Here is a 288,358-nt window from a genome sequence, read left to right as displayed (position 1 = left end):
CTGAGAGTGCGTGACTTGAAAGAGCCCAGCACCAAGCTCTGTGCAGAGTGAAGGGAAAAATAAGCCATGATTCCTGGAGGCAGTACAGACCCAGTTACAGACCTACAGAGAACATAAAATTAGAGTAGCAGTGTGGCTCAGTGGAAAAAGCCCAGGCTTGGGAGTCAGAGGTCATGGGTTATAATCCCACTCTATCGCTTGTCAGCTGTGTGACTTTGGGGAAGTCACTTCACTTCTCTGTGCCTCAGTTATCTCATCTGTAAAATGGGGATTAAAACTGTGAGCCCCACATGGGACAATCTGATGACCTTGTATTCCTCCCAGCACTTAGAACAGTGCTTTGCACATAGTAAGCACTAACAAATGCCATTGTTATTATTATTATAAAATGGAAATAGCAGACATATAAACAATCAAGAGAAGCATAAGCCACATGTGGCCTGTAGTTTGGGTGAGAGGGGGAAAAAGTGACCCAAAGGGGACTACTTCTACCCTAAAGGGACTAATTCTTCCATTTAGCCAGTAGTCTGTGGGGGTCCTGAAGGCCAAAGTGGGTGATGGTGCCCCTGAAGCTGCAAGCTCCCTTCCAGCCAAAGCAAAGAGCAATGAGCTAGCTGGGGACAGAATGGTGCTTTGGGGCTCCAGGCCCTGCTCTTTACAAAGAAAATCACCCAGTTGAGTGTGTGTATTTGAGAAGAGGAGTGTGTGACAGAAATGAGTGTCTGTCTCTCCTTTTTCTACCACCTTCTCCTGTAGAAAACCATCATCTCCCTGCACCCCAAATTCATTCACTCATATGTATTTATTGAGCACTTACTGTACTAACATTTTCTCTGCAAGAGCCAAATAAGGAGCACTTTATAGGCTAACTTTATTTTGTTTGATGATAATGCACTGGATGCTTAGTAATTTGGCAAAGAATGTATTAGTAATTGACAACTTTTAAAAAATGAGGTCTATATACACCCATGGAACTGCCTAAGGGAACCATCCATAGGATTGAGTTTGATGCACTTATGGGAAAAGAAAAGCTAAAAGCACAAAAACCAGAACACATGTACATGTGCTATGAAGGTGATCACAAGTGTTACGGCAGAGACAGAGTGAACAGAAGTAAATACAATCAATCTGGGAAGGCTTCATGGATAAGATGGGTCTTTAGTGGTGTTTTGGAGAAGTGGATCTCTGGGACAAAGACCCTACAGTTGCTAAGGAAGGGCAAGGCAAAAATATCTCTCCCTGACAATGGCTTCAAAGGGACCGAGGGATGAGAGGAGAGGTCAATCTGCACTCTACCCAGCCCTTAGCATAAGGGAGTTCAAAGGAGGTGAGCTGGTCCCTCTAAATTATTTATATTCAGCAGATGCTCTCTCCAGCCCCTCTGATTGATGCTCTCTCTCCCAGTCAGACCTCAGCCCTGCATCACAATAGCTCTGGTATTTTATCAGTTGTAGACACTTAGCTCACCACCTCCCATGAAGCAATGGAAGGCAGGTGTATGTAGCACAGTTGGAAGAAACAACCCTGGCTTTCATCTTCACTTATCTCTTTAAATGTTTATTGATTTGTCTCTTTACTTTCTCCTCCCCCAACAAGGGAATAGCTGATCCACAGAGTGTGCCTGATTTAATTCCCTTAATTAACCTCTCACTCCACAAACTCCTCCTGGTATTAATGATCCTGGCTCACCTTACCTCTTTTCTCAGAGTCCATTCAATCAGTCAATCAGTGGTGCTTATTAAACACTTACTGTGTGTGTGCAGAACACAGTACAATATAACTTGGGTGAATACAATACAGCAGTGTTGGTAGATATGTTCCTTGCCCACCAGGAGCTTGTAGTCTAAAGGGGGACAGATGTTAAAATAATCTGTCAATAAACCAGTGGTATTTGAGGGCCTTCTGTGCACAGAGCATTGTGCTAAGCACTTACAGTACAATACATCAGAGTTGGTAGGCATGTCCCCTGCCCACAGTGAGCTAAATTATGGATGTGTACGTAATTGCTTTGGGGTTAAAGGTGGGGTGTTTATCAAGCCCTTAAAGGGTACATATCCAAATTTACTGGTGATGCAGAAGGGAGAGGGAGTAGGGGAAATAAAGGCTTTTGGAGGAGATGTGATTTTAATAAGTCTTTGAAGGTAGGGAGAATGCTCCTCTGTCATATATAAAGGAGATGGGAGTTCCAGGTCAGCGGGAGGCTGTGGGCAACAGATTGGCAGGGAGATAGATGGGATTGAGTTAGAGTAAATTGGCTTTGGAAGAGTAAAGTGTGGAGGCTGGGTTGTAGTAAGAAATCAGTGAAGTAAAATAGACGGGGGTGAGCTGATTGAGGGCCCTAAAGCTGATTGTAAGGCGTTTCTGTTTCATGTGGAGCTGGCAACCATTGGAAGTTCTTGAGGAGGGGGGAAAGTTTGCATATTTGCTTTATTTCTATGCTGTCCATCTTTTTTTACTGACTTTGTAAGATTTGTTGTATCAAAACAATCATTATGTGGTGACTTGGCCCTATCATGAATTGTTTAATATTTTTATAGGTTTTCTGATTATTTAGACATTAGAAATTAATCAGAAGGATTTCTGGACATGTGAATTCAGAATGTCTTTGAAGATGGGGAGAGCTTAGGATCTGTAAGATTAAAAGGAGGAAGGAATTTCAGGCAGGGGAGATGTTATGAACAAAGTGGTAGGAGTGATGAGAACCCAGTGAGTAGATTATCTGGACAGTACTGAAGAGCATGAGTTGGGGTGTAGTGGGAGAAGAGTGGATAGGTAGGAGGGTGAGAGCTGATTGAGTACCTTTAAAACCAGTTGTAGGGAGAGCTTGATGTGGAGAGAAACGGGCAACCAATTAGAGGCTTTGCAGGTGTGGGGAGATATGTGTAGAAAAATGTTTTAGAAGAGTGATGCAGGTGGCAGAGTGAAGTCAGACAAGAGAGAAAGGAGAGGCTGGAGGCAGAGAGATAAGCAAGAAGTTGAATACAGTAGTTGAGCCAGGATATAACAATTGTCTGGACCAGTGTGGTGGACATTTGAATGGAGAAGAGAGTATGGTTCCTGGAAATGTTATAGAAGAAGAAACTGCAAGATTTGGCTACAGACTAAATATGGTGGTTAGGAGGGAGAGGAATCAAAGATAAAGCCAAGTTTATGGGCTTGAGAGACAGAGAGGATAGTGGTAGAAAAGTTATATGGAGGAGAGGATTTGGAAAAGAAGATGAGTTGGGGGGGGGGGGCATATTGAGGTTTAGGTGCTGACAGAATAGCCATGTATGAATGTCCTGGGAGTGGAAGGAAATATGAGATAGCGTAGAAGTAGAGAGATACTGGTCAGTGAAGTAGATGTGGGATTCACCCAAATAAATGTGGGAGTTGAAGCTCTGGAAATGGATGAGTTCCCCAAAGGGGAGAGAGTAAATTGAAAAGAGGTAGAGACACAGAACAGAGTCTAGCAGGATATTCACAGATAGGGGGTGGGAGGCAGAGGAAGAGTCACAGTAAAAGACTAAGAAAGATTGGCTGGAGAGGTAATCATGAGAGAACTGTCTCCGAAAACCCAAAGTTAAATAGTTTCCAGAAGAAGGAAGTGTTTAATGGAGTGCAAGACAGCTGAGAGTTGAGGAAGATTAGGATGGGTAAAGTTAGATTTGGCAAGAAGGAAATAAGGAAATCACTGGTGACTTTGGAAAGGACAGTCTCAGTGGAGTAAAGGGCAATCTTAATGGAATGAAGAGTGACGGAGGTGGAAATCAGATTAAGGGGAAACGGAATGGGATTTGGAAGAGAGGAAGTGGAGGGAGTGGATTTTGCAATGTACTCAAGGAATTTGGACAAGAATGGGGGGTGAGGGGGGAATGGTTGGGGCGGTAGGTGACTAGTGCAGTGGAATCCGGAAAGGAGTTTTTTCAGGGTAGGTGAGATATAGGAATACTTGAAGACTGCGGGAAGGGTCCATCACAGAGTGGCTGTTAAAGAAGGCCATCAGGGAGAGAAGAATGGAAAGATTTTTAGAAGGTGGAAAGGGGTGGTATAGGAGTCATCTGAATGGGATAGATTTTGAAAGCAGCAGGCTCTCTCCTCTTTGGAGATGGCCAAGCTGGATGAGAGTAAAAATAGGAGTGGGAGGGAACAAGAGAGAGGATCCAGAGAGGTGAGGATACCCATGACGGTTTTAATTTTGTCAACAAAGTAGTTGGCAAGGCTATCAGGGAAGAGAGAGAGGGTTGGTGGGACATGAGATTTCAGGAGGGAGTTAAAGGTTTGGAATAGCTATGGGAAAATAGATAGGAGGAATTGAGGGAGAAGAAACTTCCTCAGCTTCTGGAGCTACAAACCTCAGACAGTAAATGACATCTACTAATGAATAAGGCAATTGTTTCCTTGGGGCCCTTTTGAAAATGGGGTCCTCCCTGGGGTGATCACAAAAGTTTATCACCGTAATCAATGGCACAAATATTCATGACCTTATAGAAAGGAAAGGAAGCACCTCAGGAACTCTTTCTGCTCCTTGTTCCTGAGAAAGGTGTGGGGTCACAACATCTGGCTCCAGATAGAAAAAAGAAGTCCCTTCATCCCAGCCAATTCTGGCCCCTTGAAACTAGTAACAGATCTGGGAAAATGTACACTTGGAGTGGCTGCCTTTTGGGGTTTCACCTAGACAGCAGGGGAACCTGTGGGCCCTCCATTAATCTGGGACTGTCACTGTGGACAGTCACTCCTGGGCTCACTGGCAAACCCCCTAGAGGCCCCCCAAAACTCATTTTACGTCTCTGCTTCCATGGATATCGCATCTAGTGGGCAGGCAGGAGCTTCCCCTAAAAAAGAAGCAGTGGTCCCAGTAGATAGAGCATGGGCCTGGAAGTCAGAAGGTTCTGAGTTCTAATCCTGTGTTCACCACTTGTCTGCTGTGTGACCTTAGGCAAACCACTTAACTTCTCTGTGCCTCAATTACCTCATCTGCAAATTATGACTGTGATCCCCATGTGGGACAGAGACTGTGTCCAACTTGATTAACTTTTAAGTGCCCTAGGATTTAGTGTAGTGCCTGGCACATAATAAGCTCTTAACAAATACCATTAGAAAATTATAAGACTATCCAGATTTTTTTCCAGACTCCCCTCAAAGAAGATGTCCAGGTGCCCTCCTCCTCGATAATCCAAATATGTTGCCATACTCTCTGGGATTATTTCAGTGAAGTGGCCACAATCAGAAACTTTGAATTATGCAACTCAAAAAGCAATGCAGTAATCAATAATTATGTGAGACAATAAGGGATTAGAACAGGGCAGGGCAAGAACAGAAATCTTAACCTCTCTAGGCCTCCTCAAGGAAACTTTTTATGATTAATCTCTTCCACTCTCCAAATCACCAAGACGGTCTGTGTCACACCCCCTCCTCCCTCCTCATTCTTGTCATTTTTGTACTGGTATCTTTCTATTTACATTGCATTTATGTTTGCCTAATATCCCCTGTCAGACTGAGGGCAGGTACATGTCTACACTCTAATGGGAATTCCAAGGGCCTAGAATTATGCTCTGCCCTCTTGGATGTTCAATAATATGCTGATGGATAGACAGACTGATTGACTACATGCTCCTTAAGCAAACATTGCATTCTCTCTTTGCTACAAGTCTAAACCTTGGAATTTGGATTTTGGTTGCACTTCACTGATGCTTTGCTTGTCATGAGTAGAATTCCTTCTTTTCTGAAAAAAGTCTTAGACAATCTAAGAGCAACTCTCTCTCAGAAGAAGGGGAGGGGAGGGGTCTCAGGTCAGAACTCTCACTTTTATGCCTTGTTAGGCAAGGGGTCTCTTGCTCCACCAGCCTCTAGGGTGAAATAATTACACAGAAGGAGAAGCTCTGCATGGGGGAGACACAGCTCAGGATGATTTTGAGGGAGATACCCAGGCAGCCAGCTTTCTCTCATGGACACCAGTTGTGTCTTTTTCCCTCTATTGCACTCCCCTGAGCACTTAGTGGGGGCTCAGGAAATACTACTGATCAACTGCCAACTGCCATAGTCAACTGAAGTGACTCAGGATTTCAGGGCTAGCCTCTTCCAGCAGCTGGAAGATTCTGCCTTCAGTCAACCTTGGTGGGATAAACTGCCCTCCCTAGGTATAAATGATTTAACTCGGGGACCCAGCAGTTTTCATTTATTGCTGCATGGCCCTCCAAAAGCTTTCCTGGAGCTCCTCAAATCCTCTCAATATTTGTAGACTATTGAACCCAGAGCAGTTTCATTAAATGATCACAGATGGAAGGGTTTTAGTTTTTTTTCCCTTGCTTTGAGAATGTCATTGAGAGGGAGACAGAGCAGAGGTACATATGGGCAGATCACAGAGCGAGGAGCCTATTCTCCCACCTCTTTCTCCCCTCAGCAAAGCCTAGAGTTGATTACAACACCATATGTGATAACAAAGGTGGGATTGGGATCACTATATGAGTTAGTCAAGTGCTGGGGAGAGAGGGGAAAGATGAAGTTTGAGTCAACAAATGACTGGTTGGAGGACTGTTTCTTGGTAAAAAATAACACAGTATCTGATGAGTGTCCCCTAAAGTGTGTTCTTTGACCTCCACATTCTCAGATTTTAATATCCAACTTGATATATTTATTGTTTTCATCCATAAAAAGCTAGAGAGTCACACTATATTAATGATTTACCTTTTTGCTCTCCCCAAAAGAAGCTAGAATGCCAGCATCATTAATGATTTACTGGTGTCTTTTTCTCAGGAATGCAAACAGGACAGGGTTCAGTAGACCTTTAGCAATGGGTCCGACAAATCCCCTCCAAAGAAGCAGTCAAGGCATAAACAGTTCTATTCTATGCAGAAAGTGATCCTTTCTCAGGGAACCTCCAGCTCTCCTTAATTTGGGAGGAGCTCCAGGATGAGTGTTCCTGATTTTCCCAATGGCTAAATTCTAGGCCACTATTCAAAATCCAAAATCTCTTGGTATTCGAGAAGAATACCCCTTCTCTAAAGATACAATCCCAGGGTCCTAACGTCTCTGAGGGACTAGAAATCTAAACACCTAAGATCCAAAAGCAAATCTGAGTCTGAATTTTCTGGGCAAATCCTCTGCTCAGGTGTACATGGATGGCACCATGACTTTTGATTGAACTGTCAATTGTGTTAAAGGAACTGTCAGTTGTGTTAGCTCACCTCTGCCTTATCAATTGAAATTACCTTGACCCAAGCACAGAATTCTTTACGGAGATTCACTCAAAATGTTCAATTGTAAAGTCCCTCTAGAAGCACTTGCCCCTGGGAAAATCATCACCTAACTGACAAGAGTGAATGGCAGCCTTCTTGATGGATAGGTGAGTCCAGTTTCAGGGCATGAGACATTCAGGTGTTTTCTATTAGAGGGGTCACCAAATCTACTCCCCGAAACATGAACACTTATGTTCTCTTTGTAATACTCTGGTGGTATTACTTCTGTTAAGTCAGGAATTTCTGGGTTACTTTAGAGAAGCACAGAATTCTAGGCCTGGATGTGACCTCTAAACTGTAAGCTCACTGTGGTCAGGGAACATGTCTACCAATGCTGTTATATTGTACTCCCCCAAGCGCTTAGTCCAGTGCTCTGCACATAGTAAGTACTCAATAAATACAATTGATTGATAATTAATTGACTTCTGGGGCTCATCTAGTCTACCTTGTGGTTTCTAAAGAGACTTCCTCTCTTGAGCGATCATCAGTTCTTTTCAAAAAGGTACTGGGTGGAGGTTCCATACAATTTCACCAACACCATTGGGTCTGGAGACGCCCAGATCAACAGTTTCAGAAAGAACTGTACTCCCAATTTGGGGAAATGCAAACCATGTCAATCAGTAGTATCTATTGAGTGCTTACTGTGTTCAGAGCACTGTACTAAGCGCTTGGGAGAGTACAATGTAATAGAGTGGGGAGGGAGACACGTTGTCTGCCCAAGACAAGCTTACAGTCTAGGGGAGCTTGGCATTCATACTGCTATTGCCTTTCTCTAGGATGCCATGGTATTCTTGTTCTTCCTGTGCTTCATGCACATACCAGACCAGCTTTAAGATCAAACTCTTCTGGTTGATTTAGGTTAACACAAGCCATTACTAAAGTTTCTGATCTGATTATCTATTTTGTACAGTGCTTGACACATTATTACATTATCACCATCATCATTATTACTATTAGTCCCCCCATAATTCCCTCTGCTCATAGGGTAATTCTAGAGCTGTGAGGTCCTGGTAGAACTTGAAATACCTCTCGTGAGCTAATCCCAGCATCAAGAAAGTCCCATGTCATCAGTCAGTCACCAGCATTATTGATGGCCTACTATGTGCTGAGCACTGTCCTAGGACTGTGGAGAGCTTCAAAAAAAAAAAGAACAAGAACCAGTGTCATTCCCTGAGAATATTAGAAGCTATAGAGAGAACACTATATTAACACAAATAAAGAACTTTATGAGAGGAAAAAGCTTGCGGCAAGTGCCAAAACAGATTCCCAAGAGCACAGATAAAAACATAATCATACATATAATTTGCTGAGTTATACCTAACAGTTTTCCCTTGCAGCTGTAAAATGGAGATTCAGTACTTGTTTTATCGCCTACATAGACTGTGAGCCCAACCCTATTATTTTGAATCTACCATAGTGATTCAAAGTAAAATGCTTTGCACATAGTAAGCACTTAAATACTGTAATGATTATATTGAAGGGGATTTGGAGTGATAGAGGTGATTGGGTTAATATAGGAAGGCTTCAGAAAGGAGGCGGGTTTTTGGTAGCAGGTTAAGGAAAAACCACTGTGGATTACTGAAGAGACGAGGAGGACATTCAAAACCGAGGGAACAATTTTCTTCATTCTCCCCAAGATCAGAGCAGTGAGGGAAATCACGCTCGATAGATTAATTTTCTTTAACCCTAACATCAGAAACAAAGTATCCAAATCTCGATTCCCAGCACAACCAGTTACCTGAACTGAGGCTTGCTCAGATAATTGAAACAAGTTTATATAACCAAACCGAACTGGGCCTGTGCTGGCCTGAGATAAGCCAACAAATCCAATTAGATTTGCTTACTTAAATTAAGCTGCTGTCCCAATTAGTTCAAATAATCGGCTTTGTTTACATTGGGTGGTCCACATCCTTATTTCAATAAGTTGATACAGAAACCTGCCAAACAGGAGGCAATGGGGGAGAAGTGGTACAGCGACAAAACTATTAATTTAATTAAGTGACAAGTATCACCCCCTAGCGGACCAAGCCAAGATTCCACCAGACTGATATTCTCCTGCCTATTGACTTTTGACACTTGACATTTAGGGGTCTCCGTCCTGTGACGGAGACGGACCAAGGTCTCTCACAAATTTAAAAATAATTTTAGAAGATGAGACATGGGGCTTTGGCCCTTTTATATCTCCTGAAGGAGCCCAGAAGAGTCTATTCTTTTAATTTCTTGAGGGAAAACAAGGGTATATTTACTTATCATTCCGTGAGTGCTTCCCTGGGGAGAGTACAATGCAGTAGAATAGGCAGACTTGATCCCTATTCACAATTGACGTGCAGAAGGATGTTGAGGGATGAAGAAGTCGATTCCGCTGATGGTAGGCGTTTACTCCAAGGTAAGAGTACACATCTGTGGACACAAGCATACATCTGTGGACACAAGCGTACACTAGCGAAACAGCCTGGTGTAATGGAAAGAGCGCAGGCCTGGGAGTTAGAGGACCTGGGTTCTAATCCCTGATCCACCACCCACCCTCTGAGTGACCTTGGGCAAATCACTTCACTTCTCCATTTTTCAATTTCCTCAACTGTAAAATGGGGATTCAATAACTGTTCTCCCTCCTCCTTAGGCTGTGAACCCCAGGTGGGCCTGAAATTGTGATTGACTTGATTAACTTGTATCTACCCCACTTTGACACATAGTAAACACTTAACAAAATATCATTAAAAAATCTGATAATATTGCTCCTATTGAAATGGACTATGTTCCTCACTTAGCTCCCATGAGAAGCTATGTTGCCTAATTGAAAGAGTTGTTGCCTATGTTGCCTACTGGAAAGAGTTCAGGCCTGGGAATCAGAAGACGTCATTTCTAATCCCAGATCTGCTACTTGTCTGCTGGGCAGCCTTGAATAAGTCACTTAACTTCTCTGGGCCTCAGTTTCCTCATCTGTAAATGGGGATTCAATATCTGTTCCCCCTCCTACTTAGACTGTGAGTCCCTTATGGGACAGGGAATGTGTCTGACTTGATTATCTTGTACCCACCCAGAGCTTAATATGCTTGATATTCAGTAAGTGCTTAGCAAATATTACAACTATTACCGTTACTGTGAGCTCCCTCAGAGCCAGGGACCATGTCTAATTCTTTCTTTCTCAGTGTATATCACAGTTCTCTGCTCACAGTAAATGCTTAATAAATACAATTTCTACTATTATTATTATTATCATTTCTCTCTGACAGCCCTGATAGAGGGTCTATTGACAGAATATGTACCAGAGCACAGAATGTATGAACAGAAGAGAAGATTACCTTGAACCTGATACCCTCATACATTGCTATCCAGAAAGAACCACGCTGCCTAATTTAGTGATGTGTGCAATGTAGGTAGACTGTAAATATTATTGAGTATTTATTGAGCAAAGGTTTTTTATGGTATTTGTTAAACACTTACTTTGTGCCAGGCACTGTACTAGGATCTGGGGGAGATACAAGCTAATCAGGTTGAACACAGTCTATGTCCCAAATGGGACTCAGAGTCTTAATTCCTATTTTACAGATGAGGCCACTGAGGCAGAGAAAAAATAAAGTGACTTGCTTGAGGTCACACAGCAGACATGTGGTGAAGCTGGAATTAGAACCCAGGCCTTCTGACTCCCAGGCCCATGCTCTATCTACTAGGTTACACTGCCTCATGCCTAAGGTTCCCAGAGCTAAACTCTATTCTAGGTTCCCTATTCCACTGGGTCCCCAAATCCACTTTATACTTGTTCTCAGAACTGGGGTAGATACCAGATAATCAGATTAGACATAGTACCTATCCCACATAGGGCTCACAGTTTAAGTAGGAAGGAATGGGTTTTAATCCCCATTTTATAGATGAGATAATTGAGGCAGAGAGATGTTATGTGATTTGCCCAGTCATGCAGCAGACATCTTCACCTTCAGCTACCACCTCTCAGTGGATGACTCCTAAATTTACCTCACTAGTCCCATCCTCACATTTCCTTTTGCTTCCAGGACATCTCCACATGGATGTCACCTAGAGCCTTAAACTCTATATTTTCAAAACTGTACTTCTCATCTTCTATCCTAAATCCACTCCTTTATCTGACTTTCAATCTCAATTGATAACAAAACCATCCTCCGAAACTCCAAAGTCCATATAAAACCTTGATATTATCCTTGACTCCCCCTCTTTCATCTTCAGCATTCAGTCTGTCACTAAATCGTGTCAGTTTTTCCTCCTCAGCCCTTCCTTTTCATCCAGTTGTCACTCTCATACAGGGGCTCATCAAATTCTAGCTAGACTTCTATATCTGTCTTCTCACGATTTTTTGTGTGTGTGTGTGTGTGTTAAGTCTCTCTCCTCTCCAGTCCAGACCTCACTCAGCTGCCCTTATTGTTTTTGGAACTTTGGAATTTTATCATCTTCTCCGCTCCTCAAAAATTTTCAAAGTTTACCCATTTCCCTCTATAATAACAATAATAATGATGGCATTTGTTAGGTGCTTACTACATGCCAAGCACTGTTCTAAGCGCGGGGGTAGATATAAGGTAATCAGGTTGTCCCACGTGGGGCTCACAGTCTTAATCCCCATTTTACAGATGAGGTAGCTGAGGCACAGAGAAGTTAAGTGACTTGCCCAAAGCCACACAGCTGATAAGTGGCAGAGTCAGGATTAGAACCCACGACCTTTGACTCCCAAGCCCGTGCTCTTTCCACTAAACCATGCTGCTTCTCTACAGCAAACAGAAACTTTTGACTATTGGTTTTTAGGGACTCCATCAGCTCTCTCCCTGTTATCAATTCCCTTCTCTCTCTACATTCTCCATTCCACCCAACCCAAAGTTCTCACTGTACCTCATTCTCAACTCTCCCACCTTTTTCCCTTTGCTCTCTCACCATTCCTCCTGTCTGGAACTCCGACCCATAAAATCAGCAAGATCACAGCTCTTCCCAACTTCAAAGTCCTTCCGAAATCCTTCCTCCTCCAGGATACTTTCCCCATTTAATTTTCCTATAGAGCACGGGCCTGGAAGTCAGAAGGACCTGGGGTCTAATCCCGGCTCTGCCATCTGTCTGCTGTGTGACCTTGGGCAACTCACTTCACTTCTCTATGCCTCAGTTACCTCATCTGTAAAATGGGGAATGAGACTGTGAACCCCATGTGGGACAGGGACTGTGTCCAATCTTGTTTGCTTGTATCCACTCCAGTGCTTAGTATAGTGCCTGGCAGACAGTAAGCGCTTAACACATAACATAATTATTATTATCATTATTAGACTCCATCATGATCATCCCTGCTAGATTATAAAATCCTTGAGGATAGGGATTATGGCTTTTACATCTGTTACATTGTCCCAAAGTCCTTGGAAGTTTGGCACAGAGATGACAGTAAATACTACTGATAGATTGATTGCCAAGATTTCAGAAATAGTTGGAATGGTTAATTGGGGCCTCTAATGCAGGGCTCTGTGTTTCAGCCAGCACCATAGCTTGCCCACTGCCACTTCCACCCCAAGAACCAGAAACTTGTGGGTGCAGAGGTGCAGATTCAGGCCTCACTGCCAATGAACTGATTGAGCCATTCATTCCTTGGAAAGACCCTGGCTGCAGCTAAACTTTAAGCAAATGAGTTTGAAGCAAATCATCATCAGGAAAGGGCTTGGTGGTGATTTATCAAAGGATCCCAATTTGCACAGATAAAAGACAAGGCAGCCAGCCCCTAAATCCATCCATCATCGAATCTCTTCTTAATCCGACTAATTACATTTTAGAAGTCGTCCTCTGGGCTCTTCAAAAAATAAAATAAAATGAATCCCTCCCCCCCATCATCCAAACCCCAAATCCTAAAACAAAATGGGCTGGTGGAAAAAAAAAAATCTTGGGGCTAAACTGACCTGAGACTTTTCTGTTCTGATTTTTTTTCCTCCTAAAGGATTAAAGAGAAGAACAAAGACACACCCAGCTTGCAAAGCATGGAGACAATAAGATGTAAAGCAACCCTCTTCCTGACCCCACATTAACACAGGAATCAGCGTACAGCAGGCAAGTGTCACTGAACACTGGGCACCTAGCTATTTCCTGTCAGCTGGTCCCTTTGATCTGGCCTGATCCTTCTTCACTTTATTAAAAACTTTCTAATCTTTTGTCTTTGATCTCCCCAATGCATTCTTCAAAGAGCTTCGAATTAGCAAACATTCAGACAATATTTGTCAGCATGTACATATACAGACCTAGATATATAGTCTTTTTATCAATAGGGACCATTAATGCCCTACTGTAACATTCTCTATCCTCTATAGGGTGAATAAATAATTAATTTTCATCCACCCCCACAGATAAGATGCTACAAACCCAGAAAGATCAAATAAAGAGAGGATGTTGGTATTTCTTACTTCCCTCATTCTTCCTTAGGTTTAAACGAGGGATAGATGGTCCGGTCCTGGAAAACACTGATCACGTCTCCTGTTTACTGGAATTAGATTGGATTGCAGAATTCTGGGCTTTGAAGATGGGTTAGTTTGTGTTGAAGGTGCCACAAGGCATCCCAGTGGGGCAAAGGAGCCTGGAACACATTCACGAGGCCAGATGAAAGGATTATGTCACATTCAAGAGCAACAAAGAGCTCTGTTTAACTTTGTACCAGCCTGGAACAGTAGGGTAACCCTTAAGGACCACCAAGGTTTTAAATAAAACTGGACACTTTTAAGTTGCCTAGAGCTTTCCCCGGGGAGATAAATCCACCGGGCTTGAAGCAAATGTCTAAAACTTGTCTGTAGCCACTGAAAATGTGATTCTGCCATGGCACCTTTACCTTTTATTTCATCAAACTCCCTTCTAACAGCCAATGCAGAATTTAATAATAATAGGGACATATCAATCAATGGTATTGAGCATTTACTATGTGCAGAGCACGGTACTAAGTGCTTGGGAGGCCATGATACAACAGAGTTAGCAGATGATGCTCTCATCTCGTCCATCTTGGTGCCCCATCTCCTCTGTCTCGGCACTGACCCATTTTCCATGTCTTCCTTCTATACTGGAACTCTTCCCCCTCCATATATCCCAGAACACCACTATCCGCACCTTCAAAGTCTTAATAAGGTCACATTTCCTCCAAGAGACCTTCTTGATAAACCACTCTTTTCCCCCGTTCCCTCTCCCTTCTGCATTGTCTATCACTTGGATCTATGACCTTGGGCATTTAGTTTCTACCCCTCTCTCAGCCCCCCAGCACTTATGTACATATCTATCTATAAATTATATACTATAAATTATTTATGTTGATGTCTGTCTCCCCTTCTATCCTGTAAGCTTGTCGTGGGCAGGGAATGTGACCGCCTCCTCTGTTGTATTGTTCTCTTCCAAGTGCTTAGTACAGTGCCTTGCATACACAAAAGCGCTCAATAAATACCACTGATAATGATGATGATGTTATTTGTTAAGCACTTACTGTGGGCCAAACACTGTACTAACTGCTGGAGTAGATATAAGATAATCAGGTTGGATAGAGTCCTCTTGGTCAGAGCTCTCAGTCTAAAAGGGAAGGAGAACAGGTTATTTACTTACAGGTTAATTATCCTCATTTACTACCCTGCTCTCTTTCAGAATGTGATAGCAGAAGGAACCACCATGAAACTTATGAAGTGGATTATTATTATTATTGGTAATAATTGGTATTTGCTAAGCATTTATTATGTGTCAAGCATTATACTAGGCACTGGGGTGGGTACAAGAAAATCAGTTCCCACATGGGGCTCACAGTATAAATAGTAGGGAGAATAGCTCTTGAATCCCCATTTAGCAGATGAGGGAACTAAGGCACAGAAAAGTTAAGTGACTTGCCCAAGGTCAGCTGACAAGTGGCAGAGCCGGGGTTAGAACCCAGGTCCTCTCACTCCCAGGTCCATGCTCTTTCCAATAGGCCATGCTGCTTCTCAAGAAGCTAGTATCATTCAACTTCTCTGGAGAAGAGTCCAATTTCTTCACAGAAGCTAAGGATTCTTGAAAGGTTGGTTCAGAGCACATCCTCACCAGGTTAGTGTTTTAGAGGCTCTGAGTCAGGGTTACTCATAGTCAACAAGCAGAGCTTAAAAATCAGATGCTGGCCCCACTTCACGTTCTCAGGAATGTTCTGAGAAGGGTAAGGTCTAAGGGGATGGGAGAGTCAAAGTACTATATCTCTCCTATGACAACCAATTCTGCCAATGCCTTGTTCCAGGGTCTTGGAAATGCTTCTTCCCCAAGTCTCAGATCTATCATTGTGCAGTTTTGATAATTTTCCTAGCCTAGTGCAAACTGTTCTCCAGAATCCCACCAGGACACTTGCTTCCCCGGAGGCGTGCTGAGAACAGCAGAGTGGGTTCTAAGATAGCTGCAGGGTTCAATAATGATTAATTGAGTCTCTCTTGCATGTTTATTTGAGTCGTTGAGAGCCCCCACTTGAAAATTATTGTCTAGACACTCATACCAACTGTCCTGTTGACAGTAACACATCTCTTCCCCCTCTTATCTGTTGTATTTGAGTAATGCTCCCCTGAACGGCAGAAAAGGTGCACTACTGTGTTTCCACGGATGAAGGGTGGAAGAGAGTCTCTCAGTCGATCAACTAATGGTACTTATTGAGTGCTCACAGTGTGCAGAACACTGTATTAAGCTCTGTGGAGAGTACAGTAAAACAGAGTTGGCAGACACATTTTCTTCCCACAACTAGTCTAGAGGGACAGGTGGACATTAATGTAAATTTAACTCTCTGAAAGACATTCATACTCATGGATACACTCTTACTCTCGGTAATGTCATCTTCAAACCCAAAAGGAAAATCTGCTACTACTAAAATTCTCTGGCACATCACCTGGCCCACACTGACTGCATCCCAGAATCAGTTTGGGATCCTCTCCCACTTCAAAGCTTTATTGAAGACACATCTTCTCCCTAAGCCCTCCTCTTCTCTTCTCCCACTCCCTTCTTTGTCACCCTGACTTGCTCTCTTTATTCATTCCCCCTTCCAGTCCCACAGCACTCATGTACATATCTGTAATTTATTTATTTCTATTAATGTCTGTCTCCCCCTCTAGACTGTAAGCTCATTGTGGGCAGGGAATGTGTCTGTTCACTGTTGCATTATACTCTCCCAAGAGCTTAGTTCAGTGATCTGCACACAGTAAGTGCTCAATAAATACGTCTGACCGATGGAATTCTGAGTTGGCTCATTCCTCTCCCTTGAAAGAAGAGGCAACAGTAGACACATGAAAAGGACTCCAAAATTGGCACTGGATAGACAGCAAGAAAGAGGCATCTTCCAGTGCAGCTCAGGGCCTAGTGTCCATATGATCTAGCCTAAATGAGTTCAAATCCCGGCTCTGCCACTTTTCAGCTGTGTGACTGTGGTCAAGTCACTTAACTTCTCTGTACCTCAGTTACCTCATCGGTAAAATGGGGATTAACTGTGAGCCTCACGTCGGACAACCTGATTACCCTGTATCTACCCCAGCGCTTAAAACAGTGCTCGGCACATAGTAAGCGCTTAACAAATATCAACATTATTATTAAATAGACTTGTAATTGGGTCCCCTACCCCAGAACTAGCCCAACCTCCCCGAGAACTGCAGGAATCTCGGGCAGAACATCAATAAATCAATTGTATTTATTGAGTTTTGGGAGAGTACAGTACAACAGTATAACAGACACATTCCCTGCCCAAACTGAGCAGAGGGGAAAGACAAGAGGGGACAAGTCTAGAGGGGGAGACAGACATTAATATAAATAAATACTTTGCAGATATGTACATAAGTGCTGTGGGGATGAATATAGGGAGCAAGTCAGGGTGATGCAGAAGGGAGAGGGAAAAGACGAAAGGAGAGCAATCTACATTCAGGGATCTAGAGAATGACAAGTTCCAAAGAAATGTTTTCTACCATTTTGTTTGAACCAAGCAGTGGGGCTCTGGGGAGCCATCTTGGAAGTTCCCCTCCTTCCCCATTCACCCCACATCCACTAAGACCAAAGCCCTATCCCCTGACAATCAATCAATCAAGCTGTGTGCAAAGCATTTTACTAAGCGCTAGGGAGAGTACACTACCACAGAGTCAGTGGACACATTCCCTGCACACAACAAGCTTAGCCCTCTACTGATGTTTCCTGGATCAGATTTTTGATCAAGGTCAACCTGGCTACTGAGTTGTTGTAATAAGAAAATATTTGCCTCATGATATAGAACAAACCAAGCATAAAAGTTTACCAGCCCGCAAAAATTGCTCCCAGCCCGCCTTCCCTGGAGGACTCTAGCATCAAATAAGTGGAATTGGCATTCTTTACCATTTTCAGACTAAATTGCTTCTCGCCCCAAGCAAGACTGAATATAATTGAAGCTCTCTCTTGAATAACAACCCATTGCTTCCAGTCATATCCCCATGACCCCCTCCCCCAGTCATGTCTCTGTCAGTCACGTCGTCGCTGACAAGTCATCACTCCGGCGGGCCGGGCGTGTTTAGCTCATTTAATATTTCTTCACAAATTCCCCTCATCAACCCCTTCGTCATTCCTGCTGCCCTTTGCTGAACTCCCTCAATTAGAGTTCAGCTACACAATCAGCTCATCTCCAGGTCCAGGATCGTGGGCCATGACACCAGCTGAATCAGCTAAGAAAGAGACACCTTTGCCCCAAAGAAGCATCAGGAAAGGCGACCTTAATTAGACAACTGAGGTCTTGTCTCAGGCCTAGAATGGGCAAGTCTGGGAATCCAGCTCAGAAAGCCTTGTCAGGGGCAGGAGGGGATGCATCTCCTCTGCCTCCCTAGAATGGACAAACCATCACCATTACTGAGCATGGCCCGGGGAGTCAGAAGGACCTGGGTTCTAATCCTGCCCCGGCAACTTGCCTGCTGTGTGACTTTGGGCAAATCACTTCACTTCTCGGTGCCTCGGTTACTTCTGTAATATGGGGATTAAGACTGTGAGCTCTATGTGGGACAGGGACTGTGTCCAATCTGATTGGCTTGATTCTACCCCAGGGCCAGTACAGAGCAAGGACACACACACACACACACACACACACACACATGTGTGTGCGCACACACATGCACACACACACACACACTGTCGGCAATAGGACAGACTTTTCCTTTAAAAGTGCTGCAATAGGACAGACTTTTCCTTTAAAAGTGCTAACTGAAATGACAAGAGGCCTGAAAAGATACATTTTCATATTTGCATGGGTCCAGTGGGCAAGAGAGTCTCTCTTAAAGGCATTCACATTCATGAATGCTGCCTCATCAGCCAGACTGTTGTCTTTGAATGGAGGATGTCTATTACCACTCCTAGATTGAAGCAGTGAGGATCCCAATAGGTGCTGTTTAATGCACATTACTTCCTGGTCACCCTACCCTCAATCATGCCTTCCCTCATATGCTCCCTCAGTCAGTTCACTTAATTGTATTTATTGAGCACTCTCTCTGTGAAGAACATGGTAATAAATGTTTGGGAGAGTACAGTAGAATTAGTAGATCAGATTCCTGACCTCAAGAAGCTTATAATCTATTGGGAGAGACATTCATTAAAATAAATTATAGGTTGGGGGAAAATAACCAAGTTTTTTTGGTGTTTTTTTGTGGTGGTGTTGTTTTTATGGTATTTATTAAGTGCTTAATGTGCCAAACACTGTACTAAGTGCTGGGGTAGATACAAGATACACAGTCCCTGTCCATATGGGGCTCACAGGCTAAGTAAGGGAATTTAAAGACATGTACATGTCTTGTGGTAGGGTGCGGTGAGTATTTAAATGCTTTGGAGGTACTGAATGAAGTGTTCAGATGATGCAGTAGGGGGCAAATAAGGAGAAAAGATGAGAGATTATTCCAGGAAGGCTTCCTGGAGGAGATGTGATATAAGTAGAGCTTGTAAGATGGGGAGAGTAGTGGTCTGCCCGATATATAGGGGAAGAGAGTTCGAGACAGAAAGAAAGGTGTGAGCAAGAGGTCAACAGCGAGAGGGTCAAGACCAAATCACAGTGAATAGGTTGGCATGGGAGGAGAGAAGTATGAGGGCAGTATTGCAATGGATGAGAAATAAGGAAAAGTAGTGGGGAGAGATGATTAAGTACCTTCAAACTAGTGGTCTAGAGTTTTTTCCTGGTGTGAAGGCAGATGGGCAACCACTGGAGATTTCTGAAAAGTGGGGGGAATGCAATAATGATGCATGCTCCCTCTTCATTCTCAGGTCCTCCCCACACAGCAGTGGGTTTGGGAGTGGGATGACTGTGTTTCCTGGAGGTGTGTTCTTGAGGGCAAGCTCCCGGCGGGTAATGGATCACATTCCCTAACTCTGTTTTTTGTGGAGAGACAAAATGAACCAAATATTGTATTTGCCCAAGCATTTAGTACGGTGCTGCACACAGTAAGTACTCAATAAATACGATTAATGGATTGTGGTAGTTTCCCAAATGCATAGTTCCGGGCTCTGCACAACATAGGTGCACAATAAATACTATCAACTGACCTGCCAAAACTCTAGTGTGTCTGGGAATTTTCTTAAAAATGAAGGTCTCCCCCAAAACAATCACTTGAAGAGAAATCCTGAACACCAGAGAAGGAAGCCATATTTTTAAAAGCAGAATTCTAATCAGATTTCCCTCTGTTGTACACAGAGCCCAGAACTATAGCTCTCAACAAATAACAGAATAAATTGGTCACTTGGTCGTCATTGGCCAATTACAAATTCAAGTAGTGAGTTCATGTTTCATGTGCCCACAGATGGATAGAGAGACCACCTGGCTTTTTTCTTTGTCAATATGGTGCCATTAATTAGAGAAATTAGAGATATAATAGACTCATTAGATCAGAGAGCCCTTGTCCCCGGGCAGGCCCAAGAGGAATCACTGAAAGAGCATTATCTTTCCTCTTCATCCACAAATAGGACCCCCTTTTTCACATCATGTCCAAATCTAGCCCTGCAAAGGAGGTAATGCCCATTCTTGAAATCAACATTCATCTCTAGACCTGCAGGTAAGCTTCCATGACTCATCTCTGGGACTTTCCTGGGGTTGTCTGACTCCAGTGAGTTGGGATTAAATGTCCCTAGGACCAGGACAACCAGTTATAGACCCACAGCTCCCTCAAGTTTCCTGAGAGGAAGCAGCTAAGGAGAAAGTTACAGGTCCTAGGAAGCAAGGGGGACATGAATGAGATGACATTCGGACCCTAAGAATGCTTAAATGAGGGTGGGCAGGCTACAGATCAATTGTAATTTTTTCAACCAATCGGATTTATTAAAACGGATTTATGCTCGCTCTATGCAGAACACTTACTCACTGCTTGGAAGAGTACAATATTACAGAGTTGGCAGACATTTTTCCTGTTCACAGGAGCTTACAGCCTAGTGGGGGAGGCAGACATTTTTAAATAAATTATGGACATATATACAAGTGCTGTGGGGCTAAGGGTCGGGTGAATAGGGGTACAAATCCACGTGCAGTGGCCATGCAGAAGGGAGAGGAAGTAAGGGAAACGGGGACCTATGGAAGGTTTCAAAGAGGAGATATGATTTTAAGGCGGCTTGAAAGTGGGGAGAGTGGTGGTGTGTCTGATATGAAATGGGAGGAAGTACCAGGCCAGAGGTGGGGCATGGGCAAGGGGTCAGTGGCAAGATTGGTGAGATGGAGGTACATTGAGTAGATTGGCATTAAGTGACCACAATCAGCATGCTGCATCACAGTAGGAAATCAATGATTTAAGATAGGACGGGGCAAGGAGATCAAGTGCTTTAAAGACAATGGTAAAAAGTTTCTATGTGATGTGAAGGTGAATGGGCTATCACTGGATGTTTCTGAGGACTGGGGAAACATGGACTGAATATTTTTTTAGAAAAATGATCCAAGCAGCAGAGTGAAGTATGAGCTGGAGTGGGGAGAGACAGGAGGCAGGGAGGTCAACAACGAGGCTGATGTTATAATCAAGGCGGGATCAGGGAAGTGCTTGGATTCACATAGTAGCAGTTTGGATGGAAAGGAAATTTAGTGATGTGATGGAAGAATCGGTAGGATTTGGTGACATATTGACTATGCGAATTGAATGAAGGAGATGAATTGAGGACAATGCTAAGGTTATAGGGCTTATGAGACAGGGGGACGGTGGTACTGTCTACAGTGACCGAAAAGTCAGGGGACGACAGGGTTTAGGTGGGAAGATGAGTTCTGTTTGGGTATGGAGATTAAATGGGGCATGATGGCTTGAGAAGTTGTTAGGGGTAAAAAGATCAGCGGTCTGTATGGGGGAACAAGACAGATTTGTGGGGAACAGGTGCATGGGAGAGAAGACGCTTATGAATAACAATAATTGTGGTATTTGCTTAGTACTTACTATGTGCCAAACACTATACTAAACACTGGGGCAGATGTGCGATAACCAGGTGAGAGACAGTCCCTATCCCACAGGAAGGTCACTGTTTAAGAAGGAGAGAGAAGTATTGAATCACTATTTTACAGATGAGGAAACTTGCCCAAGTTAAGTGACTTGTCCAAAGACACACAGCAGGCAAGAGGCAGAGCAAGGGTAAAGGCCCAGGTCCTTTGACCCAGCCAGGCCCATACTTTTCTTTTTCTTTTTTCCTATGGTATGTACCGGGCACTGTACTAAGCGCTAAGGTAGATACAAAGTTGGGTTCAATCCATGTTCCACATGGGGCTCACAGTCTTAATTCCCATTTTACAGATGAACTAACTGAGGCACAGAGAAATTAAGTAACTTGCCCAAGGTCAAGCACCAGACAAGTGGTAGAGCAAGGATTGGAACCCAAGTCCTTCTGACTCCCAGGCCTGTGCTCTATCCACTAGGTCACACTGCTTCTCTAACAGTGTTCAGCTGGGTACTCAGTGCCAGGAATAGATGAAGAAACTAATGCTAACAACCAATGCCTTGTGTTCTCTCTCTGCCTGAATACCCCCTACCTCTGAGCACATGCCCCTCTCCAGTGCTGCTTTTAGTGCACTGCTGCCCAAATGGGAAGTGGCATACTTTGGCGGGGAGGGGTCGGTAGGGATGGTGGTGGGCTACTCCCCGTGGTTGGCCAATAGGTGTGAGCTCCCTAAATCCGGGCCCATGGTCTGCCCTCCCATTTGCCACTCTATCAGTTCTCTCAGCCAGTTACCATCAGAAAAGGGGGGATTTTAGGGGGGATGAGGGGCAGTCTTTCAAACACACTGCTATGGGGTTTTCCCACAGTTCATTTTCTTTCCAAAAGCCAACAGCAAAAAATGTCTAAAGTGGACTCCTTTGTGGCATCTGTTGGTCTCTCTTTAGTTTTCAGGCTCCATTAAGATAATCGTCCTCTGCATCAGCTAGTTGGATAAGCCCACCATAAGTGTCTGTAAGTCACAGATTTGTAATGGCTTTTTGGTTTTCCTTAAAACAAAGCCTGGCCTATTTTCACCGGATAGGGACTCAATGGATTAGAAGGGCAAAGACCGGTGATATTTATTGAGCACTTACTTTGTGCAGAGCCCTGTACCAAGCACTTGGGAGAATTAAAAAAGTACGGTAGACAGGATCCCTGCCTTCAAGGAGTTTACAGAACTGGGATTCTTTATCACTGTGCTTTTCCAATCACTTAGGTCATCTTGCGTTTATAGTCCCTTTGGTTACCCAGCAAGCTCATTGAGGGCAGGAAATGTGTCTACCAAGTCTATTATATTGTTACATTGTACTCTCCCAAGTGCTTAGTACAATGCTCTGCACACATTAAGCGCTCAATAAATACCACTGATCGATGCTTACTGGAAACCTTCTCCAGAAAGTAGCTTGTAGAGATTCTAAATTTCGCTCTGGATTTTAGATATTCATATGCCTTGGGCCAAATAGCCTTAAGGCACCATTACTATAAAGAAATATATCTTCAGGGGTTCCCCTAGGGCTCCATCTCATTATACTCCTGTATCTTGCAGCCTGCCCAGAGCTCATTTATTCATTGAACAACTTTCTCCGTTTCCTCATTTATTGGGAAAGCCTCATCCCTCCAGGATACTAGCCAGGTTCAGAACATCAAAAAAAGTCCCCTCAACCCAGGAGTGCTAATGGAGGCCTCTATCGATTTTCAGTACCAGCAGGCTCCAGGAAGGAGCGCCCAGCCCCATCAACAAATAAGTATCTGACAAGAGGATAGACTGGCAAGCATCAGGTCAGTACCGACTCCTTTTCGAGGCTTTTTGCTTTGAGAGGGTGACCACCGAACTATCAGGCCGGCTACTTAGAGAACCAGAGAGAAAGGAAGGGAAACCACTAAGCAGTTTGCCTCAGGCCTGTAGCAATCAGCAGAATTTTAGAGTCTAAATGATGCTGAGGCACCAAAGGCCACTGAGAAGTTGAATCCCTCCCTCTAGTGGTAATTCTTCATCAGGCACACAAAGAAGAGGGCAAATTAATTTTGGCAACAGTATAATAATAATAATGTTGGTATTTGTTAAGCACTTACTCTGTGCCGAGCACTGTTCTAAGCGCTGGGGTAGAAGCAGGGTAATCAGGGTGTCCCATGTGAGGCTCACAGTCTTAATCCCCATTTTAATAATAATGTTGCTATTTGTTAAGCGCTTACTATGTGCAGAGCACTGTTCTAAGCGCTGGGGGAGATACAGGGTAATCAGGTTGTCCTACGTGAGGCTCACAGTCTTAATTCCCATTTTACAGATGAGGGAACTGAGGAAAGGGAAGTTAAGTGACTTGCCCACAGTCACACAGCTGACAGGTGGCAGAGACAAGGTAACTGAGGCACCAAGAAGTGAAGTGACTTGCCCAGAGTCACCCAGCTGACAGGTTGAGGAGGTGGTATAAGAGCTCACGACCTCTGACTCCTGAGCCCGTGCTCTTTCTGCTGAGCCACGCTGCAGTATCATGGGAGACTGCAATTGCTTCTATAGGGGAAGTACTCCTCTTTTTGCCATTATATCTCTGGACCTTGCAGATAAGAACAAGAAAAATACTGGCTCTCTAAAAAATTTTGCCAGGTTGTCCTCGCTTCTATGGTAGTGTCACTGAATTATTTAGAGAAGCAGCATGGCTCAATGGAAAGAGCACGGGCTTGGAAGCCAGAGGCCATGGGTTCGAATCCCAGCTCTGCCACCTGTCAGCTGTGTGACTGTGGGCAAGTCACTTTACTTCTCTATGCCTCAGTTCCCTCATCTGTAAAATGGGGATGAAGACCTTGAGCCTCATGCGGGACATCCTGATTACCTTGTATCTACTCCAGCGTTTAGAACAGTGCTCTGCACATAGCGCTTAAATACCAACATTATTATTATTATTTAGGGTGGTTCCCCAGGCACTTCCTGTAGACCTGGCTACCTTAGGAATACAGATAGTGGGGAGGAGAGTTAAATAACAACAATAATAATAATGGTACTCGCTAAGCACTTACTATGTGCCAAGCCCTGTTCTAAGCGCTGCGGTAGTTATGAGTTAATCAGGTTGGACACAGTCCCTTTCCCAAATGTGGACCACATTCTTAATCCCCATTTTACAGATTAGGTAACTGAGGCCCAGAGAAGTGACTTGCCCAAAGTCACACAGCAGACATGTGGTAGAGTCAGGATTAGAACCCAGGTCCTTCTGACTCCCAGGCCTTGCTCTACCCATTAAACCACACTGCTTCTCTAGATGAATTTGGTTCTGTGGGTCACTATCAAAACAATGAAATTTCCACTCCCCTCACCCACTGTTGGAAATTTCTCACTGCAAACAATAGCCTCTTTTCTGGATAAGTAAAATAATCTCGTTTTTTTTCCTTTTTGACCTCTATGCTACCTTACTTTTTCCTTAAAAATCTCCAACCACCTTCTAGTTACATCCTGGTTTTTCTCCTCCACTTTCCATCCACCCCCACCGCACTGCTGCTGATTCTTTTGTCCCTGTTCTGCCCTGTTACTGTGATATTTCCACTTGTATGTCCCATTGCCAATTATAATTTTAAATGTGCATTCCTCATTCCTGTTCTTTATAGCTCCCACTACATGAAGTCTTTTTAGAATTAAATTTATAATCTACAGAGGTCATCTATTCTAACTGTTTTGGCATTTAAGAATATTCTTGTAAATTTGGCTCGCTTCTATGATTTGTACTTATGTCCCTGACCTTTGCCTCCTTTTTAAAAAAATCGCATGTTCACAGTTTCCCATTAGAGTGCAAGCTTCTTGAAGCTAAGGACTATCTTGGGTTTTTTTGTGTGCTTTTTAAAAATAATTCCCTACAGCATCTAGAGCAGTGCTCTGTCCAGGGCAAAGTACTTAATATATGCCATTGCCAAAGCAGGACACTTTAGGGATGTTAGAAGGTAGAATCCAAACCAGGAGGATGGCTGTCACAGAGGGTAACTGGGGCCACTACTAGGATCCTGTGTAGATTATTTGTATGATCAAGATAATGAAGCTTTTATCTCAAGAATCTTCATATGCAAATACAAATCTTATGTAGCACACACTTCTTTGTGAAGGAGGTGCTGACAGCCAATGAGTCTTACTAGATCCCTAAAAAATGGTTCATATAGTCATTCAACAAAAAAGAGGGAGTCCAACACAATTCATCTTATACAGGTGATAGTCTGAGAGTGAGATATAGCCCACACCAACTGACACAAAAACTGCCCCCTTTGAGTAATGAGAGGTCCATGCTGATTTTTGTGATATCTTTATTTTTCTAATTTTTGGGAAGTAGGCTTGTGGGTACAAGACAAAAGGAGTATCCAGCTGCACTTTACACTTTTGACAACCACAAAAATAGAGAAACTATACAAAACCTGGGTCTCACAAAACTATGTTTTGTTTTTCAAGCAACTTGACTTTAAGGATTGACAGCTGCAAGTGAGAAAACTGAGGAGCTGTGGAGAACCATTTGTATTACAGAAGCCAAAAAAAAGCAGTAACTAACATCGATCTGGATGCTGTAGTCAGGCTTATTGGCAACCTTCTGCTGCTCAATTTAACCCCGATGTTTCTTGATAAAATTGATCAGACCATTGGTAGAGGCATCATGAGATGTCACTGGAGCATCAGACTCCAATTCTGGTTCGATTTTCTTGGCCAGTTGCTTTCCAAGTTCCACCCTAGAGATGGGAGATAGAAATGGAAAAAAAATTAATCTATTCTGTGAAGACTGCTTCTCAATATCTGCATTGAAAACTACTCCAGTCCCTGAATATGACCGGCCGAAGCAAAAGAAATACGATCTACTTCAATCTATTCAAGTCTGACCCCTCTCACAAATCATGGTTTATTTAAAAGGTAGGCCATAAGAACGATATTCGGGGAAAGCTTCTGATGGAAGGTTAATCTACTTTACAAAAAATGGGCATTAAGAAAATTCCAACCCTTAGATTTCTGGGTCAGAGGCCTCACACACATGAACCATGATAAAGTTCAGGAGAGGTCGCATTTTGTTAACGAGCCAGGAGTTCTCCCTACAACCATCACGGAGATCTCTTGGGGACTCTTCAGCTACCTTGTGTGAATTTTAGCCAACACAAATTGTTTCAAGATGACAGAGCCATGGGTTATGAGAGACTCACCCCCACTGGTCATAGCTGTTGACATCCCAGACAACTCCCTGAACAAAGATCTTGTGTTCGTACATAGCTGCAGGAAAAAAAAAATAGTCAGGGGAGATAAAACTCACCTATCCTGACTCCAGAGAAATTTGCAGAGACTTCTTATCGAGAGACAAAAGACACTTACCAATTAAGGCTCCAAGGATGAAGGGAGTAAGTTTGGTGAAGACAATGGAATTAGTTGGACGATTTCCCTCAAATACCTGTGAAGACAGGACAAGATGTTATAGGCCACATCCAAGCTAAACCTAAGGAATTAAAATTCCCCAATTTCAGACTAATTGTTCATGACCATCATAGAAAAAAACACCAGCGGCAGTAGAGTGAGTCTTATTAGCATAGCTTAATAGCACAAGCTCTTCAGCATCGTGAGATTTTTAGCAGCAATAATTTCTCAATCCAATCAGGCACCAATTTCATGGGGAATAATGTTCTGATCGTCCCCGTAGCCCAGAGGTATTCTGGGGAGACAGTGTATGGTTTCACCTCATCTGCACCATGCACCCTTGCTCCTTGCAACTCTATATGAACTCTTCCCCGCTGGGCAGTGATCTTTTCGGAGCAGGCCAATGAAATCAATCAGTAGTACTTATTGAATGCTTATTATGTGCACAGCACTGTACTAAGACCTTGGGAAAATACTACAGAGTTAGATTGGGACTCAAGGGGTTAGGGACTGTTGCTCAGCCAAGCTCAAAATTGACTGCCCTTAGATATTCAGGTCTCAAACACAAACTTTAGTAAAGTACTAAAACTTTATAAATACCTCTGAATGAGGAGAGCTTATTCACAATTATAAAGCAGAGAAGCACCGTGGCCCAGTGGTTAAAGCACAGGCTGAGTCAGAAAGGCCTGGGTTCTAATCCCAGCTCCTCCACTTATCTACTGTGTGACCTTGGGCAGGTCACTTAACTTCTCTGGGCCTCAGTTACCTCATCTGTAAAATGGGGATTAAGACTGAGTCCATTTGGGACAGGGACTTTGTCCAACCAGGTTACCTTACATCTACCCCAGTGCTTAGAACAGTGCCTGGCATATAGTAACCACTTCAGAAATTCCATTGGGGGGAAGAAAAAAATCAGAGGTTTGACCTACATGATGTCTTACAGTTCATTCCAGTTCTATGATTCTAGGGTGAAACTAGTTGGATCTTTCCCTGTGAAGTGCACCACCGCAAAGTCATTATAGGCTCAGCACACTGAGCCATTCATCCTAATATTTGATTTCTAATGGCCATAACAAGATGCTCTGAGCAAGTGTGGCAGTTTTCCCTCACTGACATTCATCCTAATAATAAAGTTGGTATTTGTTAAGCGCTTACTATGTGCCGAGCACTGTTCTAAGCGCTGGGGTAGACATAGGGGAATCAGGTTGTCCCACGTGGGGCTCACAGTCTTAATCCCCATTTTACAGATGAGGGAACTGAGGCACAGAGAAGTTAAGTGACTTGCCCACAGTCACACAGCTGACAAGTGGCAGAGCTGGGATTTGAACTCATGAACCCTAACTCCAAAGCCCGCACTCTTTCCACTGAGCCACGCTGCTTCTATTATGTACGTACTAAATAGTCCCTATTTTCTCTGTAGTATCCCATCATGGACCAATAATCCATTTCTTAAAGTCACTCTTGAACCTTCTAAAGCCTGTAACTTTCCCCCCTAAATATCCTTAACTTTAGTAACCCATTACAGGCTGCACATCCATGAATTTATCTGATCCTTGATTAAATTGAGGACAATCAGGGATTATTTTAATAAATGGACGCCAGCAGGCACTCCAATACCCTGACAAACAATTGACAGTAGCAACCACTGTCAGGTACAAGCATAGATAAAGGGCAGATGTTCAATCAATTGTATGTATTGAGCACTTACTTTGTGCAGAGCACTGTAATAGGTGCTTGGGAGAGTACAATATAACAGATTTGGTTCATCTTGTCTCTGCCCAATGAACGGACAGGAGAATCTTCCACTATGGTCGGCTATTAAAGATGCCGTATCTACCCCAGAGCTTAGAACAGTGCGTAGCACATAGTACGCTTAACAAGTTTAATAATAATCATACTGATCCCCTAACTTCTCACCTTATGAGGAAGCAGCTTTTCCAAGGCATCTCCACTCTTGCCAGCAGCCTGGAGTTCTTTTCGCGCTTCATCAGCTGTCTTCCCCTTCATGAGGGCCTCTGTCTGAGCAAGGAAGTTGGCCAGCAGGATCTGAGGGGTTAAGACTGGAGTCAGGTATTGCCGTTTCATCAGCTATTCCTGAGGTCAGTAGCATTCTTATGAGTCCCTGGTTTCATATTGGCAGAGTAAAATAATTTAAGTTCTAATGAAACTGGCCTAATACTATCATTTGCAGAGTTACAGACCCCAAGTCACTTCTGCCAAAGGGGAGAGACAGGATATTGGGCAAGAAGAAGAGTAGGTCATATTATCTACAGCACCTATCATTATTGCATGAAGAATCCCAAGCATCCTAGAATGACACTTCTCTCAACTCAGTTAACCCAGCCCAATAAGATTGGGCACATTTATTCAGTCATGATCAGAGATATTCAGACATTTTTGAGAAAAAGAGATGAGTTTTGAACCTAAACTGAATAAGCCTTTGACACTCCCCTTTAAGAATCTGTCTCTCTTTAATTTAACCTGGAAAGAGAAGCAGCTTGGCAAAGTGGAAAGAGCACAACTCTGGGAGTCAGAAGGTCATGAGTTCTAATCCTAGCTCCTCCACTTGTCTGCTGGGTGGCCTTGGGTAAATCACTTCACTTTCCTATGCCTCAGTTCCCACATCTGTCTAACAGGGATTAAGATTGTGAGCCCTATGTGGGACAGGGACTGTGCCCAATCCTATTTGCTTGTATCCACCCCAGCGCTTAGTACAGTGCCTGACACATAGTAAGCACTTAAATACCATTATAATAATAATAATTATTATTATTATTAATCTCAGCTCTGCCACTTGTCTCCTGTGTGACCTTTGGCAAGTCACTTAACTTCTCTGTGGTTCAGTAGCCTCAGCTGTAAAATGGGGAGTTACTGTGAGTTACTGTGAGTACTATTTATATTGTATAGTATTGTATAGTATAATATAGACTAATTATATTTTATAATTAGGGAAGTAGCGTGGCTCAGTGGAAAGAGCCTGGGCTTCGGAGTCAGAGGTCATGGGTTCGACTCCCAGCTCTGCCACTTGTCAGCTGTGTGACTGTGGGCAAGTCACTTAACTTCTCTGTGCCTTAGTTACCTCATCTGTAAAATGGGGATTAACTGTGAGCCTCATGTGGGACGACCTGATTACCCTGTATCTCCCCCAGCGCTTAGAACAGTGCTCTGCACATAGTAAGCGCTTAACAAATACCAATATTATTATTATTACTATTTGAGACAGAGTCTGGGTCCAACCTGAATATCTTATATCTACCCCAGTGCTTAATACAGTGCCTGGCACATGGTAAATGCCATTAAAAAAACCCCAAAAAACAAATGCCAAAAAAACAAAAACAAAACCACCCCACAAACCATACCTACCAGGAAACTAGCCTGGCCATGACCCATTACTGAATTAAGGATATTCATTATCATTTAGTTCTATCAGAAATTCACCTGTGTTAAATGATGAATTTTTCCTTATTTTCTAAGAATGCTGTACTCCCTCTGCAATCAGACTGCATCTTTCAGCCATATGGCAAACATTCCAAGGTCTTCCCAGTGAACAAATTGACTTTCGGACTAGACAAACTTGGAGACTGCAGGAGTGACAGATATTTGGTACTAAGCTCTGACAGACTCCTTCCACTCCCAACTTCCAATATAAGTTTAGAGGATTATTAATTTGTTACCTTGTGGTGTAGACCTTTCCTGATTGGATGCTGTGTTTGGACAGGAATGAGAAAGTCACATGGGATCAGTCGGGTACCTACAGTGAGAGAGAAGAAAGAAAGAAAGAAATTGACTCACCCACACGGTGCGATCACAAAGCTTAATTTTAAAGCTTCCAACTCCCACTAGCCACTTCAGGGTGCAAGTTCCATTCTCCATGGCAACAAGGATGGGGCAAAAGTATCCATCTTCAGCCAGGGTGGACTATTTAATGGACTGAGAAAAAGACTGACTTTCCATCTCTCCAACACAGTCAGTGAACTCCCTCACTAGTTCTAGGGCCAAAGGTGGGCGAAAGCAAGGCCTGCGCTCTCTCAGTAGCCAGCAGTTTGAGCCAGACAAGTGGGGTGTCTATTCAGCAGTGACGATCAAGTGAGCCATTACTTTCATACCTTGATGAATGAGCTGATAGAAAGCATGCTGCCCATTGGTCCCAGGCTCGCCCCAAACAATGGGGCCGGTTTTGTAGTCAACACGAACACCTTTCTTGGTGATGTATTTCCCATTGGATTCCATATCACCCTAAAAACAGAGTTAAGAGAAACTCGCCATCACTCTAACCACCTGCTGTTGACTCTCTCTTGACAAAGTCACTAAGGTGGAGAATTCAGGGCACTCCATACAGTAAACTTATCCCCGGCTATTCAACAACTTCAAAGAGGTTTCTTCTAATTAAAATCAACTGTTAGCTTTTTGTTAGATAGGGACTTATTCAATCAAGATAAATGATGCAAAGACATAAGAGAAATGGAGAGAACTATCACCTGATCTGGTAATTTCCAATGGAGGTTTCAAAAGAGAAACTTAGTACCTAGGATATGGCGACTTTATCATCAAAGACATGAATGGTATATATACATCTATTATCCTGGGGACTTTACATGTTTCCCACTTCAGTGATGAAAAATTAAGAGCTAGGCCATCACTAGTTAGATGCTGAAAGTTGTAATATAGAACAATTTCGGGCAAGAAACAGAAAAATATATTATTTTGGAGGGAGATGCTTCGTGGGAGGAACGGCATTCTTATTTTGTAGTCCAATTTAATGACTGGCTTCAAAATTCACAAAGAAGCACAGTCTATGATCCTATTAACTGCTTGTTCTCTCTCCCAGAAGGGAAAACCCCACAAGGACTCAAAACAACGAAATAACAGGAAAAAATTTGGAGCCGCATAAACAACTGAGAGAAAAATACTATTGAGTACAAATTGAATTAAGTCAAGAGGTTAACCCAAAAGGATTCCATTCCAATCATGTCTTTTCTACTGTATTCTCCCAAATGCTTAGTTCAGTGCTCTGCATATATGAGGTGCCCAATAAATACTATTGATTCTCCCATCTGAAACAGCCACTATTGAAAATCAAAATGCCTTCACTTTCATGTCCCCTTACCTGTTGGAAGTAGGCTGCAAAGCGATGCATGTATTGGTCATACGGCAGAAGTGCTTGTGTTTCACTTCCGTAGCAGTTGATGTACCAAACGCCCAGCATGGCTAACAGAACCGGGACATTCTTTTCCAATGGGGCAGTGCGAAAGTGATTATCCTTTGAGGAAAAAAAGCAACAGAATAGGATGGGTGAAGTGGGGAAAGGGAAAACATAGAATGGACACGGAGTTTACTTCTTTGCCTGACAAAGCAGCACTAAATAGAGGGTGCTCTGGGCCTTATATTTAATACGGTAACTTGCCAAACGGAACCTGCAAAGTAGTGATGCAGCTTGGTGTGGTCTAATAGGGAAAGATTTGTATATAAAGCCAAATGGATTGGGAAATTCACTACAAAACAGCGCTCAAACACCCTGGATACTGATCACAGTGAAGCTTTCACCATTTGAGCAGAGCCTTAATAGGAATGTACTTCATAAAAAGTATTAACAACACTTACCATCCAGTGAGCTCCAGAAAGCAATTGTTCGAAGTTGTCAAAACCTAACATACAAAAACAATTTTAGCTAGAGAACGCACTCCTCCCTGACCTGCCTTTCAGGAAACAGCCATCCAGACTGTTACTACATTCATTCTCTTCCCTCAGCCCCCTGCCCAATAAAACTAGTCTGAAATCCAGAAAAATTGTTCAAAGGTTAAATATTAATGCCAGTTTATCTAAAATAATAGTCAGTGACTTTTCGCTTATTTTAAGGCAAATCTGTCATAATATCTGACTAAGGAAATACAAAATCTGGCACACGTTTCCTTAATCAGGTAAAGCCATTTAAAAAAACTAAGCACCCAGATTTAAACTCCTTAAGAGCAGGGCTCATGTATCAACTCTACTGTACTCTCCCAAGTGCTTAGTACAGTGCCCAGCGGACAGTAAGTGCTCAATAAATATTTTTTTTAAAAGATTTTAATTACCACAATTTCTAGCTTTAGGGTCAGTAATTTTGTGCACACCAATCACACTCCTAAAATCTAATGTAGAAGACAAAGCAGAATACTTGTGTGAAATACCTACCAACGTGTAGGGCAATGGAGAGTCCAATTGCTGACCACAGTGAATATCGCCCGCCAACCCACTGAAAGAAATAGTTTCTTAGTTTTAGTTTCCACTAAAAGATTGATATGGTTTCAACTCTCATTCTCAAAACTATAATAAAAAATTTCAATACACAAATCAAACCAGGCCTTTGTAGCTACACAATTTATTTCTTGGAAGAATTAATATTTTAGCTGATTGATTTTGGTTTTCCCTCTGTAAATGATAAAGCCCATCTTCATTTCTTCTTTAGAGAAATTAATCTAAGGTATGCTTGCTTCATACTCTGGGTTAACTGTTCAACTCTGAAATGTATCAGCTTAACCTCTATCAACAAAGCCACCAATTCTGTACTTTGGAGAATCCTAGAAAAATTCTGGCAACTGAGTACTTTTACTGTTTGCTTCCAACTATGAAATTTCTTTCCTTAGAGGCTGCCTATTGGAACAATGGCACCGAGAAACAACTGAACTTTTACCACATGCCATAGGACAAGTCCCCCGATAATAACAATAATTATGGTATTTATGTGCTATGTGCCAGGCACCGTTCTTAGCGCTGGGGTAGATACAAGATAATTGGGTTGTACATAGTCCCGTCCCACACGGGGCTCACAGTCTTAATCCCCATTTTACAGATGGGCTAACTGAGGCTCAGAGTGAAATGACTTGCCCAAAGTTAAACAGCAGACAAGTGGCGGAGCCGGAATTAAGAACCCATGACCTCCTGACTCCCTAGGCCCTTGCTCTATCCACTAGGCCATGCTGCTTCTCTATATACCTATAGTGGGACAGAATGAAAAGTTCCATTTATAAACCTGAATTTTACATGGGACAAGCTTCCCCTAAAGGGAGGGGGGAGCGAGTCAATCAGCAGGTTAAAAAAACTTCATTAAAATTGGACATTTCCACTACCTCTATTCAGGATTCCTAGTACAAGAGGGAAGAGCAATGAAGAGGTGCTAAATAATGATGCAAAAACAAAGTTTCATTTGACATCCTACTCTACAGAGCAGTCTTCTCAATGGGAGAGACTGTCAAAACAGTCTATCAGTCGAAGTGCAACTTTAGCAGCACTGCATAATTCAACTTTTTCGATACTCCTGTTCAGTATCTTTCACCCTGGGGTGCTACAGCAACCTGCTAGCACCAAGGAGGTAATTCATAAATTCATTCATTCAACCATATTTATTGTGCGCTTACTGTGTGCAAAGCCCTGTACTAAGCGCTTGGGGGAGTACAATGTAACTATAAACAGACACATTCCCTGCCCACAACGAGTTTACAGTCTAGAAATAAGTTTACATTCTAGCATAAGAGAAGACATTTGAACAATTCCAATCACTGTGAGGGCTGATCTGGGTTCAGGACACTCCTGTGATAACATCGGCATTAGGAAAACCCTTTTCAACAGGCTACCCCTCTACATCCAGCTCTTAGAAGCCCTAGTTTATGGGGTTTTCGTCTAAGATCTCTTTTATGTTTCAGATTTGAGGACCCTATCTCGATAGATGACGATGTTTAATAGATGACATTAGCCAAGAGACCACATAAGTTTGTTACCTGCTTCAGCCTGTCACATATCAGCCTTGATCCAAGTTGTACTGCGTGGTCAGGCAGCTACTGGGGATAAATTATCTTACCCCCTCAGGTCTCCTGATGTAACTCTGGCTAGTTTTGCCTGCATTTTGATATAAAGAGCTAAATGACAGTCTTTATTAACCTTCAATTTACAGCTGTGACTATGGGCAGGCTTCTAGTTTTCTTGCCCCATTAACTGACCTTTACAGGCTTGCAAAAATCATATATGGTAGGGTCCAACAGGGAAATGTCACAGCTCAGAATAACTTCAGAGGATCCACCCTCAAAGCAATCTCCTATTTCCCCAGCAGCTGCCTACGCGGCACTGACTACAGAAAGCTTTACTTCTAACCTTTGACAGGAGGCCTATGAATTGATTTTCCTGGTCTTGACATAGTCCTGCTTTTTGCCAGCCCCTCTGACTCTTCCCTAGTCTATGGAAAAGAAAGACCAAAGGTATTTCTTTAGTTCAGTCTACATGTTCTGGGCCCTTGTGGACCCAGAAGGTTTCTGGTGTTTGGTTTCAAACAAAATGATTTAGCAGAGATAGTGACATAAGTACAAGACAAGAAACTTTTTTTTACTTACATCCCAAAACTCAAACATGTTCTGAGTATCAATTCCAAACTCCTTAACTTTAGGCTAAACAAAGGAGAGCAGGAGGAAAAAAACCATATTAGAAATGGCAAATTGACACATGAATCAGTAATTCTACCACATATGTACGTACGCACACATACACACTCATGAACCATCCCCATCTCACCTGTCTTAAACCTTTAAACTTGCCTGGCCCACTCCCAAGACACACCCCCCTCAATGAAATGATCTTCCTGAACCTCCAGATAATAAGCCAACTCCTCCCCTAAAATATCCCACTTTCCGATGAGGGGGAAAAGTACAAAAGTTTAAAAGTCCATTGGAAATGTAGTAGAGGAATGGGGTGGGGGAAAACAGGAGGCAGAAAAAAAGAAAGAAAAGACAGTCACAGCTTATCATTCCTGTTAAAATTATGAGTACAATGGTTACATGATGTGCATTCCTTATAATATAAATTCACTAAACACACACAGTCCATGCATTTCATTAATCTTGTAATAATTCCTTTAAATCTTATTTTCCAAGAGGGTATTGGAAGTTCTGAATCTGTAAGTCTCCTAGAGGCACTGGTTAGTATTATGGTCACTCACTGTAAAGGCTGCCTAACTGGACATCACCACCCTATGCCAAAGAGGAAGAAATCTCCCTTATGGGTCCTGGGGGGGTGAAGCAGTATAAAAGAGATCTTTATGGAAGCTGCATTAACTCAGCTTTCTTATATGCCTTTAAAAATACATTAAAAAAACCCACCACCTTATCCCTGAACATTGTTGCTCAGTTTAAAGCTGCATTCGAACAAGAGGTAGCTGGAGGTAATGGAAGTTGAAATTTGGGGGCTAACGAGGGCATTGGCATCTCACGTGAAGTTTCACAGGCTGTCATGATAACTCCCAAGGGAAGGAGTCATTCCCGGTGATGGGGTAGCTATTCCTGGAGGTTAAGGGTTCCTGTTCTTCTAGTGAGTAAAAAGCAAAATCTCCCTCTGAAGGAATCACATTTGTATGTATTACCACTGCAATATGGCGCTTTGTATAGAACTGTTGATTTGAGGAATGCTGGCGCTTCGGTAACCATTGTGGTGGAAGAGAGTAAGTGAGCACAGGAAAAGTATCTCTTTTCCTCAAAAGCAATAAGTATTTCAATCTTGATTTTTTTTATTAATTTCAATCTTGCTGTTTTATTAAAACCCTCACTGGCAAGCACTTTCCACAGAGAATAAAGGCAGCAACCACTTTCCCAAGTTCTTACAAATTTTTTTCAAATGGTCATTACCTCTAGCTAACTGATGTGGTTAAATCATCTCTCTCTCCCTCAAAAACTCCTTAGTGCCTATCTAGGCTAATTATAGTTCTTGAAAGAGAAGAAAGAACACTGCTAAAATTGTGGACACTCATCTTGAGCTAATAAGAGTACCTCCAGCCACTGCCAAATTGGGAACTATTTAAATTTAAACATTATACTTACAGCATTAGTAGACAAGGCCACAAAATGCTTGGCCACAGCGGAAGGCTTTGATGAAGAAAAAACAAACAAAAAACAATAGTTTTAGATAAAATCTCCAAATTAAACATTATGAACAACTATAAACATTTAACATGTGTGTGAAAATAACCGCAGAACCAACTACCAATGGAGAGATTTCATAATTACGGTCCTAATCCTTTTACACCCTGGTATTTTCTGGGGAACTGAATTCCCCTTTTCAGGCTGTGAGTTATTGTATCATGTGATACCAGCATGTACAGGAAATAGCCTGTAGCAAAGTTCAAAAATAATCATGAAGCTAAATCAGCTGTTATTAAGCATTCTGGAACAACGGCAGATATCACACCAAGAACTTAACGTAGAATGTGTCCATGAAGCCACTCTAGGGTAATGTAGTTGTAGTTTCTCTTTTATGGAGGGCTACAAAATCACGGCCAGAGAACCGAATGGTTGACTGAGGAAAAGGAAGCTGTGTCTTCTACCCGGGTAGGATTAAAATCCAAACTGCAAGTCCAAGCCTTGATCCGATAATCCTTTAGGACTCACTTTTCCTTTAACATTCTGGCTTGATGCAAATGTAAGACTGACAGTCTAAATACAAAAAACCCCTCATGTTTCTCTATTTTTTTTGAGGGGATTTCAAAGACAAAAATGCTTTTAGAGGATTTAGAAGAATGCCTCCTTTCCTTCATGCCCTCAAAAGAAAATTTAGCACAAGAAACAGTGTGGCATAATGCAAAGAGCTCAGGTCTGGGAGTTAGGGGACCTGGGTTCTAATCCCAGCTCTGCCACCTGCCTGCGGTATGACCTTGGGCAAGTCACTTACCTGTGCCTCAGTTACCTCATCCGTAAAATGGGGATTAAGACTGTGAGCCGTATGTGGGATAGAGATCGGGTACAATCTGATTATCTTTTTTTTTAGCCCAGTACTTAATACAATGCCTGGTACATAGTAAGCACTTAGCAAATACCATTTGCTACCTACTAAAAAAAAGCAGAATAGTAGCCACTTTATAGGTATTTAGAAACAAAACTTTGTAATTATTTTAAACAAACACAGAGCATGGGCAACATTTAGGGGAGAAAAAAAAAGGAGAATGATGGTCCAGCAAGGTTTACCCACAGTCTGAAACACAGCGTGGCTCAGTGGAAAGAGCACGGGCTTTGGAGTCAGGGCTCATGAGTTCGAATCCCAGCTCTGCCACTTGTCGGCTGTGTGACTGTGGGCAAGTCACTTAACTTCTCCGTGCCTCAGTTCCCTCATCTGTAAAATGGGGATTAAGACTGTGAGCCCCACGTGGGACAACCTGATTCCCCTATGTCTACCCCAGCGCTTAGAACAGTGCTCGGCACATAGTAAGCGCTTAACAAATACCAACATTATTATTATTATTATTATCAGATGAGCCCTCAGTCTGAATTCCACCAGACTCAAGTCCAAAAAGGAAAAGAAGCAGCATTGCATAGTGGATAGGGAATGGGCCTGGGAGTCGGACGGTCATGGGTTCTAATCCCTGCTCCACCACTTGCCTGCGGTGTGACCTTGGGCAAGTCATTTCACTTCCTCTATGCCTCAGTTACCTCATTTGTAAAATGGGGATTTAGACTGTGAGCTCCACTTAGAACAGGGACTGTGTCCAACTCGATTTGCTTGCAGTGCTTAGTACAGTGGCTGGCACATTTTTTGGGTACCCAAAAAATTTGCTCTGGCTCTCCACGTTCCAATTAGAGGACCCCATCAGCACCAAGTAGATTCCTTGTTGAGCTCCAATACAGTACAGGTACATGGGAAACCATCTGTCTAGCCAGAAATCTGCTCCCAATTCAAGGCACCGCCTGAGATACCAAGGATATAAGGTGACCGATTCTGGGTGACTGGATAAGAGGGCTAAAGGGCTTCTAGGAAGGGAGACACTCTGGCTGGTTAAACATTAAGTAAAGGTTGCTTACTTCAAAAAGCAGGGGGGTGGGGAGGGAGGGGAGGGAGAAATAAGAAGGAAAGAAAATGAAGAGTGATATGAGGGTGTCTATTCTTGGCTTCACAGCTGCTTGAGGGTGTCTGTTTGACTGCCTTGATCGTAAACACTCCAGGCTCTGAAAGGGGGATGTAGAACACTAGAACCCCAGCCATGTATGTCAGTGACTTTAAGTCTCTAAAGAACTAAAATAACTTGGGAAAGAGAGAGACAAGTATCCCAGATCACCCTACCTACCAGACTGTACTTTCTCACACCAGGGTGGACTCAAAAACTGTTCACTTTTTTTTTTTAAATGATATTTGTTAAGCGCTTACTATGTGTCAGCACTGTACTAAACGATGGGGTAGATACAAGATAATTGGGTTGAAAATAGTCCCTGTTCCCAACAGGGCTCACAACTTTAATCCCCATTTTACAGATGAGGTAACTGAGGCACAGAGATGTTAAGTGACTTGCCAGGGACACATAGCAGACAAGTGGCAGAGTTGGGATTAAAACCCAGGTCCTCTGACTCCCAGGCCTGTACTCTATCCACTACGCCAAAGTGCTTCTCTGGTTCATTTGGACTGGGGAAGGGAAAGAGGTAGAAGATGGAGAAAACAACTCATACTTGCAACAGCCCCAGACCTCCACCACAAATTTCCTCACCACAGAACACATCCTGCTGCAAGAAAATTCACACTCCCGAGGCATCACGTTTTGTAATCTTGAGTTACTTCCATAAGTTAGGCCCCGATCATTTTATTTTGGGGATACGAAGCCCTACAAAATTATACATCCTAGAAACACTTGACGCCTAGAACCTCCACTGTTTCCCCCCGGCAATTTCTGCATAAAATTCACTATCACTTGGGAAGAACTCCTCTAACACACTACAGGGAAAGATGGGTCTACTTCCCAGCAGATTCCACATTTATTCATCTGAATTCAATGCTACCATTCCGTGGGGTTAAGGAAACAATGGGTTCTATTCCAGAAATGTAAGAATTTACACAGGACCTGTTGGTTCAAAATACCAGTCACAGAATAGATCGCTATCCAGAAGCACACTGTACTTACATCTTTTGCAATTTGCAGGAACCATTCTTTGGCTGTTTCTGCATTTGTGATGGTTTCTTGGGTGGTGAAAGTCTGGGAGTCAGAAAAGAGCACTTTCAGATCATACAGTATTGAGTACAGGCTACCCTGAAGAGTCCTGAATTTTCACAATCTGGAGCAACAGCTGGATAAAACCCAAGCTGAACCACAGTAGGACTTAAGTTTTAAAGGTGCAAGACTCAGGCTTTTCATTCCCACACAAACTTTCACCTGAACTGAGGTGTTACTACTAACAAAGTCAAGAGATAACCCACACAAAAATGAAAAGACTGCAAGATTGCTGGGGGCAGGGAATGCAACTGTTTATTGTTATACTACACTCTCCCAAGTGCTAGTACAGTGGTCTGCACACAGTAAGCGCTCAATAAATATGACTGAATGAATGAAAACAAATCTATGCTGTGCCATTACTCCTTACCCAGTCCCTTGGGGGGATCTTCTATAAATTTTATCCCAGGAAGCGGAGCATTTTGTTCCCCATACCCACAGATCCTGGCTCTCGCCACAACTTTTTTGTTGTACCGCTTCAGTCACTTATCAGTCACTTGTGAGGCTGACAAGACCAGGCTTGCAAGCCCTCTCCTGCTACAAGAATACATTCAGCCTTTACTCCATCTCCAGAAGATTTCACTTCCATGACTTCAGACAGTTTCTGCCTGAGAACTCTGAGGAAAGGCAGCTTCTCAATATAATCATGAACCTATCACTCCATTTACACTTAAAGCTGACAATGCCTTTAAGCCTCCTTATTATTCTTGAACAGTCATCCTTCTCAAACTGAAGTTTCAAATGACACAACTGCATACCAAAACCAAGGGACAAAACAATCTGTTCGACTTTTCCGCTAGCCCATACCTTTGAAGCAATGATGAAGAGAGACGTTTCTGGGTTCAGCTCAGCCAGGGTTTTGGCAATGTGTGTACCATCAATGTTGGAAACAAACCAGACCCGAGGTCCTCCCTTTGAATACGGCTTCAGGGCTTCCGTCACCATAAGAGGACCCTTAGAAAGAAAAGAGCAATACAGTATTGGTTTGCCCTTAGTCTAGAAAGGAGTAGAGTGGATTGGCAAAGGGCTCGCTTACCAAGTCAGAGCCTCCAATCCCAATGTTGATTACGTCAGTAATCGCCTTGCCACTGAAGCCTTTCCAGTCACCACTTCGAACTTTCTGTAAAGTCAACAAAGAACAAATGAAAATAAGAACTGGCACCTTAACTAAACATTTTTTTAATCCAAAAACATATATAATTTTGAAGACCATAAAATTTTCATTTTTGAAGATTGCATGTCATTTTTCTGATGATGGGGAATTAATTAATACAAGGATGGCTCTGATGAAATTTTCTTGTGTCGATTACTTATGTTCTCTACTGATTAACCCTTGTAAAATAACCAAATGGAGCTTCAGAATATGTGTAACTGGCCAACTACCTAAAAATCAAAAGTCAAAGAGGCAGTCAAAGAGGCAGAGGCAGCTCTTTCCCTTTCGAGGAGAAAGCAGTCATCTGAGGCCTGATTATCCGCAAGAAAATCTGGAATCCTGACAGAATTTTAGGCTGAGGTACCTTGTACACATACTTAATGGAATAAAATGAGCAAATGACTGCCAAAAGGCTTATTTTTTGCTTTAAATCACCAATATTTCCTTTGAACCAATGTTCTAATATTAAAACTGCATTGACCAAAAAAGCCAATAATTATTGATCTTTATAAAATGAGTCTTATTGTGTTGGGTTTTCCATTAAAAATTCAAATGACCCTAACACAAATGACACCTATTAACTAGAATTATTCTGTGAGTCATTCTTTAACTGCTGAGAAAATTATTTTGCAGTACAATTGACCAGAATAGGATCCTAAGCTCTTGAACTAACTGCAGTATGAGGAAAGAGGATGCAAATGTTACCTGAAACATTTAGGTGGGGAAGAGGAAGGAAAAAAGAGAGGGAGAAAACCTTCCATATAGCTAAATAGAAAATACTGTAATACTTCATGTCCTTGAAAATGAAAATATAATTGTGAAAACCCAATAAGAATTGAAGACCAGGGAGTTTCTACAAAAAGTCAAAGAGCTAAGCAGGAAGACGGTCTATAGTATCCAACTCATCTTTAGAAGGAAATAAAATCAAATGTACTCCCTCAAGCGCTTAGTACATTGCTCTGCACATAGAAAGTACTCAAATACCACTGACTGACCGATCTGAGAAAATACATAGACATGCCGGTACCTTCTGAAAGGCCTTTATCTACCAGCAAAAACAATCACTTATTAGTAAAGGTATCAACTAAGAAAACCACTGGGAAACAGGTAATTCAACTCAATAATGCCACAGGCAAATCAATCACAAAATAGCAGAATCATAAAATTCAATAAACTCAGAAATGAAAAGAGATGCTTGGGATCCAGTTTCATCCAAAAAACACAACAATAAAACCCCCAAACTCTCCCCAAAGATGCTAACTGCTAGGGTTCTGAGCAATAACAAAACCTCAACTAAAAACTGCTGCCCACTAATAGAATACAGAAACAGAAGACGAGGCTAAAAGCTTTAATTAACAATTCCATTCTCTCTTTGCCCTTCAATTTTAAATTGCATAGGGGCCGTTTTCCTACTAAGACCAGCCTAGGCAGAGGGAAGCAATACTCAAGAATAATCCAGTACCTGGCAAAAATTCTTCATTTTCTCCAGCACCTTGTTCACCTCTGGTACTACATCTTTCCCCTCTACTAAAATTGGAGTATTAGAACGATTCCTCAGAGCAATATGCAGCACAGCTCGGTCCTGAAAAAGAGAAGTATTTTAAAAAATAGAGAGTTATTATGGCCCAGTAGATACATCTGTAAAATGGAAAACTGATTTCCTATACTGAAATTAGTTCAAAATAGTTTGTGATACCAACAACACAGAATGCTCATTAGGGATCCTAGTTCTAGGAAACAAAGCCCTTTTTGCCTATTAGCCAAGGAGAGAAGCACATAAAGAGGCTGCTTGAATCAATCGCATTTACTGAGCATTTACTGGGTGCATAGCACTCCACTAAGCGCTTGGGAGAGTATCATAAGAGTTGGTAGACAAGTTCCCTATCCACAAGAAGTTCACAGTTTAGAGAGGGAGACAAGACAATAATATAAATAAATAAAAACAGAAAGTCAAAACTGACACACAAGCTACAAAGCACTTCGAGTCAAATGCTAAAACAATATCCACTATATGGTTTGAAGACAGAAGTGGAAAAAATACTGACTTTATCTCACTTGGGGGGGCAACTGCTACAAGTAACTGGGATTACACAGGAGCATTTGCACTTAGAATTGGATTATTTTGCAACTGCAATTTCTTCTCATAACCTGCTAGGCTCTGGAAACAAATTTCTTAATGAGGAGACATTTACAATTCTACTGGTGTTCTCTGGATAAGAGGATGGTTCCCCAGTAACGCAAAAATATTAACCTAGAATACTTCTCTCTACAATGGGCATCACCTATGAAATCAGCAGAGCAAACAAGGAAGGAAAGCAAAACCAAGATATGTAAGTTAATTAGAATGAACGCAGAACCAAAATGATAGAAACGGCTTATGAAGAAGAGTGCAAGCAAACAGAGAATCTCCTCGGCTTGATCCTCTTCCATTTGGGACTTTCCCTCATTTTTGGTAAGGCTCAACTGTGCCAGCCCCCACATAATAAAAATAAGAATGGCCACGGCTATGGGATCACCTGGACCATGGCTTGAGAATCACTGATTCAACCTCTTTGGCCCCCGTCTCCTCTTTGCTAGAATAACAGAACTCTCACAGGAACATGGCAGAGATTATGAAGATGTGTGGTGCTAAATTCCTCATTTCCACTTATTAATGAAACTAATTGTTACCTTTTGAATTAAACTTTAGGCCTAGAAGAACACCACCAAATTTACAGACAGGTTATTTGACATGTTTTTTCCATTCAATATAAAATTCAAAATTTTGGATTTCCTAATATGACATAATTTATCTTCAAGTGAATCAGAACATTAGGGCAAGTATTATTTTTTCTATGTTTGTAGAGGTTCTACTTCCTCATACTCAGAATGTGAGTATAATGTGGGACCGAGACTATGTCCAACCTGAATATCTTGTATCTAACCCCAGCACTTAGAACAGTGCTTAGCACAAAGTAAGCACCTAACAAATAAGCCATGCTGAGAAGCAGCATGGTCCAGTGAATAGAGCACGGGCCAGGGAGTCAGAAGGATCTGGGTTCTACTCCCAGCTCTGCCACCTGTCTTATGTGACCTTGGGGAAGTCACTTAACTTCTGTGTACCTCAGTTACCTCATCTGTAAAACAGAGATTAAGACTGTAAGCCCACAGGGACATGGACTGTGTCCAACCTGATTAGCTTGTATCTACACCAGCATTTAGTACAGTGTCTGGCACATATTAAGCGCTTAAATACCATAAAACACAGTTATGATTATATTAGTACAATGCAAGTGCTTTGGACAGTGCTCTTCACACAGTAAGCACAAAACAGATACAATTTACTAATTATTAGGTGAATCACTGTGGTAATTGAAGAAAAACTACATTATTTTGTCTTGGCTGTCAATTTTTTTTCTATTCTAAAACAAGAAGCTCAGGTGTAGAACTATAGTTATAAATAAAAACTCCAAGAGCCCCAGCCCACCCCCCCAAAAAAACCCTCAACAACAATTAAAAATTGATCTGATATCTTCCACAGGATTAACACAAAAACAAGTTTGGTAATGGGCATGTTGAAACACTTTTGCAGCATTCTTTTTGTTTGCAAAAGTGTTACATAACAGTTGAAGAAATCTAGACACTGGAGACAGTAATGACTAAGCAAAAGTTCAATTCAAATCCAAATAAAAAGGAAGAGCAAATGAGATGCTTACTGGAAGAGCAGGAAGAAATCTATAAAAAGATGTTTCAATCAAGAAGTAATCCTCACTACATATATACAGTGTAATATTCCCGCTTGCTGCCTGTTTACTTGTTTTGATGTCGGTCTCCTCCTTCTAGACTGTGAGCCCATTGTGGGCAGGAATTGTCTATTTGTTGCTGAACTGTACTTTCCAAGCTCTTGGTACAGTGCTCTGCACACAGTAAACAATAAATATGACTGAATGAACTGAATGAATGAATGCAATTCCAGCCTATTGAAAGTCAGTAATAATAATAATAATAATGATAGTGATGGTATTTGTTATACAGTTAATCTCCAGTTCTTCTCACGTTCAGTATTTTTTCATCTCTTGAGTCTTGCAATAAGGGGCCTGTAACATACAGCCTTTGTTATGAACATGGACGTGTCAGATGTTTAAGTCAAGGACCAAAATGATTTTACCTCAGTAAAGTTGATCTTCTCTCCACTGAACATTCGCTCGCGTGCACTTTCAACACCCCTCGACTTTGCCTAAAAAAATGTATAGAGAGACAGTTTTACTTAGGTTAGTAAAGGCGCAACTTTTAACAAAAGAACCTTCTGCATCAATTAGAACTAGCACTGTCTGTATAGCACAGTATTGCCAGGTTTAAAGGTCGTTTTAATGTTAGTCAAGGTTACTCATGCAGTGGGAGATAACAGTAAGAAATGTGCCCAAGTCACTTCTTACTATTTTATTTTTAAGGAGGTGCTTTGACTTTTACTGGTATCTTATTTGGTAAGCTCCTTGTATTAGGGATCATGTCTACCAACTCTAAATTGACTGATTAGCCCTCTGGTCACTTTTGGGGTTGGGGAGGTCATCCCATTCTGTACCAATCCTCTTATACCACTCTAAAATGATCAAGACTCCATGAGGATCCATGAAACTCTTCGGTTGTTGGCCCCAAGGACACTAAGTCTTGGAAGCTTGTGCCAAGGCAACCAGTAGGCTATTTTTCGATTCGAGCAAACAGTCAGCCAGGCTCAGTCCCTTGCTCACTGGCTGGTGGGAAGTTAGTACTCCCAGCAAACTCCAGAAAGTAGTTTTTGGCAGCAAATTTTGTGATTTCTAAGCACTTAGTATAGTGCTCTGCACACAGTAAGCGCTTAATAAATATGACTGATTAACAAATAGATCTATGGAGCTAAGAGAATTAATGCACCACCCTAAACCCCTGATTTCCTACAAGGGATTATCAGCCGTTGAAAATGAAGCACACTGAATGTCCTTTCACTTTCTCCCTTTCATTCAGCTACCTTTGCAAAATGAAGTGAGGGAAGCAGACGCCCTTAATAGATGATCAGTCCCCACAGGACTGTTAAACACTATGATTCTCCAAAACCAAACCTTAGCTTGATGGCAGACCCCTAAAAGTTGATGCTTTAGAATAGAAAAACTTTTTATGTCTTTTATGTCATGCGTATCTTGTCGGTTCTCCATTTCTGTGTGGGTATGTCAACATTCTGCCTCTGTGTGTTTGTAGGTGGCACCTGTCTTACTCAGTGTTAAAGAATTTCCTAAAAGAGGGGAGATGGGAATGGGGAAAGGCAAGAGTTCCCTTCATGTCTTCTCTTTGCCTGTCACTCTTCCAAAGTGTTGAGGATGAGGATATTTCAAGGGGCTCCGAACATACCAATAGGGATTCTCTACCTATAGAGAGTAAATGAAAAGTTCCCAAAAAGGAGAACAGCAAGGAAGGAGCAAAAGGCAGAGAAAGGAGTTTGGAGAGGCCCTGAACCACTTATATTTAAAAAAAGACTGAGAAGTCACTTGCAATTTCTTAATTGTTATTTTAAGGTTAAAATAAGCTTCTGATGTTAAAAATAGTCATTATTTTGAAGCGCTACAGTAGGTTGCAACAACTCAAACTGCAAAACCTCGAAGTTCCTACAGGAGGACATGAGGGAAAATGAAAAGGATGAATCTCTCTCGACTGAGGTCACCTCTGATTTGGTAAAGATCGCTTCTTCAGAAGAAACATTAGCAGACCACATTGAAACCGGGGGGAAAAAAAAAGTGGGGGGGACATTACCTCATACAATCAAAATTGATTGAATAAATGGAAGGGGAAGTTTAAGAGATAGTTGAAAGCAATAAAACCACTTTCTGTAAAAGAAAAGAAACAAGCCTTTTACATTCCTTTGATTTTACAAACAGTGAAGTGCTTTATGCTTCACCTTCCCTTGCAAATGCAGTTTGGGTTAATTACCTATAACTTTAGTCATTTAACTTGATTATACAAAGTGAGAATGAGTCAAAATTTCCAATAAATACCCAACAGATCTTCTTACAGGAACTGATTTGAGTATAAAAGTACTCTAATTAAATTCAGACATGAATCAAAGAGTTATACTAATTTTTTACATTTCTAATTAAACCTTTAAAGCATCCAGTATCTGATTAAATTAATCTTTAAAATGAAAGAAATTACCAGCCCCAGTAGCATCTTCATCACTTCCTCTGTAACAAGGTTCTTTGAATAATCCACCAAAATATCTCCATGATCAGTGTTAAGAGTCAAGCTGATCAAAAGAAAAATATTTTATTAGATTACAAAGTCAATAAAATCAGCAAATATTTTACTATAATGGGGCCTTCCCCCTAATTCTTCAGGTGAAGCTGGAGGATACTGGTCCAAGGGGAAGCGGGATGGCCTGGTGGAAAGAACACAGACCTGGGAGTCAGAGGACCTGGGGTCTAATCCCACCTCTGTTACTTCCTTGATGTGTGGCTTTGAATGAGTCATTTAACTTCTCTATGTCTCCATTTCCTCATCCATAAAATGGGGTTTAAATATCTGATCTCCCTCCCCCTTAGTTTTTGAGCTTTGTGTGGGACAGGGACTTTGTCCAACCTGAATAGTACAATGCTTGGCACATAGTAAGCCCTTAACAAATACCATTAATATAATAATTATTATAATCATCATTATCTCCCCCTCTAGATTGTAAACTCACTGTGGGCAGGGAGCATGTCTATCAACTCTACCAACTCCATTATACTGTACTCCCCCAAGTGCTTAGTACAGTGCTCTGCACATAGTAAGAGTTTAATAAATATGATAATTACTAAAAAGGGGAGAAAACTCCTTGAGCAGCAGTCATTTGTGTGTTACCACCGGTGGTCTTCTTTCTAAAATGGCTTTTTATGCCACTGTGAAGAGATCAGCCAGTGGCATTTATTGAGTGCTTACTATGTTGCAGGAGCACTGTACTAAGCATTTGGGAGAGTTCAGTCCAACAGGATTAGCAGATACGTTGTCTAAAACAGTCTCGGCATAACATTACAGTCTCGGCATAACATTTTCTAAGTACCTGCCTATAAGAGAGTAAGGCATAATCCCTGTCCATGAGGAACATGCAATCTAATGGGCACGAGGGAGTAGGGGAGGAACAGCAGTACCGATAGGAAAATCATCACTTCAGCAGTTAGAACAGTGCTTGGCACATAGTAAGCACTTAAATACTATCATTATTACATGCTGCTAACCCAGCAAAGCAACACACCAAAGAGGACTTCTGTGCTTCTAAAAGTGCATCCTGCTTGTAAGAACCCGGCTTGCTTGTATCTACCCAGCATCTAATACAGTGTCTGGCACATTGGAAGCACTTTATAAATACCAGTATTATTAGTAGTACCCCTAGAATTTAGGGAGAGGGAGATTTGGGGTCACGGTTATCAGCCAGAAAGCAGAGAAATTATGACAAGTGTGCTGACCTAAATAATCCCCTAAAACTCAACACTCCAAGAATCGACCAGAGAGAAAAACTACTTGACATTTTACCGTGGCACAACCAGAAATAAAAATCAATTTTCAACAGGATAATTATCATATCAACTTCCTAGGGTTTAATACCTGCTGGACTAGAGAAAGACATTGGATAATTCAGAACGCAAGAAGAGCTGCTATATGCTAAAATTCAAAATCACTGCTCTGCACAGAGTAAGCGCCCAATTCATCGATTGACTGCAATCAGAAGCATTTCAATATTCATCCACCCCCCCAACCCCAAAGCAGTGCTCTGCTCACAGTAGGCATTCATAAATACCATTAATTGACTGACCATTACTTTAAGGTACTATCCTAATCAGTCAAAATACTCTTGTCCACCACTATTTCAGTAAATGTAATTATACTTTAGGTTGTCATATATACACATATATATATAGTACATACAACTGGAATTGTTGCCCCTAACTCAATCCCCTCTCCCCTCCCAAAGCTTGCCTCGCAGAAGAGGAGGATCTGCATTAAATGGACCCTATATCATGCCCTCTTCTTCTATTACCTTCACCATCCATCCTGCCTTCCAATTCCTGCCACTCCAGCCCCACTTCTCAGGAGCAACACCAAGACCCTCGCCAAGACCATCAGGATCCACCTAAACCTCGCATTTAGCTGTGGACAGGATGGTGGTGGGCAGTGGAACCAGGCAAATTAAGGCTTCATCTTCATTGGTGTTTCTTCCTCCATCCCTGAGTGAATGACTGTCACCTCTCTGCCTTTATACCCTTCCAAAGCCTAGATCTTTTAGCTGGTACTCTTCCACAATGGTTTTTTTTGTTTCCACCTCATTTTAGGGGACAGAATGCTGTTAGGGAATTATGTACATCAATGCCTCAATGTTACATTTCCATGGCTCTCTGTGGAGTATTAACTCAGTGATTTGGTTATTCCAAAGGTATTTCTGTACCTGTTCTGCAAACCCTATTAGGTTACCCTTAAGGCAGGTGCCTTCCTCATCCTGCCCCCGTTCTGCCTCGGTGGATGGGACTCCATGGCAGTGACGCTGAAATGGTAACTTGGCAGAAAGCGGCAGAGTAGGAGTGCAAGCAGTCACCAAAGATCTAATGTGATCCCTGCCCACATCTGTGCACCCAACTAGTATATGCCCCAAAATACTGCCAATACGAGACCACACTTTGACAATAATAATAATAATATTTGGCATATCTGTTGATGATGATGATGGTATTTGTTAAGCACTTATTATGTGACAAGCACTGTTCTAAGCGCTGGGGGAGATTCAAGGTAATCAGGTTGCCCCATGTGGGGCTCATAGTCTTAATCCCCATTCTACAGATGAGGTAACTGAGGCGCAGAGAAGTTAAGTGGCTTGCCCAAGGTCACACAGCAGTCAAATGGCGAAGCCGGGATTAGAAACCACGTCCTCTGACCTCCTCGCCCGGGCTCTTTCCACTAAGCCACGGTTGCTTCCCTGTTAGCTCTATGTTCCGGGCACTGTACTAAACCCTGGGGTGGATACAAGGTAATTGAGTTGGATACGCTCCCGGTCTCATGGAAGGTTCACAGTCTTAACCCAGCTGTCCCACTTCCTTTTTATTTTGGGAAACGGAGGCACAGAAGAATGTCAAGATTGGCCCTAGACCTAAACACTAGCTAAAACAGTACAAATAGGCCTCTCATTCCATATGTCCCATTTTTTCCTCCTGACCAAAGTGTTGTGTTACATTCCCCTCCACATTGCAGCACTTAACTGATGGTGCAAGCACTGACCTATCATGCAGATATATCTCCAAAAGGCAAGATATCCTGACCAGCAGAATTCAGAATTTTGAGCTGAATTTTACGCTGAAGAGAAGCAGCATGACTTAGCAGATAGAGAATGGGCCTGGGAGCCAGAAAGAGGTCATGGGTTCTAATTACGCCTCCACCACTTGGGCAATTCACTTCACTTCTCTATGCCTCAGTTCCCTCATCTGTAAAATGGGGATTGAGACTGTGAGTCCCATATGGGACAGGGACTGTGTCCAGCCCGATTTGCTTGTAACCACCCCAGAGCTTACTACAGTGTCTGCCAATTAGTAGGTGCTTAATAAATACCATAAAAAACATTAAACATAGCTCAGTTGTAAGAACAAGTACAAAATGGAAAAGACTTAACTACGGGACTGATGTTGAGTTTGATCAGTGCTTAGAATAGTGCTTTGTACATGCTAAGTGCTTAAATGCCTTCATTATTATTGTTATTATTATTAGGATTTAGGATACTGGTGCATGGGCCCTCCTTTAAATGTAGAAAGACACGGCTAAGTGATATTTCTGCATATATACAAAAAATACATTAAAATTAGAGTTCAAGGAAATACTACGTGTTATAAACACAGAGAAAAATGGAGGGTCACATTTCACCTACATATATTCAGTGCTGGTAACTTGCCCTTAAACCCCTACTTTTAATTACTCATTTGAAACTGCAAACCAATTTTGAAATTCTCTCAGGACCTACAATTTCCTACCTAGAGCAACTGTGACAGATTGAAATGAGTTCCAATGGACCTGTAGGATTTCCTTCTTTGGAGATTGTTAAGAACAGAGTAGGGAGCTAAAGTCCAGCAAAGGCTTAGGTGCATTTTACTTTTAAAAGACCTCTTTCTACCGAGTTTGTGGCAAAATAACCTCAGAACTTCTGACTAACTAAAGGAAAGCAATTCCTATGTGAGTTTCCACTTCATCTTTATCTTACTTCAGAGGACAGAGAAGCAGGGAATCTGCTTTAAAAGTTTACAGGACCTGCTCCCTCCTGAATTCATTATGTGCCCTGGACAAAAGGATGCTAGATGGGCTAGAAGAAGCTGGCTTGGAGCCGGAGCCCCAGTCTAGGAAATGAACTGGCTCACGACCAAACAAAATTTTCTGTGAAACTAAAACAAGGTCAGCCCGATTCTGTTCCCAGGGGACTTGTAAGAGCGTAGAGACAACTGCAGAGAATCCTACAAACATGCAGTCCTGGGAAGACAGAGAATCCTAGGAGGGCAGTGGCTTATTTTGTTTGTTTGTTTTATTTTATTTAAATAGTTAGTTTGTTTTATAGTTATAGTTAAAATAGTTAGTTTGTTTTATACAAACTACAACTCCTAAAAGTCTGGCATAACTGGAACAGAATCGTCCTCAATTCCTCCTGGGTTTTGTTATAAATACTATTCATACTTGACAGATGAAGTGCACTTCATTCATGCTTAGATCCAGCACACGGTGTAGGCAGCATGACATTTATCCAGATTGGGACCCAGAAAAGGGCATTCTAGTCTTGAAGGGCAAAAGAATCTAAAGGACAAAGAGGCCAATACAGCAGAATCATCAGCTAGAGTACAAACAACACCAGTAAGGAGTGTCAGTTGGTTTGATACAGAGGAGTTACGCCTTGCCTCTCCAAGCCAATTTTTTACTAAAACAATACCAGAACAACTACGATAGCAGCTCTCCTAGAAGGTTTCACCTATTTGCACACCCCTTTTTTGTATATTAGAATGTGAACAATAGATGCCCACAATCTTTAAATCAACAGCAGAGCTGGGTAGAGAATCCAGAAGAACTGGATTAGGAAGAACTAAGGTTTTAAAGAAGTTTAATTGGCCAGGATATTTGACTTATAAGATCACATTTTGTGTCAACCAACCACAAATGTGCTGAGTCAAAGACTTCCAAAATGGGAGCAAAAACCACAAAAAAAGGAAACTGCTTCCATGTTACAACAGAGATCACATATTCCTTTCTCAGTGGAAAGAGCACGGGCCCTGGAAGCAGGACTCATGAGTTCGAATCCCAGCTCTGCCACTTGTCGGCTGTGTGACTGTGGGCAAGTCACTTAACTTCTCTGGGCCTCAGTTCCCTCATCTGTAAAATGGGGATTAAGACTGTGAGCCCCACGTGGGACAACCTGCTTCCCCTATGTCTACCCAGCGCTTAGAACAGTGCTCGGCACATAGTAAGCGCTTAACAAATACCAACATTATTATTATTAAAAAGAATTATGTCCATTGAAGAATAAGATGTACCAAAATAAGGGGCCGACACCAGGGCTTTTCTCAAGCTAACCTGCTTTTGTGCCTTATTCTAGTCCCTTCTGTTGCTGACTTCTCGCTCATACCCTCCCTACTGCTGGAATGAAGGTCCCTCCCTCCTCACATAAGAGAGACCACAGCTCTCTCCATTTTCAAGGTCCTTCTGAAATCACATCCAGTAGGCCTTTCCTGATTAATTTCTAATCTCCCCACTTTTATCTCCCCAAATGCCAACTCAGCACTTCTGAGCTCACAAGCCCTTGTGTACTCACCACCCCACCCATAGTGTACTCACGAATATATCTACTACTTCCTCCTATATAAAATTTATTTATGAAGCAACATAGAATAGTGGAAAGAGCACGGGCCTGGAAGTCAGAGGACCTGGTTTCTAATCCCAGCTTTGCCAAAGGCTTACTGTGTGACCTTGGGAAAGTCATTTAACTCCTCTGTGCCTGTTCTCCTGTTCTCCCTCCCACTTAGACTTTGAGCACCATGCAGGACGGGGATTGCGTCCAAACCAACTAACTTGTATCTCCCCCAACGCTTAGAACAGTGTTTGACACACAATAAACCCTTAAATACCATAAGAAAATGATTTAGGTGTTTCTCCACCTGACTTGATTGTAAGCTCTTTGAGGACAGGGATCATGTCTACTAATTCTATTGTACTTTCCCAAGTATTTAGAACAGTGTTTTGCATAAAGTCAATGCCCAAGTACTCTGACTGAATGATTTTAAAGCCATCATGAAAGCCTTGACAAAAAATGCTCTAGAAAGAGGATCACTGTTAAATATTCAAAATGTTGAGACCAAGTCTAACCCATTTGGCTTGCAACAGTAAGAAGTCGTTATTCCCTACTCAGTAGGTTGGCACTGCCAATACCAACCAATGAGGCCTTTCCCCCTGGAGGTCCAAGCAGGGTGTCTCCATCACTCAATCAGTGAGATTTATTGAACACTTACAGTGTGCAGAGCACTGCACTAAGCACTTAGGAGAGTACACTATGATAGAGTTGGTAGGCATGATCCCTGCCCACCTCCAGGCATTGTAGGGAAGTGCAAAAGGGACAGCAACCTCCCTGTGCCCTCTCCCTTAGTCTCTTCATGCTCAGTTTCTCCCCAGTGCCTAGACTTTGCTGTAAGCTCATTATAGGCAGGGAATGTCTCTGCTAATTCTGTTGTATTGTACTCTCCCAAGCGCTCAGGACAGTGCTCTGCACATAATAAGTGCTCCATAAATACCACTGATTGATTGGACCCGTGGAGTGACGGGGGGCTGTACTGATGGCAGAATGGCAAGGGACACATGCCTTCCACACCAATCCCAGTCAACCAAGTGGCACTGTGTGCTAACCCCAGCTCCTCTGCAGTATTTGTGGACAGGTACACATGTCCCTCTTTCTCCCACCACTAAGGTACCTACCAAGTAGGTGACTCTACATGGGCTTTAGACTGCCACTTCTTGCCCTAAGCAGCGGGGAAGAACTGTGCTAAATATTTGCATTGTAGCTGAGATTCATATCAGATTAATTTTATCACTGAATTAAATGTCTCTGAGAGCACTGCATTCCATATCATGCTGTATCTATGCTCCACCAATATTTACCTTTGTGCAAATGAAACAAAACTATTATCATAATAGAGCCATACATTGAATCATTACTTTCATTCTTCCTCCCTGACAGATAAAACAAAGGACACCCTATAGACTAAATAATCTTCCAAGAATTAAGAACAGTTTTGCCCACTCATGATGACAAGCTTTTTATGGGAGCTCTTGCCCTAAAGAATCCCAGGTAGTTTCTTTTTTTGGAAGCAAAACCACTCACTTCTCCTGGCAAAAGGGTGCCCTTTAAGTTAAAAACTCTCCCCAAAGAGCTTTCAACAAAATATCAAGTGACCATCAATTAATATCATAATCACTCAAATTCATATAAACACTCAATGGGAAGAGGCTGTAATATTGAGCAAACTGAGCTAGTCTAATTCTTCCTGGTGGCCACAGCCACCCAGCTCCACCACTCGTCTATGTGACCTTGGGCAAGTTACTTAGCTTCTCTATGCCTCAGTTGCCTCATAAAATGGCGATTAAGACCGGAAGCCCCATGTGGGATATGGACTGTGTACAACCTGATTAGCTTGGATCTACCCCAGGGCTTAGTACAGTACCTGGGTCAGAGTAAGCGCTTAAATTCCATAAAAAAGAAAAAACCACACATAGTAAGCACTTAAAAAATGCCATTTAAAAACAGTCTCTCTTTTACATGAGGAAGCAGTAACCTTGGGTATTGCAAAACTTTTGCCCTGATGGAGTTATCTGGGGGGGACCCAGCCCAGCAAAAGAAAGAAAAGCATTCAATTCAATTGTATTTACTGAGAGCTTACTTTCGCAAAGCACTGTACTAAGCATGTAAGCAATGGAGCCAAAGTGAGTGCAGGGTAAAGGCTGGTGAGGGAGAAGACTGCAAGCTCCTTGGGGGCAGGGAATGTGTCTGTTATATTATCCTATTGTACTCTCCCAAGTGCTTAGTATAGTGCTCTGTACACAGTAAGCACTCAATAAATACGAATGACTGACTGAAGAGAAAGAATGGAGGCAGGCAGAGGGGTAAATGGAAGGGAAAGAAGGAGTAAATCCAAGGGGCAGGGTAGTGCAATGACAAATATTTCATGAAGGCTTCTATTCCACCGAAGTGACCAAAGGACCAGCTTAATTCAGATACAAACCTCTAGTTCTACTCATGGGAAATTGGTGCTTCCTGTTGGAGTAAGAGTCTAATAAAGCTGCTGATATGAAGTAGGGCTGTTTGTTCTTACAAAATTCAGACTTCAAACCAGTCCTTGCATCAGCTTCCTGTTTCACCCAGGGGTCCTTCTGATCCTATCAATCAGTGGTTTTTACTAAACACTTATTGTGTGCAGAACACTGTTGTAAATGCTTGGGAGAGTACAAAAGAGCAAGGAGACACAATCGCTGTCCTCATGGAGCTTACCAACCAATAGGGAGAGTTTACATTCACTCCTTCTCTGAAATCTTCAGTGGAACATTTTATTCATGGGATTTAAAACTCTTTGCTGGCTGGTGGCTGCTGCTTTCATCCCTTCAATTATATTTATTGAGCACTTACTGTGTGCAAAGCACTGTACTAAGCACTCGGGAGAGTTCAAGACAACAACAGATGCATTCCCTGACCACAATGGGCTCATAGTCTAGAGGGGGAGACAGACATTAACACATATAAATTACAGATATATACGTGCTGTGGGGATGGGACGGTGGTGGATGTTGCTTATTTTACTGCCTTCCGTCCCCCCCAGGTATTTGTTAAACACTTACTTTGTGCCAGGCACTGTACTAAGCGCTGGGGTAGATAGAAGCTAATCAGGTTGGACACAGTCCATACCCCACATGGGGCTAACAGTTTTAATCCCCTTTTTACAGATGAGGTAACAAAGATACAGAGAAGTGACATGCCCAAGGTCACCCAGCTAAGTGGTGGTACCGCAATTAGAACCCAGGTCCTTCTGACTCCCAGGCCTGTGCTCTATCCCCTAGGCCACACTGCTTCCCCTGCTGTTCAGGCTCTCTGCTCCAAATTAAGCAGACTTGTTTAGGTTCTAGCACATTGATCACTCCCAGATCCATACTACCGATCTTTATATTCCTTACTCTTCACTCTTCTGAAAATCCAGCTCCTCCATGAAGCCTGCTCCAACTACCTCCTCTCAACTCTGGTCACTAATAACTTCAAGAATTCCTTAGCATTTATTAATATCTCAATATTATGAATATACACCAGACTACCCCTCTCCCCACCTTCCAAGCCCTATTAAGGTCACATCTCCTCCAAGAGGCCTCCCCTCATTAAGCCCTCTTTCCCTCGGCTCCCGCTCCCTTCTGTGACAGTTATGCTCTTGGATCTGTGACCTTTGGGCATTTGGCATTCGCCCTACCCTTAGCCCCACCGCACTTAGGTACAGGTCTATAAATTATATAGTACAAATTAATTCTATTAATGTCTGTTTCTCCATCTAGACTGTCAGCTCGCTGTGAGCTGGAACCAGTCTACCTACTTTGTTCTCTTCCAAACACTTAGTACAATGCTCTGCACACAGTAAATGCTCAATAAATACCATCGATTGAGCTCTGTAAAGTATTTTTATGCTACCACCACATGTATTTTATTTTGTATTGGTGTTACTTCTGCTCACCTTTCAGAGTATCAACTTCCTCAGCTCCTAATACAGCATTCTGCAGGTACCTAATGCAGTTTGGCTGACAGGTTTTTTGTGTTTTTTTTAAAATGGTATTTGTTAAGCCTCTGTGCCAGGGACTGTATTAAGGGCTGGGGTTGATCCAAGCTAATCAGGTGGGACACAGTCCATGTCTAAATGGAGCTCACAGTCTTATTCCCCATTTTACAGATGAAGTAACGGAGGCACAGAGGAAATAAAGCGACTTGCCCAAGTTCACACAGCAAACAAGCGACAGAGCCAGAATTAGAACTCAGGTCCTCTGACCCCTGGCCTGAGCTCTCTCCACTGCTTCCCTCCAGATTGAGGTGAATTGGGAGGGAGGTGAAAGCTCCCCTGGAGTCCCTCTCCTCCACCAGTCCAAACTCCAGACTGGGCACGCAAACGGGTAACTGGACTGTTTAAACCATCTATCACCGTGATTAGCTTGGGGGTTTTTTGCTCCTTCTTTCTCCCCGCCACTTCTGGCTCTCAAAATAGCCAACTGGGCTCGAACGTATTTCCTCAATGGAGCTGGCAGGGGGACAGGTAGCAGAGATTTGAAGGGGGAAGGGTGGTATAGGCTCCCCTTTAGACTGTAAACTCATTGTGGGCAGGGAATGTGCTTGATGCTATACCGTACTCTCCCAAGCGCTTAGCACAGTGCTTTGCATATAACTCCTCAATAAATATGATGAGGATTATTATTAATAATAATAAAGGCATGCAGGGAGAAGATGTCGTCACCTAACCAGCCTGAAATAGGCAGAGGGGAGGGCACATCCTGAGTGTTGAAAATGACGAGAAGGGGGGAAAAAAACCAACAACCTCGTTTAATGTTCATCATGAGTAAGCACATCGCTGAGGAAGGGAAGGGAAATGGAGGGATTCAGATGCTGCTCTTGTTGCTCCAAATCACTGTGAAGTGGGGAGGGGAAGATATATATTCATTGCCATATTTATTGAGTGCTGACTGTGTGCGGAGCACTGTCCTAAGCACTTGAAAAGTTTAATACTGCAATAGAGAGAGACAATCCCTGCCTACAATAAGCTCACAGTCTATGGGAGGGCAGGGAAACAGACCTTAATAGAGAAGCAGTGTGGCTTTGTGGAAAGAGCCCAGGCTTGGGAGTCAGGGGTCGTGGGTTCTAATCCCGACTCTGCTACTTATCAGCTGTGTGACTTTGGGCAAGCCACTTCACTTCTCTGTGCCTCAGTTACCTCATCTGTCAAATGGGGATGAAGACTGCGAGCCCCACGTGAGACAACCTGATTACCTTGTATCTACCCTAGCGCTTAGAACAGTCCTTGACACATAGTAAGGGCTTAACAAATACTATCATCAATACAAGTAAACAGGCACCAATATAAATAAAATTCTAGATTAAAAAAACTTGGTTCGGTGCCTTAACCATATATGTGTTTTAAAGGCCACTAGGACCTCTTTCACCCTTCTTAAGGGGAGTACTAACCTTCTCTTCTGTGTAGATATCTACACACACTATATATACATATATATTCATTCTTTCAATAGTATTTATTGAGCATTTACTATGTGCAGAGCACTGTACTAAGTGCTTGGAACGTACAATTTGGCAACAGATAGAGACAATCCTTGCCCATTAACGGGCTTACAGTCTAATTGGAGGAGACAGACAAAAACAATAGCTATATATATATATATAGTGTGTGTGTGTGTGTGTGTGTGTGTGTGTATTTATGTGTGTGTATATATGCTTTCTTTTCTGTCTCCCCCGTTCAGACTGTGAGCCCATGGTTGGGCAGGGATTGTCTCTGTTCCCGAACTGTACATTCCAAGCGTTTAGTCCAGTGCTCTGCACACTGTAAGTGCTCAATAAATACGATTGAATGAATATGTATATATGGGTGCATACATATATATATATGTGTGTGTGTATACTACAGTGCTTGGCACATAGTAAGTGCTTAACACATACCATTATTTATATACGTGTATAGACACACACACACACATATATATACACATATATATGCGCACACACACACACACATATATATACACACACACATATATATACACACACACATATATATACACACATATATACACACACACACACACATATATATATATATGGAGAGAGGGAGAGGGAGACAGAGAGCGCGTGTGTGTGCTTCCCCGCACGTAGTAGCCTGCAAGGAGGAATCAAGGGCAAACGTGCAGAGCAAGGCGTTTCCCTCCGGACGCCTCCTCCCCCTTCCCCCCAATAAATAGCGGAGCACCCCCCGAAGGGCGACCCTCCCCCCCCCTAAATATGGGGGGCCCCCGGCGGGGAGCGGGGGAGGAGAGGGGGATCCACTTTGGGTTTCGTTCCTTCTTCCGTCCTCCTGCCGAAACCCCCAAATGGCCAGAGAAACGGATCCGGGTGGACCCCCGTCCCCCCCCCCCCGCCCCCCAAGCAGATCGACTCCCCGGGCCCCGCGGGGCCCCCCGACATCTGCTTGTTGCGGGGGGGGGGGACCGGGCCCAGACCGCCCCCGCCGCCGCGAACCAGCCGCCGCCGGGCCCTCTGGGGCCTTCTTCCATGGGGGTTTCCGGGGTGGGCAGGGGCCGGGGGATGCGGGCGCCCCAGAGAACCTGAAGTGGCCGAAGCGATCCTTGTCCGCCTCGAAGAGCTTCCGCAGGTTGAGGGCGGCGGCGTGGGTTTTGTGCCACTGGGCCAGCTGCTGGAACTGGGGGTCGCTGCTCAGGGCGGCCATGGCTCCTCACGGGGGTGGGTGGGTGGGTGGGTGGATGACTGACAGGAGACTGACTGACAGGAGACTGACTGACAGGAGGCTGACTGACTGACTGACTGACTGACAGGCCTAAGGCGGCGGCTTTTTCTAGGGCTGCTGCTAAGGCTGAGGTGACTGCGGCCAACGCTGCTGCCGCAGAGGCTGCCGGGAAAAAAGGCGGAGACCGTTGGGCGAAAACGCCCCCAACGCCAAACGGGCGGGGCCCGGCACCTGCCTGGACACGCCCCCTCACCCCCCCCCCCCCCGGCTGTCACTCACTCTCTCACTCATTCATTCACTCACTCACTCATTCGTTCATTCGTTCTCGCATTCCTTCACTCATTCCTTCGTTCGCCCGTTCGTGCATTCTTTCACTCATTCGTTCGTTCTCCCGTTCGTTCATTCATTCACTCACTCATTCATTCATCCATTCACTCGCTCACTCATTCACTCGCTCACTCATTCATTCGCTCACTCATTCGTTCATTTATTCACTCATTCATTTTCACTCACTCGTTCATTCCTTCATTCACTCACTCGTTCATGCATTCATTCTTTCACTCACTCACTCGTTCATTCATTCATTCTTTCACTCATTCACTCGTTCATTCATTCACTCATTCATTCACTCACTCGTTCATTCATTACTCATTCATTCACTCACTCATTCATCCATTCACTCACTCACTCATTTCTCATTCATTCATTCACACACTCATTCATTTCTCACTCATTCATTCATTAACTCACTCATTAATTTTCTCACTCGCTCATTTGTTCATTACTCACTCATTCATTCACTTGCTCACTCATTCATTTACGCACTTGCTCATTCGTTCATTCATTCACTCATTCGTCCATTCATTCACTCATTCATTCACTCACTCATTCATTCATCTATTCACTCATTCATCCATCCATCTATTCATTCATACATTAATTCATCCGTCCAGTCATAATAATACTTATATTGATGGTGTTTGTTAAGCCCCTACTATGTGCTGAGCACTGTTCTAAGCGCTGGGGTGGAAACAAGGTTATCAGGTTGTCCCATATGGGGCTTACAGTCTTCATCTCCATTTTCCAGGCCAGGGAACTAAGGCACAGAGAAGTGAAGTGACTTGCCCAAAGTCACACAGCTGATAAGCGGCAGAGGTGGGATTAGAACCCATGACCCCTGACTCCCAAGCCCGGGCTCTTGCCACTAAGCCACGCTGCTTCTCTATCCATCCATCCATCCATCCATCCATTTAATCATATTTATTGAGCACTTACTGTGTGCAGAGCACTGCACTAAGCGCTTTGAAAGAACAATTCAGCAATAGAGACAATCCCTGCCCACACCTAGGATTCCAGTCTGGAGAAGCAGCATGGCTTGGCGGAAAGCACCTGGGCTTGGGAGTCAGAAGACGTGGGTTCTAATCCCGGCTCTCTTGCTTGTCTGCTGTGTGACAATACCAAATAATTATGGTATTTGTTAAGCGCTTACTATGTGCCAAGCACTGTTCTAAGCGCTGGGATAGATACAAGGTAATTAGGTCCCACATGGTGCTCACAGACTTCAACCCCATTTTCCAGATGAGGTAACTGAGGCCCAGAGAAGTGAAGTGGCTTGCCTGAGGTCACACAGCAAAGTGGTGGAGCCTGGATTATAACGCATGACCTTCTGGCTCCCAGGCCTGTGCTCCATCCACTATGCCATAGAACTTCTTGGTAGGTAGGCAGATAGATAGATAGATAGATAGATAGATAGATAGATAGATAGTAGGAAAGGTATATAGGTAGGTAAATAGATATAGATAGGTAGATAGATAAAAGTTAAGGAAGGTAGGTAGATAGATGAGAGAGAGATACCTTGTCCCTTTTTCTTAAAAGGAATGAGCAATATTTTAAGCAGCAGATGACACCCAAGCTGCAGCAGATCCCGGCTCCCAGGCTGGACGTGCAAGGGCCTCTTCAGGCAGCTATTCTGCCTTCTTGCCAAGCTGACATTTAACTTGGCTTTTAGCTTCAGAGGATCAATCAATCAACAGTATTTATCGAGCCCTTACTACGTGCAGAGCACTGTACTAAGAGCTTGGAAAGGCACAGTATAATAGAGTTGGTAGAGGCGATCCCTGTCCACAAGGAACTTAGGGTCTATAGGGGGAAACAAACATTAAAATAAATTAGGAAGAGGGGCAATAGTAGAGTAAAAGGATGGCTACTTAAGTGCCGTGGGACTGGAGAGAGTATCAAAGTGTTCAAGGGGTACACAGTTGAGTACACGGTCAAAGCCGAAGGGAGGACGGATAGAGGACCACCTCTAGACTGTAAGGTCACTGTGGGCAGGAAACGTGTCTCCTAACTCAGTTGTACTGTACTCTCCCAAGTGCTTAGTACAGTGCTCTGCATATAGTGCTCAATAAATACCATTGATTCATAGGAGAAATGAGGCTTTAGTCAGGGAACGCCTTTTGGAGGACGTGTGATTTTAGGAGTGTTTTGAAGGTGGGGAGAGTGGTGATATGGGGAGATATGAAGGAGGGGGGTGTTCTAGGCTCAAAGGAGGATATAGGCAATTGGTCAGGGGCAGGATAGACAAGATCGAGACCCAGAGAGCAGGTTTGCATTAGAGGAGCTGTACGTGTGGATTGGATTGCAGTATGAGATCAGCGAGGTCAGGTAGGGGGGAGCAAGCTGTTTGAGCGCCTTAAAGCTGATGTCAAGGAGCTTACTTTTGATGAGGAGTTGGGTGGGCAATCACCTGGAGAGATATGGACCAAATGGCTTTTCCCAAGCACTGGGATAGATACAAGATAATCAGATGGGACACAGTCTTTGTCTCACATGAGGTTCACAGTCTAAGTGGGAGGAGAGCAGGTATCTTACCCCCATTTTACAGATGAGGAAATAGAGGCAGATAGAAGTTAAGGGAAGAGCCCAAAATCATAAGCAAGCAAGCAGCGTATCCAGGATAAAAACGTGGTACTCCAGACTCCCATCCCATGCACTTTCCATCAACCCTTGCTGCTTCTCAGCTATCAATCAATGAATGGCATTTATTGAGTCCTTATAGTGTACAGAGCACTTTAGGCTTGGGGAAGTATAATACGTCAGTGTTGGTAAACGTGGTCCCTGCCCCCAAGGAACTTACAATCTACAGGGAGAGTCAGACATTAAAATAAATTAGAGGTAGGGGAAATAGTAGAATATAAGAATATTTACATAAGTATTGTGGAGCTGGGGTATCAAATTGTTTAAGGTATACACAGCCCAGTGTACAGCTGACACAGAAGGGAGAACAGGTAGGAGAAATAAAGGGGTTATTCTGGGAAGACCTCTCAGAAGAGATGTGATTTTAGGTGGGTTTTGAAAGTGGGAAAGGAATGTGGGAAGCATGGTGTTGGATATGAAGGGGGAAGGAGTTCCAGACCTCAGGGAGGACGCGAGCATACTAGATTTAAAATTACTGGACAGAATTATCAAACAAAACACACACAGGGCAACAGTCCAGAATGCTGAAGAGTTAGGGCACAGACTCAGATTTCATTTTTCTTGGTATTTACTTGTTGCCAAAGATAGCTGTTCAGATATTTAGCTTCACTATTTCCCTGACGAAAGGTCTGTTGTTCCTCCTCTGAGATATAAATATGAATTGACAACTACTGCAGAGGAGAACAAAGCAAATTTGTTTGGGGTTTTTTTTATTAATTGACTGATTTGTAGTCACTGGCCTTTCCGCTTCTTTAAATCCCATGCATGCCCTCCACTCCGTAAAAAGGAGTTTGGAAAGATACCAGCCCCCAAATAGAAACTGTGCTTGACCCAAATAGATTGATGCTAGTGGAAACACACTAATGATATTTTCAACTTCCATGGAGTCTTTTCATCACGGATCCTAAAAAATTTTATAAATACATTATTCTATTCCTCTATCTCTGAACCCCCTTAGGGATTCATCCTAACACACTGCTCAAGACCCCCTTTCTCCTAGCCCCATGAAAAACCTGAGATACTGGTGTTTGGAATCCTCTGTAGTCCATTCAATGAATCAGTGAGTCGACGATATTTATTGAGCGCTTACTGCATGCCGAGCACTGTACTAACTGCACTGGCAAGGGTGAGTTAAGGAAGATTTATGAGATCTTAGCATCATCGCTCCTGTCACTTCATAAACCCCTATTCCCCAGGTAACACAAGCCCCTGTTACCCTGTAATCAATCAAACAATCATATTTATTGGCTGCTTGCTGTGTGCAGAGGAGTATACCAAGCACTTTGGAGAATAGAGTAGAACAGAGTTGGTAGTCATGAACCCTCCTATAACAAGCCTACAGTCTAGAGTTTCAAGCCTCTGTTCAGCAATAATCATAATTATGGTATTTTTAGGTGCATATTATGTACCAGGCACTGAACGAAGCAATGGCAGGGAATACAAGCAAATCGGTTAGACACAGTCCCTGTCCCACATGGGGTTCACAGTCTCAATCTCCATTTTACAGATGAAGTAATGGAGGCACAGAGAAATGAAGTGATTTGCCCAAGGTCACAAAGCAGGCATGTGGCTGATCTGGGATTAGAACCCAGGGTCTTCAGATTCCCAGGCCCATATGTCTACTTGGTACACAGTAAGCACTTCACAAAAGAAGTTATTGTTATTAACAGGAAACACCGAATTGAAAGATGACATTTCAGATGCTCAAAAAGACACAGCTACAGTTAGATGCAATGTTTAAAAATCAACTGCCTGGCCTAAAGACAAAGTAGATTTGTATTTCAATTAGTCTTCTTTCTTCTTCTAGACTGTGAGCCCACTGTGGGCAGGGATTGTCTTTATTTCTTGCTGAATTGTACTTTCCAAGGGCTTAATACAGTTCTCTGCACATATTAAGAGCTCAGTAAATACGATTGAATGAATGAATTTCAGCTGGTCCTCTTTCCTTCTTCCTCAACCCTTTCCCTGACTTCTGCTGTGCCCTCTCCTTTCTGAACGCCGCACTCTAACGGCAACTCCCATAATCTTCCTTTCCTCCTGCCTGTTCCTTTACGTTTGATCTACCATTCAATGAAGATTTAGCTCTAGCTATAAAAACCAAGAGAAACCAAACTTTGAGAAGAGCTTCATCTTGGATAAATTGCCCTCTTTTTATGTGTCTTTCATTTCGTGGCTCCTACAGGCAGTATTGGTTTCTGATGTGTCTTCAAGTTTTTCTAGCGGTGGAGTCACCAGATGGCAGTACAACATCTATTATTGGTCTGCAATATCTCTTGGAAAAAAAATGTGCGGCATTTTATTTAATTAGTTGCGCCGCCCAGTGTATGTATTACTAATTATAATAATTGCTCGGTGGTCATTAAACACTTTAAAAATGACAGAAATGAACATTTATATTTCTTCCTGAAGCACAAGTGTGAACCTGCCAATGAGGAAAAGCATTTCTGTTTAATAGCAATTCTAGACTGCGTTGCCCCAGCAATTTTCTATCCCAGGTTTTCTAGGGATTTTACAAACACGAAACCATTCGGCCACCGAAAACTCCCCCTGGTATAGGGGAGTGCTGTTGCTCCCATGGTTACTTTATGGATTGGAAAAAAGAATGGGAAGTGTAAACAACAGCCCAAATTGTGCATTGTCCCTGCTGGGCAGCAGATTCAGGGTTCTTGATTTATTTATTTTTTTAAATGGTGTTTGTTAAGCGCTGGCTATACATAAGATTCCCAAGCTGTGAGCCAAATCAAGTGCTCACAGAGAGGAGCAGCCTGAAGCAGCTCCTCATTCTCAGTTCCAGGGAGGTCCAGCACAGCAGCTGCTTGGGTGCCCAGGCCTCTCATTAAATGGCAGCTGTAGCTCTGGGCCAGGATGATCCAGTCTGCCCCAAACTGCGTCACTTCTGCTGCTTCCTCCCAGGGGCCAAGGTGGTTCAGTTCACTCAGTAACAGGGCAAGAATGCCTGCCTTGTGACCACCCAAATGGAAGTAACTGTAGTGGCCCCCTCTGGGCCACATGACCTCAGGGCTGCTGGTCTGAAGGGGCAGGAGCAGAAGTAAGGCAGGGCTGTGTGAGTTCAGCCCTCATTTGTCTCCCCTTCTCCTTCCTTGTTTCCCTTCTTCTAATTCTTTTCACCCTGTTCCTCTCCTCTGCTTATCTTTCTCATTCCTTTCTCAATTTTCCTCTTTCCCACACTCTTCTCCCCGATCTCACCCCTTTTTCTGTCCCCACCCCACCTCCAGCCACCTGGGGTGACCAGATTATCTGGACACTCTACTTCTCTCACTCCTCTTGGGGAGCAGCAGAAACTCCTGACACCAGCACAGGAGTTTCTCATAAAAATCAACTTCCTTGGCTCTTTAACATAGATTTTCTTCAATCCAGTGAATAATCTGAAAGATTACATATTAGAGTTGTGTATGGAGCAAAATATCTTTTTTAACATCAGCCAGTCAATTGCATTTATTGAGTGCTTACTGTGTGCAGAGCATTGTACTAAGTGCTTGGGAGAGTACCAGATAACAATATAACAGACATGTTTCCTGCCCACAACGAGCTTACAGTCTAGAGGGGGAGACAGACATTAATGTACATAAATAAAATTACAGATATGTACATAAGTGCTATGGGGCTGGGAGGGGGGTGAATAAAGGGAGCAAGTCAGGGTGATGCAGAAGGGAGCGGGGTAAGTGGGAGGGCTTAGTCAGGGAAGGCCTCTTGGTGGAAATATGCCTTCCATAAGGCTTCGAAGAACATCAGAGAAACTTTTCGGCTTCTAAAATCGTCAAGTTAGTTCCCCCTAAAACACTGAGTCTTCTGAAAGCCCAGACTTTATAAAAATTGGACTTTAGTCACATAAATAGGGGTTCCTGGCTTTTAAGCCATATCAACGGTAGACACGCGGTAGGTTTTGAAGTATAAGAAAGGCTAAAATAATATTTTACAGGAGTCTGTTGCTTGCTTCCGGCTTGATGGGCTGAGCCAGAAAGGAGGCACTGATCCCAGTTCCAAAAAGCACCCACTCCTCATCTCAGCTCACCGGCAGGGGTAAGGGAGACTGGAAGCTCACTGTGGGCAGGGAACAATGTCTGCCACCTCTGTTGTGTTATACTCTCCCAAGCGCTTAATATAGAGTTCTGCACATAGTAAGTGCTCAGTAAAAATCATTGATGAAGATGATGATGAAGACTTCCTTTTTGGTCCCCACTCTGCCTCCTTCTTAGGTCAATGCATCCTCTCTGCACTTAAATCCATAACCTTTGGGTACTTTATATTCACCCCACCCTCAACCCCACGGTATTTATGCAAATATCTTTAAATTATATATTATAAATTACCTGTTTATTTTGATGTCCGTCTCCCTCTCTAGACTGTAAGGTCCATTTAAGTATGGAACGTGCCTGCTAACTCTGTTGTAGTGTACTCTCCCAAGCGCTTAGCCCAGTGCTCTGCATATAGGAAGCACTCAATAAATACCACTGATTGATTGAGATCACCAATTCCCTCTGGTTGACCAAAGACATTAAATCTACCAAAACCCAGGCTTTGTTAGTGGAATAATTAGTAAAAAGAAGCCCGGATAATCATTAAAGTTGAAGTCACACATTTGAAAATTGGTTGAGGGTCCTTACGTACAAAATGCAGAATTCACACAAGCTGAGATATCAGCTTCCACGATGAACCCCTCCGGTCTACAGATGGACTGGGCTGGAAGCCCAATGCATTATTCTCTTCATGACAGCAGATGTTGCTGCAGAGCAGAATTGGGCTACGTCTTTATCTCTTCTTGACTTAACTGCTCAAATATGTCCTTTGCACAGGGGCCTCCATCGGCCTTGGAGCTTGAAAGAAAACAAAACAGAAACAATGCACATGGGTGTTACTATAGGAAACTGAAGCTGACATCACTGAAAAAGGATTCACTTGATTTTCAGTTTTGGCTTTGTACCCAGCTCTAGCCCCAGAGGATCCTATTTATCTGGTGGATCTGACTACTATTTTTGGAACTCTTTTTAGAGGAATGCATAGAGGGATCAGGCTTTTAGAATGGATGGGTTGTTATAACGCAGAAGGAAAAATCTCTAGTATTTCCCCACCAAGTAACCTGATTAGGTTAGCTGTTTACTTTTAGTCTAGAAAAAAAATAATCTTAATGGTCACTCCGATAAAGGATGCCTTAAAATAAGTCTATATTTTGGGCTTGTTAGAAACCATGGCACACCATCATTGAGCAAAGCCCCCTTAAAGGTAGTAATAGCGTGTAAACTCACAGATTTTTGGATCTGATATTTTCAATCAAAGCACAGAGGGAAGAAACTAGGAAAAATATGCTGAATTGGCCATGAACCCCTTTATTCTTGGGATAGAGAATTGCCCTCCCCAAGGTCCAATGATCAGGCAGTCTAGAAATGGGATGTGGCTAGTGGAATGTAAGGGGGAGGAGTAGCCCTTGAAAAACATTGCCTCTGCTGGGGGAAAATGTTCACGTAACTTTGAAGAGATTCAAATTACGGAACAGTAATTCTCCCTCGAGCAGCCCCAACACCAGAGTGCACTGCTGGGAATTGGGAGTCGATTCTCTTCTCAGTATCAGAATTGCTGATTCCGAGTCAATCAGTTGTATTTATTGAGGGCTTATTATGTACAGAGCAGTGCATTGAGCACTTGGGAAAGTGCAATACAACAGAATTAGCAGACATACTCCCTGCCCATAACCATTAGCCAAAATGGTGGAAAGGAGAAAGAAGGGGGAATGAGGGCAAAGGGAGAGAGGAAAAATTGAAAGAGAAGGAAAGGGTCAGAGAAAGAAACGGGGAGAAGAGAAAAGGGTAAAGGTTGAGAGGGAGGGTTTTTTCCCCTTTGCACACAACTCAGAGGAGAATTGCAAGCTGATTCTTTCCAACTGGCTCTGCGTTACTACATAATACCCATCAGTCGTGACTAAAGCTGCTATTGAATTGCATGATGGCTACTACCAGACATGTACTTTGCCCCAGTAATGACTTTTTCCTGAGGGTTTTCATTTCACAAACTGGAGACACACTTTCAGCATCCAGGGAACTCAGAAAAGGGCAATCTTTCTTGGCAAACCTTTCCTTCCCCTCTCCCCCGCAAACAAAAGAACTTTTAACAAGACTTTTAACAACTTTCAACAAGTACTCTTCAAGCATACACAATGGCCTGGACCTTCTTGGAGAATTTCTACACTTACCTGCAGCAGTGTTGGAGATTATTTTACTAGTTAGAGATCCTTGGCCTTGTAAGCTAACACATGGGCTAAGGAATCTCCTGACCCTACAGTTGTTTCCCTTGGGTCATTTTTCCAGATAAAGAGAATGACTAAGAAAGAACATGACAGAGCACAGAGAGCACTGAAAGCTTTTCCCCTGGCTGAAACACTGCTTGCTTTCTTTTTCTTTTTGTTCTGGTGGCATTTTGGTATGCTTCTAATGGGGGCAGATCTTTTGGAAATGCCCCAAACCCTTCCAGGTTCATGGAGAAAGCCTGGCAGCTCTAGGGAGATGCTCTTGCAATCAGGTAAGGACCTTAGTGGTTTCTCAGCAATGAATGACTATTGTACCCTCCCAAGCGCTTAGTACAGTACTCTGCATGCAATAAGCGTTCAATAAATACTACTGACTGACTTGCTTTGGTTGTCAAACAGCTTCCTCCTGATCTGTTCCAAGTTGATTTCCAATACTCCCGTCCTTTACTCCTGGATTAGGATTGGGGCCTACATCCCAGGTCCCATTTAGGGCCTATCTCAGACCTATCGGTCAATCAATAGTATTTAATGAGTGCTTACTTTATGCAAAGCACTGTACACTGTGTGGTTGGGAGAATATAATACAATAGAGTTGGTAGGCATGATCTCTGCTCTTGAGGCTCTTATAGTCTAGATGGGGAGGCAGACATTAAAATGACTTAAGGTTAGGGGAAGGGGTAGAATATACGGACATGCACACAAATGCTGTGGGGTTGGGGTGAGTATCAAAGTGCTTAAGGGACACACACCTAAGCGCAAAGGTTTAGCGGTAAGAAGGGTCAATAGGGTGGAGAAATCAGGAGTTAGAAAAGGCCTCTGGAGGAGATACAGTTATAGAATTTAGATTCTAAACTTCTTATGGGCAGATAATGTGTCAACCAACTCTGTTACACTGTGCTCTCTCCCAAGTGATTAGTACAGTGCTCTGCACATAGTAAGCACTCAATAACTATGATGGATTTATAGGATTTTAGTAGGGCTTTGACTGAAGGAAGAAAGTGGCAGTCTCTGTCCTCTGGCCTGGAACTTCCTCGCTCCTCATATCCAACAGACAACGACTCATCCCTCCTTCAAAGCCTTATTGAAGGTACATCTCTTTCAAGAGGCCTTCCCTGACTAAAGCCTCCTTTCCTCTTCTCCCACCCCTTTCTGCGTTGCCTTGACTTGTTCCTTTTATTCATCCCCTCCTTCAGCCCCACAGTGTTTATATACATGTCTGTAATTTATTGACATTAATGTCTGTCTCCCCCCTAGACTGTAAGCCCACTGTGGGCAGGGAATGTGTCTATTGTTGTCTTGCACTCTCCCAAGCACTCAGTACAGTGCTCTGGACACAGTAAGCTCTCAATAAATATGATTGACTGACTGACTAACTAGTCTGTTGGATATGAAGGAGTAGGGAGTTCCAGGCCAGAAGGAGGACATGGGCAAGGCAAATGAGATGGAGGTATGTCCTATGGCCAACTGTGACTGGGTCCTATGACTGTCCTTGCTTCCCTTAGGCGAGACCTTAAGTATTTCCTTAACTAAACTTTCCACTGAAGCCGATTTGGGTGTGCCTTCAATATAGTAAATGCTGCATGGTTTCAAGAGTGAAAAGAACAAGGAAGAGAAACAGGACCAGATGGGTAATTTTAAAAACATTTTCTATGGGGGATTTCTATGGAGGAGTAGGGGTATTTGGACTGAAACCACCACCTGCAGCAACATCTGGCCCCTTTAGGGTATACCCTGATTTTTAAAATGACAACTTCCTTTTCTGAACGAGTCAAACTGGATATTGCAATAATTGCCCCAACTATCAACTAATTTGAGCTGTTGGTCAGTTGGAACAGTTCATTAGCCACTTGCTGAGCTCAGTGATTCTTCTTCCTTTCAACAACCCTTTCTCCTTTATCTGGCGACCACACAGCAAGCCACCCAACCCAGTGGACAGCAATGTTCCGGGAGGGTTGCTGAAAGCTGTGGTTAGGCCCCCATCCCTTCTGCTATAACACGAGCCTTTAAATGGACTCTCCCAAGTGCTTAGAAAAGTATTGTGCCCACAGTAAGTGCTCAAAAAAGACGATTGCTTATTCTTGTTGAACCATGCTTTAAGGAAAACTCAGGGTATATTATGTGATCTTGGCATATATGCACATGCCTTTTTCTTCCAGCATTGCAATGTGTTCTAGCTGCACAAGGTGCCTGTTGTCAGAAGGACATTCCCTAATTCCCTAACAATATCCTAACCACAACATGTAGGGAAAACTTACCTTATGAAAGAATCGTGTGTCTTCCCCTGCATTTTTTTGACACTGGGGATAGTATTTTGGATGACAAAATAACATTGCTTCCAAAATAATGCTGTCCTATATGGCACTGTTGTGGTCTTCAATGGCAAAAAAAACCCCAAACTGTTCCTCCATCTTGGACTTTCAAATAATTTCAAGTGCATTTTTCAGCTCCTCTGTAAAATGGGGATTCAATACATTATTATTATTATACTTGGTAAGCAGTTACTATGAGTCAGCCACTAGGATAGATACAATTTTATCAGGTTGGACAGAGTACCTGTCCCACATGGGGTCAAAATATAAGGAGGAGAGAGAATAGGTATTGAATCCCCATTTTGCAGAAGGTTTTTTTTTTGTATTCCTCAAGTGATCACTAGGTTCCAGGCACTGTTCAAAGCACTGGGCTAGATATAAGTTAATCACGTTGGACAGAGTCCCTATCCCACAAGAGGCTCACAGTCTTAATTCCCATTTTACAGATGAGGTAACTGAGGCACAGAGAAGTGAAGTGATTTGCCTGAGGTCACACAACAGGAAAGTGGTAGAGTCGGCATTAGAACCCAGGTCCTCTGACTCCCAGGCCTGTACTCTTTCCACTAGGCCACATGATTTCCCATACCTGTTCTCTGACACACTTGAACTGTGAGCCCTGTGTAGGACAGGTATTGGGTCCAACCTAATTATCTTGTATCTATCCAGTGCTTAGCATAGTGTTTGTCAAGGAATAAACATTTAACAAATATTATCATCATCATGTGGCAGGAATTAGACTGATCTAGAGGAAATCCTTTTAAAAATGTATGGTGGAAAATTTAGTCCCTACTACTTGCCTCGTTCTGCCTCCAGTTGCCTGTCAGTCTATTTCTTTCTTCATGGGGCTCCTTTGTAAGCCGGTCTCACCGGTTAGGGGAATGAACAGTGATAGTTTCCTCGGCTCTTTTAAGAGCAATCGCACTTTGCTTATTTTCGTCTAGGAGTCATAAGTCTAAAAATATAAACATAGTGTACGGTGCCACTTGGTGAATGGTAGCACATACCTTAGTAATGTAAACCAGCTAGTCAGCACAGATAAAAGACGGTTGAGTAACGTGCCAAAATAATCTCCTGGTCTTAAAACAGAAAAACAGTCCCTTTTCATATTCTTTAATAGTTTTTTATATTGTATTTATTATTCACTATTGTTGTGATTTGATGAACTTGTGGAAACATTAAGAACTGATAGGTCTTTCTCATCACTGAAGTGTTTTTTCTATTAAAAATTTAGGAAATCTGGGATACTTCAAGTACCAATTTCTTTGACTGTCTGGAATAGTATATCTCTTCATTTCTTCTTATTATCATCACTACTTTGACAGATGTCCACTTACTGATACCTAGAATTGCAATGGGCTTTGTTCCTAACATAGAATTAGACACTTGATCTTGGTCCACTTTACTTTAGTAATGTATATAAAAGCTCTTTATGCTTAACCTAGTACCTTTCATGTGTGATTCTCAAAAATTCTGGTGGGACATTATTCATTCTCACAACACCACGTTTGATTCTTCACTATTATTATCTCAGTTTTTAAGTAGGGAAACTGAAACACGGTAGTAATTAAATGAATTGCTGTAGACCACATGTTGAATCAACAAAGCCAGTCTTCTTGATTCTCAGACATAAACTCACATTCATCTATAGATCGCCAAAGAGATGTACAAGCTGTCATTTTCACCTCTGTTTTGTAGATAGAAAACCAATATGTTAAGTAGTAATGATAATTATGGTACTTGTTAAGCTCTTACTAGGGGCAAGCCCTGTTTTATGTGCTGGGGTGCATACAAGTTAGTCAGATTGGACACAGTCCCTGTCCCAAGTGGAGCTCACAGTCTTAATCCCCATTTTACAGATGAGGTAAGTGAGGCCCAGAGAAGCAAAGTAACTTGCCCAAGGTCACACAGCAGCAAGTGGCAGAGTCGGGAATAGAACCCAGGTCCTTCTGACCCCCAGGCCCTTGCTCTAACCACTAAACCACGCTGCTTCTCAAGTGCCTAGAACCTAGTCAGTTTTACCATCATGGGAATCTGTAATATATTTTTGGCTAGAACATAGGAATCAGGGAAGATTCTTCTTCTGACAAAGTGAGCCTGTTTGGGCTCAGAGTTGAGCATTACTGAAGAAATCGTTTGTCTAGAAGTGCTCAGTACCGGAACCAGTGCAGTGATGTATTACAGCACGCGTTTCCTTTAATGAGAGGCTTCGTCTGAACGTAACCCTCGCATTCTAGGAGAACAGGATATACTTGTCCAAATTCTCCAGAGAATCAACGTCAAATCTGGATCCTGGAACTCTGAACTCAGATTCTCAGCCCTATGTTCTGTTCATTAAGCCTGTTTTCAGTGATAGGTTTCCTGCCTGCTGTAGGTGTATTCACCGGTCCCTCTTTAGGCACACCACCCACGACACAAAAAGAGACCTTGACTAAAATGCGGGTTGCATTTGATTTGGGCCGTTCCTATATTTTGCAAATATACACGAGTCTCTCCCTTTTTTTTTACTGTATCGCTGATTGAGTCAATCAACCAATTATGTAATTGAGAACTTACTATGTACAGAGCACTGTACTAAGGACTTGGGAGAGTATAATACAACAGAATTAGCAGACACACTCCCTGCCCATAACCAGTTTACAGTCTAGCCTTCTCACTCATCTTTTCTCTTTGGTTGTGAAATAATTCCAGCTGACAGGGAATCAGCTGTCTGAGGTGTTTTACAAAAGACTCACTAATTCAGCCCCATCACATTACAAGTACCAGGCTAGTCTCAAGCTCGTTTTGGGGAGGAAATGTGTCTATTGTTGTACTGTATTCTCCCAAGAGCTTAGTACCAGTGCTCTTCACACAGTAAGTGCTCAATAAATATGAGTGAATGAACGAATCTCCTCAAGAAAGTAATCCAGAGACTACCTGCACTGTAGCAGATATGTCTAACTTTGAAGTAGGAGAAAGAATACAAGGAAATAATCTGCCTTGAATCCTGGGGCTGGCAATCCTCACCAGACCCTTGTAAAATCAGTTTCCCAGAGGATGAAGAGGAGGAGGGCTTAGTCTTCTCACAGGATAGGTCACCAGCCACTGATTTTTACAACAAAGTAGGGGAGATAAGAGATGGGTGTTACCCCAGAGATATAACAGAGATAGGACCTTAATAAGCTGGAATCTCTAGGGAACCAAGAGAAGTAAGATCTTCTCTGGGAGAAAACTACTCATTGCTAGGAATTAAGTTGACACTTCCAGAGTCGCAAGGAAATGTCCCAAGTTCCAAGAGCAGCATGGTGTAGTGAATAGAGCATAGACCCGCCAGTCAGAAGGTCATGGCTTCTTATCCCAGCTCCACCACTTGTCTGTTGTGTGAGCTTGGGCAAGTCACTTCACTTCTCGGTGCTTCAGTTACCTCATCTGTAAAATGGGGATTGAGACTGTGAGCCCCACATGGGACAGGGACTATGACCAACCTGATTTGCTTGTAACCACCCAAGGGTTTAGTACAGTGTCTGGCACTGAGTAAGCACTTAACAAATACCACAATTAATAAGGAGTTATGGAAGGTCCTGAGAATGGAATTTATTAAATGCTCCCCAGTGTCTTGGGACACCAGAAAGGTCAGTTAAGTCCCGCAGATTTAGGTGGGACAATGATAATAAGGTTAAATATGCTACTTATTAAAGCATTTATTAAGCACTTCCCATTTGCCAAAGCATTATGCTAAGCACTGGGGTAATAATAACAATAATAAGGCATTTGTTAAGTGCTTACTATGTGCAAAGCACTGTTCTAAGCATTGGGAAGGATACAAGGTGATCAGGTTGTCCCACGTGGAGATCACAGTCTAAAAGATGGGAAGAGCAGTTTTCTTTCTCCCCATTTTACAGATGATGAAAAAGAGGCTCAGAGAGGTTAAGTGATTTTCCCAAAGACACAGAGCAGGTCAGTGGCAAGGCTGGAACTGGAACCTAGGCCTCCTAACTTCCTGACTTGTGCTCTTTCCACTAGGACACACTCTGGGTAGTCTTAAATCTATATGACTCTCATCCTGCTCACCTTCAGTATCCTAAGAGCATCTGGGATTCTTTGACTGCTTGTGCCAGGGTTCGCCCTTCCCCTCCCCCAGGCCCGACAGGCATTTGGCAGGGCATTCTCAATGGAATCATCCAGGGACTGGAATCTGTGAACTCCTCCCCTTGCCAGTCTCAAAGCTTGGCAAACTTTCTGGATGCCATTGTGAGACAGAAGCACCTGTTGACCCTGACTTTTTAGTCAGCCAGAGATTGATGGCTGGCCAGTAGGGGCAGTGAATGAGGTGACTCCCGATCAAGCAAGGCATTTATAATGAGAAGGAAGTAGTGGAGAAGGATGGGGAGAGAGTAAACGAAAGCTTGACACTAGCGGAAATATTGGGCCTCGAACTGAGGTGCAGGAATTCGGGCCCATACTTTAAATTAACAATAATTGGGTGCCTCGAGTGAGTACCCATGCCAAGCACTGAGGCAAGGGCTGGGGTAGATGTAAGAAAATCAGAACAGGCAGAGTGCCCTTCTGCCATGATACTTTCAGTGTAAGGGTCAGAGAGAACAGGTATTTGATCCCCATGGTAAAGGAGGAGGAAAATGAGGCACAGTGACTGACCCAAAACTTGGTCCGGCTTGATAAAACCTAAACTCATTTCCAGGTCACATACCCCAAGGCCCAAAATTGTGAGGGCGAGTGCAGATTGGCTAGAACCTGTTTTCACCACCACTCTACAACCTGGTCTGAGAGCCCCTCCAGGTGCAAGGGTGGAAGACTAGATTGTGAGCCCATTGTTGGGCAGGGATTGTCTCTCTCTGTTGACAAATTGTACATTCCAAGCACTTTGTACAGTGCTCTGCACAAAGTAAGCACTCAATAAATATGATTGAATGAATGAATGAGGAACAATGTTGTATTTTTTTGGACTAAGAGAAATGATTGTGAATTAGTGGGGGATGATTCTGATTAGTGTCCATATTGTTTGGTTTGGAGGGCAGAAAACCAATTCCATCCCCAGACTTTCCTATTCCAGTAACATCTGACTCCAGGGAAGGGAAATTCTATGATTTCTAGAAAAGCTATAACAGTGGAATGGTCAACAAACAGTCGATGAGCAATTTCACCAACCTTGGTCAAATTTTCCTGGGAGGGCAAGATGAATGTTGCTTGATGTTCAGTGGCAACAGGAAAGAGCAGTGGGCTGTTCTTTTCCTGGATTTTTCTCCCCAGTATTTCTAGTTAATGAACACAGGGAACGATAGCCCCATTTAGTGCAGGGTGTGCTATATTGCAGAGACTAGGGTCGGCTTTGAATTCCTTGGATGGGCATGCTGACAACTGCTATCTAGTTTTCAAAAGTAGAATGGGTGTACATGTCCCACCCACTTAATCCTTTAGGTGTGATCAGCTTTCACATTTGGATACTGTTGCGGGGACTGCATCGAAGGTGGTGCTTCCGAAAATACCGTAATATGGCTATTTAGACATCTCCTAGAAGCTGGGTTGCTTTATCCATTGGGCAGACTGGTCATTTGCTCCAAGGCCCATTGCCAACAGGGAACATCACACAGCTACCCAGGGGACCATCTGCCCTTATTTATTCTTCACCCCCAAACCATCCAAGAATAACCCCGTTACCTTTTATTTACTCCATTGCTTAGAACAGTGCTTGGCACACAGTAAAAGCTTAGCAGTTACTATTAGTCAATCAATTGTATTTATTGAGTACTTACTGTGCGCAGAGCTCTGACCCTTAAGCGCTTGGGAGAATACAATATAACAATACAACAGACACATTCCCTGCCCGCAAAAAGCTTAAAATCTAGAGGGGGAGACAGACATTAATATAAATAAATACAATTACAGACATGTACATAAGTGCTGCTGGGCTGGGAGGGGGGATGAATAAAGGGAGCAAGTCAAGGCAACACAGAAGGGAGTGGGAGAATATGAAAGGAGGGTTCAGTCAGGGAAGGCATCTTGGAGGAGATATGCTTTTAATAAGTCTTTGAAGGTGGAACAAGTGATTGCTTGTGGATATGAAGAGGGATGAAGTTCTGGGCCAGAGGGAGGATGAGGGTGGTACTTTGAGAAGGTTGGCATTAGAGGAGTGAAGTGTGCGGGCTGGGTTGTAGAAGAAGAGTAACGAGGTGAGGTCGGAATGGGCAAGGTGATTGAGAAGAGAGAAGGGAGAGAGAAGAGAAAGAAGGGTCCCAACAGAGAGGGAAATGTGTACATATTTGGGGGAGGTTGGAAAAGGGTGAACTTCAGAATGGTGAGGGTGCTCTCTGCCTTCCACTAATAAGGGTCCACCAGAACCTTAAACTGGCCTTGATGATGTGATGTTGGTGTCTCCAGTGAAGAATGACAGACAAGCTTCCATCAAGGTCACAAACCCGCATGGGGCAATCGATTAGTCTTAACGGTTTGTGCGGCATCACTTGCACGGTCTCAGTGGCTCAGTGGAAAGAGCACGGACTGGGGAGTCAGAGGTCATGGGTTCAAATCCTGGCTCCGCCGCTTGTCAGCTGTGTGACTTTGGGCGGGTCACTTCACTTCTCTGGGCTTCAGTTCCCTCAACTGTAAAATGGGGATGAAGACTGGGAGCCCCACGTGGGACAACCTAATCACCTTGTATCCTCTCCAGCACTTAGAACAGTGCTTGACACATAGTAAGCGCTCAACAAATACCAGCATTATTCTAGAGAAGCAGTGTGGCTCAGGGGAAAGAGCACGGGCTTGGGAGTCAGAGGTCATGAGTTCGAATTCCAGCTCTGCCACTTGACAGCTGTGTGACTGTGGGCAAGTCACTTAACTTCTCTGTGCCTCAGTTACCTCATCTGTAAAATGGGGATTAACTGTGAGCCTCACATGGGACAACCTAATTACCCTGTATCTACCCCAGCGCTTAGCATAGTGCTCGGCACATAGTAAGCGCTTAACAAATACCAACATTATTATTATTATTATCACGGTCAGTTTTGCTCCCACTGGGCATGGAGTGTGATGAGTACACAGGCCAGCAGCACAATGGGAAGGAAACGCACAGGTTTTAACACACAGGACCCAATTATGGCTGAAGTGACCGCAGTTGAGTGCTTATAGCAACTATAAGCTCTTGACCTGAGAGTCATACTTGAATGTTCATACCTGAAAGGGAAATGGAGCATTCTGTTCTTGTCATTCTTTGTAGCTGTGATACCAGCATCTTCCACACTGTAAAAATCCCAGTGAGACGTTCAGACGATCCTGGGAGATGCCACATTCTTCAGTTGGCCTAGTGTTTCCACAGAGGGACAGCAAAGTTGGGACACTTACAAGCTCCCTGAGCCACCAGGGAAACTGTTAACAATAATAATTGTGATATTTGTTAAGCGCTTATTATGTTGCCAGGCACTGTACTAAGCACAGGGGTGGATATAAGCAAATTGGGTGGATAGAATCCCCATCCCACATGGGGCTCCCAATCTTATCCCGGCTTTACAAATGAAGTATCTGTCACACAGAGGAGTTCGGTGATTTATCCAAGATCACAGAGCAGACAAGTGATAGAGATGGAAGGACTGTCTCTATCTGTTACCGATTTGTACATTCCAAGCGCTTAGTACAGTGCTCTGCACATAGTAAGCGCTCAATAAATACTATTGAATGAATGAATTAAACCCAGGTCCTTCTGACTCCCAGACTCGTGCTTCTTACACAAGGCCATGCTGTATCTCTTCACAACACTGTTGCCACATTGAGATGCTGAGGCGCGGCCCGAGGATGCCAGACCAAATTGACCTAATCACAGGACTAAAATGTGCTTCTTGTCTAAATTCCAAAAGAATCTGAGGTATGTACGTTGTGACAGCAGAAGAGGCGTTGAAAACTTAAGTTTTTGCTTTCAGCTACCTTCATTTTGAGCAGATGGGAAAATGGAACAGGGATTTATAACAGTTTTTGCATGATTATTGAATTTTTTTAAAAAAGGATAGTTTGTTTTCATTGCCCTTTTGTACAAGTTCAAATTGTTTTTTATTGTTGAGATGCAAGTGTGTGTGTGTGTGTGTGTGTGTGTGTGTGTGTGTGTTTACTCTTTTCCATTCATTGACCCCTGATGTAACCTTTTATGAGAAGATCAGATGGAAATATCATGGACTCTTTTGGTATCATTTCATGGTGCTATGAATGCAGATTGCTAGTACAAGTTAAAGATTTCACTTTGCTTTAGCCACTATTTCTGAGGTATTCATTGCTGTACCAAAACCGCATTCCTGTTGTATGAACAACTCCTTTGTTATATTAAGCCAATTATAGACCATTAAATTTTAATATGCTAAAAGCACACATTATATCAAACCTTAAAAATTCCCAAAGGTTAGACTAAGCTTTTTCTAAATAGTTTAAATAGCTTTCCTTTAGAATGCACTTCCAGTTCTGTTTAATGTTTCCTTAAAAAGTGTTAGAATATATTAATCTTTTCTATTTTGAGGGATACCCCCCGAGAGGTTGTCTGAGACAAAGGTGTGGTAAACTAGAGCAGAGTGATAATTTCTGCGTGCTTACACATCTTTGCCCTCTCGGCAATCTTGAAGGAGTGAAGTTACTTATTTCTCAAAATAGGAGAGAGTAAGTGCTTAATACATGCCATAATCACTGTCATTAAAATCAGATTACTTGTACACAATAAGATGGGCCAATTATTAAGGATCAAGTTCTTCTACCTGCTCAGAGCCTAACTGATTTTTTTTAAGGCTGCAAAAATTGCTCAAAACTTTCTTCAAGGACTTCTGCCTGAAATTATATGGCAATAACGTCGCATTTAAAATGTGGCAGTAGAAATGTTCTTAAATTAAGTGCTTTCTTACCCACCTTTGAAGGCCTTGCCTTTGGATCAGTGGAAAACAACTAGAAATTAGCAGGCCTGAGCTTTAGTTCAAGTTTTAACTTTGCTGTGTAGTGCCAGAAAAGCCATCTTACTTCTCTGAGTCTCGGTTTGTCAACAACTGGCAAACACCGTTTCTGTTACCTTACCCTCCCTCATTCACAGACCTAATTAGAGATAGTTGGAAGTCACTTGGACAGTTTAGGAGGACAAATACCAAGCACACATTCAGTGGGTTGCTTTGCTCTTGATCTGTTTCTTGAGTTTGACCAAATCTGACTTTGTCCAGTCGGAAAGAAAGGAGAATTTCAAACCAGCTCTCTCCCCTGAAAATGTCTTACTCTTGCTTCTTACCTAGGGACTCGAAGCAGGAATACAACAGCTATCCAACTATCCAAGGGTACCAAGTGGGAGAGGCAATCGCTCTGACCTGCAATGGAATGTGTTGAATCATTATCTTCCTCCATCTTTCAACAAAGGTGTCTGCAACACATTCACACACGGCTCGATTCCCCAACTCAGACACGTGAAATGCATTTCTGTTTGTAAAATAATTTAAGTAAACAGAAATTTGTGGGTAGTCACTGAAGTACATTGTTAAAAGCTTGAAGACTTCTTAAGTATCATAGAAGTTATACAAATGACTTCATTTTCCTCTCTGCCAGGGTTCTGGTTGCAAACTGCATTTTTGTGGTTTTACAGCCTAATTCCTTTTTGAATGCTCCCAGGAAAACAAGCAAAAAGAGGTCCCAGACATCTGAATCATCAGACACCGAAAACAGATTGACATGTGCACTAAGAAGTTGGTTTCCTGAAACAAAAATATAAAATTCACATGACTCATGACTGTTTTTACTTGGTTGCAAGAGAGGTCACTCCGTGCTTCAACCAGATCTGCCTGCTAGGGGTTCTGTTTATTTAGAGTCCACTCTTTCCGTTTTGCACAAATGACAGAATCAGTAGCTTCATAATCAGGTTGGTTTCCTGACTGCATTGATTTCTTGTTATTCACAAAAGCACATCTGTTCTGCCTCTCCACAGAATGCATTGCCCTTAAAAACAAAGTGTTTCCATTTTCTGCAAACATGAGGTCTATAGGCCAAATGTGTGTCAATCCTCAAAATCGAGAAGCAGTGTGGCTCAGTGGAAAGAGCACGGGCTTGGGAGTCAGAGGTCTTGGATTCTAATCCCGGCTCTGCCACTTGTCTGCTGGGTGACCTTGGGCAAGTCACTTCACTGCAAACCAGCAAGTAAAACCCTTCTATTTTGAAATGCTGATCAGAGAGGACCTAGAGTCTATAGTAGTATCCTGAGGATGACCAAAACTTATTAGTAACAAGCTCCGGTATTGAGAGATTTTAGTTTTCTAATGATCTGCCTACAAATGAGAAGCAGTGTAGCCTGATGGATAGAGCATGGACCTGGCAGTCGGAGCACCTGGGCTCCACTCCCAGTTCTGCCACTTGCCTGCTGTGTGACCTTGGGCAAGTCACTTCACTTCTCTGTGCCTCCATTACCTCATCTGTAAAATGGGGATTGAGATGGTGAGGCTCATGTAGGACATGGACTATGTCTGACCTGATAGCTTGTATCTTTTCCAGAACTTAGTACAGTTCCTGGTGCATAGTAAACACTTAACAAATGCCATTAAATGAAAATTACATCTCAAAGATGAGAAGCAACATGGCTTAGGAGAAAGTATGGCCTTGAGAGTCACAGGACTTGAGTTCTAAACCCGGATCTGCCACTTGTCTGCTATGTGAGCTTGGCAAATCACCTAACCTTTCTGGACCTCGGTTTCCTCATCTGTAAATATCTTATTCTCCCTCATCTTGTGAGCCACATGTGGGACAGGGAGGGACCTTGCCTGACCTTATTATCTTGAATCTACCCCAGTGCTTAGTATAGTGCTTGCCACATAGTAAGTGCTTAACATATACCACAGTTCTTGTTATTGTTATTATTAAGGAGGGTTCGTCAATTGTTTTTTGGGAAAGCTTGGGACCTTTATGTGATCCAGAAGCCACCAAACTGAAGGATGTGGTGAAAGCATGTGGGTTGTGGTTTATTGGGGAAATTTGACTCCCTTTAGTTCTCTTTATTGTACACAATCCACGGTTCAGCCAGGTCTTTGACTACAATCTTGGTTTTGCTCATCCCAGGATTTAAATAAAGAAGCATGACTAGCCTCTCATAGGATCTTGGATCATCAATATTTTCCACAGTGCCTCCACCACTTGCCTGCTGTGTGGCCTCGGGCAAGTCCCTGAACTTCGCCGTGCCTCTTTCCTCATCCATAAAATGGGGATGAAATACCTGTTCTCCCTTTCCTTTAGAATGTGAGCACCAAGTGGGACAGGGACCACTTCTGACGTGATTACCTGGTATCTACCACAGTGCTTAATGCAGTGCTCGGTACATAGTAAATGCTTAACAAATGCCACAGTTATTATTATTATTGCCACAAATTGAAATGGACATGGAGAATAAAGGTCTGGGGAATGCATTCTTGAATTGCATGGGGCGAAGGACATCTGGTGCCTTTTATTTTTATTTTTTTGCTGTTAAAACGCCAGTAACTTCTAAGCGCAATTACAATACTGAAAATAGTTCTGTTATCTCGGGAAACTGCTGCTTTGTCTTTGAGAGGCAACAGACTGCCACCCGGGAGGTTACTGGCATCTGCACCTGGATCACATCCTTTGATTCTTGACTACACCTTTCCTCCATTATTTCGACAGGAAATTAGGAGTGGTTACCTCCGCAGGCTGTTCCTCTGCCACTTACTGACCAAGAATTTTCCATATTCTAATTATAACATTGTCATTCAATTTAAAAAAAGATACCATAGCCAAATCACTTTCCCCCTTCCATATAACAGAAAGAAACTTTTTAAGAAAGAAACAAGCCCCTGAATTACTTGCTCTTGCATTCTTAGTCCGATCCTGCATTTAATGGACAGGAATATCCTTATTAATCCCAGGAGAGAATGACTGCCAACTCTGCCTTTCTCCCTGGACTTATTGTTTCTTCTTCACAGATTTAAGTTGAACAATTCCGCCTTTCTCCTCGGACTAATTGTTTCTTCCCCTCACATTTAAGTTCAACAGTACTGTATGGGGAATCTATTCATCCTTATGGAAAACTACTTCCTTTCTTTACTTAGCATTGTTACATTCTTAGTTTCTCTCCACACTCATTTCCTTCCTTTCCCATTCAATGAGAGCTTTGGAAAGTCCCTTCCACCTATCTTATCACACTGTGTTATGACAAAGTCATGGTCAAGGTCTTTACAGAGTTAATTGAAGAACACTCTAAAGAGTGTGGAAAATTTTGATTTCCTACTGACACCATCAGATTCCAGGGAATCATTAAAATCCTGCAGACATTACAGAATGGAGGCTTAAGTGGCAGTCGTGGAAAGAGCTCAGGCCTGGGAGTCAGGGGACCCAGGTTCTAATCCCAGCCCTGCCACTTGCCTGCTGTGTGACCTTGGTTAAATCACTTGACTTCTCCAGACCTCAATTTCCTAATCTGTTAAATTGGAATTAAACATCCGTTCTTCCAGAGTTTCCCTTAGACTGTGAGCTCCATATGGGAAAGGGACTGTGTACGATCTGATTATCCTGCATCTACTTGACCGCTTGTATTTGCTTGGCTTGTAGTAAGTACTTAGCAAATGCCACTATTATTGTTAATGATCTTTTTTGAGGATTGTCTTCACTGTGTTCTTTTTATTTACCCCCACCATGCCTGCAGTAGCAGCAGAAAGCCTGAGAGTAAACTTTAAATTTAGCTCTACATCTTGATTTTTAAAAAATCACTAATTTGCCAGTCTTTCCTTTAAAGTGGTCATTTTCTCATTTGCTGTCTCCTATCCATTTCCTCAGCTGTCGACTTCCAAAACCATACTAGCATTGGGCAGAAGGGTGAGACCAGACCACAGCTTTGTTAAACTTGGCTCCCATGAAGCCCAGAATTGAAAAGGTTTCGTTTGTGATGCTTGGTCTGCTTCCTTGTGTATTTAAGAACTGCCAGTCCTTTTGAATATCACTGAATGACTCAGGAGGGGCATAAGTGGAGTTGTACTTTCATACTGCTTCTCTCTGCCTTGAAAACCAACAGGCTTGTTGAGAAGCAGCATGGCTTTGTAGAAAGAGCTTGGGCCTGGGAGTCAGAGGCCCAGGGCTCTAATTCCAGCTCTGCCACTTACCTGTCATGTGACCTTGGTCAAGACAGAATATCTCTGGGGCTCAGTTTTCTCAGCTGTAAAGTGGGGATGGCATACCTGGTCTCTCTTCCTCTTTAGACTATCCATACGGGACAGAGACTGTGTCCAACCTGATAAGTAGTTACCTTAGGGCTTAGTACAGTGGGTATACAGTAAGCACTTAGTTATTATTATTAATAAACAGGATGAGAAGCGCTTCCATCAAGAGTGCCAGGCTATAGAGGACATTAAGACAGCAAGAATGGGGCTGGGAGTAGCAAGAGGGAAGGCAAAGCAGGAAAGGGAAGGAGAGAAAGAGTAAGGAGCTGGAAAAAAGGAGCAGATCTCTGAACTGAAAATGAGAGCATCACCTGCTTCCTGACTGACTAGAAGAACTCCAGAATGGCTCTGAATATTAATGAAATGCCACTGGGGCTGGGGGGAGAAAAGGGGTATGTCCTAGCCACGTGGTTTCCCTAATGGTTTGCATTATCTTTTCCTCTCTTACCCAGCCTGCTCCAGATCATAACCTCAGTTTCAAATGCTGAGGTTTCAGTAATGTCCGGTCACAATCAATCAGTCGTATTTATTGAGTGCTTGCTCCGTGCGGAGCACTGAATCAAGCACTTGGGAGAGTACAAGATAACGGAGTCGGTCAGCACACTCCTTACCCACAGTGAGCTTACAGTCTAGAAGGGGAGGCAGACATTAATAAAAATGAATAAATTATGAATTTGTATATGAGTGCTGTGGGGCTGAGGGAGACTGAATTATAAGATTGAGTAGTATGGTGAATATACACCAATTTTACCCCAGAGATTGTACATTACAATCTGGGAGAGCAAAATGGCCACTCATACATTCATGGGTCTATGGCCACCATGAGTATATGAGAAGGTTAGAGAAACAAAAGGAAGAATAATTCTCAAAACAGAAGGGCCTATATAGATAATTTTATATAGTGTCTAGAATGAAGCTCTATTTTGGAATTGCATAGTCGTTGTACAGTGACAACAGAAAAGAGGAAAGATAAAAAACAAATGGAGAGAACCCGAGGAGGACATAAAATCAACAGAAACACCCAAAGAAAGGAAGACACTGAGAGGAGGAAAACCAGCAGAACTGTGATTCAGGTAACAAATGAAACTTTATTTTTTAAAGATGCAGGGGAAGCTTTCTGTTCTCTGAAAAGCCTCACTTGGCCAATTCTTTCTTCTGCCTCTAGCTCCTGTTTTTCTTCTACTGCTTCTTGCTGTCATCATGCATCTTCTTATTTCTCTTCCCTCCTCCTTTTTGAGCCTGCCTCTTCCTTTTTTGGAGGTGAATGGGCTCTGGCCTCTCTATTTGGCCCATCAGACACTGTAGCTGTCTGTCCAAAAAGTCTGGCCAACCCTTTTCCATAATACTTTTCAAACCATGAGGATTAAAGGAATGCAACTCTTTAATCCAACTTCCATCTACCCTTCCTGTGACTCACTTACCATCCCTGTCCTTTGAAAAAGCAATGCCCCTAAAGGAGACGGACCATTTAAAATAGAAAAAGACTCCTTCTCTACCATTAACCCCATCCTCTCTATTTAACAGTTTAACAATTCAGCCCAATTTTTAACTGTTTTCCATGCAAGCCTGCAGTTTCTATAAGCTAAAATTTCACCTGCCCAACTCCCTAAAACCCCACAAAACGCTTGAAAGTCCTGCCCTGCAGTCACTGCACTTGAAGCATTCCCCTGAAGAATGCATAAAACCATTTGTAAATACACTAGGTCTAACTGCTTGGGGAAAGCAATCTGGAGATATCCTCTATGGAAAGTTCCCTAATCCTAAACACATACTCCTTAATGGGAAGACTGAAATTCCTACCTTTTTTCACTAGGACTTTGAAAGAGTTCATAGAGCTCAGCCTTAAAAAATCATTCTCTTTTCTATGCCAAAGGAAGTTTTTAATTCACCAGAATATGACATGTTTATGTGGCAAGTCTCATTAATTAGCAGTCTGTGGAGTCACAGAATGCCTAGCAACTTCCCTCTCCTACCTCAGGTTTTATCCCTAAGACCTTCTTAACATCCTCCTCTGAATTCCACACCTTTTTTTCTTCCTTTAAAGACTCTTTGAAGTTCAGGGTTGGCATACACCCTCCCGTCTGAAAGGAAGTGTCGACATATCTCTTCTCCTGGACAGTTGGTACAAGACTGACACTCATTTCAATGTTCTTCCCTCCTTCCCCAGCAGTGGGGTAAAACTAAGATGACCTGGATTCTGACTGACAGCACTGTCACACGCTGTTCTGTGCAAATCTGGTCACTTATCTGTGTTTCAGTGCCTGTGCCTATAAACGAAGAGGATGTATTGGTGAAATATCTCACTGACCTCACTGAGGTGCAAAAGAACAGGAAGACCATGTCCCCGGCAAAGTGTTTTGAAAATCCTGAAGAGGTATCTTTTATTTCATTTAGCAATAGTATTATTTGCTAATAAGCACCTATTTTGTACCAGGCATGGAGGTAGATACAAGATAATCAGGTCAGAACTGTCCCACTTGGGGCTCACAGTCTAAGTAGGAGAAAGAATAGGTTTTGGAACCCTGTTTTACAGATGAGAAAACTGAGACAAGAAGAAGTTAAGTGACTTGTCTATGGTCACACAGCAGTCAAGGGGTGGACTTGGTATTAGAACCCATGTCCTCTTATTACCAGGTCCTGGCTCTTTCAACTGAGGATCTGAGACTAAAATACTCTCCTCCAACAAAACATTTCAATTTGCTTGCCCATCACCCGCCGATCAAGTCCTTTCTGAACTATATGGCCAAGAGGTCTGGCAAAGGTTTCTGAGGCCCAGGTCATCAACCATTTCTTTTTTTTTTCTCTTTTTTTAATGGTACTTAAGTGCTTACTATGTTCCAGGCACTGGACTAAGCACCGGGGTAGATACAAGCTACTCAATTTGGACATAGTCCATGTCCTTCATGGGGCTCACACTCTTAATCCTCATTTTAAAGATGAGGTAACTGAATCACAGAGACATTAAGTGACTTGCTCAAGGTCACACAGAAGGCAAGCGGTGGAGCTGGGTTTAGAACCCAAGTCATCTGACTCCCAGGCCGGTGCTCTTTCCATTAGGCTACACTATTTTCCTTCTTTAGGCTCTATGGGTCTAGCACATCTTCTGTACTTTTTTGGTGTAGCACATTTGACCAATAATAGTGATTAGGAGGGAAAGTATAGGGAAAGAAAGATGGAGGCATGGCAACATTAAAGGGAAGCAAGAAAAGCAGTTACTTCCAAAATAACTTGGGATTGCGTTCATTTAATTAATCAAATTCATTGGCACCTATTGGATGCAAAACACTCTACTAGGCACTGGGGAGAGCACCCGAAAAGAGAAAGACATGATCCCTGACCTCAAGGAGTTTATGATCTCATGGGGGGAGAGAGAGGCATATACAAATGGCATACATAGTCAGAATGGGAAGAAAAATGTAGAGAGCATAAAAAATGGATAGATGAATAAGAAAATTGAGTCACCTAACTGTACGATAATAGTATTCACTAAGAGGAGCTTATTATATACCAAGCACTGAGGTAGTAATAATTAATCGTGGTATTTGTTAAGTGCTTACTATGTGCCAGGCACTGTACTAAGTGCTGGGGGGCAGGGGGAGGGGAATTACAAGCAAATTGGTTGGGACACAATCCCTGTCCCACGTTGGCCTCAAAGTCTTAATCTCCATTTTACAGATGAGGTAATTGAGGCCCAGAGAAGTGAAGTGACTTTCCCAAGGTCACACAGCAGACAAATGGCGGAACACACATTCTCTGCTAGGCCCATGCTCTTGCCACTAAGCCACGCTCCTTCCAGTGTGGTAGATAGAAGAGATGGATACAAAATGATCAAATCAGAAATAGTCCTGTCGCCCATGGGGCTCACAATCTAAGTGGGAGGGAAAATGGGTATTGAATCCCTATTTTATTCATGAGGAAACTGAGGCACAGAGAAGCTAAGTGATTTTCCAAAGGTCAACACAGCAGGCAAATGGCAGGGCTTCTGTGCCAAACAGAAGGAAGGGTGTAAGCAAGAGCTGGGTAGAGGGAGAGATGAAAACTAAGTACGGTGAATATGTGGGCTTGAGAGGAAAGAAGTGTGTGGGAGTGTAGTGGTTAAGCACAAGGATAAGTGTGGGGGAGGTTGCTGACAGAGTGCCTTAATAACAGCAGTGGCCAAGAGTTTCCACTTGATGTAGAGAGGGATGGTCAATGAGAAAACAATTCCTTTCTCCTTTCCAGAGGATAAAAGGGCCATTATTATTAGAAGCTCAGGTCAACACCACATATTTGTTGAATCATAGGATCATTAAGTCAAAGGAATTTCTAGATTGGGGGCTGTATGTGTCTGTCACTGGAGTGGAAGACACTTAAATTGCCTCAGTTTCAGAAGTATCAGGGCACCCATGAACTTATTCATGTGAGCACATGAACTGCTCACAGAGTTCACGGTTGAGTTTGCGCTTCAAATGTTGAAGCCCAGATTTGGGGAGAATTTCTCGTCAAAGTAAATCCTCCGGTTCCTTTGTTAAGTCACCTTTTCCTGGTGCACGGGGACACGTCTGTACCATTCTGAAGAGCTTCTCACTATTTCCGTAGAAACCGAGTTATATAGTAGGGGAAGTAATGGTTCAGTGTCACAGCCTCATAAGAAGCTCCAGAAAGGCAAATCAGTTCACTGACCTGGAAGGGAAGCTCACGTAAACCGAGAGAAGCTTCCTACACCCACTGAGTATTGCGACAGCCGACCGTGGCACCAATACGTTCATGACTTCTCTCTCCACAATGTGGTGTCTTCTAGCCTGACCCGTTCAACTAGTTCTACTAATATTCATTTTCTTTGCCGTTAAGTATAGTTGTGGCCGTATGAATGCATGATAAATTTTTAAATGCATGATTGTTTTAGATCTCCCCTTTGGCTTTTACAGATATAAAACTAAGCAACATCTGTTGAGTAAAGAGACCAAATAGGCCCATGTCATCATGTTCTGAATGAAGAAAATGCTTGTCGATGCTTGAGTATTCTTTAATCAGCTAATAGAAATTGTTATAAAGAATACAAAAGATCTACGATAGGGTGACCAATAAGGAAGCTTCTCCATTAGCTCACTGAATGTTTTCCATTACATAGTCCTGTGTAATCTTTGGATAATTAATACTGGATGTATTTGTCACAGGAATGATCAGGAAAAGGACTTAAACTAACCTTTGATCATTCTTCCACTCTGTTTGGGGAGCTGTTTTTCTGTCCTTTTTGCACTCTTTCTCTATATGTGTTCTACCATTATGCTTGCCTGAATTAATGTTAGTTCTGGCAAATTTTCTGTTTGGCATGGGAAGGATTTTTCCAATAAAACTAATTACTGTGGTTAAGTCTGATCCACTACATACATTGCATATACATAAACAGTGCTTTTTCCATTCTCTGAAGTCAGACATACTGCTTTGTTGCTCAGGCTACAACATCCTGCAGGTTTTGGGAGATGATTAGTTACCCTTTGCACTCATTGGAATGTGGTTTTTGTTTTATCTTTTCAACCAACATGCCCTTTCTTTAAAATTGTTTTGGCTTTAAATTTTACAAACATATGAAAAGGCCCTAGGCGAGGCACCACATAAGGACAATAACAGGTTATGAAAGAGGGAAAAGGCTACAGGAGGAAACTGACCAGTGATTTAATATTGTTTAGCAATATGGAAAAGAACTAAAGCTGTGTTTTTAATAAGAATTTGAATTAGGTAGGAGATCCATGAGTGTATTTATGGATGATTTGCATTTATTTTGCATTTCTGTGCAGCCAGTACGCCTCTCCTGCTGCTCTCTTTCCAGGTGGCCTCATTCTCCCATTACTGATTTATAAAGAAAAGGAGAAGAGTCTGCACCCCCCCAATTATGCTTTAGGGTCATCCTCACCCCTTTCATCTCCCATCTTCACATTTCAGTCAGTTCTGTGATCATGTAGGGGGGGATGGGTTGAATATAAATCGATAAACAGATTTAGGAAACATTCCTCTGACAATAAGTATCGGTTGGACTAGAACCCAGTGCGATGTGGAAAGAAAGAGTTTTGCCTATGTCCATTGCATTGGACACGAGGTGAGAACTACAACGTGAGTTATCCTTAATATGCGGTTCTTTGGCTTCTGTTGCATTTTTCAGTGTTCTGCACTTAATAGATGTGCAATAAATACCAGTGAATGTTTGAATGAGAAAAGTATCAAAATGCCCCGGGAATGTGGAGGTAGAACCAAAAGGGCATTAAATGTCAGCAACTAATAGCTGTAATGGATGATGGAGGCAGAGGATGTGAACTTTAGACAATAATAATAATAAAAGAAACCCTTGCTTTTTTTATACCTTATATTTCAAAATCGCTTTCACATCAATTATCTCACTGTACCCTCACAACGTCCCTGGGAGGCAGGGAGAAACAGGTATTATTTTCCACATTTTTCAGAGAAGGAAGCTGAAGCCAGAGAGGTTAAAGGACCTGCCTAAATCGACCAGCTAAATGACCTCCCTGGCCATGGCCGCCCAGAGGCTTGTCTAGAACCCAGATCTCTCTCCTACTTAGATTATGAGCTGTTTGTCGAGCAGGGACTGTGTCTGATTAACTTGGATCTACCTAGTGCTTAGAACAGTGCTTGATACACAGTAAGCACTTGACAAATTTTGTAGAAAATAGTTCACATCATTCCCTGTACTACTCTACTGGGGATGAAATGGGGAGGTGGTATTAAACGATCACCTCCATACAGACTTATTATTTGACACATATTTCTGTCATCCCTAATTGAACTGTACACTTGGCAGGGAAATGCTTTTAATTTTTACCCACAAAACTGTGAGGGGGGAAAAAAAATGTAGAGGGTGAGAGTTTGAATACTATTTTTGCTACTTTGGGTGAATTTTTCCTCAGGTTACCCCTTAAGGATTTAAGAAAAAAAAGGTAGAAAATAGTTTTTAGAATACTGGTGTATGTTCTTAAAATACTGAGAGAAAAGAAGCAAACATTGATACAGACAACTGCTACATAGTTAAGCAAAGGTATGAAGGAGAAAAGACACATTATGGAAAACCTTAGAGAGCACTAAGGAGACATTTTTATTGCAGTGTTTCTTTTCCCATCTAAACATACGAAATGATAACATGAATTTGGTCACAATCACGTCCAAAAAGTAAGGAAGGTGCTTTACTGGGGGAAGCAGCTGTGGCCTAGTGAAAAGAGCACGGTTCTGAGAGCCAGAGGACCTGGGTTTTAATCCCTGCTCTGCCATTTACCTTTGTGACCGTGGGCAAGTCAAGCGTGGCTCAGGGGAAAGAGCACGGGCTTTGGAGTCAGAGGTCATGAGTTCGAATCCCAGCTCTGCCACTTGTCTGCTGTGTGACTGTGGGCAAGTCACTTCACTTCTCTGTGCCTCAGTTACCTAATCTGTAAAATGGGGATGAAGACTGTGAGCCCTACGTGGGACAACCTGATTCCCCTGTGTCTACCCCAGCGCTTAGAACAGTGCTCGGCACATAGTAAGCACTTAACAAATACCAACATTATTATTAACTTCTCTGTGCCTCAACTCCCTCATCTTCAAAATGGGGATTCAGTCCCTGTTCTCCCGCCTATTTAGAATGTGAGGCTCACATAGTTCAGTGCTTGGTACACAGTAAGCATTTAACAAATACCGGGGTAGATAGAAGGTCAGCAGGCGGTGACACGTTGGGGGGGGGATGTGTGTCTCTTAATTCTTCATCCCCATTTTCCAGATGAGGTCACTGAGGCCCAGAGAAGTGAAACGACTTACCCAAGGTCACACAGCGGACGAGCGGCGGAGTCGGGATTAGAACCCACGTCCTCCGACGCCCAGACATTAACCACTTGGCCACGCTGCTTACCTCGTAAGCGCTCAAGAAATGCCACTGGTTGATTGACAGATTCATGTAACCAATCCCAGCCGGGGGCTCCTGCAAACCCCCCCAATCATCGCGGGAGCCCTGGCCACGCCCCCTCTGCGGAGCCCCGCCCACCCGGTTCACCTTGGGGGCGAAGAGAAGAGGCGGGCTCAATTAGCCCCGCCCCCTTTCCACCTAAGCCCCGCCCACCCCCGGCGCTCCTCCTCCCTGATTGGTTGGCCGGGAGGAGCCGGGCCCCGGGGTTTAAAACGGTCCCGCCCCCTGTTCGTCTAAGCCCCTCCCACCTGGACTCTCCTCCTCCCCGATTGGTTGGCCGGGAGAAGCCAGGCCCCCAGGGTTTAAAACAGCCCCGCCCCCTGCTCGTCTAAGCCCCGCCCACCAGAACTCTCCTCCTCCCCGATTGGTTGGCCCGGAGGAGCCGGGCCCCGAGGCTTAAGGCAGCCCCGCCCCCTGCCCTCCTAATCCCCGCCCACCCCTTCATTCCTCCTCCCCGATTGGTTGGCCGGAAGGAGCCGGGCCCCGAGGCTTAAGGCAGCCCCGCCCCCTGCCCGCCTAATCCCCGCCCACCCCGTCTTTCCTCCTCCCCGATTGGTTGGCCGGGAGGAGCCGGGGAGGGGAGGGGGCGGCGGGGAGAAGGGAGGGGGGGAGGCGAGGGGAAGCGGGCGGGCGCGTGACGTCATTTCCGGTGTACACAGACCGGCCGTCGCGGTGCGGGAGGCGAGCGGGGGGCGCAGGTGAGGAGCCGGGACGGGCCCCGGGGGGGAGGGGAGGGGAGGGGAGAGGCCGGGCCCGTCCGTCCGTCCGTCCGTCCGTTCGCTGAGGGGGGAGGCGCTCCGCCCGAAGGACCCGCCGACCCAACGAGTGTGCGGCCGGAGGCCCGGCCCGGCCCGGCCCGGCCCGACCCGGCCCTTACCCCGCGGGGCCCCCGCCCGCCTCGCCCCGGGGAAGGGCCTCCCCGACACCTGTCACCCGCTCGGCCCGGGACCAGACGCCCGCCGCCCCCGCCGCCCTCAGCCCGCCCGGACCTCTGCCTCTGTCTGGCCGTCTCTGTCTGTGTGTCTGTGTCCGTGTGTGTGTGTGCGCCTGTGCCTCCGTGTGAGTCTGTGTGTGTGCGTGTGTCTCTGTCCGGGTGTGTGTGTGTGCGTGTGTCTGTGTGTGTGTGTGAGTCTCCGTGTGCGTGTGTCTCTGTGTGTGTGTCTGTGTGTGTCTGGGTCTCTGTGTGAGTCTGTGTGTGTGTGTGCGCGCGCGTCTGTGTGTCTCTGTGTGTGTGTCTGTGTGTGTCTCTGTGTCTGGGTCTCTGTGTGAGTCTCTGTGTGTGTGTCTCTGTGTGTGTGTGTGTGCCTGTGTGTGTCGCTCTGTGTGTGTGCGTGTGTCTCTGTGTGTGTGCCTGTGTGTGTCTGGGTCTCTGTGTGAGTCTGTGTGTGTGTGTGTGTGTGCGCGCGTCTGTGTGTCTCTGTGTGTGTGTGTCCGTGTGTGTGTCTCTGTGTGTGTGTGTGCCTGTGTGTGTGTCGCTCTCTGTGTGTGCGTGTGTCTCTGTGTGTGTGTCTGTGTGTGTGTGTCTCTGTGTGTGCCTGTGTGTGTCGCTCTGTGTGTGTGTGTGTGTGCGCGCGCGTGTGCCTGTGTGTGTCTGGGTCTCTGTGTGAGTCTGTGTGTGTGTGCCTGTGTGTGTCGCTCTGTGTGTGTGGGTCTGTGTGTGTGTCTCTGTGTGTGTCAGTGTCTCTGTGTCTGTCAGTGTGTGTGTGTGTGACACCCACGTTCTTCTTCTTCTTCTTCTTCTTCTTCTTCTTCAGCGCTGGGCCCGGTGTGTAAGCGGGGCCGGGGAGGACCGAAGGTGATGAGACTGTCCCGTCCCCTCGTCCCCCCCCCCCCCCCCGCCCCGCCCATCTCCTTCATCCGTATTTATGGAGCGTTTACTACAACGGCGAGGGCGTTGCCTAAGGCCTTACTGTGGGCCGAGCTCTCTTCTAAGCGCCGGCGGTGCAGGGCGCTGTGGTAAGCGCTGGGAAGGGATCACTCGGCCACAGGTGATAATAACGGTGTTGGTATTTGTTAAGCGCCTACTGTGTGCAGAGCCCCCTTCTAAGCGCCAGATGGGCAGAGCGCTGCCTTAAGCGCTGGGAAGGGATCATTCGGCGACAGATAGTAATAATGTTGGTGTTGGTATTTGTTAATAATAATGTTGGTATTTGTTGAGCGCTTCCTATGTGCCGAGCACTGTTCTAAGCGCTGGGGGAAACATAGGGGAATCAGGTTGTCCCACGTGGGGCTCACAGTCTTAATCCCCATTGTACAGATGAGGGGACTGAGGCCCAGAGAAGTGAAGTGACTGGCCCACAGTCACACAGCTGACAGGTGGCAGAGCTGGGATTCGAACTCATGAGCCCTGACTCCAAAGCCCGTGCTCTTTCCACTGCGCCACGATTTGTTAAGCGCCTGCTAGGTGCAGGGCACTGTATTAAGAGCTGGGAATGGATAATTCAGCCACAGATAGTGATGTTGGCACTTGTTAAGCGCTTACTATGTGCTGAGCGCTGTATTAAGCGCTGGGAAGGGATCATTCGGCGACAGATAGTAATAATGATGGTGTCGGTATTTGTTAAGCGCTTGCTAGGTGCAGAGCACTGTATTAAGAGCTGGGAATGGATAATTCAGCCACAGATAATGATGTTGGCACTTGTTAAGCGCTTACTATGTGCTGAGCGCTGTATTAAGCGCTGGGAAGGGATCATTCGGCGACAGATAGTAATAATGATGGTGTCGGTATTTGTTAAGCGCTTGCTAGGTGCAGGGCACTGTATTAAGAGCTGGGAATGGATAATTCAGCAACAGATAATGATGTTGGCACTTGTTAAGCGCTTACTGTGTGCAGAGCACTGATCTAAGCACCAGAGGTGCAGAGCGCTGCATTAAGCACTGGGAATGGATAATTCAGCAACAGATAATAATAGCGATAATGATGTTGGTGTTTGTTAAGCGCTACTATGTGCAGAGCACTGTTCTAAGCACCAGAGGTGCAGAGCGCTGCATTAAGCGCTGGGAATGGATAATTCGGCGACAGATAATAATAATGATAATGATGTTGGTGTTTGTTAAGCGCTACTATGTGCAGAGCACTGCTCTAAGCACCAGAGGTGCAGAGCGCTGCATTAAGCGCTGGGAATGGATAATTCGGCGACAGATAATAATAATGATAATGATGTTGGTGTTTGTTAAGCGCTACTATGTGCAGAGCACTGCTCTAAGCACCAGAGGTGCAGAGCGCTGCATTAAGCGCTGGGAATGGATAATTCAGCAACAGATAATAATAATGATAATGATGTTGGTATTTGTTAAGTGCTACTATGTGCAGAGCACTGTTCTAAGCACCAGAGGTGCAGAGCACTGCATTAAGAGCTGGATAACAGATAATAATAATGAGGGTATTTGTTAAACACTTACTATGTGCAGAGCACTGTTCTAAGCGCGGGGGGAGAAACAGGGTCATCAGGTTGTCCCACGTGAGGCTCACGGTCTTCATCCCCATTTTACAGATAGAGACCATCCCTGCCCAGTGACAGGCTCATGTCTAATGCGGGGAGACGGACCAAAACAAGATAACATCAAAATAAATAGAATCAAGGGGATGTACACCTCATTAACAAAATAAATAGGGTCATAAATAATCTATACAAATGAGGACAGTGCTGAGCGGAGGGGAAGGGGGAGGAGCAGAGGGAAAGGGGAGGCTCAGTGTGGGAAGGCTTCCTGGAGGAGGTGAGCTCTCAGTAGGACTTTGAAGAGGGGAAGAGAGTTTGGTGGAGGTGAGGAAGGAGGGCATTCCAGGACAGCGGTAGGATGGGGGCCAGGGGTCCGTGAGGCCCAGAGAAGTGGCTTGCCCAAAGTCACCCAGCAGACAAGTGGCCACTACAGCCCCACCAGACTTCCCGGCTTTGGGCCTAGGAACAAGCGTGGCCTGGTGCTGGGTAGATCCCGGGCCTGGGAGTCGGCAGGTCCCGGGTTCTAATCCCATAGGCTGTGAGCCCCTTGTTGGGCAGGAATTGTCTCTATAATAATATTATTATTATTTATTTTTAATAATCCCCATTTTCCAACTGAGGTCACTGAGGCACAGAGAAGTCAGCTGACTTGCCCAAAGTCACACGGAGCTGACAAGTGGCAGGGTGGGACTAGAACCCACGACCTCTGACTGCCAAGCCTGTGCTGTCCAAGGTCACAAAGCAGACAAGTTGGCGGAGTGGGAATTGGAACCCGGGCCCTTCGGACTCCCAGGCCCGGACTCTAGCCGCTACGCCATAAATCCTGACCCCGGCAGGTGAACGAACAGGTACCTTTGGGATGCATTTTTCCCGACGAAGGGCAAACTACCAACAAGGAAAGGAAAGGGAAGGGCAACTGCGAGGGCCAAAGGGGCTTAGCCACAGTCCCGCTCACCAGCCACTGCCCCCAACCCTCACCATCCCGTCCCCTCTTCCACCCAGCGCTTCCGCTGTAGGGAAGTGCATCATAATAATAATAATGATGGTGGTATTTGTTAAGCGCTTACTATGTGCAAAGCACTGTTCTAAGCGCTGGGGGATACAAGGTGATCAGGTTGTCCCACATGGGGCTCACAGTTTTAATCCCCATTTTACAGATGAGGTAACTGAGGCACAGAGAAGTTAAGTGACTTGCCCAAAGTCACAGAGCTGGCAAGCGGTGGAGCCGGGATTCGAACCCATGAACTCTGACTCCCAAGCCCGGGCTCTTTCCACTGTGCCACGGTGCTTCTCTATACTATTCCAAAATTCAATGTTGCTTGAACTCTATTGGTACAGATTAGACCTATTCTTTTCAGAAGTGCAGTCTACCTTTACCCGTCTACCCCCGAAGGCTATAATGCTTCTGCGTGTGTATTTTAATCCATGGCTCGAGGAACTCCGGGTTCTAAAAGGGAATAAATACATTTTTATACTTTTTTCCCCCCTTTCCTTCAGGACCTTGAGGTATTGTGAGGTTTTAGCCAAATGAGTTTTAGTGCTGTTAAAACACTGATGAAATGTAGGTTTTTTAAAAAAAGCGTATTTCTCTTTTCTTTATCGTCTTTAATTTCCGTAATCATTCTATTTTCTTTCACTTTTCTAAACTCTTCACCTTTCTCAATGCCATTGTGCCTCCTTCTCTATCCCTCTAACATTTTCCCTTTTGCAGAGCAAAGGAAGCAAGCTTTTCCTGTTCCCGAGCAGACACTATCACGTGCCCGTCACTATAGTGATTGAATTTCTTTTCTACTGCATTTCTTGCAGTAGATTCTTGGGTACAATTCCCTAAAGCAAAGTAGAGAGTGTTGAGAGCTGACGAAGAGATTAACCTTTCCAAGGCGCAAAACAGAAAACCTAGAGTAACTTCCCTAACTTTTGCAAGGAGTGGTTTTACAAAGCCTAGGTTATATGATGAAAGAACATAGACCAAGAAAGGGTGATGGGTGTGCCTTTCAGCTCCTAGGAAGTCAGCTGCCAGTACTGCTTGAGTAAACTTAAGATTTGTGTTGGACATCCTAAGAATTTTGTTTATGTCCCCGTACAGTTTGCCATGCGCAAACTCTTTCCTTGATCCTAAATAGCTACTAATTCTGTTCTTTTTTTGGGTGGGGTGGGGGGCGTTACTTGAGATTATATCTTCTGCGACCGTTGCGTGGGCTAAAATGGTCTCAGGATCGGTAGAAAACGATTTATACATTCTTTATGACCTTCCATTCTGAGAGTTTTCCAAGGGATCTTTTTAAAATTTCCCCTCATATTTTATTCTGGAGGGAGAACAGTATGCGAAGACTAATCCTTGATTAATGCGGCATATCTCCTATGCTCATTTGCTGAATTTGTTTTCTTGTTCAGTGGTTAAGTAACTGCCTTTCAGGGTGAAGTTTTTAAGTGTGCTCTGGTCACTTTTCACTGTGGCATGTATGATACTAATCTTCCTCTATTTTTGCACACAAATACGTAGGTTAACATTGGAGACAAAGATAGAAAAGTCTTCTCAGATTCCCTTGGCAAGCTTAGGCTTTTTTTAAATCTAAAATTATCCGCAGATTTTGAGAGCTCAGAGAATTTTTCAGGCATTTTTTTCCCCCTCAGATGCCTTTAAAATGAGCAATTTTTTAATTGTTGTAATGACATCTTAATTTAAAGCTTAGATAGACTACTGGGTTGAGCATTAAATAGGACAAGGGGTCAGGAACCCGTGGCTTGTGACCTTCGTGGGGCTCTTTTTGGAATCAAGTATGGCTCTGGAGCATAGACACCCAACTTGCCGTCTTGGCACGGGGTGGGCGAAGCCATTAGCTTTGTCCCCGTAGCAGACAGCTCTGGAGGAAGCCGGGCAGGAACTACCGGGGTCACTGGGCGGTTTTGAGCCAGAGGGGGCTTGGTGACTCTCTGGTGGCTGCGGGGGGGGTTCAAACAGTAATCCTTGCCCCCCCCACCCCCCCAAGATCCAGTGTTTACTGGCCTCCTGCAGCAAACAATAATGGCCCTAAGGTGAGCCAGCCAAAGGCAGGATGGGGAAATGGTCATTCATCCTCCACGTGTACATGGGACAAGAGCAGCCATGATGCCAGGAGCCGAGGACATTGATGTGGGTTGCGTATTAGGCAGGGAAGTGCCCCTTTGCCCCGCGATGTGTATTCCAAGTCTCGGAGGTAAACAGTGGCGGAGAGAAGAAAGAAAACAACCACTCCAGGTTCGTTCTCTTGGCCCGTCGTCCCTTCTTCCCTGTATTCCCCTTCTCACCCGTCTGGCTGGCCATCCCCCCAGCTTCAGTTCCCTACCCCCGGAGGGGAAGGACGTCTGCTACTTTTACCAAGTTTGCCGGTGGAGAGTTTCTTCCAGATTGTCTCCAAGGTAAACTGCCCTGAGGATGAAGTGAGAATCGGGGCAGAAGCACAGGCAAAGGCCAGCCCTTAGAGCCCTTCCTTTTTCCTTCCCGCCTAGTGAGTCGAGGGCAGCAGCAGAGGTCGGGGCCGTCCGCAGGCCTCTCTCTCTCTTCCTCCCTTCCATTCTCCTCTTCCCTTGCTGTCTTTGCTGGCAGCAACAGTTGTTACACTGAAGCAGCCGCATGGTATAGTCATGTCACATGGGGGTGTGGGGGAGGGCATAAATTCTAAGACTCTTTGTGCACCGACTACGCAAATGTTACGCCTGGTTTGGCGGTTCCCAATCAAAAGGTCGCCGGCTCCGGAGATAGAATAGTTTGATTGGAATAGAAAATGTTCCCCTTTGGCTGAATTGGTGTGCCTTGGTGCAACTGTTTGAGAAATAATAGTAATTTGGTGCCCAGTGGAAAGAGCACGGGCCCGAGAGTCAGAGGATCTGAGTTCTTATCCCAGATCTGTCACTGGCTTGCTGCAGGACCTTGGCTCAGTTCCTTCATTTGTAAAATAAGGATTGAATGCCTGCTTTAGCCTTATATAGGACAGGAACAGTGTTTAGCCTAATTAACTCGCCTTACCCCAGCATGTAGAACAGTGCTTGAAGCTTAGTAAGTGCTTAACAGATATCATAATAAGAAAAGTGTTTACTGTGTTCCAAACTGTGAACTAAGCCCTGGAGTAGATACAAGATAATCAGAATCAGATGCAGTCCTTACACAGCAGGGGATGGGAGGACAGATAGTCCATCCTCGTTTTGCAGCTGAGGAAACTGAGGCACAGAGAAATTAGTAACTTGCCCAAGATCACACAGCAGGAAAGCAGAAGCTTGTATAATTCATGTGATTAAATTAATTTCTTCCACATTGGTAGTGGGAATAAGCTTTTTACTTTGTTAAATCAGAGGATGTGCATAAACTGTGTTATCTTCAAATGTCTCATTTGCGTATAAGCCATTTAAAGAGAAATGACCCTGGCCACATAGCAAGAGGAAGATAAGAGGGTATTATTAGGAGGGGAACGAGAAGACATTTCAAGTTCATCCATTTTTTAAAAAAACTTATAAAAATAGTAATTCAATTTAAAATACTTTTGCTCCATCCAGTTATAATATGGTGTCTCAGGTGCACTGTAATAAATTCTGAAGGATCTCTTTTTCACTCCTAGTTCAAGAAGTATAAATCCTAGTTAATTTGACACCCTCGCAGTGATGGAAGAACATTCTCTTAATGGAAGTCAAAGACTCTTTTTCTTGCTGGATTATTCTCCAGTTTTAACAGGCTTCCAAATTGCAATCAGAATGATAAACTGAAAAGTACATATAACACCCGTATGTAATTTGAGCCAACAATGAAATAATCAAATACAGCTAAACTCAGTGTTCCAAAATGTAAGGAACCCAGGTTGGTTGAAATGCTTCAAAAAAATTGGATAAAATAGTATAGGTAGTCATATTGCAGTTAATCCGTCTACTTCTTGGATCTCATGGGAGGAGGACCGTATATTTGTGTTCAATAAATAAGACTATATTTAAATCCTTGGAGAAGTCTGGAATCTCCTCGACTGCGGATACTAGAGCCTCAGCTGACTTCAGGGCCTGGTACAATCTTGATATCAGGGGAACAGCCCAGCTAAACCCACCGAAAATACCCTCAAAGGTCAGATTGCTGACTCAGATTGAATCCTCGATATGTGCGGCCCGCTCGTCAGAGCACTCGGGCATGTTTTACTAAGCATATCAATCAGTCACTGGTATTTGTTGAGCACTAACTGTGCAAAGCACTGTGCATCTGGTACATTGAGAGGCTAGGCAAGACTGGATCACTGAATTTTCCAAATCTGTGGAGTCTGGCTATGAAAGTTTTAACCAGGATTTTTAACTCTAGTGAAATGTGTTAGGGGATTGCTTTGCCAGGATTCCCCTGAATTTCTCTTAGATTATCTGATTGTGAATGCAAGAGGTGATGGGGAGAAGTAAGAAGAGAGGAGATGGTGAGGGAATTCGCAGAGTCCAAGAAGAATTCATAATATATGGGATTTAATTGTTAGTTTAAAAAATAAAAAGGGTAAGCATGGCCTTTTGCAGATTAAAAACTTGATGAATTTAACACACCATTTCCTCTCTAGGAATGTAAGCTACCCGTGGGCAGGAAACTTGTCTTGTGCTTCTGCTGTAGACAGTGGATGCGCAATAAAAACCACTGCTATTATTCTCCCACCCAAATCACTATTAACTAGTAGAGAAGCAAGTATGTGAAACCATAAGGGCGAGTAACCTATTTGTAGGGGCTCTTATTCCACACACAGTAAAATTCTAAGTACTTGGGCAACACCATTTCAGAAACCAGTCATCCAGGTTGGATTGATGATGCACTTTTCAATTTCTTGCCCCTTTTCCTCTTTCCCGTTTTTCTTCTAGCATTTGTGCTCTGCCGCAAACCTAACCTGCCCCGGTACTGCTGTAATTTCTGATTTTTGTCTCCTGTGAATGTGAGGTCTCTGGGCCACTCTTGAGAGGTTGGGGGTGGAGTCAGATTAAGTGACAAGTTGCAGGGAGATGAGTTGAGACTTCACAGTTGCAATGGCAATGACAAAGTCAGTCCTCCTGCTCCCCATGTGGACCAAACCTTGAAGCTTAGCTCTGGAGCTGCTCACCACCTTGGTGTCTGCCACATCCCTTCACTGAAATATTGTGTTCATTCAATCCTGTTTATTGAGCACTTACTATGTGCAGAGCACTGTCCTAAGCACTTGGGAAAGTACAATATAACAATGAACAGACTCATTCCCTGCCAACAATGAGCTTACACTGTAGAGGGAGGGGCAGTGCCTAATCATAGCTATGCCTCTAGGACATCATGCCCAAGCTCCTCAGGATTTAGATTCCTTCCCATATGATGGTAGTCAGTATTCAGTGGCCAAAGTCAGGGCAGCAAAGTGGAGGGGAGAGATCTAATATTTCACCTCCTTCCACATCATGTGATGCGCCCTGTTGGCTCTGAAGCCCTGTGGTCCTAACTTCCATTCTTCCTTCTTCCCCCTCTTTGTTCCTCTTTTCCTCCCACCTCAACCAGCTTTCTTGGTTACCTTGTCCAGATCTGTTTTGGGGTCCTGAGATGCAGCAACCCAAAATCTCTACAGTAGTTCAAGCCTGGGAGTACTGGGTTTTGTTTAGTGGCCATTTATTTTATATGCCCGTCTTGATGCTAGCTAGACTGTAAGCTTCTTGAGAGCAGGGATCATGTTGGTCAACTGTATTGTACTCTCTCAGGTCTTCAGCACATTATGCACAAAGTAAGCACTCAATAAATACCACTGGTTGGTTGATGGGTGTAATTCTTCATAATCTCTCCCTGTCCTCTTTTGTCGTATCCTCCCTCCCTCTCCCCAATTTTAAAAATTTTCTCCCAATTTAGGTGGTTTTAAAAATCTTGTTCAATTTCTAGGAAAATAATGGCATAAAAACTGAAAATGAAAGACTATATTGTGTGTATGAGTGTATTTCCACTCATGACAGTATACCAGCAAATGCTTCCCTGAAGAAGTACATTTTATCTGAAACTAAGACTATGATTTTTTTTATGGCATCTGTGAAGGGCTCACTATGTACCAGATGCTGGGGTAGATACAAGCTTATCAGGTTGGACACAGTCCTTGTCCCACATGGAGCTCATGTTATTAATCCCCATTTTGCAGATAAGGAAACTGAGGCACAAAGAAGTAAATGACTTGCCCAAGGACACAGCAGAGAAGACAGATTTCAGTTACAACTATCTCTGAATACAGTATATACTTCTCCCAGTGTATCACTTTTTTGTTTTTTAAGATATAGCCTGGCTGTTAGCTCCGTAGAAAGAGCCATGCTCTGAGAATCGTGGAACCCAGGTTCTAGGCCTGACTCTGGCTGCTGGAGTTTTGCCATCAGAAGGGAAGGTTCCTGGCCTCTTCCTGAAAGAAGACAGCGCCAGTGGGAATTGTGAAAAATAGCTGAATAGTGTGGGGAATAAAGACTTCAGTAGCTCTCCAGGCCTGGTGGTTCAGGCTGCAAGAGCATGACATCTGTGTGGACATTCTGTACCCGCAGTGGGAACAAGAGTAGCTGGAAAGTGACAGCGTAAGTGGTACAGTCCAAATCACCGACACAGTACCTTCTTTTACGCGAGTTTTGATCCTGAAGTCTTAGGACCGAAGCTTTTAGGAAACTCCATCGTGATTATTTTTAGGTATGAGGTAAATGACAAGGGTGGAAATAGATGCATGCACAGTCATATAATTATAATGGTGGTATTTGTTAAGCGCTTACTGTGAGCAAAGCAACGTTTTAAGCGCTGGGGGGTACAAGGCGATCGGGTTGTCCCACGTGGGGCTCACAGTTTTAATCCCCAAGTTAAGTGACTTGCCCAAAGTCAAACAGCTGACTAGCGGCAGAGCCGGGATTAAAGCCCATGACCTCTGACTCCCAAGCCCGAGCTCTTTCCACTGAGCCACGCTGCTTCTCAGAACACAGGTTCTTCACCTGCAGTAGTGGCACCCTGACCACATGGAACAAACCAGTCTCACTTCGTGACGTCTGCCATTAGGAAACTGATGCTGACGGAAATGGGCTAAGCCACAAAAGAGGCCTTCGGGGCTCCCTTGGAAGAAACGGGCCAGGTTGCGAGGTCATCTTTCCTGTTATTTTTGGGCAAACCAAGAGGATTGGTTAATGTGATAGTACAGAAATCCCTTTAAATTCTCTCCCTTACAGTTAAACTCTTTTCAGTTCAAACGAGTCATAGATTTGGTCACTCATTGTGCTGCCTCTGACTGGATCGGCACAGCTCCTACGGCACTTGACTGACTGGAGGCAGCAGCTGCAGGGCAGGAAGGAGCAACTGCCAGAGAAGGAGTGCTGCAGCAGAGGGGAATGATAGCAACGCTCCACTTCCTCATCTCCGGCCAACAATATCTCAAGGACACCGGGACAGAGAGTGTAACGTGGGGGCGGAAACACCGTAGGGGCTGTATGCCGTGGCGTGCGGCTGGGTTGTCGTTGACTGTACGGGGAACGGAAAATCTGCCTTTAATATAACTCCTGGTCTGTACTGTCCCCCTTCTGCATTTTTATAGGACGGACAATTGCGCAGGCCTATTCAAATGATATTTTAAAAAATCATAAAGGAATGTTGTCCATCCTGAGGCAGAGTAGAATCAGCAATGGAATCCAATCAGTCCATTAATCAGTAGTATGTTTTGAGTGCTTACTGTGTTCAGAGCACTGTACTAAGTGCTTGGGAGAGTGAAATGCAAGAGTCGGTTGAGACAGTTTCCTACCCTCAAGGATCTTATAGTCTAGGAGGATAGGTTGTTCAGTCAGTACTAGCAACCAGAATTAAGCAGATTGACCTACGGGAGGATCTGTGGGTGAGTTTTTGTTCTTCCTACTGCTCCCAAATATTCCAAAAAAGTTTTTATGGCTGATTTTCCCCTGATAGATTATGCATGCTCTGCTTCTGTTGTGCTTTTCCAAAGACTTAGTATGGTATTTTGCTTTGAGTACTTGCTGAGTGACCATTACCACTCTTAATACAAGGAACCTGGGCAGGAGAGAAGGCAGGAAGAAGGACGTGAGGTTGGTGGGAGGAGAGGAAAATGAGGCACAGTAGCTTGAGATGAACAAAGTGGGCTGTAGTAGGTGAAGAATGGGTAAAGTAGGAGGGAGAGAGCCGATGTAAAACCTGAGGTCACAAGTTTTTTTTTTGATGCAAGGAGGAATGGGCAAGCATTGGATCATGTTTATAAATTATTTTGTACCCTTTCAAGCACATAGGACAGTGCTCAGCACACAGGCGCTCAGTAAATACTATCGATTTAAATGGAGGTTTTCGAGGAGTAGTGACTGTCTTTCGCAGAACAACTTTTTAGAAAAATGATACAGGCAACAGAGTGAAGTATGGACTGAAGCAGGGAGAGAGTGGAGGCCAATGTAGAAGTCAAGCCGGAATACGACTCTTTACCTCGGGAGCTCCTGCTCCCAAGTACCTTGGCTTGAAAGCAGTTCCCCCAGTCTGCAGGAATCTGGGCTGGGGGAATGCAGTGGCAGTGGAACAAAGTTGAGGGTGGTCAGGGTGCTTCAGGGAGACACTTTTAGGGTTGGCAGATTTCCATAGAAGGTTCTGTGTGATATATATTACATTGTGTCACCTGCTTGAAGCATGAATACCACATCACTATCAACAAAAGCGCACCCACTATCTCCAGGTGCTGTCCGTGGCCTCCCCACAGGCCATCTGTAGTTGGGCTTGGATCCAGTATTGCCACTTAAGAAACGCATACTCAAAAAGCGGTATGTAATGAGGCAAGATACCCTTCAAGTTTTTTTTTTTCATGAAGAGTGCCCAGCTTTGGTTCATAGATAAAAATGACCTTCTTTGTTTCTTGAATCTTTAAACATACTTCTTCAAGAGGGACTTCATGCAACAGCAAGCGGTGTATGTTTTGGTGTTCATTTGGACAGGATGTTTAGAGAAGACACCCTTTTGGCCAAGTGTTTTTTTTCAGTTTGCTCTTTACTTCTTTTGAGGACTCGTGTGTTTAGAAAGGGCTTTCTTCACAGCTTGGCCTATCTTGCAGGAATGAAGTTCTAATCCTTGAGGAAAGAAATGGAACCCAAAATGATGTCTGAGTCGATGCTTTGATTTCACCACAACACCAAGCCTAAGGGAAAGAAATCATATTATTGGTACTTTGTAAATGTAATACATTGTGAAAAACATCAAAAGAGTTAACTACCAGTGACTTTTGTCCTTTCCATGGTAAATTATACTTTTGTGTTTTTCATACTTTCAGTAGGACTCGACAGTCTTAGTAATGTTTTCTCTTAAGTGGTGTTTTTCTGGAATAAAGACTCTTCTGTATCCCATTGGCTAACTAACGCAGTTGACCTCTGATGTTTTGAAAGTAAATTTTAGCTTGGTTGGCCATGTGGTCAGGAAAAGTTTTGGTCTGGTTAGGTGAAATCAGCAATTGCTTTATAGAGGTACTAGATGTGAAATCTGTTCAAAACCACTAATGATATATGTTTTGTGTTTGTATAGGAATGTCACATTTTTGTGGTGACAGATTTGGCATAGGTAGAGCAATTGTGTCATCACAACAAGATTTAGTTAGATGTTACTGGAGGAAGCAATAGAATTCAGAATACAGATGAAACCAGTATATTTTCTTTATTGAAGAGATCTTTTCAAGATCTTCCTCTTAAAAGTAACGAGTTAACATTTTTTTTCTAATTCTGCCCTTCTGAGGCATTCCAGTTTTTTTTTCTTTCAACTTAAAGTTGTTTGTCACGACTATTACATCGTAACTGAATTAATTCAGTGCATCGTGTCCAGTGTGTTTTTAGCCAATTCCTTTAACCAGTTCTTCTGTTGGTTTTTGTTGGTTGTTCTTAATTAGGCAAGTTGGGTTTAGCTTACCCTCTTTGCAGGATGCCTAGCGGCTACTTTCTCAGAATATGAATTTATTTAATCTTGGCCAAAGTATGAAAAAATGAGGTCTTTGAACTTTATAGAGTGTATTGGTTATGACAACCAGTTTCACCTAACTCAACCAGCTCATTTCTCGACTGAGGTTTTACTCTGAGTAGGAGATGATTAATCTACTATTTATAGCATAGTTGATGCCCTGTAGAATAATTGCTGCATAGAGGAATGTCCTTGGGGGGAAAAAAGTCTTGGTGTTTGAATTTTTAGGCAGGAGGGCAGTTCTTTCTGTAAGCATTCGCTATTTCCGGGTACTTAACTAGCTCTAACTTGAAGTCTGCCTCTTTGCACAGGAGTGTTAAAGTGTATGGGGTTGGCAGGATTTGCAGATATTCCTCTCCAAACTCCTTGAGCAAGTTGTCTACACCTACCACCTCCACTTCCTCTCTTTCAGTTTTCTCCGTGATCCCCTGCAGTCTGGCTTCCACCCTTTTCACTTCTTGGAAACTGCCTTCTCTAAGATCACCGGCCACCTCCTTCTTGCCAAATCCAACAGCCTCTACTCCTTAGCCTCTCACATGCCTTTGTCGCTGTGGACCACTCTCTCCTCCTTGAAACCATATCTAATCTTGGTTTCACTGATACTATCCTCCCTTGGTTCTCCTCCTACCTCTGGCCGCTCCTTCTCTGTCTTTTTCACAGGCTCTTCCTCTACCTCATCCTCTCTGACTGTGGGAATCCCTCAAGGGCTCAGTTTTTGGTCCCCTTCTATTCCCCATCTACACCAGTTCCCTTGGAGAACTCATTTGCTCTCTTGGCTTCAACTACATTTCTATGCAGATGATTACTAAATTTATCTCTCCAGCCCTGACCTCTGTCCTCCTCTGTACTCCCACATTCTCTTCTGCTTTCAGGACATGTCTCATGGATGTCTCACCGACACTATCCACTCAGCGTGTCCAAAATCGAACTCCACAACATATCTCCCAAAACCTCTCCTTGCCCCTACTTTCCCATCACTCTTGACAACACCACCATCCTTTCAGTCTCACAGATCGGTCTCACAAGTTATCTTTGACTCTTCTCTCTCTTTCAGTTTGTACATTGTCACTTAGCAAATTCTGTTGGTTCAGTCTTCATAATATCTCCAGAATCTATGTCTGAACCCGGGCCTTTGTCACCTGGTTGTTAGGCAGTGACACCCTGATCTGACCGCAGGGAAAGAGGGAAGATGAAGAAAATGGTTGCCTCAGCACAAAATACGTTCCCTCTCCATCTTCCAGGGAGATACATATGTTTATGCTGCCGAGAGGCACTATAAATTATTTTGGGGGAGGTATTATTGGGGGACTGGTTAAGACAGGGCATTTCTAAACAATGTCTGTGATTGTCAATTTTTGCAAAGTGGATATTTAAAAAAATGACATCATAACTGCCAAACAGTAATATAAATAAGAATTTCATAGACCTGGAATAAGTAAGGTTATCTCCTTGTCCTCAACATACCACTCATGCTCTTTGTAAGACGTAAAAATGTGTTGCATTGGCTAGTGTAATTTTTTTTTTTTGGCAGCTCTGTTTAAAAGCATTAGGGGAGTTGAGGTGAGGACTGTATTTCAGTCTTGGGCGAGTGCTGCATGAGACTGATGAATTTGAGCTCAGATTCCCAGATTATGATTTTTAGATTGTTTACAGATGAGTAAACTCAAATCTCCTTTATTGCCTCCTTTCCTTCTTCTGCTCCCTCTTCACTCTGCTTTTAACTCCAACTAAGGTGACTTGATTTCTAGTCCACTCTGTGGCTCTCATTTGGTTTTACTGTTTATGGTACAAAATGGGTAAAGGAAATAAAGGCATTAAAAAGGTCATCTCTTTGTGGGATCTTTAAAGACACTTGAATTGCCATAGGTGGATGTTAAGATGAAATTTGAAATGAGTGATTAGAGTAAAAGACAATCCTGTAACACGTATTAACTTTGGCCTAATTCTGAAACCTACATATTTCAAATTCTCTTTGGAAAAAAGCTGACTCAGCCTTGGCACCAGAAAGAAAGGAGTTGAAAATCATATTTGGGTCTTAGTTGAGGTTTCCCCCTACCCCAGGGATTTTTCAGAGATTGCAGTAAGGAAAGAATGCAAGCATAGTCCTTTCTTCACCAGATTATTTAGAAATTTAATTAAAGCCTTCAAAGTTCTTGAGCACAAGTATACCCTAACATCATTCACAGTATTTGTTTTAGTTTTACTGTAGTGGTTTAATATTGGATTGGATGAATTAACCAGTAAAATTGCAGAAGGAAGTCTTTAAATGGAATCTTCATATTTTAGCCCTAGGGAGAAGTATTCAAAGAAAAAAGAAAAATGAAAGAAATGAGACAAAATTGATGGAAGCTGCCTTTATTCCAGATTATTCAGTAAATAAATCTAGAGCTGTAGTTCTTTGTCATTCCAGTTGATGAAGTCTACTCTTTATTTAAGCAGTATTCATTCATTCAGTCATATTTATTGAGTGCTTACTGTGTGCAGAACACTGTACTAAGCGCTTGGAAAGTACAGTTCAGCAATAAAGAGAGACAATCCCTGTCAACACTGGATTTACAGTCTAGAAAGGGGGAGACAGACATCAAAACAAGTAAACAGGCATCAATATAAATATATAGATATGTACATATGTACCCAAGTGCTGTGGGGTGGGAAGAGGGGAGGTGGAGCAAAGGGAGTGAATTGGAGCGACGTGGAAGGGAGGGGGAGCTGAAGAAAAGGGGGGCTTAGTCTGGGTAGTTAATGATATTTTGCCCCCCACCCCCCACATCTCCTCAACTTGCTCCCTTTGTTCCCCCTCCGGCCTGCCCCACAACATGTTTATATATATATATATATATATACATACATATCTGTAATTCTATTTATATTGATTCCTGTTTACTTTTTTTATGTCTGTCTCCTCCCCTTCCCCCCCATTTTGGGCAGGGATTGTTTCTATTTATTGCTGTATTATACTTTCCAAGAGCTTAGTACAGTGCTCTGCACACAGCACTGAATAAATATGATTTAATGAATGAATAATGGTTGGATCATCTAATTTAAAGTTATGCATTTAATGGCATCTATGTATTTAGACAGGTCTTCAGTGGTAATTTAGAAAATCCCTATTTGTTTTCAATAACAAATAGGTATCCGTTAACTAAATCAGGTGGACTGATTTTTCTTTACCTCAAGGTCCAAATAAGAAAATTCATTTTATTTTAATTCTGGGATTACCTGATAGAGTTCTGAAGAGCAAGATTTAAGGTCTTTTATTTCAGGTCCCCTTCTGCTGCCTTAGGACTACATTTTTTTATGATATCTAAGTGCTTATTTTATGCCAGGTACTGACTGTACTCACCATTGGGGTAAATGCAAGGTAATAAGGTTGGACATAGTCTCTGTCCCACAGAGGGCTCGCAGTTTAAATCTCCATTTTACAGATGAGATAACTGAGTCAAGCCCGTGCTCTATTCACTAGGCTATGCTGCTTCTCCTATGTGCAGAGTACTGTACTAAGCACTTGGGACAGTAGAAATCAACAGAATTATCACTCACATTCCTTGCCCATAACGAGCTTACAGTCTAGAGAAGTAAGGTGACTTGCCCAAGGTCACACAGCAGACAAATGGCAGAGCTGGGTCTAGCCACCAGGTCCTCTGACTCCCAAGCCCGTGGTCTTCCACTAGGCCACACTGCTTCCTTTCTACATATACTGTAGAATTTGATCTTAATGCCAAGCTCCACATCTCAAGACTGATTCATTGCCCCATTTTTATAGCTTCTGTATTTTCATTTACCTCAGTTGGACTTGATATTCCATTAGCCTTCTGAATAACTGTGCATTTGTGTATACATCAGTCACTACATCATTTGTGCCAGTTTGTAGGAAGATGTTTTTAGGGGAAAGGGCACTGTCTGGACAAAAGTGGATGGAAAAACATTTCCCAGTGTCAGTCATGGGATCTGAGTGTTATTTGCTTTAGCCCCTCAGTTATGTACAGTTCTCAAATAAATGTACCTTGAGTTATGTCACCACATAAAACTTTTGTTTGGGGAAAGGAAAATTGCTGGCATAAGAAAAGTTGAGGGAGGAACCACATAGATGGTGATTTGATACAAAACCAGCAAAAAAAATAAAGATAATTTCGGCTCCCAGTGACCTTTGTGTTTTCTCTAGGGAGAAGCTCTTTTTGACATCTAAATTAGTGGATTGGTATGGAGACGGACAAGTGTATTTCAAGTCCTGATCCTTTAAAATTATCACGGCAAAAAGGGGACATTAATTCCAGGTGTCAAATTAAAAGTTGGAAGGTGAAGAACTAAATTCTGATGTAATTGCCTAATATTTTACAAAACTCAATTTTTGTTCACTTCATAAGCTGTGACAGGCTTTTCACTTATTGACTTCTAGCATCAGTTTTGCATAGATACCAATCATCTGGATACGGATGCTTTAACAGAGTCTCATTTTAGTGTCATTTGGTCTAAGTGCATCAAAATAACATGCCAGTAGTAGTTTTCTTCTCCAGATTCTCATGAATAACTAGGTGAAATTAAGAAATCTCATAGGGTGAAGAGGTGGCAGATATTTAAAGAGGAGTTTTCTCTTATGGCAATTTTACATCTCCTCATAAGGGGGTTTCTATCTTGGTGTCTATGTGCATGAATTCAGTTGCAATTTGCTACCTGGCATGCTGCACCCCCTCTCTAACCTTTGCCCTTTCCTGATTGGTTTTAAATGTCATTAAAGGTATTATTAAAAGGATAATCTGTTTTGTTAACCTGGTAAAACCTTAATCACAGCTAATTTTGGACATTAGCATTTTGTAGGCTTTGAAAAGTATAGCACCTGTAATGGTTAAAATGAAAATATTTTCATTAACTCAAAACAAGTCTGTCTTGATTTGTAGCATAGGTCAGCACAGGGACACCATATCTGTGTTTAGAATAAGTTGGAGCCAATTTGGACATTCTTAAAGTTGGAGTAGTTAGCCTCTCCCGGAACCAGAGAGAGATAACAAAGCTAATGCTGGACTTTAATGCATCTGTTTTTATCCCCATACAAATTGGTTTCCCCGTTAAAAAAAAAAAAAAGACATAAATTGTTTAATAAAAGTTTTTGGAAACATAATTAAAACCACTTGACACTTTGGTAATGTCTTTCTTCTGAAAAAGCTTATTTACCAGAGCCCTCTTGACACTGTTGTACGGTTTCCATGGTCCAAATTTAAATTACCAAAATATTGGGGAGAACCCACATTTCCCATTCATTTTGTGAGGAAAGTTGGTGGTGGTGGAGAATCACTTCAAATGCTATTTTTCTATTACTTTTGCATTTCTAAAAGCCCGGTGGCAGAATTGTGACATTTGCGGTGGTGGACAGGGAATGTGACTACCAACTCTGTAGTATTGTACTCTCCCAGTGCTTAGTACGCTGCTTTGCAGGCAGTAAGCATTCAGTAAATACCATTGATGATGATTTGTGGCTTCTGACTCGTGATTCTCCTACCCCAACGCTTCTTCTCCTAATGCTTATTTCACCTCACCCCCAGCCACATAGCACTTTTTTACATATCCTAATAGTCTGCTGCACCTTATTTTACTGCCTCTTTCCCCGTCTAGAAGGTAAGTTCCTTGAGGGCAGGGACCATGATTACCAACTTGTTTTATATCCTCTCATGCGCTTAGTGCAGAACTCTGCCCACAGTGCAAAATAACTACCGTTGGTTGATTTAAATGCTCTTTTCTTAATTGGTCACCTGTAAGTTATTGGGAGCTATGAGATCTATAAAGAGGTGAATCCTGAGACACCAAAGAGTATGATATGCAACCTGCAGGTCCAGTCTGACTCCCTTCCCCAAAAGGCATTTTGTTCTACATTCATACACAGGGCACTTATCTGCTCAAATGATTTTGGCAACCATCTCTGTATGAAATGGCTCCCAAATTCTCCTTGCCAGCCCTAACTTCTCTCACTTGCTTTACAGTTTTGTCTTGCCCTTAGGGCATCTCCACAGATGATCCACTAGCACCTTAAACCCTGGACGGGAAAAACAGAACTTTTTCACCTTTCTTCCTAATCTGATTTTTCTCCTATCTTCCTTGTGATTAGCAACACCATCAATCACGGTGCTTCAAAACTTACAACTTTGGTGTCATCTTTGTCTCTCTCTGTCCTTGTCTATCTCTAAATCAACCTGTTTCCACAGAAATCCTTGGATCTGCATCTTCCTCTCCAGTCTTAAAGTCATCACCCTGGTTTAAGACCTTGACATCTTCTGGCTGGATTATTGTTACAGCCTCTCTGATTTTCCTGACTCCAGCCTCTCCACTTTATTCTGTATACAGCTGCCCAGTTTACCTTGGCCAAACACCATTCATGATGCACGAATCTCCTCAAAAACCCTCAGTAGCTACCTATTTTTCTCCCAATCATACAGAACAGCCTAACTCTCCATAAGCTCTTTCTTACCTATGGATCCATTTTCTTCTTTCACTTCATTTTAGCTTATGCTCTTGGCTTTTACTTTTCTAGCTAACTTGCTTCCGACTTGCCCATCTCCAACCAGTTAACCTAGTCCCTTGCATTAAAGCCCTGAGTGCCTTCCCACTAAACTGTGAAATGTCTTTCCCCGTGTTCAAAGACCTTCCCCGGAAAAAGACACATCCTCCAAGAAGCAATCCCTGACTAATCCTCACTTCCTTGGTGTCTTCATTCAAAAACCAGGTCATCCATCCATAGCACTCATATTTGGTGTCAGTTTGTTTCACTTGTCTGCTTTTGTTTTTAAGCTCTTGTTTTTGTTCCTTTTGTATGTTAGCAGTTTATGTTTCTAAAACCCATTAGTTTATAATATCCTCAAAGGCAGGGACTAGTTTTGGCTCTGTTGTGTGTTCCTCAGGGCCTGATGCAGTCATCTACTACAGTAGACGATCAGTATATACTATTGATGATAATAGGCTAGGGAATCAGAGGTCATGGGTTCTAATCCTGGATCTAAAATGGGGATTAAGACTGTGAGTCCCACTTGAGACAACCTGATCACCTTGTATTCCCCTCACCCCCAGCGCTTAGAACAGTGTTTTGCACATGGTAAGCATTTAACAAATATCATTATTATTATTTTTATGGGGTTCTAGGAGACTGCTGCTTAACTAGAATTTCTGATTTTGTTTCCCCCGATGAACTCTGTCTCCACTTTCCTCCACTTTTTTTGTGCATGCACTCTCTCACCCTTTCCTCCTTCTCCCTTTCCTCCTCTCTCTCCCTTCCCCCCTTGCCCCCCCATTCCCTCTTCCTCCCGTCTCCCTTTCCCCCTTTCTCTCCCCTTCCCCCCCTCCCCCACCTTTTCCCCCTCTATTTCTCTCCTTCCCTCTTTCTTATGAAAGGGATGAAGAGATAAAATAAGGAAAAGTGAAGCAACCAGTGTTAATAATGTAAACCTATAGAAAGCTAAGGCCAAACAAAATAAAAGCTCTATAGACTGAAATGTTCTATTTTGAGAAAAAGAAGGGCAATGAGACTATATAAAGATGTAAGAATGAATTATTTTGAGAAATTATTTCACATCAATGTACTTAGGTGGAAAATAATTTTCCCACATCTCATTTGAGATTATTGGTGGAAAAAGAAGTCATTCATTTTATTACTTATCGACATCATCATTATGATTGCTAATTACTGTTAGTACTGTTAATGATGACGATAATGTGAGCACATGTAGCTCACAGTCTAAGCAGGAGGGCTCGAATCCCCTACAGATGAGGAAACTGAGGCTAAAAGAAGTTGTGATTTGCCCAAGATCACACAGCAGGCAAGTAGTGGAGCTGGGACTAAGACCCAGGTCTCCTAACTCTTGAGCCCTTCCTCTTTCACTAGACCATGATACATCTCCATTTCATTAACCTGATATGTTAAAGAGTCCCTTTAACAACAATATGACTGGTACCTGAAAACTAATTTAAATTCCATTCCACCTCCACCTTTTCTTGATCTGCTTTTCAAAAAATGATTGCAACTCTTGTTTCATGGAGGCATATCATTAATCCTCTCTGTATTTCCCATTTAATTTAAATCCTAAAAAATAGCTTGCATAAACATCTTTGTATTTTTTTTTATGTCAGGGAAATGCTTATTTCCTTCTCTCTCAGATGTTTCTACAAATGGTACCAGGTCTTTTTGGCAAATAAAGGGAAAACTCCCAAAATTGATTTTATGTTCTCACTCTTTTTGAGTACAACTGGATACATGACATTTCTCAATAAAATGGGGGTGAGTTAGTTCTTAAAGGTTTTGGTCTTCTTACCCTCTGGAAATATCTGAAGGGGAACAAAAGCCCCCTTTAACTAGCTCAATTGAGATAGTAATGTGAATGTGGAGAAAATATCACCATTTTTACAGTATTTATACTGAGCATTTGTCCTTGTCTGAAATTCTAAATTGAAAAATTTGAAGCTTAATAGATGCTTATCTCTATCAACTTCTTTAGTGGTTTTTGAAGTGGTTAGTGCAGTGTTCTGCACCGAGTAAACACTTGACAAATAGTATTGATCGTTTTAATTTAAAATACTGGAACGTGAGGCATATTGTGTTAAAACCTCATTTTGACAATTCTCTGGAATGAAGAAGGTCCATCATATTTTTTTACTATGACACTTTTGAAGTTCATTAATGACCCAAAGTAATAATCAAAAATGGTATTAATTGAGTGCTTACTGTGAAATATATAAATCCTTTCAACTCTATCATTACTGAAGTATTTCATGTACTTTTCTTATAGGAAGATAAGTGGCTGCAGTAAGAGGGAGCATATTAAGAAAGGAGGAGGGTTCATAAAATGGATGTTGGAAAAAGTAAGTAAGTTTAATGGTGGCCTGACATGAATTTTTATGATTTTGGAAAAAAGGGTCCATAGTCTGAAAAAGTCCTCAAACTCTTAGTTATATCATTCAGGGGATCATTTTCCCTCCATCCCTCCCTGCCAAAATTCCTGTCCCTGAAGGGTGTTTACCTCTTGGGTAAAATATGGTTTATGGGCTGAATGTGACCCTCCGAGCAATTTTTTAGCACAAGTTAGATTTGGACCATCTCTAGATTCAATATCTTTCGCTTTTAGTGGCCCCTTCGTCAATCGGAAGGACTAATGAACTGTTAGTAACTAACTAACTGAAATTAACTGTCTCTTTGGCCAACTTCAAGTTAGAAAGGAACCTCTTAGGATGGAAGCGCACTTCTGCGATTTAAATCCACTTCTCCCCTCCTCCTCCCTTTTAATTTTTTCAACTCCATCACCTCCTAGCTTTCCACTGTTGGCTGACTTTTACAGTTTACAAATGTAGTATGTGGCAAAATAATTGCCCACTCCTAGCTTAGAAATTCTGTAGTACCTTAGGAGCAAGGTGGGGTAAATTAGCAGAAGACATTTATATGAACTGTGGCATTAAGTAGATTTTGCTGTTGGTTTATTGAATAGGTTTATCTACAAATGTTTTGTAAGAGTACTTAGTAAGTGCTTTTTGTGTGCAAAGCTCTGGGCTAAATGCGGGTCCCTGGCCCGCAAAGGTATAGTAGGGTTCCCAAGAGCTTAGTACAGTGTTCTACCCATAGTTAGCGCTCAATAAATACTGTTGATTGAGAGTGGAGTGAAAACGGATTCATAAGGAGAGATGCTAGGATAAAAAACTCTGACTCAACATACAAGATAAGGACAAAAACTCACACCAAGTAAAACCAAAAAAAAAAGAAGTGGAGCAATGTGACTAGTGTAGCAGAGGTTTGGCTCTTCATTGTTCTAAGGCTCATAATAGGTTCGAGAATGCAATATTTCAACATTTATATTTAATATTTTAGAAGTTAAAATTGTGAGTTATTTAGAGTCAACATGACTACCAAGTACAAATAGCTTTTTCAGGACTGTGACTTATTTCTTGGTTCATAGATATATTGCCTCTAAGGTTTTGCTTTCTAACATTCTCCTCTGCCCCCTCTGCCCCCAGCTTTTGGTGGGGAGACACTTTACAGAGGATGGCTTGTCTTTGGGCACAACCAGTTGCCCCCAAAAGAACCTTTTGTGATGGTGGGAAGAGTGTAGGAAAAGGCCTTTATTTGGGGGCATTGCTATTTTTCTTTCATACCTGGTGAAACTAAAGATGGTGCGCCAAAATTTTTGGAACATATCTGGAAGCTCCTTCAAATGGTGCTAGAGGAAAAAAAAATTCAGTATTCTTTTAACTTTTTTCATTCAAGAATGTATCTGAGACCACATTGTATTTTTTTTTGTTTTTTAAATGATGTTGTCATTTCTGACCCATATCTTATCAACTCCATGGACACCTCCTCTTCAGAATGTCCCATCTTCTGTCATAAGATCATTTTTCTTTGTGTATCCATAGAGTTTTCTTAGTAAAGATACGGAATTGGTTTATCATTGCCTTCTTGAGAAACTTGAGTCTCTGCCGTTGTCCTTGATCAGTGTTGCTCCATCCTACCTCACCTCATTTCTCTCTTTCTACAACCCAGCCCACACACTTTGCAATTCTAGTGCTAACCTTTTCACTGGGCCTCAACGTAGCCCACATCTTTCCCCTGGCCTGGAATGCCCTCCCGCTTCAAATCCGACGGACATGACTTTTCTTCTCCTCCCCCCGAGCCCCCAACCCGAAAGCCTTATTGAAGGCCCATCTCCTCCAAGAGGCCTTCCCAGACTAAGCCCCACTTTTCCTCATCTTCCATTCCCTTCTGCATCACCCTTACTCTCTTTGGTCTTCCCCCGTCCCAGCCCCACAGCACTTATGTACATATCTGTCATTTATTTGTATTGATGTCTGTCTCCCTCCTACCCCCCTCCACCAGACTGTAAGCTCATTGTGGGCAGGGAATGTGTCTGTTGTTGTATTGTCCTTTCCCCAACACTTTGTACAGGGCTCTGCACATAGTAAGCGCTCAATAAATATGATTGAATGAATGACTTGATCATCCGCCTTTGAATCTTTCTTGTGCCGCTGCTGCCCAGCACAGGTGAATTGACTTATCCGATGCTTTGGCTTAGACCTTTCCATTATGGATAGTCCCATATGGCATAGCTCTAAGCTTCATCAGTGTATGCAGACTCTCTTGTCACGATAAGGTGTCGATTCATAGGCGAGAATTGTATTACATTAGATACATTTACAATTTCAAAGTAAGGTTGGTTAAGGAAGGGAAAAGAAAAGGAAATGATTAAAAACAAAGTGATTTATTTTTGATGAACATGAATTCACAGAGTAATTTAATTCTCTTAAAACTATGTATAATTTATGAAAATGGCAGGTTGAGTTGTGTATTGTCTCTTACCTCGAAATCAATAGCACAAAGGCATAAGTATAGAAAAACTATCCCTAAATGGTGAGGTAGTTTTTAAATATATGCTTTTCTTAGTGGAACAGGTGTCAAGATGACTAGCCTCCTAGGATTTTTAGTGTTATCCCCAAAGGGGGTAAAAGTTATATTTTTCTATATGCAACAGTTGTCTACTATAGTGCCAAGTATGCATCTGGTAAATAGTGCAATTCTACCATAACTGGTTCTGGAGAATGGTATGAATGGTTTAAATATATAATATTGTCTTCATTGGAATGAAATAATATCAAAATTAGCAATAATGAGAAATTTAGAAATTTATGTCTTCATATATTTTTAGTGCTTTTCCACACTAGCACTAATGAATTATAAATGCCAGTATTCCTTACAACACTCGTACACTTCAGAGTATCACTCCACTTTTACCTGAGCAGTGAGCATATGAATAGTATGTTGACTGGGTAAACATTTTTTATTTGGGGGCACATTTAATATAATAAATTTACACTGTTCCCCATGCCGTTTAGTACTCTTGGTCTGAATGGCCTTATTTTCAATAAACTAGTAAGCACTTACCAGGACACAGTATTCTACCGTCCCTCAATTGTTCAGGAACTAAATACATTTCTTGGGTTATAGATTATCTACACCTTCAGTTTGCTCTTAACCGTACTATTGTGTGCCTTTTGGCATTATCTTTTGGGAGGTAGGCACAAGAAGAGGAAAGAGAAGTACAGTACACAGTTGAGAATTAGACAGGGACAATGTCAAATTGCCACCTGTGTGTTCTTTCCTAGTGCTTAGTACATTGCGTTCTCCTACCACTTCAGTCAGCTCTTGGACTACTTGTTAGTTCTGGTAAAAGGTTTGGCTAGAGGGACCGTTTAGAAACTATAGTGTTTGCCAAAATTATGGGGTAATGGCAATCATTCTGCTACGAATGCAACAACTGCTTCTCACTCTCCACGCAAGGGAGATGTGCAAGGGAGGTGTGTTGCCGGGAACCGTGTCCTAATTCTGCTCAAATCTGACCAATTTCGGCTCAAATCGAATGCCAGTATAAATAGTAAAGCCTTCAGTCATCTGTAGAGATTTGCATTCTTTTGCAATTAAGTTTAAAAAAAACCCAAACAATCCATCAGTGGCATTTATTGAATCTTACTGTATGCGGAGTACCAGTCTTTGGGCAGGGATTGTCTCTACCTGTTGCCGAATTGTACATTTCAAGTGCTTAGTACAGTGCTCTGCACATAGTAAGCGCTCAATAAATGTTATTGAGTGAATACTAAATGCTTGGGAGAGTACGATTGCTGCAGAGTTGGTAGATCTTTTCCCTGTCCACAAGGACCTTACAGTCTAGAGGGGGAGACAGAATTAAAATAAATTGTGATTATGTGTCTAAGTGCTGTGGGGCTGAGGTTGGGGTGAATATCAAGTGCTTTAAGGGAACAGATCTAAGTTACAGATCTAAGCAAGGTAGAAGGGAGAAGGTCCAGGGGAAATGAAGGCTTAGGGAAGGATTCTTGGAAGAGATGTGCTTTTAATAAGGCTTTGAAGGTGAGGAGAGTGGTGGTCTGTCTCATATGACGGGGGAGGGAGTTCCAGGCTAGATGGAGGATGTTGGCAAAGTGTCGGCAGCGAGATAGACGAGATTGAGGTACAGTGAGTTAGTTGGGATTAGAAGAGCGAAGTGTGTGGGCTGGGTTGTAGTAGGCAAGCAGCCGGTGACGTAGGAGCGGGCAAGGTGAATGAGTACTTCAAAGCCAACGGTAAGGAGTTTCTGTTCAATGTGGAGGTGGATGGGCAACCACCATGGAACTTGAGGAGTGGGGAGATGTGAACTGAACATGTTTTTTTTTAGAAAAATGATCTGGGCAACAGAGTGAAGTAAGGACTGCAACGGGAAACAGGCAGGTCAGCGAAGAGGCTGATGCAGTATTCAAGGCAGGAAATAAACACTTGGATCAGCGTCGTTGCAGTCTGGATGGAGAGGAAAGGGCAAATTTTAGTGATGCTGTGAAAGTGAGTACCGACAAAATTTGGTGACATATCGTTTAATATTATTCTAATGAAGCTTTTAAAATCTGAAACACAGAGCCTGAATAATTGTAGTGAATTCATATCTCGGATGGTAAGACATTTTTATTCTTTATGACTGACTCTTGAAAAGGGTGGGGACAAGTCCTTCCTCTTGAAGGGATATAGAGTTGACCCAAGTACCTTGGTTCAGGGTAGTCTGGACCCCATGCACCCTGGCTAACTAGTATATGCAAAGGCTTGTTGGGATGAAGGAATGTTAATCTCACTAAAGGGTTCTCCAACTGGGAAGTCTGCTCTTGTGCCTTGCATACAGAGTCAAGGGGTTTTAGTGTGTTCGGAGATGGGGTGTGTGTGTGGGGTAGTTGTTAGTCGTCCTTCCCTTTTTTAATCCTGCTTTGTCATGTTAAACTGAGAAGGGTAACTTCTGTAGTTTTTAAATTGTCCTCCTCCACCCTCCCACCCCTCTTTTGCATTGTCTCCAAACACTAAACACTATCTTTTCCCAGGGAATAGTGTACCTGGCTTTTCTGGGCCTAATTCCAGTTGTTTATTCACAGATCTACTATTACTCAAATGAAGTAAGCCTAGAAAGCTTCTGAAAGCTGCTTGTCAAAACACAGACGTTATGGTAATGAGACATAAATGGGCATATTAGCATGAAGAAAATGTTCTCATTTCACAACTGTTGTAAGACCCAAGTACGAACTGAAGTCACAGATTTCCTAACAATGTCCTCCCCATTAGTTGTAATTTAAGACTACATCAGTATTTTCTGTTTACCGAAAATTTATTTAAAATAGCTTTAAATGCCTCTTGGAAATATTAGGGCTCAAACCATTCCAGAGTAGCCTATTTGTTGGAATCTAAAAAGTATTTTGTATTTTAATTTCTGGTCAATGTGAAGAGGCAGATCTATTTCATTGACTTTTTTTGTAGCTCTCTGCATGTCAGTTTGAGTCCTTTCAGTTAGCTAAACTGCAATTTTTTAACTAAACACAACTAACTAAACCATAAAACCTGAGGAAGATCAAAGCCTGAACACTCCATCTCTCCTAGAATAAATGGAAACATTGACTCTATTCTATAATCATTTTGGATAGTTCTTCCTCCCTCTGTCCCAAGCGTGCTTCTTGGCCGATTTGTGCTACCCACTTCCTCCTCCTGGCGGCTCAGTGGAAAGATCATGGGCTTTGGAGTCAGGGCTCATGAGTTCGAATCCCAGCTCTGCCACTCGTCGGCTGTGTGACTGTGGGCGAGTCACTTAACTTCTCTGTGCCTCAGTTCCCTCATCTGTAAAATGGGGATGAAGACTGTGAGCCCCACGTGGGACAACCTGATTCCCCTGTGTCTACCCCAGCGCTTAGAACAGTGCTCGGCACATAGTAAGCGCTTAACAAATACCAACATTATTATTATTAATTATCCTTGCCGCTTTGAAAATTGGTTGCTAGCCTGGCCAATTATTATCTTTACAAATAGCGAACTAAAATCACAGTCAAAAATGACCATAATGTTTGAGTAGAAGTTCCACAAAACAGTTTCATAAATCCAAATGCAGTGGCTTGAAATTCATCACATTTACCCACATCTGGATATTTTGAAGGAGAATAATGATGAAACTGAGAAAAGTGGCTTAGATTCTTCTCTTGGTTTCAGTTTTTTTGGGAGAATTGTAGAGATTTCAGATAATGATAATTATAGTTGGGGTATTTTTAAGCTCTTAATATGGACCCAAAACTGCTCTGCACTGAGGTAGATACAAATGAATCAGATTAGACACAGTCCTCATCCAGTGGGTCTCACAGTTTGAGGGAGGGAGAGCAAGGTATCTTATCTGCTTTATATAGATAAGGAAAGGGGCCCAGAAGAGTTGTGACTTGTCTGCCCAAGGTAATGCAGCAGACCAGTGGTAGAGGTAGGATTAGATCCTGGGTTCCTAACTCCCAGTATCATGTTCTTCACTGCACCAGATCACACTACCTCCCAGATTATGCCATAAATCGCAGTACCTATGGGGCTGTTTCAGACTTCTGTTTCCAAAGAGCATAGTAGAGTGCTCCATAAATGCAGTGGGTATTCGTGTTTACATACGTAATATATGTATTTTCCCTAGCTGTAATTGATTTTAATGTCTGCCTCCCCTGGTAGACTGTAAGCTCTCTGTGGGCAGGGGTTGTATCTGTCACCTTTGTTGTATTGTGCTTTCTCAAGCTCTTACTACAATGCTTTGCACAGAGGAAGCAGTTAATAATTTATTATTACTATTATTAAGTACCTTCGAGTAGTTTCCGATTAATCGCGATTCCATAGGTATACTTTCTCCAGAACGTCCTGCCCTCTGCCATAATCCGCCACCTTTCTAATGGTTTTTCCGTTATTGTTGTTGTGGTCTCTATCCATCTAGCTGCTGGCCTGCCTCTTCCATGTTTTCCCTGGCCTTTTCCTAGCATTAGTGTCTTCTCCAGAGAATTAGTCTTCCTGATTACGTGTCCAAAATATTCTACTCTAACTCGAGTCATTTGGCTTTCCAACGATCACTTTGATTTAATTTGCTCTAAAATCCATTTGTTTGTCTTTTGGGGGAGTCCATGGTGTTCGCAAAAGCCTTCTCCAGCTCCACATTTCAAAAGTATCAATGTTCTGTCTATCCTGTTTTTTTTCACTGTCCAGCTTTAGGATCCATACGTTGTCACTAGAAATACCTTAGAGTTGACAGTTTTTATTTTTGGGGCAGTTGTTACTGATTAATTGATTCTCCAGAGGGAGGTGGTCACACAGGTTGTTAACTCTGTTTGCCACTCCTGGATATCATCCAGACTTGATACCATAAAGCTAGCAGGCTTCTATGCCTCCCGTGATCATCATTGGCCAGTGTTGCTCCCTTCTCATTTCTCAGCAGATCCTGAACCGACCTAAAGCTATCCCAGAGAGAAAAATGTTATCCTCTGTGAGGGGGAAGCAGGGCAGTTGGGATCAACTGATTTGTCTTTAGATCTCAGGTTCCCGTGCCCTTTTAGGATGATCACTAGGCTAGATTTTGTAGCTGGTTCCAAGGAGTTGATGGGATTGAGGATGAAGGAACAAATGCTACAGGAATGATCTATTGACCTTCCCCTAGAGGTTAATTCATTAATAGTGTTTGTTTGTTGGAAACAAGTTTGGGTAGAGAGTGGGTACATGTTTGCTCTACAAATTTCTTATATTAGTACATTGCTCAGGGATAATTATATATTAATGTAAAATAATTGTATACTCATTTTCAGCCTTGCTTTCATTAAAGCAATTGTTTATAATGCTTTAATTTTTTATTCCAATAAACTCTTCGATGCAAAATATTTCAGTGCTAGAGTATATTGGGTTCTTTCTCCTTTTTCATTTCACTGAACTACATAAGCAAGTTCACCATCAGACAGAACAGAAGACGGTTAGGAGCTGGTACTAACTCAGTGATATATGACAGTGATGTTAAAAAGTCAGTTGTGTCTTAAGTAAGCCTTGAGTTTTGATGGATTGTGTGTTTGGAATATTAAGAGAAATTTGGGGCTACTTGTTAGTGAGTCAGTCCATTTGGGAAAGATCATAGAATTTGGCTGAATACTATGAAAAGCTCATGTTTGTGTTTTTAATGCTAGAGGCAGAACTTCTTTCCTGTGCAAATAAGGTTCCCGGTATTTGTGAGAATAAAAATACTCCCAAATCCCTGTTATTCAGAGACTCAAATAGTTTGTGGAGTTTTTAGGCAGAACTACTCTCTGCTCTTTAAGCCGTTGGTTTCCTTATTTACACATTTTTAAATTATATATTATAAATTGTTTATTCATGTCTCCCTCCCCGCCGAGACTGCAAGCTCGTTATGGGCAAGAACGTGCCTGCTACTTCTGTTGTATTGCCCTTTTCTGAGTGCTTAGTACAGGGCTCCGCACATAGTAAGTGCGCAATAAATACCATTTTTGATTCATTGATTTACTTTTTAGCCCCTTTACCAGTGGATGTGTTGGAGCAGGGAGAAAAAATAAATGATAAATAAATGATTGTGGTATTAAGCGCTTACTATGTGTCGTCAAGCACTGTTTTAAGCACTAGGGGAGATACGAGATAATCAGAACAGACACAGTCCCTACCCCACACAGAACTTATAATCTTTGTAGGGAGACAGGTATTGAATCCCCATTTAACAGATGAGGTAACTGAAGCACAGATAAGTTATAAGTGAATTGCCCAAGATCACCCAGGAGGCACATGGTGGATCTGGGGATTACAACCCAGGCCCCCTGACTCCCAGGCCCATGGTCTTTCCACTAGATGACATCGCTTCACAAATGAAAGTCTATTTGGTCAGTTTTGGTACTGTAAGTAGCTATTTCTTTAAGATTTGGTTTAGAAAACGGTTGACACTTAGTGGCTTTAATGAAATTTGTGGACTTTAAATTTTTCCCATATCTCCCTTTCTGCAGGTGATTGTCAGCTCTAGTAGTGTAGGAAATCAATCAGATTTCTGGGTTTTGGTTTATTTTTATCAAACAATCATATTTATTGAGCACTTACTGTGTGTAGAGCACTGTACTAAGCGCTTGGTACAATATAACAGAGTTGGCATATCCCCGGGGGAGACAGATGTTAATATAAATGAATAAATCACAGATATGTATAAATGCTGTGGGGCTCTGAGAGGGGTGAATAAAGGGAGCAAATCAGGGTGATGCAGAAGGGAGTGGAGAAGAGGAGAGGAGGGTTTAGTCAGGCGTGGCCTACTTGGAGGAGATGTGCCTTCAATAAGGCTTTGAAGATGGGGAGAGTAATGGTCTGTCAGAAATGAAGAGGAAGGGCACTCCGGACCAGAGGCGAGAGATCGGCAGCGAGTTAGATGAAGTCAAGGTATAGTGAGTAGGTTGGCCTTAGAGGGGTGAAATGTGCGGGCCGGGGGTTCTAGTAGGAGAGCAGTAAGGTGTGGGCAAAGTAATTCGTTCTTTAAAGCCGATGGTAACGGAGTTTCCGTTTGATGCGGAGGTGAATGGGCAACCACTGGTGGTTGTTGAGGAGTGAGGAAACTTGAACTTTTATAGTCTCTGAACCTTTTCCGTACCTAGTTTAATTCCTTAGCCTTTAGGTTAGCCCAAGTTATTTATGAATATGAGGTTGTGTGTATGTATATGCATTTTTGTGTGGGTGTATGTAGTATAAACATATGTGCCTATATGTGTATATCTAAAATGTTAGAAATAGCTGTAAACATTACTGAATTTTCTTCTCTAAGTACAAAACAAACCGACTGGGTATCAATTTTAGATCTAGCACATTGATTTCCTTCAGTCACTGAAATTGCCAATTAGAAATGCTGAGCCAAATTCTCCGATGCCTAAATTTACTTCCCGGAATTCAAGGATTTTGGCAGAAGCATTAAATCTTCCGGATCACTTTGTGCAGTCATTGGAATGAAGTCATTGGTCCTCTGCTGCATTAAAGTTCCTTCCAAAGTGACCGACTTAATTTCTAAGGTGTAGATTTAGGCACTGAGGGATTTGAGCTTGATATGAAGTATAACTATTAATTTTATTTAGTTGAAGGCATTCTCCAAAGTAGCAATATTGATATTTATTGAACACTTACTGTATTGCTTGTATCCACCGCAGCCCTTAGTACAGTGCCTGGCATATAGTAAGTGCTTAACAAATACCATAATTTTTATTATTATTTTTTCTAAGCACTGAGGCAGATCCAACATAATTGGGTGGATACAGTCCCTGTCCCACATGAGGCTTGCAGTCTAAATACTTGATCACTAATAAAAAATGCTGCTAGAAAGCCATTTGGATACTTATATTTTTCTCTCTTAACAGTGGTAACCAGGACACCTTGTTCTCCATAGATTATGAACAAACCAACCATTCATTAATACTTTTCAGTAGATTTGTATAATTCCTAAATTGTCCATGTGATGCAGGGAGAGAAAGTTGCAAGATTCTTGATCCCTGTACAGGTGTTCTTTCAAAATGGCAGGGTCAAAGAGGGGAGACCACATACACAGAAAGCTGAGAGCTCGTGGAGGAAAAAGTGCTGAATCAATTCTTGATAAGTGTGAGCTAGTTGTCGTAAGCTAATCAGCAGAATTGTTCTAGCATCTTGCAGTGAGTTTGTGTTTCCTGATTAGTCTAAATTAAGAGGGTCTAGAAAAAGCAAAATATCTAGGTGTAAATTAGTCTTTTGAGAACCTGCCTAGGAACTGCATTTCATTTGGGAATCAGACTATTGACAAGAGAAAAATTTTCTACATGTGTATACAATATCTTGGTACAGAAGTGATCTTTAATGTTGTATTGGATTCAGTTAAAATTTAGTTCTCGAGTATAGAGTATATTCACTATTCTTTTTCAAAGTTGAAACCCATGGGTTAATTTTCATTAACTAGAATTATCTGGCTTTAGGATGTAATCACCAAAGTTCTTCTATCTGCAACCTGTCCCCAGTTTGGAATTAATTTATAAACTGATTCTGACAGAACGTCAAGATATGTGGTAAAATGATAGCAAACACATGTTCAGCAAAGGGAATAGGGTTAAAGCTCTGAAGAATGTTATTAAAATTTTAAATAATATAAAGCTTGTGGGAAACCATTATGGTATCTAAATAACTAAACACCTTTTTGTCAACCTTCATTGCTTGCTTTTAGTTTTGAATCAGTCAAAGTGTTTATCAGCCACTTTTTGGTAGATGATGACGATGGTATTTAAGTGCTTACTATGTGCCAGGCACTGTTCTAAACACTGGGGTAAATGTAAGAGATTTGGGTTGGACATAGTCCCTGTCCCACAGAGGGCTCACCATCTTAATCCCCATTTTACAGATGAGGGAACTGAGGCCCAGAGAAGTGAAGTGACCTGCCCAAGTTCACACAGCAGACAAGTGGTGGAGCCGGGATTAGAACTCATGACTCTCCCAGGCCCATGCTCTATCCATTAGGCTATGCTGCTTCTCTGTTTGTCTATTTGTTTTTTTGGCCTGTGAGCCCATCATTGGGCATGTTGCCGAATTGTACATTCCAAGGGCTTAGTACAGTGCTCTGCACAAAGTAAGTGCTCAATAAATACTGTTGAATGAATGTCTGTTTTGAAGGGTTTTAGGAGAGAAACCAATGAATCAATATTACATACTGAGTGCTTATCATGCACTGAGCTGTAATTGGGAGCGTATTATAATAGAGTTAGACACTATTCCTGCTCTCAGGGAGGTACAATCTAGCGGAGGAGGCAGGCTAAATTACAGGTAGGGAAAGCAGTTGAGAATAAGGCTAAGTTCCCAAGTGGTGTGATGAGGGAATGGAGTGAGTACCTAATAGGGGTTAAGGACGCAAACACTTGGGTGACACTGGGAGAGTGATCCAGTGGAAGGATGAGAGATTAGCCAGGAAAGGAAATGTGGATGAGATGTGATTTTAGAAAGGCTTTGAAGGTGGGGAGAGTCTGCCAGATGGGAAGGAGGAGAGAATTCAGAGCAGAAGAGGGAAATGAAAGCTTAGTCAGGGAAGGCCTCTTGGGGGAATTATTCTAGAGGGGTTTTGAAAGTGGAGAAAGGGGTGAACTGTCAGATATGAATGGGGAGGGAGTTCCAGGCCAAAGCGAGGACGTTTGTAAGGAGCCGGTGGTGAGATAGAAAAGATCGATGTACAGCTGGGAGGTTGGTGTTAGAAGAGCAAAATGTGCGGGCTGGGTTGTAGTAGGAAATCAGTGAGGTAAGGTAGGAGGGGGCAAGCCGATTGAGTGCCTTAAAGCTGATGGTTAGGAGTTTCTGAATGCGGAGGTGGATGGGGCAACTGTTGGAGGTTTTTGAGAAGTGGGGACATGGGGACCGAATTGCTTTTATCTTTTCAGCAAACTTATCCCGTTGATCTTTTCTTTCCAGGAGAGGGGAAAGTGGGGTCTGAAGGCCTAAGTCAAGTGGAAGACCTGGTCGAAAGGGTGGGGCCCCAGGCTCAGACAGGGAAATCTGGTCTTATTGTCTTTAGCCGATAGACTGGAAATGATCCAGAAACAGAGACCAAGATTTAGCTCAACCAATGGTATGATTTAGATACAGCTTGCTTTTGAAGCAACCTCCTTCACTTATGATTATATAAGGAGCTGAGAATCCAAAGAAAATATGAGTTGTAACAGTATTTTAAGAATTTGATATTGCTGTTCTTTAAACTCTATTTACAATAATTATATACATTAAATCTCTACTCCTATAGTTTTCTATTGATTGGGGGTGGGGAGAACAGAATATTAGAAATTGAGGAAAGTTAATAAATTCTTCAAGATATGCTGGGATGGCTGATTGTGGGTCTGGTCAAAATCACAAGTAAGAAATTATTTTAAGGGAGAGTGATGTAAATGGAAGAGTTCAAAAGTTGAGAAACTCTTCCTAGAACATTATTTTCTTGCTCATATAATAGAAAACATCATATATATGTTAACTCAAAGGTCTTTTTGGTCCTATTATGCAGTGTGGAAAATGTGCTGTAGAAAATTCCCAAAGGCATTTTTACCTCTCTCGAAGGCAAAAAATTATTCCCAGTTAAGTATGTGACATTTAAAATCTTGTAAGGCTTCATTCTTTATTATGTTGGTATTTATGCTTATGTCGGGAGGGGAGGAAGAAAAGTATTGTGGGTGGAGTGAATCATTAATCTGACTAATTTTGATTTTTAAAAATCCTTAAAATAGTTTCTTAATGCCATGAATTTGAAAAAGTAAAAGTTGGGAGCAAAGTGCTTATAAGAATCATTTGTACGTAGCTTGAAAGAGTGTAGTTGAGACTTATAGTCTCGGAAGATAACCACGATTTCCCCAAATAAGGACTATAGATTGTTGGATTGATTAGGAAATTACGAACTAGTGACTGGCAATCTTCACTGCCTGTCTGTTCGTTTGAGCAAGCATATTAATTCCAGGCCATTCTTATTTATTGACTGTTGGTCTACCCTTTATTCAGTTTATATTCTAGAGCTATTCTCAGGCCTAGGAGTCCTTTCCATAAATCAAATAAATTACATATTTCACATTTGTTTACATTCATTGATTGGCACCCCTAAAGCAAAATGCATGTTGACAACTACGCAAAGTTAATGTGATTAGAGTGACAATATGGATAAAAATGCATTAATGTTTTATGTTAGGATTTTAGTCTCAAGTTTTAGCCATTGTCAGATTTTGAAGTAAAAAAAGAAACCAAAAGTTAGCAATCCAGTTCTGCTTACACATCTAGAGATTATTTTTAAGCTGGTGGTATTGGCTTGAAGTTTGGCCATTTGAAAGTAATTCAAGAATTCTATAAACTAATCTGTGGGGAAAATATTGTACCACTTAAATATCTTGCATATGCTCATGGGTATCCTTTTTTAAAAAAAATTGGGATCTACCAATCTGTCTGACCGGCAGTTGAATGTTGAAGTCATTTCTTTCCTTCTAATTAATTAATTCATTCATTTTGGTATTTGTTAAGCGCTTTTACATGCCAAGCACTGTTCTAAGCGCTGGGGTAATTACAAGGTAATCAGGCTGTCCCACATGGGGCTCACAGTCTTAAGCCCCATTTGACAGATGTGGTAACTGAGGCACAGAGAAGTTAAGTGGCTTGCCCAAAGTCACACAGCAGACAAGTGGCAGAGCCGGAATTAGAACCTCCATCCTCTGGCTCCCAAGCCCATGCTCTTTCCACTAAGCCACGCTGCTTCTCTGCTGCTTCTATTCCCCTCTTCCCCCAGCCACCATTCCCCCACTCTCTCTTCCCCCTCATAACTGGGAAGAATTGCTGGAGACTGTCGTCATGCCTCCAGATTTTCCAAGTTGTCCATTGACTTTTCCTGTTTTAAACTGATTTCTTAAAACGCTTCGCCCACACTATACAATAGTTAGTTGGAGCTTTGTATTTACTTGTTTCTGGTAGCAGATTTCATTATAGTTATTAACTTGTGCATTCACTGTTAGTGGCATTGAAAATGCAGATGCAGTAACTTAGGATAAACCACTTTTGATCCAATTTGTTGTTGACAGCTAATCCCAAGAGAAATACAAACCAAACACAGCAAAAGTTAAAACATTTAACAAAATTACTCATTGTTCCATAACCTTCTTAACTCTTTTTTTTTCTCCTGACAGGAAATGACCTAGAGGCCTTATAAATACATTGTGCATTCTTGCTTCAGACTCTACAATTGAGGGTAAACTCAATCTGGAAGCACCAATTTATTAATGTTACAACGGAAATAACTACCTCAGCCAACAGAAGAGAAGGAGGTGGAGGCTTGCAAGAACAAACACTCCAGCTTTTAATACTTGCAGAGCCTTCAGAAAACCCAAGTGGAAAATTTATTTTTCAGTATTAAAAGGAAACACTACAAGTAAATGGATTTGACAGACAGGCTCTGTCGAAAGTGAAGAAATTTGATCTGCTGTCATAAAGACTTGGTTTCAAGTGAAGACTGCACTGCGTTTTATAATCGCTGTTGATCAGTGTAGCTTTTTGGTTTGGTTTTACTTTTTCTGATCCATTAATTGAGGTTCTATCTTAAGGTATTATTTTTCAAAGACGATAGAGTTATTTTGTCTGTCGGTTTAAAATAAAGCACCGGGTGTCAAAATATGCTGCAGAGGGCAGAGTAATTTTGAGTAATATCTTTCTCTACTCTCTAATAATATAGGGAGGGGAGGCTACTAAACAGGTCCATTTAGTGTATTTTGGAGCCACAGTACTTGTGGGGTTTTTTTGGGGTTTTTTTTGTTTTTGATTACAGTTTGTAAGTGCAGCAGGGCTGCACAAAAAACACTAAATCAGCAAACCTTCTACCCCTCTCGCTCTTGATACGGATTCGACGAAAGCCTGGTTTTTGTTTTGTTTTGTTTTTTGAAATGCCTTTTGTGAAGCCTGGGTTCACAGTCCTCCACCGCTACCACACATAACTTCAGTTCCGAAGAGAGACTCGGCCGGCCGATCGATTCCGGGCGTTTGGGACAACTCCTCACCTATGTATTGCTGCAGCGCGCAGGAAAGTAAAATGGACTACAAGCGGCGCTTTTTGCTTGGCGGGTCCAAGCAGAAAGTGCAGCAACACCAGCAGTATCAGATGCCCGAGTTAGGCAGGACTCTGAGCGCACCCCTGGCATCGACTGCCGCGGCCTCGTCCCCGCTGATTTCCTCAGCTGCTGCAGGCAGCTGCAACCATCCTGTGCCCCATACAACTCCAATTGCAGACATCCAGCAGGGTATCTCAAAATATCTGGATGCACTCAATGTGTTTTGCCGGGCAAGTACTTTCCTCACCGATCTTTTCAGTAGTGTATTTAGGAACTCTCACTATTCTAAGGCAGCTATGCAACTGAAAGACGTGCAGGAACACGTCATGGAAGCGGCGAGCCGACTCACGGCGGCAATAAAGCCCGAAATAGCCAAAATGCTGATGGAGTTGAGTGCCGGAGCAGCAAACTTTAAAGATCAAAAGGAATTCAGCCTCCAGGACATCGAGGTAGGCTATCTCTGATAGAAACGTGGACTGCTCTACTCTGTTATTTTCAAGTGGGATCTCTTTAATTTCTTAGTTGGAAGGGGTAAACGTAAAGGGAAGTCATTTGTTTTCTCCTGCCATTCTCTACATACTTTTCATGCAGCAGTCCGCTTCCTCAGTTGGTCCTTAAGTAATCTTTCGTCCAGTGTTTCATCACGAACAATTCAAATAAGCCAAGTGTTAAACTTGAGTCATTCTGTTTTTAACAGGGTAAATGAGAATAGGGATGGTTAAAAATTATTTTCTCTTGTCCTTGCCTCCTATTCACTTAATATGGTGAATTTCTCAAAAAACATGGGGTGATTGTTTTAACGTGAATTCTGAATTTCATAGGACCAGGGATCATATTTTGCAGGCAGAAAAAAAAATGGTAGGAGGAAAAAATGTCACTTTGCCAAGATTCAGCTGTAGCCTCACTTCTTTTCCCTTTCATTTATAGTTTATAAAGATAGTCTTCTAAGGAGATGTCATAATTACTTTTTTATACATGTAGTATTTAAATTAACTGATGTAAAAGGAAGTGTGCACCTGGCCCTATATTGATGATGTTAATATCAGTTGTATGCCCTGAGATATTGCTGAGAGTCTGTTTGGGTAAGAATTAAGATGTTTTATTTAGCTTTAATACATGAATTATTTACATGCTGTAAATAATTCATAAAATAACTTATTCAGTTGCTGACCTTTGTGTAAATACATTATTACGCTTAGGCCCTCTTCATTATTTAAAAGTAGAACTGGCTATGACTATTGTATGCCTATCCCTCACTCCCCAGTATTTGCTGAAATACCAGCTGACAACTCAAAAATCAGAGAACTCAGTTCTTGGCCAAAAGCACCGTATTCTTATTAGGATGAGGTAATACATTCCTACTAGTGAATGTCTGTTCCAGAAAAGAAGATCCTGATCAGTCATTTCCTGGGAACAGAGATTTTCCCACTGTCCTCTCCAGGTATTGAAGTTTTACATTTATCTTGGAGGAGTTTCCTTGCGCAACCACTGCTGTCACATGGGGAACATCCCAAGGAAGAAATAATTTTAGTGGGGAAAATTCCAGAGAAATAACCTGAAATTTGGGTGGCAGGCAGTCATAGTACCTCTCCATCACTCCTCCTCTAGCCTCTCATTTCCCTAGGTGCCTCTAATCGCAGATGAGATTTTTTTTGGCTTAAGTTGTGGAAAGCTGACTTGACTGAGGTGTGTGTGTGAATGTGCAAACGCACACAAAAATATCACATGCAAAATAAACCTATAATAAATAGGTTTTAGTCCCAGCTCTGCTATTTGTCTGCTCTGTGTGACCTTGGGCAAGCCACTTAACTTCTCTGGGCTTCAGTTACCTCATCTGTAAAATATGGGGATTAAGAATCTCAGCCCCATGTGGGACATGGACTCTGTCCAACCTGATTACCTTGTATCTACCCCTGCACTTAGAACAATGTCTGGAAAATGAGTAAGCTCTTAACAAATACCATAAAAAGAAATTTCATTTTTAACATCAGAGTTCATAATAATTCTCCAAAAAGTAAAAAAATTGGGTATTACATTTCCTCAGCTGTGCTTACACTCCTTCCCAATGAGGGAAAGGCGTAAAGAGCTAGAAGAATTCTGAAAAAGACAAGCTCTATCATAATATTTAAGCACAAACCCCCTGAATTTTCATGAATGCACTCTCAATAGATTTAAGAGTTTTTCTGTCGACAGACTTAGCAGTTGCAGTTGAAGCAATGTCAAGAAAATGTCACTTATTAGGATGGTGTGTTCTGAAAAAGAGAATGTTGTGATTGCTTGTTATTTCCCTCAGCTTTCCTGAGAGAGAGTAGGTGTGTGTGTCACAGAATGATGTGACTTTAGGAACAAAATAACTTAATGACTAAAAGGAAAGTGAGTTTTAACCTCTGTAAAGCAGTGTAATTCACTGGATGAAAATGACCTTCTCAGCCTTAATATAAAAAATTCTGAAGGAAGACTATACAGTGAATAGTCTATAGATGCACTCCAATTATATATGTTATGTTTAACACAGGTGCATTGTGGAGGCAGATTACTATTTATTTGCACTGAAGAAATGATGCTAGAAATGGCACAATTTAGCCATCCTTTGCCCTAGACAAGAGTACCTCTTTGAGAGCCTCCCGACGCAGAGGTGCCCTCTCCTTTCCTCCCTTATCCCACCCTTTCTCTGTTTACTGTAAATAGGGGCCACAGGCAGCCCACTCTTTGGTGAAGGGAAACAGCTGCAGGAAGACTAGTAAGATCTGGTGCAGCTCCCCCCATCTGCCCTTATTGAGCACTTACTCTGCGCAGAGCACTGTACTAAGCACTTGGGAGAGTAGGATACAAGAGAATTAGCAGATATATTCCCTGCCCATAAGAATTTACAGCAATCCCATGCTTGCCTCTGTTTGCCACCTCCCCAACTCTCTGGCTGCTGCAGGTGTGCTTCTGATGATTCCCCACCCGAGCATACTCGGCAGGAGTGCCAGAGTACTGGGGAGGTGGCAGACTGACCACAGATGTCATGGTCCCAACCTTTCCATGTGAGAATTACTGCAGCCTGAGTTGAAAGCCAGAAGCTCTGGGCCTGGACAGAGTGCAAGATCTGTGCCAGCTAAGATATTTAAACCACCACTGGCGCCGAGGTAGACCTTGGAGGCTGCCATCTCTCCCACCCCTGTGGCAGAACCTGGGAGGAGACAAGGATCCAGAATGGAGGCTATTGCAGGCGGGTCTGGGGAATCAATCAATCCAGGGTTTTCATTGAGTGCTTACTATGTGCAGAGCAATGCATTAAGCACTTGGGAGAGTAAGGTACAATAGAGTTGATAAGCACAATGCCAGTAGAGATTACAGTCTAGCAGCAGAGACAGACTTTAAAATAAAAAGACAGGGGCAGGGACAGAACATAAGGATATGTGCGTAAGAGCTGTGGGGTGGGATGCTAGGCAGTGCTGTAGTTTATCCCTCATTTTGGGCCAGGTGCCAGGTCCCTTTAAGACTCTCGGGCTTTATATCATTGCTGTTTTCCTCTTCTGAAAGAAGCTGGGTAGGTCTTAATTATGTAGGCACATAGGGGACTTTGTGCCTCAGGAGACGGGGGCCAGGAGCTAAGTAGGGAGTAGGGGGAAGAACTAATCGGAGGGGTATGGGTTTTGTACTCCTGACCTGGGAACATGCAGTGGGGAATGGCAGCTCTGGGTAACTGATTCTTTTAGAGAGGAGGGAAGGCCAGAATGGATGGAGGAGGGTTAACAGGGCCCCAGTTATGTCACTGTGTGCTGAGAGTAATTCACATTGACTGCTAGAACCGGTTTAAGGCGTTGCTAGGCCATGTGCAGTTCAATCCACTGAACTCCTGGCCTAAAATTCGCCTCCTCACAGAATTGCATGTGTCACTGGCATTTATCTATTATTTTAAAATAGCTTCCTTAGTCATTTTGTATAAAATGTCATATATTGATCACTTCTTTGGCAGTGCATTTTTCTGTATACCATGGATGACAAAGTACTTTCCAAAGTGCTCAGTATAGTGCTCTGCACATAGTAAGTACTCAGTCCCTGCCCTCAGGGTGCTTGTAGTCTCAGTAGACAACAATCAATGGGATCTACTGAGTGCTTACTATGTGCAGAGCTCTGTACTAAGCGCTTGGGAGATTGCAGTACAACAGAATTCGCAGGCACATTTCCTGTCCATAATGAGTTTACAGACATGTAAAAATATAAGTGCTTGGTTACGTTAATAACTCTGCATAGCAGGTGAATATTTACAATCCTAGTTGGGTGGGAAGATGTGGTGGTGATTAAGGGATTGGTGACTGTATCGCCTCTCCCACCAAGTGTCTTTAGCGTGATCATTTAAAACTATATCACACAACTGAATTTTGTAATTTAGACAGTTGTAATCATTTTGGTATTAAGTAACATATGGTAAGTGTTGGGATAGGTACAAGGTTATCAGGTCAGACAGGTTCCCTGTTGCACATACAATCTATCATTCCCATTTTTCAGAAGAGGAAATTAAGGCCCAGAGAAGTTAACTGATTTGCCTGAGATCACAGAACAGAACCTGAGTCTTCTGACTTCTAGCCCTGTGCTCATTCCACTAGACCACGCTGCCTCTCTGTTTATTAAAGTTGGTCTTTTTGGCTCTCTTTGTTTAAGTGCCTGATAGATAATGTGCTTAGAAATGACTATATTTTGCAAATTTTAGATCTTAAGTCTTTGAACCCTGTTTCGGATCGATGCTCGTAGCAAATTTTCCTCTCTGACAATTCTGTTTCCTTTACCTTTCCTGTTTTGGTTTCTACTTGACTTAGCTCAGTGCGTTTTAGGTTTTCCGTGAGCAGATGAGCACTTGTAATTTAGAGGACTGCATAGGCCAGAAATCTAGGGCCTGGCCCAGTACTAGCCTCTGTACATGTCTAACCTGGTATTAATAATAATAATAGTAATTATTATGATATTTAAGTGCTTACTATGTGCCAAGCACTGATCTAAGTGCTGGTAGATACAAGGTAATCAGGTTGTCCCACATGGGGTTCACAGTCTTAATCCCCATTTTACAGATGAGGTAATTGAGGCTCAGCAAAGTGAAGTGACTTGTCCAAAGTCACACAGCAGAGAAATGGCGGAGCCAGAATTAGAACCCATGTTCTCTGAATCCCAAGCCCGTGCTCTTGCTACTGGGCCGTGCTGCTTCTCATAGTGCTTTTAGGGTAACTTGGGCAACTGCACATATGCCACAACGGTACCCAGAAGTGAGTTCTGGACCACTTATGATTTGGCCTGTGCAAATTTACAGTTTGGTGCCCCATTTTCCTTGCAGCCCCCGAGGCCCAGAAGACCCAAAGACAGAGACATTCAAGTTTAGGTGAAATTGCTTGCCAGGCCGTGATATTCTTTGCTCGGTGATCTTTGACTTAATCAGTAAAGCTCAAACGAGTTAGTTCATTTTCATTCCAAATAAGTATGAGTTGCTATTGCTGCTATAAACATCTTATGGCAGGTGTCTTCCGAAGGTTTATTATATGTTCGGCAAAGATTCTATTGCATTGGCAGCTTCTAATGATTTCTTGTTTTATGGTATGTTAGGAATTCAAGACCGATGGCTTTGTTGAATACCAAGCATGAATTAGGCTAAGACTCATTTGTGTATTTTCTAGTTCCTCTCCTTTGTTCATTATCCTGCATAGGTATTTCATTAGGGATTGCCATTATTTGCTGAAGCATGTTTTCCTTCAGCTGGAGGCAGGGATCATTAGTTATCCCATCTTCTTGGCTGCTTGGGTTGCCCAAGAAGCAGTCTCAGTGATTGTTCATAGGAAGTTAACGTTGTTAAGAATTTGTAGAAAAATGTCTCGGTCCTAGCCTGAAAGCTTCTACGTGACAGGGCAGATTTCACTACGATTCAATTTCATGCAACTCAGTAGAAGAAAGGCATTCCAGCAGGTAGTATTCATCTCTACTGCCGCCATTCATTTGCTGAGCTTGCCTTCACTTCTTATCCCTTTGGCTTCCCCAAGCGTTTTTTCGTTTGCCCTCAGCTCTGTTCTTTCTTTTTATATTGGACGGTTTCCTGCGAATATTCTCCATGGAGAGAGAGCTTAATTGAGTCGAGATCTAGACTTTCTTCTGGAATCATGGAACAGAGGATGTATCTTGATTATATAGGCCAAGATGCTTTCGGAGACCAAATAGACAACTTTTCTCTGATATTGTTTTATCTCTAAGGTCTTTATAAATTGAGGAAAGTGTCCTTTTGATTTGCAATCAGGCCAGGGGATAGAGGGGTATATTTCCACAGTCATTCCCCAATTAAATGTAGATGTGACACTGGGAGGTTATAAATGCTGTGGGCCTATTCACTCACTAATGATGGTTCCCCAAGACTTTCTCTGGAGAGTAGATGTGTTAGTTAAGCCTGGTGGTGAGGTTCAGATAAATATATGGACCTGCCAAAGGTTTCACTTGCAACTTTCTCTTGCAAAATGCCCACAAGACCATATAGGGAGAAGTAGGAGGTGTGTTTTCATCCTTAAAATTGGCTGAGAAGCAGATGCCTTTCATCCAACTGAAATCGTTTTTTTAAACTTTTGACTTTAAGTGTTCTGGAACTTTTTTTTTTTTAAAGTGGAAGCTGGGGCAGACTCTGAAGTTTCAGGACTATCCCATTTAAAAATCAAGAAACCTGGTCACCTTGCTTATCCCCCAAAATAGCCCGATTACAGCCTCAATTGCAGGAAGGTGGCCCGGTAATTTTAAGTCAGGGCCTATAGTATATCCCATATGGGAACCCTCTGGGGGGCGGTCACATTTATCTAGAAGGACTTATACATATTTACTGAAATAACTGTTCACCCTCATTTTTGAGTAGGAGGTGAAAAATGTTTTTTTGTAACACTTAATTTGTGATCAGTGATAGCCAACAGCCCTAGGGGAAGGATGTGGAGCAGAAGGGTAAGAAGACAAGAGTGATGAAAGTGGGGAGTTCATTCATTGAGTGCCTATTGTTTGCAACACTTTGGAGAAGGCAAATAGCTACTCTTGTGGGCAGGGAATGTGTCTGTTTATTGTTGTATTCTCCCAAACGCTTAGTACAGTGCTCTGCACACAGTAAGTGCTCAATAAATGCTATTGAATGAACAAATTAATGAAAACTACAGCCACTTGTCTGCTGTGTGACATTGGACCAGTTCAGGGCAGGGACTCTCTATTTATGGCCATTTATGGGAAGCAACGTGGTTAGTAGAAAGAGCACGGGCTTGGGAGTCAGAAGACGTGGATTCTAATCCTGGCTCCGCCATTTGTCTTCTGTGTGACCTTGGGGAAGCTGCTAAACGTCTCTGTGTCTTAGGTACCTCATTTATGAGTCTCACATGGGACACCTCATTACCTTGTATCTACCCCAGTGCTTAGAACAGTGCTTGACACATAGTAAGCGCTTAACAAATGCTGTAATTTGAGAAGCAGCATGGCACAGTGGATAGAACATGGGCCTGGGAGTCAGAAGGTCATGGGTTCTAATCGCGGCTTCACCACTGCTCTGCTGTGTGACCTTGGGCAAGTCACTTCACTTCTCTGTGCCTCAGTTATCTGTAAAATGGGGATTGAGACTGCGAGCCCCATGTGGGGCAGGGGACTATGTCCCATCCAATTTGCTTTGTATCCACCCCAGCGTTTAGTACAGTGTCTGGCTTATAGTAAGCACTTAACAAATACCATTATTATTATTCTTATTATTACCACAGTCTGCAGGTCCCTGCTATCACTTGACTGTAGTAGTGGGAGCCATGTAGCTAAGTACTATAAAGCAGTGAGAGGAGGACACTGGTGGGTGATAGTGCTCAGTTCCAGCTAGGCTTTGCTAGTTAGTGGCGGGGGTGGGAACAGATTGTAGATTCCTTTCCCCATCTTCCCCTCCACCTCACCTCTGTCTCCAGATTTCTGAGTCCCTCATGTCTTTGCCCATCCTCTCTTTCTTCCCCTACTTTTTTCTGTCCTCCCTCTATCACCTTTTTCTCTCCATCCCCCCACCTCTATTTGCCTTCTCCTTGACTTTGTATCTCCCCTTCCGTAACTTCCTTTTTCTTTGTCTCATTCTCCTTCTCTCTTTCATTGTCTTTCTCAACAGCTTATTTTAATTCCAAACCCCTGGCCTACTTTGACCTCCTAAAAAATCAAATGACCTTAACCCTGAAGGATATGAAGAGCCTGAAACAAGTTGCATGGGTTGGGTTGACTTCCACCAGACCTCTGAACTAGTTCTCCAGGCCTATAAATAGCCTGATGACGCCTTCATTAGATGGCAGCCAGCCAGGAAAGTGGAAGTCTGGTGTAGGTGAGCTACAAAGAAAGAGGAAGATGCTGAGTCTGATGGGTGCCACTCTTCAAGTATCTTCATTTTACCCTTGGAAAAGGCTGTCCTGAGCAGTAGAAAACCTATCAGTATAAAAGTATTTCAGACTTTCTTAGTAGAAAGAGAATTACATCTTCTTAGCCCCATCCCTAACCCCTCAAAATTTGTCCTTTATACATTGAAAAGAAATCTCCAGTATTAGCAAAATTGTGAAAGGTAATCTGTATTGAAAACTTGTATCATCGCCAATGGGGTGCAATTTTATTGCTATCACAAGTATTTAAACTCCAAATTTCAAATTTCCTTACTGCCTATCTTATGCACAACAACTCTATTTTAGTGTTTTCCAAAAAAGGTGTGTTTTGTAAAAACAGATGCTAACTTTTAAAAACTTGTATGGTTGATATGTGCATAGAAAAATACTTTAAACCATAATTCTACTTTAAGCATTGTAAACCTTCATATAACCCAAGAGTCGTGTGATCGGCAACCCTGGGATCTATTAATGGTTGTTAGAACAGTCCTTCAGTTCAAAAGTGATGCTACCGACACTTGGCCGTGAGGTTGGCTCAAGAACCTTTTCTCTTTTTCCCCCATTGACGCAGTGGTTCATCCAACACATTTTCATACCGTGAAGCCGCGGACTTTTTGAACCTGGGTTACCTTTCCTGGAACTTCAATATGGAGTGGGAGGCAGGCAAACTTCCACGTTTCTACTGGAAATACAGTTGAACCATGCTCAGTTGTTGTGAAACCCACTTTAGGGGAATAGGAGAAAGTTCATGCAGGCAACCTGGAATCCCTCCAAGATGTGGTTACCTAACCTTTGTTGATACTGACTCCCTATCTGCTCCGATATGGGGTTTGAAGAATGCTATCAACCTTCATATTGAAGCTAAGGGTATCCATTTTCAACCTGGGTTTTGCGGCCAGTACAGCAGAATAATTTTTTGCCTTTGATGAAGTGAAGACTTACTGTAGCTGATTTTGTACATTATTTGCCACTATAGTTAATTCCTAGCTGAATTTTGCTATATTTGGCAAAAGTAATTTTCATATATATATATATTTTTTTTTTTGATAAAGCAGAGGCTACTTACACTAAACAGTTATGCCTATATGCTGAAGCTGTGCAGAGTGCATGTCTAGTTGTTTGGTAATTAGTGAGCATTTACTGAGTGCAATATTCTGTACTAAGACCTTGGGAAAGTACAAAGGAAGTAAGACTCATGTTCCCTGATCACAGGGAGCTTGCAGTCTTACTGGGGAGACATGAAAAATAATTACTAATAGTAAGAGCAGTAGAAAGAACAAGGATCAGATAGGAAATAAAATGAATATTCCAAGATGAAATATCAGAATCAGAAGAAAGAATTGAAATATATAAGTGCTGCAGATCAATATAAACACCAAAGTTCAATAGCAACTGTGAAGGCAAACTGTGTAAAAAGTACTTTTGTTCAAATACTCCTCACCTCTGAATTAACTTTGCAGGACAGACTGTCTGCCTTTTGGTTTTAGTAAGCTTGTTTTTCTCATCAAAAAGTGTAATCTAATCTTCACAAAGCAGTTCCCAGATTCCAAGTAGAAATTGTTTTCATCGCTTCTCTTGGGATACAGTCTTTTATATCACATCCCACTCACTGGGTACTAAAAAAGTCAATTAAAAATTATAGAATAGTTGAATAATGTAAACTACAGTGAAATCATAACAAGAACCTAAAGTTTTGGCATTAAGTTATAAGAGATAATCCAGAACTAAAAGTATTTTATTTTTAAAGTATGCACAAAAGTTAAAGGGGGGGGGATGATTTAATTGCATTGGAATGTCCAGAGAAAGCATTCAGACTGAATCCATTTTATTTCGATCTCTCAGCTCTTTGAAGAATGACCAAAAAAGAAAAACAGATTGAGTGAGGGTTCCCTCACGAAGCAGTTTGATAATGAGAAACTGATAAGTTGCCTATAAGTTCTACTCAAAAGGTTTTCTTAGCTCCTTAAAAAGAATTGGAAAATTTAAACCCTTATTTTTGTGGTGGTTTTCTTTAAGGAGAGTTTAGTATTGATGGTCCTGTTTTGAACATTTTTAAAAGTAATGTGTTTTTTTTTTTTAAAAAAGAGGCATCTTCTTTAGTTTCCTACATTCCTTGGTAGGAATGCCTTCCAAACTTATATCATGGATAATCTATTAACGTGGCAAAGGTTTGGATTTAGGAAGGGCAGTTCTGAAATTTCAGGTTCTGAGTTGCAAACCCGTTTAGGTTTTTGGAGATCCAGGGTTGTTGGATAAACCTAAAAGGAAAACAAGGGTCAGTTGTGATCTCAGCCAGTGGGAGAAGTCATATAAGGAAGGAATTGCATGGGAATGTAGAGGTGGTCCTCAGAGAGCTGAATCCTAGGGTTCTGGGGCTTTGGCAACAGCCTTAGGTGACAGGCTTTGCTTGGAGTCCAGGGCTCAGGAGCTGCTCTGTTCCAGGAGTCCCCTCCTTCCCGGCCATGGTGGAGCAGCAGGAACCATTCTGCCGAGGTCCAGAGAGAAGACATGCTGAAACACGGCAGGTCTACCCATACCTTCTAGACTGTAAACTCCTGGAGGCCAGGGTTGGTGCCCAAGCCAGCTTGGAAGGCAGGAAAAGCACTGTGGCTTAGTGGAAAGAGCATGGGCCTTGGAGTCAGCGGACCTGGGTTCTAATCCCAACCACCTTGGGCAAGTCACTTGACTTCTCTGGGCCTCAGTTACATCATTTGTATAGTGGAGATTAGGATCGTAAGCCCCATGCAGGACATGGACTGTATCCAACCTGATTAGCTTGTATCTACCCCAGAGCTCAGTACAGGACCTATCACATAAATGAGCGCTTAACAAATACTGTTAAAAAAAGGAAAAATGGTAAGTGGTGGTGGTCAGAGCTACTCCTTTCTTTATGTCTTCCTGCCCACTCCTCCCCCTTTTCCCCTCTTTTTTTCACTCCATCCTTTGCATAACCTCCTTTTTTCTGTTCCTCTTCTCCCCTATCCTTCCTCACTGTATTTCCATTTCTCTCCCTTTTTGCTCGCATCCTTCACTTTAATAAAGCACCAGAGCTGAAAATTTCAAATGAGGAAAAAGCTCTTTTATAGAATACTAGAAGTGAAAAGGACATCATTATCATCCGACCCATCTGCCTCTAGGCAGGTAAATGGCTGAACGATCAAGGATTTTCCTTGAAAGTATCCAATTGAGCTTGACGTTCTTGTTGGCCCAGAGGAAAGAGCTCACCTCTGGGAATCGGGAGATCTGGGTGTTAGTCCAAGTTCTGCAGGGAGGGGAATGCCTGCTGGGGCTTTGCCATCAATGGTGAAGATTTCTGACCGAAGAGCCATCTAGCGCATTCCACGAGGTGGACAGGCCAAGCAGAAGCCTGAACAACGGCCAGTTAGCTTGGGCAGCAGAGACCACGGCATTTCCCAAAGCAGCCACCTGCTAAATTATGGCAGTTTGACCCAGTGTCAACTTTGTGCTGAGGACACTTTGCCTGCAAATGGGTCCTGCACATAAAAAATCTTGGAGTGCACTTTGCAATATGCTGCATCTATGCCTGCCAGTTTGCTCCCTGTATCCTTGCCCCACTGGGATTGGCCCAGAAGAGAGAATGCATATGACACCTCGCAAATCAGATGTCTAAAGAACGAGGTTCAACCAATGACTCCATCATCATCATCATCATCTTCACCTTTCTTAGGGTCAACAGAAATCTCTCTTAAATTAAGCCTGAGGTACATTACACAAGCATGTACATATACTTGATGACAATTTGTAGCTCTGTCCTTTCGAAGGAAAAAAACCCCATTCCTTTAGCCTTTCCTAGAAGACCTGCTTTATCCCGTATTATTTTTTGTCATTCTTTTAACCCTCTCCAAGTTTCACCAGTTCCTTTTTTAAAAGTTTGGTGGCCAAAACTGAAAACACCACCAAGTACCCGAGAAGGAGCATGAGGACTCCTTATACATCATACTCTTGTTAGTGTATCTTCCTACCATGTTGACATTTGAAATATTGGAACTGCATTGCTGACAAATAATCAAGTTTGTGATTAACTGTGAGCCTTCCAAGTTTTTTCCCTCTATACTAGTTCAAAAGCAACCCTTTACTCCCTTAGTGGCAGGCTATTTTTAAATTTAACTACCTGGAGTTTTTCACCTTCTCATGTTTCAGAAGGATTATGCTGGGAGACCCACTTAGGCTGCATTCCTGAAAATGGCATTACTAGCTGCAGAAAGAAAAAGACTGTGTTCTAGAACTTCATTGTTTGTGATCTAATCATGTCATTTGATATTGAGTATGACTTGTATGTGACTCTGGTGGACTTGTCTGTTATGTGACCTTGGGCAACTCACTTCACTTCTCTGTACCTCAGTTACCTCATCTGTAAAATGGGGATTGAGACTGTGAGCCCCAAGTGGGATAGACACTGTGTCCAACCCGATTTGCTTGTATCCACTTCAGCACTTAGTAATAATAATAATAACAATAATAATGCTGGTGTTTGTTAAGCACTTACTATGTGCAAAGCACTGTTCTAAGTGCTGGGGGGATACAAGGTGATCAGGTTGTCCCATGTGGGGTTAACAGTCTTAATCCTCATTATTACAGATAAGGGAACTGAGGAATAGAGAAGTGAAGTGACTTGCCCAAAGTCACACAGCTGACAAGTGGTGGAGGTGGAATTCGAACCCATGACCTCTGACTCCCCAGCCCGGGCTCTTTTCACTGAGCCACGCTGCTTCTCCTAGTACAGTGCCTGGCACATAATAAGGACTTAACAAATGCCATAGTAGTTATTATTATTATTATTATTATTATTATTATTATTATTATTAATTGCCCAAGGTGATGGATGTGGTGCCTTTCTGTGGTCTGAGGCTCTCAGCTGTAGAGTAGGTTGGACAACACTACAGCTCTGTAGACCTTCTGTTTGACATGCCACCTCCACACTCTGTTTGACATCTCTCAGAGAAGCAGCGTGGCTCAGTGGAAAGAGCACGGGCTTTGGAGTCAGGGCTCATGAGTTCGAATCCCAGCTCTGCCACTTGTCGGCTGTGTGACTGTGGGCAAGTCACTTAACTTCTCTGTGCCTCAGTTCCCTCATCTGTAAAATGGGGATTAAGACTGCGAGCCCCACGTGGGACAACCTGATTCCCCTATGTCTACCCCAGCGCTTAGAACAGTGCTCGGCACATAGTAAGCGCTTAACAAATACCAACATTATTATTATTATGTACTGACCTTGTTAATTCTGCTTCCTATTCTTTATCTATTATTCCATTGTTGGCTAGTATGCTGCTTAAGTAGCAGAATTCTGGTACTGTTTTCAGTTGGATATTGCCAGTTTGCATTTTTAGTTGCATGTATGGCTTCCCTGGTGCAGGCTGATACTTCACCTCAGTTTTCTTGAGACTAATCTTCAGCCATAGTATCTAGCAGATTTGGTGGAACAATTTGCAGTCAATTGCATATTTTCTAGGGTGTTTGTGAGCCTCTAGGCCACAATCGTATAGATACAGTCATTCCTGACCGTATTGGCTCTGGGGTATAGGTAAGACAGGGTTCCACTGTCTCTGACCTGGCCTTTCATGCCAATTTGGAGTAGTGGGCAGGGAACGTTTCTGCTAATTGTTATATTGTGCTCTCCCAAACACTTAGTACAGTGCTCTGCACCTAGTAAGCACTCAGTAAATACCTTTGATTGATGTAGTCTCGAAATCTTGATGAATTTTTCAGGACTGCTAAATTTGTTTAGTAGTTTCCAGAGCCCAGATCTGCTGACCGTATCTAATGTTTGTTTTGTTTTATGGCATCTGTTAAGCACTTACTGTACTAAGCACTGGAGTAGATACAAATTAATCAGATTGGACAGAGTCCCCTGGCCCACATGAGGCTCACCGTTATGGATCAGGTAACTGAGGCGCAGAGAAGTGAAGCGACTTGCCTGAGGTCACCCAGTAGACAGGTTCTTGATTGCGCGCCACTGCTGGGCAATATACTAGCCAAAGCACAGCGCTCCTGGGCCGGCTGCTAAAGGATATCGGCAACCGGACCCCCCCAGAGTCTCAGAGGCTTCAGCCGACAGAATGGCTCGGCGGACGTGATCTGTTGGGACCTACTTTCTTCTGATTCTCAGGCTCGTGCTCTATCTGCTAGGTTATGCTGCTTTGATACAGACTGTGAAAACTATGCAGAGGCCTTAGTGCTGTTCCTGGCACTTCTCCTGCATCTGACGGACAGCGAAGATCACATCCGCTGTGCCATGCTGCGGGCTGAAGCTCCGCCGTGACTCTGGAAGGGTCTGGTTGCCGATGCCCTTTAGCAGCCGGCCCAGGAGTGCTCTGCTTTGGCTAGTATCTTGCTCAGCAGTGGCGAGCAAGTCAAGCACCTTGGTAATCACCCCACTAATCTTACCCCTTTCTTCATGGTTTGGAAAAATGGGACCCTGAATTTAGAGAAAAGTCAATTCAGTTGAATTGGAGACCCAAAATTCTCCAGAACCCACCTTCTCACTTGGAACATAGACAACATATTTCTAAGGTACACTGAGCATTATGGTATATTTCCTAACAGAAATATGCCATTCTCTTCAAATCACTATTATGTAAAGGTGCCGGTGTTTAGTTTGATGGGCAGCAAGGCTGAGAGGAAACTTTTTCAGCCCAAATTTAAGTTGATAGAATACGGTTTGGCACATTTAAAATAGTTACTGCTGGGCCTACAAAAGATGCCACTCCCTGAAACAAAGCCACACGCTGTCCTACCAGTGCCATTTACTAGATTCTGAATTAGTATTTGTGGGACACTCTCTATTTTCCAGCGTTCTTTACAACTGTAGTACTAGGTAGCTTCCTAACATTCATATTAGATTGAAGGTCAGCCATTTAAAGTGTCATAACTATTTTCAGGCATCGAGTTGAATCACCTTTGTTTAAAACTATTTACTCACAAACCATCTTACATGTTGTTTTGGAGACAGTATTTTCTTTGCTTACACTGGCAGTTTTTAGGCATCCTCTGGTGAACTCTCCCTTGCCCTTAGAAATTGCATATTTTAATAGTAAATTTACTGTGGTTTCCATTTAAAGAGTTGGTGATTTTCCTCAATTTGAAGATTGCAGTGAAAATGCAGGCTTTTTTGTATATGGGAAAAATAAAAGCAAGACACACCCTGGAAGTTACAATGCTTGTTTTCTGTTTTGAAAATTTTTGCACTTTGAAATAAAAATTTGGCTTTTTTTTTTTTCTAAGTCTTGGATACTAGGTTTGCTCTCTAATACTAGAGGTTTCAGATCGGGTCAAGTTGCTCATAACTTGTTTGTTGCACTATGAGTTATTTGTTAAATGATGTGCTTATTAATGCCTGTCATGTTTTATTTGTTTTTAGAACCTTTAATATCATCTTAAAGGAATGAAAGTGTTGATAAGGGGGCTAAAACCAAATCTGTGTTAAGTCAAATTGTTATTTAATTGTTTTAAATAAAGCAGCGGGGCGCAGTGGATTGAGCATGGGTCTGGGAGTCAAAAAGGATCTGGGTTCTAGTCCTGGCTCTGCCACTTTTCTGCTGTGTGACCTTGAGCAAGTTACTTAACTCCTCTGTGCCTGTAACCTCCTCTGTAAAATGGGGATTAAGACTGAGTCCCAGGTGGGATGTGGACTGTGTCCAACCTGATTAGCTTGTGTCTACCCCAGTGCTCAGTATAGTACCTGGCACACAATAGGCACATAACAAATACCATTAAAAAGTCCTAAAATCCTAAAGCTACTTTTTTCCATTGTATTTTTAACTAGGGGACAGAACATATTAACTGGCAGGTTGCTTTGCTTTAGCCCAAACGTTTGTATTTTTTCTGAAGAAAAACGGCTTTTCCTCTTGACTTGAAAAATTACTGAAATATATATATATTTATCCTTTTTTCCCTCACAGGTGCTTGGAAGATGTTTCCTGACTGTGATGCAGGTCCACTTTCAGTTTTTATCCCAGGCTTTACAGAAGGTTCAACCGGTGGCGCACTCTTGTTTTGCCGAAGCAGTAGCTCATGAAAGGAAGAATGTCAGTGGTGTGACTACTTCTTCCTTGAGCCCCACGACTGAGCTAGAAGATGCATTGCGGTCTTGGAGGGGAGCTGCAGAGGTAAGATTCTCTCTAGCAAAGTTGGATTCTGTTGATTAACCTGTCGTTTTAGATCTCCAAATGAGAATTGCCCAAAAGCTTCATTTCGGGTAACTGGCCAGCCACTCTTAAAATAGCGTCCTAAAATTACCACGTTTGGGGGGAGCAGCAGAGTTATTTGGCTCAGACCCTGAAGCCTAAGTTAGGAGATGACAATTCAGTTGTTTTCAGTAGATTTATGTTACACCGTAGACCTGTATGGACCTTTGGAAGCTGAAGCCTAGTTGGTTAACTGAGCATACATCTGGCAAACAGATATTAAATTTAAAAGATGTACACAAGCTCTGGAATTATAATGAATACTCTATTCACTTAAAAGGGGTGACTTTGGATCAGTTGATCTTTGACAGGAATTCACCCTCTAGGTGTCTTGTCATGTTGTTGAGATTTTAGAGAGGTAAAGTAACCGTACATAACTCAGGCCTGAAAGCTCCAGACGGCAGTTTTTTTTCCTGTTCTCTCCATGGGGAACATGGAGTTGAAATGCATTCTCCAGAAAGGCTTTTGACCCTTGTGATCATTCTTACCTCGTTTAGACTATTTTGGTTGCAGCAGTGGGGTTATTAATAACTTTCCCAAGCAGAGGAAGGAATGCGCCACTGCTTGTCTCGACTGAAGGTTGAAAGGAATGATACATATCAACAGCTCTAGGGAGCATCTTAAAGTAGCCAGATAATGAGTGTGGAAGTATTTAACCTCCCCCCGCCCCCACCAAAAACAAAATCCATTGTAGATTTTTGAGTTTTTAGAAAAGTTAGCATTTTAGCCCACCTAGTGTTGTGGACCTCTTTGTTTTGTGGGAAATAAGGTGAAAGGGGGCACTCTGTCAAGGCAGACTTTTACTTTGCAGCTTTGTTGCACTGTGAATCATAAATAGCAGCCATCTTAAATCTTAGAGTATCCATTTTGAGTTATTGAATAAAACCAGAAGAGAGTATGATCCTATATGATCTTTGGCAAATTTCCATTCTTCTTTTCTTTTGGTCATGCAAATATTTCTCATTTTAAAGTCATTTTAGAAAAACCCAGATTGAGTGCTTTTGAACACGTATTTGGTTGTTCACATAGACACATTCATCATCTTTACTGGAAATCCTGACAGGGTGCCTGTTATCACTAGCATCAGCAGGGAATAGGACAGCAGATAAATTTGCCAAGTAATTGCACCGGTAGAAGAGCCCCTTTCATTCTAAGTTAAACTAAAGCTATGGCATGTGAAAAACAGTACTAGCATTTTTTCAAGTGTTATCTTTTTGGAAGTTCAAGATTTTGGCATCTAGGGTGTTATGTGTAATTATAAACTGATTGCAGTGATCTTGGAGTTTTTTGCTTTACGTGCACTCCTGTTTTGGATCATATTTTACAATTTCTAGGAATATTGAAGCCGTTTTGGAACTTAAAGTCGTCCAGGAATTTGTTGGGATAAACAAGTATGTGCATAAACAGTAAATTTAAAGCTATGGAATGTGAGGGAGTTTCTTCTGCTAGATCCTTTCCTGATTTGATCCCTGTAAATTTTTAAAATGCCTGCATTGCCTTAGAAGAAAAATGCTTCACTTTTGAGTGACCTAGATTTAGAATGTTTTGTTTTTCCTCGATGTCATAATGTGCACTCTTTCCTATTTGTGAGATGTGATTAGAATGTTTGTCCAATCTTCAATAGTTTCACTTCCTTCCTCCAAACCCCTCCCTTTCCTTAGTTTATTTTATGTCTTAAGCAGCCAAATTTTGTGATGTAGAAAAACTGAACTTTCCCCCTTAGTGGATAAAGTATGGGCCTGAGAGCCAGAGGACCTGGGTTCAAAAACCAGCTCTGCCACTTGTCATCTATGGGATCTTGGGCAAGCCACTTAACTTCTCTGTGCCTCAGTTCTCTCAACTGCAGACTGGAGGATCAATACCTGTTCTCTGTCCTGCTTAGACTGTGAGCCTCATGTGGGTCAGGGGATGTATGTGGCCTGTTTAACTTGTATCTACCCCCAGCATTTAGAACAGCACTTGACACATAGTAAGCACTTAACTGTGTGTGCGGGTGTTTGTAAAGATATACATATATATATTACCATAGAATAGCATTTTCCCATAGGGCTTAATTGGAAAATTGTGCTAAAGGTCACTTCCTCCACTAGGCTTGCTCAGACTTACCTCACCGGACTTCACCCCTTCACCTCCTTCCTGCTCCCAGAGTTTTCTTATTCCTCTGAAAAAAGGTTCATATGGTTGTTTTATATGTTTTTATTCTATACCTTGTCACCTGTGATTTATGCTGTGTGCTTGCATATTCATTATTCTGATCTCTCCCTGTTTGGTAGTTCGCTTCCTCAGGTCAGACACTAGGATTTACTTTTTCCTAGGATTTACTTTTTCCTTTGAAGTTCCCAGCAGCTTCTAGAAAAGTGTTCTGCAAATACTGGGTGCTCATTTCATACTGATGCTTGACTAATAGTTCATATTTTCTGTTCCTGTAGGGTATTTTATTAACTGAGGTGCTAGAAGTTATAATTTTGTGATGGACTCCATTTCCTGTTTTCCCAGAGCTATTACTGTTGGTTAAGATTGCCATTCGGTGGAGGTTATAAAACTGTAGATTTTAACTTCCCCTCTAATTTTGTTGTTAAAGGCAACATGTAGGCTGAGAGAAAGAGGTTGCGATGGCTGCTTGGCTGGAATTGAAGTCCAGCAACTCTTCTGTTCACAAAGTGTGGCAATTCCTGAACACCAGCTGAAAGAACTGAACGTGAAAATTGACAGTGCTTTGCAAGTGAGTTGTTTTGCTTTTAAAGACCAGTAGGGTACTGTTTGGGAAAGAGGGACAGAGGATGGAGTAAGTTATGTTGGAGTGCGTTGTGAGAATGGTATGATGCTGAATCTTATGATCAATTCTTTGTCTTTAATGCTTCAATTTGTTAAAAGCTGTTTAGGGGGAGTCTGTTCATTAACAGATACACTTTTAAAATTATAGCAGCTTCACTGCTCATTCTTATTAAAATACAACAGTTTCAGCTACTTTGTGAATTCGTGTTTATCTTTTCATGCATTCTCCAAAAATGGGTAGTTGTACCCTGATAACATGACTGGAAAAGAATAGACTCATTTGTAATAATAATAATAATGTTGGTATTTGTTAAGCGCTTACTATGTGCAGAGCACTGTTCTAAGCGCTGGGGTAGACACAGGGGAATCAGGTTGTCCCACGTGGGGCTCACAGTCTTAATCCCCATTTTACAGATGAGGGAACTGAGGCACAGAGAAGTTAAGTGACTTGCCCACAGTCACACAGAGTTGCAAATAACTGGGTTTCCTCTGCCAACTGAAGGGGTTAGATTCTTGAAAGAACACATGGTTGGTAAGGTCAAAGGCTTATGGAATAAAGGGGGTTAGAAACCGCCTGACTTTGGTATTATACTTTCCCAAGCACTTAGTACAGTGTTCTGCACTCAGTAAATACCATTGATTTAATCACACAAGGTGAAACTCAGGAAGATTTGTGGAATAATACAAAAAAAACTAAGCCTAGCAGTTATGTACACATCTGTAATTTATTTATATTGTCTGTCTTCCCCTCTGGACTGTAAGCCTACTGTGGGCGGGGAACATGTCTATCAACTCTGTTTTATTCTACCCTCCCAAGCACTTACTACAGTATTCTACACACAGTCAGCTCTCAGTAAATGCGACTGATTGATATTTCATATCAAATGCAAGAGGAGAGCATTGTCCTCAGTGTCAGTAGTTCATTAGCATTATGATTCAGGGAACTAATTCGTAATAGTTTTATGCTGATGAACCACTTTGGGATGGAGAAGTGAAGTGTGATACATCTTGAAATGACAGGTTCTGTTGTTATCTGTGGCCATGGAAAACAGGTTATTCAAAAAAGTGTTATGATAGCCAAGGTGATACACAGAAAATTGAGGGAGGCTACTCAGAACTGTCGCTAGAAAAACTGGTTGTACAAGGGAAATCTGTCCTTTACTGCAAGACTAATTTATTCTCTTTATGTGAACTCCCCTTTGGTGACAGTACACTACACCAAAGAAATTGGACAGACTTCTAAAGAGAGATGTAGAGTGAAAAATATATTTCAAGAATTATGTATATTGGATTTCAATGCATCAAAATTTGTAGTACCTTTACTTTTGGGAAAAGTGAGTCTGGAACTTTGATTAAACCAGATCACAATCAGAGGTATTTATTGAGCGCTTACTGTGTGCAGAATATTGTACTAAGTACTTGGGAGAGTAGAGTATAACAGAATTGGTAGACAAGTTCCCTGTCCACAGTGAGCTTACAGGCCAGAGATCATCTTGTGGGGTTCTGGGGCCAAGGCTACCAGGATCAGGGCTTTTTGGTGGATTAGGTCAAAATAAAATACAAAATTATGAGTCGTTATCAAAATTCAAAAAACCCTCATATCCATTCCGGATCATTGTGGCAATCTCTTTAATCTGCTTTAGTTAGTCATTCACCCTTTGTACCCCCCAGAAAAAGAAATTATAATGGTTACCAATCTTTCTTTTTAGGCATATAAAATAGCTTTGGAGAGTTTAGGCCACTGTGAATATGCAATGAAGGCTGGTTTCCACTTGAATCCAAAAGCTATCGAAGCAAGTTTGCAGGTAATTTTCTGTCAAGTTTCTAATTTTTTCTTCTGATCTCAATTTTTTTGATAACTTAATTTTTGTATTTGCAGTTTATTTCTCCTCACTGTTTAATATTCTGTTTTAAGGGCTGTTGTAGTGAAGCTGAAGCCCAACAGACAGGAAGGAGACAAACTCCACCCCAGCCAATTCAATGTGAACTCCCTACAGTCCCCGTACAGATCGGCTCACACTTTCTGAAAGGGATATCTTTTAATGAATCTGCCGCTGAAAACCTAAAGCTAAAAACGGTAATTTTGCTTTGGATTCTGACTTCTTCAGCATGCCCCTTTAGAAGTATTTAGTCGAATCAGTTAATAGGAAAAGAGTAGAGGTTCAGTAAAAACTAACATGAAGAAAAGCATCGGCTGAAAGTCCGTGAACTTTTTAAATAAACACTGTTATCAATTGTTAGTGTCTTTTCACCAGTGTTAGGGAGTGTTTTACTGATTTACTGAAGAGTTTTCCTTATTAAAAGTGTATTGTAAAATTATTTGAAGAATGGCATGTACCAAATGTGGAAGGAATTAATCTTGTCAACTAAAAGATAATTTGGAATTTTACTAGCATTCACTTTTCTCAGGAACTTTGATTTCCATTTCCATTATTTCAAGAGGGCTTTGAGTGAGGAAATTGTACTAATTTGTTACTAATGAATTAAATTCTGCCACATTTGCAAATTTATGTAAACTCAAACAGGATAGATTGTTGGAGAAAAAAGGATATTAATCCAGAACATACTGGTGATATTTTTGACTTTACAATACCATTGCCCTAGGCCATGCAGTTCCTCAGAGTTCAATTTAAATGACCTTCAAAATATGGAAGAATTAAGCTATTTTAAGGCCTTGCTAGGGTTATTGTATCTTTTGTTGTGCAATGTTTTAATTTGTGGTACCTTGCTTTACAAAATATTAATAGTATGTATCTAGTTATGCCAGGTGACTGGTATAGAAATTTGACCTAACAATCAGGGTGTATTTTGGGGACACATCGTATGTAAGACTGAGCACTCAGTGGTCGCTTGTGGTGGACAATCATGGACTTAGACTGTTTTCCTGAGGAGAAATGAAAAATTAAATTTTTGATGATAAAAGATTACTCGTTTCTCCACTCTCTGTATGCAGTCAGCCAAATAATGTATATTTTCGTAAAATTTCAAATTGTGACCCAGTTTTATCTAACACAGAATAAACTCTTTCCCCTTTCTGACATCCAGCACACAATGCTACAGCTAATTAAAGAAGCCGGCTGTCATAATGGGATTACACCAAGGGATGATTCCCCCGTAACTGACATATTGAATCAGGTTTGCCCTTCTACTTGGCGGGGTGCCTGCAAAACTGCCGTGCAGTTGCTGTTTGGCCAAGCTGGACTGGTAAGTGACAAGGGATCAGAGAGAAGCACATCGATCAGACAATTGTACTTATGAGCACTTACTCTGTGCAGAACACTGCACTAAATGCTTGGGCGAGTGCAGCATAACAGAACTAGTGGACATGTTCCTGCCCGAGAGGAGCTTATGGTCTAGATATCTAGATAACCCAGATATCGTGGAACGGTGACTGTCGATTGATTTGGATGGAAGGGAGTCTGATGTTCTCAACAGATATTCTGGAACAGGTACTGGTAATACAGCTATAACATCTTGGGTTTTTCTATTAAGGAAATCAGAATTTTGAGAGGAAAAAAAGCTGACTAAATTACACAGAGATTTATGTGCAAGTTTTTCTTGCATTTTAAAAACGTCAAGCCATTATCAAGCTAGATTTCAAAGTAGTTCTCTCAGCTAACCTTAACTAGTCACTTTGTGAGAATAAAATTACCATTACTTTAGAATACGTACTCTCTTCTAGCTAGACTCCCATATAAGTTAAAGCTATAAGGATGATTGTAGGGTTATTCCCATCTGAATGCAACAGAAAGTAACTACAACTGAGAGTGGGTGGGTTTTTTTGTTTGTTTTTAGTGCTTACCAAAATCAAGCACAGAGCAGCCATTCTTTCATTTTATGTTAGGTGAAGAGTTAGAAAACGTCATCTTGAGGATGTTACTGCCTGGATTGAAAAAATTAAACTTTGAAAAGTAAAGCAATTGCAAATTTAAAATGTGCCATCATCAACTGCATCTTTGCAGCTTTCATGCCATTGGTGAATTGTTCTCCCTGTTGATTCTATTTCCATAAAATACCCATTCTTAATTGAACAATACTTCAACTTGAAGCACATATTAGTAAAAATCATTTAAGAGTGATATGCATTTTAAAAATGCTTTTAGTTTAAATAAGGAGGGAATAAATGGGACAAAATCTGAAAACAAAAACCTACAAGAAGCTGTAGGTTTCTTCACACTAGGCAAAAGAGCACACTCATTGATTTGAGAAAATACATGAATGATATAAAGCTGTTTCTTATTTCTAATCTAATACAGTTTTTAATTGTTTTACTGCCTAAAGTATTGGTGTTCATTATACTTCTAGCTGTAGTTGATTTCATGTGATGGCCAATTATGGTCTCTTTAGATTATTGTTCTCTGGGTGGATGTAGAGAGGAAACACCTGTAAAACATGAACAATAGCTGTCCAATGGACAGGAAGCCATTTCCAAAGGACCCACTGGGCTCGAGTGTGAGAAATATGTGTTGGCTGAACTTTAATTTTTTATTAGTCAAAGGTCAGAGAAGTGAATCATGAATAGATAAGAAGCTAAACATCCTTTGTTTTATTATGTCCAAAACAGTTTTGATTTGAATCGAGAGATGGCCATTTAGTCGAATATAAGAGTACTGTGAAAATTAACCTTAGCTCTTGGTGTGGTGCAAGGGCAAACTCTTACTTTCTTCTGAAGAGGAAGATTTTGATGAAGAGAATAGCAAAAAGAGAAAAGCTTTATCTGGGTTTGGAAAATATTCATTCATTCGATTGTATTTGTTGAGCGCTTACTGTGTGCAGAGCATTGAACTAAGTGCTTGGAAAGTACAATTCAGCAATAGAGACAATCCCTGCCCACAATGGGCTTACAGTCTAGAAAGGGGGAGACAGACATCAAAACAAGTATAAACAGGCATCAGTAGCATCAATATAAATAAATATGTCTTTATATTTATATTCAAATGTAAAAATCCACCCTTCTATTGTTGAATAATTTCCATGGCTGTGTTAAAGTGTGTCTAAAATGAGGCAAAAGTTCCTAGGCACCTCTAGACTACATAATTCATCTCATTCTTATTGTCAGCATTCTCTTCGATTCTGGCATAAGGGAACTTGTCCTCTAAGATATCTTTGGTGATATGAGCCCCCCTCAACCACTGTTGTAAGTTAATAGGAGAAATATATTCATATTGGTATGCCAGGACTCATAGAAATGTACCCATTTCTTTTAGGAACTATTAATCTGAAAACACAATTCTGGATTTGGTTTGCTACAGGGCTGGAAGAAATGGCTCGAGCACCGTGTATGGACGGTGTCAGATGCAGGAAGTGCTGCAGTGCAGGTTTACCTTAAAACATGTTTTTTGGGAAAACGTAACGTCCTAGTTATAGGAGAACTGGGTGCGTACTTACGGTAGATACACAGGGACTTCTGACTCACCGTATGCTGCGGAGAAGGGAAATGACACACTATGTGCATTCTTTTCTTATTTTTCCTCTGCCTGATCAGTAATTTTGAAATATTAATATGCTCCTTCAGTATAGCATATTGCATTCTCCCTCATTCCTTAATTTTAAATTGAAGTTTTCTAAAAGAAGGGTGTGTATGTAGAAAATGATGGAAAGCACATGAAATTGGTGACCTAAATTATATCTATGAATTTCATCAACGTATTAAAACTAAGCCTGAAAATGACTGATGTAAAAAGGTAATAGTGCCACCAAGATTTGGTGATATTGTTCCCAAACTACCAAGAGTTCTTAAAACGTGAATCAGGTGTTGGAATTATCTTTCAAATGTAGTCAAAGAGTTTTACTGGATTCATTGCTAATATTGGGTATTTTTTCAGCAGCTTTGGGGGGTGAGAAGTGTACCAACAAATGGACTAAACAGCACCAAAATGTCTGATTTGAGATTCAGGGAGCCAAGAATAGAGTAAGCTCCTTGTGGGTGGTAGGGATGTCTTTACCAACTGTGTAGCAATGAACTCTCCCAAGTGGGTAGTACAGTGCTCTACACTCAGTAAACACTCAGTAACTAAAATTGATCAGTTACTAGATTACTTTTTGTTTAGAACCTGAAGATTTACAATAGGGCAGTGCATTTTAATATCTTCCTCCTGCTAACTCTTTTGAAAAAGAAATCAGGGGATGGGGATTAAGCAATAATTTTTCACATGCGTGACTCAGTTAATGGGCTTGGCCATAAGTATTCCTTGCCCCTAGTTTGTGACTAGTCAGTTTTTATTAATAAAAATGCAAAATTCCAAAGATCCTTTGTTCAGTAGTATTTCTCGAGTACCTACTGTGTTCAAAATAATGTACTAGGAAAAGAAATAGAATAAAGCATGAATAAGATTTGGTTCTTGGCTTCAGAGTGCTCACAGTCTGACAGGGAGAATGATTTGTTATGAACATATGAGAAATTTGAATACATAAAGACTGTAATATAATTTAATGTGGAAAACAGGACATGGGTTCTAATCCCAGCTCTGCCACTTGTCTGCTGTGTGACCTTGGGCAAGTCACTTAACTTCTCTGGGCCTCAGTTCCCTCATCTGTAAAATGGGGATTAAGAATGTGAGGCCTATCTGGAACAAGGACTGTGTCCAACCCGACTATCTTGGCGCTTAGAACAGTGCCTGGCACATAGTAAGCACTTAACAAATACCATTATTATTAGTAGTAAACCCAGTAAGAGCACAAGAACACTGAGCTTGAAGGAACGTTATTGTTACAGAATCCAACAGCCACAATGAAAGTCTTCCTAATGTTAAAGGGAGTACCCTTCTCTCCAAATCATAGGCCATTTTCCGTTTTATTATATGCCAACACATATACTTTCATATATTTCAAACTTAAGTATTTGTTATCCATTTTTGCCATTAGGTCTACTTTGAATTTCTGTTTTGTAGGTTGAAGACCTGTTTTAGTATATCTTTTTTCAGGTTGATTTTTCTGCTGCTGCTGTTGTTGAATTTTAATTTGAATGTTTGGCATGGAGATTTTGAATGAGATGATTGGCTCATTTGTTTCTCCAAAATATAACCAACATGACTCTTGTGTTGTGCTCTCTCAAACACTTAGCACAGTGCTGTGCACACAGTAAGCACTCAGTAAATACTATTGATTGAGAACAAGACCTCACATACAATGAGTTAGTTGGAAACCAATAATCTGTATTTTGTGCGGAGAATCAGGTGTCTAATTTCAAAGATGTTATGGAAAACAAATGTATTTATTTTGTTTTGCTAGGTGGTGGTTGATACAGCACAAATTGAAAATAAAGAAGCATATGCTCCCCAAATTAGTTTAGAAGGTTCCAGAATTGTGGTTCAAGTTCCATCTACTTGGTAAAGTTGCACTTATGGTGATCTTTTTTTTCCTAATATGGGGGAAGATCTTTATTGTAATGTGTCTAATTCATTAAATAGATCTGAATGTAGCTCATGGCTTTTCCTTCGTGAAAGGAAGACTTGTACTATTATAGCTTTGAAAGATAGCAATACAGAGGTTTGGGCCACTGAGAATAATTTTAGTGCTTATAAAGTGCATTTGGTGCATCTCTGGAAAGTAATTTTGCATTTCTGTACAAGGAGTTTAGGAAATTTGCAAACAAGCCTAATCTGCTGCTGCTTGAACTCACAGCTTTATAATAGGTAAACAGCAGAACCTGTCACCTTTCAAGTCTTGTCCCATAGCTATGAATAGAACCTAGGACTCCTGAGTCCCATTTGCCTGCTCCAGCACCCTGTGACTCCACTTTTCACTTCTTCAGCAACAGAGCACCCGACACCACAATGACCGAGTTAGAATGGGCAGTTTAGAGGCATGGAAAATAGGGGTAGAAAAAGACAGGTGAAAAAAAGAAAGTTTAAGTTCTTGCTCTTGTGTTAAATGATCTTTCGGGCCGGGGGGGAGGGGATATAAGACAAACCCAGGTTGTCACCATCTGGGGCTGGTTCAAAGTCCTTTTGTTAGTTTGGGTTCCTCACGGTCCTTGGATTTGCCATCACTTACCTGATCCAAAACTAACAGTGATATACTGTCACGATGCTGGGGTGGCTGGTCCCCTATCCACCTGGAGTTGGGTTTACCCATTGATCACTCCAGGATGGTTTCAGTGCTGCTCTCTTGGAGCTGCTTTAAATAGATCGTGGACCTGTAGCCTCCAGTGGATTACTAGAAGGAGAGGTTTAGAGGTGTCAGAACATATCCAACCGTGCAGTTGAATGTCAAGTAGGGCAAACATCTGGATCTAAAGGGAAATCTTTACTTATGTTCTGCAGGGATGAAGTGCAGGTCAAGTCAGCAAACAGGTTTGTAGGGACAATGAGTTCGAATTGAAACTTTTCTTTTGGCAGGCTCAATGGGATGAGAGAGATGTTATGGAAAGGAAGGCACTTTATCTAGAAATAGGGTGAAACCTGCTTCTGAAGACCCCATGTAATTTCAGAAAGAGTAATCTCTGACAGATGGCCTTTGAAGATACAATCACTATAGTTTGTACTTTATAATCACCAAAATCCTTAGTAACAAATGGTATTTAATTTTTGATCCGAATCAACATTTTAAACTTTGCCCAGCCACTGTTTATTGGGAACTTTAAGGCTCTTTTTATGCACAATGTAAAGTTATTTTTTCAGGATTGCCCTAAACTTTATGCAACAGAGGGGAAAGTCTTTACCTGAATCTGAGGTCTTTAGGGGAGCTCCCCCTATTGTTACATTTTTGGTAAAGCAAAGAAAATTTGATCAGATCCTTTGCTGTGGTGGCGCCAGGCACTGACTATGCTTAAATAAGCTTTTAATAAGTGTTACTTTTAGCCTGGATGAGAACAAGTCTCCTTTTCCTTTCCTTTCAATTTTCTCTGAAGCGTATGAAGGTTTTTGGGTTAAATTTTTATGCTTGATCTCTGTCACTGACCTGCTGCTGGTCGAGAAGAGGAGCAGGCACGTTGTTATTTTGTGTATAGCATGTCTCCTCCTCTATAGATTCAGTTATTAAAGCTTAAAGGTTGTGTTATTCCTTTTCAAAACTTATTTTCATCATTACCGGAGAGAGCCATCCCCCGGGTCCCATTATTTTCTTTGCTCTTATTATTTTTATTATTATAAACTATTTATTAAATGCAGTAATGAGTACAAAATTATCACTCCTGTGCTGTCAGAACACATATTCTAAGGAAACACTTTTTTTTGTATAAAGTTTTTGGCCTGTGATTGCTCATAATTCTTTACCCTCAGATTCACTAATCCCACCCACTGGTAAATCTAAGGTATCTCACAAAAGACTTCCCAGAAGAGTTAGATTTTGAGAGAAATGCAAAGAAAAAAGTTGGAAGGTGGAAAAAGAAAGTATCCTGAGGATGTACTCACAATTAGATGGAGCAAACTAGTAATATGAAGGCGTGTGGGGAAGGGGTGAAGAGTTTGAGTTAGGGGGTAGAGAAAACTCCATCATCCACAACTTTGTGTTTACTGAGCACTCAGAAAAGGTCAAACTGACTCTAAAATTCGTACCAGGAATCTCAGTAGCAGATTGATGCGGTCACAGAGTTGATGTTGGGGAAAGGAGTTTCTGAGGAGCAAACTCCCTCTTCTACCCCCACAAACCCTCCAGGAGTTTGTTTCACTGTCGTTTGAAGATTCAGCAGTGGTGGATGAATTTTAATAGTAGTCTCCTGTTGTTCTTTTTGTCTGAGTTCTTTTTACTGGTTTGCCAAAATAGATCTGGTAATCCCAGATTGGTGGTGCCTAAGGGGCAGTTGTCACCTTTTGCTGTTTGCTTTTCTGGCCTGCCATTCTACTCAGGAATTTTTATGTAGCCGTCATTCTGGCTAAGAAATTCTGGAGCGCTTTGGAATTGGAACAGAATACCACATCTGTAGAAGCTCCATTTAGAAATTGAAACTTTCAAGACGACTACCAAAATTCTGAGTGTGTACTGGTCATTTGCTGTCAGTAATATAACAAAACTTAAATCCATCAGCCCCTATTGTTGTGGATGCGTATTTGAATGAAAATACGTACAAAGTATATTATTGGCAAAACACTACAACAAGTAAGATTTCGAAATATAGTGTAGCAAAAAAATTTTGCAAAGGCAATTGCTAATGTAAAGAATAGAAAGAAACGTTTCTTCTGTGTGGTAAGTAGGAGGCAGAGTGGAATTATGGAAAGAGCAAGAGGCGCTGGGAATCATAAAACCTAAATTCTAACCTCAGTTCTTCCTCTGGCCTGCTGAGAGATCTTGGGCAAGTCACTTAATCTCTCTGGGTCTTAGTTTCTTTACCTGTAAAATGGGGGTAATCTTTACTTTTCCCTACTTTACAGGTATGTTGTGAGGACAAACATGAGACAAGTAATTTGAGAGTGCTTTGAAAAACCAAAAGCCTTGTGTAAAATACAAAATACTGTCTTTGCGAGCTCAGTTCTCCCTGGTAGCTGGGGAATATTTTGGAGGAAGTATTAACTTTTGCAGACTAGTGAGTGCATATCTGCATACATTGCTGTAATGTACTCAGATTTTCCCTTGGTCTGAACGAGTCAGTACTTCTTTCACAGTATCAAACTTAACACCAGGGAATAAACTTAAGTTCTGGAAGAATTGGACTCAGCCTGGTGATGCAGTAAATAATCACAATACCAATTCCTTTAAATAGGTGTCTAAAGGAAGACCCTGCAACCATGTCTTTACTGCAGAGAAGTCTTGATCCAGAGAAAACTTTAGGACTGGTGGATGTACTTTATACAGCTGTTTTTGACATAAACAGGTGGAAAGAAGGAAGGTATGTTCTGAGAAGCCAAAACACAAAATCCCATTTTACTTTAAAAACCGGCCACTGGGCTTTAGAGTTCTGCATCATTGAAGTTTATGTCTGCTCCTGGCGTTTGGTATCTCTGAATATAGGAGGGTGATATTTCAGTATCTCTACAAATGGACACTATCCTGTAGTACTCTGAAATTTCTGAAAGATTTAAAAACAAGCCTCAGTGAAAACAAATTTTGCTGGGCTTTTGAAATGCAGTCCAGAAAACTTAAAGATAATATTCCAAGCTTGGTTTGGCAACCAGATGTCCAATTAGTTTATTGAAAGGCCAGGTAATAATTCGAGGCCTATGTTCTGCCTATATTTACCCTTATCTCTCCCTTGCATCCCAACGTCTTCGCTTTTCCTCTGTTCTTTAAAATGCCCTCTTCCTGTTTGGCTTTCTAGTCCTGTTTTCCCTGGCCGAACCTGTACTCTGCTCTAATTGACTCTTTGGGGGCCAAGAACCTAATCTTCTGATTTGTGGTCTTGAAGTTCATTTTATTCCCTGCAGTTCTTTTGTAGCTATACAATATTCAGGGGGTGTACTTTAAAAAAAATCACCTTTTCTTATTACAGAAATTTAGGGGGAAATTGTGGACTTTACTATGAGCTAAAAAGAGGAGTCAATAATTCCTGAGGTCTGTCAAACAGGAAGAGTTTGGGCTTTATTGGTAAATGTTATATTTATGTTCTGAAGCTCTATTTTTGAAGCCATTTTTGACACATTTCCATTTAAAACAGAGAGCAAGCTCTGCCCTGTATTCAGATCCAACTTCAACGGGAAATTGGTGATTTTGGGAATCCAGTTGACATGCCATCTGGAAATGGAAACAAATCGTCAGGCGGCCTGCAAAAGACTTTCTCGAAACTGACTTCACGTTTTACAAAGAAAACTTCTTGTACCAGTTCAAGCAACACTGCGAGTTACTCTATCCCGAATACACCATCCAAAAATGTCTTCGTAGCCAACAGCTCAGAGGAGAAAGCTAAAATGCCCGGTAACCTGGACACAAGGTTACAAAGCATTCTGAACATTGGAAACTTCCCTCGGACTATTGACTCATCCCAGGCAGCCCAGAGCCCGGGTAATCAGTTGGTGAATGGCTTTCTCATTGAAAGGCGTGAGAACTTCTTCAAAGGGGAGGATAGCAAGGACGACAAAGGCATGAATTTACCAACTGACCAAGAAATGCAGGAAGTTATAGACTTTCTGTCTGGCTTTAACATGGGCAAATCGCAGCAAGCTTCCCCGTTGGTGAAAAGGCGGAACTCTGTGGCGTCTTCTTCAGCAGCTGAACAAAAATCAGGAGCAGCGCAGCAGCAGCCGCCGCCGCCACAATGTGTTTCTCATACCTCTTTGCATCCTTCTCAGCAAGGGTTGTCACAGCAACAGCAACCCCAGAAACCGCAGCAGCAACAGATGCAGTATTTCCAACATCTCCTCCAGCCCATTGGGCCTCAGCAACAGCAGGCCCGAGCGCCGGGAAAATGGCTAAACAGTTCTTCCCAGCAGCCAGCGCAGGCGGTTGGGGCCGGATTGCCTCCTCTTAGCCAGTGGAGTAGTCCCGGCCTTCCAGACCTCAGCTCTGATTTGTACAGCTTGGGCCTCGTGAGCAGCTATATGGACAACATGATGTCAGAGATGTTAGGACAGAAGCCCCAAGGACCTAGAAATAATACGTGGCCAAACCGGGACCAAAGCGAAGGAGTCTTTGGGATGCTTGGAGAAATTCTGCCATTTGACCCTGCAGGTACGTATAGGGTGCTTGTCCTTCGACTCGCGGCGTTCCGCCCTGTTGATCGAGCCTTTGGTGAAGAACCAGTTAGTCAACCGGTCTCGCTTAAGCCTCTCCGCTTGTGCGCTTGGCCTGGCCATACCCTGGCAGTGGACAGACAGGGTTGAAGGACTGACTGTCCCTGCCTACACACCCTCCTTGACCAGCGTGGCCAGGGCAAACTGCCCGAGCACAGGGCCCAACCCTGTGTGCCCACTGAACCCTGTCTGCCTCTCTGCTGATGTAGAGCCATCGGAGGAGGTTGGGTTGTTTTCGATGCAGCCTCCACAGCTATTTTCAGGCAGGATGTTGCATTTGGACTTGTGTTGCTCGTCCCTCATATACCTGCAGAACATTTGGTTCTAAATTTCTTTCAGCTTGAGAAGCATCAGATTTCTAAGTATTGTTGCTCACTGGTTTTGGGGGTTTCCAAATGAACTATGTAATGGGTGAACTTTTAAAATTGCTCTGTCTTAAAATGTAGAAGAAAAGGATGCTGACTTCAGTTAAAGGTTTCCATAGACTGCTTTCAAAAGGAGGTTTCCATTTCCATTAACTTCGAGATAAAATAAATTGTCCTTTGTCTTCTAAGATGCAGTTCCAGGCTTTCAGTGGTTGATAGACATTTTTTATTTTGATGGAGAAGAGGGTGTTTTCAGGAAGACTCGGTGGAAAGAATGCCCGACACCCACAGTTTTGGTGGGCAGCAAGCTGGAAAGGAAATTAACCTGGCAGTCTGTCCCATGGTGGTGATGCGCTATTTGAGTTAGGGTGGTTGTCAGCAACTTTTTGTTTTCATTTACTAGTGAGACCAGGTTTGAAAGCTAGATCAGTAATTCATATTTAGCTATCCTTATTTGGATTAGCTACCGGAAATCCTAGGGATATTGTTTAGAAATAGATTCCAGCCCTCTTTGGTAGAAGGCTAATTCGGTAATCCTAGCATTGTAGGATTAGAAGAGGTCATCATCTTTCTCCCTTGCCCGACTTTAACAACAGAGTCATTCAGTGGGGTTTATGGAATGCTTACTATGTGCAGAGCACTGTACTAAATGCTCGGGAGAGTTCAGAACAACGCTATTCCAGTTAAATGAGAATTTACCCAATTTTTAAAGCCTTCCAGCAGAGGAGTCATCTACCGTCTCTCCCTGAGCAGCCCTTTCTTCTAACATTTAACAACCCTCATTGTCTGGATGTTGTGGGTTTTTTTTTGTCTAACCAACTCTCTCAAGCTACATTTGAAACTCATTTTCCTCATAGTGGAGATGGAGTACCTCTATTGAAGAAATCCTTCTTAAGAAACTGAGAAAAGAGCATTATTAAATTGCCCCTCAGCTCACTCTTCTCCAAGCTGAAGAATCTCTTTCCTTTAACTTTTCTTCTGGTTAATCATCAGTGTGACTCTTCAGTGTTCTCCCTGCAAATTCCTCACACCCGGCTTTTTCAATGTGGAACCAGACCTGAACATGAAATTCTTCTAAAGGCCTTACGAGTATTTAATACAATGCATCTATTTTCTATTTATGTATGCTTTTTTTTCTAACTATGGCTGACTTGGAGTCTAATTAGACCCTTGGATTTTATTTTTCTCCTATGCACATAGTCATTTCCTATCTTGTGCTGGCCAGTTTGATTTTTCCTCTCCAATAATATTACCCTGTACAGGTCCCTTCTGAACTTGAAAGTGCATCAGATTGCTTTTTCCATTTTACTGAGGATTTCTTCACTATTAACCAAGGAGTAGGTCACCCAGAAAGTTAGCGAGCCTGCTTTCTGTTTCCTCATTAAGGGACATGTTAATAACGAGGAATAGGGACCACCTCCATAGTGTGAGTGTCCCCCCGGCCCAGCGGTCTCTGAGCCACTGGTAGCCACTCACTCCATCTGACTTTATTACCAGCCTGTTCTTATCATTTTCCAGTTACACGTTTCCTCAGTCCTGAGGGTTGCTTCCACAGTGGTTCCTGACTCCCGACTGCTTTTCATTCTTTGTCTTTTGCGGGATGAGACGTTCAAGCTTAAAGGCTTAAGCGGGGGATGAGGGCAGGGGAAATAGCTGAATATGGCAACCTCTGACTTGACTGATGGAGGTTCTTTTCCCATCCAGTTGGCTCTGACCCAGAATTTGCCCGGTACGTGGCTGGGGTCAGCCAGGCTATGCAACAGAAACGGCAAGCGCAGCAGGTCCGTCGCCCAAGCAACGCACGTAGCAACTGGCCTCTCCCCGATGATCCCCACCGAACCTGGCCTTTTCCTGACTATTTCACAGAAGGGTGAGTGAGGGGGGGTGTCGATCAGTGGTATTTTTTGTGTGCTTACTGTGAGCAGGACACTGAACTAGGCGCTTGGGTAAGCGCGCCTATGACATATACCTTCCCTTCCCTTAAAGAGCTCAGAGTGTACGGGGGAGACAGATGTTAGCATAGATTAGCGATAGCCTGGGTGTGGGGGACCACAGTCTCAGACTTGGCACGACAGTGAAAGAAAGATTCAGAAACAATCTCTTGTGCTTGGAGACCTCAGAATTTAACCCTCCCCTAGATTTACATTTACAGTGTCCAGTTCAGGGCCAGGGGCTTGGTGCACTCCTCCCCCGCCCCCATCCCCCGGGAATATTAAATAATTATTTCAGTGGTGGTAGTCCGCAGCCTGGATAAGCCCAAAAAGCATCGTCTGGACTATATTTTTCTCATTTTTGGATTGCCATGTTATATTTTACATATTACCACACTAGAAATCAGATATAACATGAAAAAATAGAAGTGTGACATGCTGAAAATGAAATGCAGACTACACAGTCACCAAGAATGATGGACAAAGTTATACGGGTTACTATATAATAATTTTAGACTATGGGAATGCTTCCACCTTGCCTGGCTTATACCCTAAATACTGACCCATAAAACAGATTCATTTTTATCTTAAAACAATAGGAGCACCAAACTCTTCTTCCTCTTCCAATAAAGACTCTTCCTATTGTCTTTATTAAAATAAAGATGACGGTAGTCTCAAACAGGTTGCATAACCTACTTTTAAGAACGCACTTGTAGTTCCCACTGTAACTGAATTTCCAAATGTCAGAAGCAACAGGTCAGCTTTCTTCCGCATAACTGAATAAAGGCTTCCAGGCATTGGTAGCTAATACACATCAAATTCTGGCCCAGCTCTGTTGAATGGAAGTAGATCGGGAAGGGAAAAGTAATTTTGCCCTGGGTTTAATAGTTATCAGCTCGTGAACTTGTCAGCGTGAACATGTTGATTAATTTGTATCTCTTGGATTTCAGTGATGTCATGAACACTAGCTGGTCAGGTACTCAGGGAGACTCTGCCAGCTCAAGTGATGAGACGTCCTCTGCTAATGGAGACAGTCTGTTTTCCATGTTCTCAGGGCCAGACCTCGTTGCTGCTGTTAAGCAGAGAAGGTAAGCCAAGACTGATTCAGTCCTGAAGAGAAGCAAAGCGGTTAGAATTATTTTCCTTGGCCTTTTGGAAATTGAAAAGGCGGAAGGCACCGTTTTCTAAAAGATTACTTTTATAGGACTGATTTTCCCCTAAATGTCCTTTGACAGTGTAGACACAGGTGCCCACTATCTTCAGTGGTGTTCAGGGTCACTAAGGAAGCTCAGACTTCTGTGGTTCTTTCAACCAGAGAACAGTAGGCTTTAAGGACATGTGGGAGCACTGTGACATGATTGGGGTTAGTTTGCAGGGTATCTGCCTTGGCTGCAAGGTTTCGGCGAGCCCTTTGGAGGACAGGAGGGGCAGATCTGCTTAAAACCCAACCTGCCGCTACTCAGTCCTGCTCACCGAGCCCATTATTTCTAACCCAAAGGCTGCATGGGCGTTCTGTGCTCCTGCCCTCAGGCAACCCCAAAGAACTGGTTAGAGCACCCTTCTTACGACCTGGCCGGCTACCCTTTTGGAGACGTGTCTTCCTGTGCACAATGCCCAGTTATTGAACATCCCTGTGGGCCTTCCTCCCCGGTCCAAACCACCCAGGGGTGCGGGGACCGTCACCAGCGGAAGCAAACGTGACAGGGCGGGAGCGGAACCCGACCTGCTTCCCGGGGTTTGTCCAGGGTCGAAAGGGGACCGGAGCGGATGAGGTAAAAAGAAGGCTGAGTCCATCACCCCCTGACCCTCTATGCAATCCTGTGGGGCCTACTTCTCTCAGTTCTGCAAATTATATTATCCTCACCCTGGTGGAGAGGGTAACAGGTTGTGGTTAGGCTGGTGGGTGATTTCTGATCAGAGTTAACACAGTAGAAATAGGAAAATCCAAATTTACCAAAAGCAATCTGAAAATGATGTGCAAACCCTAGGAAGACATTTTAAGTCTGAGGGAAGAGCTATGGCCGTTCTCTTCTGAGAAGCAGTGTGGCCTAATGGGAAGAGTATGGTCCTGGGGGTCAGAGAACCTGGGTTCTAATTTATAGCTCTGTCACCTGCCTGCTGTGTGACCTCGGGTGAGTCACAACTTCTCTGTACCTGTCTCCTTATATGTAAAATGGGGATAATATCTTACTCCCTCCTAGTTAGACTGTGAGCCCCATGTGGGATAGGGACTGTGTCTACTCTGATAATCTTGTATCTACCCTAGTGCTTAGTAGGGCTTGACACATACTAAGAGCATAACAAGTACCATTGGGGGAAAAAAAAACCCCAACAACCACAAGTGCTTTCTAGGTGCAAGACTCTAAGATAATAAAAGAGCAAATTAAGAGCAGGTCCTTGGCCAGCAAAAGTACTCCAACTTAAGTGAGGGAAGTTCACCTGCAAACAAGGGTAGTTCACAGTCACCTCGGTTTTAAACATCCAAAAAGTTGGGAGGGCAGTTTCTTGTCTGCCCTCTTGTCCTTGACCCCTTGACCACAGGCTTGACCCCTGTGGTGCTTGATGGGAAGGGGAGGCCGGTCCTTTGCCAATCCCTAGGGTCCCGGTAGAAAGGACTGCACTAGGGGATGAGACAAATGGCAGATAACAAGTGAATGAAGGGGAATTACAAACCCAGGTCCTCGTGTCCTCTTTTGTTTAAAGAAACCCAAGTGATTAAGTCTAGTGATCCCTTCACTTCTCTCAGCTGCACAAGTGCCTTCTACAGCGGCCAAGAGCCGGCCTGCATTTCCTTCCCGAGTCATCGAAGGATACTTGTCTCTTCATTTTAAAATCGCACCTGGAATTTCACAAGGAGTTAGACTATAATGTCGCAGTTCAAATTCAGCCAAGGTATTGCTGCTAACTCCGCCTTCTTGAAGTGCTTTCTCTAGGAAATTGAAATGTCCACATCGAGCTAGTCTGTCTTCCATCTATGTCGGGGGAAAAAATACAAAAACAGTCTAGCAGCGCTGTGACCGCTGACCTCATGACAAAGGACTGGCTATGGTATAAAGTCACCTAGTGAATCTGAGGTTGAAGGGTGATCTTCCATCTCAGTAGTGACCCCCTCTAGTCCCGTTGAAGCAGTAGAGATTTGGTGCCTTCCTTGCTCAGGTATGCATATACAGCTGCTACTGAAAAACAGAGCCTTGCGAGGAGAGCTGTCAAAATCCCCACCAAAGGGAAGTCCTGGAAAGACATGTAATTACAGAGTGTGACGGAGTGTTGTTTTTTCACCCCTTTACAGAAAACACAGTAGTGGCGAGCAGGAGACTGGCACGTTACCTTCCCCTCCGCTTCTTACCACGGTAGATGACCTTAGTCAGGTATGGTTGCAAGTACCCTCTTTTGTCTAAAAGTTTTTTTTTTTTTTCCAATTCCTTGTGGAAGTTTTAAGAAGGGATATCTTTGGGGGAGATTCAAAAGTTAAGCTCAGATTTCACTTAATTGTGGTCCAAATCTTGGCTTCCTATTTTTATTTTAAATAAACCAGAAGTGGCTATTTGAGAGCCAAATAGGGGAAGACATCAATTTGAGAAGGTTGTCACTTGGGCTCCACCCCTCAAGAGTGATGCATTTGTTTTAACCAGATGTATGCAGGAAAACCTGATCCAAGTTTTAAATTGTTTCAACTATGAAATCCTGATCAGCAGGCTTCTATTTGTATTAGGTGAGCTATTAAACAAGATGTGTTACATTAAACACTGGGCCACCTTAGCAGATTTTGCAGTAGTCACAAGAAAACCCAGCTTTTCTATCAGATCTTGCCCAGTTTGAACTCGACCCAGTGTGCCCTGCCTGAGCCCTTATGAGGCTCTCCTCTAAGTCCACGGCCAAAAAGAGACCATTTCCATCGGCTTTAAGCATCCTAAGTAATCTCACTGATCTACTACAGCCACCCAATCTGCACATTTCTCTAACACCCACCTACTCTCTGCACCTTGATCTCACCTATCCCATCACATGCCCCTTGCCCAGATCCTCTCTGGCCTGGAACACCCTCTCCCTTCATATCCGACACTCTCCCCACCTTCAGAACCTTCTGAAAAATCACATCTCCTCCAAGAGGCCTTCCCTACCGTCTGTTCTGCTCATGTATTTGGCTATGTACCCCTTTAGCACTTTGAGACTCACCCCAGCCCCACCCACAGCATTTACTTACATATCCTTAACCTTTACGGTTTCCCCTATCTGTAATTAATTTTAATGTTTGGTCCCCCCATAGACCATAAACTCCTTGTATAACCGTATTATACTTTCCAAGCACTTAGTATGACTTGATTGACCCGCTATTCCCCATTTAGATATGGGACTATCCATCTACAAATCCCAGCAATCTGTTCTCCCTTCCCCTTAGGCAGTGAGCCTCCTGTTAGACAGGGATTTTGTCTGATTTTCTTGTATCTGCCCCAGCACTTAAGTAGAGTGTTTGACACACCGGGAGCACTGAACAAGTACTACCATTCACATCATTATTATTAGATGCAATGTCATCAGAGCAGAAAGAATTCCCATTTTACATGGGCTCTTGATCTGTCTTATTCCCATTTTGCAAGTGAGAAAACTGAGGAACAGAGAGGTTAAGTGATTTGCCCTGGGTCTCCCAGGACACCGGGGAAGAACTGGGACCAGAACCCAGGTCTCCTGACTCGGTCTCTTGCTCTTTAGAGTAAGCCTTCTCTGACAGTTTTAGTAATGAGGCAGTGTAATAGACCCACTTCTCCCATAATGCAGGAGTCTGTGTTCACGCAGGTCCCCGCTTTAAGGAAAAGGAATTGAAATATTCATCTGGTCCGATGCCACGGCAGCTGTCATGTGTCCAAATCGGCTCATTTTTAATCTGACAGATGTTCGCTAATAGCATTCTACCCCAGAAATGTAGCGAGAGATCCACTTTTTGGCAGGACGGAGAAATGAGACTGAGGGTCAAGAGACCTAAATCTAAGACCAGGCTCCGAGATCGGGGGAGGGAAACGGGTGGCTAGGGTTTTAAAGACCTTAGCACAAACCAGGAATAGGCTGGTGTAAAGTTGTTTTTTCTCTTTAACAAGTTAATTTCAGTCCATTTCTTTGTGGTTTCCCAATCTTTACCTCATCAGGCTTTGCAGCAAAGCTCAGTCTGGTCAGTAGACCGGCAACAGACCTGTAGGAGTCTGCAATGTTCTCAGAACAATCTTGGCACATTCAACTACCCGCTGATTGCGTTGCCTTTCAGTGGATGTCAAAATGCTGTCCAAAGAGCCTTTAGGAGGAGAAAGGACAGGAAAAAAAAATCTGTAGGAAGCCTGTGAATATCTAATGGATTTTGAGCAGCACGGCATTTTTTAACAAAGGGCACCACAGAGAACTCCCTCAATGGACAAAGATGAATTCCAGAAATGAACTGGGTGTTTTGCCAACCACACGTGTGGCAGGCTCTCCCTTTGTCCAGGCCTCTCGTTATGTACTCCTCTTGGGTTAGGAAAATACATACTGTTCCCTAGGCTGGTGGGCGTGATCTCAATTAAGGAACCATAGAAGCTCATCGATGAGAATAACCCCCAGTCTACTGCCTGTTTTTTGAAGTTTTGGGAGTGCCAAACCAAAAATTAAACTTCCTTTTTTTTTGTCTTAGCAGGATAATAAAACCAAAACCTGGCCTCCAAAGGCTCCCTGGCAGCATTCTTCACCCCTCACCAACACACTGCCCAGTCAGAGTTCGTGTTTGTATCAGATGACCAATCCGGTCAGCCAGTGGAATGACACAATGCAGATTTTACAGTCACCAGTTTGGTCTACGGCCAGTGACTGTGCTCCGTCAACAGGGATCTCCTCCACTTTTGCCTATGCCCAGCAGCAACAACAGTCACAGCAGCAGGCTTCCCAGCACAAACCGATGAACAAGGGCTTTAAATCCTTTCCGGTAAAACACGAACGCAGACCATCTTACCTGCATCAGTACTAGTCGCGTTTCTCAGCTGAGTGATGTAGGACAGGGCCAAACGGTCTCAGGAGTGGCGTACGATAGCCGCGTCACGGTCGTTCTTGTTCATCCAACTGAATCCCGCTTGTTTCGTTGTGTAAAAATGGAGTTAACAGCTACCTGGTAATTCTGGGTAAATTCTAGACTTTCTCCTTCTGTTCTGGAGTGTTGAGCAAACAGGGCCAATATGTTTGTTAGGTGCAGTCCAAACTGTGATGTACATTGAAATGCTTTTAAGATGTGTATATTACCTTTCCTTTCAAAACCTTTTTTTAAAATCTTGCTAAAAGGACTACCCTACAAAACACTGTATTTTATAGCTATTTTTTCATATAGAGCTAGAGTTAGAACATCACCTCCCTAAAAGGCATTGACTATTTTTAAAACAACAAATGTAATGGTCTGGGTTTTGCTCAACATTCATCTTCTTAAATTTATAGCGGACAACTTGTACAAATCTTTCTACTCCAATGGAAACGGCCTGTGGCCGTTGGGTTTTGTTTTCCGGGGGTTTCTTTTTTTTCATTGGAGTGAGAGGCAGCACTTTTGAGGTACCACACAAATGAGTTGGATCCAGCGCTATTGCCAAACCAGCATCCCCCACTGAAGTGATGCAGCCTTCTGCCTCCTTGTAAATACCGCTCGGCTGGATACCTCCCAAGTGCATTTTAAATGTTTCTACTTTGGCTCCTGGAAATAGGTCTCTCAATTTGGAGAAGAGATAAAGCTGACTTTTCAAATATACCAATTTGCTAATTTCTACATTTGGCCAAAGGCAGTAGCCACATAGTGCCCCTGATTGGCGGGAAAGCATAGCCGAAAGACTCCTTGGATATTTAAATGTCTTATTTCGGATGCTAGTTATGGTAAAAATTGGTGAGCTGGCTCAAGAAAGGGGGTAGGAATCAGTTGGAAGGAATGCTTTTTTTTTTTTTAAGAAAGGAAGGTAATTAATTTTTTTCAGTCGATGTGCCATTTAAAGAAATGCAGCCTGTGGAGTTAGAAATATTCTTCCAACCAAAGTGGATCCAGGAAAGTGAATGGTGCTTACATTCAACTACAATGGTAAATATAGATGTATAGTTATCCCATTGTATATTGAGGTTACAGAAGATTCTTTATATAAAGCTTATTTAAATTTTCATATTCATCTTTAAAAGAGTCTAAAATCCACAATATTTTCTGGTATAAAAGTTTTGACAGTATTAATCTTATTTTTGTATTTTCTTAAATCATTATACCATTTTAATATATGTTAACTTCTAGTAAAGTGGGTTATTAGTTTTAACTCCTTATAAACTTTTTTTCAGCAAAATGGTAATAGCACATTTGTTTCCATTTTTCTACAGACATAAACAGATATATTTAAGGATACCAAAAAACAAAAAAAAACAAAAAACAAAAACACTAAGAGAAATACTTGGGGTGACTCAGCCCTCCCTCACTGCCCCCCTCCCCCCACCCCCGCTTATGTGGTGCCAGATTAAGTTGCAGGCCTGGAAGATTCCCTTTTGTGCTGTTTGAGGATGCCAATGTTGCCTGTATTTATGAATATTGTCACCCATGTTTTCCGAAACTCACACCATGTTTACAGAGAATTGTTTGCTGTACATACTTTTTTCAGTAATGTGCTTTGCACAATCAGTGTCTGGCTTCCGTCTGTGTAAATCGTCACCGTGTTCCGTAGTAACTTTAATTCCGCTGAAAACGTTAGTGGCTCTTTTGCTTGACAGATGGTTTTCAGTTTCCAAAAGTTGATGTTAATGATGCCCTGAAACTGAAGTTCTGTTGCACTGAAATTATTAGCTATTTACCGATCCCCCTCAAAAAAACAACAAAAAATCCACAAAAAATTGTGTGTGTTATTTTCAGTCTCGATTATCCTCCAACCTAAGTGCCAATATCCCATCACCTTTCCAACGCATTTGTGTTCGACTGAACCATTTTCCAAATTGGTTGAGTGAACGGTGGAAACTGGATTAAACCACTTGTGTAATATGTCTGCAGTTGACCATGTAGGTGCTTTGCTTCCACCTGTTCTGAACACTGGTAATCTGAAGTGTTGCACTTGGCAAATAAGTCTTGCCAGAAAAGTTGTTTGTCCTTTTACACTGCCAAGTGCAAGGGTTGGTTTGGTGCTTAGTTAACTCACCCTTATTGCAGTGCTTCTTGTGAATAGTTAAGTGCTTCTGAACTGGAACTGTACATTTTGTATTTTACTTATAAAGCACCTGTAAGTAAAATAATTATTGGCTTTATTAAAGATATACATTTAATAGTATGGTGTCGCGTAGTTGAAAATGATAGGGTAAACTTAGTCCGGTCACCTCTTTAAGCCCGTCGAGCGCAGTCTTCCCGTATCCACTAAACAAGGTACGAGGTAGCACCCATGACTCCAATCAGGGACAGCTTCCTCCTCTCAAATGACCCCGATCCAATTGTCCCTCTTTGAATTTGCCAAAGAGGGAGCTCGAGCCTGCCTCGCTCCTCCCTCTAGTCAAGATCTACTCCCGTCCCTTCTGTGGGAGTCCAGCACAGTGGACCTCACAGCAGCTGCCCCTTCTGCCTCCTCCTAGCCCCCCGCCATCCCCATTCCACCCCGATCTGGTGGCCGAAGGGCGATGTAGGTCTGCGGGGGCAACGTCCCTTATGGTGGAGCCTTCTTGGAAGGGAAATGGGAAGCAGGGGTTCGTTCTTTCAGTCGTATTTATTGAGCGCTTACTGTGTGCAGAGTACTGTACTAAGTGCTTGGAAAGTACGGGTTCCAGTTTGGGGTTGGTGGAGAGGGTCAAGGAAAGAGGGGAAGCTGCAGCACACTGCGGATGGGTGGGATTATCTCGAAGTAGCTGGACCAGAAAGAGGGAATACTGACTCCAGAGGCTCCGTCTCCCCAGGGCGACCCTTATCTCCAGTGAAAGGAAGAGCCGCAAACCAGAGACCCGGTTAAAGGTGAGTAGGAGAGCTGGGAGCAGGGCTGGGGCCGAGCCCACGTTGGAGGGGCCGTGACAGGACTGATAAGATCGCCGGTGGTAGTTTGGTTTTGCCACCCCTGAAAATGAACAAGAGTTGTATTGCTACTGGTCTGATGGAGCTGTATTTCCTCTTGCCTGGGAGTTGAAAGGACCCCTAAGGTGGTGCGCTGTCCCCGCTGCTACATTTTTTAATTCAGATTTACGTGGCTCGTTCTCCATGAGGGCATCAGTAATAATGGTATTTGTTAAGCGCTTACTATGTGCCAAACACTGTTTTAAGCGCTGGGGAAGATGCAAGGTAATCAGGTTGCCCCACGTAGGGCTCACAGTCTTCATTCCCCATTTTACAGATGAGGGAACTGAGGTCCAGAGAAGCTGACTTGCCCAAGGTCACACAGCTGACAAGAGGCAGAGCTGGGATTAGAACCCATGACCTCTGACTCCCAAGCCCGGGGTCTTTCCACTGAGCCATGCTTCTCCTCAATCAATCGGTGGTACTTGAGCCCTTACGGTACAAGACATCCCGAAGGTCTGCCAGCAGAGAGTGTACGCTGTGCTTCTCTTCTTGAAACTGCCATCTGACCCATTCCCCCGAGCCCACGGCAACGCAGCTGGCTACCTTCAAATTTGATAAGAATTAGTGGCATCTGTACATCCGGGAAACTGACCTTTTCCTTTGTCCCTCCTGCTTAAGGCTGGGAGTCCCACGGGGGGGGGGGGGAGACAAGGATTGGGTCTGATCTGATTAACTTCATTAACTTGTATCTACTCCAGCACTCAGAACAGTGAGCAATAGAGCAATAGAATAGCAGAGAACAATAGAATCTTGATTCTATTTATCTTGATTCTATTTATTGTTATTGTTCTTGTCTGTCCGTCTCCCCCATTAGACTGTAAGCCTGTCAAAGGGCAGGGCCTGTCTGTTACCGATTTGTACATTCCAAGCACTTAGTACAGTGCTCTGCACATAGTAAGCGCTCAATAAATACTGTTGAATGAATGAATGAACAGTGTTGGACACCCAGTAAGCCCTTAACGGATACCGTCATTATTTTTTCAGATTTAGGAAATCTGAAAGGTGGGTGATGAATAAAGAAACTGAATACCCAAAAAGGAACACTTCTCTGAGGATGGTGAAATCTTCTTTTTACTTGACTTCAAAGGAATGCTGGACTTTTAAGAGCTTCTATTTTAGGGAGGATCCTTTGTGTTGCTGTTATAGGTAAGCAGGGTGTTTCTGGCTCCTCAGGAAGGAGTGAGGCAGCATGGCCTAGTGGATAGGGCCTGGGAGTCAGAAGGACCTGGGTTCTGATTCTGGCTCCACCGCTTGTCTGCTGTGTGACATTGGGAAAAGCACTTCACTTCTCTGAGCCTCAGTTAGCTCATCTGTAAAATGGGGATTAAAACTGTAAACCCTTTGTGGGACAGGGATTGCGTCCAACCTGATTAACAAGTTACGTTAAGTTTACAGTAAGCGCTTAAGTACCCCCGTGTAGACTGAGCGCCCGCTATTGGGCAGGGATTGTCTCTACCCGTTGCTGAATTGTGCGTTCCAAGCGCTTAGTAGCAGAGAAGCAGCATGGCTCAGTGGAAAGAGCACGGGCTAAGGAGTCAGAGGTCATGGGTTCTTATCCCAGCTCCGCCACCTGTCAGCTGTGTGACTTTGGGCAAGTCACTTAACTTCTTGGTGCCTCAGTTCCCTCATCTGTAAAATGGGGTTAAGACTGTGAGCCTCACATGGGACAACCTGTATCTATCCCAGCACTTAGAACAGTGCTCGGCCCATAGTAAGCACTTAAATACCAATATTAGTATTCTTACAGTGCTTTGCACATAGTAAGCGCTCAATAAATACGATTGAATGAATGAACCCTTAAAAAAAAGTTCCCAGAAAAATAGGCAGGTTAAAAGCAAGGCAGAGAATTCTACCCAAATTGTTTTCCTTATCATACTCTGTGCCCCCGACTGCCCAAGTCAGTGAAATGCAATATTTCCAAAAATCAAAGGCTTTAAAATAAGGCCCTGTTAATGAAAGTTTGAGGTTTTTTTCTGGGGGGAAATTGAGTCAAAATTGCATTTTAGCTTCAAGTTGGATTGAGCTTTTATTTTTGTGTTTCCCCTACAGTCTCTGTATGAGACCTACTTCTTCTGTATTATTTCTTTTCCAGCATTTGCAAGAGCTAACCGAACGTTTGCCATAATCCTGCAATCTGGGACAATGGGGAGCTGTAAAGGCAGTCTGCTTAATTTCAGATAGTGGGTGTCACGCCCCAATTGAACAATATCCACGTCTTGGGTTTGGAGGTGAGAGTTCTTCACTGGAGCAAAAGAATGATGATCCGCTATAGACATTCCAGACTTTTTAGAGTGTGGCGGTGGGGGGAAAGGGGAATTCTCCAAGGATGAAAAAGTTAAAAAGAAAAACCCCAAACAACTGAAAACAGACATTTGAGGACATCAATAAATTTGGATGATCCTGGCAGTGAAACTATTAACTACAATTCTCAAGTGAGCTAAATCAACTTGGGTGGCCAGCAATCCAACTAGGTTGGAGTGGTAAAATGATTAAGAATGACCTCCAAAATAGGTTCAACTTCAAGTAGTTTAAAAAAAAAAAACTTTCAGATTTAATCTTAATTTATAAAAAGGACCCAAGACTAACAATCTGGAGGAACTGTAAATCAGAAATACCTCTACCCCAAACAGGCATTGGCCTCCCTCTCGCTCCCTGCTCCAGCAGCGGGTGTCACTCCAGCCCCTGGACTCAAAGCTGCTGGTTTTGGGGTCCCCTGGTGGGGAGCAAAACCCCAAGACAGGTAGAAGAGGAGAAGCAGCATGGTGAAGTTGATAAATCACAGGCCTGGGACTCAGAAGGTCATGGGTTCTAATCCCTGCTCTACCACTTGACTGCTCTGTGACCTTAGGCAAGTCAGTTAACTTCTCTGTGTCTCATCTGTAAAAAAAAAAATAGGGATTAAGAGTAGGCATCCCATGTGGGACTGTATCGAGACTGATTAACTTGTATCTCCCTCAGTATTTAGAACAGTGCATGGCACATAGTAAGCACTTAACAAATACTATAATTATTATTATTCTTAGTTCTGTGGAAGCCAGAGAGAAAGGAGAGTTTCCCCATAACAGGCCAAAGCTGCTGCTTGGTTGTCAGCACACGCTCCGCCCCCTTCCACTCAACCTCTCCGGAGGCAATTTTCAAGAAATTTTGCCAGCATCTGCTGCGATGATACTTAGGGTACAGTAATGCTTAACTGCCAGCTGCACTAGAGACCCTCTATAGGCTCCTAGGGTAGCTTTTGGTCTGGTACAGTTGTTTGAAACCCACCTCACCGTCCCCAAAGAATAATGTGGAATGTTCGAGTACTAACTTACGAGGCACTTGTTCACCGCTGGTTTCCTCGATGTGCCTTTGAAGCTGCCTCTGCAGAAGAACAATCTAGAGAGCAGAGCATCCAAGCCCTGGGATCTAGGAAGAAACCAATCAATTCAGAGTCCTAGTAAAAACTCCCCTGAATGCACCACCTCCTCGTGGACAGGGAAGCTAGATTGGAAGGTTGCCGTGGGCAGTGAATTTGTCTTGTTATATTGTACTCTCCCAAGTGCTTAGTATAGTGCTCTGCACACAGTAAGTGCTCAAATACCATTTAATGAATGACCTCTGTTGTACTGTACTCTCCCCCAAGCACTTAGTACAGGGCTTTGCACACAGTAAATCCTCAATAAATACCACTGTTTGGATAGGTCACCTAAATGGACTAGTATTGGGGAAGCTAAAGCCAGTTTTACTTAACCAAAACCAAAAGAAGAGAGCTTAGGCCAATTTTACAAGTTTTTACATAGTTTAACCTCAATAAAGACATTCCAGGTGCCTCGAGCAGTCCTGTTCATACAAATGCCAAAAAGAATAGCACACTTTGAAAGGGTCTCACTATCTTAATTTCCAGAGATGTACAGTGCAGAAAAATGGAATTTGTGTAAGTTCCTTATACCACATTTAAATTTCATATGAAGAATCCAGATAAACCTCTGTTCCTTACTAATAGGACCAAACTTTTGTAAATGTCTTCTTTAGGTGGAAATTCTAAAATTCAGCAAGGGTAGAGGCACCATGGCTCTGGAGACCACCACCAACTTGCACCATTCAGTCTACTGTTTTCTGAGTATTTGTGGGGCTGGCGTCTGCGATGGTTGCCAGGTAAATAAGATTCCTGTGCAGGACATGCTGGTATCTATGGGAGAAAGGAGGAAAAAAAACAACGTATCAAACACCCTTGAAATTTTACTGCACATTCATCAGAGAAAGCAATATCTTGATGCCACTCCAGATATGGAAAGCCAAGAAAATGCGGTTTTTCTTGGATAAAAGTCAAGCCCTCCTGATGGAGTGGTGGTTATTTTTCCTTCTCGTAGACTATTACCCGTAGTAGAACTTCACCTGAAGTTTTGGGTCCTCCCCAATCTCCCTACCTTCTTCCCATGCTCCTGTCACAACTCCCCAATGAAGGTGCCCAAATAAAGGTTAAAAACAAACAAAAGAACCAGCCCAGAGGGGTGACAGAAAACTTCCTGTTGTGCCTGTGGGCCAAGGTCCTCTTCCCACCTGCTCCTGGACTCCCACTTGCTTACTATGTACCAGGCACTGTACTAAGTGCTGGGGTAGATAAAAGATAATCAGGTTGGACCCAAATTGGGTCCCACATGGGGCTCTTATGAAGTAACTGAGGTACAGAAAAGTGAAGTGAATTGCCCAAGGTCACACAGTGGACAAATGGCATAGCAGGGATTAGAACCCAAGTCCTCTGACTCCCAGATGCATTTTCTTTCCACTAGGCTTTGCTCCTTCTTGGTGCTTTGAACAACCCCTTTGAAAAGCTCTGATGTAGAGCATCCCGAAACTGCACTTTCCACGCGCTTAGTACAGTGCTCTGCACACAGTTAGGTGCTCAATAAATATGATTGAATGAATCCTGGATAACTGGAGATCAGAAAAGAGGAACAGCATATTTTTCCCAACTCTTCATTGGATTTAATGGAGTTTTCTCATTTCCTTTTGTAGCTCAAGGCCTATTTTCCTTGACTGGACAAAAGTGTCAATGGGCTACTCTGTTTCTAATCTCATCACTGTGGCTTGTGGATAACTCTACAATGGCTCAACATGAATAAAAAATGATGGTGGGTGATGCCCACTTGCAGTTTCCTAAGCCACAATTAGCTCCTTTTCATCTGGTAAAGAACTTAGAAGGACCTGGGTTCTAATCCCAGCTCGGCTGTGTGACCTTGGGCAAGTCACTTCTCTTCTCTGGACCTCAGTTCCCTCATCTGTAAAATGGGGATTACGATTGTGACCACCCCCCCATCCCCACCCCATGTGGAACATGGACTGTGTCCAACCTGATTGCTTTGTATCTACGCCAGCGCTTAAATATGTTTTTTTTTTCTTTTTTTAAAAAAAGATGGGAATGAGGAGAGTCCACAACCCATGGCAAGAAGGAATTCCTTTCTGCTGCTCCGACGACAAGCTCCTCAACTAATCTGGTTCGGGCTTTCGCCCAACAGAGCTGTGTGGTGCGATGAATTGGGAGAGGAGTCACTTGCATTTCCAAGCGTCGCTTCCTAGCTCCGGCCAGGTTTTATAGGAGCCAAGTAACGGGGAGGGCGAAGGGCTACAGATCCCAGGGCCGCGCACCGCTACTCACTGTGTGCACTCTGCCGCTCGGCCCTTGTTCTGGTACTCCACGATGCACCGGATCAGCTGGTCATTTTCTTCCAACAGCTGAAATAGACCCATCATCAAGAATAGTGTTAATAACCCGCCTATTTTAAAGGAGTCCATCACCTTGTCCTCTCCTCTCTCACCTCACTTCTCTCCTACAATGCAGCCCTTCGCTCCTCTAAGTGCTAACCTTCTCATTGCACCTCCATCTCTTCTGTCTCGCCACCGACCCCTAGCCCACGTCCCACCTTGGGCCTGGAACGCCCTCCCACCTCAAGTCCGCCAATTACCTTCCCCCCCACTTCAAAGCTTTATCGAAGGCACATCTCCTCCAGGAGGTCTTCCCAGACTAAGCTCCACTTTCCCTCACCTCCCACTTCCTACTGCGTCACCCTGACTTCATTCATTCATTCAAGAGTACTTATTGGTGCTTACTATGTGCAGAGCACTGTACTAAGCGCTTGGAATGTACAATTCAGCAACAGAGAAAATCCCTGCCTGATGATGGGCTCACAGTCTAAATGGGCGAGACAGCAAAGCAAAACAGAACAAAACACAAACAAGACAACATCATCAAGATAAATAGAATCAAGGGGATGTACACCTCATTAAGAAAATAAATAGGGTAATAATCTATGCAAATGAGCACAGGGCTGAGGGGAGGGGAAGGGGGAGGAGCAGAGGATGGCGGGGAGGGAAGGGGAGCAAAGGGAAGGGGGGGCTTAATCTAGGAAGGCCTCTTGGAGGAGGTGAGCTCTCAGCAGGGCTTTGAAGAGGGGAAGAGAGTTTGACTTGCTCCCTTTGCTCTTCCCCCATCCCAGCACCACAGCCCTTATGTACATAAGCTGTCATTTTTAAAATTTGTATTGATGTCTCTCCGCCCCCGAGACTGTAAGTTCGTTGTCAACAGAGAACGTCACTATTTACTGTTGTTCTGTATTGTGTTGTATTGTTGAAGAACAGCGTGGCTTAGTGGAAATAGCCCGGGCTTGGGAGTCAGAGGTTGGGAGTTCTAATCCCGATTCTGCCACTTGTCAGTTGTGTGACTTTGGGCAAGTCACTTCACTTCTCTGGGCCTCAGTTCCCTCATCTGTAAAATGGGGTTGAAGTCTGTGAGCCCTACCTGGAACACCCTGATTACCTTGTATCTATCCCAGCGCTTAGAACAGTGCTTTGCACATAGTAAGTGCTTAAATTCCATCATCATCATTATTATTATTGTCTGCTGGGTGACCTTGGCAAGTCACCTCACTTCTCAATGCCTCAGTTCTCTCATCTGTACAATGGGGATTAAGACTGTGAGCCCCACATGGGACAACCTGATTACCTTGCATCGATCTGTTGCCGAATTATACTTTCCAAGCGCTTAGTACAGTGCTCTGCACCCAGTAAGTGCTCAGTAATTATGATTGAATGAATGGATACTTTGTGCAGAGCACTGAATTATGTCTTTTCCCCACCCTTGGTGCCCAGTCCTCCCTCCTAGCTAGTGGGGACCAGGTTTTGGGAGTCTGCTTCAACAGAGGAGCTCCCCTTGCTGCTGTGCTCCGCACCCCAGCCTTAACTGCCTGTCTCGCTCTACCAGACCCACTAAAGGATTTGTTTTGAGGAAGCTGACTTTGCGGTTCCTCCTCCATCAGGAGCACAGCTCCATCAGTTCGAAGAAGACGCTGCACCCACAATGGCAATTTTGCAAGAAAACCTGGTGCACACACTTTGTCCAAAAAAACAGTCTGGCACCTTTCCCGGCCCCTTGTCCTTTGAGCGAACACAGTTGGGACGCCAGTGTTCAAGAAGGGTAGGAAAGGCTTCCTGGAGAAACGAACCTATGTTTAATAATGTTGGTATTTGTTAAGCGCTTACTATGTGCCGAGCACTGTTCTAAGCGCTGGGGTAGACACAGGGGAATCAGGTTGTCCCACGTGGGGCTCACAGTCGTAATCCCCATTTTACAGATGAGGGAACTGAGGCACCGAGAAGTTGAGTGACTTGCCCAAAGTCACCCAGCTGACAAGTGGCCGAGCCGGGATTCGAACCCATGACCTCTGACTCCAAAGCCCGGGCTCTTGCCACTGAGCCACGCTGTTTCTATGTTTGTTTTCACGGTAGACACGCCGAGCCAGTCACCCGCTCCCCCTGGGCCCATCGCAGGGTGGCTGGTAGGAGAACAGATGACCTCCTTCGTCCCAATCCATCAATCGATGGTATCGATTGAGTGCTCACTGTGTCCGGGGCACTGGACTAAGCGGTTGGGAGAGTACAATATAACAGCCGATAGATACATTCCCTCCCTTTTGTTGTCTGTCTCCCCCTTCTAGAAAGTGAGCCTGTTGTTGGGTAGGGATGGTCTCTATCTGTTGCCAAACTGTACTTTTTAAGCGCTTAGTACAGTGCTCTGCACACAGTAAGCGCTCAGTAAATACGATTGAATGAATGGAGGGGGGGCTCAGAGGCCAGAATCTAAGCGCTTGTGTGCAGAGGACTCTACTAATTGTTGGTGACACCCCATACACAAAAGGAGCTTACAGTCTAGAGGGTGAGACAGACCCTCAAAATTGGAGTAAAAATAGAGAAGGCCTTTGTAGGCCGCACTGCGGGGGAGGGGGGGAGGTAAACGTCCGCCGGCGCATGCGCAGGACTCACCCGCTGGATGGTCTCCTGATTGACTTCCGCCTTCCCCCGCAGCCGCTCCGGCACGAACGCCACCGACATGGCGCAGCCGAGCCGAACCCAGCCGAACCCCGAAGCCCTTCGGCTCGCAGCTCGGCCTCCGATTACGTCACACCCCCGGCCAACCAATCCGCGGCCGAGCGCGCCTCCCCCACGTGACCCAGAGGCGGGCGGGCAACGCGACTCCCCCTTCGGCGGGGACTGGCCCTCTGCGCATGCGCGCGCCCCGCCCCCCTGCTAAACCCACGGGGCCTGCCGAGGGAGGGGGAAACTGAGGCCCAACCCTGGCAGGGTTCTGTATGGCATCCTACGTCATCATCCGTCAGCAGCAGCCTCCTCCATGCTACGCCCCCTAAGACTTCTTAAAAATGATTATTTAATCGTATTTGCTCAGCACTTCCTATGGGCCAGACACTATAATAATAACGCTGGTATTTATTAAGCGCTTACTATGTGCAGAGCACTGTTCTAAGCGCTGGGGGAGATACGGGGTCAAGCAGCGTGGCCCAGTGGAAAGAGCACGGGCTTTGGAGTCAGAGGTCATGGGTTCGAATTCCGGCTCGGCCACTTGTCAGCTGGGTGACTTTGGGCAAGTCACTTAACTTCTTGGTGCCTCAGTTACCTCATCTGTAAAATGGGGATTAAGACTGTGAGCCCCGCATGGGACAACCTGATTCCCCTGTGTCTACCCCAGCGCTTAGAACAGTGCTCGGCACCTAGTAAGCGCTTAACAAATACCAACATTATTATTATTATTAGGTTGCCCCACGTGAGGCTCACGGTCTTCATCCCCATTTTACAGAGGAGGGAACTGAGGCCCAGTGAAGTGACTTGACCCTGGTCACACAGCTGACAAGTGGCAGAGCCGGAATTCAAACCCATGACCTCTGACTCCCAAGCCCGGGCTCTTTCCACCAAGCCACACTGTTTCTGTACCAAGCGCTGGGGGTAGATACAAAGTTGGACACAGTCCACGTCCTTCGTGGGGGTTAACACTGTGAGCCTCATGTGGGGCATGGAACTGTATCCAATCTGATTATCTTCTATCTACCCTAACGTTTAGGACAGTGCCTGGCACGTAGTAAGGACTTAATGGAACTTGTTAAGGGCTTACTATGTGCCAGGCACTCTTCTAAGCACTGGGGTAGATACAAGTTAATCAGGCTGGACAGACCCTGTCCCACATGGGGCTCACAGCCTCAATCCCCATTTTATAAAGGAGGTAACTGAGGTACAGGGAAGTGACTTGCCCCAGGTCACACAGCAGGTAGAGGGTGGAGCCGAAATTAGAACCCAGGTCCTTCAGACTCCCAGGCCGGTGCTCTAACCACTAGGCCATGCTGCTTCTCTGGACTCCAAGAGGTAGGGCCATAGCTGAATGGCCTGCCCTGGTCAAAAAGCTGCTGGGGCAGAGTTAACATATTAATTTAATAGTATTTATTGAGCAGAGCACTGTACTAAGTGCTTGGAATGTATAATTCGGCAACAGAGAGAGACAATCCCTGCCCAATGACGGGCTCATAATCTAATATTGCTCCCCTACCCCTTGGAATCACTTTACGATTGCTCATGGGTGCATTGATACTATCATTATTATTATTATTCTAAGCATGATTAAATATTTAAATGCTTACTATGTGTCAAGCACCGTACTCAACACTGGGGTAAATAATCAGGTCAGATATTGTCCTTGCCCCAGAAGGGTCTCACAGGTATTTAATTTCCATTTTACAGATGAAAAAACGGAGGCAGAGAGAAACAAAGGGACAGCAGGCAAACGGAGGAGCCGGGATTCAAACGCAGGTCCTCTGACTCCCCGGCCAGCAATATTTCCAATAAATTGATAATGGTAATGGCTGAGTCTGAGTGGCATGGAAGCAGCGTGGCTCAGTGGAAAGAGCCCGGGCTTGGGGGTCAGAGGCCGTGGGTTCGAATCCTGACTCTGCCTGTCAGCTGTGTGACTGTGGGCAAGTCACTTCACTTCTCTGTGCCTCGGTTCCCTCATCTGTAAAAGGGGGATGAAGACTGCGAGCCTCACGTGGGACAACCTCATTCCCCTGGATCTACCCCAGTGCTTAGAACAGCGCTGTGCACGTAGTAAGCGCTTAACAAATACCAACATTATTATAATTAGTAGTAGTTTACCACAAGAGGGCACAATTGCATAAGGCTCCAAAACATCCACCCATCCATGCTAGAGCGCACACGGGCACCTGTCCGGGGAGCCGGCATTACCCTTTCGTGCCAGCTCTTCAGTGTTACTTAAAAACTGTTGACATGCAAATTTAAATGCCTTGTGGTAGAACCCAGGTCTCATATAGCAAAATATTTTACTGCCATTATTTAATCTCTTTGGGTGTTCATCTGGCACAGCAGGTTTACCCATGACACGTTCTGATTTTCCCAAATGGGTCTTAGATAGAGTAGCATCAGTTTCATACTTTCCAACAACTACACAGACAAAAAGTTGAAAACCCCTAAAGAGAATTCCCTTCTCCAATCCGGAAAGGGTAATTCTCCATCAGCTCTCTCCCTACCTCACCTAGCTGATCTACCACAAGCCAATCTGCACATTACTCTAATGCCAGTTTACTCCCAGTACCTCACTCTCATCTATCCTTCCTCCCCACACCTCACCCACTTCCTCCCTCTGGCCTGAAAACTCACCTCTCCCTTCATAATTGACAGCCCACCCACTCTCCCCACCTTAAAAGCACTCCTAAAAATCACATCTCCAAGAGGTCTTCCATAAGCCCTCATTTTCCAACCCTGAGCCTCCTCTCTGCATCACTCATGTACTTTAATCTTTACTCCATAAGCACTTGATATTCACCCATCCTCCGCCACACACCACTTTCTTTTTCAAATGGTATTTGTTACATGCTTACTATGTGCCAGGCACCGTACTAAACGGTGGGGTATTTTCATGATAATCGGGTTAGACACTGTACCTGTCCCACATAGGGGTCGGTCAATCCCCATTTTACAGATGAGGTAACCGGAGGCACAGAGAAGTTAAATGACTTGCCCAAGGGCATTCAGCAGACAAATGGCATAACCAGGATTAGGACCCCGGTCCTCTCACAGACCAGTGATCTTTCCAGTGAGCTCACTGCTTCTCATATACATATCCTCACACTCTGACATTTCTCTAATCGGTAATTTCAATGTCTTTCTCCCCGTCTACAATGTAAACTCCTTTTGGCCAGGGATCATGTCTGCCAACTCTATCGCATTGTATTTTCCCAAAGATTTTGCAAGCAGTTAGCACTCAAACATTGATGGATTAACAAAAAAAACTTCCTTCTCCTCCACCCCACTTGTTCAGTTCCTGCTCCGTGCAGTTTACTCCCCCCTCCGTCTTCACCTGTCTCCCTCCACTCCCTTTAAAACAAAAACAACATGACATGGTACTTTACTCAAAACATGCAGATAAACTCACCCCAGGGCTTCTTTTTATGGTGTTTGGTAAGTGCTTACTATGTGTCAAGCTCTGAACTAAGTGCTAGGGTAAATGCAAAATAACCACGTTGGACCCTGTCCCACATAGGGCCCACAGTCTTAATCCCCACTTTAAAGATGAGGCACAGAAAAGATAAGTGACTTGCCCAAGGTTGCATATCAGACAAGTGACGAAGCAGGAATTAGAACCCAGAGCCTCTGATTCCCAAGCTCATGTTCCATTCACTAGGCCACGCGAGACTGTCTCTGTTGCCAAATTGTACTTTCCAAGCGCTTAGTACAGTGCTCTGCATACAGTAAGCGCTCAATAAACACGATTGAATGAATGCATCTCTAGTCCTAGTTCTTATCAATCTGTAGCAGTAGGGAACAGGCTTAGAAACAGGGGATGTGGCTAATTCCCAGTTTCAGGAGGGGAAGGGAGAGGGGATGTCACCACTTCCACTGGGTGATTGATGCAGCTAGGAATATGGGGAGCAGGTGAGGGCCAGGCAGGGACCCAGGGCGGGGGGCACGGAGGGGGGACAGGGCTGCAGATTGGAGCAGAAAGAGAAGCAAGGCAGGGGGGCCCGACAGAGTTTAGGGCCAGGACTCCCCAGTAGTGAAGTGAGGTAGGAAGGGTTGGGGAAGATGGGTCAAGAGAACTGAAACTGGGGTGCTCAGGAGTCAGAATAACGGAGGGAAAGCCTGGTGGGGAGCAGGGATAGCAGGGAAGTATCTACAGTGTACCTTTTAATGACCCATTGGGTTCGATTCGTCACGCCAGGAACAGGAAACAAACCAACTGCATTGAAGTCTATGGGAAAACATAACCCACAAAATGAGGGTTCACATCACACCCACCTTTTTGAGAACCACCACCCAAGGAGCCTGTAATCCTTTTAACATTAAAAAAATTTAGTGGCCCAGTGGCATAAAAACCAATCTCTTTTCCTATGCAAAGAGGTGCCTATAAAAGTTGATCGATGTATTCTGATTGGTCATGTCATTTCTTTGACAGTGTGGGTTTGAGAGCCTTGTTTGGCTAGCGTTACTAGGAAATTTTGGAACGTTCCGTAATTCAGAGCTGACCGAACGGAACACGAGCGTTTTGATGGCACAGGTAGATTTAGCTCTGGAAGAAACTTGTGCCCATGTGAGTGGCGATCTCTATGAGCCACTCCTCCATTTTCCTGTCTTACTGTACCAAACCAAATTTGGTGAACTTTTGTGTGTTTTTAGCTTTAAATATTGCACTTAAACCAGTAAAACACTAACCAATTATTAAACATAATACACAGATTTTTAAAAAATCAAAAGTTGTTAAACCATCTAACCCAAAAGAAACAATTTGGTCTAGTGGATAAACCACAACCCTGGGAGTCAGATGATCTGGGTTCTAATCCCAGCTCTGCCACTTGTCTGCTGTGTGATTTAGGGCACATCCCAACTTTTCTGTGCTTGTTACCTCATCCATAAAATGTGGATAAAGAGTCCTGCTTGGGACATGAACTCTGCTCACCCTAACTGGCTCTAGACTGTAAACTCGTTGTGGATAGGGAATGTGTTTATTGCTAGGCTGCATTCTCCCAAGAGCTTAGTATAGTAAGCATTCAATAAATACACTGACTGGCTTGTATCTATCCCAGTATCTATCCTATTGCTTGGCAAATAGTAAGTGCTTAAATACTTAAAAAAAACAATGGTTTCCACAACATTTTCTCATACCATGAAGTTCTCTGGAATACAATTCTGCCATTAGGCCAGAACTGTTCCACCCCTCTGCATTGACTATGCACTTGACTGTGTACCCCTTACACACTCTGATACTCAAGCCCCACGGTACATATGGAAATATTCTTATATTCTATTTCCCCTATCCCTAATCTATTTTTAGTGTCTGCATCCCCAAATATACTATAAGCAGAGTAGGGGCAGAGATCATGTCTACCAACTCTGTTGTATTGTACTTTTCCAAGTGTTTGGGACAGTGTTCTGCACACAGTAAGTGCTCAATAAATGCCACTAATTAACACCACTTGAATCCTACCTGTAGTCACGTTTCTACGAGTGGCTACACACACACACACACACACACACACACACACACACTCACTCACTCACTCACACTGAGCTCCCTCGCACCCCAGCCCCAAACACCCAATTCCAACCTCCAATATTTCTTAAGCGAACCTAGGACAAAAAAAAAAATATCTAAAGCAAAGCAACAAGATAATTTTCATGTATTTATTTCTTGAATGAGCAAACACCTGATAACTCAAAAGTGGCAAACTGGCATTAGGCCATAGAGCATCAAGAGAGAGTGCTTGGTTTTACAGATTAGTTCAAATTCAAATCAATTACACTTACATTTCTAAAATGATTGCCATGCTGAAATTATACACCCAGCTCAAACCATTATCACTTTAGCCTGTGAACGCATTACATTTTACAAGCTCAGCAATACGATCTCCCAGGAAAATTCAGAACTTGGCAAAGTCATCTTGGGTGTTTCCAAAAGATCTTCTTCATCTCAAAAAGCAGGTTTCTCTTTTCTCACCTGTCTACAACTCCCTACCCCATTAAGTGCAGAAACCATACTCTCCCCACCTCCATAGGCCCTCCAAATGATCACCTCCATTAGACATTCCTTAATCCCATCTTTCTTTGAGCGCTCAAATGTATATGTTTATTAAAAAGTTACTTATTTGGGGATCTATGCTCTTACCGATGTATGTGCGGCAGTTTCTGCCCATTTGTTTCCATTAGATTGTAAGATCCTATTTTAGCTTCCCAAGAATCCAGTACTGTGCTCGGCACCCAGTAACATATCAATAAATGCTGTTGACAAAAGCAAAAACCACGGTCCTTTTTAGTACGATTAAAGAACTTCTAGCATTTCTATAGTTAGCCTGGCTGATTTTTTGTTTTTTTTAAAAAAAGCACTCATTGAGCATTTTCTTAGGCATATGTAAAACACTCTTGCACCTTACCCTGACCAACCTCCATTCTAAAGGCAGTACTCCCTTTTTTATTAATAATAATAATAATAATAATAATGATAAATGTAAGTAGGGGGAGAACACCTAAAGAAAGGAGTAGGGACAATATGGACTGTATAACTCTTCTCAATCCCGCCAGCCCCCCGCCAAAAAAAATGTAAAACTTCAGACCATTGATTGCCTTTTTCCCTCCTCCTGGACCTACCATCAATAATGCCTTAGGCTAACTATTTGGACTCCCCTGCATTTATAGTTAATAATGCACACGAGCAGTGCTCTGTTTCATCCCTCACAGCTGTGGGGGTGGGGGGAAAAGCCAAATGGAGAGAAAGCTCAAGGGATTTTTAGTAAATAAGCTATAGGATCTCTGGACTCCCGAGAAACAAAATAGATTTTCAGATGAATCCCAACAATGTTGGCCAAGTGAAATAGACACTTATTCCAGTCCCTGACTTTCCGGGTCATTGGAAAGATCAGGCAGATATCTGACATCTTTCAGAAAGAATACTAAACATTTAACCTGCCATTTCCCAGAGTCCAAATATTTCAAAGAACCCACCCATAATTCCTTCCCACCTTAGACTACATGAAGAAGATTCTTTGTTTTCAATACATATTTTTTATTATGGTAAGAGAAAAAAACTTTCACAAATACTTTACTGAGCTGTTTTATTCTGTCTCAGAATAAAAATCCTTACTCACTCTTGTAGCAAGGTACACTGAAGGTATGCCATGCTGCCAGTTACTGGAGTACAAAGACATCCCATTAGTATCCCAAGGGGGTGGGGAGAAAAACGCATCTACTCATACCTTCACAGCATATTTCATTGGTATTATTTACAATTTATCTTGTTTAAATACGCCTGGGACAACTCAGACACTCTAACAGTTATTGCAACAGTACAGCACTTGCTTTTATGGTCAAAAACCTCAAAAAATTGTTCAGTATCATGATTTGTGGATCCTCAAAGGTTTCGTTGTTAACATGCAAACAAATATTACTAAACAATATTCTCTAAACTATGGCTGCAAAATACTGGACCTCAATAAGGAAACCAAATTACAAAATACTTCCTCATAGTGCTATACAAAAGATATAAAATTAAAGTAGATAAGATTATCAACCACCTTAAATAGTTCCGTTTGCCTACAGTGCAGTTCTCCATGACTTTATTACTCCTGAACATCTTGAGAATAAAGTTAATAAAATCAAATCAGATTTTAAAACGGTTTCAATCTTTGGATCCCTATATCCCTGCGGCCTTCATATAAATATACGAATAGACCAGACCTTCCCCTCCCCATAACTTAAACAATATCAAAAAGTTGTACTGGTTATTTAATTGGCAATGAACTCCATACTGAGTCACTTGTGGTTTGCTGATCTAAACACCAGTGCTTTATTTTAATGTCCTACAGGCTATTAAAACGCAGCACTCGGGATTCTCTTTCATATTGAATGCAACGGGTTTTATAGATATCGCAAAAAGTTTCAAGAACTGGCATATACTTCTTTAAATCCCAGGCACCAGAAGAGAAAATTCACTCATGCCTAGTCTCATTTTGTTAAAATAATAATAATAATAATAATAAAAAAATGTACCAAGAAAACTTAAGTGCATTCTGAGAGATGATTATTTGTGACCTTCTTGAAAAGATCTTTACATTTGGACAGTCCTGTGATAGACCACAGATCTACAAAATGCAGTCCTTACAAGTGTGAATGAAGAATTTAGCCTGTTTCGTATCATGGAAGAACATATCAAATCCTCATTTATATTCCAAATATAAAAATCAAACATTTAAAGCCTGAAAAGCTAAGAAAAAGAAAAAACACCACTAACTCAGTGTTCCTTAACATTGTCAACTTTTGCAATAACACAGTATGTTTGCTGACTTAAAAACGTTTATTCTTTAAAAAATTAGTTGCTTTTTATACAGCTATACAAAGATTTTAATGTTTCTTTGGCAATGGGGTATAATGGAATTTTACAACTATATAAAAAAAGGTACCTTTGCCTAAGAAACAGTATTTACTGTGTGTACATAGTTGACCGACAAAGAAAGTTCTCTACTGACCAGCACCCTAATTAGTTGACAAAGTACAGCTACCTCAAAAGGGATAAGAGTACAGGATTTTCCTAAAAACAACCTTCTGTGGCTCAAAACACTCACAGTATCGACGGCCCCATCTGCATACACCTTGCAGTAATTATCAAATACAATTTAGTAATAAGAAAGCTCCTCGGTGATGAAAAAATACATAAATTCCATCGTACTGCTTTAGTTTGTGTTTAACTATAGTTAAGAAATTATCCTTCTGCTATTCCAAATATAATTAATGCTCAACATTTTCAAAGATGGCCATTTTTCAAAAGTGTAATTGCATTACACCTCCGAAATCGAGCACTTATAAACCCCCAGTGCTGGTGACAAGTATACAAGCAAATTCTTCATCTTCATTCTTTGAAAGGATTGAGACAAATTCTCCAGACCACGAAGACCGAGAAGTTCACCTTGTGCCAAGACTTTCTTGTAGACTATGCAGCAACTTTGTTGTCTTTCTAGAAAAAAAAAAAAGTATTACATATATTCAAAGAGCTTCTCAGTCAGAATTATTCATTTCCTCCTACACTGCTGGTTGCCTTGTGTTTTCAATAATTTTAACCGTTATCTCTTCCCACTCTATGCACTTTCACATACCAATATTTTTCCAAGTGCCCTTTTTTTTTTTAAACTAAGTGATCCATGGAAATCTAAGGGTGGCAAAAGCGCTGCGTTGTTTTTTTCCCAACCTTACCACTGCTTTAGAAATACTACACACAGTACCTAACTGCAGAGTGGAGCAGAACTATACATTTCAGACACCAAAAATGGTACTGGGGAGGATACAAGTTCAGTGCTCTGCCCAGAAGTAAATGTTCAATAAACACTATTGATTTTACAACTCAAGACTAGGAAAGATTGATCAGTGAGTTTGCCAACAGATCGAAAATTACGGGGACTCGGCCTATGCCTGATTCTTTGTGTCCCCTGTATCTCAAATCAGACTGGAGCTTGGGGGGCAGGGGGTGTTGGGAGCAGGAGAAACAAAATGCATTTAAACCTTCATGAAATACACCTGCAACAAGTTTCCAAGGATGATGAAAACAAAAACAAAACAAAAGTCAACTGAAGGAGCTGTCCAAGTAACACTCACCCTATATTCGAAGTCAGCAAACTCCCGGCCCCCACGGCCACCTCTGAATCCACCACGAAATCCTCGAGGAGCAGTAAAGGTGCCACCTCTTCCTCCCCCGCGGCCTCTGCCGCCACGGAAACCAATACCTCCTCTACCTCTGAAGCCTCCACGACCACGGTTTGGACGCAATGGAATCCCAAATGTTTCAGCATTTAGTCTCCTCTCCTCAGCCCAGGTTGGTCTTCGTTCCCTGTCGGGGAAAGCGACACTGTGACAGGAGGCATCTGGATGGAGGGTGCATTTTTACTCAAGGTCAGGATGAAGGAGATTCTCTCATTATACACTGAGTGAAGTCCCTCCCGAAAGGAAAAGAGATTTATTTCCAGAAAACAGATGTATGATTTTGGTTTAAGCTGTAACAAACTATTAGCTCTTGAAAGTTCAGATCACTTTCAAGCTGTCTAGAGGGTGGGAGAGAGAAGCAGCGAGATCTAGTGGAAAGAACTCAGAGCTGGGAGTCAAGAGTCCTGGCGTCTCATGTCCCATCTCTTCCACTGACCTGTTTTGTAATTTGGGGCAAGTTGCCTAGACTTCTTGCATTAAATGACTCATCTGCAAAATCAGGTCATGCCTCCTGGCCCAGCCTACTTTAGAGACACAGCGAGGTAGTCTACGTTGGACAAGAGCTAAAGGAATTATCGATATGTAAATAGAAGTTTAAAGACCAAGCCAAGCCCAAATTCTATTTTTGGCCATTGTAAAGCCTCAGATTTAAGGCATCGGTAAAAGGCCAAACAAGTCAAAGAATCCTTAATGACTACAGATAAGAGACACACAGAAAAAATGATCTTGGATTACAGACGACTACCTCCTTGTGCTTTAGTGACTTTCTGCTAAAATACAGCTACACCTTTACACTGAAAACCGAATATTCTTTGTTTACAGTAAAATTACAACTTAAGATATTTGACCGAGGGTCTTCCTGGGCAACTACGATGATAACGATAATGGTATTTGTTAAGCGCTTAACATGTGCCAGGCACTGTGTTAATACTCGGGATATATAAATGTGGGAGGAAAAAAGTAAGGGGCACACAGAATGTAGCTAAACAATACCTATTGTCATCACAGGAGATATTATCAAAGAAGGATTTGGTTTTATCATAATAGCAATTAGGTCCCAGCGGATCCTCTTCATCAGCATTTCCTTCACTATTTTGAGTGTCAACCCCTGAGTCACCTTTATCTTCACCATTTATAGGCTTCTCCTGTTTCTCAAGTTTATCTTCTGGAGGGGGGGGAAGAAAAAAAAAAAGTAATGATCTGATCAGAGATACCAATGTTGATTTATCGCAAAAATAAACTTTCCCAGGGAATAATCTGAACAGAAATGGAGAGGAAAAAATGACTTGCCTTTTAATTTAAGTTTATTATGAAATTCTCTGTCAATTTCCTCCTTGTTGAACTGAGCATTAGCACTTTCAAAATCAAAGTCCTTCTCAAACTTCATCGGGCCATCCCGCCGGATACCAAATCTTCCTCTGCCCCCACGATGGCCCCCGCGGCCTCTCCGGGCAGAAGGGCCACCTGGAACTATGGTAACGCAAGGCAGGTAAATTTCTCTTTGAGAAGTGAGAAGGGCCTCCCCTATCCCCGGATGGCCACATTGCGAACCACTGATTTTTCAACAATGAAGACAGCAAATTTTCAAGTCAGGATACCCAAATTGGGCACACTGATGCAGCTGCTTTAGGTACTAGATTAAGATGCCCCAAATTCTGGTTTCTCAAACTGGAGGCACATTTTGTAAATGGAACAAATAAGTCACTTTTAAATTTCACAGACTAAAATGAAAAAAAATTCCTAGTTTATAATGAGGCGGTGGCTCAGTTTCTTACATGCTACGATTAATATCGGTAATGTAAAATGACTTCTTGAATAAATCGTAGCCAATTGGCTTCAACTAAAAATAATTAACTACCTGCTTGTCTCTTGCTGTCACTTCTGAGTTGTTCAGTCTCTGGTCTCAACACCTTGTGTGCTTCCGCTAAAGAGGAAGAAACACCACAAACTGACGAATCAACTATTTCAAGGGTAGGAAGTCAAAAAAATCTCGAGGACACAGTACGTTAACAGAATAGCCAGAAGCGTCCATGTTGGTGAATGCAGACAGAAATGGAAAAATACACCTTTCACCTTCTTGTAGTTTTCTATTCCTCCCCCGCCCACTAGTCATGAATTAAATTAAAGAGACTTCACACTTTAATGTTCAAGCTTAGGCTTACTAGGATCACTCCGATATAGCAAATCCCCTGAACAAAAAGGGTGTACGCAAAAGGCTAGTCAAATGAATAAGTATCTAAAGTTCTACCTCGCCTGTGCTCTTGATTCTCTATTGTTTTTTGGCTTGCAGATGGCAAAGGTCTGGCTGATACAGGGCTCCTTCTCCCAACAGGTGCTGGAGTAGGTAAGTGGGCCGAAGCGGTCTGTACTGCTTGTTCCACGGATGGGCTCTTTCTCAAAGGGTCTAACTGAGGGCTTGAACGACCTAAAACGTAACCAGAAGATAAGAAGCTACCCCACCCTTTGTGGATTTCAAGTTAAGCAATCCAGTCCCAAAGGGCTGTCTCCTTTTACTGGTAAAGACAACTGTGTCCAGGAAAAAGAAAAAGAAAAGAAAAGTAGAGACTCCTACATCACAACTCTAGTTTAGACTCAAAGGAAATAATAGTATTCCCTTCTAGTCAAACATGTTGGGTGGGATGGTTGTACCAGAATTGTACGCTGGTCAAATATTAACTACTTAATTTGGAGGTTTGCTCTTCAGGATGTAGACAAACATGATATAGGGTCACTGTAACTTAGATTGGCACCACTTCAGTTCTGAGCATCATCTGCATAATCACATAGTCATGCCACATTTTGTGCCAAGTGGATAAACATGTACAAAAAGGTTTGCCAAGATTAGCCTCACATCCCCTATGACTCAAATCCCAAAATCTGCCAATTGACCAATTGCACTCCTTTTCAAAAAGCCAGATTGTAAAAGCCAAATTTAGTTAACCTAGTTGTGCTTTTAGGGGAAGCTAGTGGATGCCTAGAAAAATTACGCAGATAAAACCACAACCTAGAATGAACGATGTACCAAAAGACCACCCAGGCTTTCAAGTTTATGCCAAAAGGAAAAAAATAAATGAACCCCAAAACTCAACCACAGCCACAAACCTACTGTTCTGGTTGGATTTACTAACGCTTCTCCTATTTGAAGGACTTTGTCAGTAAATTCATAAAACTGTTTCCTAATAACTTCATAAGAAACTGTTTCAGTTTACGAAGGGAAGTAGGAAGAGAACAAAAATTAGGTTACAGTAATAAAGATTTTGTAACTTTCTCCACTGACAGCCTGCCAACAATTAAATGAAATCGATATCTTTGGGAATATTGGAAATAATGGAGATGCATTACTGAAAAAACTGGAGAAGCATCATGGCCTAGTGGATAGAGCATGGGCTCAGGAGTCAGAAGTTCTAATGCTGGCTCAAATGCTGGCTCTGCCACTTGTCTGCTGTGTGACCTTGAGTAAGTCATTTAAACTTCTCGGTGCCTCTGTTTCCTCATCTGCTAAATGGGGATTAACACTGTGAGCACCATGTGGGACAGAAACTGTGTCCTTCCTAATCGGCTTGTATCTACCCCAGCATTTAGGACAGTGCCTGGCACATAGTAAGCATTTACATTCCATAAAAACAAAACAAAACAAAAAAACTAGTAGGCTATTTCCATGGAAATACTATCTACCATACCGGTAGAGTGACTTTCTTACCACATTTGAAACAAAATATCGAACATTCTGGACATAGGTAAGCTCGTTGCGGGAAGGGAGCTTATCTACCAACTCTGATGTCCTGTACTCTCCCAAGAGTGTAGTACAGTGCTCTGCAGACAGTAAGCGCTCAATAAATACTACTGATATAGGTTGGCATCTACATTTTTGCTCCGTTAAGAGGAAATTTAGTTAGGAGTCTATTTATAAAATTTACTTGTATATTTAACATCAAACTCCCACACTCCACTTTGATTCACATAATAGTCTAATGTCTAAATCTGAAGGTGGGGCAGTAGCTCCAGATGGCACTAGGGAGATTCATACAGTACGTAATTCTACTTTTGCCAAGGGTGTTCAGAATGGTTTACAGTTAAATAATGCTTGGCATTTCCCCGAAGTAGCACAATAGAGAAGCAGCGTGGCTCAGTGGAAAGAGCCTGGGCTTGGGAGTAAGAGGTCATGGGCTCTAATCCTAACTCCGCCCCTTGTCTGCTGTGTGACCTTGGGCAAGTCACTTAAGTTCTCTGTGCCTCAGTTACCTCATCTGGAAAATGGGGATTAAGACTGTGAGCCCCATGTGGGACAACTTGATTAGCTTTTATCTACCTCAGCGCTTAGAACAAGGCTTGGCACATAGTAAGTGCTTAACAAATACCACAATTATTATTATTATATGCTTTGTTTTTCTGGTTTTCAAATCTAACACCCTTGTAAAGTAGGAAGGGAATAAGTAATTAGAACCATCAAAACTAGAGAAATGTGGGCAGAGATAGAATTGCTAAAGATCATTTAGCAAGATCAATGATGGATAACTAATACAACTACGGATTAAGTAAACATAAGTAGTTCCTACAGGGTCAGAAATCAAGCAACAGAACTTACTGAATATAGAACACTGTACTAAGGGCAACAGAATTAGAACTCAAGGAGTTTGCAAACCACCATATTTCAGAAATATGTAATTTAAGAGTGCTAGAAGAATCATAACATGTTTGACTTTGGAATTCATAAAGGTATGTGAAACCCAGTAGACTATTTCCCCTCCTAATGGCTAATGTCAGATTTGAGGGATTTAACTTGAATCACAACCAAAACAAAAAATATCAAAGATTAAATAAAAAGATAAATAAAGGAAAGAGATCTTACCTTGAGATAGCTGTGTTTTTAAAGATCTTGCATCTTGTGTGAAGGCAGAACCAACTGTACTACTTTGGGATAAGGTAGCACCAGCTGATGTCTCTGTTCCAAAAGATGTCAGCGAGTTACCAGCTTAAAAAAAAAAAGCTTCTTTAACTGGGAAAACAAACTAAAACCCGCTTATGTCCTTTTAAGCAGGGCTATTATTTTGCAATTATTCCAAGCACACCTACATCTTGATTATAAGTGCACCTTATCTTGATTAAAATAGGTAGAACATGGTTATTTAAAAATACAATTTGTAGATCATTCTGCAGTATTTGAAAGAATAAGAAACAAACTGTTCAAAGCTGTGTGCTATGAACAAGTGTTTGGACTAGGGAATTTTGCTATTATTGGTTTTGATTTGAGGACAGCAAGAGTCCGTCACAACCAAGTGAGAGCAGAAATATTAATCGTAGCAACAATTTCATTTTATGTGGCTTTTTGACTGTAAGCTTATGGGCATGGAACCAACGCTGTTCTATCATACTCTCCCAGGAATGTGTTGTTATACTGTTCTCTACCAAGCTCTTAGGGAACCAGAGGTCATGGGTTCAAATCCCGCCTCTGCCACTTGTCAGCTGTGTGACTGTGGGAAAGTCACAACTTCTCTGTGCCTCAGTTCCCTCATCTGTAAAATGGGGATTAAGACTGTGAGCCTCATGTGGAACAATATGATTACCCTGTATCTACCCCAGCACTTAGAACAGTGCTCTGCACATAGTAAGCGCTTAAATACCAACATTATTACAGTGATCTGCACATAGCGACCACTCAAATATGACTGACTGCTCTGGGAAGCAGCGTGGCCTACTGGGTAGAGCACAGGCCTGGGAGTCAGAAAGACCTGGGTTCTAATCTCAGTTCCACCACTTGTCTGTGTGACCTTGGGCAAGTTGCTTAATTTTTCTGTGCCTCAGTTACCTCACCTGTAAAACGGGGATTAAGACTTTAAGTCCTATGTGGGACAGGGACTGTGTTAAACCTGATTATCTTGTATAATAATAATAATAATAATGTTGGTATTTGTTAAGCGCTTACTATGTGCCGAGCACTGTTCTAAGCGCTGGGGTAGACATAGGGGAATCAGGTTGTCCCACGTGGGGCTCACAGTCTTAATCCCCATTTTACAGATGAGGGAACTGAGGCACCGAGAAGTTAAGTGACTTGCCCACAGTCACACAGCCGACAAGTGGCAGAGCTGGGATTCGAACTCATGAGCGCTGACTCCAAAGCCCGTGCTCTTTCCACTGTGCCACGCTGCTTCTCTAGCCTATCTTTGTATCTAGCCCAGTTCTAAGTACAGTGCCTGGCACACAGTAAGCACTTAAATCCACAATTGCTATCCACCACTCTACACAGTTAAGTGCCTCATAAATACAACTGATTGACAATTTGGTGGAGATACTAGTCATACTAGGATGGTTAAGTGAATGCATCTCAGGACTTCATTTTGTCTGGCCTTATGGGACTCTCTACTGTACACTGGGAATGATAATTTTTCATTTTGAGCACAGTAGTGAAGGGAAAGGGAGGGAAGAATGGAAATACAAAGGGGGCAAAGCAACTGAGATGATGAGGATAAAAAATCTCAAACCCCACCCTTGAAGATTTATGGGATGAGAAAAGCAACAACGCCATTTTTCTTCTTCTGGCAGAAGGTAGAGCTAACATAAGAGGCAGATCAGACCAACTACAACTGCCCACTCTCGACCCCAAATTATGGGGTCGAAATTTGTGGCATTGCCCCTTCAGAGCCAGCCCCATGAGGACCGAAGCCTTCTCGGTGGCCTCTATGGCTCCAATCCACATAGTTCCTCACTTCTGTGTTTCTTCCCCGCAAGCAATATTTCCTTAAATCTATCAGCAGCAGTCTCATTAAAATTACCTCACTGGGAGGACGAGGTACAAGAAAAATAAGGAGCCTTGAATACATCCTGCTTTTTTGAAACTTCATTTTGCCTGGCAAGGTGAATGAGTCAGTTTTCAGCAAATGGGGAAATTATTTCAACATCTATCAATCGATCTGAACTCCAATCCTCTTTGAACAGAACCAAAAGAGAAATTATTTTAAAAGTTCCCAAGAAATCCAAAGAAGGTCAGGAAGAAGAAACATTTTTTTATCATCTCAATTTAGGATTTTTTTTTTCTTACTCAGGTGAAGTGAATTACTGAACTGTGTTTTGTGGTATCTACATAAAACACTTTGCTCATCCTTGAATGGTAATTCAGAATGAGTCCATTCCAAAAATTATATGTAAAGTAAAAATATTCCTAAGAGCACATTTCTATGGAGTGTCTTTGAAAATGCTTTGCAAATCAAAGTAAAGGCTGAAACTTTGGAAAAAAAGAGACATCTTATTCACAGACATCCTTCCTCTGATCATATATTTGGGAGAAGTTAAGGAAAACTTTTAGAAGGTTTTGAAGCTATTTTAAAAATAAGGGGAAAAAACCTGTATAAGCAGGTAGTCTGAAATCAATTTGCTTAAGTTGAATCAACTTCAGATTCTGAGCACCAATTCAATATCAAGAAGCTACCTCCAAATAACTCCTAGAGATAAGAACAAGAAACTAAAAATTCAGGAGAGTTTAAAATGGTCCTTTTTCATCTACATATTGTGCACATTGTTTTGACAATTAATGTAAAAAACTATTGATTTTATTTAATGAGAATGGTCACAACTTAGCCATTTCAACCAATATAAATAACATTCTGTATCTCCAGAGCTGTGGTTGGAGATGATTGCATAGGTCTTCTAAAATGAGAAAATGGTAATTTCAACTTTAGGCTCAACATATAGTTGTCTGACATTCTCAAAACTGTCAAATGGTAATAAAAGGAAAATAACAGGTAAAAAAAAAGCAATCTTTAGATTTGAGGAACTTATAAGGCAATATGGAAACTGTTACACCAATGCATTCTAACACTGCTTTCTCTAGCTGGGCCTTGCTCTTGTTCCGTGCATACTGTACAAGCCATAAAGATGACCTTCTTCCTCTTACTAGTACCTTACATTTTATGGTTTTCTAGTCTTACTCAATTCCTTGCCATATGACATTTTAAGATGACAGTCACTTGGTTCAACATGGTTCAACATTCTGGAGTTCTGTATTTTACAGAAAGCATCAGTAAGGATGGCCTCTTTTCTCTATTCCGGGGTATAACCTGTGGTTAAAAGGGATAGTAAATATTTAAGAAGGGGGTTTTAGACAAGAAAATGTGGCCTCTAGAGCCAGAGCCATTTTAGCTCAGTCAACATGGAAGGAAAAAATGCCTCAGTTCTAATCAATCTGGAGATTCACATTCTTATTTACTACAGTAGTTTATATAATCTTTATTTATTCAATGGAATTTGAGTGCTTACTGGGTGCAAAGCATACCTCGGGGTTGGGGAGAAATTTTTTAAAAATTAGGAAGACTCAGCCCCTGGTCCTCAAGAGGCTTACAACTTTAGATTTATATTCTATAGATGCTACTTCAAGTACACAGACCATTTTAAGCTACCAAATACACCCAGTTCCCCACAAACTCATGTTTTCAGTACACATTTTAATACACTATCACTTGGGAAACATTCTGCCAACCGCAAAATGCTGTCTGTGCTGTGACGTTGATAGAAACAAATGTCTGTGCACTCATGCGTGGCATCTGTTAGATGATGCATTTCTTAGCGTGTGTGTGTAAATATATTTGACAGCTACATACTGCATTTGTTATGTCTTTTCCATTCTCTTGCTATTTCCAAAGGTAGCAATTGAGAAACGATGTGGCCGAGTGGAAAGAGCATGGGCTTGGGCTTTGGTTCTAAGCCCGGCTCCGCCAATTGCCTATGTGATCATGGATAAAAGTCATTTAACTTTTGTGCCTCAGTTTCATCATTTATAAAATGGGACTTGTAATACCCGTTCTCTAGCCTACTTAGCTAGAGTTATAAACACCATGTGGGACAGGGACTATGTCCGACTTAATTATCTTGTATCTACATTCAGTGCTTGGTTCTTAGCGCTTGTTATTATTTGTGTGTGAATATAATTTTCATCTGCCTACTTCCGCCATTAAACTCCAAGAAGCAGAAACCATAGCTCACTTTTACTGTATTCTCCCAAGTGCCAGCACAATGCTCCTCACAAGGTATGCATGCTATTAGCATTACTGAATAAACAAGCTGATGGATTAAGGAACAATACCTTCAAGAAATACAATCTACACACATAGGTATAAACAAGACTCCATATATTTAAAATTGTATAATTCTTCCTTCCAGAAGGGAAAGCACAAAATAGAAAAGAAACACAACCAAGCAGTTTCCATCCAAGAGAGTTCACTGACTATGATTTTTCTGTTGCTTCACTTAAAATAAGAACAATAACCACTCAGTAACAGTGCTCTGCACACAGTAAGAACTCACTAAATATCACTGATTGAACAAACAATGAAAAATCTACATACCAACACCAACAGCACCAAACTGCTGTCCCACTAATGGACTTGGGCTGAATTGACTATATGCCGGCATCCTACCAAAAGGACCATAGGAACTCACTGACTGGAATGAAGATGATGATGATCCTAGAGAAGACTGAAGAAAGAATTCTGCATTACTTTCTACATCTAATAACATCACTGTCAAAAGAAAGGAGTCAATTGAAAAAAATTCAGAAGTCCTTAAAACTTAGGAACTGGGCTTGAAATTCTCACATTTAACACAATATGGAAACAAAGCATTTCAATATTTATAGGTCCTTTAAAGTCACAGAAGTCAAACTTCTTAAGTCAGAGAAATGCATAATATTTATTTTGAGGTAGTAGGCTTTCACTTAATTTATTAAAAAAACCCAAAGGGGCTTGGTTAAGTAATCTTCCCTTGATTTGGATAAAATACTTATTAGAACTAGAAATTCCTGATTTGAACTTCTTAGGCCAAGGCCTCCTTTTACCCGATCTAACAGTTTAAATGTATTTAGGAAAGGGAAGCATTTGTTTCATGGCATAATTGGCTTCTGTCAATATATTTTTTATTCATTCAATTGTATTTATTGAGCACTTACTGTGTGCACAGCACTGTACTAAGCCCTTGGAAAGTACAATTTGGCAACACATAGAGACAATCCCTACCCAACAACAGGCTAACAGTCTAGAAGGAGGAGACAGACTACAAAACAAGACAAGTAGGCAGTGACTTCCCATTCTAGCCATTCTTTGTGGCTGGCAACAGGAATGACCATCAGCATAAATCCTAAAGTTATCATAAACCAAACTTTTAAACTCTGTACAATTAACTAAAGAAGGGTCGAGGCTACTACTCTGGGACAGCAAGAGCCCAACTCAAAATACACGCCTCCTGGAAGAGGTGGGCAGCCAGGGCAGGCAATTAAAAGATCGCACAGTAATTGGTGAGCAACTGTAAGACTTACTTGAACAATAGCCGGGTCCTGAGGCAAAGAGCATTGTGGTTTCGGTGGCTCACAAACAGTGAGGTCTTTAATGTCACTGCCACGGAAAATAATATATTCAAAGACTTCATCACGAGGCGGTATAGGCCGATCAGTTGGTCGGTCTTCTGTACCAAAGGAACGAACTGAAAAGAAAGAAAAAAAAGAGATTTGAATGCTTCTCAGATTTAATAGAGATTCAAAACCCCTAGGTCAGCAGGGATGAGGTGCCTTCACATATGTTAAGTTCTAGTTTTGTCAAAGCTGACTGAGTCCATCCCAAGTTTGTTTCTGTCACTGAAAGTGAATTTTTTGGCTCTTTTAGGAGAAAAGAACATTTTCTGGCCACTCCACATCTACATTTCAGCCTCAAATTAGGACAGCAGTCTCAAATCAACAGAAAAGGGGAAAGAAGCTGATTTGTAGGTTAGATTAGTCAATTACAATTATTAAATTCATCACCATCACTTGATGTCCATGTGCTGCATTTTTTAAATGTTTCCAAAAAAGAGTAACTACGGTATCTACTGAGTGCTTACTGTGCTCAGAGCACAATATAACAGATTTGGTAAGGCATTCCCTGGCCTCAGGCTTACAGTCTAGAGGAGTATGCTTTAAGGATTCACTCAAGCGACATAGGTTTCATTCTGAGAATTTCAATCAGTACTTGCAAAACTAGTTTAGAATTCTCTCTAAAAATGGGGAAATAATGCTGCCCTAAAGTTTTTAATTTTTTTTTATTACAGTGCTTCCTGTGTTCCAGACGGTTCTAAGCACCAATAGATACATGATAATCCGATTGGCCACAATTCATGTCCCACAAGGGGCTCCCAGTCTTAATCCCCATTTTACAATTGAGGTAAGGGAGGGACAGAGAAGTAAAGTAACTTGCCCCAGGTCACACAACAGACAAGTGGCAGAGCCAGTATTAGAATCCAGGTCCTGACTCCCAGACGCATGCTGGTCTGTATGTTAAAAACAAAATTTAAAACAGCATTAGACCAACTCTTTCCATATTTACTTGGAACTCATATTGATTCCTAATGCTCATGGGCAAATAATGTCAGATGACATCTTTCAAATAGACTTAATGTCAAAATTCTAGGAACAAGTTTATCTGCAAACAAAATCTGTGTTCCACTCAGAGTAATTTTTCATAAGGTTAGGGGGGTTGGTCCTGGAAGGTTTTAAAAATGCTACAAAAAAACAGGAAAAGCCCTGGACAGCCTGTTAAAAGCTTTATCTAAATTTCTCCATCCCCAAATATTTTTTTAGAGTCAAATTCCTCCAAATATAATTTAACTCAGAATCAACATGTAACCTGATATGCAGTAATAGGTAGAAGGTTTGGTAGATTTTTAAAGAAGTGACTTTGGGGGAAGCGGGGAAGTTCCCTAAGAAAAACTAACCAGGGGGTCCAGTTATTCATCTCTTAGGAGTCCACCAATCTTCTTCCTCCAATCGCCTCAAAACCCAATTTTAAATAGCTTGATTTTGGACTGATGCTGAAGTCAGATATTCTAATTTATGCCAAGGGGCCTTAAATGGCTATGGATGTCATAAAGGTGTAATACTGTGGTGTATTTGAATCATACAAAAACAGAAACATTAAGTCTGCAGTTGCATCCATTTTCTCAAAAAAGATTATCTCTCAAAGACATTTTTTAAAGCTACAAAAACCCATTCTAACCCCAATGTTGTAAGCAAACAGATTCTGAATCTCAATATGAATTCCTCATCCATATGATTGCATTATTTTAACCAGTATGCACCTTAAGTTTAGTTTATACATGCATACCACTAAAATTACTGATCTATATCCATGCATTTCAGATTCTACCTCCCTAATGGTAGTCACTGAGTTTTCTGAAGCCACATTAAGCAGCATTGCCGGCTTCCACTAAGGCCAGTAAAATCCCTAACTTTTCTTTTAATTCAACATTTTAGTATTGGAATTCATAATGAAGTTAAGATGTGCAGTGAAGGAGACCAATGCTTTTTAAATAGATATAATTCCAGGAGATCAAATGATTGAAGCAAAAACTAAGATCCGCAATACAATCAATGGTATTTACTGAATGCTTACTGTGTTCAGAGCACTGTATTAAGCACTTGGGAGAGTACTGTACAAAGCTGATGCACAAGTTCCCTTCCCACAACAAGCTTAGAGTTTAGAGCAGGAGAATGGAAGAGTTCCATGCCTATTTAATCAATTAGTCCCTCAGATTTACAATACAACTGGTTCCTGAAATCTGCATTTTACAACTGAATATTAAATGGGGAATTTATTCTTTTACCAAAGTTGGAACCTAGTTTCACCAAAATTTCCATTAACTGTGTACTCCAACTAGAAGATTTTTTCCTTTTCATATTGAGTCAGAAAGGTTCCACAATAGGACAGCGGTGCTCCATGAAAGCAGCATGGCTTAGTGCAAAAGTACACGGGCTTGGGAGTCAGAGGTCATGGATTATAATCCCACTTCTGTCACTTAGCTGTGTGACTGTGGACAAGTCATTTAACTTCTCTGTGCCTTAGTTACCTCATCTGTAAAATGGGGATTAAGTCTGTGAGCCCCATGTGGGACAACCTGATTACCTTGTATCTATCCCAGTGCTTAGAACAGTGCTTGGCACATTGTAAGTGCTTAACAAACACATTATCAGTGCTTAGAACAGTGCTCAGCATATAGTAAGTACTTAACAAATACCATCATCATTATTAACATCTAGACCGTGAACTCTGTGGGAAGGGAACATGTCTGTCAACTCTGTTGTACTGAACTCTCCCAAGTGCTTAGTTCAGTGCTCTGTACACACTAAGCAATCAATACCACTGATTCCCTCCCTGACCACCATCTTCAACCATTCACTTTCCAATGGCTTCTTCCCCACCGCTTTCAAACATGTTTATGTATCTGCTACCCCCAAAAAAACCCTCCCTTAACCCCACAGCTCTCTCCAATTACCACCTCATCTTCCTCCTACCATCCCTCTCCAAACTACTTGAGCAAATTGTCTCTACCCACTTCCTCTCTTCCAATTGTCTCCTTGGCCCCCTCATATCTGGCTTCTTTCCCTTACTCTTCAGTAACTGCCCTCGATAAGGTCAAGAATGACCTCCTTCTTGGCAGATCCAATGGCCTATACTTCATCCTAATTCCCCTTAGCCTCTCAGCTGCTTTTGATATTGTGAATCATTCCCTGCTCCAAGAAACATTATCCAACATTGGCTCCGCTTACACGATTCTGTCTTGGCTCTCCTCCTATCTCTCTGCCTGCTCATTATCAGTCTTTCACAGTCACCCACCCTCTAACTGTGGGAGTCCCTCACAGCTCAGTTTTTGGGTCCCATCTGTTCTCCATCTCCATCCACTCCCTTGGAGAACTCACTCGCTTCAAGTACCATCATTACCTGGATGATTCCAAATCCACATCTCCCCTCCTCTGCAATCTTGCATTTCCTCCTGCCTTCAGGGCAGCTCTACTTGGATGTCCCACCAATACTTCAAATTTAACATGTCCAAAACAGAAATCTTCATCTTCCCATCCAACCCCTGTCCTCCCTATCACTGCGGTCAACTCTATCTTCCCTTTTTATAAGCCCATAATCTTGGCATTATCCAACTCATCTCTCTCATTCAACCCACATATTCAATCTGTCACTAAATCCTCGAAGTTCTACTTTCACGACATCTCTAGAATCCACCTTCTCTTTTCCACTCAAACTACTACTACTTTGAGCCAAGCGTTTCATCCTATCCTGCCTTGACAACTCCATCTGCCTCTTTGCTGACTTTCCTGCCTCCTGTCTCTCCCCACACCAGTCCTTACTTCATTCGACTACCCAAATCATTAAAAAAAATAGATCAGTTCATGTCTCCCCATCCTTCAAAAATCTCCAATTGTTTTCCAACTACTTCTGCATCAAACAGAAACACTGCCTTTAAAGCAATCAGTTTTCCCTCTATCTTACTTTCCTGATTTCCTATGTCTACCCAGACAGCACATTTTGTGCGGGAAAGCAGCATGGTGTAGTGGACAGAGCACGGTCATGGTTTCTAATTCTGGCTCTGCCACTTGCCTGCTGTATGACTTCAGGCAAGTCACTTCACTTCTCTGTGCCTCAGTTACCTCATCTGTAAAGTGTATACTGAGACTGTGACAGGGACATGTGGGACAGAGACTGTGCCCAGCCCAATTTGCTTATATCTAACCCAGCACTTAGTACAGTGTGTGGCACACAGTAAGCCCTTTACAAAAACCATAATTATTATTAATTCCTCCAACACCTACCCCCTTACTACACCTCAAGCCCATCTATCTCACCACCAACCTCTTACCTACATCCTCCTTCTGCTCTGGAACTCACTCCCCCTCCACATAAGCCCAGCCACCACTTTCTCCACCTTCAAAGTCTTAAGGCTGCATCTCCTCCAAGAGGCCTCTCCTGATTAAGCCCTCTTTTCTCCAGCTCCCTCTCCCTTCTGCATCACCTGTGCCCTTGAATCTTTGGCTTTGGACATTTGATATTCACCCCATCTTCAACCCCACAACACTTATGTACATATCTCTAAACTATATAAGTTATTTATATTAAATGTCTGTGTCCTCCCTCTAGACCATATATTGGTGAGCAGGGAACATGTCTACCAACTCTGTTGTACTGAGCTCTGCACAGAGCAAGCACTCATTAAATATCACTGATGATGATACCCACCACTACCACTCACCTATGCCCAGAGCTAGTGTCATTACACTGAAAGGGTGTAAAATTTAAAACACTCCTAAGTGGCCTTCAAAGAATCCTAAGGACCACCTGCATAACAAAAAGCTAGTCACTTTTATCTACACCCAAACTTCTCTGGCTAAACAAATGCTCTTTTTAAAACAGGGTTCCCAAAGTTCAAACCCTAGAAAACCCCTTAGTCTGACAAAATATTTATGTCAGAAGCAGTACGCCATCTCCCTTCTCATCAATGAGGTCAGCTGTTTCAGAGTGGCACCAAGTTAAAGGTCCTGACGAACCGATATTCTGGAACCTGGCCCAGCCCATTATCTGGGCCGAGGCCAAAATTATTTTAGAAGTTACCCATACCTAACTTATCTGATTTTAATGGAGTCTGTATCTCTACTTCCTCAGCCACTCCCAGCCCCAGGGCTCAATATTTAAACTACCGTGTATAGGGTGCTGTACCTGGAGCTTGGAAAGTGAGTACAATAGTGCTTCCACTGAGACTGCACACTCTAGGAGGAACTGCTCTCTGCTCAGGGTCCCGGTCCCTTCTATATCCTATCTTTCGTAATTTCCTCACTCTGTCTGCTCACAATTATTCTTAGTGGTACCAGGCATATTGATCGTCTGACCCTGCCGATGCCCAATTATGCTGCTTACATAGCAACAATGCAGGGGTCTGTAGAGTGAGTGACCCAATGGGCCTGGAAATAGGAAAGTCATTTCTCTAGGATACCACCTTTTCCAAACATAGGACAGTTTATTACATAACCAACCTCGATCTGCAGACCAGCCTGGACTCATGCACATCTCTATTCCAGGAAAAACAGAGTGTAAATATTTTCTATCTCTGCAGTCAATTTGTAGTATTGACTCTGATCAGGATTAGTCTCATAGCATCAGATGAATGGTAGGAGTTTTATAAACTTACTAGGACAAAGTCTTGCTAGGCAATTAAAAAAAAAATCACTTTCCCTTGGCAATTTTCAGGTACTTCATTTAGCCTCCTCTCCTTTGCTTGTTTACAACCGGATCTGGAGTAATAAACAGAACTATGACATTTCAATGTGATTTTTTAAAAAAATCAATTTTGGTATGGCATAGGCAAAACTAATTTACCGTAGATAAAAATGGCTATTTTAATCAAACTGTAATTTACTTCCATTTTACAGGTTAGAAAAATGAGGTAATGGTATAAATATTAGAGCTTTAAAAAACAGAGAGGAAGCACCTAAAATTATCCCTGGATTTCCTTTCTCCTGTAACTAGAGTGAAATTAATTTCCTGGTATGAAATGCATGTTACTATCCCCAAAAATGTCAACTGACACTGTACGAAAATGCAATTGCTGAGCACTCCAGAAAATACTATTTGGAGAATCTGAGACTTGCTATTCTAGGCGGACCAGACTTTTTCCTCTCTAATCTATGCCTTGATGTTCACAAACAGCCTGATTTCTACTGCACGGACAAAACTATTTGGATATTCAGAATTCATTTTATCCTCCAGACTGTAAACTCATTGTGAGCTGGGAACATGCCTGACAACTCTGTGGTACTGTGCTCTCCCGAGGACTTATTACGGTGCTGTGCACACAGTTAAGTGTTCAATAAATACCACTGATGATTGTAAGATTTTTATGTTACATACTAAGTACATTCAAACTCAACTTCAAAAAATAAAGGCAAAAGCCAAATACTCCAAAAGGATGTTTCTCCCCACACTAAGAATATGTGGTTTCTCCTCATTACTTCACCATCATTAGCTTCACTTCACCCCATCCCATTTGTTCCAGCTGATATGAGGAGAGTCCTTCAATTACTCTCCTAAAGATGCAGAGTGGGGATTCCCAAAGTGTGGCCTGAAGGAAGGGTTGTCCCCTGCCGAGAACGCTTTTCATAAACAGTAAAAAGAAATATGACCTGCTTTCCAATTTTTCTACTGACAGATCACTAGTTGGGGAGAGGAAGAGGAGGAAATGGGAGGGGCAGTTTACATGGGGTCAGGCTCACCACAAAATATCTTTAAAAAATCAAAACAAAACAAAAACCCCACAACTCTATTCACTCATTAACAATCCTGAGTCAATCCCATCCAACTCAATCCATCATTCCCTGCCTCTCACAGGGACGGGGCTTACTCTGTCTGGCTGCTGTGCTGGGACAAACAGGCAGCAGCTGAGGAAGTTCCAGGGGGGAGGTACCAGGCCAGCCAGGAGGGGAGAAGGGGAAGTTGGATTAGATCAGGCAAGGACTGGGGGAGCCCACTGGGGTAGGAGCCGAAGACATTGGACATCTTGGACAGATGGATGCCTTAAAGCCAACAGAGTTTCTGCTTGCTGCTGTGAGAAATGGGTAAACCCTGAAAGCTTTTGAGTGGGAATATGTGGGCAGAAAAAAATTCTTAAAAAAGAGAGTCTGGACAGCAGAGTAAAAAAATGAAACAATAGGAAAATCAATCAACAGTATTTACTCAGTAATTACGGTGTAATCTATTACAGCCCAGCCTGCACACCTTGCTCCTCTAGTGCCAGCTTACTCATTGCACCCCGCTCTCATCTCTCTGCCAACCCCTTTCCCACATCCTCTCTCTAGCCTACAACACTCCCCCACAATATACACCAGACCACCACTCTCCCCACCTTCCAAGCATTATTAAGGTCACATCTCTTCCAAGAAGCCTTCCCTGATTAAGCCCTCCTTTCCCCAGCTCCTTCTCCCTTCTGCATCATCTATGCATTTGGATCTGCGATCTTTGGGCATTTGATATCTGTCCCACCCTTAACCCCACAGGACTTATATACAAATCCTTAAATTATGTTATAAATGATTTATACTGTCTCCCCCTTTAAACTCTAAACTCATTGTGGGCAGGGAATGTGTCTGCCAAACCCTTCTGTAGCATACTCTCCCAAGTGCTTAGTACAATGTTCTGCACATAGTAAGCACTCAATAAATAGCACTCAATAAATATGACAATGAAACACCGACTGATGGATCGCAAAGCACTGTACTAAGTGCTTGGGAGGGTACAATGGAGTGGTAAACATGTTCTGTGATCACAATGAGCTTACGGTCTAGAGGGAGAGGCTGCTACGGTAGTCAAGATGGGATTTAACTATCTTCTGCACCAGGTTGATGGTGTGGAATCAATGGTATTTTTGAGTGATTACCATGTGCAGAGCACTGTACTAAGTGCTTGGGATAGTACAATACAATAAAGTAGCCGCAGTCCATGCCCATGACGAGCTTGGATACTAGAAAGGGCTGTATCTGAGAAATCTTGTGGAGAAAAGACTGACTGGACTTTCCAATAAGTTGGATGTGAAGATTCAAAGACTGAGTCAGGCTTATATCACCATTACAGGCTTGAGAGAGAGAGGGGTGGTAGGCTGTCAACTGTACTGGGGAAGCTGTGTGGAGGAGTGGATTTAGGTAGGTGAGTGCGGTTTTAAACTTCCTGATTTTAAGGTACTGTAAGCTCATGGGAGGAAACGTGCCTGATAATTCTGTTGCATTGTGCTATCTAAAGCACTTAAAACAGTGCTCTGCACACAGAAAGCGCTCCATAAATACCACTTATTGATTGATTCTAAGGCACTGGTTGGACACCAGTGGAGATTTTCTGAACAGAAAAGGAAATGAAGTTTGCAGAGGTAGTGAGAGGGTGGAGCTGGTAAGTTACAGGAGTTATCTGCATAGAGGTGGGAGTGAATGTAAAGTGAAAGAAGATGGGCAGCAGAAAAGAGCCTTAAACACCAATGCTTTGGGGGTGAGAGGCAGAATATCGAAAGCCCTGAAAGGGCTTCGCTACTTTTCTCATCTCATTCCTTAAAAGATAAAAATAGATATTTGCCAAACCTAACTGGCACTTAGTTACATTAGTAGTCCAAGAGGAGTTCAAAAATGTATTAAATCCATTCCTAATCAACTAATAAATCTAAAAATTATTCTGGAAAATTTGGTTGATAGGTTCCTTTCAAGATATAATCACAACTAAGCTTCTGACTCCCTCAAAATAAAAAAAAAGGTGATATTTGTATGGTATATGTCAAGCAGTGCTCTAAGGGCTGGGGTAAATACAGGTTTATCATGTTGGACACAGTTCCTGTGCCCAACCTCATCACCTTCTATCTATCCCACGGCTTGGCACACAATAAACAATTAATACTACAGTTACTGTCATATCCTGTTTGGATGGGAGAAGGTTCAGAAAATGTTATGCAGAAAAAGCCAACAAGATTTAGTGATAGACAAAGTGAGAAGTCACAGAACGAGGAGTCAAGGATAATACCAATGTTGGGGGATTCAGGGATAGGGAGGATACTCATGCTGTCAACTTTAACGGGAAAACTAGGTGGAGTGAAAAAGGGATGGAAGAGGAGGCATTTGGTTTTAAACATAATGAATTTTAGTGCTAGGGGGACATTTCTATAGAAGCTTCAGTATAGCTGAGCCCAGGTAGCTTTAGATATTAGAATTCATTATGGAAGATTATTGATATCTGTCTCCCTCCCTCCATACTGTAAGCTCATTGTGGACAGGGAATGTGACTGTTTATTGTTGTAATGTACTCTCTGCACACAGTAAGCACTCGAAAAATATGACCAAATGAATGATTAAAGGAGTTAGTGGCCAAAGAGGAATAACTCATCTGTTGGAAGACTGCAAAGTGGGAGTTATTTGAAGGATGAAAGGACTTACCATGCAGGAAATGCCTGAACGTAACAATTAGAAATGCCAGCTCAAATGGAAGTCTCACAAGATATTCCAATTTCAACCTGTGGGAATGTTTTCTTAGAGGCAGTGTAATAGACCTCTGTATATTGAAATGAGTGCAGGTAATCTCCAACTCAAGATTAACCCAATTTAGCACAGACGGAAAATTTTCAGTTTTCCAGGATTGTTACATGGGTTTATTGTTTAAGAACAAAAATGGCCCTTATGTTTAAAAGTCTATCTAACAGGAGAGAAAGTGGTCAGGCAAGCCACATTAGATATAATTTAAGAGAAACCAGTACTGGATCCGAACAATGGTCCATTCAGCCCACTACTCTGTTTTTGGGTTGCTTGGAGAAACCTGCTCAACACTCAGCACTAGAGTCAATGTTGATCAATGTGCCATCCAACTACCCTCTACTATCTATTAACCTATTATGACCCACCCATCCATGAATTTATTCAAATTACTCTTGAACCTGCATAACTTCCTGTGTTAACTCCATAAACCTAGCACCCTCTGGGCAAAGGCAGAACACAAGAACCCTATTTTAATACACAGTTCATTTTTTCTTGTACACTCAGCTCTGACATAACGTGTGCTTTCATCACACAGTTTGACTGGAACATTTTTGGGGAATTAGGGAAAGTATGCTCAACAATGCAAGCCTGTTAGGATACGGTGAACCCAGTATTGGAAGCAACGGTTTGTGCCCATGCAACAGAGTTGGAACTGGTGAGCACTGAAGTGGCAGTGTTTCTTTAGCAAGAAGGCAATCCCCACATTATAGGATAACTGGGTGTATTTTAGATAAGGTTGCTTAACTGTGGAGTCTCTGATATGGGTCTGATAATAGAATAGAAATGAGCTAGGAACTGAAAGCCAAAAAAAAAAGCGGGGGGGGGGGGGTAATACGGGCAAAGGGGTAAGCAAGGCAGGAAGGAAAGTTACTAGGAACAAGGGAGGAATCTACAGTTTTTACTTATAGAGCAATTGCAGCCTCACCATTTAATGGGATATGCCTATATTGGAAGTCAAAATACTAACTTTAGTCTGCAACATTGTAGCACTTATTTCAAATATAGTTAAAGTGAATACTAGGAAGTTAAGAAAAAATCCATATGGACGGGCATCAGAGTAAATGGAACATTTTAGACTGTAATCTTATTAGTGGGTAAGGAACGTGTCTGCTAATTCTGTTTTATTGTAGTCTCCCAAGTGCTTGATATAGTGCTCTGCAAGTAAGTCCTCAATAAATACCACTGATTGATTTTAGACCATCTAGAGCAATTCTCATTCTTCACTCTTCCCAAACCAATTCTTCTTGTGTATCTTACTCTCACCTACTCCATAACCAGCATACTGCTCACTCCCTTCCTCCTGCTTAGAACTCTCTCTCACTTCAAATGCTCCACAATACAGAACTACCACATCCCAGGAGGAATTATCTGATGAATTCCCATTTCCTCAGGTCACTCATCCCAACGGACACTTTTAGCACACATATATGGAGTTGATTAATTTTTGCCACACTCTAGCACACAGTTATATCCATGGTTTTCCCCCTGCTTCTACCATTTGTAATGATAATAATGGCAATGGTAAACAATTAATGCTTCTATAGCCTAGTACAATGTTATGAATAAGTAGGCATTCAAGATAAACTGAATTCCATGACTGCTTCGTATACTCTACTTCCTTCCTATTCCCAATTCCATTATTGTCTCCTGCACATATTATCTTATTGTGACTTTCAAACCTATTTTATGCTCTCCCATACATCTTAATAATTCCCAGATTTATACATACTATGCGATGCCAAGTTCAAAACAGACATATTCCCAATAATATTCTTTTCACCGAGTCCTGCCACTCACCCATTAGACTGTAAGCCCGTCAAACGGCAGGGACTGTCTCTATCTGTTGCCGACTTGTTCATTCCAAGCGCTTAGTACAGTGCTCTGCACACAGTAAGCGCTCAATAAATACTATTGAATGAACCCATTCAATACTGTATGCTCCTTAATGGCAGAGATTACATTTACCAACTCTGTTGTATTGTACTTTCCCAAGTACTTAGTACTCTGCCCATAGTAAGCATTCAATTACCAGTGACTTATCTGGGTATCTGGGCCTGGAAGTGAAGCTTCCTAATTATCACCGATGAGGGTCATTAAGGGTTCTAAAGAACAGTGGTGGTGATCCTTCTTTATCTCTTCCTACCAGACACGGGGAAGCTAGTCTAAATAGGTCACATAGCTTACTTGTCCTTGTGAGTAAAAGACGAGTCATATAAAACAAGACTCCTTTGGTCTGTTCAGAGAAAGACTGAAGTTCTTCCTCCTTATGTTCTCTTTGACTATCTTACTCCCACTTTTCCTTTAGTTCATAGGTAAAAGCTTAAAGAATTGAATTCTCAAACTTGCTTTATAGGCTGTGATCAAAACAGTCAGGAATAACCACTTGCCGGAAAGAGAATTTCTAAGCAGACTTGGTTTTAAGATCATGTCCAGCAAGTGGCCCAAATAAGCTGCTCCCAGATTTTCTAAGAGAAAACAGATGGTTTTTCCATGCAAAGAATATAAAATGCTTGCTATGGTTTCACCCAAAGGTGAATCAGTATCTGAAAGGAAGGACGGAAGGAAACAGGAACTAACTCCCATAAATTATTAAATATAGAAAAACAGCATAGTCTAGTGAAAAGCCCATGTGCCTGGGATTCAGAGGCCCTGTGTTCTAATGCCAGCTCTGCCACCATCTGATGGGTGACCTTGGGAAAGTTATGAAACTTCTCTGGGCCTCACTTCCCTCGTCTGCAAAATGGGGATTCAATACCTATTCTCCCTCCTACTTAGAGTGTGGCACCAGATTTATCTTGTATGTATTCCACTGTATGTAATCACCGACTCAGCTACCGTAAAAAATTTAGTAAGTTTTAGCAAGTTTGAGATGTATGTTCTCATCACATCAACTATGACCAGTTAACATGGAACAGACTAGAAATTACTGTTGTCATTAAAACCCTCAAACACACACTTGCATGTATGATTTGCAGTATGCTAAATGTATTTAGCCTCTACATAGAACAACGCCCTTCAAATGCATAAAATATAATTTGCAGATTATCCCCAAGCTTAAGAAGCCTGTTAAGAAGCCACTTCGGTGTCCATCAGCTTGCCTCAATTTCAGTTTGAGAAGCTTTTATATTTCGAACTACAATGTGAATATTGTTTCAGGGCAATAAGGTCACAAAAGCTCCTCTTTTGGATAGTGTCTTTTTGGCTGCTTTGCAGAATATTGTATACAGTGTATGATGTTAAACAAAAATCGCTGAAGTCTTAAGATCAGTCAATAAAGCCATGTGCATTTCCAAGAAGTCTACAAGAAAACAGTTCCTTACTCCAAAACACCTGCACTCTTCCAGAAACAGAAACTTGAGTCTGTCAATTGTATTTACTGAGCACTTATTCTGTGCATTACCACTATATTAGTCTCTTGGGAAAGCACAATAGCTGATATACATGATACCTGCCTTCAAGAAGCTGTAGTTTTTAGACTATTACAAGCGCCATAATTTGTCTATGCTTTACTGAGAATTCCTTAGAAGATATGGAGTTTCAACGGTGTGGGATGGGTGAAACACCCCAAACCAATTTGACCTTGCCAAGGAATTTGGACAGAATATTTAACCTCTCAACCTCCTGTTACAAAAGTGTAGGTTGGGGATAATGCTGATAGCGCCAAGTACCAACCACCTATAAGACACTTTAAAAACCAAGGTTAAATAATCATCAAAAAACTTTCTAGGAATAAACACCATCTTTTATTCATTCATTGGTATGAGTAGACTGTAAGAGTAGAACAGAATGAAGAGATGTACACTCGTTATGGGCAGGGAACATGTCCACCAACTGTTATATTGTACTCTCCGAAGAGTATAGTACAGTGCTCTGCACACAATAAGTGCTCAATATATTTATTGAGCACTTACTCTGTGTAAAGCACTATAGTAACCATTTGGGAGAGTACAACAGAGTTGCCAGAGACATTGCCAGCCCACAAAAACCCCGAAGACAGTGTGGTCACATCTTGTTGAGTGTATTTATCACTCATCCTTTGGCTATGAAATGTCGGTAAGATACCCTGATCCCAACCATGAAACAAAGTATACACTCAATGATAAAAGGGGGGGGATAGTTTGAAAATAATTTTAAATTAGAGCACAATGCAGATTTGACCTCATTATCTTGAATCTAGACATGATTAGCATTTTAAGTAGCTTTATAACCAGTCATTTTTTCAAAGTTCTTTTTTTCTCCACAAATTTAAATAAAAGGGCTTCCTGATTAGGAAAGAGTACTTTTAAAGCCTTATCAAATGTAAATGTATGACTTGTAGTTGTATTGACTTAGCATAATTTAACAATATGGGTCAGAGACCTCGAAAATTACAAAAGGAACACCTTCCTTTTAATTGTGTAGATCTTTTTAAACTAGGTGGACCTTCGGTGATGCATGTGGCCTGAACAAAAGGAAGTTTCTATCACTCACCATATAGTCCCAAAAGTACAGTTTTAATGAAAACCATTTCCATCATAAATTAAAATATTTCTAAACATGCCCTGGCACAATATACACAACAGGAATCAAATTATGTATATAATGCTAATAAAAGGTAACAAACTTTGCTTTGAAGGGATGACAAGTGAAAAGTTACTAGTACCATACAGAAAGTCTGACGAATAGCTCAGTGAGGGTTTTGCACTATGCAAAGGAGCTCTATTGGCTTAGATGTCAGTTCAAGTGGTACTTGAGTGCAGAGCAATGAATTATACACAGTAATAAAAAATAAAGGTAAAATTCCACATTTTTAGGAGAGAAACAAACTAGGCTAGGGGGCACATCCTGCTTCTGCTCTTCCCTCACACTCAAGCATTTCCAGGGAAATGAGGTAGGAGAATCTAATTTTTTTCACAGTACGTTAGCTTGTCATCCTTTTAATACTGAAGTCATGCCAACACCAAAAGTTTCATAAAACCTTTTTGCTAGTTGCAGAAAAAAGCCGCCAGTTGAATATTCATCTTATCCATTTTGGGTTAGAAGGTCTGAAGACCTGTAGATACAGAAATTTGAAGCTCAATTCTATTAGAAAGGCGATTGAGTGTTCAGATTCTAATCATCATTATACAATCAATAAATACAGCAGTAGGTTGACGAAACTTCTGAAGAAGTGACAGTTACTTTAGTGGGTTACTGACTGGTCAAAAAAAAATTCAATGCAATTCAACCATTCTGGCCTAAAGAGCTAGATGGAAACTATTTTGAAGAGACTAACTCTATGACCCTATTATGGTAACGAAGAGTAGGAATTTACTGCGCTCGGGTAGTTATAAGAAGGCAGAAAATTTCACGGTCCAAATTGCCTCTCAATCCAGCGACAGAACAAAAATGTTGTTAAAGATCCACAATCCATTAGACAACTGTCAAGCAATAACTTCACAGTGTGTGAATATACTGGATTTTCACTTTTTGTCCCTCTCCCAAGTGTCCCAATGTTTAGAACAAGTTTCCCTTCATCATCCACTAAATATTACAGTCCCAATATTTCTGAGGGGCACGTATATGTTACTCTCTGAAATAGAATGAGATTGTCCCACCTCCCAGAGGCGAATTTCACTTACTCCCTTCATTAGTCTCACAATCTGAAGGGCAAGAATATGGGAAAGGAATCAAAACAGAAAGAAAATCTCAGACATCCTACTCTGACACTGAACTCTACCAGGTCAGTGCCTTTCTCATTAGTGTATTCAGAACCAGGCCCATGATTCACATGATTTCACAGACACCCACATTCTTCAAGTCCACCCTTTCAGACATCTTTTCCGTGGGGTCAAACATCTTTTCTAAGTACCAGAGATGGCATCCACCGGCTAAATTCCAGGCCCACTCATCATCGCAGAGTGCTGTGGCATCTTTAAAGGGTGCTCTAAAGTTCGCTGTTGCACAACAGGCCTTTGGAGCTATTCTGGTCTAGCAGGTAAATACTTCTTCCAGATTATTTGCTCAATATGCTCACGGTGGTCTTTATGGACCCCTGAAATCTTCAAGATGCACCCCGGGTTTTGCTTCGACTACCGCATCCGACTTCAAAAATGAAACAAGCCAAAACCTGATGGCACAAGGATGAAGCCCTCTGAATAGGCTTCAGTGAAAAGAACGCAGGATTGCAGGTGGACAAGTCTTTAGAAAGATTCCTGCTTTCGCCTTGCCTATTTTAGGGCTTTTCGGGATACTGTCCCTTGCTCGGTTGCATTTCCTAAGTATCCCCGAGGCTCGGGAGGTTCGCACACAACAACCGGGGATCGGTGTGTCGTCCATCCTCTGAGGACGACGACAGGATTCCAACAGTCCTGTCGATTTTCAAACGACGCATCAACGTTTCTGTTTTTCCCTCGGCAAAGCGTTTTGCATTGTGTGACTGAAGCCGCCGGCGGAGGCCAGCGCGGGAGGGCAGCTCGCTGCGGGCAGGGGAGGTGTTGGGTGCTAACTGAGAAGCAGCGTGGCTCAGTGGAAAGAGCCTGGGCTTGGGAGTCAGAGGTCATGGGTTCGAATCCCGAGTCTGCCCCTTGGCAGCTGTGGGACTGTGGGCAAGTCACTTCACTGGGCCTCAGTGACCTCATCTGTAAAATGGGGATTAGAACTGTGAGCCTCATGTGGGACAACCTGATTACCCTGTATACCCCAGCGCTTATTACAGTGCTCTGCACATAGTAAGCGCTTAACAAATACCAACATTATTATGCATCCATTCAATAGTATTTATTGAGCGCTATGTGCAGAACACTGTACTAGGCGCTTGGAATGGACAATTCGACAACAGAGAGAGACCATCCCTGTGCAGAGCACTGTACTAAGCGCTTGGAATGAACAATTCGACAACAGAGAGAAACCATCCCTGTGCAGAGCACTGTACTAAGCGCTTGGAATGGACAATTCGGCAACAGAGAGAAACCATCCCTGTGCAGAGCACTGTACTAAGCGCTTGGAATGGACAATTCGGCAACAGAGAGAGACCATCCCTGCCCAACGACGAGCTCACAGTCTAACCGGGGGAGACAGCAAAACAGAACAAAACAAAGCAACATCATCAAGATAAACAGAACCATGGCGAGACGCACCTCCTTAACAAAATAAATAGGGTCATAAATAATATATATAAACGAGCACAGTGCTGAGGAGAAGGGGGAAGAGCAGAGGGCGGGGGGGAGGAGGAGCAGAGGGAAAGGTGGGGGGGCTCAGTCTGGGAAGGCCTCCTGGAGGAGGTGAGTTATCAAGAGGGCTTTGAAGAGAGTTCGCTTCGCACAGTGCTTGGCGCCCGGCAGCGACTTTTTAAAAATAACCATACCAAAGGAGGAAAAGCCTCAAGGCGGGGAGGACGGGACTAGGACCGGTCCCCGGTGCGAGGGTAAATAATCCTGGGATGGGGGACCAGGAGAGGAGAGGTGCAGCCACTGTGGGGTTTGGCCGGCCCCCTCGCCTCTGTCGGGCCTCCTCAGGCCCGGGGGCGGGTCAACACGCTGCCCGCGGCCATGGGCGGCCGCCCCCCCTACCTTTGGCGAGGGCGACGGTGGAGTTCTCGGTGTCGATGGTGTAGAGGATGCCCTCGTAGCGGATCTCCGCCTTGGAGATGAGGCTGATCTTGCTGCCGATGTAGGGGGTCCCCCCGCTCATGGCGCCGCCCGGCCGCGCCCGCCGCGCCTCTCCCTCCTCCTCCTCCTCCCCGGCCGCCCGCACGGAGCGGAACCGAAGCCGCCGCCCGCTTCTGGCGCCCCGTGCCCCTCGCCGACCGGGCCGTTCCCGCTCCGAGCCCGCCGGGGCCTTGAGGCGGTCCTGGAGCCTACCGCAGCCGCTTCTCTCCCAACATGGCGGCCGCACCCCCCCCACCGCCTTCCTCCCCCCGCCAGCGGCGGCAGCGGAGCGCGGTGCATCATGGGAGCGGGAGCGGGGGAGGGAAGAGAAACCCGCTCAGTCTCGCGAGACCTGCCCCCGACGGGGCGGGGGGCCAAGAGCCAGGGCCGCCTCATTCATGCATTCATTCATTCATTCATTCGTTCGTTCGTTCATTCATTCATTCATTCATTCGTTCATTCATTCATTCGTATTTATTGGACGCTTACTCTGTGCACTGTCAAGAGGTGCTGAAAGAAGCGGTGCGGCCCAGTGGAAAGAGCCCGGGCTGGGGAGTCGTGGGTTCCCATCTCGCCTCCGGCTGACTTTGGCCAAGTCACTTCTGTGGGCCTCAGTTCCCTCATCTGCCAAATGGGGATGAAAACTGTGAGCCCCTCGTGAGACAACCTCATCACCTTGTATTCCCACCCCCACCCCACAGCGCTTAGATCAGTGCTTTGCACATAGTAAGCGCTTAACAAATAGCAACATTATTATGACTTCTCTGGGCCTCAGTTCCCTCATCTGTCAAATCTGTCAAATGGGGATTCACCCTGTGAGCCCCACCTGGGACAACCTCATCACCTTATATTCCCACCCCCAGCGCTTAGAACAGTGCTTTGCACATAGTAAGCATTTAACAAATACCAATGTTATTATGACTTCTCTGGGCCTCAGTTCCCTCATCTGTCAAATGGGGATTCACACTGTGAGTCCCGCGAGGGACAACCTCATCACCTTGTATTCCTTCCCCAGCCCCCAAGCGCTTAGAACAGTGCTTTGCACATAGTAGGCACTTAATAAATACCAACATTATTATTTCTCTGGGCCTCAGTTCCCTCATCTGTCAAATGGAGATTCACACTGTGAGTCCCACGAGGGACAACCTCATCACCTTGTATTCCCTCCCCAGCCCCCAAGCGCTTAGAACAGTTTTTTGCACATAATAAGTGCTTAACAAATACCAACATTATTATGACTTCTGTGGGCCTCAGTTCCCTCATCTGTCAAATGGGGATTCACACTGTGAGCCCCGTGTGGGACAATCTCATCACCTTGTATTCCCTCCCCCGCCCCCAAGCGCTTAGAACAGTGCTTTGCACATAGTAAGTGCTTAACAAATACCACCATTATGAATTATTTACCGTCTCCACCAATCTAATTAAAAATAAATCAATCCAATCGCCCAGGGACCAGCTCCCAGGCTGTCCATCCTCTGCCAGTAAGACCGCCAACTAGTCCATCCTAGATAATAATAATAATATTAATAATAATGTAGGTATTTGATAAGCGCTATGTGCCATGCAGTGTTCTAAGTGCTGGGGTAGATACAAGGTAATCAGGTTGACCCACGAGGGGCTCACAGTCTTTATCCCCATTTTCCTGATGAAGGAACTGAGGCCTAGAGAAGTGAAGTGACTTGCCCAAGGTCACACAGCTGACAAGCGGCGGAGCCGGGATTAGAATCCATGACCACTGACTCCCAAGCCCAGGCTCTTTCCACTGAGCCACGCTGCTTCTCTCTCATTTTCAAAAACGGGTTGCCGGTATGGCTTCGGTGTTGATCGCTTTAATATCGCACCACATCAAAGCCGTTCATCTTGACTTCCCCCTTTTGAAAACAGCCATCTATCACCGAGGTACCATAGGCTTTCACTTGCTTGGATTTGTGAGCCCGTTGTTGGGCGGGGATTGACTCTATCTGTTGCCGAAATGCCCATTCCAAGCGCTTAGTACAGTAAGTCCTCAAAAAATACGATTGAATGAATTAGGAGAGACTCTCCACTTCAGCTGAATGACCTGGGACAATCTGATTACCTGTTATCTACCCCAGTGCTTAGAACAGTTTTTGGCACATAGTAAGCGCTTAACAAATACCAACATTATTAAATTACAGTATTTGTTAGGTGTTTGACCTATGTCAAGCACTATTCTAAGTGCTGGGGAAGGTACAAATTAATCAAGTGAGACAATCTATCCCACATGGGACTCGGTCTAAGCAACCTCAACTGTAAAATGGGGATCCAAAACTCGTTCTCCCGCCTCCTTTGATTGTGATCCCCATGTAGGATAGGGACTGTGTCCAATCTGATTGAGTTGCATCAATCCCTGCCTGTAGAAGAACATTTGACACGTAGCTTCTTAACAAATACCACTAAAAAATGTTCTTTAAGAAGAATCCCTTAGGGATAAGAGGCCGAAGAATATCTGAATCTGAACAGAAAGTAGGTGGTAGAGTGACTTGCAGATATTCCACAGACTTAATTTTGTTTGGGGTAGTGCTGGAGGCACTCCTCTCAGGATCCCACCGGTACTCTACCCGTCTCGGCTATGGAAGGGAGAGTCAAGCAGAGGCGTTTCCATTCCTAGCTTGGACAGTGACTAGCGAGTGGAAGGCCATCTGCTGCAAGTCAAAACTCCCCCGTGCTGGGCAACAGCGGCCTGGGAGAGATTTGAGGGCGGAGACTCAAGTTTACTGGCTGGAAGAAGGCAACGGTTAAGCACCTCTGGATTTTTACCAAGAAAACTACGGACACACTAACAGAATGACTGCAGATGGAGGCCGAGCGTTCTAGGACAGATGTGTCAAAGGAGATGCTATGGGTTGGGAGCCCGCTCGACAGCATAAGACAAGACAAGTGCTGGAGGCACTTTTAAGCCATCGTAAAATATGATTTGCTGCCTTGGGTCAGGCTACTAGGCCCTATTCCAGGAAATGGGCCTTTTTGAAGTTTATTTTTCAGTTTCAGTAACTCTCTACTTTTACATCAATTGTGTTGATTGAATCTTTGATTTCTACTTCTTCTAGTTAGAGTTCTGCTCTTGAAAGCATTACAATCTTTATCATTCCTTTTTCCTCAAATCAACAGTGCTCAACACATAGTAAGCCCTAAACAAATCATATTGGAAAAAAAACCTGTTTTTAGTCTCTAAAGGGAATGAAGATTTTGATATACAACACAGTAACCCCTACATGATGAGATGCCCTCCTAATGTGATTAATGTATATTTATTCTTATTTGTAAATACAAGTTTCTTACCCAAAGGTTCACCATAGTTTTTGCATTAGATGATGGATAGCATATGTCACCTAGTTGAATTGTAAAAGCTTTCTCATCAAACTATATCTTCTCCAGGATAGACTCTGGCTTTGGAACCAAGATGAAAGGAAGAATGGATGAGTAGTAGGAGATTAAAAACCTGATCCTAGAACAGCTGGATCCAATTAACTGTCATGATCCAACAGGAAGCAGCAGCAGCAGCAACCATTTAAACAAAATACTCCTATTTGAAATAGGAGTCTTGGGTAGGCTACTTAATACGGGAGTAGAAAATCATTTCTGAAGCTGTCATTTAAATACTAAGGCAAGAGGAAAAATTTCTCTTATTTATTAAATTTATTAAAAATATGTTTACTATTCAATCACATGTGGTTGTGTATTCAAAAGAGCAAATGAAACAATTAAATTAGGCCAATTTTTAAAAAATCACTACGAAGGAAGGGACTTTACGAAATAATGCCAAACCAAAGAGACTGCGGTTGTAGCTAACTCCCTGTAATCTGATTACATGGACCTTGCACATGCTTTTAATCCTTACTGTGCTTGCAATTTTCACTTTGCTAGCCAACTGTAAACATATACATAGGCATAGATCTATGTGTCCAACTCCTTGGGCTGTGACTTGGTTATTTCTGCAGAACTACTAAATAAAGTAATCTAGTTTGCTGTTGACAAAGACAGGACTACAGAGAGAGTTGAGGGAGGTGTCCTGTTTTTAGTATTTTGATTACGAGAAGCAGCGTGGCTCAGTGGAAAGAGCCCAGGCTTGGGAGTCAGAGGTTGTGGGTTCTAAGCTTGTCAGCTGTGTGACTTTGGGCAAGTCACTTCACTTCTCTGGGCCTCAGTTACCTCATCTGTAATATGGGGATGAAGACTGTGAGCCCCATGAGGGACAACCTGATTGCCTTGTATCCCCCCAGCGCTTAGAATAGTGCTTTGCACATAGTAAGCGTTTAATAAATACCAACATTATTATTATTTGATTTATATTTTGTATTTTAAAGTTATATTTTGTCCAAGAGACAATTACTCTCCCCACCTTCAAAACCTTATTGAAGGTCCATCTCCTTCCAGTGGCCTTCCCTGCCTAAGCCCTCTTTCCTCTTCTCCCACTCCCTTCCACATCACCCTGACTTCCTCTTTTTATTCATCCCCCTCCCAGCCCCACAGCACTTATGTACATATCTGTAACTTATTTATTTATATTCATCCCTGTGGGCAGGGTATTTGTCTGTTTATCGTTATACTGTACTCTCCCAAGTGCTTAGTACAATGCTTTGCACACAGTAAGCGCTCAATAAATATGACTGAATGAATGAATGGTACTGATCTGAGGTAATCTTGTAGAGGTAGTGTCAGTCAATGAGTTATATTTATTGAGTTCTTACTGGGTGCCAAGCACTGTACTGGGCTTGGGAAAATAAAATACAACAATAAACAGACACATTTTCTGGCCACAATGAACCTACAGTCTAGAGGGAAGACTGACAGTAATAGAAATAAATACATATCAGATATGTACATAAGTGCTGTGGGGCTGGGAGGAGGGAGATGAATAAAAGGAACAAGTCAGGGTGATGCCGAAGGGAGTGGGAGAAGAGGAAAGGAGGGCTCAGTCAGGGAAGACCCCTTGGAGGAGATGTGCCTGTATTTTAAGGGTACAACAGTAATGTTAGTTGGACTCATTTCTAAATGAATTGTCATTGCTAGTGAGCCTAAAATAGTATTTAGAAAACTAAATGATGTTTTTGGTCTGCAGTTGCAAGGTTTGCAGAAAACAGTCCAATATTTCTCTGGGTGACTAGTTGCAGAAATAGATATCTGCATAGAGAGGTCCAACGGTCCCTCTGTTATGAGAGCAAATGATAAAAAAAGCACATTTAAAAGGCTCTCTGGAAATAATAACCTATTCTTTTTCCTCCAAGATTCAGATAAAGAAGAGAAGGTGAGACCTGTAGTAACTACAGTCCTGGGTCCCCATTTGTCAGACAATAACAGGGCAGGCCTAGAGAATGGTAGATGTAAAGGAAGGCCTCTGTATTCTCAGTCTTTCTTGAATGTTCTTACTATTCATTATTTATGGTATTTGTTAAACAGTTTCAAGCACTGTTCTAAGCCAGGATTTTACCTCTTTCATTACTGGGAATAATCCAGAAGGTCATAGGGATTAGAACTTTGCTAGGGATGAACTGTTGGTTGCAATTTACACTAGTGGCAGTTGGTTTGCTCTGTGCTCTTGTTTCTTCTGATATCACACTGCACCCCACCAAGGTAGATAAAATGTTGAAAATGTCAAAAGAACATTCCCTACCTCCATACCAGATGGCCTTCTACCCCAAAGATGCAGTGAAAACAGAATTTTTGAAGTACATTTACAGGAAGCTTGCAGCATGCTTCAAAAATTTCCCACCTTGATGAACAGTGTGATGGACCTGAAACGGTTAACAGAAAGCTGCATTTACTCTATGGAGCTTGTCTGTCTTAATTTAAGTGAAAAGTAAGAAGCCGTTAGCATCATCAATAAACCAGAAAGTGTTGTTGAAAACAAAGTTTTAATGAGTGGGAATGCTTGTTTATTAAAGAAGCCCAGCTCACGTAGCATGCTTGAATGAATAACGGACATTTTCAAAGCCTTGGCAAGCTCTACCATAATACACAACAGACTACTGGTAATTACTTCAAATCTTTTGATTCTTTGCAAGAACATTGGGAAAATAAGAGTCTCTTGACTACAGTATTTTGTTTGCCAGTTTGTCTTTTGCTATTATTTGGGGCAAGTCAAGCATAGGAAAAAATTTTCCTGTTGTAATTTCATAAGAGCAAGACACTGTCATCATCAATCATTATCATCAATATTATGTACCGAGTGCTTACTATGTGCAGAACACTGTACTAAGGGTTCGGGAGAATACAATTCAGCAAAAGATAGAGGTAATCCCTACCCAACAATGGGCTCATGGTCTAGAAGGGGGAGACAGACAACAAAACAAAACAAGTAGACAGGCTTCAAGGCTAACCAAAAAGCTGCTACATACATGCTGCGCTGAAATCAGGACACTGAAAACAAGAAGGGCCAGGAAAACATTTTATGGATGTTCAAAAACAAAGTCACAGATAATGCAGCATCTCAGTCAAAATCTGCTGCTAGTCCTGGTCCTAGGATAATTTCCATTAAAATAGAAAGTAAAATGGAAAATGCATGTAAGATGCTATTCTTTGTTTTTTTAATGACTAAGTTAGAATGAATACATGAAATAATGCAGAAATGAGGGTTGAAGCACTGAAGAAAAAGTCTCAAACAACAGTTTAATGCTACAGAAGCTCATCAATACTTCATAAGATATAGACATATTAAAATTCAAAAATGAATTTCAGGCAGAGAATTTTCTAAGCATTAGATGGCCTAGCATACAAACATTTCTAGAAAACTGGTTTCCAGGGGCCCCTTCATTAATGAATGGAGCCCCTGTTCCATGAAGAGGAACTTATTCAGACCTACTTAAACAAATGCAACTGTTTGTAAGTCAAGCTTTTTAAGGGTATCAAATATCTTGATAAAATAAAGATCATTTGGGCAGCAGTAAGCTTAAGTGCTGTGGAAAGATAAAAGGCTCAATGGAAGAGACACAGAAGGAATGCATTGCCATCTCTCTATACACTACAACTCCAAAATTCCTGCCTGATTATCTATACAACATGTAGTCCGATGAGACTTTCTCTGGGGTACCCAAAAAAAGCAACTCAACCCTTGGACAAAATAGTGGTAATTAAATACCCTAAACTCTCAGAGTTTTTGTATGCTATAAAATTACAGTTACCAGGATGGGGAAGCATAGAGGGTGCTATCTTAGAGATTTTCTTTTCTTCCAACAACCAAAAGCTTAGAAGAAACAAAAAAAGTGTTAGATGAGTGAGGGGCTAAGATCCAGAGATCTCTTGCAGTTCATCTGACAGTGGCCTGCATTTAAAAGGGATGGCTTTGATTCCCAAACCAGTAGTATTTTTCCCCCTCTCCTCGACCTCCCTTCATGGTGATCAGTCCACTAGAGGAAAGGGTCTGAATTCCCTTTAGGGTCATAGAGTCACTACTACCAACTCAGATTCTGCACAGAAAATCCAGTTCACTTCCTAGGGCGATTGCACAGGAAAAGAGATTCCAATTCTGACATCACGGGCTGCTCTCTCTGTCTGGATCGAACTGAGAGGCAGACTCGGTTGCCTATTCTCCCGAGTCGGACTTGTGAGGAGCCAAGGTCTTTTGCTTACCCCACCTTGCAGCTCACCTGATTGTGACCCACCCTCAAAAGGGCCAGTTTGGGAGCCCCAACTTTTCTGTGGTACCTCCCTCCAGCAACAGAGGAAAAGTCCAAGAGTTACTCACTGTCCAGATGGATTTGGTGGATCACATCAAGTTAATTATGAATGAAGACCAGGAAGTACACATCCACCAGTTGCACAATAAGTGCTGCAGATAAACCCTGGAAAGAGGTACAGTCACATGCCCTGAATGGAGGAGATATTGATAAGTCTTAGAATCCTTCAAACTATATAACAATAATAATAATTAATAATTACAGTATTTGTTAAGCGCTTACTCTGTGCCAGGCACTGTTCTAAGCACTGAATGCATAAAGGAAAATTTTTCAAACTATGTCTTTACTTCCAAAATAGTACAGAATCAATACGGCCCAGAGGAAAGAGCAAGGGCCTGGGAGTCAGAGGATCTGGGTTTGAATTCCAGCTCTGCCGCTTGTCTGCTGTGTGACCGTGGGCAAGTTACTTCACTTCTCTGAGCCTCAGTTACCTTATCTGTAAAATGGGGACTAAATCTTTGTCCCTCCTCCTTAGATACGATCCCCTTGTGGGACATGGACTAGCCAATCAAACAATCACATACATTGAGTGCTTGCTCTGTGCAAAGCAATGGACTAAGCATTTGTGAGAGTATAATGTAACAGAGTTGGTAGACATGTTCCCTGCCCAGAATGAGCTTACAATCTATAAATGTAGAGATAATAGAAATATTATTTAATATAAATAAATTATGGATACATACATATGTGCTGTGGGGCTGAGGGAGAGGTGAATAAAGAGGGCAAATCCAAACGCAAGGGCAGTGCAGAAGGGAGTGGGAGAAGAGGAAATGAGGGCCTAGTCAGGGAAGGCTTCTTGAAGGAGATGTGTTTTCAATAAGACACTGAAGATGGGGAGAGTGATTGTCTGTTGGATATGAAGAGGGTGGGCATTCCAGGATAGAGACCGGACATGGGCGAGAAGTCTGCAGCGAGACAGACGAGATCAAAGTACAGTGAGTAGTTTAGCATTAGAGTGAAGTGTGAGGGTTAGGCTGTAGTAGGAAAATAGTGACAGAGTGAATATTTGGGTTGAATGAGAGAGATGAATCGAGGATAACGTCAGGTTTACAGGCTTGTGAGACAAGAAGGATGGTGGTGCTGACTACAGTGATGAGAAAGTCAGAGGGAGGAAAGGGTTAGGGTGGAAAGATAAAGTTGTTCTCTTTTGGACATGATAAGTTTGAGATGTCAGTGGGACATCCAAGTAGAGATGTCCTATAGGCAGAAGGAAATGTGAAACTGTAGAGGAGAGGAGTCAGGAATGGAGATGAAGACTTGGGAATCATCCTCATAGAGATGGCAATTGAAGCCATGGGAGAGAATTAGTTCTCCAAGAGAGTAGGTGTAGATGGAGAATAGGAGACCCAGAACTGAACCCTAAGGGGGTGGGAGGCAGAGGAGGAACCCACCAAAAAGATTAAGAATGAGTGGCCAGAGAGATAGGAGATTAGAACCAGGAGAGGACAGTGTCAGTGAAGCCAAGGTTGGATAATGCTTCTAGGAGAAGGAGGTGGTCGACAGTGTCAAAGGCAGCCAAGAGGTCAAAGAGGTTTAGGATGGAATAGAGGAACGTGGATTTGGCAAGAAGGAGATCATCTGTGACCTTTGAGAGGGCAGTTTCTGTCTAATGAAGGGGGAAGAATCCAGATTGGAGGGGGTCAATCAATCGGTTGATCAGTCATATTTATTCATTCATTCAATAGTATTTATTGAGCGCTTACTATGTGCGAGCACTGTACTAAGTGCTTGGAATGTACAAATTGGCAACAGAGACAGTCCCTGCCCATTGACGGGCTTATAGTCTAATCGGGGGAGACAGACAAAAACAATAGCAATAAATAGAGTCAAGGGGATGAACATCTCATTAAAACATTAGCAATAAATAGAATCAAAGTGATGTATATCTCATTAACAAAATAAATAGGGTAACGAAAATATATACCATTGAGCGAACGAGCCCAGTGCTGAGGAGAGGGAAGGGAGAGGGGGAGGAGCAGAGGAAAAGGGGGGAAAAGAGGGCTTAGCTGAGGGGAGGTGAGTGCTTACTATGTGCACAGCACTGTATTAAGTGCTTGGGAAAGTACAAATAGTACAGATACGTTCCCTGTCTATAGCAAACTCACAATCTAGAGTGGGAGAAAGATATTACTATAAATTATTGTTATGGATGGATATGTACCTAAGTGCTGGGCTGGGAGGGGGGATGAGTGATGGGAGCAAGTCACGGCAACACAGAAGGGAGTGGAAGAAAAGGAAAAGAGGGCTTAGTTAGGGAAGGCCTCTTGGAGGAGATGTGCCTTCAGCAAGGTTAAGGAGAGAACTGGAGAAAAGGAACTTGAGAAAGTGTGTGGAGACAACTCGCTCAAAGAGTTTGGAGGGGAATGGTAGAGGGAAATGGGGAGATTGTGAGAGGGAATTGTGAGATCATGAGAGGGATATTTTTAGGAGAGGAGGCATAAGCATGTTTAAAAGTAGGGGGGGAAAAAGCCACTGGAGAGCAAACAGTTGAAGATGGCTGTCAGGGAAGGAAGAAGGGAGAGGACAAGTGTTTTGATAAGGTGTGAAGGGTTGAGGTCACAGGCACAGGTGGAGGGGGGTAGATTTTAAGAGAAAGCAGGAGATCTCCCACTTGAGATACTGATGGGAAAGTTGAAGAAGCGGCAAGAGAAGGGAGGGACTGGAGACGGGAGGGGGAAATATGAGGGAGATCATACCTAAGGGTTTCAATTTTCTCAATAAAAAACATGGCCGGGTCACTGGGGCAAGAAATGGTGGAGGCGGGGGGCTGGGGGTTTGAGGAGGGAGCCTAGAACAACTGGAGGAGGGCAATGGGCACAGGAGTCAATAGGCTGGAGAAATAATTTGCTGGGCAGAGGAGAGGGCAGAGTTAAAGCACGCAAGGATGAACTTTAGGTGGATGAGGTAGAGGGACTATGTCCAACCTGATTATTTTGCATCTACCTTAGAAATTCAATATTGCGCTTGGCACATTAAGTGCTTAATGTAAATCACCATTAAACAAAATACATGTATTTGTTCCAATGCAGCACTGGTGCTCCTAACCAAATTGTCCCCTCGACCCCCCAACCCCAACCTCCACCCTTGGGTGACAGTTTACCACCTGTCACTCAGGGCCCATGTTTCTTAAAAACCTCATCACTTGTTTTCAAGGTTGTTCACCTCAGTAAGTAGAGCCCGCTCAGGTCCCCCGCACTCCCATCCCCAGGGTGCTGCTTCCAAGATATGCAACTGGGCATTAGGAGTCAAGGCACTTAAAATAAAAAGTATCAGACATAAAAGTGTCTGGTACTGGACAAGGACAGGTGAGTTAAACTGGACTGTCTGTAATAAAACCAGACCAGTGGCAACTACAGCTAGGAAAAGGATGTGGGTAGAGGACATTCTAGGAAGTTTCTGAAGTTGTAAAAACTAATCATATAGAGGACAAAAGGTGGAAGAGAATGAGACAGAAAGGAAAGCTTCAGGGAACATAAAATTCGGGTTATATGTATACAAAGCAGTACCGTAACTTGAGGATTAGCAACAGAAGAAACACGACCTATGGGAGAGAGCAGGGGCCGGGGAGTCAGAAGGACCCAAATTCTAATCCTGAATCTGACGCATATCTGCTGGGCGATCTTGGGCAAGTCATTTAGCTTCTCTGTGTCTCAGTTACCTCATCTGTAAAATGGGGCCGGAAACTGTGAGCCCCATGTGGAAGCAGCGTGGCTCAGTGGAAAGAGCCTGGGCTTGGGAAGCAGAGGTAATGGGTTCTAATCCCGCCTCCACCATCAGCCAGCTGGGTGACTTCGGGCAAGTCACTTCACTTCTCTATGCCTCAGTGACCTCATCTGTAAAATGGGGATGAAAACTGTGAGCCCCACGTGGGACAACTTCATTACCCTCTATCTACCCCAGCACTTACAACAGTGCTCAGCACATAGTAAGCGCTTAACAAATACCAACATTAGAGAAGCAGCGTGGCTCAGTGGAAAGAGCCCGGGTTTGGGAGCCAGAGGTCATGGGTTCTAATCCCAGCTCTGCCACCTGTCAGCTGTGTGCCTGTGGGCAAGTCACTTTACTTCTCTGTGCCTCAGTTCCCTCATCTGGAAAATGGCGATGAAGACTGTGAGCCTCATGTGGGACAACCTGATTACCCTGAATCTACCCCAGCGCTTAGAACAGTGCTCTGCACATAGTAAGCATTTAACAAATACCAACATTACATTACATGGGTTGTGTCCAAGCTAATTAGCATGTATCCACCCCACTGCTTAGTACAGTGTCTGGCACATAGTAAGCCCTTATAAATACCATAAAAAAAATTGGAGGTCAGCCTCAGGTGGGTTCAGTTTCCTGCACCATTGAACTGCATTCGATTTTTGCGCAGCCATCATCGCTTCGACCCAACAACTCTCATTTCTAGTGAGGAAGCAGCGTGGCTCAGTAGAAAGAGCGCGGGCTTCGGAGTCAGAGGTCATGGGTTTGAATTCAGACTCTGCCACTTGTCAGCTGTGTGACTGTGGGCAAGTCACTTCACTTCTCTGGGCCTCAGTTCCCTCATCTGGAAAATGGGGATGAAGACTGTAGGCCTCACGTGGGACAACCTGATTACGCTGTATCTACCCCAGCCCGGAACAGTGCTCTGCACATAGTAAGCGCTTAACAAATACTAACATTATTATTATTAAAATGGGGTTTAAGACCGTGAGCCAAACGTGGGACAAGCTAATTACCTTGTATCTACCCAGCACTTAGAACAGTGCTTGGCACATAGTAAGCACTTAAGAAATACCAAAATTATTAATAGTGGGTGACAACCCTGTGTTTTCTGATCTGCACACGGAAATCTGAGCCCCACGTGGGACAATCTGATTACCCTGTATCTACCCCAGTGCTTAGAACAGTGCTCTGCACATAGTAAGCACTTAATACCATAATTATTATAAAAAAGAAAAAATCAGAATATGTGGGATAGACTATTATTTACCACCTTCACCCACCCCAACTGAAGCAACTTTTTTTTCCCACTTTTCTTTTGGTTTACTTTAAAGGGGGGAAACTAACTCCTGCTCCTGACCATAAAAGCTCTCAGGACTAGTGCGAGAGAAACTCAGGTTTCCACTCCAGACTACGGTGGGGCGCCTTCCTATCTCAGTGGAAAGCGCCCGGGTTTGGGAGTCACAGGTCATGGGTTCGAATCCCGCCTCTGCCCCTTGTGAGCTGTGTGGCTGTGGGCGAGACACTTCACTTCTCTGAGCCTCAGTGACCTCATCTGTAAAATGGGGATGTAGACTGGGAGCCTCACGTGGGACATCCTGATGACCCTGTATCTCCCCCAGCGCTTAGAACAGTGCTCTGCACATAGTAAGCGCCTAACAAATACCAACGTTATCATTATTATTACTAAGGCAAGGAAGGAAGAGGGGCGGGGAGAAAAGCCATAGCCACAGCTGATTCTAGGCCTCTTTCCTCGTCACCCTCAGGCCTAGAGGGCGGGAAAAGGGCGGCGCCCCGTCCCAGAATGCCGCGCGCGCAGGACGGCGCAGGCGCCCTGAGGGCCGGAGGGGGCGCCAAGATGGCGGCCTCCACGGTTCAAGATGGCGGCCTCCACAGTTCAAGATGGCGGCCTCCAGCGGCCAAGATGGCGGTCTCCTATTTCCGGCTCTTCTCCGAGCGGGACCCGAAAACGCTGAGCAACCCTGGTGGGCTCCTCGGAGGGGCAACGATTTGGCAGAAGGGGCTCCCCTTTCTCCTCTTCTCCGGCGGCAGCTGCTGCTGCAGCTAGGGAGCTCCCTTCATTCATTCCATCGTATTTTTCGAGCGCCTACTGTGTGCACAGCACCGCGTTCGTTCAATCGTATTTATGGAACGCTTACTGTTTGCAAAGCACTGCATTCATTCAATCGTATTTATTGAGCACTTACTATGTGCAAAGCAGTGGATTCATTCAATCGTATTTATGCAGATATTTACTTTGCGCAGAGCAGTGCCTTCAGTCGTATTTACTGAACGCTTACTATGTGCAAAGCAGTGCATTCAATCGTATTTACTGAACGCTTACTGTGTGCAAAGCACTGCATTTACTCATTCAGTCGTATTTATTGAACGCTTACTGTGTGCAAAGCAGTGCATTCATTCATTCAAATTTATTGAGCGCCTACTGTGTGCAAAGCAATGTATTCATTCAATCGTATTTATTGAACGCTTGCTGTGTGCAAAACAGTGCATTCGTTATTCCATCGTATTTATGGAGCGTTTACTGTGTGCAAAGCACTGCATTCATTCAATCGTATCTAGCGGGCGTTTACTGTGTGCAAAACACTGCATTCATTGCATTGTATTTAGTGAGCCCTTACTGGGTGCAAAGCACTGCATTCATTCAGTCGTACTTACTGAGCGCTTACTGTGTGCAAAGCACCGCCTTCATTCAATCGTATTTATTGAGGGCTTACTGGGCGCAAAGCACTGCGCTAAGCGCTTGGGAGGTCCGGGTGGCGCTCGCGGAGCTGGAGGTCTTGCAAAATCCTCCTAGCCCTCCAGAGATGACCCTGGCTTTTTTCTCCCATGGCACAGCATGCAAATAACACTTTTCTCCATTGCCCTCGAGGTGGTCAGTGGAAGCCCAGGGGCTGGCAATAAATAATAGAAGCAATAATAACACCACGTGAGTCCCCCTCTCTTCAAACCAGACAGCAGCGGTACAGGTTAAATTTCTCGGCTGTAAAGGGAAGGCGGTCAGCTCTTCATCTGCAATTAACTCGTCCTGCAGCTCCTTCACGATGCAGTCCTTAAGGCCTCCCTTGGGATCTCCTGCACAAGTCAGCCCCCAAACTCTCCGCAAACCAACCTTTCCATGTCCTGGAGTCTCCTCGTTCAACTGTCAGTGACACAGAAATTGGCATTTTCCCCTAACCTTGCAGTGGGAACTGACCAGAAGAGAGTGGCCCCATAGGTGTTTTCCAGGCCGCCTCATCAAACCTCAATCCACTTTCCTCCAGATTTTTCTATAAACCCTGGTAAGTGAAAAGTCCATTCATTATAACCTCATTGTTGTTTATTTTTGCTAAAACGTTGGCTGGTGGAAATTTTTTTTTTCTTTGGTGGTATGAACTCTACTGAGAAGTGAAAAGTCCATTCATTATAAGCTTATTGTTGTTTACTTTTGTTAAAATGTTTACAGGCTGACTTTTTTTTTGGTGGTATTACCAATATCTACTGGGAAGTGAAAAGTCCATTCATTATAACCTCATTGTTGCTTACTTTTGTTAAAACGTTTGCTGGTGGATTATTATCACTATTATTTCTTTTTGGTGGTATGAGCTCTATCTACTGAGAAGTGAAAAGTCCATTCATTATAAGCTTATTGTTGTTTATTTTTGTTAAAATATTTGCAGGCCAATTTTTCTTGGGTGGTGTTTGCTATATCTACTGGGAAGTGAAAAGTTCATTCATTATAACCTTACTGTTGTTGATCTTTGTTAAAACGTTTGCTGACAGATTTTTTTGGGGAGGTGGTATTAGCTATCAGACAAGTTGTTGTCTAAGTCAGAACATTAAGCACAGGCCTCAGCTTGACAAAGAAATCAAGGTTAATCAATTGGGAGTGATTCTTCAATCCTCAACCAGTGATATTTATTGAGCACTTACTGAGTACATAACACTGAATTTAGTGCTTGGAAGAGTACATTAATGTAGAATTAGAGGATGCTTTCTTTGCCCACAGTGAGTTTTTAATAATAATTATAGTATTTGTTAAGTACTTACTATGTGCCAAGCACTGTTCTAAACACTGGGGTAGATATAAGGTAAGCAACTTGTCCCACATGGGGCACACGGTCTTAATCCCCATTTTACAGATGAGTTAACTGAGTTTACAGTCTAGAGATGAGTTGATAGTCTTACAGAAGGGCAAATTGTGAAATCCTACCTATAGATTTTGTGACTTCTTGGCAAAAAATACTAACAGGAAAACCAAGGAGTTAAGCTTATTTGTAAGGAGTTTGGGGTTAGGAAGGAGGTAGGGAAGTTGCTGATTTATGGGACATAATGTAGTTGTAATTCGTTATTCATTGACAGCTGAAGGATGAGGCATTGCACTTTCAGGTTTGTTGGTTTCTTCCCTGCAAATCATGTGGAAGAGCTCTACCCATTCAGATAGTGCCCTTTGGCCTGTTAGAACCAAACGGAACTGCTTTCCTTAATTAGGCCATCCCAAAGTGTTCATCTTAAAATAGTCATTTTAGTTTTATTAAAAGTTGATAATAGTAAACCAATATTGATGTATCTGGTTTTATAAATACATTCTTTCTCTGACGACTTCTGAAGAAAACTGTGACCTTCAATTTTTTCTAGATAAAATCTATTTACATAAATCAAGTTGCCCCTTTCTGTTGAATTTGTGAAAATTTATCAAAATTATATAATTCTTTTTACCCTGAAATTCAAATTTTAATCGACAGAACCAGGAACTCCTTTTGAATTAGGTAGCTTATTCACATTTCCTCCACCCAATTTTCCTTAATCTGTTTTTTTCTGTTTTTGTAAAATAACCCTTCTCTTATTAATGTGCTGGTTTAAAATTCAACTTTTGAAGTGTGGAAGCCCTGAAAGTAGTTTCCCAATATATACTTAGTTTTGAAGTTAATGAAAAACACTTGTTGGATTCATTTCACTGTCACCAATTGACAAGGCTATTTGGAGGTGTCCTTGGAAGGAAGTATAGTCCTTAGTCCTGTTCCTTATACCAAAATAGCTAAATCAGTCTAAAATGGAAAAAGATAAGATTAGGGTAAACCATGGTCAATATTATATTAAATAATTAGATCTTGTGTACTTGCAGGTTTGTGATTACCTCATGACTTCCAGAGGCAGTGGGTGTATTTTAGAAGTGTTGGTAAAATCTCACATGAAACTTTGCAGGTACTTGTAAGAACTTGGGGAAAGCATGAAGCAGCGTGGCTCACTGGAAAGAGCACGGGCTTTGGAGTGAGAGGTCATGGGTTCGAACCCCGGCTCTGCCACTTGCCAGCTGTGTGACTTTGGGCAAGTCACTTAACTTCTCGGTGCCTCAGTTCCCTCATCTGTAAAATGGGGATTAAGACTGTGAGCCCCACGTGGGACAACCTGATTCCCTTGTGTCTACCCCAGTGCTTAGAACAGTGCTCGGCACATAGTAAGCGCTTAACAAATACCAACATTATTATTATTATTATGAAGTATCTTCAAACACCTACTTATAGAAAGTAATTTCAAGTGTTCTAAAATGGAACTCTTAAAATTTTATAAAAATTAAAGTCAGGTTGACGTCAGCCATAGTTCTGCTCCTTTACCTTCCTTGGTCTGAGTTTGAAGTCCCAAAGTTTGTTGGCATTTTTCTTCCATTACTACTATTCTTTTGAAAGTCCTGAAATGAGACTTTTTATTCACAGTGACAGACTTGTAGTTAGTGATTAAGTGCAGACAAATGTCAGCATGTTTTTTAAAAATGCAAGTACACTATAATGTGGTTCTCGTGAGTCCAGACAATTCTACAACGTGGGGTTTTGACCTTTGGGAAACATATTCTTGTACTAGCTCCTTGATGGATACCATCCACAAATCCATTCTCATCGACATTGCATGTAGCCTGGTAAATGTGCATTGTGGAAAGAAAGTTTCTTTATTTCTTCTAATAGCATTAGATCCTAAATGTGTAATGAAATCATGTGTTCAAAGATGAACTGATGATATATCAGTTCCCAGAAGATATTGATAATTGCTTGCTAAGACACAATTTCATTTATTCAGTTGCATTCATTGGGCACTTACTGTGTGCAAAGCACTGTACTAAAATCTTGGGAGAGTAAAATATAACAACACACGGACACATTCCTGCCCACAAGGGGTTCACAGGCATGCCAGTCTCCAGTGGCAACTAGACCACTTCTGCCCAGGTTGCTGGGCACAACTCACTGGTGCTGCTAACTATTTTCTTGTTCTGATTGCTGCTCCTGAGAACTGTATGGTTGTACTGGTTTCCCCAGTTTTTCAGCAATTCTGTGGGAAGTGAGGCACTAAAGGAGATTTGGAATAGCAGCCCAAGTCTTGCAAGTCTTACCCCAACCAAAACTGGTAGTGACAGTGTTAGAGGGGCTAGCTTTGTATGAATTATCCTAGTTTTGCTTTCTTCCCTTAGATTCCTCTTTTTGCCAGCATGGCCACTGGTTTTGGTTGTCAGTATGAACTTGCCAGCTGGTTCTCTGTCTATCTGTGACACCATCTCTGAGGGAAAGAATAAAATAGTTTGGCTTAAACTGACACTCTGCTGAGACTTATTTACTTGGATAGTTTGTCAACCCTTATTTCCTAGGTACAATAATTTTGGTGCGCATTACATAGTCTCCACAAGAAAAACAGGAAATGCCCCTCCAGTGTGATAGACCAAAACACAAGCTTTCTCTTAACACTATCTCAATATTTAGGGAAATATATTCTCCCCTTATGCACTCCAAAATGACTTGCTAATAGTCTTTTAGGGTTATAAACTCATTGAAAAGTATCTTTTTGGTAGTGGGGGAAAGGAAGGGAAGAAAGAGATGAAAATAATCGGACTTAATCACTAGAATTTAAAATTTTACTAAATGGTGCTATTTACTGGGAGACTAGTCTACACTTCTCCTTTACCCTTTTTGCCAACTGAATAAGTTCATTCTACCTCAGATCCTCAGAGAATGGATCCAGGGAGCTATAGAATTGTTTACAAAGAAAGAATATCCCTAAAGAAGGGAGGCTAAGGAAGGAGGTTAAGTTGTTTTTATGATTTCATCTTCTTTACTTTTTTAGTGGGAATAGGAACACAAGTCATTTGCTCATTATAGTATGGGTACACTTAAAACCAGGTGGAGCAGAACTCTGGAGAAAGGAACAGTATTATAGGACATCATCCTGCCCCAGCTATGTTGCTTGGCTGTTTTCCATGCTGTTCTTTCTCTTGTACTCAATGGTCCTAGGTAAATTCAGATCACTACCTCTGAAAGCATTGAAGCAGTAATATAACATGAATATATTAGTGTACCAAATCTATTCCTCACGTGGGAGGGAAGAAGTCATCTAAGATGAGTCCCTGAATTCACCAGAGTATGAATGTGGCAGGAAAACATTGTTAGTAATTCTGTTAATCAGTTGAGAGGTAAAATGTCATATAAAACAGGATGCCATGTTTTTCAGTAAGAAGGGGATTCAGAATAATATACTTTTCACGAAACATTTAAGGAAGTGGGTAAAAACTCCCAAGTTGTGATGAATGTTCTCTGCAGGTGTTTTAGTCTTGAACTCTGATATTTTGATTTTGGGGCAAGCTACTGTCCACGTTCTCAGGGGAGCAAGACTTTGAAAAATGGGCATTAGGAATAAAGAAACAAGTATTTCATTGTAAGGCTGAATTTATAGTCTTGCAGTAGATAAGAGGGAAATATTTTCTAAAATTCTTAGTACCGTACTGCTTGGGCATTTGGTGTTCCCTTATCTAAGTCTGTTTTAGAGGTGGGCCAAACAAGGAGTTGCTCAGGCATGCTAAGTTTAGGGAATGGAGATTTTTGAGGGATTTCCTTGTCACCTGCCTAGCTGGTGTTCCTTTTCAGTAGCCTTGGGCAAGCTTCCATTTTGGGATTGGGGCTGGGAAATGGAATTTTTAAAGTTGGGCCACTGTTGTAGTTTTGCACCTTTTAAAGAAATGATATTTATTAAGTGCTTACTACATGCCGGGCACTGTACTAAGCGCTGGGGTAGATATGAGATCATCAGGTTGGACAAAGTCCTTGCCCCACGTGGGGCTCAGAATCTTAATCCCCATTTTACAGGTAAGGTAACTGAGGCACCATGAAGTTAAATGACTTGCCTGGGGACCCACAGCAGACCTGTGGCGGAAGTAGGATTAGAACCCAGGGCCTCTGACTCCCGTGTCCCCTGCTCTCCCTAAGAGGCCACTCTGTTTCTCTTCAACTGCTCACTCCTTGGCCCGAGCCTCAGGTAGATTTAAACCCTGGGAGAGGGGCTGGTTCCAGTTGTGAAACCACTGCAGTGGCAGCTACTTCACCCTTTAAACCCATACCCACTGCCGGAAAGTGCCTGTTTGACCTGGGCCTGTTGGTGTTTGTTCTGGCTCTTCTCCCGCCTGTTACATATTGTGAGCTGCCTACATATTCATATATATGTACATATTTTAAAAAATCAGTTTTTCCAACCCCTCAGCTCTGCATCCTGGGTGGCCACACTGCTTGCCTAGGCCTAATTACAGCTCTGACTCAGAAGCATCTTACCTAATGTTGGTATAATCTCTATGCAACAGATGTTTTAATGGCCTAATGCCAGTTTTGAAATTCTATACTTTTGAATTACCTTTGTGGCATATCCTATGTTTCATGGTCTCTAGTTCTTCCTAATTCTTTAAAACCACATATCAAATTTCTAGTTCATGTGACTTCCTCACTTTCTCATACTAACTGGTGTTTTGTCATCAGGTCAATACATAGTGGACAAACGTAATGACCTGAATGTTTATGTCTCTTTGAAAGTCACACAATGACTTAGATAGTAGAACTTTGACCAGGAATCAGAGAGACCCAAGTTCTCCAAAGGTACATACCTGATAATCACTTCTGAGTGATTCCTAATATTTTTTATGGTATTTGTGAAGCACTTACTATTTGCCAAGCACTGAGGTGGGGCATTCTGGGAGTGATGTGTCCATGGCGTCTCTGTGGGTTGGAGACAACTCGACGTAATAAGACAACAAGAACTAAGCTCTGGTGTAAATACAAACTAATTGGGTTGGACACAGTCCCTGTCTTACCAAGGGCTTACAAATCTTAATTCCCATTTTTCAGATGAGGTAACCGAGGCACAGAGAAGTAAGTGATTTGCCCAAGGTCATGCAGCAGTCATGTGGTAGAGCCAAGATTGGAAACCAGGTCCTTTGACTCCTTGGCCCCTGCTCTTTCCACTATGCCACACTGCTTCTCATATCTTAGAAGAAGTCATCCAGTGGGGAACAAACCAGTAGGTAAGTACTCCGAATTGAAGTGGAGTTACTTTTCCCTTCATTTCCATTCCCAGCTCTTCCATCGACTTGCTATGCAATTTATTTGTCATTTATGTCAGAGTTTCCATTCCCACCATCTGAAAATTAGGAATAAACCCTTCCATACCTTATATCTCAGGAAAATAGTGAAGGTTGAGTTGAATTAATTCTTTAAAAAATATTTTTAATGGTATTGGTTAAATGCGTACTATGTGGCAGGCAGAACAGGATAAGTACTGGTTAATTGGGTTGGATGTAGTCCATATCCCCTATGGGACATAACAGTTTTAATCCCCATTTTACAGATGAGGTAACTGAGGCACAAAGATGTTAAGTGATTTGCCCAAGGTCACACAGCAGACAACTGATAGAGCTGGCATTAGAACCCAGATCCTCTGACTCCCAGGCCTGTGCTCTTTCCACTAGACCACACTGCTTCTCTAGGTTCCTGAGTTTTTCAGAGGTAGAGACACTGTGTAAATATAACTGAAAGATTTTTTTGTGCTTTCTTTACTTCAGTAAAAATGCTTTTTTTGAAACTGTCATTCATTAACCAGGTACTGTACCTGCCTCAATCATAAATGATAAATGTTTCTGAGCAGATCTTCTATAGCTCATTTAGTTTACCCACCTGATTTCATCAAAACCACTGTTGGTCATTGAAAATTCTGTTTTTGGAAGATCATCAGGGAAGGAGATTGGTCAGTTTCCTTTGGGGAACCCAGTGTGGTGATTCACAGTTCTCACCATCTGGAAATATTTTACTTTTGTGCTAACCTAAACTCTCTGGCTGCAGTTGTTCAAGGCAGTACCTGGTGTCATGTGTGCCAGCTCTCTCGGGGGGTCCAGTAGCTAAAAGGGGTTGGGGCTTTTTATAAGGTGGTAAGAAGCAAGATGGTGTTGGAAGAAACAGTGTGGTTTTGAAGAACTAGCAGAGCAGAGCTACTTTTGAGTCTTTTCTTATCTGTGTAGAAGCTCTAAATCTTTTCAGAGAACTGGAGTGATGAGGCTGGGAGGCCAGTTAAGGGAACCTTGGGTAGAAGGAATGGCTTGATCTTCACAGCTAGAAAAGGGGAGAAAGAGAGAATGACTCACATATCCCCCACAGAGTTGGCACCTATACCTGGTGTCCAGTTGTTAACCCCAATAATGCCTAAAAATGATTCTGCTGCTAACAATACCAGATAGAAAAGCAGTGTGGCCTAATGGAAAAAGCCTGAGTTTGGGAGTCAGCAGACCTGGGTTCTAATCCTGGTCCTTCTCTGCTATGTGACCTTTTGCAAGTCACTTAGCCTCTGTGTTTCCTCATGTGTAAAATGGAGATTAAATACCTTTTCTCCCTCCATCTTAGATCTGATTGGCTTATATCTGCCTCAGCACTTAATGAGAGTGCTTGGCATATAGTGAGTCCTTGACAGATATCAACATTATTATTGTTGTTACTATACGACCTACTGTGAGGAAGAAAAATACTTTAAAAATTTGTCCATTTGAATGACCAATATTTTGATTTTGGTCATTTACAATTAGGTATGGAGCTGGTGTGAAGAGAGGCTGGACAATGGATGATAATGCCCCAGCAGGTGTTAGCCTATTATCAAATGCAGGCCCAAGTTCAAGGTCACGGTCACAGTATTACCAGCATCTCGCCAAAACTTCCAGTGCCCACAAGTGGTTCAGACCCAAGTACGTTTTTTTTTTTTTACCTCTGTTATTACATATCCCTCTCTGCCTTATACAATGCCAAACTCATGAGGGAAGTTATTTCATTAAGTGGCAGTGCTCTGAAGATCAGCATGTGTAAGCTTCTTTTACCTAAAAGACAAGAGTCAGGAAAGTGATGGACCTCAGCTGAATCTAAATGAGATTTAGCTACATACAAGTTTACCCACCTTGATGTTTTCTGAGATTCTTCTCAGGGCCTCATCTTTGTCTCAAGTAAAGCCCAGTTGGTTCACCTCGGTAATCATCTTTGCAGTCCTCGGCCAGTTGACTGGTTGGTTGGATGGATGTAGAATCTGAGCTCTAACGGTGAGAATGCAGGACCTTATAGCAGGAAGGGGAGAGAAGACTGTTGTTTCTGCTCAAGGCCTAAAGGTGATGGTGCATATGAGAGACCTACTGAGGTTGGGAGATTAAGGTGGGCTAGTTACCAGTCAACCAATTAGTGAAATTTATTGAGCATCTACTTTGTGCATAATACCATACTAAGCGCTTGAGAGCGTACAGAACAATTGGCAGATCTGATTCCTGCTCTCCTAGCTCTTATAGACCAATGGGACAGGCAGACATTAAAATAAACTACAGATGGGGAAATGACCAACAGGGGCAAGCAGGAAAACTGGCCAAAACAGGTAGATGAGGACGGGAGAGGGGTGAGCAGGGAATTATCAGTTGGTAAATACTGTCGATTTCTGTCTCCACAACATCTCCAGGATTCACTCCTCCTTTCTCCATCTAGTCTGAAGGTTTAAAATTTGTTCCCTTAAGGGAAAAGACCATTATTAGACGAAGATTTTTGGAAACCATTAGAACTTCAGTTTTTGGACAATCATGAAGATGGACTAGACTGTAACCTCTTTGTGAGCAGGGACTATGTCCTTTTAGTACTATATTGTACTCTTCCAAGAGCATAGCACACAGTAAGCGCTCAATAAATATAATTGAATCAAAAAGCAAATCTAATGATAGCCTACAGTTGGAGCTTATGGACAAGCAAATTGTCTTATAGAAGTACTAGAATGTTCTTTATGCCCATTTCTCCATCTCTGATTTGTCAGAAAGCTAGTACTTGTCTGTTTCACTTTTTACCCTCTAATAAAGTGTGAAGGACATGGGAACTATTTTTCCTTTTCATGTTATTAAGTCCTGCTAGGTAAACTCTCCAAGAGTCCTATTCACCTCATTCAAGCTGAGACAAATTGCATTAACTGTTAGACTAAGATGGCCTGAATGTGAGCATGTATTATGCTTCAGTGGCACAGAAGTATAGTGAAAAATAGGGAAATAAAAAAATTAAATTCTTTAGGTTGTTAAGGTCAGTTATAAATGACATCTTTTCCTGTTGAAGCTCTTTTAGTCATGAAAAAAAGTTCACCCTGACATATGTTGACAACTTAATGTGTTTAAGAGTTATCACTTCTCAATAAATGTTTTGATCATTTGGAGTGTAGAAACCTTAAAAGCTTTTAAATTTTAAATGGATTGTTTATCCATTTTGGTGATATTTACAGTACATTTTTTTACATTGAATCCTGAACTCTCCATTGCACCCATCATTAAATGTATTGTGATTTGACTGAATACAGACAAAACAGAGCTAGATATTGGACAATATTGAAAAGATGGTGCTTTTTCTATACCTTATGCTCATTTTTCCATTAGGGTAGAAGCATTTGCATTGGAGGTGCATTTTGTTAGGAATTGAAAGCCTGTGGATAAGGCTTTTTTGAATTAGAGAAAGCAGAGAGGAAGCACAACTCTTGAATTCTAGTCCTGGAGCCTAGGGAGAGCTGGGAGACTAGCAAGGAGGTTGTTACAGTATCCAGTGAAGTTGTAAGAGCCTTCACTGGGACAGGGACATGGAAATAGGGAATAAATACTGACCTGAAACTGGGGTGCTGTAGGAGAGGTGTATTTGCCCTGGACTCTATACTAATAGCCCCCTTCCTCTTGGTCTCAGGGATTCCAGAGAATGATATTGGGTGGAGCCCTGAGAGGTGGAGAAGGCATTGGTGACTCTAGTACATAATTGCTCATTCTCTCTCCACTTCTCAAATTCCCTCTCCACTTCTCTCATTTTCTGCCCTTTCCCCTGCTTTATGGCAGTTGACTAAATTCTCATTCCTTGCTGGAAGGGGCCCTTAGGACCCAGGGGCCAGGGCTATTCACTGCCCCTGCAGGTAGGTAGCAGTGAAGTGTTGATCTGGGGTTTGGGCCACCACCACCCCCTGCCCTCCTCCCCAGAACCTGCTCCAAATCTGCATGGGGCAAGATGACTTTCCAGCACCTAACTCAAGTTAGAGATTGAACTGTGCAGTTAAAATGGGCAGTGGAGAGCTATGTCCTACAAGTCCTGCCTCTGAGCCCACACCAGGGACCCAGATTTCATCTCATTTGCCTGATTCCCTCGATTATCAAGCTTTTCCATCTCTCCTCAAGTTGTTCCTCCTCCCCCAACCAGCTGCTATCCTGGGTGGCTTCAGGGAAGTTCTCGGAGTCCAGACAGGTTGGTGCTGTGGTGAGGGAAGAGAAGCGCAAACTCCCCAGCAACCCTGGATAGCAGCCTCCAATTAGGTACTCTCCTAGGCCAAGCAGGAGGTAGCCATGAGAAAGCAATCCCGGGATCCGATGACTTAACTATCATAAGAAATACTAGTCACCAAACCCCCTTTAGTTCGAAAACAAGGCTGAAGACAATGGTATATTGGAGGAACAGCTGGTAAGTTAACTTTTTTTTTTAATCTACTGTCATTTCAACCTGTCTGCAGACCTTTCTTGGATGAGAAAGCAACCAATTTGCTGTTTCTTTTACTTTCATGAAATATAATTTGGGAGTTAGACCTGATGATGGAGTTGAACAAATCTTGGATTTTTTCTATTATGGATCTCATATAAGCAATTTCAGATTTGCTTGTGGGAAAAAGTTCTTCATGTTTTACTTTTATGACTTAATAAATATGCCCTTGGTATAAGACTCTCTTAATCAAAATCTAAATCTAAGCCTGACTGCTAACTTAGAATTTTACATCTGGTGAAACTGATGAATTCTCACTTCACTCCTTATGTTGTGAGAAGCATCATGGCTAAATGGAAAGAGCATGGGCCTGGGAATCAGAGGACCTGGATTCTAATCCCGGCTCTGCCAATTGCTTGCTGTATGACCACGGGCAAGTCACTTAACTTCCATATGCCTCAGTTTCCTCAACTGTAAAATGGAGATTGAATACCTGTTCTCCCTCCTACTTAAGACCGTGAGCCCCATGTGGGTTAAGAACTGTGTCCGACCTAATTAACTCGTACCTACCCCAACACTTAGAACAGAGTTTAACACATAGTAAGTGCTTAACAAATACCATAAAACAAACAAATGTGGTTCCAGAATTATTTTGTTATTAAACTTTTGTAGATTTTTAAATTAGGTAGATTTTAGAATTTTTAAAAGTGTTAAAATTTTGCCTTGGAGAATAACAATAAAAGCTCCTCCCTCTCTCCCCCACTCTTTTTGTTAGTGAAAAATGTTGAACAGATTGGCTTTCCAGAATAAATTTTGAAAAGCAATAGCTAATTTTTTTTTAGCATCTCCATAAATTCAGATGTGGAACAAGAAAGCAATAGAGGAGGAGAAATGCAACTGTGTACTGTTTTCAAAGACAAAGATAGTATGGAAGATTATCATCCATTTAATGTAATGCTGTGCTGATTAAAAAAGGTAAAAGATAAAATTGGTTGTTTGCAGTTGGAGAATTGGATAAGCTATGAATGACAAAATTTGATATGAAGTCTTGTACCAGACTAACTTGGTAGTTAGTCTACCAAGTCTGCTACAACTGGGGAAGCAGTGTGGCTCAGTGGAAAGAGCCTGGGCTTCGGAGTCAGAGGTCATGGGTTCGACTCCTGGCTCTGCCACGTCTCAGCTGTGTGACTGTGGGCAAGTCACTTAACTTCTCTGTGCCTCAGTTACCTCATCTGTAAAATGGGGATTAACTGTGAGCCTCACATGGGACAACCTGATTACCCTGCATCTACCCCAGCGCTTAGAACAGTGCTCTGCACATAGCGCTTAACAAATACCAGCATTATTAGTGTTAACATCAAAGTGAACTCAAGGTTTAAGAGCCAGTTTAAAGAGGCCCTTGTTTTGCTTTCTGTTTCTACAAAAGATTCTTGAAGCAATTTAGGCAAGGATCTGTTTTAGTTGAACCTGTTCAGTGCTAAGAGGAACACCATAATTGTCTTATCAGTTTTTTCATCGTGTGAATTGAAGAAAATCCAATTAAGTATAATTATCTTGTTATTTAACACCCATACTGTAACGTATTGTTTTATATTGGCAAATGCGAGATGAGTCAGAAAATGCTTTATGTGGAGGAAAAATAAAACAACAAGAAGAAATTGTACATACAATGCCCAGGAAAGTGAAATAGAGTTCAGTTTCTGTGAACAGCGATAAGAGCAGGAATCCAGAGTTAGAGATCAAGTGCAAACATGCTCAATCATTACTACATCTGTAAAATGGGCATTAAGACTGTGAGTCTCATGTGGGACAACCTGATTACCCTGTACCTACCCCAGCACTTAGAACAGTGCTCTGCACGTAGTAAACACTTAACAAATACCAACATTATTATTATTACATTTTTCTTTTTAATAATGAGTCATTATTAATGAGTTTCATACTAGAGAGTGGACCGATATAAGCATCTGTAGGAAAACTCTCCACATGTTTATTTGGGAATTGGGTGTGTGTGGAGTTGGGGTTATGCGTGTACCATATCTCCATGTTTCTGCCAGGATCAGAGCCACTGCTGCTCTCTTCCCAAGTGCATATTCCAAAGTCACATATGGGAAGAGGGAGAGAAGTTGGGGGGAGAGAGAGAGAGAGAGAACGAACAACTACAATGACTCTCACTGCACTTGTGACTGCTGTAAGGGGAAAATTCCAGTTACTAGTTCAGTAATGCTTTTTGTTTATATATCCCCTTGCTTCTGAGGAAATCCGAGTTTTCTTTTTTAATCCCAGTATTAAAAGCAGTATGGATGAATGATAAGCAGAAATTGCTATCTTTTGTAAATGCGGGGAGGTTCAAGATCAACAGTGTTTGATTTTTGCTTCATTGGTTTGACAAGATTCAGAAAAAAGATGAAACAGTAGATGGGGAAGCTGTAAAACTAAACCCTCAGACAAATAAAAAAATGCTTCTTAATGCTCTGAAGGCACAGTTGGAGGAGTGGATTATAGAGCCTTGAATCCTTTAACTTGAACAGTTTCCTCTAGTCTCTTGGATTTTAAACTTGAGAACTTTCAAGAGGGAGTTTTTACAAATGTCAAAGTGAATAAATGTATTTGGAGGTCTCCACATTTATGTGAAGCAGCGTGGCTCAGTGGAAAGAGCTCGGGCTTGGGAGTCAGAGGTCATGGGTTTGAATGCTGGCTGTGCCACTTGTCATCTCTGTGACTGTGGGCGAGTGAAGTGACTCGCCCACAGTCACAGAGATGACAAGTGGCACAGCCAGCATTCACTTCACTTCTCTGTGCCTCAGTTCCCTTATCTGTAAAATGGGGATTAAGACTGTGAGCCTCACTTGGGACAACCTGATTACCCTGTGTCTATCCCAGTGTTTAGAACAGTGCTCTGCATATAGTAAGCGCTTAACAAGTACCAACATTATTATTATTATTAGCTGGTGTTTATATGAAAGTCAGATTGAATTACTTAATCTCCCCCACCCCTTAAGGATGGTAGTGTCACCCTTTGATATTCTCATTCATATCTCCTTAAAATTCTGCACTTAGCTCATTTGCACATGATTATGATTAAGCATATTATGGCTAGGATTGCTCTCTACTTCAGAAAATCATGAATTGGATCTTCATATTGGTATTCTGCATTGTATGTTTAAGACTAAAGGATCTTCCCAAATTAGATTGGCGGTTTATTATTCTTGGTTGGCAAAGGAAGATCCGAAAGGCAGAAGTATTAGATGTAACTGAAGAAATAAGTTTTATTACCCAGAATATCACTATGTTTGGCAAAAACCCATTTCCTATCCATTTTACTCACACCGTGGTGGGAGAGGGGCTTGAAAGTCAGAAGACCTGAATTCTAGACCCAACCCTGTTACTGGACTGTTCTGTGACATTGGGCAGGTCACTTAACTTCTCTGTGCCTCAGTTACCTTATCTGTAAAGTGGGGATTAAGACTCTGAGCCCCATGTGGGTTAAATAGAGGTAAGGTAAGCACATTAAAACCAGTGATGTTGACTACCTCTATAAGCTGACCCCCTTTTTCAGCAGAAGTACTGTTGCCCTCCTTTCTAATTCTCTGCCCTTAATTGAACCTGAGGTTGTCAAATCCGATATCCTACTTAGTGGCTGAATGGCTGGCTGTTGTATGAACGTATGAGGACAGTTAGAATATCTTGCTATTAAGTATTTAGCTCTAAATTACTAGTCACCTTTTAAACAACAAGCAAAATGCATTGCATGCGCAGGTATGGAATGCTTTCTGTGCCTTAACTGGATGGATTGAGGCTTTTGAAAGATAGGTTAAATGAAAAGGAATATTTAATTTCACTGCTTTAGATTAGTGAACTGGTGAAAAGCAGGCAGGTGCTGCCATCTAGTTTCTAATCTGTAACTTTCATCTTGCCTACTGGCATTTAGAGTGACTAGTATTTTTAAGTTCTTAGAAATGCCAAGACTTTACTCAATTTTACTCATTACTTAGAGTAACTTTACAAAGTAGAAGTTGACATAAAACAAACTTATTTTCCCTTTTTTCAACACGGAGTATCTTATTACTATTCAAGTGTATACCCAAACACAAGTCATATTAAAAAAGTTCACCAAACAATCCTTGAGATGCATCTGTGTTATTACAGACGTACCCCCTGATACAGTGGTGATATAGCTGATGTGGTGAGTGGTGTGAAAGCATGGCAATATCATGGATGGCTGCATTGTAGGGTATATTTTTCCATAGACTTACATGCAATTTGAGCCCCACATGGGACAGGGACTGTGTCCAACTCAATTTGCTTGTATCTATCCCAGTGCTTAGTACAGTGCCTGGCACATAGTGAGTACTTAATAAATACCATCATTATTATTATTAATTCTACAGCAGAAATAGCCCTAATATTATGACAGAACTGCAAAGGTAAGTAAAATTTACCCTAAAAATCCCTCTCTGCTCTCCCTCTCTCCTTATTTGTTATTTTAATTAATTATGGTACTTGCTAAGTATTTACTAAGTGCTAAGCACTGGGGCAGATACAATGTCACAGTCTTAATCCTCATTTTACAGATGAGATAACTGAGGCCCAGAGAAGTTAAGTGACTTGCCCAGGGTCACACAACAGACATGTGGCAGAGCGCAGATTAGAACTCAGGTCCTTCTGACTCCCAGGCCCGCTTTCTATCCTCTAAGCCATATTTGTTCCCCTCTCCTGTTCCTAGAGACTTTACTGCTCCCCTGTATCCAGAATTCAGGCCCACCCTTCCCACCCCTCACACCACAAAATTTTTAGGATTATTTTGCCACCCTACCCCTAGCATCCTGGGAGGGAATAGGGAGATGAGGAACAGCAGAACAACCCTGACAACTGCTCTTATCCCCCTCTGGGCCCTAGTCTGTCCCCATCTCCATAGAGGGGAGGCTGTAAGCAAGAGCTACTGCCATACCAGATGCAATGGTGCTGAGGGGAAATGACCTCTCCCTGACCCAGAGGTAGGAAATGGCTCCATTTTCCTGCAGTTGGCGGCTCTCAGTGGGGACAGAGGCAGAGGGGATACCTGCTCCAGGACATCTTCCAGGACACCTCTACTTGTTGTCCCATTAGCACTTAAAGCCCAGTATATTCAAAACTCCTCACTTTCTCTCCCCAGGCTTCTCCACCTCACTACCCCAACACAGTTGAGACCACCACCAGCTTTCCCATTTTTGAGTCCCTCAACCTTGGCATTATCCTTAACTCATCCCCGTCTTTCAGCTCCCATATGTAATCTGTCACCAAGTCCTGTCATTTTTTTCCCCTCCGTGACGTTTCCAGGATGTGCCCCTTCTTCTCCATTCAAACGACCACTCTGTGGGTCCAGGCATTTGTCCTGTCTTGGCTTCACTACTGCATCAGTCTCTTCCTTAGACTCCCTGCCTCCAGCCTCTCTCCTTTCCAGTTCATACTTCACTCTACTGCTTGGAGTATTTTTCTGAAATACCTCTCTGCACACATCTCCCCACTCCCCAGAACCCCAGAATGGAGCACAATCCTTTCCACATCACACAGAACCTTTTTCTGATTTGCTGTAAGGCACTCAGTCATCTCTCTCCCTATTACTACCACTACACCTCAACCCACATCCTTTGTTCCTCTTCAGCCCAACTACTCAGGGTGCCCTTTTCTCATTCATCCAGTTACTGAACCTATGCTCATAAATTCCCACCTGCCTGGAACTCTTTGCCCTGTTTTCTCATTTTCAAACACCTTATGAAATCCCATCTTCTCCAGGAGGCCTCTGACCCATCACTTCATAAGTTACAAAAACATTTTTGCCCAATCTTCTTCCCTCCCTGACAGCCATACTCAACCATTTACTCTCTCTGTTGGCTCCATCCCCTCTTTGCCTTCAAGTAATAATAATAATAAGGTTGGAATTTAAGTGCTTACTATGTGCAGAGCACTGTTCTAAGCGCTGGGTTAGATACAGGGTAATCAGGTTGTCCCACGTGAGACTCACAGTCTTCATCCTCATTTTGCAGATGAGGTAACTGAGTCACAGAGAAGTTAAGTGACTTGCCCACAGTCACACAGCTGACAAGTGGCAGAGCCATGATTCGAACCTATGACCTCTGACTCTCAAGCCCGGGCTCTTTCCATTGAGTCACGCTGCTTCAAGTGCACCCATATCTTCCCTATCTAAAATAACTTTCCTCTGAATGCCACTATGCCTTCCAGTTATCACCCCATCTCCCTGCTCCTGTTCCTTTTCAAACTTTTTGATTGGGTTAGTCCTGCCTGCTACATCCTACCTCTTTTCCAAATCCATCCTTCGCACTCTCCAGTCTGCTTTTGCTCCCTTTGCTCCTTGATCTCTCAGCTGCCTCTGATGCTGTGGACCAGCGTCTTCTGGAAAGACTATTTGATCTTGATTTTTCTCAACAGTCCTCTCCTGGTTCTTCTCCCTCTCTGGTTGATCCTTCTCAGTCTTTTTGTCTGACGTTTCCTGTGCCTCACAATCCCCAACTGTGAGTTTCTTTCAAAGCTTAATTCTGAGTCCCTGTTGCTTTTCAAACTCCACTCATTCTTTTGGGAAGCTCATTTGCTCCTATGGTTTCAACTGCCCTCTTCATATTGATGATTCCCAAATCTACTTTGCTAGTTTTAACCTCTCTCCTTAGCAGCAATCTCAAATCTCTTCCTGCCTATAGGACATCTCTACATGTATGTCAAGTTCAACATGTTTAAACTTTTCCTCCATCCAACTTTCCCATCATAGTTGATAACATCACCATTCTCTTCAACTCTCAAGCCTTGAGTTCTCCTTCTCTTTCAACCTTCATATTTAGCCTGTTGCTAAATCCTGTAGGTTCTTTCTCCACAATATTTCTTCTTCCAAATGGCCACCGAACTAGTCATTGCTTGACTACCACATAAGCCTCTTCATTGACTTCCCTGCCTTGAGTCTCTCCATTCTCCCATCCATTCTTCACCCTGCTACCTGGATCATTCTTCTAAAACATTGTTGTCTGCATATCCTCCAATTTCTCAAAAGCTCTAATAGCTACCCATTTCTCTCTATGTCAAACAGAAAAATCTGATCACCACTCTTAATGCCTTTAACCAGTTCTCTCCCCTCAATTTATCTTGTCTTTTCTCCCACTATGTCTCAGATTGCATGCTTTGTTCTTCTAGAACCAGCTTACTCACAGTGCCTCATTCTCATCTCTCCTACCCACTGACCTCTTGCTCACACCCTTCCTCTTGCTTGTAACTCCACCTTCTCAATCACAACTAGCAGATTACTGCTCTCCCCATCTTCAAAGCCCTTCTCAAATCCTGTCCCTTCCTGGAAGCCTTCCCAGATTAAGTTCTCATTTACCTTCCCCAACTATCAATTCAGGACTTCTGTGTCATCCAAGCACTTGGAAACTTGCATTCCCTTGTAGCACTTATGTTTATATCTTTATACTCTGTTGCTTCTTCTTATGTATAATTTATTGCAATATATGTCTTCCCTAATAGACTGTAAACTTCTTGAGATTAAGAATCATTTTATTACTACTTCTGTACTTTCCCAAGTGCCTAGTACAGTTCCCTGCACACAGTAGCAATTCAGTAAATAGCATATTGCTTGATTGAAACTTGATTATGATTTGCTTGCTTTGATTTTTTTAATGCTATTTGTTAAGTGCTTACTATATGCCAGGCACTTTACTAAATGCTGGGGTAGATTAATCAGGTGGTTGGACAATGTGGGTTCATATCCCACATTGGACTCACAATCTTAATCCCCATTTTACAGATAGAGTTAAGTGAGGCACAGTGAAGTGACATCCAAGATTACACAGCAAAGTGGCAGAGCTGGGACTAGAACCCAGAGTCTGAAGTCTTCCAGGTTTGTGCTTTTTCCACTAGGCCACACTTGCCATGTTTAGATGGCACTCCTAATTTTATTTTGTCCTTTACTGTCATCAGTTTTCTGATTGTGGTATCACTGAAGAACTTGTCTTGGAAGTGATGGTGTTGCTGTCAGCTATAGCAACACTTTTTTATTAAGCAGTGGTGCTTTCTGTTTAGTTACAGGTATGAAGGGTAAATTTAACCAAAATGTAACAACATATTGGGTATAGTTTGGTTAAATGTTGTATTCCTATGATTCAAAATGTTAATATTCCTGTCAGCAAATAGGCTGCGATGCACATACCCTTTCCTCTAAAGGATGTTTTTGATAAAGGAGAAAGCCAGGAAAAGCTGGAAAAAAGTATCTAAAAACTCTTCATCTAAAAAAGAAAGTAGATTGCTGCATCATTTCATGATGATGATGCTGTGTATTGCCTGTGGGTTGCCTCAAAATAGAAGACCTCCCAAATCAAAGATTAAAGAAAAAAATCCTTGGAAGCTATCAAAACAAATAAAAGGGATTTGTTCCAATGTCAGGTAGACTTTTTTTCCTGAAACTAGAGAAGATTGATATCCAGTAGAACACGGTGCTGGAGTGATTGGTGATGGATGCTTAAGGCTTCGATGGTACTCAAGGACTTCTGTTTCTTTAGATTTCTCAAGTTAAATAACTGTTCTTTTACAAAAAAAATATTGGAGTTTACAAGGCAATGTAGGAATCTTGGGTGTTTATAATTTTCCTGTGTTCTATCTTAATAAGATAAGCTCCAGAGTGACTAATTATAATAAACCCAATTTTCCCAGTGCTCAGTTGTATTCCATGGTAGTGTTAAGCAATTGAGGAGGATTATTAACTTTTGTAGATCAGAAGATACTGCTACTGGTTTTTTAAAAATGCTATTTCTTAAGCACTTACTATGTGCTTACTGTGTGGGAGGGTGGCAATATGACTTGATAATTCCCCAAGGGCTCGCCTCCACTTAAACCTTGCCTCATATCCTCCTTTCAGAAAGGCACTTGATCAAATGTGCAGAAGTTTGGTACTGATCCTGCGTTCTTCAAGAATCACTTCTCCAGTGCCGTCGGGTCCTTTCCGACCCACAGCGAGTCCATGGACGCACCCTCTTCAGAACATCCCATCTTCTGTCGTGAAGTCATTCTGATATGTGTAACCAAAGAGTTTTCTTGGTGAAGATGTGGAAATGGTTTACCGTTGTTTTCTTCTGTACAGTAAAAACTGCCATTGTCTTTGATCAACATTTTGACCCCTTGAACAGCCGCCTTTGACTCTTTCCCATGCCACTGCTGCCCAGCACAGGTGAATTGACTCTCTCATGCTTCAGCTTAGACCTTTCCATTATGGGAAGCCCTATATGGCCTAGCTCTAAGCTTCATCAGTGTACCCAAACTCTCTTGCCATGGTAAGGTGTCGATTCATAGGAGAGACAAGAATCACACTGAATCTTAATTAACCCACTGGGTTAATCGTTTGTGTCTTAATAGCCAGGTAACATAGGTGAAGTTTTCTTTGGTGTTGAAAATTTTTGATATGTGGTCTTTTAAAGTTTCCATGGATTTATATCACATTTTAGCTCTCGATGGACTTTTATAGCCTTGGTTGCGATCTGATCTAATCAGATGTGTATTCTTGAAAATATGCCTGTAAAAATAATGGTTGCCATGCTCTCAGTAATGGTTTCAATTTTATTTCTAGTTATTGCTTAAGCCATCCTTCGAATGGAAAAGGAAAAGTAATTTCTCTTCTGAATCTGTCTTTCTTCAACTTTTAATAGTCATTCTTATGAAGAAGATTAAATGAATATGTTGAAAAGGATTAGATTCCATTATATTTTAATTGAAGTGTAAAATAACTGTCCTTAATACGAATAGCGGGAACAGCGCAAACTCTAGGGTACATTTCTAATATAGTCAAGGATTTCTTATATGGATTTTATTAAAATATTAAACCACCCCTGCTTAGACTTAGCTCTTTAAGACCATTTTAACTTTGTCTCTGACTTCCTCTTGTTAGGGAATATAGTTATTACGGCTCCCTTCACAAAATTTGGAAAGCGAGTTCTGAAGCTGGTATTATTGTTCAATGAGTAATGTATATCAGTCACTTCTTAAATCTTGTTGACTGACGTTGACCCTGTCTCCTGTAAGCCCTGCCTTGAGAAATAAATTTTGGAAGACATTCTGTGTCTGGTCCCATTCTAAGTGGGACAGACCTAAAGTCAGGTGCTGTTTTAACTTTAGCAGAGATTATGCCAGGCATAGTGTTTATGCATTTTGGAAACCAACCTCCATTACTCCCCCTGCAAACTTGCCCAGGAATCCTGATGTCATCATTCCCACTTTCTTGACAGAGAACATTTCAGGCCTTTCCACCTTTTAGTCCGGTATCCCTGCTCAGCAGCCACCCAGGGTGGCCTCAGTGTTTGACAGGTCAGTGCTTAGTACAGTGCTCTGCTCATAGTAAGTGCTCAATAAATACCATCGATTGAGTGACTGGTTGGGTGAAATATGGGGTCACCAGTATAAGTTAAGTGACCGGTAACTTTGGGGGGGGAGGGGAGTTCTGTCCCATTAGTGAATATTACTTTAGGAAAGGGTGGAGGAAAAAAACAACCCTCAGTCTTGAAGGCAATTGCTTTCATAAAGAAGAGTAGGAGGCCTGTTTCCTCCTCTTCTTCCTCCTCCCCCCCTTTGTTCTCCTCTTCCTCCTCCCCCCTCTTTCTCTTCTTCCTTCTCCTCCCCCCCATACTCCCCTTCTCTGCCTGGGAATATACTACAAAAGTAAAAGACCACATCCTTATTCGCAACCTTAGGCTTAGTACCATATTTATGAGCATAATTGCCCCATTTTTTTCCTTAATTTGTACCACTCGAAAGCAGGAGAGAGAGACTCTTAAACGAGGCATTAAATCTAGCAATAAGGGGAGTGGGAGAAGAAGGGGAGAAGAAAGAAAAGGGGGGGGAAAAAGGAAGAGAAAGGTAAAAGGATACTTGGAGACTCCCTCTCTTTCTTCCACATGCTGCATACAATAGACACTCAGTAAATTATGGTAACCTCTCCTCTCCCTACTCCTCTTCTTTCCCTGTGCAGGCCACCCTCACCGCCTACAAATTTAACCTTTTATTTCTGCTTCAAATATTTGAGGTGGGGAGAAATTAACATGAGGGAGGCAATTATGCCAGTAAATAGAGTGGTTTCTATCCTTCCTTTCCTCATTTTCACATAGCTCCCCTCCTCACCTCCCTTTTCCCAAATTCTTCAGAATGGCTTCAGCCGAGCCAAATGCCCATGCTTTTGAAGAATTTTTGCTCATAATTTCATCTAAGTAACTTTCTTCTAACACTGACTCCTATCATGGAGATTGATGATGGTAACTTGATGGTATGACTAAATTTCTCCATTTGTCTTTTCCAGGGTACATGCTGCAAGTGCACAGGTACCCTAACTGATTACTATGCTGTTCTCCTGGGGGCAGTTTTCCTTTTTCATTTAGAAAAGCAAATTCCAGGTCAGACTACGAAGACTAAAGTCTAGGAACTGGCTCTATCTAGATTTAACATTGTAAATTCTAAAACTCTCCACTCTGATAAAAAGGATCGGATTAAAAAGAGTTTGGGCCAGCAACAGTAGCATCATTTTAATAAGTTTAATAGATGTAGGCTGTACTTATTATAGACTTTTAACAGGGTCCAGTTTAGCAAATGGCAGTTTCTTTTCGGCTTCTGCTCTGGTAACCAAGACAAAAGGAAAAGCAAAATCCAGCAAACAAAGCAAGTCTCTGCTGATGGTTTAATCTGTTAGGTTTAGTTATTGCCACTGCCCATTTGATTTGCGTGTGAAGACAGTCAAAGGGTGTGCATGGAAGCCTGATATATCACAGCAAAATTTAATGCAGATTCAGTAAGAAGAGTCACACTGAGGATAGTTCACCCCAGGTTGCTGCAATGGCCTCTTGGTTCCCAAGCCTTGAGTCTTCCTCTGTCCCATTTTCTTGCTCCCCCGCCTCCCCGCAGTTAGACTAATTTTGAAGCAAGGGGTGCCACCTTGGAGAATACTGGGGATTGGGGTTGAAGTCCCACTGCTCATGTTTCCATTTGGAATCCAGCTTTTGTCCTTGCAAATCCATCAAATCCTGTTGGTTCAACTTTCACATTGCTAAAATCCTCCTTTCCCTCTCCACCCAAGCTGCTTCCATGCTAATCTATCCCGCCTTGGCTATTGCATCTACCTACTCGCTCACCTCACTGCCTCCCATATTTTCCCACTACAGTTTATATTATTTCACTGTTGTTGCATGGATCATTTTTCTCCCCACTCTTCAAGAACCTTCAATGGTTGCCCATCTACCTCTGCATCAAACAAAATCTCCTTACCGTCGGCTTTAAAGCACGTGATCAGCTTGCCTCATCCTACGTCACCTCACTGGTCTCCTACTTCAGCCCAGCCCTGACACTCTGTTCCTCTAGCACCAGCTTAGATGCTCCCCGATGTCTTCTATCTCGTCTCTGACCCCTTTCCCATGTTCTTCCCCTATCCTGGAACTCCCTCCCCTCCATACATGCCAGACCATCACTCTCCCCACCTTCAAAACATTATTAAGGTCATATCTCCTTTAAGAAGCCTTCCCTGATTAAGCCCTCTTTACCCCAGTTCCCTCTCCCTTCCACAGCATTTAGGATCTGTGACCTTTGGACATTTGATATTCCCCCCACCTTCAATCCTACAGCACTTACGTACAGATCTTTATATGTTATAAATTACATATACTGATTTCTGTCTCTCCCTCAAGGCTATAAGCTTGTTTGTAGGTAGGGTGTGTGTCTGCTAACTCTGTCGTACTCTCCCAAGCGCTTAATACAGTGCTCCTCACATAGCACTCAGTAAATACCATTGATTGACTGATATGCCAACTGGCTTAGTGTGGTTCAGGAACAGCAAACTGGGACTCTTCTGATAACCTGTGCGGGGGATAGAAAGCTCGAATCCCAGCTCTGCCACTTGTCAGCTGTGTGACTGTGGGCGAGTCACTTAACTTCTCTGGGCCTCAGTTCCCTCATCTGTAAAATGGGGATTAAGACTGTGAGCCCCACGTGGGACAACCTGATTCCCCTGTGTTTACCCCAGCGCTTAGAACAGTGCTCTGCACATAGTAAGCGCTTAACAAATACCAACATTATTATTATTATTATTAAAGTGCTGAATTTCCCCCGGAGGGGAACAATCGTGAAAGAAAAACTAGATGCCTAAATATGGGAATGCCACCCTTTTAGGGAGTGATGACCTGCTCTGTTTTCTCTCTGGTTGCAATTGCTGGTTGGCGAGGTGGGTTTTCAGCCTGGGGAAAAAGGGATTTACTAGTAGCGACTTTCCCAAAGGCATTTCTTTGGGCTCGTGCCTAGTTCTGCCATTATAGAAAACCATTATGTGTTTGCCCATGGAATACCGAGGGCATTTTCAACTGCTCCATCTTAGGAAAGAGAGAGTGGTGTTGGAGAAGGTACAAAGAAGGACAACTAAGTTGATCTCTATTAAGCCAAATGGAAAATATTAGGAATCTCTAGTACAGAACCATAAAGGAGAAACAAATATAAAATCTTTCAAGGAGACTTATAATTGAGGTTTAAAAAGTCCTGAAAGATCCATTAAGGAATTATTTGCCCACAACACCCAGGCTGGGCTGATGATAATAACAATAATTGTATTTGATAAGCGCTTACTATGTGTTAAGCAATGTTCTAAGCACTGGGGTGGTTACAAGGTAGTCACATTGGACACAGTCCCCGTCCCATTTTGGGCTCACAGTCTTAATCCCCATTTTACAGAGGAGATAACTGAGGCAGAGAGAAGTGAGGTGACTTGCCCAAGGTCACACAGCAGACAAGTGACGGAGCTGGGATTAGAATCCAGACTCTTGGGCATTTATCTGTTTGAAAGTGGCTGGTTCATTGCAAACAAAAAGAAATATGTCTTGACACAGAGAATGATAATCATAAATAGTTTGTTGTTTAAAATATCAATAGGTTCAAGAGGGGTATAGAACGCGGTGTCTATAATGACTTACTACAAGTACAGGAAGGATGTTAAATGTTGCAGCGCTAAAGGTAGGGAGGATGTTTGGAGAAGGATCAGCTCACTGTTTCTCTAGACATCCTGCTGCCACTTTTGGAAACAGAGTATTGGACTGAAAGACCCACTGGTCTGACCCCAGAGTGATATTTCTTATATTCATAACTTTTTCATCAAGTGATATGATGCTACAGTATCCTTCCTCATTGGATTGGGAGTCTAACAGCAGTTACATGGAAATGCTCCTGGCTCTGATCTGCTTCTTTTCACCCAGCTCTTGTTCTGCTCTCCTTCTTGCTCTGAGGATTTTTTTTAATGGTATTTGTTAAGCACTGACTATGTGCCAGGCACCGTATTAAGTGCTGGATTATATATGAGCTAATCAGGTTGGACACAGTCCATGACCCACATGGGACTCACAGTCTTAATCTCCGTTTTACAGATGAGGGAATTGAGGCACAGAGAAATTATGACTTTCCCTAGGTCATGCAGCAGACAAGGGGCGGGGCTGGGATTAGGACCCAGGTCCTCTGACTCTCAGGCCCGTGCTCTATTTGTCAGGCTTCACTGCCTCAGGATTTCCCTGAGACTCCCCAGGGTGTCAGTGGGGGTGGAGGCAAGACTGTGGGCTAAAAAAACCTCTCTCCTTGGTTGGGCAGCATGTTAATGTTAAGCTTTTGGGAGTAGGTTCTGGAATGGTGCTGGTGATATGCACTCCCCAAACACAGCTCCTGACTACATGGCACTCTTTCCATAAACAGTGGTTTCGTGCTGGGTGTTGATTTTCTCCCAGCAATTTTTAGTTAGAAATGTCAATTTTCAGTGGGAAGAACCACCATTCCAGACAGGTTTACTCACTCTGTCCCAGAAGAGTGGAGCTAGTATGGAGTGCTGCTCCAGTTCTCTCTGGTGCTCATAATGAGGACAGTTAGGCTATCATGCAGGGAATTTATTATCCCAGGAAACAATCCAAGTCTACTCTTAAGAACTTCACATATGATTTTTAGGGAATGGAGAAAAGGCAAGGGAATATGTTTAGCCAAAAGTAAATTGGTTACTACTGTTATATTTTCTCTTTGGATAATTCTGTAAATGCTCTTGCAAAGAGCCTCCTTGGGGACAAGACTGTCTTCTCTGGGGTCTGTAAAGTACTAAGTGGAGTGTCATGCACCCTGGAGGCTCAGTAGGTATTAAAATAAAAACTCAGAGTGATGCTGGTCTTCTTGGGGCAGTGAACATGTCTTCTGCTATGCTGCCTTGTTGGCAAGACAGATTCTTTATCAGAATTAATACCTATCGGCAGGCAGGAGGAAGATTTAGTTGGATTTTTAGGGAAAAATAGAGAGGGTAAATTGCCTTTGGCACAGTGATCAGGTCCCAAAGGATTGGGCAGGGAACGTGATTATTACATCAGTTTTATTGTACTCACAAATGCTTAGTACAGTGCTCAGTAAATACTATTGGTCTTCAGAGCCTTACTGAAGGCACATCTCCTCCAAGAGACCTTCCCTGATGAAGTCCTCCTTTCCTCTTCTCCCACTCCCTTCTGCATCACCCTGACTTGCTCCCTTTATTCATCCCCCTCACTCTAGCCCCACAACACTCATGTTGGTATCCATAATTTTTTTATTCATATTAATGTCTGTCTCCCCCTCTAGATTATGAGCTTACTGTGGGCAGGGAATGTGTCAGTTTTCTATTGTGCTCTCTCAAATGCTTATTATAGTGCTCTGCACACAGTATGTGCTCAGTAAATATGATCGATATTTATCATATCGATAAATGATATCGATCTATCTAACAGCCGCAGTTCCAGAGGGTACTGCCATTTTAAATATCCTCTGGCCACTTGAGGATACTGTTGAAACCTACCAAAAAGAGTGCTAAATCAAACTCATTTTTTTTTTTGATTCTGGGAGGAACCCAGCTGCCAGTGCCTTGCTCCTTCCTCTGCTCAGGCCAGGGTCCCGTGGGCCTCAGTGGTAGAGCTGAGCGGGTAAGGGGGGGGTCCTGAGGCTGTGGAGGGAGCGTAGACTAGGGAAGCAGGATGGACCAATGGAGCATGGGTTTGCACATATCAGAGAAGCAGCATGGCACAGTGGATAGAGCACGGACCTATGAGTCAGAAAATCATGGATTCTAATCCTGGCTCTTCCACTTTGCTGTGTGACATAGTACAAGTCACTTCACTTCTCTGGGCCTCAGTTATCTCATCTGGAAAATGGGAATTGAGACTGAGCCCCACATGGGACAGGGACTGCTTGCAACTCGATTTGCTTGTATCCACCACAGTGCTTTTTACAGTGCTTGGTACATAGGAAGCGCTTAGCAGATACTGTCATTATTATTTTTAAATTATATAAGTAACTTTATGGTAATGTCTGTCTCCCCCTCTGGACTGTAAATTCATTATGAGCAGGGAGTGTCTGCTAATTCTGTTGCATTGTATGCTCCTAGTAGCTTAGCATGGTGCTCTGCACTCTGTATTAAGCACTCAATACATACCATTGAGAAAAGAGGACTCCAAAATAACCTTTATCTTGGGGAAGCAAGTTTCAATATTTTGGGCAAGTTTTGTAAACTGCACATAGAAAGCACTCATAATGTCCTCTGCAAAGAAAAAGATTTTAAGAAGACAAACTTTTTTTTTGTCTTAAAAGCAAGCTCAGGTTGCACAGTATCCAGCTTCTCTAGTCAGCAGCATTCCTTCTGAAACCTTCCTGGCAGGCTTCACTTTCTCTGCCTCAACAGTAGGTATGGTGGAGCCGGGATTAGAACCCATGACCTTCTGACTCCCAGGCCCGTGCACTATGCTGCTTCCCAAGCACTTATGCTCTCCCAGGTACTCAGTATAGTTATCTGCATACTGTAAGTGTTCAATAAATATCACTGATGATGATGATGATGATGATGATAGTTGATCCAGATATATTTATGTTTTACTCCCTGTCTGTTACTGTAAATATTTTTATCGGCCTCCCCCATTGTCCATTCTTGCCCTTCACAATATCTGGAAGTATGTGATTGAAATTCTGCGCATGAGAAATAGCAGTGTAAATGCATATACTTCTAGTTCCTGCTAACAAATGCCGCCAATATGTTTTATTGCCAGTAGAGTGCTATTGGCACATAGTTGAACTTTCCCAAGAACTTTTTCGTGGGCAACAGTATTTTGAGAAATGAGATATTTTTTCTTTTTTTAACTCTGTTACATCTAATGGAAAGGCACTCAAATTTCTCACTTCTGTGTTTGAACTCTCCAGTAAGGAAAAAATTGGCAAGGCATGTTGAGTTTGTTTGATTTAAGCACTCCTTTTGATACGTTTCAACAGTATCCTCAAGTGGCCAAGTATATTTAAAATGACAGTAGCCTCTGGAACTGCAGCTGGTACTGGAGGACAGACTGAAATCCCAGGATGGCCCCAGAGTCAGCCCAAATTGCCCCTTTCTAATAGTAATAATAATAATATAATAATTATTATAGTATTTGTTAAGCGCTTACTCTGTGCCAAGCACTGTACTGCACTGGGGTAGGTAGAAGATGATCAGGTACCACATGGGGCTCATCGCCCAAGTAGGAAGGCGAACAGGGATGAGATTACACAGAAGACAGATGGCAGAACTGGGATTAGAACCCAGGTCCTCTGATTCTCAGGCTCGTACTTTATCCACTAGACCTTGCTGCTTCCTCCTCCTACAGCTTAAGTTTTTGCACCACCCTAAGTCATCCCCAACTCTCCCTCTACCAGTTGTATCCCAAGTTAGTGCTCCAAGGCTACAAATCCAATCTTAATGTGTCTTCTCAAATGTCTGCTTTTGGAATGGCCAGGAAGCCTAACTCAGGTAGCCTAACACATTAATCTCTTTGGATTAATCAAAGAGTCAAATGAGACTACAATCCAGTTACGGTGTATAACTGGCTTTCTACCATTCTGAGCAGGTCGTTATTTAAAAGATGATGGGGATACTTGAATTCAATTACAAGTGTACCAGACACACTTGAAACATTGAAATTTGGATTCCACTGAATTCAGTTGTACTTGCCTGTTGCACTACATATGAATCTTGTTCTGACATATATTGTTGCCCTTTGCATTCCAAGATGTTTCTGACGGTTGAGAAGTAAACCTACTCTGTTTACCCAGCAAAAACACTTGGGCAAATGTCAGAAAATCCTAGGCATTTGCCACTTCTGCAGCAAACAGAAACTCCTTAACATTGGCTTTAAAGTACTCAATCAGCTGACCCCCTCCTACCTTACCTTGCTCTTTCTAATGCCAGCCTACTCAGTGAAGCTTGATCTCTTTTATCCAGTCACCATCCCCTTACCACCTCCTGTATCTGGCCTGGAACTCCTTCCCTCTTCATCTATGACAGTCATTCTCACCACTTTCCAAGCCTTATTAAAATATCACATCTCCTCCAAGAGGTCTTCCTTTGACCAAGCTCTTATTTCCCCTATTCCCTTTCCTTTCTGTGTCGTCTTGGCACTGGGATTTATTTATTCCCTTTATTCACCCTAACCTCAGACCCTCAACACTTACTTAAGTACACATCCACACTTTAATGTCTGTCTCCCGCTCTAGATTGTAAGCTTGATGTGGGCAGGGAACATGCCCCAACTTTATAGTCTCCCAAGTGCTTATTATAGTGCTCTGCACACAGCAATAAATATCATTGATTGATACAGTACAACAGAGTTCGTAGACATGTTCCCTTCCCGTAAGGAACTTACAGTCTAAAGGATAAAGAGTAATGGCTCAAATTGTTTCTGGTTAGCCTTGTGTTTGTCACGGGGCAAATAAGATGTGTCTGAACATTATATATTTTCATTTTTTTAACAGAAAAGGCAAGAGAATGTGAGGAAATGCAAAATCTTTTTCTCTATCCTTATAAAAGTTGCTTCTCACAATACTTTCCCAGAAGCATCCCATAATGTGAAAGCTTTGGTTCAGACTGTACTGGTAAATACCAAAATCACTATTTGGTCATTTATACTTTTTCTAATAATCTATCTGGTAAACTGTAGTATTTGATATTTTTTATTAGGCAATGTAATTTCTAACTTATTACTTCGATTTTATTCACCACCCCTCAAATACAGTGGTCTAGACTGAGTTGATAAACCAGACAGGACAAATTTTGCCTTATTCATTTTAGGCTTGTGAGTGACCACATTACAATCCAATAGATTGAAGACCTGTATTGACTAATATTCCACTGAACAATCTGGGGTTAGGGCTAAATGAAGACATCTAGTTTTTAATCACTGCCTTCCTCCGAATCTGCTTGTGAAACAAGTTATCTAACTTCAGGGGGCCCACCCAGCCCAGAGTCCCCCCAGCCCCCTAGTCCTTACATATCCCGGGTCTGCAATTGGGCTGTGCTTCTGGGGAGGGAGCTGCCTTAGTCTCCAGATTCCTGCTGTCAAGACAGCAGTGAGTTAGGGGTAGTGTCATGCACATTATTTCAGTTGCTTGGTGCGGCAAGAAGGGGGAATGATAATTTTCTCTCTCCCCAACTTAAAAATGCCAGTAGAATAGGGATCCAAATGCAGAATTCATACATGCTTTCACTTTTACAGTGCTCTTTGCAAGATTTTTTTTTCCATTAAAGACAATCTCACCTATCACAGCCAAATTATCCAAAGTAGATGCTCAAGAAATCAGTTTTGATTGATTGATACACTGTTAAAGAAAATTCTTGTTTAAAAAAAGAGGGAAATAGTGATATTTGAATGGTGTTTTATAGGATGCATCTTTAGGATGGATGCTATGTCCTTTTCAGGATCTTTAATTAAACCGGCGTTAAAAGCGTTGGGCTGTAAGTGAACCTGTCGGTCATCCTATTCGCTACCCAGCCTCCGGGAATAACGGTACAGCTATATCGTGTGGACACATAGGCTTTGGGCCAGAAGGAAATTAGACGAGATGGTAGGTGAATAAGGGTTTTAATAAAAATTTAAACTATTTCCCACAGCACTGGTATTAATAGTGAGTCTTTAGTAATCCTTATTTATGCCCATTTTAATACAAAGTATTAGATATGTTTTTCATTATTTGGTGTTGTGAATTTTAGGAAAGGAATTTAAGAGATTAGAATTGCAGAAATGTGAAGACAAAAAGATTGAAATCTTGAGGAAAATTCCATTTTTATTTATGGCATGCTACTGTGTCTTGAGCATACTTCCCTGAGGAAACTGCTTGCACAAAGGTCACAGGTTTCTGTAACATGAGAAGCACTGCCCATATATCAATTATTTCTCTCTGGAAAGAATGGAGATGGATAGGTGATGAAATAAAATTAAATAGACACAATGGGGAATTCGTACTTTAATGGTTTGCTATGGAACATATGCACGTATATCAGTATTTCATAATGTTAATCAGTCCTGGATTACATACCCAGTATTCATTATTACTTCTCCCTCCTTAGCCCTAGAAATAGTAAAAATTGTAAAAAAAAAAAATAATCCAAAGTCTAACTGGCAATTTCTTTTTCTAAGGATGCTAAAATGAATCCAGAATAACCTACCTGCCATCTCCAATTGGAGTTGAACTCATCTCCTCAGCCATATTGAGTACCTTTTCTTAAGGTGGCTGTAATTACAATTTATACATTTAGAGGTGGTGTCTACTTTCAAGGCTATGAAGGTTTTACACTGTTTTTCAATTTTTCTACTAATTTAATCTTCTCTGACTGTGTTTAGGCAAATAAGATGACTTTCACACTCTTTCTTGTCTTAGGTTGTGAACAAAAGATTCAAGAGGACAGAAACAATTGTCTGTGGGACACGATTCAAATGTTCAAAGACGTGGTATCTGTGACTTTTAGATAAATAGGTTGAGAGTTTTTCCTTATTATCTATTTATAAGTTCCCTACTGACCATAAGAGATTTTCATGCATTTCTTTGCTCAGTAGTGGAGCAACATTGGTAGAAGTCTTCATCCTTCTGGATTTGACATTTAGGTCATTTACCTGGTTGAATGTTATTATGCAGTACCTTTGGTCGTAACATTTGTGAAAGTTCAGAATAGGCTCAATCCAGCATGAGCTTATTATTATTATAATATTATTATTATACTATATCTCAGTGATTTTAATTGGGATATCAATTTGTTAATAAATTTGGCAATGCCCAAATGACAATCCATTCCTTCCTACATAAAGATTGTCCTTTATTGTATGGCCATATTTGCCACCTGCTGCTGCTTTTGTAGATTTCCGATCTGCTTGATATAATAATAATAATGGTATTCGTTAAGCGCTTACTATGTGCAAAGCACTGTTCTAAGCGCTGGGGGATACAGGATGAACAGGTTGTCCCACATGGGGCTCACAGTCTTCATCCCCATTTTACAGATGAGGTAACGGAGGCCCAGAGAGTTAAGTGACCTGCCCAAAGTCACAGAGCTGACAGGCGGTGGAGCTGGGATTAGAAGCCATGACCTCTTACTCCCAAACCCATGCTCTTTCCACCGAGCCACGCTGGTTCTCTAAATGGAACCCGGGCCGCGGCGGTGAAAGCGCTGAATCCCGACCACTAGACCACCAGGGACCTACAATATATCAGTATATCAGGGATACATTGATCTCCAGACTGCAAGCTCCTCCCTCTAGTCTATAAACTCCTTGTGGACAAGGGGATGTGTCTATCAAGCTCTTCCAAGGGCTTAGTACAGTGATCTGCACACAGTAAGTGCTCAATAAATAGTATTGATTGACACCCTGCCCAGTAGTTGGGTTTTTTTGGTGGTGTTTTTTGTATGGTATTTGTTAAATGCTTATTAGGTGTCGAACACTGTTCTAAGTGCTGGGGTAGATACAAGTTATCTAAGTCGGACACAGACCCTGTCCTGCATGGGGCTCACAGTCTAAGTAGGAGGGAGAACAGCTTACAATCTAGAGGACCTTAAGCAAGTCCCTTAACTTCTCTGGGCCTCATTTTCCTCATCTGTACTCCCTCATAGGCTCTGAGACCCATGTGGGACTGGAAGTGTGTCCGATTTGATTAAATTGTACCTATCTTAGTGCTCAGTACAGTGTTTGGCACATAGTCAGTGCTTAAATACCGCAGTTGTTATTCATAGTAACTGCCTAGTAGATAATATCACCTAGAAAAAGTAATTTGCTGGGCACAGTGATAGAGGCCTCTGTGATCTCTTGCTATCTATGTATTTATTATTGCCCTCCTGACAATAAGAGATTATTCAGGCACTTCTTACTCCAGTATGCTTGCTTTAGTACTGGGGCAAAAATTATAGGACTGTTCATTTGTCAGGATTTGACATTTAGCCATTTGCCTTGTTGGATGCCAGTGGGCAGTACATTTGGTTGTGTCAGTAGTTTAAATTCAGAATATGATCAATCCAGCACTTAGAGCCATATATAATGGCAGTATTTTGAGTAGCCTTCCATTTTTGCTGTTGGACCCTGACATAATCCCTGAGTTTAGGTATTTGTCGCATCCTTATGTTGTCCTATAATTAAGTTGCAGGAACTGCCTTGGGGGTTTCAGTCTTTTGGCACACTCACTAGTAGGTATAGACCATTGTCATTTAGCAGCTCCCTTTAGAATATTTCCCTTTGGATTTAATATTTACTGGTAGTTGTGGCAGAAATTGGATTCTATCTTAGAAGTGGTCACAGGGTCATTCAGTTTTCACTATTGCCTCTGGACACGTTTGGAGGTCTTGAAACAGGGACTGATTTATAGCTGCAGGCTTTTCTCTTCAGGAAGGGGAGACCTTTTCAGGAGAAGGTTGATCTGGCAAGTTTTTCCATGAGCTGACTCTTATTAAGAAGGCCTGCTTTACTCAGAGCCGTGATACCCATTCCACACCCTATCCATATGGTTCGTGGGAGCTTCCAGCCAACTATATATTCCAAAGAAAGAGTGGAACAAATCCTCGGATGATGTGATAAAGCGGGAGACATCCGAGAGAACAGCAGATGGCAAGCCAGCATGGCAGACAACAATTAGAAAATGGGTGATTCTCTCAGAGGCGAGACTTTAAGAAAGTAGGAACACCACGAGACAGAATTAAATTCCCCGGTAGCAAATGGCATCAGCACAATGGGTACTTCTGTTGACATTTACACTGGGGGAAAGGAATAACCGGCCATGCTACACTTCTTTTTATGGGTAAAAGTAAGCACTCAATAAATACTACTGATGATCATGATGATAAAAATCTCACCTTCAGTAGCATCGTTTTCAAAACCCAAGTGTCGAATACTTGCCTGCCCACACAGAGCCATGCACGAAACTCATCAGAAAAATTTACCACTCCTCTTAAAGTTCTAAGCAACCAGAAAAACAAACTTTAAGTACTGGGAGAATTGGGCTCAATTCCTGTTATTTACTTGTTCTGGTTTGGTTGAGAAGAGCATTTTCTATTCACTAAAAGACAGAGTCAAAGAGTTACTGTGAACTAGATCTAGAGCTCTGAACGAGTGGGAGGCAATTATTCTCATTCTGAGAAGAGATGAATAGAGGGTTTAAGATGTTTACTGAAGTTCACACTCAGTCTTGCATATGATTTATTAATCTTGTGTCATATGGCGGTAACGTTTTTGCACCCACCTTGTGGGAGATATCCAGTCGTGCGCTTTTGTAGAATCCGCCGTGAAAGTAAGATGTGGGAACGGTTTTAGAGCCGTGATTTGGTAAGTGTAGACCCTGGCGAACTAACTCGTGAGAATAGAGATCAGAAGCTGGATTAGAATTTAGACGTTTGGGTTTCTGGAAACTAGAATCAGGGTACACATAAAATCATAAACTAAAAATAAAATATTTCTCTCCATTTCGTATGTGCATATATAATGCCTTCTCTTTTGTTAATTCTTTGCTTAGCCTTCTGGTTCATTTTTTCTTTCCCTTCTCTTACTCTGATTCATTAACCCATTATTTGCTCAATTTTTCTATTTTCTTCCCTCAGTAACCTCTGGCATAAAGTGTTAATTTTAACTTCTTTTCTTTCTTTGAAGTGTTCCTCCTGGCAACAAAAACTTCCAATTAAGTTTTTAAATAAAAGATAGAAGTTAAAAGCAGCTGCTGCCTGGGGTTAGCACTATGGAAACCTGCAGTTGCCCGAAGCAGTACTTCAAAAGGAGAAAAAACGACATTTAAAAAGTATGCAAGTTTATTCATAAAAGAACACTGTGGTTTTAAAAAGACTACCCAATGGACAAACAGGTATCTAGATGAGCCACATTGCTGGTCAAATGACTAAACTAATTAGAAACAGAAGAGCTAAAGACAAAACAATACAGATCAGGAATAATTAAATAAACAATCATTATTCTAGTGCCACTAAATCCATGATGCAAAGTCACTCAGTATAGAGGAGAAATTTTGTATGTCAAAAATAAAGTCCCAGTTTCTCCCTAGTGAACTCTTCCCCTCTAAATCCTTACCAATTATGGATCAGATTTTTACCTTGTAAAGCTGGAAGATTAGGATCAGTTGATACATTTGAATTTCTGTTGGGATGAATATTGGTTTTAAAGACACGTTTAAAATTACCTAAATTTTAACCAAAAATTGTAATAAAAGCAAATCCTAGAATGATCAGTCATTGTTAAAAGGACATTTTCATATTTACCAAAATTGTCTGTGTTCTGCGTAGTTCTGGAGCAGCATAAGTAGGTCCCTGCTTCATGTCATGTAATAAATTAAAAAGAACCAGGTCTGAATTTCAACAGAAGCCCCTTCTGTCTTGTAACATGTGGAAGCTGTTACACTTAATTTCCATGAAGGATGAGCGACTGGTTTTAATGCTTTATGTTTTCCAAGTAGAGACCTTTTTTTGGATTCTTTTATATGTGTATGTTCAATGTCCTTATTTTCCCGTTTCCCCTTCAGAAGAGCTCGCCAGCACTGAGACAATCTCCACTGAATGGGCAACCCTCTATTTTGCAAGGACACCAATCTCAGCAGCTTCTTCAACCAACTAAGGTATTGCAGTTGCCAGCTGCTCCTGGAAATCTTCCCTCAGCTGAAAGAACTGAAACAATACGAGTAAGGCAACCAACAACATTTGCATGGTCACCAAATCAGAGGCAGCGCTGCCTGCTCAGGTTAAGGTGGAACAGTCAAACCAGGGTTCTCAATTGGCAGGTATTAGAATACAGAGGATCGGCGCAATCCATCCATGTCGTTTTATCGAGCGCTTACTGTGTGTGTAAGCACTTGCAAGATGTATTCAATCGCAAATCCCTTCTTTTTCATTGTTTCCCAATCTTTTCATTATAGTTAAGGCTGGTATTTGTCTCCCCAAGTGTGCCTCACATTTTTATTGTAATATCCCTTGACCTGTTTCTTGTGAGATGGAAGCCAGTGGTGCCCTTTAATCAATTATTTCATGGGTTGGCAGCCTGAGGCTCTTGAGCCATTTCTGGCTCTTCTTGGCACCTGATGTGGAGTGATGAACCCTAGTCCCACTCTAAAAGTGCCGCCCATCTGTGGCTACAGCCCGGCCCAAGTCCAGGGACCAGCTAGTGGGTGGTCTCTGAGATCTTTGGTTTCCCTCCTTCTGGCACTTTAGAAGAGCTGTGGCAGCTGTGCTTGCTCTCTCCTGTAGGAGCACTTTTCTGGTGATTCTGAGGGCATGTTCTCTCCTTGCCTGGGTAGCTGGCCTCAGTTTCTTCCCTTCTGCCCTCCCCCGCTTCGGACTAACACTGCAAAGGAGGCTGGAGCTGAACTGCTCCCAGGAAAGCCCTTGCTGTATGTTTTTGGGACAGCCACGGAGCAGGGCACCTCCTCTCTTCTCCCCATACCAACCTCTCCTCCCTTCCTTTCTGTCCGCTACTCTTCCCTGTTTACAAGACCCATTCCGTGTACTCTGCAGAGACAGCAAGCATCCCAGAAGGACTTGGAGGGGAGAGGGGCACCCTACCCCCTCAAACCTTCCTCAGGCTGGAACAAGGACCCTCCCTCCTCAAATCCAACATACAATGACTCTCCCTTTGTTCATAGCCCTATTGAAGGCTCACCTCCTCCAAGAGGCCTTCCCAGACTAAGCCCCCTATTTCCCCAGCTCTCCCTCCCATCCGCGTCGCCCCGACTCACCCTTTATCCCCCCACCCTGCCCCACAGCACTTATGTATATTTGTACAGATCTTTAATTCTGTTTGTATTAATGCCTGTTAACTGGTTTTGATGCTTATATATCTATAATTCTATTTATTTATATTGATGCCTGTTTACTTGTTTTGATGTCTGTCTCCCCCCTTCTAGACAGTAAGTCAGTTGTGGTCAGGGATTGTCTCTCATTTTTGCTGAATTGTACTTTCCAAGTGCTTAGTACAGTACTCCAGTGCTTAGAACAGTATTTGGCACAAAGTAAGTGCTTAACAAATAATAATAATAATAATGTTGGTATTTGTTAAGCGCTTACTATGTGCCGAGCACTGTTCTCAGCGCTGGGGTAGACACAGGGGAATCAGGTTGTCCCACGTGAGGCTCACAGTCTGTATCCCCATTTTACAGATGAGGTCACTGAGGCACCGAGAAGTTAAGTGACTTGCCCAAAGTCACACAGCTGACAAGTGACCGAGCCGGGATTCGAACCCATGACCTCTGACTCCAAAGCCCATGCTCTTTCCACTGAGCCACGCTGCTTCTCTAACAAATATTATAGTATTACTCTGCACACCGTAAGTGCTCATTAAAACGATTGAATGAATGAATGACTGAATGAAAGGTAATCATGTAAATCCCACATTGGGTTTACAGTCCTAATCTCCGTTTTACAGATGAGGTGCACAAAAGTGAAGTGACCTGCCCAAGTTCACACAGCAGATAAGTGGCTGAGCTGGAATTAGAACCCAGGTCCTCTGACTCCCAGACCCGTACTCTTGCCACTAGGCCATGCTACTTCTCACAGTGCTTGGTTTAATGACAGAGAACCACCAACTCATCCCACCAGTGCTTTAATTGCTACTTTAATGTAGATCACATTTTTAAGGTATCTCTGGACACATTAGCTATAAATTATTATTTTTCTTTTTTACTCTTAGATTTCAGAGAAGTATTCATTTCATTGACTCCCAGATACAAGTCATTTTCACGGTTTCATGAGCACCATAGGGATGTTATATAAAAGCTTAATTTAAGTCCCCCAAACCTTAGTGAGGATGAGGAATGAATAGCACATTATTAGCATGGGGTAGGAAAGATTGAACAAGTGTGTTAAATATAAAACAAAACTATTGAAATAGAGGAAGCAAAGGAAACATTTTTCTATTTGAGGTAGTAAGTTTCAGAATAGATGAAATAATTTATAGGAAGAATTAAAGATGTGTAATTCACATTGGGACATGCACACTTTTCAGCTAGGTGTTTTCGCTTGGGGCTCCTTGGTATTTGTGAAGTACTAGGCACATTTGAATAAATGCTCAGTCACCTGTCAGCCTATTCCATATGTATGACTCCCATTTAATAACCAAACATATTATACATCTTCCTCAAAAATATTTATCAGATGCCCTTGGGGAGTATGGCACTACACCAGACACTTGTATAATATTTAGGGAACATTAAAAGTCTGTGTTAAAAACCAGCTGATAGTACTGCATGTCACATTGTGGGAAGTTGAGAGCTGTAGAATTCAGCCCTTTCTTCTTCCTTGCCTCCCACTTCCCTTTTCCTTTCTTGATTCTGCCCTTGAAACAGGCAATCATCTGATTTGTACCTTTTTTAAATGATATTTGTTAAGCGCTTACTATGTGCCAGGCACTGTGCTAAATGCTGGGGAAAATACAAGCTAATCAGGCTAGACAAAGTCCCTGTCCCCCATGAGGCTCACAGTCTTAATCCCTGTTTTATAGATGAGGTAACTGAGGCCCAGAGAAGTGAAGTGATATGCCCAAAGTCACACAGCAGGCCAGTGGCCAAGCCTGGATTAGAATTTAGCTCCTCCTGACTCCAGGCCCCTGCTCTTTCCACTGGGCCATGCTCCTTCTTGAAACAGAAGTATGTCTGACTTGCACCTGCTTCAAAGGGAAGATGGCTTGTCAGAGGGAGAGCTCGGCATTCCCACTGGGATTTCTAGAAAGCCTAGCTAGAAGGGACTGAGCCCTAGGGCTTTGGCTTGGCAGATCAGAGATCCTGTGGACCAGACAGGAAGCTGGAGCCATTTTTCCCAAGAGGATGCATCCTTAGGGACACCAGAGGAAGCGTGGCTCAGAGGAAAGAGCCCGGGCTTGGGAGTTAGAGGTCATGAGTTCAAATCCCGGCTCTGCTACTTGGCAGCTGTGTGACTGTGGGCAAGTCACTTCACTTCTCTGTGCCTCAGTTACCTCATCTGTAAAATGGGGATTAAAACTGTGAGCCTCATGTGGGACAACCTGATTACCCTGTATCTACCCCAGCGCTTAGAACAGTGCTCTGCACATAGTAAGCGCTTAACAAATGCCAGCATTGTTATTAATGGAAAGAGCCTGGGCCTGGAAGTCAGAGGACCTGGGTTTTAATCCCGTTTCCTGCACTTACAGGTATGTGACCTTGGGCAAGTCACCTACCTTCTCTGTGCCTCAGTTTCCTCATCTGCAAAATGAGGATTCAATACCTATCCTCCCTCCTACTTATACTGTGAGCCCCATGTGAGATCTGATTATCTTTTATCTGCCCCGGCACTTGGCACATAGTAAGAACTTAACAGATACCACAATTATTATTAATTCTTATTGCCTGCTGTTGGGTGACCTTGGGCAAGTCATTTCACTTCTCTGTGCCTCAGCTTCTTCCTCTGTAAATTGGGGATTCAATGCCCGGTCCCCCTCCTCCCGAAACCGCGAGACCCATGTGAGACAGAGAGTGTGTCTGAGCTGATTACCTTGTATTTACTCCAGTGCTTAGTACAGTATTTGGCCTATAGTAACGGCTTAACTAATTGCCCTCATCATCATCATCATCAATGGTATTTATCGAGCGCTTCCTGTGTGCAGAACACTGTGCTAGGCACTTAGGAGAGGACAGTACAACAGATTTGGAAGACATGTTCCTTACCCACAGATACCTTTTTATCGTGATGATGATGATTGTCGGGGAAGAGTCAGCTCTGTTGTTTGAGTGCCCCAGAGAGATAACTGAGATGATTTTGGGGTCATTCCAGCCCCAGGGATATCCGAGGACTGTCAGGTGATGCGAGGCTCTGGGCCAGGGGTCGTTGCCAGGGTAACTGGCCTGGTATCCTCTGCCTTCTCGGTCAGCCCCATTAGCTGGATTCCTGCTGAGCCCGTCCCCCCAGGTGGTTCTTCAGGCAGAAACCATTACAACATTATCATCTGATGAAAATCACAAAAAAGAACTCGAGGAATGATACTGTGCCCATGCCAAAAAAAGAAAAGCCTAACATCTCTTCTTGGCTGTGGCTGGTAAACAAGTAACAGCAGATCAGACACATCCTCCAGCACTTAGAAAAGTGTTTGACACATAATAAGGGCTTAACAAATTCCTTCATTATTACTATTATTATTATTACCACCTACATATTAGGTGTGAAATAAAGTGATCTCTAGACTGTAAGCTTTGTTTTGGTAAGGGAACTTGTCTACCAACTCCTCAAAAGCCTGCAGAGGTTGCCCATCCACCTTTGTATCAATCGAAAACTTGTTACCATCGGCCTTAAAGCCCTCAATCAGTTTACCCCCTCCTAGCTTACTACTGATTTCTTACCACAACCCAGCCTGCACACTATGCTCCTCTGCTGCAAATCTCCTCACTTTGCCTCGATCTTGTCTATCTCACCGCCATCCTCTCTCCCACGTCCTGCCTTTGGCCTGGAATGCCCTCCATCTTCATATCTGACAATTACTCTCCCCACCTTCAAAGCCTTATTGAAGGCACATCTTCTCCAAGAGGCTTTCCTTAACTAAGCCCTCATTTCCTCTTCTCCCACTCCCTTCTGTTTTGGCTTGGTTTGCTCCCTTTATTCACCCCGATCAACCTCAGCCCCACAGCACTTCTGTACATATCTGTAATTTATAATAATGTCAACTTCCCCATCTAAATTGTAAGATAGTTGTGGGCAGGGAATGTTGTCTACCAACTTGGTTATATTGTACTCTTCCAAGTGCTTGGTACAGTGTTCTATACACAATTGATGAGGATGGTGATGAAGGAAATACTGGTGGCACAGGCAGAAGCTAGAGCCTCTATCTTTTCTGTTGCTGCTTGTCTGCTCCATGACTAAGGTACTCACTCTTGGGTGAGTGTGTGGTTTTTTTTTGAGAGAGAAAGAGAGCGCACACAAGTGTGTGCTTGTGTGAGAGTGGAGTATGTGTAGGCGGTCCTAAATCCAGATAAAGCACAGACTATTCCTTTGGTCACAACAAAGAAAAAAGTAAGGCCCCATTAAGGAGGCCTGAAACAGCTGTGACCATCAGTCTAGTAGCCTCCTCAGCCATTTAAGAGACACTCCCAAAACTATAATCTCTCAGGAAACCAAAAGCTGACGTTGAACAAATGAAAGCTTTCCATAGTTCATCCAACGTGAATCAGCAGTCATAATAATATTAATGGTATTTGTTAAGCACTTACTATGTGCCAGGCACCATACTAAACACTGGGGTAGATACAAGCAAATCAGGTTGGACACAGTCCCTGTCCCATGTGGGGCTCACAGTCTTAATCATAACCATGGAAGTGGTAATCCCTCTTTTACTTTAATGAAAATAAGGATGTATTTTGAAGAAATAATTGGATTCAGGATTACTTTCAGAAACAAATGCTAGTTTTGCTTTGTTTATGGCATATTGTCAACTACACAGCAGTACTATCTAGAAGTCACTCGTTAAGATCGTTGTCTGAATCCCAAAATCCTTAAATGCGCTCAATTACCATTTACTACTGTTGGGTTTGTTAATTATTCAATCCTAGTTGGCTCCAGAAACTTATTACTAAAAGTCTGAAAACTAACAGGCTTCTCAAGAACTTGAAAAAAATATGTCGGTTTTAAAAAATCCAATAAATTATCAAATGACCCAAAGGGCTATCAGTTCATTTCTCTTTATTGCAGACAGATTATGGAGTGCATAATTATGAGTAGAGCTGAGAATATTAATGACCTCCAGCTTCCCCAAAGAAAAAACACCTGGATTTTGGAAAAAAGCAGGGTACTAATGACTGGGTTATGTTTCTTATGCCTAGTAGAAAAAAGAGACTTGAAGCATAAGTCAGACCTGGCCTTTATTGATTGCGCATTTAGTTCATCACCTCACAGGAGAAACTTTCAGAGCCTGAAAGGGATCAGTTTTAGCACTGCTGGGGGATGTGGGGTGGGGTGTGTGTAAATATAATTGATACATGTCAGTTATACATTTGTTAATTGGTATTGCCAACGCAGCCCAAAGAGTAGAGCAGGGGAAGGATTCTTAGTATTGATATGGAACTTGTAATTAATTTATTCTTTGTCACCCTTAAGTGGAAAACCAAAAAATAGTACCAACATCCTTTCATCTATACAATTGTTGAGGCAAGAGCAAACTTTACATCAGAAGTGGCATTTATATTCTTCTCCATAGGTGCTTCCCAAGTAGGAATTACCATACGCCATTTGTTTACTTAAAAACACCATATTCAAAAGGCTATTAAAGTCAAGGCCTGGGACATTAATCCAAAAAATTTAGCAAGTACAACAATGGGTGACAACCTCCCTCTGAATTATAAACTTTTTGTGGTCAGGGGACATGCCTACCAACTCTGTAATAGTGTACTCTCCCAAGCACTTAGTACACAGTAAGTCCTTAATACATAGAACTGATTGATTCAAAATGCTTCAACTCCATGATGTATAATGCTAGACTAGAAACAGCCATGTAAGAAAATTAGATACTGCTTTTAGGAGGTTATTAAGGCTAATAACAGGTCACAAACCTGCTTTAAACACGCAAATATTCCCTATTGCTTTGGACAGCAGGTTCAACCCCATAGGACTTTAGTACAGAGCCATAATTTCTTTATATTAATTTCTCATTCCTCTTCTAGACTGTTGCTTGTAGGCGGGGAATGTGTCTATAAATGCTTAGTACAGTGCTCTGCACGCACTCAGTAATTGCTCAGTAAATGCCACTGATTGATTAATTCACTGATCAGACCAAGTAACATCATAGTACAAATCCTAACATCAATCCTGGTAATGAAAACAGATGAAAAAAATCATTTGCTCCATCATTCGTTGATTGAAAGAAGGTTCATGAAGCTTAAAAGTTATAAACTTTTTTTATAAATATCCATTATCTTTTGTAGGAAATGTGACATTACTAAGGCCAAAAAAGAACAAGCTATTGAAAGTTCAGATTTATTTTTGCAGCAAGGGTTAGGCTGATTATACATCCTGTTTTAACCAGGGCAATCCCAGATTTAATAGGCAGTGATGAACAACTTTATAAAATATGCAACTGTCTTGCTAACCTTCCTTTGCACTGATGTCCACCTATGCTTGTTCACTGAAAATGCTTTGATTCCTATGTCCAGACTGAAGCGTGCTCAGGACATATGTTTTGGTCCCAAAACATTCTGGGACTTGCAATAAAGAATATCCCGTAATTTGGGGGAAGTTCAACTCCACAATGGCCCTGGGAAATTGCTGTGAAAATGCTATCTGTAAGTCTGTTTTCAACAAAAAATAATAGCTCAAGATGAATAGACTTAGACTGGGGAGATGGATACTTCAAAATGGCATTCTACTATTAATAATGTAACCAGACCCTGATGGGAATGTGACATTCAACAAATAGAAGGCCATTTTATTGAAAGCTGTCATTTTTACAAATGCTCCAATGGGAGGGATGTTATTCACATGTTGATTGATTAAGAGGTAGTACTTTGACACATTGGAAGTTGAAATCCGAAGAAGACATCCGAAAGAAGAATTGCTTAATATCCGTTTAGTATCTAGGATCTGCTGAATCTGTAAAGAATACGGCAAAGATATGGTCCTTGCCCACCAAGGGTTGGGTTCTGTGACTGCTCGAAGGTGGCAGATCTGAATGACTAAGTTATTGAATGTTTTCTTGACAAATCCTATCTGAGGTGTATTGATTTTGAATGAGAAAATGGTAGGATTTTCCCAAGAGTCTTTGTTTAGGAAAGCATTTAGGCTCTGCTTTTACTAGAAAACTTTGAATTCTTAACCTATTTGCCTCTCCTTTATAGTATCTAGTAATAATGGCCTGCTGAGATCACAGAAAAAGCACTTCTAAATTGGGCAGGTCTCAGCGTCTTAGATCTAGTATCAGCTTTTGACTAAAGCAAGGATGGAGAAGGGAGATTTCGCACTTTTTTATTTTGCAGATAATTTTCCAAGAAACTTAAAATGGAGCCTAAAGAGTGGAATCCGAAAAAGAAAGGTTAATTTTAGTATCCGTGGAATGTCTTGCATTAAAATGTATAAAACATCTAAACATATACATAAATGACTACATATGTACCTATACAGGAAAAAAAAGCATATACATACGTAACAGCTGATTTTTAATCTATTCTTCATGCTTGAAGATGACACTGACTATGAAGTTCACTTATGTGTGTGTCCAAAAAGAGCAATGAAGGACTCATAATCTCAGCTGCTTTGGATATGCATACAATTCCTTCTGTGCTGTGAAGTTAGATGGGTGCTGATTGGGCTATTCTTTCCTTATCTCATGACTGTTATAAAACTTCTGTCCTAAACTCTGTTCCTTTCCTGAATTGAGAACACTATACTGATTTCTTCTGTGGCAATTGATTCTCAGTTTTTAGCTGAGATAAGCGTCACCTAGGTTTAAATCCACTCTTCATTTTAGTGGTAAAGAGTGGATTATACATTACTAATGGTAAAAACTTCTATTTCCTCCCTTTGGATCACATTTTAAGCAAAGAAAAAACCCAACCATGAGGCCCTTGCATATGGCGTGAAACTATTTCTCTCTCAGGTGGGAGCTTTGGTAGTAAGGACTAGGGCCACCAGTTTTTCCTCAGGGTCACTCAGTACACGTAAATTTTCTTGTGGTATTATTGCTGGGCTTCGGAGCTGCGTATTTTAGCACGGGTTCCTTTTACAGCAGAGTAATAGTGTTAGGTTCATTGAATTAGACATTTTGGATTTTATGGCTACTCGAGTGGAGCTTTTCAAAGTCAACACTGGACCAGGCTTTTAAAAAAATTGTCTCATAAATTGTTTCTCTGTGCTTCTGAAGAAACAGCCAGAGAATTCCATCATATCTGATGTTCTGTGGGTGTCACTGACTCCCTGGGTGCAGAGTGCACATGGTGTTTTGGTAAACTGACCTGGAAGGTAGTCTCTGGTGTATGTGTTGATGGCTGGGTTTAAACCCTTTAGCCTATTGCTGTAGTAGGCCCATATCCTGGGGCATAGGCTTTAGTCAATCAGTGGTATTTATAGAACACAGTGTGGAGAGCACTGTACTTAAGTGGTTGAAAGAACACAGTACTTTTGGTCAATATGATCCCTGACCACAAGAAGCTTGCAATCTAATGGAGATGGACCAAAAAAATTACAGGCAGGGAAAGCAACAGAATACAGGGATGTGTATGTAAGTGCTCTGGTGGTGGGGATGGGGATAATATCAAAGTGCCCTGGGTTCTGAATTCAAATCCGTATGCATCACATAAGGCAGGCGAGGAGATGAGAGATTAGCCAGGGAAGGCGTCCTGATAGAAATGTGATTTCAAGATGGGGAGAGTGCTGGCCTGTCAGATGAGAACAGGGAGGGAATTGCATGCAGGAAGTAAGGTGAGGAAATGAGGGATTAGCCAGGGAAGGCTTCCTGGAAGAGTTGTGATTTTAATAAGGCCTTGAAGATGGGGAGAGTGCTGGCCTGTCAACGTAGGAGGTAGAACACAGGCCTGGGACTCAGAAGACCATTGGTTCTAATCACAGCTCTAGCACTTGTCTACTGTGTGACCTTGGGCAAGTAACTTCACTTCTCTAGGCCTCACTTATCTGTAAAATGGGGATTAAGACTGTGAGGCAGGACTGTGTCCATCCTAATCTTGTATGTACTCCAGTGCTTAATACAGTGCCTAGCACACATTAAGCACTTAGCAAATACCATTATTATTATTGTTATTATCATTATGAAAAAGGGGAGAGGATTTCAGGCAGGAGGAAGGGTATGAGCAAGGAGATAACACCTTATGGAAATTATTCTACTTTTCTCCTGCATAGCCTGGCTTACCCATCCTTGCGGCTGCTGCGGGGGTCCAGGTTTTGCTCTTTGAGGATGATTGGCCAGACCTTCTTCGTAGTTGCTTAGCCAAGTGCACGGCTCCCATTGACTGCCACTGATGCAGTTCTTTCTAGGGGAGGAAACCTACTGGCTTGTATCACCCTATTTTTCCATTTAACTAGGTCTAGAGCTACGACCTACCCCCCTGCAGCTCTGATGGTGATGGAGATCCAGCCCCTAAGGAAGGGTAGCTTACAGTCCTTAGACTGTAAGCTCCTCATGGGCAGGGAGTGTGTTTTTTCTGGTTATATTGTACTCTCCCAAATGCTTAGTACAGTGAGTCCTATATATACAGTAAGTGCTCAGTAAATAGGAGCACATGAATGGATGAATGAACGAATGAGTTGTGTGATTGGTTAAACCAAGCCCTTTCTCACCCAACCAGGTAGCCTCGTCTTTTCTACCCTCTGGAGCCTTTTGGGAGCATAGAACCTTGCTTAGAGTTCATAGCTTTATATTTTATTAAAAAATACAACTAACAAGGTAGTAGTAGGGGATTTAGTGTTTCTAATCCCAAATGAGAAGCAGCATTGCCTGGCGGAGAGAGCACTGGCCTGGGCATCGAAAGGACCTGGGTTGTAATTCCAGCTCCACTGCTTTTCTGCCTTGAGGCCCTGGGCAAATCACTTAATTTCTCTGTACCTCAGTTACCTCATCTGTCAAATAGGGATTAATACTTGGAGCCTCATGTGGGACAGGGACTGGGTCCAGCCTGATTACTTTGTATCTACCCCAGTGCTAAGTACAGTGCCTGGCACATAGTAAGCACTTCACAAATACCGTAAAATAAAGTTCTAGCAGGAAATTAAAACAGGATCTATACCCTGCCTAGAAGCATGTTTCAAATGGTCAACTTGGTTGAAAATAGTATGTTCTGTTGACAGGACTATCTAAAAACAAGGTGTTGTTTCAAAACTAAATTCAGAAAGCTTTCTCTTGCCTTTGGTGTGGAGGGCAACCTATTAAAAGAAGTGGAATAGAATTCAAATGAGCTCCTGATGCTATATATATATGGGGTACCAACCATAGAAGCTCTTCTTGGTAGATTTTTAGTTTTAATATTTCGCTTCTTGGTTATGTGGAATTTAACCTCAAAGCATCATGGATGTCCCAAACTGGAGAAACAAGGCCCCAGAAGATCAAGTGATTTAACTCAGTCCACTCTAAGTGAGTTGAGACTCAAATTCTTGACTTTTGATGCCTGGTTAGCCAACTGAGTCCCTCCCTATCCTTGAATTCATCAGTGCATAAGTGAAACAGACCTTTAATCCCTGGTTTAGGTATTAGAATCATTGAAGGTTTTTGTAAAATTTCGATCAGGCAATGGTATCTTATCCTTACCCCTAAGTGGAAACCCGGATAGATACTAATCAGTATATTTTCCATTACAATTAGTAAAGAGAATTATCCTGGTTCTCCCTCCTTATCTCCTTGACTCCTTAACTATCTTCGTTGGCTGTTCTTCCTCCCCTTGTCCCTCAAGGTATTTCTCAAGCTTCAACTTTGGTTCCTTTGCTTTATCCCCTTTTCAGCCTGATTTTGGGGAGCTCATTTGCTCACCTGGTTTTTTCAACCAACTTTGTGCTGAAGATTCCAAGCTCATATCACTCTCATCTTCTTCTGCTTCAAATTTCTTCCTTTTCTGGGACATTTCCAAATTGGTGTTATTTTGCCACCTCAAATTCAGTATGTCTTAATAATGTCTATTTGTGATATTTCCTTTCAACGTGCAATCACATCATCCACCAGCAGACTTACTGCAGTTTAATTGTCTCTCTGCAGAGAGAAAACACTAGGTAGTGATGGTATTTAGTTAGCACATGCTTTTTTCTTGCACTCAAAATTTACAGTTTGAAACGAACATGAAAGATAGACATAACTGTGCTGATAGATATATAAATACTGGGAAGTAAGGGTGGTTGGTGAGATTTGTGACCCTTGAAGGCTCCCCATTCCCCTTTGGGTTAGACCTTACCCTTCATTTAGCTTTAAGGTTTTCCACAATCCTCAGTCAATTGTATTTATTGAGTGTTTACCATGTGCAGAGCATCCTGCTAAGCAGTGGGAGAGTACAATGCAATAGAGTTGGTAAACATAGTCCCTTTTCATAACAAGCTTAACAAGAATAATGATAATTATGGCATTTGGTAATAATAATGATGGCACTGGTTAAGCGCTATCTGCCAAGCACTATTCTAAGTGCTGGGGTAGATACAAGATAATCAGGTTGTCCCATGTGGGGCTCACAGTCTTAATCCCCATTATACAGATGAGGGAACTGAGGCACAGAGAAGTTAAGGGACATGCCCAAAGTCACACAGCTGACAAGTGGCAGAAGTGGGAAGCAGTTAATATGTTCCAGGCACTGTACTAAGCACTGGGGTAGATACAAACAAATTAGGTTGGACACTGTACCTGTCCTGGAAGGGGTCCACAGTCTCAATCGTCCACAGTCTCAATCCCCATTTTACAGATGAGGTAACTGAGACACAGAGAAGTGAAATGATTTACTCAGGTTCACACTGCAGCTAAGTGCAAGACCCGGGATTAGAACTCATGACCTTCTGACTCCCAGGCCCGTGCTCTATCCACTACACCATGCTGCTTACAGTCTAGATGGGGAAGCAGATAAAATAAATTATGAATATGCTTATAAGTGCTGTGGGCTGAAGGTGGGGTGAATAACAAATGTTTAAAGAGTGCAGATCCAAGTGCGCGGGCGATGCGGAAGGGAGAGGGAAATGAAGGGTTAGTCGGGGTGGTCCTCTTGGAGGAGATGTGATTTAAATGGGAATTTGAAAGTGGGGAGAGTTGGGTCTGTCATCTGTTTCCGAATTGTACAATCCAAGCGCTTAGTACAGTGCTCTGCATATAGTAAGTGCTCAGTAAATACGATTGAATGAATATATTGAGAGAGACAGAACTCCAGACCAAAGAGAGGACATGAGCAAGGGGTCGGTGATGAGATAGACAAGATTGAGGTGCAGTGAGTGGGTTGCTATTAGAGGATTCTAGTGTGCAGATTGGATTGTAGTGGGAAGTCGATAAGGTAAAGTAGGAGAGGGCAAGCTGATTGAGGTCATAGATCCAACTGCAAAGATGGCACCGAAGGGAGACGGAGATGGGGAAAAGAGGATTTATTTGGGGAAGGCCTCCTGGAGGAGATGTAAGGTTAAAAAGTCTTTGAAGGTGAAGAGAGTGGAGGTCTGGAGTATGTAGAGGGGGATGGAGTTCCAGGCTAGAGGGAGGGCACGCAAATGGGGTTGGTGGTGAGATAGGTGAGATGGGGGCACAGTGAGAAAGTTGATGCTAAGAGGAGCGAAATGTGCAGGCTGGGCTGTATTAGGATCAGTAGAGGTAGCACTTAGAACTTAAGAGAAGCAGCGTGGCTTACTGGATAGAGCACAGCCCTGGGAGTCAGAAGGACCTGGGTTCTAAGCCCGGCTCTGCCACCAATCTGCTGTGTGACTTTGAGTCGATCACTTAACTTCTCTGGGCCCAGTTCCCTCATCTGTAAAATGGGGACTAAGAGTGTGAGTCCCGAACTGGATAGGGACTGTCCTACCTGATTAACTCGCAACTACCCCAGTGCTTAGAACAGTGCTTGGCACAGAGGACTTAACAAGTACCAGTTTTAGTTTTCTGCACACAGGTAATGCTCGATCAATGATTACCTGACAGGAAAAGAAAAGCTTCCCAGGACTACAGGGAACGGTATCTTTCCATATTTTTGGTTCTAGACCTTTCCACTGATGCTATGACCCGAAAGACCACATTTGTTCACAGCTGTCTTTATCCTCCTCCCCTTTTGCCTCTGCCCCTCCCTCCACCTGACAGTTCTGGCCAAGTTGCCAAGTGAGAGAGAATGCAGATAAAATCCTTCTTATTGGTTGGCTAACCTACAGAAATCGAGATAATTGTTAGTTTACTCTTCAAGTTACATGATGGCTCAGGTTTGATATGACATTTATCTTCAGTTGAGAGGAGACTGATAAATCACAAGTGGCATAGCCATGAGTGATTTAGCAAGTGCTTACTCGTAAGTGAAGATAAATGTTACATCAGGCTATAGCCTCCATGGGTTGTGTACATCTGCGATTTAAGTTTGTGGGTTTTTTTTTTATGGGTGTCTGGCTTCAGTTGTTTGAAAATACACCCGGTTCTTCCAAACCCTGTGTTTTTCAAAAGCATTTTGGATGGAACGCCGGCAGACGATTAGGGAACGTTCTTCCAACAACCTGCATTTATCGTCTAGAACGTGATTGGGGTGGAGGAATAAATTGCGGTGCAGTTTTCTGTAATGGGTTTATCAAGGAACATAATCACTCCTGTCTTACAGTAGATCTCAAAATCATATAACAGGAAGTGCAAGATAGCCACTGACTCCAAAGATACTAACTTCAGGGGTTTTCCCAGAGGAAACTATACAGTGCCAGTAGCTACTGGGATATGGGGCAAGGGAGGGTGGTGGTGGGGCAAGGGAAATGGTGGTGACTGTGACTAGGATTTCACCAACACAGTTAAGCTAATAATAATAGTTGTGGTATTTGTTAAGCGCTTACTATGTGCCGGGCACTCTACTAAGCACTGCTGTAGATCTAAAGTAATTGGGCTGGACACAGTTCCTGTCCCACGTAGGGCTCACAGTCTTAATCCTAATTTTCCAGATAACTGAGGCACAGAGAAGTGATTGACTTCCCCTGGTCACACAGGAGACAGGTTTAGAACCCTGGTCCTTCTGACTCTCAGGCCCGCGCTCTGTCCACTAAGCCACGCAGAGAGCTACAGTGAAGCACTTCCTGAGTAAACAGATTGCTCCTCCTCCCTCAAAGGATCAGAAACTGCAGGTGACTCCTTAATGATGATGTTGATTATGGTATTTGTGCTGACCATTTGGGGGACAGAGCTAACTTTTGTGAGGGTACCCACATCATCACCAGTGATATTTATTGAGCACTTGAAAGCACTTAGGAGAGTACAGTACAGCAGAGGTGGTAAATATGTTTCCTGCCCACAAGAAGCGTAATCTCTTAGAGGATTGTCAGCAGAACAATAGTTTAATTATGTTGCTTATGTTTTGGTTGAACTACTGTCCTGGTGAGACATGACCTGAAAAGCAGCCTAGAGGATTGTCAACATGTCAACAGAACAGTGTTTAATTATTTTATTACTTGTGTTTTGGTTGAGCTACTTCCCTGGGGAGACATAACCTGATATGTGCTCCATGGCTAGCCTTAGATGTAATGCTGGGCTGAGCATTTCTCGGCTCAGATCAGGATTGGCTCCTCTGATTTCTGACTCTCTTGCATAGAAATGAATCTAATTTGATGGTCAGGGGATTGGTTCTGTTGCGGACTGCTCAAGATGGCAATGATGAGGCAGTTTTGGTGATCATGAAGGGACCCTGTCCTGTTGATTGACTGATTCCGCACGAAGGAATGTGGGATGGTGAGTTATCCCCAATCTGACGAACGCCTACTAGGGAAGACTAGTCGACTAAAAAACCCAAACCCTGCTTTTAGGGAAGCTCTGGTAGTCCTTCGGTGGGGAGGCTCCTAAATTTAAATTTTGGTATAACATCAAGGGGTTAAAGACCCAGGCTGACGGGAAAAACTCCTGTGCAGGTGGATTCGAGGGGGGTCGTGGACCCTGGCCGACATTGAGTACTGAGAGCCCCAGTGAGGCTGTCCAGTGGGACTGTCCAACTGTCCTCATCGGTAGGGCTGTCTGGACGAAATGGGGAGTAGTCACCCTGAGCCGGATCGCTGCGTTACCTGTGTATTGGAATCATGGAAGACGGGTTGCCTTCCCCAAAAGAAAAAGAGAGAGGGAAAGAAAAAAAGGGAGAGATTTAAAAAAAAAAAAAGGGAGCGACCAAGGCGATACTAATTTGGTGCTGCAAGGACTGGGAATGTTTAACTGATGAACAGGGTCTTTACTTTTGGGCAGGGGGGGTACTTTTGACACCTTGGCCCTAGAATCGCTTCTTGCCTTTCTCCCCCCTCGTAACTTTCCTCAGGCCCGCCGCTGCTCTTCTGGGTCTCCCGGGTCTCCTGTCTCTTGGACCCTCGGGCCCGAATTTTCCACGTGGAGAGTGTTCTGGTGTGGCCTTGTCTCGGTCCTCGGGATGGACCCGGTGATCAGTTCAACTAATTACCAGAACGAGTCAGGTGGCATTGAGAGGGTTATCTACACCTTTGCTGTTGCGGTGTGCTTGCCCCCCCCCGCCCCCCCCCCCCCCACGCCTCAGGCACCCCGGGCTTGTCCCGGGAGTGGTGGGACTGGCTGCCCAGCTCCTGGGGGAGTGGGGAGTGGGGCTCTTCTCTTTTGTCTTTCCTTTTCTCTTCCTTGCTGCGTAGTTGCAGCCTCTGAATGTCATGGTGAGATTAAGATGAGGTCTAAAGAGAACTCATCTGACATTCTACCTTCCCACCGTGCCCAAAGTTGTTTTTGTTTAAAAGATCCACTGTTGATAGGGCTATTAATTCAAAATTGTCATTAAAAAGCTTTGGAAAAGAAAAAAAAAGGCAAAACAAATCAACAGCTTTACAGGGGTTTTGAGGATAAAAGTCCCTTTCAATTCCAGAACTACCCTTTGGTTCACAATTTTTTTTGTCGCAAATACGCAGTGAGCTCAGGAAGAATTGGGAAAAAAAAATTTTTCTATTAACTAATCTTCTCTGTCCAGGAAAATGGAAAAACTTCCCTTTTAGAACAGTTCATCTTTCTTGGGAAATGCATTATTGGGAAGATTAGAAAACAGGTATTTGAAAGGTTTTGTGAGATACAGGTTGCAGTCTTTTCCAATGGGTTTAGGTACCATGCAACCCCTTCTAAGGTAGATATTCATCATTTCCCCTTTCCCTTAACTTGGTGGAGGGTAAATATGCTCAAAGGAAAGTGACTTAATTTTCTTCTTAATAACTTAGAGGAAAACTATGTAAAAAAATTGGAAATATTCACTAGGATTTTAGAACCAAAATTTGTACATGATCCTTGCCCTTTGAATTCATCCTGACATTCTCCTAGCATAAGTTTCCTTAAAAGAAGGACATTTTGGGGTCCAGAAAATATATCAGAAAATAAGACAGTCAAATGTTGTCTCTTTGGTGCACCCCAGTTTAAAGAAATTTAAAGAACAATTCTGTGCTTAATAACAAAGCTAGCAGAGTTTAATGAGTAATAGATATTCCAGTGGTAGTAGTTGACAGCATAGAGCCTTGGTTTTTGTCTTATGTTTTTTTTTCATCCCACTGTTAATATATACTTGTAACTATAACTGTAATGCTGGAAGTTTGGTTTTGGTTTTTTGTAAGTTCACTTCAGGTGACAAATGGAACTTTATCCTAAGCAATGGGAATAAGAAAAGTATAAGGGATTTTTAAATGTACATAAGTCTGATAAGCAAATCTAGGAAATAATGGGGTGAAATTGGAATTGCAGAATCTTATCATTTGACCTACCAAATTTCCTACCAACATGGTTGTAAAGAATATGTGTTTGTGTTGTCTTTGTTTCCTCTTTGAACCAAACTAATTGAATGTAAATGTTCCAAACTTTATAACCTTGGAAGTACAGGAGTTGATTGAAATTGTATACCTTTTTAAAGGTGCAGTTTCTTCAAGTTGTTTTCATAGCAAAATGTTCACTTCCTGAGCTTTGACAAGCATGTTTATTCAGGAAGAGGTTGTGTACTGACCTTAGTACAGAAGAAGACCTTAGTGAGAAGCAGCGTGGCTCAGTGGAAAGAGCCTGGGCTTTAGAGTCAGAGGTCATGAGTTCGACTCCCGGCTCTGCCACTTGTCAGCTGTGTGACTGTGGGCAAGTCACTTAACTTCTCTGAGCCTCAGTTCCCTCATCTGTAAATTGGGGATTAAAAGTGTGTGAGCCCCATGTGGGACAACCTGATTACCCTGTATCTCCCCCAGCGCTTAGAACAGTGCTCGGTACCTAGTAAGCGCTTAACAAATACCAACATTATTATTATTATTATTATTAGTGGAATATTCACAAGGAGAAATTGCATTTGGATTAAGCATTACTGTAAGTTTGAAATGTGTAGTCTTGTGACAGAGCGTTTAGTTTAATCTAAACAAAGTTC

General features: G+C 42.4%; 4 protein-coding genes, 2 long non-coding RNA genes and 1 pseudogene across 17 annotated transcripts in view; 3 read left to right on the top strand and 4 right to left on the bottom strand.

The window, feature by feature from the left end:
- Positions 1–13,360, top strand: part of LOC114814962 — a 23,879-nt gene extending 10,519 nt beyond the window's left edge. The window contains exon 2 of the long non-coding RNA XR_003762752.2: positions 13,150–13,360. This is a non-coding gene — a long non-coding RNA (uncharacterized LOC114814962). The remainder of the gene's footprint in view (positions 1–13,149) is intronic.
- Positions 13,361–25,863: 12,503 nt separating this feature from the next.
- On the bottom strand, positions 25,864–59,791 carry GPI (glucose-6-phosphate isomerase). The gene is made up of 18 exons (XM_029075404.1): positions 59,487–59,791; positions 47,256–47,346; positions 45,244–45,312; positions 42,559–42,678; positions 40,980–41,063; positions 40,751–40,897; positions 39,857–39,928; positions 36,798–36,842; positions 35,322–35,375; positions 33,133–33,193; positions 32,563–32,606; positions 32,069–32,221; positions 31,068–31,197; positions 30,636–30,712; positions 28,879–29,007; positions 26,923–26,998; positions 26,757–26,823; positions 25,864–26,294 (listed from the first exon to the last, which is right to left on the bottom strand). The coding sequence occupies exons 1-18, from the start codon at positions 59,606–59,608 to the stop codon at positions 26,171–26,173; spliced, it is 1,665 nt and encodes a 554-aa protein (XP_028931237.1). The 5' UTR covers positions 59,609–59,791; the 3' UTR covers positions 25,864–26,170.
- On the bottom strand, positions 58,253–58,364 carry LOC114815374 (annotated as a pseudogene).
- A 33,096-nt stretch (positions 59,792–92,887) lies between the features above and the next one.
- GARRE1 (granule associated Rac and RHOG effector 1) lies at positions 92,888–173,558 on the top strand. 4 transcript variants are annotated; one of them, XM_029074863.2, is made up of 15 exons: positions 92,888–92,943; positions 115,378–115,450; positions 130,109–131,472; positions 147,321–147,527; positions 150,187–150,327; positions 152,090–152,185; positions 152,296–152,457; positions 153,426–153,584; positions 157,611–157,708; positions 161,020–161,145; positions 161,911–162,920; positions 165,052–165,217; positions 166,229–166,366; positions 168,568–168,646; positions 170,938–173,558. In XM_029074863.2, the coding sequence occupies exons 3-15, from the start codon at positions 130,975–130,977 to the stop codon at positions 171,262–171,264; spliced, it is 3,207 nt and encodes a 1,068-aa protein (XP_028930696.1). In that variant the 5' UTR covers positions 92,888–92,943; positions 115,378–115,450; positions 130,109–130,974; the 3' UTR covers positions 171,265–173,558. The 4 variants fall into 4 exon arrangements, with proteins under 4 accessions (XP_028930696.1, XP_028930694.1, XP_028930695.1 ...); XM_029074861.2 differs by having other exon boundaries at positions 170,935–173,558; XM_029074862.2 differs by lacking the exon at positions 115,378–115,450 and having other exon boundaries at positions 170,935–173,558.
- Positions 173,559–178,086: 4,528 nt separating this feature from the next.
- Positions 178,087–182,843, bottom strand: SS18L2 (SS18 like 2). The gene is made up of 3 exons (XM_029074422.2): positions 182,626–182,843; positions 179,966–180,042; positions 178,087–178,498 (listed from the first exon to the last, which is right to left on the bottom strand). The coding sequence occupies exons 1-3, from the start codon at positions 182,692–182,694 to the stop codon at positions 178,411–178,413; spliced, it is 234 nt and encodes a 77-aa protein (XP_028930255.1). The 5' UTR covers positions 182,695–182,843; the 3' UTR covers positions 178,087–178,410.
- A 5,483-nt stretch (positions 182,844–188,326) lies between these two features.
- On the bottom strand, positions 188,327–220,114 carry LSM14A (LSM14A mRNA processing body assembly factor). 9 transcript variants are annotated; one of them, XM_029074905.2, is made up of 10 exons: positions 219,778–220,108; positions 202,700–202,863; positions 201,735–201,864; positions 197,249–197,371; positions 194,648–194,824; positions 194,258–194,323; positions 193,690–193,869; positions 193,393–193,564; positions 192,295–192,526; positions 188,327–191,655 (listed from the first exon to the last, which is right to left on the bottom strand). In XM_029074905.2, exons 1-10 carry the CDS (start codon positions 219,896–219,898, stop codon positions 191,608–191,610), a joined length of 1,413 nt encoding a protein of 470 aa, XP_028930738.1. In that variant the 5' UTR covers positions 219,899–220,108; the 3' UTR covers positions 188,327–191,607. The 9 variants fall into 9 exon arrangements, with proteins under 9 accessions (XP_028930738.1, XP_028930740.1, XP_016083701.2 ...); XM_029074907.1 differs by having other exon boundaries at positions 197,249–197,341; positions 219,778–220,107; XM_016228215.3 differs by having other exon boundaries at positions 188,327–191,659; positions 219,778–220,106.
- A 20,349-nt stretch (positions 220,115–240,463) lies between these two features.
- On the top strand, positions 240,464–254,916 carry LOC120638690. Its single transcript, XR_005660554.1, has 2 exons — positions 240,464–240,573; positions 253,944–254,916. It is a non-coding gene; the product is annotated as an uncharacterized LOC120638690 (long non-coding RNA).
- Positions 254,917–288,358: the final 33,442 nt, after the last annotated feature.

Source organism: Ornithorhynchus anatinus, chromosome 11 (genome assembly GCF_004115215.2).
Source record: "Ornithorhynchus anatinus isolate Pmale09 chromosome 11, mOrnAna1.pri.v4, whole genome shotgun sequence".
Taxonomy (NCBI): Eukaryota; Metazoa; Chordata; class Mammalia; order Monotremata; family Ornithorhynchidae; genus Ornithorhynchus; species Ornithorhynchus anatinus.
The sequence above is the reverse complement of the archived record's forward strand: the minus strand, read 5'-3'. Positions and strand labels throughout refer to the sequence as shown.

Excerpts from the sequence above, each read along its gene's own strand:
- GPI (XM_029075404.1), bottom strand. The coding sequence starts at position 59,608 with ATGGCCGCCCTGAGCAGCGACCCCCAGTTCCAGCAGCTGGCCCAGTGG. Across the intron at positions 36,843-39,856 it reads TCCTGCAAATTGCAAAAGAT|CCTTCCGCTGTGGCCAAGCA; the intron begins GTAAGTACAGTG and ends TCTTCATCAAAG. Across the intron at positions 35,376-36,797 it reads TGGCCTTGTCTACTAATGCT|CCTAAAGTTAAGGAGTTTGG; the intron begins GTAAGTATAATG and ends TCCTTTGTTTAG.
- GARRE1 (XM_029074862.2), top strand. The coding sequence starts at position 130,975 with ATGTATTGCTGCAGCGCGCAGGAAAGTAAAATGGACTACAAGCGGCGC. Across the intron at positions 131,473-147,320 it reads TCAGCCTCCAGGACATCGAG|GTGCTTGGAAGATGTTTCCT; the intron begins GTAGGCTATCTC and ends TTTCCCTCACAG. Across the intron at positions 147,528-150,186 it reads CTTGGAGGGGAGCTGCAGAG|GCAACATGTAGGCTGAGAGA; the intron begins GTAAGATTCTCT and ends TTGTTGTTAAAG.
- SS18L2 (XM_029074422.2), bottom strand. The coding sequence starts at position 182,694 with ATGTCGGTGGCGTTCGTGCCGGAGCGGCTGCGGGGGAAGGCGGAAGTC. Across the intron at positions 180,043-182,625 it reads ATCAGGAGACCATCCAGCGG|CTGTTGGAAGAAAATGACCA; the intron begins GTGAGTCCTGCG and ends GGTCTATTTCAG. Across the intron at positions 178,499-179,965 it reads CGAGCGGCAGAGTGCACACA|ATACCAGCATGTCCTGCACA; the intron begins GTGAGTAGCGGT and ends TTTCTCCCATAG.
- LSM14A (XM_029074905.2), bottom strand. The coding sequence starts at position 219,898 with ATGAGCGGGGGGACCCCCTACATCGGCAGCAAGATCAGCCTCATCTCC. Across the intron at positions 197,372-201,734 it reads GTTTGGTGCTGTTGGTGTTG|CTGGTAACTCGCTGACATCT; the intron begins GTATGTAGATTT and ends TTTTTTTTTAAG. Across the intron at positions 194,825-197,248 it reads AAAAACACAGCTATCTCAAG|GTCGTTCAAGCCCTCAGTTA; the intron begins GTAAGATCTCTT and ends GTTACGTTTTAG.